At 54.0% G+C, this 280,792-nt stretch overlaps 4 protein-coding genes across 13 annotated transcripts in view; 2 read left to right on the top strand and 2 right to left on the bottom strand.

The window, feature by feature from the left end:
• Positions 1–41,559, bottom strand: part of ENPP3 (ectonucleotide pyrophosphatase/phosphodiesterase 3) — a 60,317-nt gene extending 18,758 nt beyond the window's left edge. Inside the window, 18 exon segments of the mRNA XM_064170127.1 lie at positions 495–526; positions 1,675–1,803; positions 2,870–2,978; positions 5,496–5,568; positions 8,241–8,306; positions 9,832–9,941; positions 11,836–11,955; positions 12,955–13,034; positions 17,356–17,453; positions 19,359–19,373; positions 19,375–19,417; positions 20,622–20,747; positions 25,150–25,272; positions 29,487–29,565; positions 33,123–33,261; positions 33,580–33,722; positions 41,236–41,341; positions 41,432–41,559. Of these exon segments, the coding sequence (XP_064026197.1) occupies positions 495–526; positions 1,675–1,803; positions 2,870–2,978; positions 5,496–5,568; positions 8,241–8,306; positions 9,832–9,941; positions 11,836–11,955; positions 12,955–13,034; positions 17,356–17,453; positions 19,359–19,373; positions 19,375–19,417; positions 20,622–20,747; positions 25,150–25,272; positions 29,487–29,565; positions 33,123–33,261; positions 33,580–33,722; positions 41,236–41,341; positions 41,432–41,559 (1,719 nt within the window).
• MED23 (mediator complex subunit 23) lies at positions 41,534–91,686 on the top strand. 5 transcript variants are annotated; one of them, XM_064170392.1, is made up of 31 exons: positions 41,534–41,671; positions 43,470–43,501; positions 43,611–43,698; positions 44,581–44,705; positions 44,848–44,959; positions 46,649–46,747; positions 47,368–47,469; positions 48,426–48,495; positions 50,214–50,326; positions 53,006–53,101; positions 53,679–53,696; positions 60,701–60,901; positions 63,119–63,262; positions 64,914–65,059; positions 67,280–67,525; positions 67,991–68,133; positions 68,685–68,859; positions 71,269–71,432; positions 72,580–72,704; positions 73,134–73,339; positions 74,520–74,700; positions 75,775–75,945; positions 77,062–77,278; positions 79,337–79,573; positions 81,764–81,929; positions 82,142–82,204; positions 82,915–82,987; positions 84,403–84,617; positions 87,335–87,455; positions 88,191–88,322; positions 89,842–91,686. In XM_064170392.1, the coding sequence occupies exons 1-31, from the start codon at positions 41,612–41,614 to the stop codon at positions 90,013–90,015; spliced, it is 4,215 nt and encodes a 1,404-aa protein (XP_064026462.1). In that variant the 5' UTR covers positions 41,534–41,611; the 3' UTR covers positions 90,016–91,686. The 5 variants fall into 5 exon arrangements, with proteins under 5 accessions (XP_064026462.1, XP_064026463.1, XP_064026464.1 ...); XM_064170393.1 differs by lacking the exon at positions 53,679–53,696; XM_064170394.1 differs by lacking the exon at positions 82,142–82,204.
• Positions 91,687–158,087: 66,401 nt separating this feature from the next.
• On the bottom strand, positions 158,088–279,997 carry AKAP7 (A-kinase anchoring protein 7). Of its 6 annotated transcripts, none has more exons than XM_064170194.1 (9): positions 279,641–279,991; positions 275,441–275,590; positions 270,273–270,418; positions 263,268–263,404; positions 258,108–258,268; positions 244,703–244,815; positions 230,963–231,107; positions 158,954–159,152; positions 158,088–158,283 (listed from the first exon to the last, which is right to left on the bottom strand). In XM_064170194.1, the coding sequence occupies exons 1-9, from the start codon at positions 279,825–279,827 to the stop codon at positions 158,181–158,183; spliced, it is 1,341 nt and encodes a 446-aa protein (XP_064026264.1). In that variant the 5' UTR covers positions 279,828–279,991; the 3' UTR covers positions 158,088–158,180. The 6 variants fall into 6 exon arrangements, 4 of the variants coding, with proteins under 4 accessions (XP_064026264.1, XP_064026266.1, XP_064026267.1 ...); XM_064170196.1 differs by lacking the exon at positions 279,641–279,991 and adding an exon at positions 277,890–277,947; XM_064170197.1 differs by lacking the exon at positions 279,641–279,991 and adding an exon at positions 276,786–276,842.
• MSH5 (mutS homolog 5) lies at positions 235,851–238,469 on the top strand. Its single transcript, XM_064170083.1, has one exon. The coding sequence runs from the start codon at positions 235,851–235,853 to the stop codon at positions 238,284–238,286; it is 2,436 nt and encodes an 811-aa protein (XP_064026153.1). The 3' UTR covers positions 238,287–238,469.
• Positions 279,998–280,792: the final 795 nt, after the last annotated feature.

The following is a 280,792-nucleotide window of genomic DNA, read 5'->3' as shown; positions in this document are numbered from 1 at the left end:
GTGAGGTCTCCCTCAAACTCCTCCACACTGCACACCCTCAGTTCCCTCAGCTGCTCCTCCCCAACCCTGTTCTCCAGACCCTTCCCCAGCTTGGTTTCCCTTCTCTGGGCATGCTCCAGCCCCTCAGTGTCCTTGGGGCAAGGGGCTCAAACAGGAACTGAGGCATGGCCTCACAATCACTTTCCTACTCCTGCTGGCAGAGTACCACACAGAAAAGCTTTATCCAGGGCACCTCTGTGTTGTGCTCTGCTTTCTCCACGTGAACTCAGCCCCTTCTGCTCTCCCCAAGGAAACTCTTCTGCCCTGAGCTGAGCTGTCCCATGGCAAACCTTGGTGCACCACCTTTGAACACCTTCCAGAAGGGCCTCCTGTGGCATCCTGAAGTCACTGCACCATTTAACGTGGCACTGGAGCCTCAGGAGCTCCCAAACTGTGCTTCCTGATCAGCCTCACACTAAGGGCTAGGAGGAAAAACTATGAAAATATTTACTCACTGTGAGGTTTTTAACAATTCCTTCTGAGTCAACTGTTCAAAAGAAAAGAAGAATTGATTAAGATACAAGCAAACAGATCAAGGTCCAAAAGCTGCCAGCATGGCTTTTGTCTGGAGAGCTGGCTCAGCCTGCCAAGGTGATGGTGCCCACAGCCTGCCATGGGCAGCAGTGCCCTGTGTCTTTGGCAGTGTGGAAGTACCAGCACTGGGTGTGCCCCCAGGCAGGCTGTAGAGAGCTGACATATCAGAGCACCTGCACCCCTGCACTGCACCTGCAGCACTCACCTTGTATTCCACTCCCAGCAGCAGCCAGGGGCAAACCCAGCCTGGCTTAGGGCTTTTAGCTCCCCCACTGCAGAGAGACTTTCACCTCTTGACCTAACCCCCAAATCTAAGCACTGCACAGAATGAAAATTCCGTTGGAAGTAAGACTGTTAGAGGAGCTGAGTGGATGGTTACAGTGAGGCTCAGACACCCAAACCGTGCTGGCTGCCCCTGCTGCTCCTTGCTCTGCCCCTGTCACGGGGAGCATCCTCTGCCCAGCCACGCAGGCTGCACCAACACTGTGCCTACCAACGGCAACTGGGAAGGAGGAAGCAGAGTGGGCTCCCAGCTCTGCCCTGGGGCTATTTTCTGAACTCTACAACCCACTAACCAGAGCACCTCTGTGCTTTTCCTGCCCCCCAGTCTCCTCCTTGGTACAGAGAGCTTCAAGGCAATTACTTTTCCCCCTTTTTTAGAGCCTGGTAGCACAGGATCCAGCCCAAGCCAGGCAGCTCACAGGCTTTCACTTTTGTGTGCTGTCGTGATGCCAGCTGAAGGGCTCAGCTATGGCTTAGACCTCCCTGCAGGAATCAGGCAGGAACAGCAACTGCTTCGAGAAGCTTGGCTGTGCCACCATTGCACAGGGAATGCTCTTATGAAGGTTCATCAGGTCTTCATCATCTTCACTTCATCTCTCCAGGTGACACAAAGATGCAGATCAGAGCCTGCAGCAAGCTTCTAACCCTCCATGGTAGGAGCTGTGCTTGTAAAAACAGCACAACCAGAAACCAAACTACTCCTTGGCTGTTTAAACTGGGTGAAGCAGCACAGGCAGCTGCCCACTCTGGCTGCCCACTCACAGCCTCATCTCTGCCTGTTCCCCTGGCTGTGCCATCCCCCCCTGCACCCAGGCTTACAGGTGAAGTAGTCCTCAGGGACGCTCAGCGCTCGGATGCGAGCTGCAGGACCTGCGTAGACGTAGAAATCAGCCTGCTCCAAGTAATCTGTCATCAGCTCCAGCTGCTGGCAGGAGATGGCCTCCATCCCTGAGGGACAGTGTGGAGAGGTACTTGGGATGTACAGAGCGTGGCAAGGAAATCAAAGTGCAAAATAGGTTGAAACTGGCAAACACAGAGTCATAGAACCCTGGAATGGGTTGGGTTGGAAGGGACCTGAAAGCTCATCCAGTTCCAGCCCCTGCCATGGGCAGGGACACCTCCCACTAGCCCAGGTCACTCAAGGCCTCATCCAGCCTGGCCCTGAACACCTCCAGGAAGGGGCATTCACAGCCTCCCTGGGCAGCCTGTGCCAGTGTCTCACCACTCTCACTCTCAAGAATTTCTTCCTCACCTCCACTCTCACTCTCCCCTCTCCCAGCTCAAAGCCACTGTCCTTGTAAAAGGTCCCTCCTCAGCTTTCCTTCAGGTACTGAAGGCTGCTCCGAGGTCTCCCTGGAGCCTTCTCTCCTCCAGGCTGAACTCCAACTCTCTCAGCCTGTCACCACAGCAGAGGTTCTCCACCCTCTGAGCATCTTTGTGGCTTTCTCTGGACCTGCTCCATCAATTCCATCTCCTTCTTGTGCTGGGTTCCCAGAGCTGGAGGCAGTGCTGCAGGTGAGGGCTGAGCAGAACAGAATCCCCTCTCTGTGCTGCTGCTCTGCCTGCTCTGGCTGCAGCCAGCACACAGCTGGCTCTGGGCTGCCAGCAACCAATGCTGGCTCCTGGGCACTTTGGCACCAACTGACACCTCCAAGGCCTTCTCTGCAGGGCTGCTCTCAGCCATTCTTCACCCATCCTGGATTTGTGCCTGGGATTGCCCTGACTCAGCTGCAGGACTTGCACTTTGCCTTGTTGAACTTGAGGCTACCTCTGCAGCCTGTCCAGGGTCCCTCATGATGGATCCCTGCCCTCCAGTTTCAGCTGCACCACACAGCTTGGCATTATCTGCAAACCTGCTGAGGCTGCCTCCACCCCACTGCCCCTGTCACCCAATCAGCACTGGTCCCAGTGCCAGCCCCAGAGGGATGCCACTGGTCTCCATATTACAGGTTACACAGAGGAGGAGATCCATGACTCCTTCAGCCTCAGGTTAAAACCCAGCCCAGGCCCTTACCATGATCAGCCAGAACAATGAGGTTTGCACATCTGTGCAGATTTCTTTGCTTCAGTCCATCCATCAGCATCCCCAGGGCTTGATCTGCCACCTGCAAGGCTTTGATCACCTGTGAGACAAACCAGTTCCATTACAACTCTTGTTTCTGACTTCAAGCTCTCACCTAAACGTAATCAGCAAAGGCTTTAGAAAGTGAGATTTGCTGCCAGGGGCCAGGTTATTAATACTGCTGCTTCTTTTCCCATCACCTCTACAGGTGTGTAGAATTCCACTACCACAGAAGATGCAGCTTAAACACACTCACAGTTCTTTGCTGCCTTTAAAAAAAAGACCTTTAAAATGTATTTATTGAAAGAAAGAAAATTGCCACCTCCAGGTCAGCTTTGCTCCTTGCTCCCAAAGCCATGGCAAAGAGCAGGACAATCTGTGCTGTGGTCTGCTCATGTCATACTCGTGACAAGAGTGTCTCAGAGATATACATACCCAGGTGCTGAGGGGAAGAGCAGAGCAGCACCCAGGAGGCACAGTGCCCTTCTCTCGTGCACCCAGACCCTTTCAACTCCCTGCAGAAACCACCACCGAAGCGATATGGGAGAAATGCCACCCAGTGCCACCTGCAGCCACACCCAGCTGTTGGCTCTGCCCAAGCTGCAGCAGCTGACTTGCAGTCTTGCTGCCAGACCTGCAGGAATGATGCTCCCCACCTGAGCCTGAGGGCTCCATGCCAGAGCACTTCATCAGGGAATCACAGCATGGCTCAGATTGGAAGGGAACTTAGAGATCAGCTGCTCCAAGCCCCCTGCCATGCCCAGGAACACCCTCAGCTGGACTCAGCTGCTCAGGGCTTCATCCAGCCTGGCCTTGAACACCCCCAGGCAGGAAGCAGCCACAGCCTCCCTGGGCAGCCTGTGCCAGGCTCTCACCACCCTCCTACAGAAGAACTTGTTCCTCAGCTCCACTCTAACCCTGCTGAGCTTCACCTCCAAACCATTCCCCCTTGGCCTGTCTCAGACTCCCTCAGCACAAGTCCCTCTGCAGCCTTCCTGCAGGATCCCTTCAGGCACTGGCAGCAGCTCTGAGGTCCCCTGGAGCCTTCTCCTCTGCAGGCTGCACCCCCCCAGCTCCCTCAGCCTGAGCTCACAGCAGAGCTGCTCCAGCCCTGGCAGCACCATTGTGGCCTCCTCTGGCCTCACTCCACAGCTCTGTGTCCTTCCTCTGCTGGGGTGAGGCTGTTGGAGCTGATTTTCTAGCTGAGACATAGGGGAGAGGTGAACATCCCAGGGATAGGCCATAGAATGGCAACAGTAGATAAGTTACTATCATTTCATTGGAGCATCAAGAGCTTTATCTCTGGAGGCACAGCTTGTTCTTCCCCCCTTGCTGGCTGCTGCTGCTTGAGCTGCACCTGATGCTGTCTTCCCCTGCTGCTGTTTGGGCTGCTGCTGCTTTGCCGCCGCTTGACCCTCCCCCACTGCCCTTAAGGTTATTATCTTTCTTCTCTAGTAGTTTCTCTCTCTTCATACTGTGGCACTTACACTGTAAGAAATGCAACTCCATCTTCCCCTGACTTTCCAAAATATCCATGTTGTGGGGAGTTTATTCTCCTGGGGGAGGGATCAGCCCCAACCCGGGACATGGGGACAGCAGCGCTGGGGGCAAGATTGGCAGCGAGGTCTGAGCAGAGCCAAGGGTCAGGATCCCCTCTCCTGCCCTGCTGCCTGCACTGCTGCCTTCATGCTCTCCTGACTGCTGCACTCTCAACTGTCTGAAGGCCACCACAGACACACACAACCACACAGAGCAAGGGGTTGTGGAGCCCTTTATCTGCGAGGAGAGTGAGCTTCCTTTCCAATTAGGCAGCCTAAAAGAAGCCTGCAGTGAGTTGTTCAGTCCTTGTCCACTCCAAGACCCTTTGCTGAAGACCATTTCCAAGCACATTAAGCAAACCCATTCCGGGAAGGAGCAGATATGGTGAGCCCTAAGCTCCTAAAAGCACAAACCTTTGCCTCTCTGCAAGTAAAACGCAGTATTTTGGGGTTACAAATGAGCAAACATTGAAGTACAGTGCTAGGAACAAAGAGTGTTCTGATGGCTTGCCAGGCCACGTGCTGGCACTTGGCAATAAAATGGAAGTTCAGCCTAATTACCACAAGGAATAGTATCTCTAATAGTCTGATCTGGGTTAGTAACAGTGATTAACATTTCCCAACAGTGATTCACTCCAGTCTGTTCAAGTTACTGCACTTCTGGTTCACACACAGGCAAGGACTTCACAGATCACAGGTGTCAGGGGCTGGAAGGGACCCAAAGATCTCATCCAGTCCAATCCACCTGCCAGAGCAGGACCTAGCTCAGGTCACACAGGAACACATCCAGACAGGCCTGGGCAGCCTGTGCCAGGGCTCTGGGACCCTTACAGGCAAGAAGTTGCCCCTTGTGCTGAGATGGAACCTCCTGTGCTGCAGCTTCCATCCACTGCTCCCTGCCCTAATAATAAGTCACAAAACAATCATGGGAATGTTTGATCTGTGCTGCCCAAGCCTGGAAGAGGATAAGTTAGTGAGGATGATGGCATGGGACCATTTCTTGTGTGATTCAGTCTAAGAAAGGCACAGAAACCACTTACACTGCCACTAACTGGTCCAGAGGAATGGCCAGAAGAATCTGGTTCTTCAATATATAAGGTGTAGAAGTGAGGCCTGGGGTTGGAAATAAACAAGAAGGAAAAAATGTGAGCTTTGGAGCCAGCACTTAGCAAAGGACACTGAAGTGAAAATGTGAATAAACTCTTTGATGCCTTCCCAAATGACCTCCACACAGGAATTGCAATCATTCCACTTCATCAGAGTGTTGCTATTCAGAAGAGAATGACAGAACTGGTTGGTGGGGAAAGACCTTTCAGGTGATCCACTCCAGCCATTCTCTAGCTCCACTAAGGCTGAGCTAAGCCATGGCCCTCAGCACCACATCCCTGCCTCTGAAACGCCTCTAGGGATGGGCATTCAACTCCCTCCCTGGGCAGCCTCTGCCAGGGGCTGAGAACCCTTTCAGGGAAGAAGTTTTTTCTAATGTCCAACCTAAATCTCCGCTGGTGACACTCGAGGCCATTTCCTCTCCTTCTGTCACCCAAGGCTGGGGAGCAGAGCCCAGCCCCCCTGGCTGCAGCCTCCTCTCAGGGAGCTGCAGAGAGCAATGAGGTCTCCCTCAGCCTCCTCTTCTCCACACTGCACACCCCCAGCTCCCTCACCTGCCCCTTCCCAGCCCTGTTCTCCAGACCCTTCCCCAGCCCTGCTGCCCTTCTCTGGACCTGCTCCAGCTTCTCAGTGTCCTTGGACTGAAGGCCTCAAAACTGAACCCGAAACTCATGGAGTGGCCTCAGCAGTGCTGAGCCCAGGACAGTCACTTCCCTGCTCCTGCTGGCCACACCATTGCTGATCCATGCCAGGATGCTGGTGCCATTCTTGGCCACCTGGGCACACTCTGCTGACGTTCAGCTGTTGTCATCCAGCATTCCCAGGTCTTTCTCTGCTGACATCTCCTTTGCATCCTGGATTGCTGCCTGCAGCTCCTTTCAGCCATTCACCTTCCTGGGGCAATGTATTTCATACAAAAATCTTTCACCCACACACTAAGACTACAAACTGAATCTTCCAGGCCATGCCTCGAGCCAAGAGACACAACAACACGAGCACACTTAGCCAGCAGCACGTCCCCCTCCCATACATCTTCACTTTCCCATCCTCTCTACCTCCACTCTTACCCCGAAAATGTGGAAGCTCTGAGCTGAGGGTGGTGCAGACTACAAGCCCAGAGCAGCTTGTAGAGGGGGGGACCCTCTCCTTGCCCCCATATTCCTCTGCCTCTCTGCTTGCTCTGGCTCTGTGCTGTGTTTCCAAACAGCACTGCCTGACTCTGCTCTGGGAGGGGAGAGCAGATGTGGGAGGACTGCGGCTGTGTCCTGGATTGGAGAATTTGGTGCCACTGTGCTAGCAGCAGGAGTCTCCCAGTGCCTTGGGTGCTTCTGTCCCAGTTTTGGCCTCTCAAGCACCAGTGGCAGAACCCAGGCCAGAGATGTAGGAAGCAGAGTAGGATTGGCAAGTTTGGAGCAGAGGATCCTTGAGGGCCCTTCCAAGTTGGTATTCCATGATGAGCCATATTCATGGAACAGATTTCTCCCAGCAAAGGAGCTTTGGAAGAGGTGAAGGAGCTAACATACCAGATGGCTGGCACAGGGCACTCTGTGCTGGGTGAAGAACTGGCTGGAGGGCAGGGCCCAGAGAGTGGTGGTGAATGGAGCCACATCCAGCTGAGCTGGCACCAGCAGTGTGCCCCAGGGATCAGTGCTGGGCACAGTCCTGTTTAATGTTTTCACTGATGAACAGGAGAAGGGGATTGAGTCCAGCAGCAGTGAGTTTGCAGAGAACACCAAGCTGGAGCAAGTGTGGATCTGTTAGAGGGCAGCAGGGCTCTGCAGAGGGACCTGGGCAGGCTGCACAGATGGGCATAGCTCAGTGCCAGGAGCTTTAACAAGTCCAAGTGCCAGGTCCTGCACATGGGCCACAACAACCCCATGGAGTGCCACAGGCTGGGGTCAGAGTGGCTGAGAGCAGCCAGGCAGAGAGGCACCTGGGGAGACTGGTTGGCAGATGAACATGAGCCAGCAGTGTGCCCAGGTGGCCAAGAGAGCCAATGGCATCCTGGCCTGGATGAGGACAGTGAGGCCATTGGGACAAGGGAGGTTCTTCTGCCCCTGTACTCAACATTGCTCAGGCCACACCTGGAGTGCTGTGTCCAGTTCTGGGCTCCTCAGCTCAAGAGAGATGTTGAGGTGCTGGAAGGTGCCCAGAGAAGGGCAGCAAGGCTGGGGAGGGGCCTGGAGCAGAGCCCTGTGAGGAGAGGCTGAGGGAGCTGGGGGGGTGCAGCCTGCAGAAGAGGAGGCTCAGGGCAGAGCTCATTGCTGTCTGCAGCTGCCTGCAGGGAGGCTGTAGCCAGGTGGGGTTGGGCTCTGCTGCCAGGCACCCAGGGACAGAACGAGGGGACACAGCCTGAAGCTGTGCCAGGGCAGGTTGAGGCTGGATGTGAGGAGGAAGTTGTTGGCAGAGAGAGTGATTGGCATTGGAATGGGCTGCCCAGGGAGGTGGTGGAGTCACCTTGCCTGGAGGTGTTTAAGAGGAGGCTGCATGAGGCAGTTGGTGCCAGGGGTTAGTTAATCAGAAGGTGTTAGGTGCTAGGTTGGACTCGGTGATCTCAGAGGTCTTTTCCAACCTGGTTCATTCTGTGATATCTCACAAACACCAAGAGCCATTTCAGCTGCTAAGCAGGAGAAGCTCTCTGAGCTAGAGGCTCACAGAGCAGCAGATAAGGCTGTTACCTCTCGGGCTGGGGGTAATCAAGCCATTCCAGTATCCCGGAGATCCTCTCTTCGTATGAAACTGAACTGGAAAGAACAAACACACAAGCAACACAAGGACCTGATGTTAGCAAGGCTCTTCTGGTCCCTACACACAGAGAAAGTGTCCAACCCCACCTGATGGAATGAAGTCACAGCTATGGATTTACTCTGCTCTCCTGAGACCCCACCTGGAGTCCTGTGAGCAGTTCTGGAGCTCCCAGCACAAGCAGGACATGGAAGTGTTGGAGCCAGTCCAGAGGAGGCCACCAAGATGCTGAGAGGGCTGCAGCAGCTCTGCTCTGAGCACAGGCTGAGAGAGTTGGGGCTGTGCAGGCTGGAGAGGAGAAGGCTTCCAGGAGACCTTGGAGTGGCCTTGCAGGATCTGCAGGGGGCTGCAGGAGGGCTGGGGAGGGACTATTGACAAGGTCTGGGAATGGCAGGAGGAGGAAGAATGGGTTTGAAGTGGCAGAGGGGAGGCTGAAACGATGTTAGGAAGAAGTTGTTTGCAGTGAGGGTGTTGAGAGACTGGCACAGGTTGCCCAGGGAGGTTGAGGAGCACAGAGGCACAGGATGTGATCAAAGATCAAAGATCCCATTCGGTGCTTCTGTGCTCCACAATCTCCCTGGAGGTGTTGAGGACCAGGTTGGGTGAGGCCTTGAGCAACCTGTTCTAGCGGGAGGTGTCCCTGCCCGTGGCACAGGGGGGTTGGAACTGGCTGAGCTTTGAGGTCCCTTCCAACGTAAACCATTCTGGGATCCCATGATTTCAAGACTGATGCCATTCAGCAAGGTACCAGCAGTCGGTGCTGCTCTTAGGCTTGGCCAAATGCACCTTCTCACTTCTGCTGGTAAATCAGAGGGATCCCGGCCTGGCCACCACAAACACGAGGTGGTGCTGGGAGCACTCCAGTTCCAATTAAATTCATGGAAAAAAGAGATTCCAAGTTCAAGACATAAACCTGGAGCACAGCCCAGGATAGTTGTTGTTCTTTCCAGCACGCACAAACGTTGAGCTTTCACCATTCAAAAGCAAGTAAGGCATCTGTCTGCTGTGGGGAAGCATTTCAGCCCTGACAGCTCTGCCTTCCCCCAGGCACCAGCTTTATGGTAGCTACCTCCAGTGCTCAGGTGTTTGCTGAGGGCTGATCCAGGCAGCACTGCAGAACTGTGCTAGCCACAGAGACATAGAATCACAGAATCAGGCAGGTTGGAAGAGAGCTCCAAGCTCAGCCAGCCCAACCTAGCACCCAGCCCTGGCCAAGCAACCAGACCATGGCACTAAGTGCCCCAGCCAGGCTGTGCTGTCAAGGAGAGGCTCAACAGGGCCCTGGGCAACCTGCTGTAGTGGAGGAGGTCCCTGCTGAGTGCAGGAGGTTGGACTGGATGAGCTTTGCACATCCCTTCCAAGCTGGGTGATGGTTCCATGACATAGTCAGGGTGCCAAGACACAGCACTGACCTCTCAGGCTGTCCTCTAAACAGCTTCAGTTCCACTTCCCTCACCTGCCAAAAGGCCGTTTGGATGCTCAGAGCAATCACGGTGACTTCCTGCAAGCCCTGTGCAGCCTTACCTGTTGAACAGGTGGTAGTAGGTGGGGTAGGATCCATTAACAGGGACATCAGAGCCTGGCCAGAAGTAGGTTCCTGCTCTCAGATTTTGGTACATTGCTGTCAGCCATATCTAAGGGTAAAGATGCAAACTTATTATTTGGAGGCATTTACAGCTCACCAAAGCCAAGCTTCAGAACTGGATGAGAAAATAGGCTGCAAGCTTGCATTGCTCTCTGCTGTCACACACACAGCTGCCTAAAGGCCATCCCTGATCTGAAGGTGGTTTCCTACACATACATGCTGAAGAAACATGAATCACAGAACTGCTTGGAAAAGCCCAACCACAGCCTAACATCTCCCTGTGCACAACTCTTAGACCCTGTCCTTAAGCTCCTCAGCCAAACATCTTTTAAACCCCTCCAGGGATGGGGACTCCACCACCTCCCTGGGCATCCTGGGCCACTGCCTGATGACCCTTTTGCTAAGGACATTTTCCCTAATATCCAACCTGAACCTCCCCTGGTGCAACTTGGGGCCATTTCCTCTCACCCTGTGACTTGTTTTCTGGGAGCAGAGCCCAGGCCCCACTGCAGCCTCCTCTCAGGGAGATGTAGACAGCAATGAGGTCTCCCCCTCAGCCTGCTGTTCTCCAAGCTGAACCACCCAGCTCCCTCAGCTGCTCCTCACAGGACTTGTGGTTAAGGCCTCCCCTCCCCATTACCCTTCCCCTCCACTCCCTGTCCCCTCCCCCTTTCTTTCCCTCTCTTTCCCCTCCCTCCCCCTTCCCCTCTCTTCCCTAGATCCTATGATCCTGCTTTGGCAGGGGGGTTGGACTTGATGCTCTCTGGAGGTCCCTTCCAACCCCTAACATCCTGTGATCCTGTGATATAACCCAGCACAGGTCACACAGGAACACATCCAGGCAGGGCTGGAAAGGCTCCAGAGAAGGAGACTCCACAACCTCTCTGGGCAGCCTGTGCCAGGGCTCTGGACCCTCACAGCCCCGAAATTCTTCCTCACATTGAGGCGGAACCTCCTGTGCTGCAGTTTCCAGTTGCCAGGGCACAGGTGAGCAGAGGCTGTCCCTGTCCCTTCCTGACCCACAGCCCTCAGATAGTGACAGACACTGCTCAGATCCCTCTCAGCCTTCTCCCCTCCAGACTCTCAGCCCCAGGGCTCTCAGCCTCTCCTCAGCAGGCAGTGCTGCAGTCCTTGGAGCCCTCCCCTGGACTCTCTGCAGCAGATGTCCATGGCACTGAACCTCACTACGTGGCAGATACATTTGGGATGTCTTTCAGCCAGCATCACTAGGAAACAGTACTCCTGCTGCCCAGAGGTACAAGCAGTGTGGGCTTTTCACTGGCACGTGGCACACACTGTGTGTGTGGTCACCTTGCTGGGTGCACAGCTCTTTGCCAGTCTCTTCCTCAGTTACACCTGCCTGGACTGAGTGAACGAACTTGTGAACTGCTATCAGTTGGATGTGGATGCTCAGGTTTCCTTTTGGAGCAATAAAATACCTCATGATAAATGCACACCAAAGATTGGGAGTGGTTTCCTGTGGCCAGAGAGCCACCAGACTGCAGTACTAGCCAAACTATGGAAGTCGTTTTACTGACTGCTGCGTTGAGTGGAAATGTTAATTGTCAGCATTAGCAGAGTTAGGGTCAGGGCTTGGCCTGCTGCAGAACAGCTCCATGGGGAAAGAGCTTGGAGTCCTGGTTGATAGTTAGTTCTCCATGGGGCAGCAATGTGGCCAAGAAGGCCAGTGGTCTCCTGGGGAGCACTGAGAGTGTGGCCAGCAGGTCGAGGGAGGTTCTTCTCACATTCTACTCATCCCTAGTTAGACCACATCTGGAGTACTATGTCCAGTTCTGGGTTCCCCAGTTAAGAGGGAGTGCTTAGGGAAGCCCAGCAGAGAGCTCTTGCAGGGACAGGCTGAGAGGAGAGCCCTGGGGCTGTTCATTCTGGAGAAGAGGAGGCTGTCAGCTGAGCAGTCTGGCCACAAAGGAGCAGTCACTTACCGGCTGTCCTGCCCACCATGCAGGGTTGAACTTCTCTGTCCCCGAGAGCGAGAAATGCTTGTTGAGCTCCACATCGTACATGCTGTTGTCAACGATGCCATGGGACTCTGGGTACAGCCCCTGCACAGGGAAAGCAGGCAAAGCCCTGCTGCATCTTGGATCCAAAGAGCCTCAGCTGGCTGCAGTGCACACTGCTGGAGGATCTGTAGTGTTGTTTTATCCCAAAGACAGAACAGCTCTCCTGGCTCAGCCAGAGTGCCAGATTCCTGCCAAGGAATGCAGCCTGCCTGGCCATAGCCCCTGAGTTTTCCTGGCTCCTGCCCAGCCCAGCTCAAGCCCAAGGTGCTGTAACACACTATATATGTCCTATGGCTGTACATCAGCTGCCAGACCCTTCCCAACCCACATCACCTGGCTGTGTCCTTACCCACGCTTGCCTGGATCTAGTCAGGCTGACAAAGAGCAGGAGCAACCAGAGGGCAGCCCAGGATCAGACAGCAGATGTAGCCACACAGCCCCTTCCCTCGTGGAGTATCTCTGTATCTGCCTCCCCCTGTACCCCTGTAGCTTGGGTTCCCATGGCCCACAAAAAAGACTGGCAGCAGGAAGTCACAGCATCATAGACTGCATTGGTGTGGAAGGGATGCTCGAGGCTCATCTTGTCCAGCTCCCTGCAGCGTGCAGGGACACTTCCAACCAAAGCAGGGTGCTCAGGCCCTAAGTCTGTAGGCATGAGGCCTGCACCTCCTCTCTGGGTAACCTGTTCCAGTACTCCATGGTGCAGAACTTCCTCCTAGTGCCCAATCAAAACCCACCCTGCTCTAGTTTCAAATCATTGCTCCTCATCCTATCACTCCAAGCTCCTCAGAACAGTCCCTCCCCAGCCCCCTGTAGGTCCCCTTCAGATATTAAAATGCAGCTCTGAGGTCTCCTGGAAGCCTTCTCCTGCCCAGGCAGAACAGCCCCAGCTCCCCCAGGCTGTCTCTGTAGGAGAGGTGCTCCAGCCCTCCTATCATCTTTGTGACCCTTCTCTGGACCTGCTCCAGCAGATCCTTTCTGTGCCCTCTAGCCTTTCTGTGCCACCCAGGCATGCAGAGACAAAGCAGCAAATTCACTTACTGTGACAAGAGTGTAGTGGTTTGGGAAGGTTTTGGTGGGGTAAACAGCTCTCATGTACTTGGAGTGTGTGCCACACCTTTCTGCAACAGATGGAAGCAACATCCATTTGTTTAGAATGTGCTTGGGTTGGAAGCTAAGAGTCACAAAACAATCACAGCCCCATGACAGCCCAGTGCTTAGGGAGGAAATGTCCCCCCCGAGTTCAGTGTCTGCCTGTGAGCTGAGCCTCCTGCCCCACTGCAGCCAGCAGGGCCTGGGCACTGCCTAAAGCCTGCATGGCTCACAGCATCACAGCACCATGCAGGCTGGCAGAGCTGCTCAGGAGCACCAAGCCCAACCTAGAACCCTGCTCTGTGAGAGTCACCTTAAACCACAGCCCCAAGCACCACATCCAAACCACTCTGAAACACAGCCAGGCTTGATGACTCCACCACCTCCCTGGGCAGCTCATTCCAGTCCCTGACCACTCTCTCCATGAAAAACCTTTTCCTAATGTCCAATCTAAACCTCCCCAGCCTCAGCTTGAGGCCATTCCCCCCAGTTCTGTCTCCAGTTGCCTGTGAGCAGAGCCCAGCAGCAGCCTCTCCACAGTGTCCCTTCAGGTAGCTGTAGAGAGCAATGAGCTCTGCCCTCAGCCTCCTCTGCCTCACACCAACCATCCCCAGCTCCCTCAGTTGCTCATCAGGTTTACTCTCCAGGCCCTTCACAGCTTCCCTGCCCTTCTCTCGACCTGCTCCAGCACCTCCACATCTCTCCTGTATTGAGGTGCCCAAAACTGAACACAACACTCAAGATGTGGCCTCCTCAAAGCCTCACCAAGGGCACAATGGCCTCCCTGCTCCTGCTGGGCACAGCATTTCTAATCCAAGCCAGCACTGCCACCTCACTTGGTGTCATCTGCAGACTCACTGCTGACACTCTCTGTGCATGAATGGAGGTCCTCAATAAAGATGTCAAACAGAAGTGGTCTCCATGCAGATCCCTGAGGAACATCACCAGTGCCCAGCCCCAGCTGGTCAGTTGAGTCATCTTTAATGATCCTGCCTGCCCTTCAGATGATGCTTCCACATCCTGCCTGCCTACCCAGGTGAGTGTCTCAGATACTCCTGAGACCCAAGATGGCACTAGAAGGATGTTTGTGCAATGAGACCAAGGCCTCAGGTTAGTCCAAGCAGGACACTCTGCAGAGCTGCCTGGTGACCTGGTGTTTGGCAGGACTCAGCTGCTTAAGCACTGATGCCTGGTGCCAGCTGAGATATCCTCAGTTACCTGAGACATCTGCATGAGAGCTGGCAGCTTTGATGCAGGTCACAAGGAGATCCAAATACTTCATCACATCCACAATTCTGAGGCACTTCCATGCCTGAATATTTGCAATACCTAAGTCCAGTCTGGTACCCAACTCAGCTCTCAAACCCAGTGTAGTACCCAACTTAAATATCACATTCAGTGCAGTACCCAACTTAGTTATCAACTCCAGTGTGGTACCCAACTTCATTAGCAAATCCAGTGCAGCCCCCAATGTAGAGATCAAATCCAGTGCAGCACCCAACTTACAGGATCTCAGGCTCACAGACGTCAGGGGTTGGAAGGGACCCAAGGAGATCCCTGAGTCCAAACCTCCTGCCAGAGCAGGACCACACAATCCAGCTCAGGGCACACAGGAACACATCCAGACAGGCCTGGAAAGGTTCCACAGAAGGAGACTCCACAGCCTCTCTGGGCAGCCTGTGCCAGGGCTCTGGGACCCTTACAGGCAAGAAGTTCCCCCTTGTGCTGAGCTGGAACCTCCTGTGCTGCAGCTTCCATCCATTGCTCCTTGTCCTATCCTAGGGAGCAGTGAGCAGAGCCTGTTCCCCCCTCCTGACCCCCAGCCCTCAGATAGTTATAGACATTGATTCAATCCCCTCTCAGTCTTCTCTTCTCCAGACCAAGCAGCCCCAGGTCCCTCAGCCTCTCCTCACCAGGCAGTGCTCCAGTCCCCTCATAATCTTCATAGCCTTCCTTTGGACCCTCTCCAGCAAATCCCTGTCCCTCTGCAACTGGGGAGCCCAAAACTGAAGGCAGTACTCAAGATGAGATCTCAGCAGGGCAGAGCAGAGGGGCAGGAGAACCTCCCTGGATCTGCTGGACACACTCTGCTTATAGATCAAATCCAGTGCAGGACCCAATGTATTTACCCAGAGGAGTGTAAGATGCCTTAATGCCACTTCTCAGTCTCACTGACTTGGAGCAGTAGTTGTGGCCTTAGCTCTGGTTGGAGGACCCCCAAGCACACTCTGCTGCACAGTGTTTCAGCCAAACAACAGCAAACTGGCTTGAACTAGAGATCAGCTGAACAAGGAGAGCCTGAAGTTAGTCAGTGTGGTACAGAAAAACAGGCTTAAAGAGTGTTTAAAGAAGGGCTGGAAAACTGACAAGGGCATGAGAGAACCAGCCTGGCTCTGGCTGCGCTCCTCTGGAGTGGCAAAGGAGCTGCCTGCACTGTCTGTATCCTCTGTACCAGCCTGAGTAGCTCTGCCAGGTTTATGGAGTCAGTAGGGAGGAAATAGTTCATGTCACAGATCAGTGGTTTGCTTTCTTGTCCTTTGCACAGAAAGGAATTTCCCTGTAGATTTCTGAGAAGCAGAACTGTGAATGTGCATAACCAAGGGTGGGAGCTGAGCAAAAACATGAACAGTGCTGCATTAGCTCTGCTCTTGTTGGCAAGGATTTCTTGGGGACATCCAGGTGGCCTTTGGCCTGTTTGGTATTTCCCTGTCACCTGGTTCAGAGGACTGGCACTGAGCGCAGGCTCCTGCGTGCGTGACTCCTCCATCAGTCAAGTTCCTTCCAAAGTCAGAAGGACAACAAAAATCAGAATGTTTGCACTAACAGGCAGGCTAAGTAGCAGCCAGGTACAGTTTTCAGATGAGCAGATGCAGAACATGAGGTATTCAGAACAGACAGGACCACTCCAGGCAGTTCCTGCTGAGTATCAGCCCCACAGCTGGCCCCAGCCCTGCAGGAGAGGTCTCCTCAGAGCAGAGGAGAGCAGAGCAGAGGGGCAGGATCCTCTCTCCCCATCTCTGCTCACACTGCTTTGGATGCAGCCCAGGCTGCCCTTGGCCTTCTGTGCTGCCAGTGCCCACTGCTGGCTCCTGTCTAACTTCTCACCTCCCAGCACCCCCAAGGCCTTCTCTGCAGGGCTCCTCTCAGTCTCAGCACCCCCAGCCTGGGATGGTTGCCCCAGGCTAGGTGCAGGAACTTGCACTTTGCCTTACTGAACCTTGTGAGCCCCCACAGCTTCTCTGGGCAACCTGTTCAGTGCCACAGCACCTTCACGAAGGAAAAATTCTCCCTAATGTCCAATCTAAATCCATCTTCTTCCAGCCTGAAGCCATTACTCCTCATCATGTCACTCCCAGCCTTTGTCAAAGTCCCTCTCCAGCTCTGCTGTAGCTCTCTTCAGGTTCTGGAAGGCTGCTGTAGGGTCTCCCTGGAGCCTTCTCCATGCTGTACAGCCCAAACTCTTGCAGCCTATGCTCACAGTGCTGCAGGCCTCTGATCATCTTCATGAGCATCTCCAGACCAACTCTAACAGTTCCACATGTCCTTGTGCTGGGGGACCCAGAGCTGGGCTCAGGACTCCAGATGAAGTCTCCCAAGGATGGTCCTAACCATATGATCCATCACCCTGATTCCAGAGGACATGAAATCAGGTGTCCTAGGTCCTCTTAAGACATTTTTTGTATGGTTTGGGGACAGTCAGACCTCTAAAGCTAATGCCTGTTTGCAAGACTGATGGAGCTCAGATAAAGGAGAAGTTGTTCCTCTTCTCTCAGGCAGCACCTGCTGTGCCCTCTGATGCTCGTCACGCAGACGCCTTCCAAGGCGGCACCAGTAAGTAGATTAGGCTGCATTTAGTTACAGGAGCACTAACTGAAATGCTTCTTTTAACTGAAGTACTTTTCTACTTCCTATCTTAAAATATCTGACGTGGCAAAGTGCAGCTTTGAGGAGAGCTTCCCAGTAACCCCAGAACATTTTGTCCTCATACTGTGCCTTAGTGATGACCTCCTTACCAGCTAGAATTTGTCAGTGGAGTACAAGGAATGCAGGGAATCCTCTGCACCTTTTTTTTGGTCTTAGGTTGTATTTGGATGTGTATTTCAAACTATTCATTTGGGAAGAGGCTGCTGCCCAGTATCTGAGGCCTTGCTAGGAAGAAATCTTCTCTGCTGTGCAAATGGAAGGGTGAATGGAGAACATACTACAATGAAAAGATGCAGCTGATGAGGGAGAGCTGATCTGGGCTATTTCTGGCCTTGCTGAGCAACACCTGTGCAGGACAGCAGCAAAAAGGGCTGGGAAGGTTGCAGGCTTTTAAACAAACAAGTCAAAGCACTTGGAGTCACCTACTGAATTTCTCCACATTGGGCAGCAAGGAAGCCCAGGTTTGCAAGTACTCTGCTCTAAAGCCATCCATGGAAAAGAGGATAAGCGGTGGGAGGGTGAACCTGCAAGAAAATGGGAGACTGTTGTGGGAAAGGACTTTAGACAGTTGGTGACTTGTGCAGCATAAACATAATTAAAACATAAGTTTTACTCTTAAAAGCAGGATCCAGAATTCCCATTTGCTCCCCAGCAACAATCTCACAGTAACAAATAGACATCTACGTGCAGTACATAAACAGAACTACAGAGCTACCTAACAGCACCGGTAACAAATTGTGCACCCATATGTACATGTTTGTCTCTGTCTGCCACACAGAGATCTATAAACCAAACATTAACAAATCATACCTAAGAACAGTGTCACAGCAAACGAACAGTTCAAATTTGAGAGCAAACAGAATCACTGGAATCATGGAGCCACAGATTGGTAGGGGCTAGAAGGGACCTCCAGAGCTTATCCAGTCCACCCCCCCTGCCAGAGCAGGGCACCCAGGGCAGGGCACACAGCAACACCTCCAGGTGGAGCTTGAAAGTATCCACAGGACACTCCACAGCCTCTCTGGGCAGCCTGCTCCAGGCCTCCAGCACCCTCACAACAAACAAGTTTCTCCTCATGTTGGAGTGGAACTCCCTGGGCTGCAGTTTGTGTCCATTGTTCCTTGTCCTACCCCAGGACAGCACTGCACAGAGCCTGGCCCCTGCTTCTTGCCCCCCAGCCCTCAGCTATTTGTAACCATTGCTCAGATCCCCTCTCAGCCTTCTCCTCTCCAGGATGCCCAGCCCAGGGCTCTCAGTGCCTCCTTATCACACAGCTGTGCCAGGCCCCTTCACTGGCTGCTGAGGCAGCTCCCCAGGAGCCAGCAGTGCCCTCATGCAGCCCAGCAGACAGCTGTGTGCTGGCTGCAGCCAGAGCTGTGGTGGGCAGCAGGGCAGGAGAGGGGATTCTGCCCCTTGCTCTGCTCAGACCTCACCTCCAACCCTGCCTCCAGCTCTGCTGGCCCCAGCAGAAGCAGGACACAGAGCTGTGGAGTGAGGCCAGAGGAGGCCACAAAGATGAGCCCAGGGCTGGAGCAGCTCTGCTGTGAGCACAGGCTGAGGGAGCTGGGGGGTGCAGCCTGCAGAGGAGAAGGCTCCAGGGGGACCTTAGAGCTGCTGCCAGTGCCTGAAGGGATCCTGCAGGAAGGCTGCAGAGGGACTTGTGCTGAGGGGGTCTGAGACAGGCCAAGGGGGAACGGTTTGGAGCTGAGGAGAGCAGGGTAGAGTGGAGGCTGAGGTAGAGTTGTTCAGTAGGAGGGTGATGAGATTCTGGCACAGGCTGCCCAGAGAGGCTGTGGCTGCCTCCTGCTGGGGGGGTGTCAAGGCCAGGCTGGATGAGGGCCCTGAGCAGCTGAGTCCAGCTGAGGCCAGGGGCTGGTAGCAGATATCTTTCAATCTGAGCCATTCTGCGATGCCCTGAGCTGCAGGCAGCTGTCAGCTGGTCCCGTTTGCATCTTTGCAGGTGTAAGGCTACTTTCACAGCTCCCTTTCAAGCACTGCTTTCCTCTCACAGGTCAGCCAAGTAACCAATGCCCTGGAACTTAGTAAGCAGCTGCAGTCACAGTCAGCTCTTACTGCTCACCTCGGTGACCTCTGTGCATTATCACAGCTACAACAGGGGAACACAGGCAGGACTGGGGTCAGTTTGTGAGAGGTGAGCCTGGAGGTAACTCTAACACTTTTCCAGACCTTTTCAAGGCTACTTTCAGTATGAACTCCTGTACTCTGCTCTAAGCTGTACATGATAAAAGACTGTGCAGGTCTTAGAAAGGCAAACCATTACTAGTCAGCCACAAACTACTCCTGCAGGATAACTTCAAGGGCAGAAACCTCATTCTCAGCAAAGACAAAAACCTGCTTCAGGCCACTGGATATTTCTGACAGTCACAACAATTTGGTTTGCTAAGGGAGACAAAATGATCTTGTCCTACCCAGCTGGACACGAGAGCTTCAAGTGATTCACAGGGTTCTTCTACCCAGGGCAGCTCACCTAAGGGAACCAAAGAAAACACTGAGTCAGCATTTGGAGACATCACTCAAACAAGAAAGAGCTTCCTGGTTAACTTCTGAGATCTCCTCCTGCTACTCTTGCTGCTTCAGCAGAGAATTACAGCAACATAGGGCTGAAGAGACCTGCAGAAAAACACTGTAGTGCATTCTATTTAGCCCTTGAAAGCCTGAAGGGCTGATGTGGGCAATTAAGGTAGGGTAAAGGCAAACACCTTCACAGCACAGACAGGGCAAAGCTGAGAGGAAATTGCTATGGAAGCTAAACCTGGGGAAGGAGGAAAAAGGGAAGAGAAGGGGAAAGGGAAAGGCAAAGGAAGTGGAAAGGAAAGGAAGAAGGAAAGGAAAGGAAAGGAAAGGAAAGGAAGTGGGAAAGGAAAGGAAAGGAAAGGAAAGGAAAGGAAGTGGGAAAGGAAAGGAAAGGAAAGGAAAGGAAGTGGGAAAGGAAGTGGGAAAGGAAAGGAAAGGAAAGGAAAGGAAAGGAAAGGAAAGGAAAGGAAAGGAAAGGAAAGGAAAGGAAAGGAAAGGAAAGGAAAGGAAAGGAAAGGAAAGGAAAGGAAAGGAAAGGAAAGGAAAGGAAAGGAAAGGAAAGGAAAGGAAAGGAAAGGAAAGGAAAGGAAAGGAAAGGAAAGGAAAGGAAAGGAAAGGAAAGGAAAGGAAAGGAAAGGAAAGGAAAGGAAAGGAAAGGAAGGAAAGGAAAGGAAAGGAAAGGAAAGGAAAGGAAAGGAAAGGAAAGGAAAGGAAAGGAAAGGAAAGGAAAAGGAAAGGAAAGGAAAGGAAAGGAAAGGAAGTGGGAAAGGAAAGGAAAGGAAAGGAAGTGGGAAAGGAAAGGAAAGGAAGTGGGAAAGGAAAGGAAAGGAAAGGAAAGGAAAGGAAAGGAAAGGAAAGGAAAGGAAAGGAAAGGAAAGGAAAGGAAAGGAAAGGAAAGGGGATGGGGAAGAGACAACCCCACATGCACACAGTGGGAGCACTGCTGCCTCATTCCAAACACTGCCTTTCCTCTGCAGGAGGCACTCTCATTGTTCTGCCTAGTTAAAAATACCCAAAGCTTCCCCTCACTGCCTGAGCTGTCACTGCCAGGCTCTGACCTGGAGAAACAAAGGCATCTGCCTTTACGTTTGCCGTGTCTGCCCAACTCTTTACTTCAGAGGACGCTTTGTGTATCCGTGGGCTTGTTCCCGACGTACCTTGGCAGGCACTGTAGTAGTTGGCACAGCAGTCCTGTCTCTGCAGGCAGTCATCAGAACAGGAGCAGCGACTGCCCGGCACGCGCGTCTCACCGCAGCGGAAACGAGTGCACCTCCAGGACCGCGCTGCAGGTGGGAGACAGAGGCTGGGATTTGGGTGTGAAATTCCTCACACTGGGATTTGTTTTGTTTTAAAAAATCAAAACATTTCCTCAAAGTTTACACTTGAAAGGAAAGCTCAAGATTTCCTTCAACACCTCCAGCCAATTTCTGGGTCGTTGAGTGGTTAACAGAGTCACAGAAAAATTTATTTACAGAGGTGTCCCCAAGGTTACCCTCTTGGATGCCTTCCAGAAAGATTAAAAGTAATAATAATATTCAAAGCCACAGTCCTCCTTTTTCCTGCTGTTCCTTGTGAATCCCAACAGATTTCAAAATACATGGGTGCAGTGGAGGGCCACACAGGCCCAAACAGGCTTACCTATGCCTGTGCTTGCCTGGACATGTTTTCCCTCCCAAACATGTTTTTCTGCCCAAACCAGAGGTAGACACATTAAATGGACAAAAGGGGCACAACAGGCCTGGTGCCTGCCCTGGCTATAGAATGTGCTTGCAAACAGGTTGTGTAAGCCCACGTGCTTAGCGTGTGGCCCACCTATGCTCTCCCCATACCTGGGGGTGCCAGACTTGTGGACCCTTCCTAACTGGGTGTGTTTGGGCTGACTGCCAGAAGCCTATTGGACAGTATTGTGGCCAAAGGACCATCAGCCTAGGCCCACAGCTGATAAATCGGGCGATCCAGGTAAGCAAGGGGCTCTTGCCACCTCCTCCGCTCACCTCTCTCAGCCTGCCTGGGGCCACTACCTCTGTTCGCCTTCCGTGACCCTTTGCTCCAGGGCACTCTGCACCGACCCAGTGGACGATGGAGTGAGGCGCTCCCAGCCGGCCGCCACTCCAGCCTGCCGCATCAGCCCGGCCGTGCCCGTGGCACCTGCTCAGGCAGCCTGCCCCAGCTCGAGCTGCACTATCAGCTCCACGAGAATCAACCACAGGGCTTTCACTGTGTGTATTTTGGGGACCACAGTTACTGAGGCTTCCAATCAGTGAGCATTTGAACTCTCTTGATTCAAGTTGCTAGAGAATTTTACTAACTTTACCAGTGGCACTTTATGCCACAAGACTCTGACCAGGTGCGGTGGAGGGCCTGTAGGCCAAAAGCAGGCTTATTTATGCCTGCTCTGCCTGGACATGTCTCTCTGCCTGCACCAGGGGTAAACGAGAACAGAGACACAACAGATCGGGGCCATAAAGTCAGTTGCCCAGGACACCTGATTGTGTAAGCCCCCACATGCCCAGCTTGTGCCTGCCTGGTGCTAGGCCCACGTGATTCCCATACCTGGAGTCCAGGCCTGTGGGTTTTACCTAGTGTGGTAAGGTTTGGTGACTTCCAACCTGATTGGTCATTCCAGTGGCCAATGAGACCGTTAACTCTTGGCCCACAGTTGATAAATAGGGGTGCACAGGCTCACGTGCAGCCTCCCCAACATTGCTTGTGGCTCTGCCACATGCTTGCCTGCCTGCCTGCGTACCTCCTTGCAGCTGTATGCCTGCCTTTGTATGAGTGCCTGCTGTGCACAATGCCGTGGGTTGCCAGGAGCAGATCCACTTGTCTGCGTGCGATCGGCCTCAGGAGCCAGCATTAGACCCATGCTCAGACTGCACAGACTCCTGCCTCTGCACCTGGAGATCCTGCTTGCGTACTCCTGGAGAGAGCAGCCAGCAGGAGCCAGCAGCAAGGTCAGAGACTGCCATTTCCCCTGAAACTGGAGGATTCCAGCCTCAAAGTCCGCAGTCAGAGACCCTGAAGAACTGGACACTTGCAATAGGCTGATGCAGCCCTGGAGGGTGATTAATAATTGATAAGAACTGTGAGTAAATGCCTCTGTAATTTCTATTACCTCTGCCATAGAGCAGAAAGCAGCTTTCAGCTCAGCTTTGCTGGGCAAACAGTATAAGACCCCAGGCAGCATTAAGCCATGGGGAAAACTCTCTCTCTGTTAACAGTTTGAATGTTTGCTGGTTATTAATAAGTTTCTGTAGATAGATATTCCATAACCTCTTCATAACTGTGTAAAGAACAATTTAATATTAAAGTTCAGTGGTTGGGGGTGGCGAGAGTTGAAATGTTGGAAGTTACTAAATATATGTATTTTTATAAATATCCTCTCTCATTCATTAATTTCTCCCCTCTGCCTAATCAGCGTAGGGTGCAGAATCCAGGACATTTCTAAAGCCTCTACCAAGTTGCTCAATTCGGCTGTCAATAGACATTCTGTACAACAGTTTCACCAGCTGCATGCACAGGATTTGTGTGGCTTAGCTGTGCATGAGTTTGGGGAAAATCCTCTCTGTATAGATTAATAAATTATTTAAAACCCTGCAAATCGGCCTCATCTCTCACCCCAAACACAGACTCAAACCCCTCTATAGCAATGGGCTGAAAGAGCTGGAAAGAGGAAGAAGGATGAAAAAACATCTGAGCAGCTGCTGTGAGAGCAGAGAGAGTAACTGGAGAAGGGTCTGGCCTTAGAACCACAAAACTGCTCAGGTTGGAAGAGACCTCTGAGCCCATCCAATGCAGCCACTCCCCCAGAGCTCACAGCCCCACCACTGCTGCTGACCACTGCCACCAAACCACCTCCCTCAGCACCACATCCATGCAGCTCTGAAGCCCCTCCAGGGAAGGGGACTCCAGCAGCTCCCTGGGCAGCCTGTGCCAGTATCTGAGAACCTTTGCTGGGGAGAAATTGTTCCTGATACCCAACCTGATCCTCCCCTGGCACAGCCTAAGGCTGTTTCTTCTTGTCTGGCCACTTGTTGCACATGGGAACAGCCCAACTCCATCCTGACTCCAGCCTCCTCTCAGGGAGTTGCAGAGGGCAATGAGGTCTCCCTTCAGCCTCCTCTTCTGAAGACAACATCCCCCAGGTCCTTCAGCTGCTCCTCACCAGACTTGTGTTCAATACCCTTCCCCAGTGGTGTTGCTCTTCTCTGGACATGCTTCAGCCTCTCAATGTCCTTCTTATAGAGGGCCCCAAACCAGAACTCAGTATGTGAGGAGTGTCCTCAGCAGTGCTGAGCAGAGGGGCACAATCCCATCTCTGGACCTGCTGGCCACACTATTCCTGATCCAGGACAGGATGCTTTAGGCCTTCTTGGCCACCTGGGTACACTGCTGGCTCATGTTCGTTCAGCTGTCAGTCAACACCCCCAGGTCCTTCTCCATCAAGCAGCTGTGCAGCCTCTCTGCCTGGCCAGTCCACTGGGAGCCAGCTGCACACCTCCAAGCCCAGGACTCAAAGCAGCAGCAGCATTTCAGGGCCCTGGACGAGGATCACTGATGGCCTCCGCTTGCACTCAGCCCACAGCTTCACCTGTGCAGGAAATGTGCCCTGCAAGTGCTTTTGCTGTCTGTGGGGGCCAAAAGCACAGGGTAAGCTTTGGTAAAGGCACAGGAAGGGTCTGTGTCCTGCCAGTCCTTGTGCTCTCATTGACCTCTGGCGGCTGCATGCAGGAGCAGCTGGGCTGCCCTGCTCCTCGGGCACCTCACACACCTCCTCTGCCTGGACGAGCAGCACAACTGATCCTTTGTTCCTAGGCTGGGGGAGTGCTCTGGGAACTTGACCCCAGGTGTCCCTGGCCCCTCCTGGTGCAGGACCCCCCAGGTCAAAGTTGATCCCACTCCCACTTCCTGCCCACAGCCCTGTTCAAGACCCAGCCCAGCTCCTGCTGGCTCTCCTGTGCCTGCCTTCACCTTTGCAGCATCTCCCTGCTGCTGCTGTTCCTGGCCAGCCCTGCTGCCTCCTGCCTCCAAGGACAAAATCCATCCCAATCCAGAGAATCCACTGCTGTCCACCTCTATCTACTCCCTTCCCTTATAGCTCTGTAACCTTCCTTTACCTTAAATAGCTTTTATTTATTGTTCAAGTTACCTTTTAACTTCCAAATCAGTTCAAGGCTGTTTGGGTGTTTTACTCATTTCACTCTTCCCCCTAATTTGGGGAGGCAGCCTAAATTTTGTTCCCTTGGGCTTGTAAGCTTCAGGAAAGCTTAAAGAATCATAGATTCACAGAATCATACAGGCTGGAAGAGACCTCCAAGCTCATCCAGCCCAACCTAGCGCCCAGCCCTAGACAATCAACCAGACCATGGCACTAAGTGCCTCATCCAGGCTTGTCTTGGACACCTCCAGGGGATGGCAACTCCACCACCTCCCTGGGCAGCCCATTCCAGTGCCAATCACTCTCTCTGTCAACAACTTCTTCCTGACATCCAGTCTGAACCTGCCCTGGCACAGCTTGAGGCTGTGTCCCCTTGTTCTGTTGCTGGTTGCCTGGCAGCAGAGTCCAACCCCAGCTGTCTACAGCCTCCCTTCAGGTAGCTGCAGGCAGTGATGAGGGTACCATCCTTTCCCCATCAGTCTCACCAAGCCCAGGGCACAGGAGAGCAGTGGCTGAAGGGCACATACCTGGCTCCACGCAGGTGTCTTCATAGTCCCAGCAGCAGTCTCCCCGCTCCTGGCAGGCGCTGTCACAGCGGCACCCTGGCACCTCTGCCCCAGGGGGCTCGTGGCACTTGTGTCTGCAGCTGACTGTGGGGAGAAGGCAGCAAGGCTGAGTGCTGGGACAGCCCAGACAGCTGAGGGCAACAGGTGATGGACATAGGCTGTGGGCAGGAATGTGCTGAGCAATCTCCTGCATCTCCTTCCTGAGGAGTTTTCCCTGTGGTCACTGGCACAGGGGTCAGGAAGGCAAAGGTACAGCTGCAGGAAGTCCTGTGGATGGTGAGGATCCTGGTGGCTGTTTGAGCCATGCTCACCCAGAGCCTGTGGCAGGTGCCCCCAGGACTGGTGGCACAGGGGGCACTGCCCAGGTGTCCCACCCTCCTGGCATGAGGAGGGGGAAACTGGCATCTCCTGTGGGCTGTGGATGCAAGATGAGGAGTGACATTCCCTAATGTGCCTGCCAAGTAGCTGCACGGCACAGGGGCCCTCCTGGGCACCCAGAGTCATGAGCACACCCTGCAGACAGCTAGCCAGGGCCTGGCAGCCATAGCCCATCCCACTGCTTGAGCTGGGCACCATGGCAGCCTCACAGCAGGCAGTGGGCACCTCCCTAGACACAGCAACAGGACTGTGGGAATGCAAAGTGAAGAAGGATAACAACAGGCGGATGCTGACCTTGGTTCCCACCAGCTGCTGGCTGCCTTATCTCAGAGAGATAAGGGACACCTCGGCAATGAGGGAAACAAGGCCTGCCTCATGCTGCTGCAGTGGGGTGTCCATGGCTGATCATGCTGAGGGGCAGGTGTGCACCTCGTGCCCTGAGGGTGCGTACTGAGAGCCGAGTTATCGACACAGCCGCTGGCACAGCTCACACACCGATGGGCCGGGGTGCAATGCGGCATGGCCTGGCCACTCTGCTCTGCGCGGGGACATGGGCCACACTGCTCTGCAGGGACATAGCCACACTGCTCTGGCAGGGGACAATAGCCACAGCTGCTCTGCAGGGACATGGGCCCACAGGCTGCTCTGCAGGGGACCATAGGCCACACGTGCTCTGCAGGGGACATAGCCACACTGCTCTGCAGGGACATAGCACAGCCTGCTCTGCAGGGACATGGCCACAGCTGCTCTGCAGGGACTTGGCCACAGCTGCTCTGCAGGGACATGGCCACACTGCTCTGCAGGGGACATGGCCACACTGCTCTGCAGGGACATAGCCACACTGCTCTGCGGGGGACATAGCCACACTGCTCTGCAGGGACATAGCCACAGCTGCTCTGCTGGGACATGGACCACACTGCTCTGCAGGGACCATAGCCACAGCTGCTCTGCAGGGACATGGCCACAGTGCTCTGCAGGGGACATAGCCACACTGCTCCTGCAGGGACATAGCCACACTGCTCTGCAGGGACTATGCCACAAGTGCTCTGCAGGGACATGGCCACAGTGCTCTGCAGGGACATGGCCACACTGCTCTGCAGGGACATGGCCACACTGCTCTGCAGGGACATAGCCACAGTGCTCTGCAGGGACATTGCCACACTGCTCTGCAGGGACATAGGCCACAGTGCTCTGCAGGGACATAGCCACACTGCTCTGCAGGGACATGGCCACACTGCTCTGCAGGGACATAGCCACACTGCTCTGCAGGGACATAGCCACACTGCTCTGCAGGGACATAGCCACACTGCTCTGCAGGGACATAGCCACACTGCTCTGCAGGGACATGGCCACACTGCTCTGCAGGGACATGGTCACACTGCTCTGCAGGGACATGGCCACACTGCTCTGCAGGGACATAGCCACACTGCTCTGCGGGGACATAGCCACACTGCTCTGCAGGGACATGGCCACACTGCTCTGCGGGGACATAGCCACAGTGCTCTGCAGGGACATAGCCACACTGCTCTGCAGGGACATAGCCACTCTGCTCTGCAGGGACATAGCCACACTGCTCTGCAGGGACATAGCCACAGTGCTCTGCAGGGACATGGCCACACTGCTCTGCAGGGACATAGCCACTGCTCTGCAGGGACATGGCCACACTGCTCTGCAGGGACATGGCCACACTGCTCTGCAGGGACATGGCCACACTGCTCTGCAGGGACATAGCCACACTGCTCTGCAGGGACATGGCCACACTGCTCTGCAGGGACATAGCCACACTGCTCTGCAGGGACATGGCCACCTGCTCTGCAGGGACATAGCCACACTGCTCTGCAGGGACATAGCCACAGTGCTCTGCAGGGACATAGCCACACTGCTCTGCAGGGACATGGCCACACTGCTCTGCAGGGACATAGCCACAGTGCTCTGCAGGGACATGGCCACACTGCTCTGCAGGGACATGGCCACACTGCTCTGCAGGGACATGGCCACACTGCTCTGCAGGGACATAGCCACAGTGCTCTGCAGGGACATGGCCACACTGCTCTGCAGGGACATAGCCACACTGCTCTGCAGGGACATGGCCACACTGCTCTGCAGGGACATGGCCACACTGCTCTGCAGGGACATGGCCACACTGCTCTGCAGGGACATGGCCACACTGCTCTGCAGGGACATGGCCACACTGCTCTGCAGGGACATGGCCACACTGCTCTGCAGGGACATGGCCACACTGCTCTGCAGGGACATAGCCACAGTGCTCTGCAGGGACATGGCCACACTGCTCTGCAGGGACATGGCCACACTGCTCTGCAGGGACATAGCCACACTGCTCTGCGGGGACATAGCCACACTGCTCTGCAGGGACATGGCCACACTGCTCTGCAGGGACATGGCCACAGTGCTCTGCAGGGACACGGTCACACTGCTCTGCAGGGACATGGCCACACTGCTCTGCAGGGACATGGCCACACTGCTCTGCAGGGACATAGCCACACTGCTCTGCAGGGACATAGCCACAGTGCTCTGCAGGGACATGGCCACAGTGCTCTGCAGGGACATGGCCACAGTGCTCTGCAGGGACATGGCCACACTGCTCTGCAGGGACATGGCCACACTGCTCTGCAGGGACATAGCCACACTGCTCTGCAGGGACATAGCCACACTGCTCTGCAGGGACATGGCCACACTGCTCTGCGGGGACATAGCCACAGTGCTCTGCAGGGACATGGCCACACTGCTCTGCAGGGACATGGCCACACTGCTCTGCGGGGACATGGCCACACTGCTCTGCAGGGACATAGCCACACTGCTCTGCAGGGACATAGCCACAGTGCTCTGCAGGGACATGGCCACACTGCTCTGCGGGGACATAGCCACCTGCTCTGCAGGGACATGGCCACAGTGCTCTGCATGGACATGGCCACACTGCTCTGCGGGGACATGGCCACACTGCTCTGCGGGGACATGGCCACACTGCTCTGCAGGGACATGGCCACACTGCTCTGTGGGGCCATGGCCTCGATCCCGCGGTGAGCCAAACAGAGATTCACCAGCACAGCACAAGGCCATGGCTGCTGGCCTGTGGGTAGGCCTGGCTCAGAGTGTCCAGTGGCCATGCAGGGCATGGCTGTGGGGGCCTGGACGCCAAAGCTGCTGCAGCATCAGTGGGGCAGGGGCTGGAATGGGGTCTGGGGCCATGGGCAGGGTGGGAAGCAGCCCTCAGGAGACAGGCAGGGCCCATCAGCCTTGCTGGGACTCTGATCAGACCTCTCTGCTTAATCTTCACAAAGTCCCTTCCACATCTGCAGGTTTGGTTGCTCTGCTCCACAGCAAGAGTTTAAATGAGGGTTCTGGTGGAGGTGAAGGCACCACAGTTGAGACACCTCCCTGTGGGGCACAGGGCAAGCTCTGCCTTTCTGCAGCCCCCCCGAGGAGAGCCCCAAGCCTGCAAGCACAGCTCCACTGCAGCCTGCGCTGGGACAGCTCACACTGTCTGAAGCACTCTGAGCACCTCATCTCCAGCTTTTGCCCACTCCCACAGCCAGAGATAACCCAGGTTAGCAGGTGCAGTTCTCCTGGAGCTGCAGAAAGGTTCCTTGCTCTTGCAGGGGGCACTGCCTATGCCTGAAATGTGGTATCCACTGTGCAGAGGCCGTGCAGAGCTAAAGGCTTTTCCCAGCCGGGCAGCTCGCTGCAGCGGAGCAAGTGCACAGGTCTTGGCTGGCACTTGAAATGCTGCATCAGCTCAGGGCAGGTTCTTCAGGCACAGACTGTGAGTGCACAGCTTTGACCCAGCCCAGCTTGAGAATGCATGGGCTTTATTTTCACACAACACTGGCATCATGCCACAGAAGAGCCTCTGCTGAAGACCTTGACCAGTGGTTACTCTGCTGGCACTCCCACAAACATACCTTGCTCCTGGGCTGCACGGTGCAGTCCTAGTCCTAGACCTAGTCCCAGAGAGACAACCACCAAAGCACAGAGCAGGACCTGTCAGACAGAAAGAGCAGAACTCAAGCTCCCAGTCGTGAAGAACTGTCACACACAATGGGAGGGGTTGGAAGTGACCTCTGCGGACCTTCCAGTCCAACCCTCCTGCCACGAGGGTCACCTGGAGAAAGTGGCACAGGACCACATCCGGGTGGGATCTGCAAGTCTTCAGAGATAGGGAATCCACCACTTCTGTGGGCAGCCTGTGCCTCTGCTCTGTCACCTTTCCAGTAAAGAAATTTCTCCTCATCTTTAAGTGGACCTCCTGATGTTGAAGTTTGTGCTGTCACTGCTGCCACTAAAAAGACACTGGTCCCACCCTCCTGACACCCACCCTTGAAGCACCTGTAGGCATTTACACCAGTTAGAAATCAGCTGTGTGGTTAGGTTTCTCTGGGGGGGTGTCAAATCTCACAAACCACTGATTTCCCTGTAATGTCCACTCTATAAATGGGAGCCACTCTGAGGCAGGCAGCTGGAAAGTCACAAGGGTGATAATCCTGTCAACTCCTCACAAGCCAACACCTTCTGTTGTCTCCTCCCATTTCCAGGGACCACCAGGCACTAGCAAATACTAAGATTCAAACGAAGCACAAATACAAGAGGCTTAGTCTCAAGCTCAGCACTTCTGTAGTCATAGAACCGTGGAACTGTTTGGGTTGGAGAAAACTCCTAAGGTCACAGAGTCCAACGACCAGCACCACCACTGCCATCAAACCATGGCCCCAAGTGCCATGGCCACAGGTTTCTGGAACACCTCCAGGGATGGGGACTCCACCACCAACCTGGGCAGCCTCTGCCAGTCCCTGACCACTCTTGCAGGAAATCCTTCCTCTCCTCCTCTCCAACCTAACCCTCCCCTAGCTCAGCTTCAGGCCATTTGGAGCCTCTCAGCTGAGACACAGGTATCACAAGGAGCTGAAAACCTGCCTGTGTGGGAGGGATGCAATCCAGTGCACTTCACCAGCCTGCTCCTTGCTGCTCATTTCTGCTCACAAGTCACCTATTTTCTTTGCTACTTCTTGTCCGGCCTTGCAGGCAGGGGCTGGGCAGCAGTGTGGCAGCAGGGAGGGTTGCATGGTTCTCAGGTGGCAGCTCCACACCAGCACCATCTCAGTGCACATTATTCCTTCCCACAGGTCAGGAAGGTTCAGGCACACAAGGCAGTGGAGCACTCCTGCTGGCACACAGCTCTTCCTCTGGGCACATACAGTCCCAGGGGCTCCTTCTAGAGCCCACCCTTTCTCCTCCTGCTGCTGTGCTCAAGCATGCTCTGTTTCTCCTTCGCTGCCATCTCCCCCAGCCTCGTGTCACTGACACGTTCCAAGCAGCACTGGACACCAGCAGTGCCAACATTATTTCCTTCACTCTTTCTCTCCCCCACCCTTACTTTTTTTTCCTAATGCTCCCTCCCTGGGTTTTGTGCAGGAGAAACACCCCCAAAGTGGGGTATGAAAATGGAGTGGGTGACAGAACTGTGTAAGAGAGGCAGACAGGATATTTGGAAAGTCTGCCCAAAGTGGCAGAAATGCTGAAGTCCCTCAAAGAGAGATGCCAGGTGTGCAGGCAGCAGTTCAATCCCATATCCAGGCAGCAAGGGCTGAGCATTAGAGGGCACACCTGGGCTACAAAAGTGCTGACTGTTTCTGAGCAGGAAGGGGAGCGGGGCTAGGGCAGCCCAACAGGTCTGGATTCACTGAGGACCAATCACTCATCACCTTCACCATGGTTTTACCTCCCTTGTGCTTGTAATTGCAGTAAATACAGGATCATCAAACGTGCGGGGTCGGAAGGCACCTCTGGAGATCTTCCAGTCCCACCCCTGCCAGAGCAGGAGCAGAGAACCCAGCACAGGTCACACAGGAACACATCCAGGCAGGGCTGGAAAGGCTCCAGAGAAGAAGACTCCACAACCTCTCTGGGCAGCCTGTGCCAGGGCTCTGGACCCTCACAATCCAGAAGTTCTTCCTCACGTTGAGGTGGAACCTCCTGTGCTGCAGCTTCCATCCATTGCCTCTTGTCCTGTGCCAGGGCACAGGTGAGCAGAGGCTGTCCCTGTGCCTTCCTTCCTGACCCCCAGCCCTCAGCTAGTGACAGACATTGCTCAGATCCCTCTCAGCCTTCTCCTCTGCAGACTCTCAGCCCCAGAGCTCTCAGCCACTCCTCAACAGGCAGTGCTGCAGTCCCTTCAGCACCCTTGGAGCCCTCCCTTGGACTCTCTCCAGCAGATCCCTGTCCCTCTTGAACTGGGGAGCCCAGACCTGGATGCAGTATTGCAGGTGAGGTCTCAGCAGGGCAGAGCAGAGGGGCAGGAGAACCTCTCTGGATTTAGTGGCCACACTCTTCTGAATGACCCCCAGGACCCCACTGGCTTCTTGCCCACCAGGGCTCATTGCTGTCTGTGCAGAAGTTGCTGCCCACCAGCACTCCCAGGTCCTTCTCCACAGGCTGCTCTCCAGCAGTCACCTCCCAGCCTGTCCTGGTGCAGTTTATTTTCCTTCCCAGGTGCAGGACTCTGCACTGATCCTACTCTTGCAAGTACTTCTTGAAATTATAAAGTACTTTCCTTCACAGCTGGACATTTCCCCCACACTATTTCCAACATGAATTGATTTTTGCTGCGGCCTCAGTGGCAGAGCTTCCTGCTCATCTGCCCTGGCTGTTATCTTCTCCATTTCCAGCATCTCCATCACATTTTATGCAACCCTTGCACAATGCAGCAGTGAATAGGAAGTTGTGCTATGCAACATCGTTCTGATGACAGAGCTGAAGAACACAACCTGTCTCTTTTTCATGAGGCTGAACTCAACACTGGGGTTTGAGTCTCTCTAAACCCAGCATTTCCATTTCCCCCTAAATTACACTTGGCAGATGCAAAAGCTTACACAGATATAGACCCATGAATGTTTGCTTTTTTCGTGGCCACAAACAGCATCACAGGATGTGAGGGGTTGGAAGGGACTTGGGAGTCCAACCCTCCCTGCCAGAGCAGGAACAGAAGCTTAACCATTTGAAAAGCACAAGAAGCCCTGCCCACGATTCTTTAGAAGGCAGCTGCACCACTCTTAAAGCCCCGGGGAAGGTGGCAAGAGCTGACTGAGCGTTGGAGGCGTGGGACTGACACTAGCAGTCGGTAACTCTCCTCCCATGCTTCCCAAGTGCTGCTCATCAGCACCTTGCTGAGCTGCTTTGCTTTGTTTATCACAAATCCAAAGACAAAAAGCCAAACAAAAAGGAACTGAAGCTGCCTGGGCCTCAAACACATCTGTGTGACCCAGAGGTACCAAATAAAGTATGCAAGCAGTGTCTTTGCTGGGCAGAACTGCGAGGCTGTCGGAGCTAAAACTGCAGTTCCTTGCCAGCAGGAAGGGAAAAAAGGCAAATTCACTTGCTGAGTACCAGAAGAACTTTGGAACTCTGCAGCAGAATAACTGCATTCATGCAGGAAACTTTAAGCCTCACTGCCCAAACTACCCTGAATGCTAGGAAAGTTCTAAAGGTTCTTCAGCTTTGAGAGCTGCTAAACTGAGCAGCCCTGGAGAGCAGCAGCTACTTACAGCACAGGTGACTTGGTACTTCAGGAGCTTTTTCTTCTTCACATATTCTGTTGGATTTGAAAATCTCTCATCCAAATATCTGCTTTGATTCCAGATGGTATCATCTTCAAGCTCCATTTTGACCAGCTCTGCCTCTCGACTGCAGGCTTAGCTGTGGCTGAGATGCTAGTCCTGCTTCAAGCCTGCATGCACTTTGTTCTTAAGGGTTTGGTGAGATCCTGGCTTGCACAGCAGCAATAAGCTTGGAGGAAGCCAAAGTAAGCAGGAAAACTCAGAAAGGTCAAAGGCTGCAAGGCATTATCTGCGTGCAGAGCACATGGCACGTTCCAAGATAAGAGCAGCGTTAGGTAAACCCTCAAGTGCAGATTAGGGGCAATAGGTTGCCAGCCAGAAAGTGCAAATACGACAGAAACTCAAGCACTCAGCTGCTTGGTTAAGAGCTTGTCAGCCAGGGTACCTCTTATCTTCAAAGAAAGTGCTAACCACATTTAATCTGAAGGTGCACAGGTCCATGGGGCCTGATGAGATCTCATCCACAGGTCCCAAGGCAACTGGAGGGTGAAGTTCCAAGGTCATGGCATTCTGGTGAATGGCTTGGAGCTAGGAGAGGGGAGATTGAGACTGGAGATTAGGAAGAAATCCTTGGCAGTGAGCATGGTGAGACACTGGCACAGGTGGCCCAGGGAGTTCATGGCTGCCAAAACCTATTCAGATCAGGTCACATTTGCAGAGCTTCTTGTAAGGCTGGTCCCCTGCTCATGTGGTTCCTGCCACAGTACTTCCATAGCACACAACTCAACAGCTGACAAGGCAGAGCTCTAGAGACTCATTACAGTCTCCCTGATCCCTTGGAGCAGTCAGCATCTCCCTTTGTCCATGCCCTGGCATGGACTTATCCACCAGCGGCAGTCTCTTAGCTGGAAAGCTTCCCCCAGAGAAAAAGAACCTGGAGCTGTTGATCATCAGTCCAATGAATATGAGCCACAATGTGTCCAGGTGGCCAAAAAGGCCAACAGCAGCCTGGCCAGAGTCAGAATAGTGTGACCAGCAGGACCAGAGGAGGGACTGTCCCTGTACCCTAGAGAGGCTGCACCTCAAGTACAATGTTCAGTTTTGGGACCCTTGCTAGAGGAAAGACATTGAGGGGCTGAAGCATGTCCAGAGAAGAACAATTAAGCTAGTGAAGGGTCTGGAGAAGATGGCTGGCAGAGAGCAGTTGAGGGAACAGGAGTTGTTCAGTCCTCAGCCCAGAAGAGGAGGCTGAGGGGAGCCTCTCTTGCTCTCTGCAGCAAGGCAGGGGTCAGTAACAAGTGAGAGGACATGACAGGACGAGGGGAAGTGACTCACATTGTAACAGGTGAGATTAAACTGGGGATTTGGGAAAATCTTTGTCACTGACAGGTTAGCCACGGGGACAGGCTGCCAAGGGAAGTGGCAGCGCCACAACCCCTGACGGTACTGCAAAGATGTGCAGACACAGTTTCGTGCTGGACTTGGCAGTATTACTTATGGCTGGACCAAATGATCTTAAAGGTCTTTTCCAGCCCAAATGACCTATGATTGTATAATCCAGAGGTGCGACAGGTGGTGGGAGATGGAAATGCTCACAGATCACAGTCCCTTCAGCTCAAGAGCAGCAGGTTTCAGAGGAACAGCAGCAATGCCCTAGCCACAGGGCAGCCTAGGCAAGTGCCCAGAGCCCTTATCAAAATGTTTCCAGAGAGGCGATAGCACCACAGCAGAGAGGCAATAGCACCACAGCAGAAAGGCGATAGCACCACAGCCCAGAGAAGCGATAGCACCACAGCACAGAGAGGCGATAGCACCACAGCAGAGAGGCGATAGCACCACAGCCCAGAGAGGCGATAGCACCACAGCACAGAGAGGCGATAGCACCACAGCACAGAAAGGCAATAGCACCACAGCAGAGAGGTAATAGTACCACAGCACAGAGAGGCAATAGCACCACAGCACAGAGAGGCAATAGCACCACAGCACAAATAGGCGATAGCACCACAGCAGAGAGAGGCAATAGCGCCACAGGAGAGGCGATAGCACCACAGCACAGAGAGGCGATAGCACCACAGCACAGAGAGGCGATAGCACCATAGCAGAGAGAGGCAATAGCGCCACAGGAGAGGCGACAGCACCACAGCACAGAGACGATAGCACCACAGCAGAGAGGCGATAGCGCCACAGCACAGAGAGGCGATAGCGCCACAGCAGAGAGGCGATAGCGCCACAGCACAGAGAGGCGATAGCACCACAGCACAGAGAGGCGATAGCACCACAGCACAGAGACGATAGCACCACAGCAGAGAGGCGATAGCGCCACAGCACAGAGAGGCGATAGCGCCACAGCACAGAGAGGCGATAGCGCCACAGCACAGAGAGGCAATAGCACCAAAGCAGAGAGGCGATAGCACCACAGCACAGAGAGGCGATAGCACCACAGCACAGAGAGGCAATAGCACCAAAGCAGAGAGGCGATAGCGCCACAGCACAGAGAGGCGATAGCACCACAGCACAGAGAGGCGATAGCACCAAAGCAGAGAGGCGATAGCACCACAGCAGAGAGACGATAACACCACAGCAGAGAGAGGCGATAGCGCCACAGCAGAGAGGTGATAGCGCCACAGCACAGAGAGGCGATAGCACCACAGCACAGAGAGGCGATAGCACCACAGCAGAGAGGCGATAGCACCACAGGACAGAGAGGCGATAGCACCACAGGAGAGAGGCGATAGCGCCACAGCACAGAGAGGCAATAGCACCACAGCAGAGAGAGGCGATAGCACCACAGCAGAGAGAGGCGATAGTACCACAGCACAGAGAGGCGATAGCACCACAGCAGAGAGGCAATAGCACCATAGCAGAGAGAGGCGATAGCGCCACAGCACAGAGAGGCGATAGCACCACAGCACAGAGAGGCAATAGCACCACAGCACAGAGAGGCGATAGCGCCACAGCACAGAGAGGCAATAGCACCACAGCACAGAGAGGCGATAGCGCCACAGCACAGAGAGGTGATAGCACCATAGCAGAGAGAGGCGATAGCACCACAGCACAGAGAGGCGATAGCACCACAGGAGAGAGGCAATAGCACCACAGCACAGAGAGGCGATAGCACCACAGCACAGAGAGGCAATAGCACCACAGCACAAATAGGCGATAGCGCCACAGCACAGAGAGGCAATAGCACCACAGCACAGAGAGGCGATAGCGCCACAGGACAGAGAGGTGATAGCACCATAGCAGAGAGAGGCGATAGCACCACAGCACAGAGAGGCGATAGCACCACAGGAGAGAGGCGATAGCACCACAGCACAGAGAGGCGATAGCACCACAGCACAGAGAGGCGATAGCACCACAGCACAAATAGGCGATAGCACCACAGCACAGAGAGGCAATAGCACCACAGCACAAATAGGCGATAGCGCCACAGCACAGAGAGGCAATAGCACCACAGGAGAGAGGCGATAGCACCACAGCACAGAGAGGCGATAGCACCACAGCACAGAGAGGCGATAGCACCACAGCACAAATAGGCGATAGCACCACAGCAGAGAGGCGATAGCACCACAGCACAGAGAGGCGATAGCACCACAGCACAGAGAGGCGATAGCACCACAGCACAGAGAGGCGATAGCACCACAGCACAGAGAGGCGATAGCATCACAGCACAGAGAGGCGATAGCACCACAGGAGAGAGACGATAGCACCACAGGAGAGAGACGATAGCACCACAGCACAGAGAGGCGATAGCACCACAGGAGAGAGGCGATAGCACCACAGCACAGAGAGGCAATAGCACCATAGCAGAGAGAGGCAATAGCGCCACAGGAGAGGCGATAGCACCACAGCACAGAGAGGCGATAGCACCACAGCACAGAGAGGCGATAGCGCCATAGCACAGAGAGGCGATAGCGCCACAGCACAGAGAGGCGATAGCACCACAGCACAGAGAGGCGATAGCACCACAGCACAGAGAGGCGATAGCACCATAGCAGAGAGAGGCAATAGCGCCACAGGAGAGGCGATAGCACCACAGCACAGAGACGATAGCACCACAGCAGAGAGGCGATAGAACCACAGCACAGAGAGGCGATAGCGCCACAGCAGAGAGAGGCGATAGCGCCACAGCACAGAGAGGCGATAGCACCACAGCACAGAGAGGCGATAGCACCACAGCAGAGAGGTGATAGCACCACAGCAGAGAGACGATAGCACCACAGCAGAGAGAGGCGATAGCACCACAGCAGAGAGGTGATAGCGCCACAGCACAGAGAGGCGATAGCACCACAGCACAGAGAGGTGATAGCACCACAGCAGAGAGGCGATAGCACCACAGGACAGAGAGGCGATAGCACCACAGGAGAGAGGCGATAGCACCACAGCACGGAGAGGCGATAGCACCACAGCACAGAGAGGCGATAGCACCACAGCACAGAGAGGCAATAGCGCCACAGCACAGAGAGGCAATAGCACCACAGCAGAGAGGCGATAGCACCACAGCAGAGAGAGGCGATAGCACCACAGCACAGAGAGGCGATAGCACCACAGCAGAGAGGCGATAGCACCACAGCAGAGAGAGGCGATAGCACCACAGCAGAGAGAGGCGACAGCACCACAGCAGAGAGGCGATAGCACCACAGCACAGAGAGGCGATAGCACCACAGCAGAGAGGCGATAGCACCACAGCAGAGAGAGGCGATAGCACCACAGCACAGAGAGGCAATAGCACCACAGCACAGAGAGGCGATAGCACCACAGCAGAGAGGCGATAGCACCATAGCAGAGAGAGGCGATAGCACCACAGCACAGAGAGGCGATAGCACCATAGCACAGAGAGGCGACAGCACCACAGCACAGAGAGGCGATAGCACCACAGCACAAATAGGCGATAGCGCCACAGCACAGAGAGGCAATAGCACCACAGCACAGAGAGGCGATAGCGCCACAGCACAGAGAGGTGATAGCACCATAGCAGAGAGAGGCGATAGCACCACAGCACAGAGAGGCGATAGCACCACAGGAGAGAGGCGATAGCACCACAGCACAGAGAGGCGATAGCACCACAGCACAGAGAGGCAATAGCACCACAGCACAAATAGGTGATAGCGCCACAGCACAGAGAGGCAATAGCACCACAGCACAGAGAGGCGATAGCGCCACAGCAGAGAGAGGTGATAGCACCATAGCAGAGAGAGGCGATAGCACCACAGCACAGAGAGGCGATAGCACCACAGGAGAGAGGCGATAGCGCCACAGCACAGAGAGGCGATAGCACCACAGCACAGAGAGGCGATAGCACCACAGCACAGAGAGGCGATAGCACCACAGCACAGAGAGGCGATAGCACCACAGCACAGAGAGGCAATAGCACCACAGCACAAATAGGCGATAGCGCCACAGCACAGAGAGGCAATAGCACCACAGGAGAGAGGCGATAGCACCACAGCACAGAGAGGCGATAGCACCACAGCACAGAGAGGCGATAGCACCACAGCACAAATAGGCGATAGCACCACAGCAGAGAGGCGATAGCACCACAGCAGAGAGGCGATAGCACCACAGCAGAGAGGCGATAGCACCACAGCACAGAGAGGCGATAGCACCACAGCACAGAGAGGCGATAGCATCACAGCACAGAGAGGCGATAGCACCACAGGAGAGAGACGATAGCACCACAGGAGAGAGACGATAGCACCACAGCACAGAGAGGCGATAGCACCACAGGAGAGAGGCGATAGCACCACAGCACAGAGAGGCAATAGCACCATAGCAGAGAGAGGCAATAGCGCCACAGGAGAGGCGATAGCAGGGGGGGTTAGGAAGCAGAAAGATTAATTACGCAGAAGCAGGCTAGGGAGAAAAGTTCAGGCACCAGCTGTGACAGAGAGCCACATTGTGTTATCCGTGTTTGTGTTTGTTTGTATACATCTCAGCAAGCCTATGTGTGAGAGGGCAGAGTTGTGTGTGATAAGAGCCGGGGGGAGCAGGGCTTGCAGCTCTGCACATGGGCAGCAGGGAATGATGGGACGGAGCAGATTCCCAAATGCAGGAGGAGTTTGGTTCTGCCTGGCTCAGAATCCCGGGATGCTCTGGACACACCTGGCAGAGCTCTGGACACATCCACACTGAGCGCACGGCAGAGGAGTCGAGCGGCACAGATGCGCACGGCGCTGCCGCAGCTGCGTCTGGGGACGCCTGCCCTGAGCCGGCGGCACCCAGCCCTGCCAGCTGCACATGCCGGGAGCCCTGCGGCCAGGGGCATGGGGCGAGCACAGCCTGCCCTCTGACCCACGGAGCTGCTGGCACTGCTCCTCCTGGCTTAGCACTGCAGTTTCTGCCTGGGGCTGCAGCAGGTGAGCCACAGGTATCGTGCATAGGCCTCCCTCCTGATGGTTTGCCTGCCTAAGCTATAATGAAAGCATTGAGCCTGCACCCAGAGCAGGTACCCATGTGTGAGAGTGTTCCCTGCTCCCCAGGAACTCACTGGAAGAGTGAGTGAAGCATACATCACCATTGTTTTCTTTTCACAGCCTATAATCTAATTTCTCTCACTAAAATATTCCTCTTAGCCCCAAACCAGCATCATCCACCCGTCTATTTCACTCAGAGTTCTGCTGAGAACTCTCTGTCTAATCTAAAGCAATATTTACACTAATCAATATCACAAGTCCAGTTCACATTTCACTGTGGCTACCTTGGATATGATTCAAAAGCTCAGGAAACAGCAGTTTGTCTCCTCACAGTTGAGAACAGGGACTCCCAGGTTCTCAGCAGCAGCCAGCATGGGTTTATGAAGGGGAAACTCTGCTTGAGTCATCTGGCAGCCTTGTGTGCCGGTGTGGCTGAGCAGCTGGGTGCAGGGGGAGCAGTGGCTGCTGTCCACCTTGACTTTGGCAAGGCTTTAGACTCTGCCTCCCATACCATAGGAGTGCCTGCAAGACCACCCCTCTCAGAGCCCCTGCTAGCAATGCTGCACAGACTGTGGCTTCAGTCAGGTGAAGAAGCCGCAAGCCAGCTGGGCAGTTTGGTGTAAGAAACTGTGTCTAACGTGTGGGGAGAGGGTGACAGCTCCGTGGCCGACCTCCTGGCATCCAAACTTGTGCAACTTGGTTAATAAATCATAGAGTGGCTTTGAGGTGCAAAGGACCTTACAGATCATCTTGTTCCAACTCCCTGCCATGGGCAGGGACACCTTCCACTTAGTCCAGGTTGCTCAAACCCTTGTCCAGCCTGGTCTTAAATGCTTCCAGGTGCTCTGCTTTAGGTGACTGTGCTCTGGCAGGGGCTGAACTGGATGAGCTTTCAAGGTCCCTTCCAGCCCCTGACGCTTTGTGATTCTATGAGGTGTCCACAGCCTCCCTGGGCAGCCTGTGCCAGTGTCTCACCACCCTCACTCTCAACAATTTTTTCCTCATCTCCACTCTCAGTCCCCCCTCTCCCAGCTCACAGCCATTGTCTCTCATCCTGTCACTCCCAGCCCTTGTCAAAAGTCCCTCCCCAGCTCTCCTGGAGCCCCTTCAGGTACTGGCAGGCTGCTCTGAGGTCTGTCTGGTTCCTTCTCCAGGCTGCACAGCCCCAACTCTCCAAGCCTGTCCCCACAGCAGAGGTTCTCCAGCCTCTGAGCATCTTCGTGGCCTCCTCTGCCCCCTCTGCAGCAGCTCCAGGTCCTTGTGCTGGGTTCCCAGAGCCGGAGGCAGTGCTGCAGGCGAGGGCTGAGCAGAGCAGAGGGGCAGCATCCCAGGACCCCTCAGCTCTCTGCACTGGCTGCTCACTCGGGAAAAGAATCTTCGTTTTCAGACAGGACCAGACCTCGTGGCCTGACAGCCCTGCAAACACTCTGTCCAAGAGCCTCTGCCCTTCGGAACTGCCTGGACTTGGCCTCTTCACGTTGTGCCCAACCGCACCGCACCTCGCAGCGTGTCCTGCCCCCGCTGAGCGCACTTCATCCCATGCAGTTTATTCTCACTTTATGTCTCTTTTTGAGAACGAATAATTCTCTAACCTTACAGTTACTGCGGCAAACAGCCCCAGAATAACGTAAGGGATCCTCGCTGCGAGGACACTGCGGAACCTCTCTGCGAACCCCGAGCAGCCTCACCGCCACCGCCACACCAAAGCCCCGCTCCAGGCTCTGAGCCGCTGCTGCTTTCCCGCACCTTCGCCTCCGTCTTTCTCCCTTGCCAGGAAGCGCACAGGCTGCCGGTCTCGGGCAGAGAGACAGGGACAGGGGTAAGGCAGGAGCAAGGGCAGGAATGGGGGAAAGGGCAGGATCAGGGCCCGGAGCGGAGCTCCACCCGGGCCGCAGGGAGCGGCTGGCGCCGCCCGGAACGCTGGTGCCGCGGAACGGCCGGGCCGAGCCTCCGCTTCCCGGGGCACGGAGCAGCGCTGCAGCTTCCGGTGCGGGCGGGGCCGCGGCCGCCATCTGCGGACCCCGGAGGGCTGAGCGGCGCCGCCGCGGGCTCGGCCCGGCCGGGATGGCGATCCCCATGGTGCCGATGGAGACGCAGCTGCAGAGCATCTTCGAGGAGGTGGTGGTGAGTCCCTCGCCGGAGCGGGGCGCAGCGCCGTGGGCAGGCCGGCGCGGGGCGCGGCCGGGGCCCTGTGGGCCGCGGGGCTGTCTCTGTGCGTGTGGCACATACACAGACTCCAGCCAAGCGCAGCATCCCAGAAGGGCTCAGGCTGGAAGCGACCTCAGAGATCAGCTGCTCCAACCTCCCCACCAGCGGCAGGGACCCCTCTTCTCAACTAGCCCAGGCTGCGCAAGCCCTCATCCAGCCTGGCCTTGAACGCCCCCAGGCAGGAGGCATCCACAGCCTCCCTGGGCAGCCTGTGCCAGAGTCTCACCACCCTCCCGCTGCAGATCTTCTTCCTTAGCTCCAGTCTGACCCTGCTGAGGCTCAGCTTCAAGCTATTCCCCCTTGTCCTGTCTCTAGACACCCTCAGGAAAAGGCTCTCTGCAGCCCCCCTGCAGGATCCCTTCAGGTGCTGGAAGGCAGCTCTGAGGCCCCCCCAGGTTCTGCCTGCAGAGTGAAGCGTGGTTTGGTCGGTCAGTAGAACAGAGGAGCAGTATTTCAGCTGGGATGAGCCTCCTTCAGTCATCTAGTCCAGCTGCCTGAGCAGGGAGGGCTGCCCAGCAGCTCAGGCACACGATTATGGGCATTGTCCAAACGCCTCTTAATGACAGGCTTCGGACATTGACCACCTCTCTAGAAAGCCTTTGCCAGTGTTGGGCCACTCTGTGAAGAATTGCTTCATGATGTCCAACTAGAGCCTCCCCTGATGCAGCCTTGAACCATTCCCATGTATCTGTCGCTGGATCCCAGGGAGAAGTGCTCAGCACCTCCCTCTCCAATCCTCCCTAGGAAGCTGTAGGGAGCAAGGGAGTCACCCCTCAGCCTCCTTGTCAGCAAATTAGGCAAGCCCAGAGAGCTCAGCTGCTCTCACAGTACCTTCCAGCCCTTTCACCCACTTTGTTGCCCTGTTGGACACCTTCAAAAACCTCTCCACATCCTTCTCAAACTGGAGGGCCCAGAATGGCAAATGGTACTTGTGATGTGGCCACACCAGTGCTGAACACAGCAGGACCATCACCTCTTTCACCTGTCTGGTTGTGCTGCGTTTGATGTACCCCAGGATGTGTTCTGCCCTTTCAGCTGTCAGGGTGTGTGGCTCTTTCCACTGAGAGTCTACTGAATCTTTTCATCCAGGTTATTGATGAAGGTGCTGAGCAAAGCTGGACCCAGTATTGGTCCCTTTGGAACACCATGACTGGACTCTGCACTGCTGATCACAGCTCCCTGAGCTCTGTTGTTGAGCCAGTTACCAATCCACCTGTGCTCCAGTTGTCTGACCCTCTTTTCTTGAGTTCACCTGCAAGGATGCCTCTGCAGAAGGCTCTGAGTAGCAGTGACAGGCAGCTGTAGGCTCTAGAGCTGAACAAGAGCACCTGAAGGATTATGTTCTCTGCTCTTCTTCTGCAACATAAAAATGAAATTGGATTTGAAGAACAAATTCTACACCATGAGGGTTGTGGAACACTGCAGCAGGTTGTCCAGAGAGGTAGCTAAGGCCCCATCCCTGGAGATATGTAAAGGCCAAGCTGGACAAGAGTCTGAGGAGCTTGGTCTAGTGGAGGATGTCCCTGCTGACTGCAGGGGGTTGGGCAGGATCACCTGTGGATGTGCCTTCCACCTCAAGCCGTTCTGTGGTTCCCCAGTCTTTCTCTGATGCGCTTCCACACCAGTGCAGCTTACAGAGTTGTGCTTCATTCTGCTGGGGTGGTGCTCCCAGCAAACCTTCCCACAGTAACTCACTTGGCTTTTTCTCTTACAGAAAACAGAAGTGATTGAGGAAGCTTTCCCTGGGTGAGTGTAACTTCAGGTTGAGCCAGACTCTGTACATGTGGCTTTCTGCTTGTGCTCTTTCCCTGGGATAAAAACATGAGCTAATAACTCATGTTCTTGTTTCCATTAGTATGTTTATGGATACCCCAGAAGATGAGAGAACCAAACTGATCAGCTGCCTGAGCGCTTTCAGACAGTTCTGGAGCAGCCTTTCCCAGGTTAGCACTCAGTTTGTTGCTTGTGTGTGCTTTATGTTCTTGGTTTATATACTGGGATCCCCTGCCTAGCAGACAAACACTGGAGCTCTAAGGTCTCTATCCAGTCACTCAAAAGTGTGGTTTCACATGGGCCACAGTAGAAAATCCAAGCAGGCTTTGCTAGAGAAAAGATGAGTTCTGACATCTTTGATATGACGTAGTTGTTCAGCAGAAGTTTGTTTGCAGTGCAAGTGGTGATAAGGGGAATGGGTAGGAGAAAAGAGATGCTTCTGGTCAAAACTGACCTCCCAAGAGTTCGATCTGCACACTGTTCTGTGATTGAGTCTTGATTTTCACTGTGTGTGATTGCAGCTGTGAGAGGAAAGAAGGTAGTCACAGAATGGGTTGGAAAGGACTTTAAAGCTCGGCCAATTCCAACCCCCATCATGGGCAGGGATACTTCCCACCAGCAGTTTGCTCAAGGCTTCCTCCAGCCTGACAGTGAACATCTCCAGGCAGGGGCATCCACAGCCTCCCTGGGCAGGCTGTGCCAGTGTCTCACCACCCTCTATAGACAATTTCTTCTTCATCTCCAGTCTCCATCTCCCCTCCTCGAGCTCAAAGCCATTGTCTCTGGTCCTGAAACATAGGGGAAAAAAAAAATATGGAGCAGTTCTGGTGTGTGCAATCCTGTGCAAACTTAACTTGGGAAATCCAAAGCTGATTGTAGGAAAGAAAGAGGAGTTTAGTAAGCAGTGTTTCAGCTGGGAGGGGCGTCAGGGGTGGACAGCTGCACAGCTCTGGCCCGGTACAGCCTTGTGCTTGTGTTGCTTCCCTTCATGGTGGGACACTGTCTTGATTTATACAGCCTGTTTCACTCCCTCCTCTCCACTGCTCTTGCAGGACTCCCATGAACAGTGTGTGCAGTGGATTGTAAGATTCATTCACAGCCAGCATAGCCCTAAAAGGATCTCCTTCCTTTATGACTGCTTGGCAATGGCAGTAGAAACTGGACTGTTGCCCCCCAGGTAAGCTGTGTGGGGATGAGCCAAGGAGGGGGATGTGTAGAGGCTGTGCCACTGGAGGGGGGTTCTGAGGACACTGTAAAATTCTTGCTGAAGAACACGTGGTTGTTAGCTGTGGTTCTTTCTTGCACTTCCCCTCTGCCAGGATGGTTTGTGAGTCTCTGATCAACTCTGATACTCTGGAATGGGAGAGGACACAGCTGTGGGCATTGACCTTTAAACTGGTCCGGAAGATCATTGGCGGCGTAGACTACAAGGTACCTGCCACCCACACCCTTCCTCAGGCTAAGTCACCTTGCTGTGAGGGACTCGAACATCTCTTCTGTGACAGAAGACTAAGGGACCTGAGCTGCTTAGCTTGGAGAAGAGAGAAGGCTGAGAAAGAAGCTTATCAATGTCTGTAAATATCTGAAGGGGGGGGCAAGAAGCAGGGGCCAGGCTCTTGTCTGTGATAGTGTGGCAACGGCCACACACTGGAACCCGAGAAGTTCTGTCTCAGCATGAGGAGAAACTTGTTTGGTGTGAGGGTGCTGAAGGCCTGGAGTAACCTGTCCAGAGAGGTTGTGGAGTCTCCTTCACTGGAGACTTTCAAGGCCCAACCTGGATGTGTTCCTGTGTGCCCTGCCCTGGACAGCCCTCCTTTGGAGCAGGTGATGTCTGGAGGTGCCTTGTGACCCCTAGCATTCTCTGTTTACTTTGCTTTTCTGGCTTTGTTTTTATGGCTTTCTGTCAGAACCATCCAATGCATCAATCTGCTCTGATTATGAAAGATGAAAGACTTCAGTAGGACCACTTGTAGTGGTTTTTCATAGCTGAGCTTTGCCTTCATAGAAAGCTCTGTAGGACAATGGAAGTTTTCCTCTTTCCACTCTGCCATCCCTCTTTCAGTGTCAGGTGCAGAAGTGGTACACATAGGAAAGTAGTACTGACAAGCTTTAAGCTCTGCTACTTGCTCTGGCTCCTTTTGCTATGTAGGAAAAGGGTCCTGAAAGCTGAGCTGAGCAGGGTGACAGCAGTAGGAAGCCATACATCTCTTGGAGACAATCCTCTCAGCAGCCAGGGGGTGTGTTTAGTAAAAAAGAAAACCACAGCAGCATACATTTGTCTACCCACACAAGCCATTGTAGGTTGGATGTCCTGATGCATCCCAATTACTGCCTCTTCTGGGGCAGCTGAAGTGTTATCGTAAGGAGTTTGGTGTCACAGAATAATAGAATCACAGAAATTGTTTGGGTTGGAAAACCCTCTGAGATTATCCAGTCCAAGCAGCCACCCAACCCCACCATGGCCACCAAACCATGTCCCCAAGTGCCATGGCCACAGGTTTCACAAACACCTCCAGGGATGGGGACTCCAGCATCTCCCTGGGCAGCCTGTGCCAGTCCCTGACCACTCTTGCAGCAGAGAAATTTTTCTTCCTCTCCAGCGTAACCTTCCCCTGGCACAATTCCAGGACATTTCCTCTCTGTCTAACACCTGATCTTAGGGAGCAGAGCTCAACCCCCACCTCACTGCAACCCCCTCTCAGGGAGCTGTAGAGAGCAATGAGCTCTGCCCTCAGCCTCCTCTTCTCCACACTGCACACCCCCAGCTTCCTCAGCTGCTCCTTCCCAGCCCTGTTCTCCAGACCCTTCCCCAGCTTTGTTGCCCTTCTCTGGACACACTCCAGCCCTTCACTGTCCATGTAGTGGGGAACTGAACCCAGGACTCATGTTGTGGCCTCACCAGTGCCGAGTACATGGGCACCATCACGGCCCTGCTCCTGCTGACCACACCATTGCTGGTGCACACCAAAGTGACATTGCTGTTCAGTGCCTCAGCAGCAGTCTGCCTGCTGCCACTTAGCAACCCGCAGCTGATCAGTGTGTGCAGCCCCTGCCTGCCCCCTGGGGTGTGCTGCAGGCTGGCTGGGCTTGCAGCTTGGAGCTGTGTGTGCTTTGTTGCAGGGTGTGCGTGACCTGCTGAAAGTGATCCTGGAGAAAATCTTGACCATCCCCAACACTGTCAGCTCAGCTGTTGTGCAGCAGCTCTTGGCAGCAAGAGAGGTAACTGCATTTTGTCTTGTCACTGGAGGAGAAGGCAGGCCTCATTCCTTTGTTAGTGGTGATTTTGAGTAGCTGGGGTGGCTGACTCTGAGAGACGCTGCAGTTCAGCAGCAAATACTCTTTGTGCTCTAGTTCTTTCCTGTGATTGCATTTCATGCAGGTAACAAAGGGCTTTGGGGGGATGTTGTAGATAATCCCTAAGAGGAGAGTCAGGCTCAGGGTTTGACTTGCCTCAGATGAAATGTATGGGGTATAAGACAGAGATTAATGTCTTAGAGGATAAAAGCAGGGCTTGCTTTCCATGCTTTGTAGGCACACACAGAGCTGTCGTTTGCTTAAGGCTAAGTAAATCTAATGTTCACTTGGGAAATTAAAAGCAGGGTTTAAACCAACATAGCACTCTGAGAATACAGCTTCAGTACTACTCTTGATCCTGCTCTGGCAGGAGGGTTGGACTAGGTGATCTTTCAAGGTCCTTTCCAGTCCCTGGTGTTCTGTGATTCAGAAAAGGGTTTTTATTCCTATATCTATTTCCGAGGGCTGTGTCAGTCAGGTAGACAGACTACACCTCTGTTAACTTTGTCCAAAGCCTCTTATGCTGCTCTGTGTTTCATTTCTAGGTGGTAGCCTACATTTTGGAAAGGAATGCATGCTTGTTACCTGCCTACTTCGCAGTTACAGAGATCAGAAAACTCTATCCTGAAGGAAAGCTTCCCCACTGGGTAATGACTGATGAACTCATACAGCTGGGGTTTTGTTCCACACCAAGCAACATGGCTTTGGTTTTTATGAAGCAGAGTTCTGTAAATGGGGATATCAAGGCTTCTCTTCAGCAGGACTCTCTGTTTAGGCAGCTAAATTAAAGTCCAGGCCTGTTTGCAGCAGCAGGTTTCTATGTCCGTGCATGAAATCGGTGGCAGAGTTTTGACCTGCTGCTGCCTGCTGTTCCAAGTGGTTGAAGCACTGGGTAGGTTTTGTTGCAGACCTGTGGAGATGCAGGTCATGCTTCCATGCCAGGTTCCATGGCTTCAGGATAAGAGCAAGCACCGAGTGGCTCTGCAGCCATTTCTTCTTGTTTAACCTCAGTTATGCCTGAGGCACTGGTGCAGTGCAAGTGGTCATTGCTCCCAGAGAGGATGTTGTGTTGATCCATTGGGTTTGTCTTGTGTTCTGTTGGAATAACTGGGTGTCAGGGAAAGGATCAGGTCCTGATTCACTGAGATCCATGGCAAAACTGTTACTGACCTCTTTTGAGCTCAGAGTTAGAGGCAAAGAGAGAATTGTAATGAGTCTAGTGCAGAAGCATCGCTGCCCATGGCAGAGGGGTTGGGAGCAGAGGTCCTTCCAACCTCAGCTCTTCTGTGACTCTGAATGGAAATGTTAAGGCTTGTCTCACATCATCTCTTACTGCATGGTGTGCCCTGAGCAGAGCATGCCTAGGAGAAGCAGGTGCAGAAACTCCAGTGCTGACTCAGAAGGGTGCTTTCTGCCACTTCTTTCTAAGGTCCCATCTTCCCTTTTGCTGATTTCTCTGTCCCATTGGAATGTGTAGCAAGCTAATTCCTTTAGGAGGTTGTTCTCTGACTTACTTCAGTGTGTAAAGTATTTTGAAGTCTGAAGTATTGCTGCTCAGTGTCTGGAATTTAAACTCTTCTTTTTTTCTACCCTTCTCCCCCAGTTACTAGGTAATTTAGTGTCGGATTTTGTGGATACCTTCAGACCTACAGCCAGAATAAATTCCATTTGTGGTAAGAGAATGACTTCATGAATGACTGCAAAATGAATTCTTGTGAACTGTTCACTTTATTCACCTAAACAAAATGATTCAAAAGTTGTGCTTCATTACTTTGTCTCTTTGTTCTCAGGCTTTGCTTCTCTTTGGTTTTTGCTTTGAGGAGGAAAATTTATATGGATGTGATCCAAGTATTTTTTTACCACAAGCTGGTAGTGGGAATCTGGTACCTAATGACATGGACACATAGCTTCTAAGTACAGGAGAGGATAAAATCTTCCTTCCTGTGCTTGAGGATTTTGAGTTGGTACCTTAGCCTTGGGGTGCCTTCTGACTTAAGTTTCCAGTGGAGCTTTTATAGCTGCTCTGCCTTGTCCCAGTTGCAGGCTTCTGCATGAACATTTCCTGGCTCTCCTTTCGTGTGCCAGAAAAAGCTCCCCCTGGGGTCTTGCTAGAAATACAAAGATTAAATTTAGCTGCTTTCATTGTGGTGCCTTGCATTTTTCTCCCAAAACATTCAACTTTCTGTTGGCTTTGAGAATTAAGTACCTTAATGACAGCTGCATTGTTTCTTGGATCCGAGGGAGGTTTATTGCAGCTGAGCTTCTTCAGTGCAGAGATGAGTTCATCTGTAGTGCCCCAAGTGTGGCTCAGAAGTGTGGGGGTGCTCTTCTGCTGAAAGGGTGACAGCTTTTGAGCTGGGCTTGCAAAGTCTGTATATGTAAGTCACCTGCATGTGTATGGTTGAAGAGAAGAAGGAAATACTTCCTTCCTTCTTGGCTTATCTAATAGCAGGACTATGACCAGCCTGGGCAGCAGGAGCCAGGGAGATTTAGCTGAAAGTTAAGGCACCTACATTTAGGTGATGGATGCACAGGCTCAGCTCAGATGCATCTGCCTAACCAACAGAATAAACCCCAAGTGTCCAAGCTAGACCCCAGCTGTAGGTGGAGTGCAGCTGCTTCTGTTTGTCAGCTTTACTGAACAGAATTCTGCGCCCAGGGAGTCTTGCAGGGTGAGTGGAGGGACACTGAGAGACTGGGTTATGTGCTTAGCTGAGTAGGTGTTTGTAGAAACCAAAAATTAAATCCCTATGTCAAGCAATGACAATGGAACAGTCTTCTGGTAACCTAAGAGAGCACTTCTAGATGAATACTGGCAAATGCTTCTGATTTTTGGGGTTCCAAATCTGAGAAAATGGGAACTTAATCCTTTGAGATAGGAGAGCTTGGGCTATTCAGCCTGGAGAAAAGAAGGCTCTGGGGAGGCCTTAGAGCAGCCTTCCAGTACCTGAAGAGGCTCCAGGAAAGCTGGGGAGGGACTTTTGTCAAGGGCTGGGAGTGGCAGGATGAGGGATAATGGTTTAGAGCTGGAAGAGTGGAAACCGAGAGTGGAGATGAGGAAGAAATTGTAGAGAGTGAGGGTGGAGAGACTTTGGAACAGGTTGTGCAGAGAAGTTGTGGACTCTTCATCCCTGGAAGTGTTTAAGGCCAGGCCGTGTTCTAGCAGGAGGTGTCTCTGCTCGTGGCAGGGGGGCTGGAACTGGATGTTCTTGGAGGTCCCTTCCAACCCAGACCATTCTGGGATTCCTCCATTGAAAATGAGGTAAACAACCAAAATGAGCCTGAAGCAGTCCCGTTGCAAAGAGGTTCAAGCAGTGACAGTTGAGGAGGGTGCAGAGTGGAGCTGCAGGCCAGGCTCACTGGTTTAGAATGTGTGTCTCGTTGCATGTAGGTCGCTGTAGCCTTCTCCCCGTGGTAAATAACTCCGGGGCCATGTGTAACTCCTGGAAGCTGGATCCCACCACCCTGCGCTTCCCTTTGAAAGGGCTCTTGCCATATGACAAGGTATGTCTGCTAAAGCTGCTTCAGTACATCCAGGGCCTTTGGATCATGGGGGGGAGTCACTGCAGCTGCCAATGCCTGGCTGGCCCAGCCAGGCCAGCACCAGAGATGCTTGCACTGTGTCATCTATTGCATTGTTTCAAGGTGTATGTGGAGGACTTCTAAGGTAGTGTGTGGTGTAATGTAAGTAGTAAGAAGTGTGACCAGCAGGATGAGGGAGGTGATTCTCCCCATCTGAGACCTCTCCTACAGCACTCCCTACAGCCCTGGTGCCCCCAGCACAAGAGGGACTTGGAGCTGATGGATGATCACAAAGATAATCAGAGGGATGGAGATTCTCCTATGGGGACAAGCTGAGAGAGTTGGGGCTGTTCAGACTGGAGAAGAGAAGGCTCTGGGGAGACCTCAGAGCAGCCTCCCAGTACCTGAATGGGGCTACAGGACAGCTGAGGAGGGACTTGGATTTGTAGTGACAGGACAAGGGACAATGGCTTTGAGCTGGAAGAGTAGGTTGAGAGCAGGTAGTAGGTTGAGACTCAGAGTAATAAGTTCTTGAGAGTGAGGGTGGTGGGACACTGGCACAGGTTGCCCAGGAAGGTTGTGGATGCTTCCTCTCTGGGGGCCTTCAAGGCCAGGTTGCATGAGGTGGTGGCGTCCCTGGCCATGGCAGGGGATTGGGACTGGATGAGCTTTAATGTCCCTTCCAACCCAAACCATTTTATGAAGATGCCCAGGGTGCTGAAGAGCAGGAGCTGTTTCATGTGCTCTGGGTGGGTGTGGAGAGGGATTATGAGAGCAGAATATCGATTGGATACTTAATTTAGTGGAGGGGAGATGGAAGAGAAGGGGAAGGTGATTCCTTCTTTGCTGTGCTCTGTTATTCTCTAGGAGTGACCATTCTCAAGCCCCAAATAAACCAAAGGTTAGCTTGTTTAACCTTGGGATTGTGGTGTGCTGAAAGAGTTTAAAAACTGAAAAGGAGCAGGACAGAACTCCACCTTGTCCAGCATCCCATTGCTCACAGCCCAAGTGTCTCACTGATCATATCCCAGTCTACCAAGATAGTCTCTAATGAGATGCGCACTAGGGCAAACTCTTCAGCTCATATGGGGCTGTTTCCTCCAGGTTCTGTGTATTTATAAACTTTCCTCTTCTAAATATTTGTTCAGTATTGAGCCTCTAAGCTCTCTCTGACATGAAGTTCCACAGTTCACCTTCATGTGGCACTGGGGAATCAGCTCTTCCTCTTTGTTTTGAAGCTGGCTTTAGGTAATGTTTTGCTTTAAAGTGGTCCAGCTGTTGGCAGATACAGGGAGCACTTGTTCCAGACCTGCTTTGTTGGTACAGCTGTGGTTTGTATGCAGCTTGGTCATGTGCTTCAGTTGTCTAACCTGGCTTCCTTTGAGACTGCTTCCAAAGGCCTGCAGGGGAAGAATGAGGGCAATGGCTTCAAGCTAGAGCAGAGCAGATTGGATGTTAGGAACAAGTTCTGCACCCATGATGAAGGTGGTAGAACACTGCAACAGGTTGCCCTGGAAGGTGGTTGAGGCCCCTTCCCTGGAAATATTCAAGGTGAGTATCAACAGGACTCTGGGCAACCTGATCTAGTGGTGGATGTCCCTGCTGACTGCAGGGGGATTGGAATAGATGACCCTTGAAGGTCTCTTCCAACCCAGACCATTCCATGATTCTCTACTTTCAGGACTCTCATCCTGTTACTGGATGAGGCCTGTTACCTTCTTGGTCCCTATAAATTCTGTGAGTGTTTCATTCTTTCTCTTGGATAGCAGAGAGGAGAAAGATTTGCCAGATGATAGATATCAATAAAATCAAACATTCCTTCTTGTGTTGACCTTGGGCAAAGGGGAACCTCATGAAGTTCAACAACAGTGTGTGGAGTCCTGCAGCTGGGGAGGAACAACCCTCTGCTCCAGTACAAGTTAGAGGTTTACCTGCTTCAGAGCAGCTCCATGGGGAAGGACCTTGGAGTCTTGGTGGGAAAGAAATTATCCAAGGTCCAGCAGTGTACCCTGGTGGCCTCCTGAGGTGTGGCCAGCAAGTCAAGGGAGAGTCTTCTCCCTCTGTACTCTGCACTGTTGAGACTATATTTGGAGTATTGTGTCTCAATTCTGGGCTCTCCAAGAGAGACAGGGATCAGCTGGAGAGAGATCAGAGGATGCTACAAGGATGCCAAAGGGCCTGGCACAGCTGTGTGAGGAGGTGAGGCTGAGAGCCCTGGGGCTGGGTAGCCTGGAGAGGAGAAGGCTGAGAGGGGATCTGAGCAATGGCTACAAATAGCTGAGGGCTGGGGGGCAAGAAGCAGGGGCCAGGCTCTGTGCAGTGCTGTCCTGGGATAGGACAAGGAGCAATGGACACAAACTGGGACCCAGGAGGTTCCACCTCAAGATGAGAAACTTGTTTGATGTGAGGGTGCTGGAGGCCTGGAGCAGGCTGCCCAGAGAGGCTGTGGAGTCTCCTCTCGAGAGATTCAGAACCCACCTGAATGTGTTCCTGGGTGATGCTGCTCTGGCAGGGGGGTTGGACCAGATGATCTCTGGAGGTCCCTTCCAGCCCCCAAGATTCTGTGACCTGTAATTCATTCTCACACTCAGTTAAACTCAGTATGAAGCAATCTTGATCCAAGAGATGTTTGTTTGTGATTGTTCTGGTTTTCTCCCCAAGGATCTGTTTGAGCCCCAGACTGCTCTGTTGAGATACGTGCTGGAGCAGCCCTACTCCAGGGACATGGTCTGCAATATGCTAGGGCTGAACAAGCAGGTACTGTGCTGCACCCTGACCTGTGGTTGAATTCTGCATAGAATCTGCACTACTCTTTTTCTCTTTTCTTTGCTATAGCTAACTAAGCAAAACAAAACAGTTTAGGTCCAAAGAGTGGATTTTTAATTTGATTTTTCCAGTTTTGGTTTCTGTCTGAGCTCATAGTGGGTTAACTGGAGCCTGTTGTTCCTACCATTTGTATATTGCTTTACCGATGTTGAATTGAAAAGTAGAGATTTAAGAGATGATTATTTTTTTTTTTGCATTGCTTTTTTTTCCTATAAGGCCAGCCTCAAGTACACCTTTGACAGACAGTAGGAGACTGCTAGCTGCACCACCACGAGTGGCTGGTGTTCCTTAGTGTGTAGAGCACTGTTGTCCTCGGGTTTATTGGCATGTTGTAGCGCTGGAGTTTGTTTTGTTACAGCTGTTTCTTTTTGTGCCTTAGAATGGGAGGGCTTAGTCTGACTTGGGGATCCTTGAGGCTGGCCTCATAGTCACTGTTTTGTCTTTTCTTTTTTTCTTCCTTTATTTTTGTTCTGTCCTGTCTTGTCCTGCCCATCCTCCAATGCTCTAGACCTTGAACATTGCTCAGGTATGTTCACAACCTTACTGTTGTATTGTGACTAACGATACGCTGGCCGCTTTGTAGCCACTGATTCCAGTTAGACAATCCATGTACAGTCAGGGCTTGAAATTGGCAGGACACCAGCAGAGGGCAAATTCTCACTGCAAATCTACAGAGGTATGAGAGATGTAGCACAAAGCTGACGGTCGTGGTCCTTTGGTCCCGAAATTGTCCTTGGAATGGTGGCTACCAGGTCCCTGCCCACTCATTACAACTTGAATTGTGTTTGCTGGAATTTTCAAATGAGGAGAGATGCTTAGCTCAAAAATGTCTTTCCTGCAGGAGGTGGAGAAGCATCCACTACTCTTGATTCTAAAGCTGTAAATGCATCCTTGTTTTGAGAAAGAAAAGCTTACCTTCCAAACTTCCACCAGGCAATGATGACATCCTCCAGGCTAGGTGAGAGAAAGGTAATGCAGAGGTGCAGAATGCCTTCTAAAAGGAGCTCCTTAAAATCTGACTGCTTGCTTAAGGAAACAAATCATCCAAGTGGACTTCTGCTTGGAAGTCACCGTGAGAGGTGTTACATTGCCAGCTGATCCCTTTCATAAGGCCGTAAATGTGAGACTGGCTTCCCAAAGCCCTTGGTGAAGAGGCATCCATTAGCGTGGCTGTTTGCAATACTCTAGTGAAGGTTGTGTCAGTGTTTCCATGGCAGAAACTTCTTCCAGCCTTGTAACTTGACTATAAAATTTACCTGATCCTGAAACCTTGTGTGTGTGTGAAATCCACCAGAGCTCTGCCTGCACCAGGACGCCGCTTCTGAACGTCCTGGCCAATAGCACTGCTCTACAGGACAGCCTCAAAGGTACCTGAGACCTAAAGCAGCTTGGAAACAGGCTGCTAGCTTCAGTGATGGGATGAGTAGTGTTTGTATTCTGTGCCTGTGCCTGAGTTTATAAAGGCCTTGGGCAACCAAGTCTGCTTGAGAGGTGTCCCTGCCCGTGGCAGAAGGGTGGGAGTAGATGTCCTCTGAGCTCCCTTCCAACCTGAGCCATGCTATGAGTCTATAAATCAAACTACTCCTCTCCATCTTGCACCTGCTAAATAGTACAGGAGTGTAAGAGTACAATAGTACAAGAGTGTCCCTACCCATGGCAGGAGGCTTGCAACTGGATGATCTTTGAGGGCACCTCTAACCCACACTGAGATTCTATGGTGAAGGCAAAAAAGTCCATATTGGACCCTTTTATTCTTCCAACTATGTTCCTCCAGGTCCAAAAATGTCAATGTTAAAAATACTGGATTTAACTCTACCTTTTTGTCCTCTAGAAATAACAATTTCAGAATTAAATTTTAACCATTTCAAGGCAGTTTAATCAATTAAGAGTACTCAAGTGAAGGAACAAAGTACATTGAGCTACACTTCAGAGTTGCCTACCAGTGTAGAAATCCCTGTGCAGAGCTTCAGCCTGGCATGAACTTTGACAGCCGAGGAACAAGCCTGAAGGCTGTTGCTTGTGAAGGAAATGCTGACAGAACATCAGCCATAGCTGTGCTGCTACACTTCCACCAGCAGAAAAATGTTTGGGCTGTTGAAAATCTGTGAGTTAAAAATCCAAACCTAGGGTGGGGTGAGGGAGTGGTGTTGAAGAGGCAATGCTGCTCCAGTCAGGCATTCAGGTGTCTGCTCCAGGCTGGGGCAGGCGTGGGGATTCGCCCTGCTGTTAGAGCCGTGTTTGCCACCCAACAGCAAGTAACAGCTCAGGCCTCAGAGGCTGGGTAGCTGATGAGGCTTTCAGTGACAGTGTCTGATAGTTGTTAATTTTGTTGTTAGAGCTGAGCTCAGCTGCAGAAATGAATTGTCCCCAGAATAGAGGGCACTTAGAAGCGCAAACAGTGGCAAGTTTGAAAGCCAGAAACACCTCAAAGCGGTGATCATTATTAATTTATGATCATTAATTATGTCAAGCTGCTTGTTTGCCCTGTCAGCTATTTACACAGCAGCCTTCATTTGAACCTTTGGCATCCCAGACCAGGTAGCCAATTTTGTCCTGGTTCTCCAGTATTCTGGAAGATGAACAAGGAAATTTTCTGGTTCAGTCTTAACCAAGCAGGTCTCTGGTAGCAAACTGCTCACTCAAACCATCTCTGAGCTGTGTTTAGAAAATAAAAGTAAGCAAAAAAAATCCCAATTGACTTTGCAGAGAGGAAAATGAAGGTTGGATTGGATGTGTTTATAGATTCCTGCATTCCTTTCTAGACTAAGTTTTGCTGTGGGATTTTGTTGCAGGATGAGCTTTCCTAATAGCTTGATGGCTTTTGTAGATGTAATACTGCAGAACTCAAAATGCTTCTTCTGTTGGAGTCTGGAGAGTTTAGTTTTGGCTGCTGTGTACCTGAGTGGGACAATGCCTTCCCTTCTATACCTGTTTGAGCTGCCCTGGAGGAAGGAGAGATTTAACTTGCATTCCATCACCTGTGTTTCTGGTTGGACTCTGATCTTAGGGGTCTTTTCCAACCTGAATGATGCCATCACTGTATTTCAGTTCCTGTTCCTCTGTTAGCTGGGATGAAACTCCCAACACTTGGTTAGCTTTTAAATCATTAAAAAAATAAGTGGAATATAATTTAATTGAAATTAAATTGAAAATTCAAGTGTGGAACAGTCTGGGCTTTGGAAAATGATTTGTGCTTCCAAGTGCCTTCATACACTGATGCCAGATTGAGTTTAGGGATCCCACAACTGGTCCTTAACATGGAACTGTTGCAGTGTCTTAGGGGTATGAAGTCACTTTGAACATCTGGACTTTTATCTTCACCTCTTCTCAATGTCCAGACTTGCACAGAGGAAGACATCAGATCTGTTTGCATGACTGCAGCCATCTGAAGAGGGAAGAACTTAGGCTCTGAGGTTTTCCTGGGTTGGGGAGCATTTGAAAGAGGAGGGAATTTTCAGTCCTTTTGTCTCAATAGGGTTACACAACCATTTAATTAGCAGCTATTGTATTGCTGGGTTTGCTCTTTGACTGATCACCTCTTAAGCCAGCAGTGGTGATCTGCAGGTGTCAGTAGGAGCCATGGCATGCTCTGCCCAGGGGAAGGTGTGGCTGTGTTCTCTCCTAGCTCCAAACCAGCAGAATTGGCTCGGTTAAGGTGTGGTTCCTTTCCTGTCTGTCCCTGCACGGTCTAGGCAGAGGCATTAAAGGAAAGGGGTGGTATGAGGAATACTCCAGAAGTTCCTTTCCTTTCCTTTTTGGCTGTAAAATGTTACAAGCTGATGGTGGGAACTTGCTGTCCAGCCTTCCTAGTGTCTGCATGGCACAGGACTTAACTGAAGGGTTGGCATCGCTTTTGTCATGGTGTCCTGATTGCAGAGGACTGAGAGCACTGGAGTGCAACTGCCTTGGTGTTTCAGAGCTTAGAAAGCACACCAGGCTGGGCATGAACAGATTCAGGTGTGACGTAAACAAGAAGCTTTAAGGTTTTGTGTCTTGGCAATGTACAGTTTGCAAACTGGCACAGGTTGCCCAGGGACCCTCTCCCTGGAGGTGTTCAGGGGCAGGTTGGAGGAGGCCTTAAGAAAGCTGTGCTGGTGGGAGGTGTCCTTGCCCAGGGCAGGAGGGGTTGGAACTGGATGATCTTCAGGATCCTTTGCAAGCCAACCCACTCCAGGATTCTGTGAAAATGGGAACAAGAGGCTGCAGTCTTGTCTTGTATTAACTATTTCAGGCATTTAGCTTCTGCATTCTGAGCTGGGCTTTGGGACACACCATTTGCTGTTGCAAGGGTCTTGGCCTATGCAGTTTGCTCTTCTGAATCCATTTCTTAAGTGGAGATATTAAATACTTTTAAGCTAGATGTTGTTTGCTGAAAATATTAAACCCCCCTATAATAGCTTGCAGCTAGCCTTACTGACTTGACCAAATACTCTGCTTCTAGGGACCACTTTCATGCTGCATCTGTCCCCTCACCCCCAAACAGAACCCACCAAACACTCAAAAAAGCAAACAAAACTCCAGCTGAACCTTTAATCCACTTTTAAAAAGTGCCACCAGTCCATCAAGGAATTTCAATCTCAGGTTGTCCCAGGAGTGCTTTTTTCTCCTCTGTATTTCTTTCTGGTGTGCTGGCAGCTTCAGTGAGATACTGAAAGCCTTTCCAGGGCAAGAGGAGGCATATGGATTTATATCTGCACCACCTCCCTCAGCACCACAGCCCCCTGATAGGTTTGAAACCCCTCCAGGACTGGGGGCTCCACCACTGCCCTGGGCAGCTCTTCAAGGGAAGAAATTGTTCCTTGTATTGAAGCTGAACCTCCCTGGGATAGCTTAAGGCCATTTCTTCTTGTCCTGTAATTTGTTCCTTGGGAAAAGAAACCAACACCCACCTGGCTCCATCTCCTTCAGGGAGCTGCAGCCAGCCAGGTGGGCTCCCCTCAGCCTCCTTTTCTCCAGGCTCAGCACCCGCAGCTCCCTGCTGCTCCTCAGCAGACCTGTTCTCCAGACCCTTCAGCAGTTGGCTGATGTAGTAGGAAAAGAGTGGGTTTGAATGCCTGAGCTCCCCATCTGTGACCCACACCATGGTTTGCCTTTTGTTTTGTTTAAGGCATGCCAAAACATGAATTGCTGCTTGCTGGTGAAGGCAGTCAGCCTGCACCTCTATTCTTCTTTCCTTCAGCATATGCTGAGATGCTCTTTCAGCTACAAGCAGCTAATCAAACAAAGCCCCAGTTCTGCAAGTTCTCAAGCAGCACAGGACTTACCTCTGAGTGCTCCAAAGCTAGAGATACCAAATGTGAGCAAAAAGGCATCTTGGCTGAAAATACAGGGGGAAACAAAAGTCAGAAAATGAACTGACTGCTGCTAGGATTTGAAGTCCTGCAGTGGTCTAGATTGGAAGTGACTCTTAAAGCAATCAAAATCTGATTTCAACAAAAAGTGAATTCATTTGGTTTAATTCCTCAACTCCTAAACTTTTCCTAAGCTTAAAATTATTCAGACTAGTGAAAATGCCTACTGGAAATTCTGACTTTCCTTTTAACAGTAATGTTTTCCTGTTGTATCCCTTGAATAACTTCATTCTAAATTAATGTAGCCTAACATGTTTAGGCTTGTGGACATTAACCCAGTGCTTAGCAAACTATTAAATTTCAAGCCCTGTACGTAGTAGTTTTGCATGCTGGATTACAAACTAGTCTGTAGTGTTGTCTGTTGCACCCTGCTCTGCTTCATAATGAGTTGCTCTGGGAGGGGGAGAGAGAAAACCAAAGCACCAGAACCTCACCAGACTCCTCCAGCTGGCGGTGTATAGCCTGCTCTGTAAAGCTGTCGCCCGGAGGAGAAGGGGAGACTGGGCCCAGTGCTTCCTGGTGGATGAGAGGTTTGTCTTGAGCATGCTTTAAGAAAGCACTGCTGGAGTTGTAGCTTCCTTGCAGTTTTGGAGCTGGTGAAGAGCATGCAACAGGGGATACTGTTCACTGTATTTTGTCAACTTCTCCCATTCCTGCATTTTGTTTTGGACTGAAGAGAATCTCTTTGTTGTTTTCATGGCAAAAGACTCCCATGGATGAAGGTAGAGCCAGCATTTCCTTTCAGCGCCTCTCTTCCCTTCTCTTCTTTCCTTCTTTATTGATGCAAAGGGGTTTTGTAGGCTACCTGACTAGGAAGTCACAGAACTCATCCAAGGCATCCCTGAAGTGTTTTACAAGTGTTTGGGCAAACTTTTTTGCCATACACTTTTGCCTCTCGAAAGGGATCCTGCATTTTCATGGTTAGTGTTTGAGCAGCTCAGCTCCTTTTCTTTTGTGTCATGACAGTAGTAGTGTTTTCATTAAGGCTGCATTATAATACAGGCACCAGGTGTAAAAAAAACCAACCAAACAACCATTCCTGAGTAAAGACTGTGTAAGGAAACAGCTTAGATTATGTCCAAGGTGTTAAACAATCAATCAACTAACAGCTCAATTCCACACAGAGTTTTGTCCATATTAATTGTCCTTTGAGTGAAACTCTACAAAAGCAGGCTGCTAAAAGCTTGTTGCACTAGAGGATTTGTGCCATGATGGTGTTAAATTGAAGATTTAGAATCTCAGTTCCAAAGCACTGGTAGGGGGCTTGCTTTACCTACACCTCTACTACCAGGTGTAGCTAAATACATAACTAAATGTGGAACTCAGGGGGTGTGGAGCTCAGGGAGCGAGGAGTGGGTGAGTAGCTCAGTAGTGCATTCCTCATGTGACCCTTGTTTAAAAGCCATCTGGGCAGGTATGGATTCTGAATTGCCTTTCTCCACAAAGCTCACTGTGGAGCTTGTGGCTGTCTAGCATCTAAAGAGCTCAGTGCTGTGTCTGTGGTCTCTTTTCTACTCACAGTGTGTGGAACAGACCACGTTGCTCACATGAATTTTCAAAGCTTTCTGATCTTGCTTGTCCCAGTGGTGCTGGGTATTGCCCAGATGTCAGTCCTCCTGCCAGCTGCCTGGGTGTTAACCAGCTGTCAGTTCTCTGCTGGTTGCAGGCGAGCCCAAAGCAGGAGAGAAGAAGAGAGCAGTTGTTTAGGAGCCATATTGGGATGTTTGCTCTGGGTCTGGTGGCATAACTGGTGTGGCACTTTCCTTATGGTGCCCCCTGCTTTTGAAATGAACTGGAAGGATAGAAGAAGTTTAAAAAAACCAAACCTTAACAAAAAGAACCCTGTCAGTGTGTTAAAAGCATGGACTTTGTCTTCCATGAGTGCAAGAGCAGAGGGTAATGCTCTGCGTGACCTTACTGAGAAGCACAAAGCAAGCCCCTGGGTGTGATTCGTGCATCAATGGTCTGTGGTGTGGAACTGAGCAGGGAATTAGGAGGATGCTTGTTACCTGTAACATAGTGCAGCCTTAGATACACTGGCTTATCCTTAACTTAAGTCCAGACTTCATTTCATGCTTCCCAGCCTTCTGTCCAAGTTGTGTACCGTGACTGCAGCTGTACAAGTTGTGGAGTTGATGGCAAAGCTTTTGGAATACTGTATCTAATCTCTGCCTTACAGCACAAGCAGCGCTGCCCTGTGCTGGAGGACCAGCTGGTGGATCTGGTGGTGTATGCCATGGAGCGGTCTGAGACTGAAGAGAAGTTTGATGATGGTGGAACCAGTCAGCTTCTGTGGCAGCATCTCTCCAGCCAGCTCATTTTCTTTGTGCTCTTTCAGTTTGCAAGTTTCCCTCATATGGTCCTGTCACTCCATCAAAAGGTAAATTGTTTGTGTCGCTCCCATGGGGTGAGAGAGGTTTGAAAAACAAAACCCAACAGGTTTTAAAAGCCCCAGACACAGCCCTGCAAGAAGTGCCTGACGTGTAGGAAATAAATCTTGGATCACTGTGCTCTGTAGGAGTCAGATGCTGTGAGGTAGGTTTGTTGCCAGGGCATTGTGGATATGTCTGGATTCAAACTACTAATAACTGGAATGAGATAAAGGTTCTGCAGCTGGGCTGGGCCAAGCACAGGCACAAATCCAGGCTGGGTGCAGAGTGGGTTGAGAATGGCGCTCCAAAAAAAGCCTGGGGGGTGTTGATTGCTGAGAGCTCCCCAGGAGCCAGCAGTGCCCTCGTGCAGCCCAGCAGGCAGCTGTGTGCTGGCTACAGCCAGAGCAGTGTGGGCAGCAGGGCAAGAGAGCAGATTGTGCACCTTGGTTTGGCTCTGCTCTGCTCAGACCTCACCTTCAATCCAGCTTCCAGCTCTGCTGTCCCCAGCAGAAGGAGGACACAGAGCTGTGGAGTGAGGCCAGAGGAGGCCACAAAGATGAGCCCAGGGCTGGAGCAGCTCTGCTGTGAGCACAGGCTGAGGGAGCTGGGGATGTGCAGCCTGCAGAGGAGAAGGCTCCAGGGGGACCTTAGAGCTGCTGCCAGTGCCTGAAGGGATCCTGCAAGAAGGCTGCAGAGGCACTTTTCATCAGGGTGTCTGAGACAGGCCAGGAGTTGGGGTTTGAAGCTGAGGCAGAGCAGGGTTAGAGTGGAGCTGAGGAGGTTCTTCAGTATGAGGGTAGTGAGACTTCAGAATAGGCTGCCCAGGGAGGCTGTGACTGCCTCCTGCCTGGGGGTGTTTGAGACCAGGCTGGATGAGGCCTTGAGCAGCTGAGTCAGGTTGAGAAGTGTCCCTGCCTGTGGTGGGGAGGTTGGAACTAGATGATCTGTGAGGTCCCTTCCAACCTAAACCATTCCATAATAAAATGGCATCGTCAGAAGTTCCAGTACTGTGCTGCTGTACCCAGCTTGCACCAAGCTTAAGTGAATGCCTTGTTCAGCAGCTGAGCTAAGGACCCTGCCATGTGCATGGGTGGAGGAACTTGGGGTTTATCTAAACAGTCAGAGCAATCCAGTCTGAGGCTTCCTAGTTACAGTTCTGTTGGCAGTCACAGGCCAAAGCTGTTCTCCTTTCCTGGCAACAACCTTCCTGTTAAACCTGTAGCACTTCCCAGCCTGTCTGTGCTCAGTGCCTCTCACTGCTAGGGGATTGGTGCCAGCCATGAGGAGGGGAGTTACAAAAAGTCAGCAGCATCCTGAACTCTGCTGAGGGAAGGTGTGATGTGGATGGTGGGGAAGGGTTTTTGTCCCTCCTCACTATAGGTTTAGATCCTGGCAGTTTAGATACAGTTTCTAACATCCACTGCGCGTTGCTCCGTCTCCTTTTGCCCACACTTCCATCACAGGTTGCTATGTATGTTGCCTATGTTTTACTTGGGATGGATCCTGGTTCTCTGCTGTCTATGATATCCCTGAAATTAGTTTTACCAAAGTCACATTCCTTTAATTACTGCTAGTGAGCCATTGAAACAATAGGCACTATACAATGCAATCTAATGCCAGGTTGGGAGGGACCTCAAGGGTCTTCTGGTCCAACCTTTCTAGGGGTTAAAATAAGCTGGCCCAGCACCCTGCCAGCTGTAGGGGAATCCACTGCTTCCCCTGGGAGGTGATTCCAGTGTCTGTGCTCATGGGGAATCGTTTTCTTCTTTTCAATCTAAAGCTCAAGCCAGCTAGAGGAGAAGTGAGGAGTGGAGTCCTGGTTATTAGATGATTGCTATTACAGGTCAGGAAGTTGGGTGACAGTGAATCCAGATGGGTTCAGATGAATCAGGTCCCAGTTCTGGTTCTGAGGCTTTCTTTAGGGATAGAGTTAACACAAAGCCTGTGGCAGCACAGGGCTTCACGGCACAGCTGAATCCCAGGATTTTAAGAGTTGCTAAGTTTTCAACACAGACCCTCAAGAGCTAAACCCAAATTCTAGCATGAAGTGGTGTGGCCCTCCCAGGGTCTGTTTCTGCATTACAGCTGATGTGACTGTTTGCCATCTTGCACAGAGCTGCACAGCCCTGCTGTGAAGTTCCCAGTAACCTCTCCTCTGGTAGAGGCCTTGGCAGTGATTTCTCTCCTGCCAGCAGTACTTATGTGTTACTGAGTGTTTTTGGCAGTTGGCAGGCCGTGGGCTCATTAAAGGAAGGGACCATCTGATGTGGGTGCTGCTGCAGTTCATCTCGGGCAGCATCCAGAAGAACGCGCTGGCTGACTTCCTCCCGGTTATGAAGCTCTTTGATCTCCTGTATCCTGAAAAAGAAGTAAGTCTGCTCTCTGAAATCACAAGTTTGAATTGCAATTCAACTTGAAAACTTTGTATCTCAGTATTTTAGAGTCAGAGCATCAGAGTGGTAGGGGTTGGAAGGGTCCTGCTGCGATTATCGAGACCATTGCTGTCATTCATGAGTTTATAGCATCCTAGAATGCTTTGGCTTGGAAGAAACCTTCAAGCTCATCCAGTTCCAACCCCCTGCCATGGGCAGCAGCATCTCCCACTCGCCCAGGTTGCTCAGGGCCACATCCAGCCTGGCCCTGAGCACCTCCAGGGATGGGGCATCCACTTGTTGCAAGAGTTACTCTGAGCCCTTCACAGAGCCAGAAGGAGCAGTCCTCACTCCTCTGCTGGTCTGTGCTGACAGAAAGAGTTCTGAGCTCATGGAATAAACTGTATGAAAGAGTTCCTGTGAGCAAAAATTAACTTTAGAGGAGGACAGACTGCTGGTTATCAGTTTATTGCACCACATTTGTGCTAACATTAGCTACAGACACAAAACAGAAGGTACTGAGGTAAGCACAAGCAGTCAGGGTCTTGTGCTGACCATGTTGTCACCAAAGGAGGTTTAAGAACTTCCCCTGACTCCCCCTCCCTCAGGGTCCTTCATTCCAGAGGAATGTAGAAAGCATCACTAGAATTTTATTTGCTACCACAGAATGAATTTTAAGTAATCCTTAATATTAAACAACTTTAAGATGCCTTGTTTAGTTCTTTGCACCTGAAACTGTCTCTCTGTGTTATTCTGTCTGTCTAGAGGTACCAATAAAGCTCCACATTCCTCCTAAACATCATCCTCAGTGCTTCAACAAACCCATTATAATCTCTCTCAGGGAAGAGAGGAGTTCACAGAAGTCCTTTTAGCCCTTAAAATGCACTGCACAAATGTGGTTACTGGAAAAGCATAGCTGGGAACCCTGAGAATGTTCATTTGGTGGTGAAACATCTCTGCAGTCTTGCAGCTCACTGCTGCAACAGGAGCTCAAGAGCCCAGAGCCAGCTGTGTGCTGGCTGCATCCAGAGCAGGGAGAGCAGCAGCACAGGGTGGGGATTCTGCCCCTCTGCTCTGCTGTGCTCAGACTTCACCTGACTCAGAGCAGCCTTCCAGTACCTGAAAAGGCTCCAGGAGAGCTGGGGAGGGACTTCTGACAAAGTCTGGGAGTGACAGGACGAGGGATAGTGGCTTTGAGCTGAGAGAGGGGAGACTGAGAGTGGAGATGAGGAAGAAACTTCTGACGTTGAGGGTGGGGAGACACTGGCACAGGTTGCTCAGGAAGGCCATGGATGCCCCTGCCTGGAGGTGTTCCAGGCCAAGCCAGATGAGGCCTTGAGCAGCCTGGACTAGTGGGAGGTGTCCCTACCCGTGGCAGGGGGTTGGAACTAGATGGTCTTTGAGGTCTCTTCTGCCCCAAGCCTCTGTGCCTCTGGATTTGTTTTTTTAAAGAAGAATATCTGAGGTCCAGGTCTCTTCAGAGCTGTTGATAGCAAATTGCAGAGACAGCTGAGGCCAGAATCTGCCCTTTTAAAATGTTGCTGAAGGTGTTGCAAGTCAGAGAAAGAAATCCTGGGCCTTGTGAACCTGTGAGCGTGTTTCCTGTCCATGAGTGGGTGCAGTGTGACGCTGCTGTGTTCTCCTGCAGTGCATCCCCGTGCCTGACATCAACAAGCCCCAGTCCACCCATGCCTTTGCCATGACCTGCATCTGGATCCATCTGAATCGCAAGGCCCACAGTGACAACTCCAAGTTGCAGATTCCCATTCCTCATTCTCTGAAACTTCACCACGAGTGAGTTTGCAAGGGTTGATTGTGTTTTAATTTGCCTCTAGACAGGCAAACAGGAGGCTCCAGGTATGTTCTCAGAATGTGTGCTGTGAGGGTTACCAAAGGAATGAAGAGGAAGACCTCAAGAGTCAAGAAATGCTGTTCCCACACAGCTCACAGCAGTACCACATCTGAGCTGGAAAGGTCTTTCTTTCCTGTGGGAGAACCTGGAAGCAAGTTGGTGTTTGGCTTTGTTGTGTTGTGGGCAAGCAGCACGTTGGGTCGAGTGCTGTGCAGAAAGACAACATTTAAAGTGGGGTTTTGTCCTCTGGGCTTTCTGACACAGGAAAGTCAGAACAGGGTGAAACTCTGGCATGAGATGGAGTTGTTTAATATAGCTGTTTTTATATACATATAAAAAAACATATTGTTTATATAATATTTTCATATATGCTATATTGTGTATATTACCTACATTAATATGTAATGGAATTGTCTACAATTGTATCTATGGATTTTATATATACCCTATATTAAAAAGATCAGAATTCTAATATAGCTTTTCTAGAGAGAGATAAAGCATATATTGTATGGATTAGATTATACAGAGTGTGTATTATAAATATGTACAATCACATCTCTGTGGTTTTTATATTGCCTATATAGAAAAAATAACAACATAGTTCAAATATAGAATCACAGAATCAGTCAGGGTTGGAAGGGACCACAGAGATCAGCCAATTCCAACCCCCATGCCATGCCCAGGGACACCCTACCCTAGAGCAGGCTGCACACAGCCTCAGCCAGCCTGGCCTGAAACAGGAATGCATCAGGAATGGTGTGGCCAGCAGGAGCAGGGAGGTCATTCTGCCCCTGTACTCTGCACTGGTTAGACCTCACCTTGAGTGCTGTGTTCAGTTCTGGGCCCCCCAGTTTAGGAGGGACATTGAGATGCTTGAGCGTGTCCAGAGAAGGGCAACGAGGCTGGGGAGAGGCCTTGAGCACAGCCCTACGAGGAGAGGCTGAGGGAGCTGGGATTGGTTAGCCTGGAGAAGAGGAGGCTCAGGGGTGACCTTATTGCTGTCTGCAACTACCTGAGGGGTGGTTGTGGCCAGGAGGAGGTTGCTCTCTTCTCTCAGGTGGCCAGCACCAGAATGAGAGGACACAGCCTCAGGCTGTGCCAGGGGAAATATAGGCTGGAGGTGAGGAGAAAGTTCTTCCCTGAGAGAGTCATTGGACACTGGAATGGGCTGCCCGGGGAGGTGGTGGAGTCGCCGTCCCTGGAGCTGTTCAAGGCAGGACTGGACGTGGCACTTGGTGCCATGGTCTGGCCTTGAGCTCTGTGGTAAAGGGTTGGACTTGATGATCTGTGAGGTCTCTTCCAACCTTGGTGATACTGTGATACTTCCAGCCATGGGGCCTCAACCACCTCCCTGGGCAACCCCTGCCAGGCTCCCACCACTCTCATGCTGAACAGCTTCCTCCTCACCTCCAGCCTGACTCTCCCCACCGCCAGCTTTGCTCCATTCCCCCAGTCCTGGCACTCCCTGACAGCCTAAAATAGAAATCAATACAGAATATAAGTATTCTCTTGTGAAATGGATGTTCTAATGGCCAGTATAAACCATTATAATAAACATTCAATACTATCACAAATAACAATATAATTCTACTCTGGCTTTTTGTAGGTATTAAAAGCATGTTTTGTGTGCATTATGGTTTTTTATATATACTACATTGTGTAGATCATCTATAATAATGTATAACTATATACATCTATCTCTATATTTTATAGAGACCCTTTATGTATAAAGTAGCATTATAGTTCTAATAGAGCTACTTTTAGAGACAGAAAAGCATACATCATTTATTATGTGTCTTTTATATATACCCTAATATAAAATATCAACATAATTCTGCTATAGCTCCTTTTAGATATGTATAAAAACAGATCTTGTGTCTGTTTCTCTGTGTAGAACATGTTATGTATTTAGATGTACTTAGACACAAGTCTCTGTAGTTTGTTATACCCTACCTATATAATACCAATATAGTTCAAATAGAGAAGTATTAAGTGTGAAGGAAGTGTTCTAAGGACTAAAGCATTCTACAATCAGTAACTGTCTGGGGGGTTCTGCTCTTTTCCAGTGACTGTTGAGCTGGAGCTACTGGAGCTGCAGTCCTGCAGTGCCGTTGTGTCCTGCTCAGGGTTTCCTTCCTTCATGCTCAATCTGTGCCCCGCAGGTTCCTGCAGCAGAGCCTGAGGAACAAGAGCCTGCAGATGAACGACTACAAGATTGCCTTGCTCTGCAACGCTTACTCCACCAACTCGGAGTGCTTCACCCTGCCCATGGGTGTGCTTGTAGAGACCATTTATGGAAATGGCAACGTCAGGATCCCTCTTCCAGGGACCAACTGCATGGCATCAGGGTCCATTACCCCCTTGCCAATGAACCTCTTGGACTCCCTCACAGTTCATGCCAAAATGAGGTACAGCATTGCAGCTAGGTTGGGGTTTGAGACCTGGGAGTTTGTGTGTGACTCTTTCCCATCAGGAGAGCTTTCCTCTCTCTGGCCGTGGTCATTTGCTTCACAGAGTGCATCAGGTGGGAGGGGACCCTCAAAGGTTCAACCTCGCTGCAGTCAGCAGGGATATCTCCAACTAGAGCAGGTTGCACAGGGCCATGTCAAGTCTGATCTTGAATATCTCCAGAGATGGGGCCTCAAGCACCTCTCTGAGCATCCTGCTCCAGTGTCCCCCCACCCTCACTGTGCAGAACTTCTTCGTGATGTCCAAGCTAACACTGCCCTGCTCCAGCTTCAAACCATTGCCCTTCTCCTACCCCCACAGGCCCTTCTGAACAGCTCCTCTCCAGCCTTCCTGTAGGTCCTCTCCAGGTGTTCTTAACTTTCAGGTCCTTGTATTTGCTTGCCAAATGTTTTCTCTCTTTGCAGCCTGATCCACAGCATAGCTACCCGGGTGATCAAGCTGGCTCATGCCAAATCTAGTCTGGCCTTGGCTCCTGCTCTGGTGGAGACCTACAGTCGCCTGCTGGTCTATATGGAAATAGAGTCCTTGGGCATCAAAGGCTTTATCAGTAAGAAAGGAAACCTTTGCTTTATTGTTTTCAATTTGTTCTCCCTCTCTTGTTCAGTAGCATTTTCTTTAAACTACAGCTAGAGGCCAAGTCTAACTCTGCAGTGTGTTCAACACTTTGTGTGTTACCAGAATGTGAAAGAAGCTGTAAGAGTTCTCATGCTGCAGGGAATTTCAGAGGAGTAAGCTGCAGGCCCTCTGTGCCACCACTGCTATGGCCAGGACCTCCCTGCTTTGCACTGTGCAAAAGTCTGCTTGAATGGAAATGCTCAAAGTCACTTAGTTAGATGCAAATGAAGTGAAAATGCAGTCCTGTGGTAACTGCAGCGTTGGCATGGCTGCTGGGGGTGGCCGTGCCAAGGGTTCCTGAGCTCTCCACGTTCACAGCACCTGCAGAATGTGGAGCACTGCACTCTGGGGAGGCAATACCACTTCCCAGTCAGGTGTCTTAAGTTGCAGCTGAAGAGAGCTATCTACCCACAGTGCATGCTGCAGTTGTTTTTTGAGGTGTAACCACCTCCAGATCTTACTTAGCAAACTCTTTCTCCTAAGGCCAGCTGCTGCCAACAGTGTTCAAATCTCACGCCTGGGGCATTCTGCACACCCTGCTGGAAATGTTTAGCTATCGAATGCATCACATCCAGCCTCACTACAGAGTCCAGCTGCTCAGCCACCTTCATTCCTTGGCTGCTGTGCCACAGACCAATCAGAACCAGCTTCATCTCTGGTGAGTGATGATTGCTGTCTTTAACCCCAATTGCAGAAGTGATGGTGTGATTGTTTGGGTGTTCCCACACACACACACTTTGGAAATCACCCAGACTAGACTCAGCCAGCTCTGGACATTGAATGAAGCTTATATTTACAGCTTAGCTCAGTGTACAAGCAGGTATTCACAGTACATACAGTTATAGACAGAAATAGACAAGGTAGAAGGTAATACAGAAACACAACTCCCCTCCCAGAAACCTGAGTCCCGAGGAGGGGCTCCCAACCACCCTTCCACCTTTCCTCCCACCCCTCTACCTTACCCCAGATGTTGCCTTGTGCACCAGGGAGGAATGGAGGGTCAGCCAGGGGGGTTAGGAAGCAGGTGGACTAATCAGGTTAGGTTAGAGAGAGAGAAATGCAGCTCAAAGCCCAGACAGAGAGCGACTCCCTTATCTATGTTTGGATTCTTGCTCTGATACCTCTCAGCAAGCCTATGAGTGCAGTAGACATCACCACTGTTTCCCTTTCACAGCCTGTAATCTAGTTCTTCTCACCAAAACATTCTAGCTGGCTTCAAACTAGCACACTTGGTTCAAAAAAAGTTAGATGTTAGCAGTACAGCTCTGCAGAGATGTGTGAAGCAGCCTCTTGCCCAGCCATGGCAGCAGTGTCACAGCCCAGACCAGGAATGTACCTCAGAACCATCATGTCAGGAGGTGTTGGACAACAGCATTGAAGATAAAGGGCAGTGCCTGCTGCTTGTAGTCACAATGATCAGTTTGTCTGCTTGCTCACTCTTGGAGAGGATGTTTAATTCCATTACAAGTTGGTTCCCTTTAATTCCTTATCAAAGCTAAGTTTCAGTCAGAGCAGAGCTGCAGCCCTAGAAGATCTGGTGCACAGCTGTGCTGGTTTGGTGTGAATCTGAGTGGAGAGAAGTGTGCCACTTCCACTGTCAGCTGTGTGTCTGTAGAGCACACAGGAAACAGTGGCTGGGAGATGGAAAAGCTGTGTGAGGAAGCTCTGGAGTTGATCTGTAGCTAATTCTAGGGAACAGCTTTGAGCTGAGCTTGCTGCTCAGAAAGCTGGAGGGTATGTGATTCAGTTTGTGTCTGCAGTCTGGGGTTTGTGGGAGCAAGGCTGGGGGACAGACTACTCTTGGAGCATTGCTGTGGGGGGGTGAGGCAGAGCAACCTCATTATTGCCATTCTGTCCTAAGGAAGTCCAATTACACAGCAGTTTTCTTTGTTGGCATTGAAGTGACTCAGTTACTTGCCCTTCATCAAGAACACAGAGAGCAAGTGAAGAGAAGTGGTCCCTGAAGTTCAAGGTCTTGCTCTTTCTGTTCAGCTGACCCTTGCTTTGTCATGGTGGTCTGTGGAGTGTGGGTGGTAATGACTCCCACATGGCAAGCACTGCTGCAGCTAGGCTGGAGTGCACTGGGCTGTGCCTCTGGCATGTCAGAGACAACCTGCTGGGAAAGTCTCAACTGCTCCACACTACCTGGTGTGAAAAATGCTTCCAGCTCAAAGGCAGCACTTCCTCATTCCCACAGACTGCAGCAGGTTGGAAAGGACTCTCAAGGATGATCTTGTCCAACCCCCTGCAGGCAGCAGGGACATCTCCAACTACATCAGTCTGCTCAGGGGCACATCAAGTCTGACCTTGAATGTCTCCAGGGATGGGACCTCAACCACACCTCTGGGCAACCTGTTCCAGTATTTCACTGTGGTCATTGTGCAGAACTTCCTCCTGATGTCCAATCTGAATCTTCCCCTGCTCCAGTTCCAAACAATTCCCTCTCATCCTGTCACTCCCAGCCCTTGTCAGAAGTCCCTCCCCAGCTGTCCTGTAGCTCCTTCAGGTACTGAAAGGCTGCTCTGAGGTGTCCTGGAGCCTTCTCTTCTCCAACCTCGGCAGCCCCAACTCCCTCAGCCTGTCTCACAGCAGAGGTTCTCCATCCCTCTGATCATCCCTGTGGCCTCCTGGACCCTCTCCAACAAGTCTCTGTCTGTCTTGTGTTTGATGTCCTTAAGAAGGGTGACAGCTTTGAAACTTGGCAGGCATTCTTCATGCCTTTTTGCCTGTGTTCATTCATTTTTGTGCTCTTGTCCTAAAGATAGCCATGAGAGCAGGCTGCACACTGGAGAGATTTGAAACTTTTTCAGGTGCTCAGCTCCTGGAATTTTCACTGAATCACCTTCTGAGAGCTTTGGCTGAAAATGAAGTAGTTGAAGAGCTGATTGCATGGTTATGAAGCAGTGGGAAGTGCAGGCTTTTCTCAGGGGGCGAGAACACCACTTTCCCAGTGAGTGTTTTAGGTGTCTGAAGGGAGCTAAATGAGTTTTGTGTTTGAAATGGAGGGGAAATGGTGGCTTTGGAGCCTGAGAAGCATTGTTTGCTAACTGCCCTCTTTCCCTTTCAGTGTGGAGAGCACTGCTCTGAGGCTGATCACGGCTCTGGGCAGCTCCGAGGTGCAGCCGCAGTTCACGCGGTTCCTGAGCGACCCCAAGACTGTGCTCTCAGCTGAGTCCGAGGAGCTCAACAGGGCTCTGATCCTGACCCTGGCCAGGGCAACTCATGTGACAGGTAACAGCTGAAGGCACTGCAGCCAGGCACTGCTCTGCACTGCTGCTTCAGCCACTGCCAGGCAGGGCCCCGTGCTTCTACTGGGGAGGGCAAGTGGCAGCTCCATTGCCAACCACTTGGGTTCGGCCAAAACCTGTTAATAAATCACTAAAGCAGAGGACTCAGGCAGCGTTCAGAGGGTTCTGATACAGAGAGAGACACTTTGGCTGGTTGGAGCTGGGCTCCTGTCTCCTCAGGACTAGTTGGGGCTGGGCTTCTGTCTCCTCAGGACTAGTTGGGGCTGGGTCCTGTCATCTTTTGAGGTTCCTTATTTTCAGTGAAATGCTTGGCTTGGTCACTGCCCATGCCATTAAAAATCCCATGGAATGGGCTCTCCAGGTGTGTTGCTCATGTGGAAGCCACCCCCTCTGCAGCTTTCCTTTCTGACCTGGTGGGTGTTTGGGGATTATTCCCTTGGGGAGGGCAGAGGGGTCAGCCTTTGGTGTGTAACAAGGTGCAGAGCAGGGTTGTATTAACTCTGAGGGGAATATTTTCTCCATCCCCTCCTTTGTGATCTGAGTCTGGAGAATGGCTGGAGGGAGAGCAGCTGACTGCTGCCAGGGTGGTGGTGCTGAGTGGGAAGGGAAGGGGCTGCCTTGTGTTAGTTCTTTGTGTTTCGGCCTTTGCTCCATCTTTAATGTTAGCTGACCATGGGAGCAGAAGGGGCAAATGAACACTGGGGCTTGTCTTTTATTTCTCCAGCTTCACTGGGAAAGGTCCTTCTGAGCAGCATTTCAAAACCAGTCTAAAATGGAATGTGGCAAGTTCCTCATCATTATCTTCCTCAGGATGTATTTCAGTGTCTAATCAGTTAATCAGCCAAAGCTTGTGGTGCTGTGATTACAGGAGATTAATTAGGAGAGCTTTAAGTCATGATTGCTTTATTTCTAGCTCAGGAGCTGAAAATAGTTTAGCTATTACTAAGAGTGTGAAAAAGATAACATCCAACTTGTCCTGTAGAGTAAATATGATTGAGAGAAACTGGATGGGAAGAGCTGGCCAGAAAGGACACCCTACTGAAGTAGCAAAGCCTTGCTGCGTGTGGCTAGAAAAGGGCAAGGTGAAATGTTTTGGGTGTGAGGTTCTAATATATCAATCCCTTCTGTAGACTTCTTCACAGGCTCTGACTCAATTCAGGGGACCTGGTGCAAGGACATACTGCAGACCATCATGAGTTTCACTCCACACAACTGGGCATCACATACACTAGACTGCTTTCCAGCTCCTCTGCAGGTAATAGTTTCCAGCTGATGATTTTATAAACAGAGAATTTCCTTTGCCTGTGGCTGGTTTCTGAGATTCTGCTCTCCAGGCGACATTAATCTGAGTCCCTCAAGCGTGCGTCTCGATGCTGTTCCTTCAGAGACGCAGTAGCTGCTCCTGGAGCATCCCAAGGCCAGGTCTGGCCAGCAGATGCCTTCAGTGGGAGGTGAATCAGGTCTTCTAAAGAGCAGAAACTGAGGAGAAGCCTTTTTTCTGCAGCACTTTGTCATGGGGCTGTCAGTGACGGAGCTGTTACACAGTGAAGCATCAACCCTTCCTACTAGGCTTGTGTTGTGCAAAGAAGTAGAAACTCCTGAGGTGCTGAGTCAGGCAGGAGTTTGCCTGTTGAGAGGTTGCATCTCTAGGCTGTCAGTCACAGCAGGGCCTGCTTTGTTTCAGGTGTTCTTTAAGCAGAACAATGTCCCTCAGGAGAGCCGCTTCAACCTGAAGAAGAACGTGGAAGAAGAGTACCGCAAGTGGAAGTCCATGAGCAACGAGAATGACATCATCACACACTTCTCCATCCAGGGTTCACCTCCACTCTTCCTTTGTCTTCTCTGGAAGATGCTGCTAGATACTGATCACATTAACCAGATTGGCTACAGGTGAGCTTAAAAGATGTGCTGATCCAAAGTTGTCACAGCAGTGTTTGTGATGGCCTCCCAGTACCTGAAGAGGCTACAGGAGAGCTGGGGAGGACTTCTGACAAGGACTGGGAGTGCCAGGATGAGGGACAATGGCTTTGAGCTGGGAGAGGGGAGAGTGAGAGTGGAGATGAGGAGGAAATTCTTGAGAGTGAGGGTGGTGAGACACTGGCACAGATTGCCCAGGGAGGCTGTGGTTGCCTTCTGTCTGGAGATGTTCTAGGCCAGGCTGGATGAGGCCTTGAGCAAGCTGTGCTGGTGGGAGGTGTCGCTGCTCATGGCAGTGGAATTGGAAGTGGATGAGCTTTAAGGTCCCTTCCAACCTAAACCATTTTGTGAACCTGTGAATCCTGAGGATGCAGGCCTTGAGCCTTAACAGCTCCATTTGTACTTGATGAATTCAGAGTGTGGGACAAAGGAACGGAGCTGGGTCTGAGCAAGCACTCAGCATGGCTGCCTTGGTCAAGGCTGGTTACGCCACACCGTGCTGTGCACTGCTGCTTCTTCCTGCTCAGAGAGGAAGATGCAGGGTGTTGGAATTTAGCAGACTGGCAGTGTTTCCAGCACTCTGAAATGGGAAACAGAAAATACAAATCACAGAATGTTAGGGGCTGGAAGGGACCTCCAGAGATCATCCAATCCAACCTGCCCTGCCAGGGCAGGGCACACAGCAACACATCCAAGTGGATTCTAAAAGTCTCCAGAGCAGGAGACTCCACAACCTCTCTGAGCAGCCTGCTCCAGCACCCTCACACTGACAAAGGTTCCCCTCCTGTTCCTCTGGCACCTCCTCTACTCCAGCTTGCCCCCAGTGCCCCTTGTGCTGCCTTTGGCCACCCCTGGGCAGAGCCTGGCTGCATCCTCCCGACACTGCCCTGCACATCTCCAGGGTCAGTGGTTGGTTGGTCATAGCTGTTCTTTGCTTTGGGTTGGTGTTTTCTTATTTGATTCATTCAAGGGAAAGGATTTTGTTTGGGTTTTGTATTAAAATGCACTCACTCTGTGGGACAGAGCAGTGAAAAATAGAACAGTAACAATTGCTTCTTGCTTCTTCAGCCTCTGAGCATTCTTACTCTGATCTCTTTTCTGGTTGTGTTCTGTTTCATTTTTGTCCTTGTTTGTATTTCTTCTTCCCTGCTAGAGTGTTGGAAAGAATTGGGGCCAGAGCCCTGGTGGCACATGTCAGGACCTTTGCAGATTTCCTGGTGTATGAATTCTCCACCTCTGCAGGAGGCCAGCAGCTCAATAAATGCATTGAGATTCTCAATGACATGGTGTGGAAATACAACATTGTAACACTGGACAGGCTGATCCTGTGTTTGGTAAGCATGGCCTTGTTCCTCACTCAGAGTCTGCCTTCTCAGTCCCTTTGGTGGGAGCAATCTTCTTGAATCTTAGCTGTTTCAAATGGTGACTCTTAGCTACCTCAAGAGTCAGGTCACACAAGAGATTACTTCTGTAACCAACACAGAAATCCAGGCCTTGCTATTCTGGGAATCTTCATGGGAAGCTTTGCTTGGGTACTTAATGCCCAGAATTGAAGTGGTGCTATGAGATGTTGTGACTGTGCCTCTGAACTCAGAGCTCTGCAGCCCCTTCTGCGGCCTGAAGAGGCAGAAAGGCTGCAGCATGGTTCAGAAGCAAGTAGGAAATCTTGCAGCCATTGTAGTATGCTGCCTTTGCCTGGAATTCGCTGCACCCTCTGTGCTGCTGCCTGGAGTGCAGGCTGGTTTGCCAGCAGAGCAAAAATGCCTTTCTCCCTCTTGCCAACTTATCCTACAAAACAAAGCAGAACTTGCACAGAGGGAATTAAGTTTTCCTTCAGGCATTACCCTTTAGTTGTGTTTCAAAATCTGACTTCCCTGTCCAGGTGGTTGGTTGAATCTTAGTTTGTATTTCAAACTGCAGTCCAAACAGTGGCCAGAAGTTTGAAGCAAGTTTAACTTCCTAACCATCAATTAGTTATTTTCAAGCAGAGAACTGGCAGCAGAAAGAGAATTAAGCTTTCATAGAATGGAATGAGTTGGCTTGGAAAAGACTTTAAAGCTTATCCAGTTCCAACCCCTTGGCCTGTGGAGGGACACCTGCCACCAGCCCAGGTTGCTCAGCACCTCATCCAGCCTGGCCTTGAACACCTCTGGGGATTTCTTGGGCAGTGTGCTGTCACTGGGGAGTTTGTGAGGCTGCCTGCCTATGGAGCAGAGGATGGGAGGGGTACTTGTCAGAGATGACTGAACCTGCCTCTGTTCTGTCTTCAGTTGCGAAGTGCAGCCTCAGGCTCCTGGGTTCAGTGTGGGTTTGTGTGCCTTGTGTGCAGCCTCTCTGGGCAGCAGTGCCTGGTGCTGCTGGCTGCTTCCAGCCCCCTAACTGCCTGTTTCTGCTCCTGTGTGCTGAAGGCCATGCGCAGCCACGAAGGCAACGAAGCTCAGGTCTGCTACTTCATCATTCAGTTGCTGCTGCTGAAGCCTAACGACTTCAGGAACAGAGTGAGTGACTTTGTGAAGGAGAACTCTCCCGAGCACTGGCTGCAGAACGACTGGCACACCAAGCACATGAGCTACCACAAGGTACCCAGGCTGCTCACCTCCTCCTCTTGCCATACCTCCTGTGCAGTTGAGGTCAGCCAGAGTCTTTTGTCCCTCTGTCAGTCTGGGGAGTTCCTCAGCAGGCAGTGCTAGTGTTAAAACCAACAAAAGGTGATGGCTGTGTTGTAAGGGTGTTCACATGCAGGCTGCTGCTCCTGCTCTCTCCCAGCACGTGGTACAGGAGCACAAGCACTGCCTTCAGCTTGACCTTGGCATGCTGAATCTTAGCATCACAGAATGAGCTTCATAGAATGGTCTGGGTTGGAAGGGACTTCAAAAGTCATCCAGTTTAACCCCTTCTGGTGTCAGCAGGGACATCTTTAACTACATCAGCTTGCCCAGAGCTCTCTTGAGCCTTGTGCAAAGTATCTCCAGGGGTGGAGGCGCAGTCTGGGCAACCTGTTGCAGTGTTCAGCACCCTCATGGTGCAGAACTTGTTCCTCACATCCAGTTGTCTTTGGCTACAAAAGACCTTTTAGATCATTGAATCCCAGCCATTCTCTGGCTCTGCAGTGTCCTTCAGCACCACATCTCTCTGTGTTTGAAGCACCTCCAGGGATGAGGATTCAAACAGCTCCCTGGGGAGCCTGCTCTTTCCAGATGAGGCTGCTTTAAAACACTGCAGATCTATTTGGGTTGTACAAGGCCTCTAAGATCATCCAGTCCAACCTGCAGCCCAACCCAACCATGGCCATCAAACCATGGCCACACCTTTCTGGAACACCTCCAGGGATGGGGACTCCAGCACCTCCTTGGGCAGCCTGTGCCAGTCCCTGACCACTCTTGCAGCAAAGAAATGTTTCCTGATCTCCATCCTAACCCTTCCCTGGTGCAATTTCAGGCCGTTTCCTCATGTCCCATCCCCTTCTCTCTTACACCCACTGTGTGTGTTGGTGAAATGTTGCTTTGGATTTCTGTCTCAAGAAGTGACCTGCTGCTCATCACAACCAAGGCATTGCCTCTGAGCTGAGTTTTCTGCTTGGTGGTGAAATCATTTCACTGCGTTCCTGTGTCACAGGGGGGGCTGTGAAATGTCTGAATGTTGCATGCACTGCTTTGAAAGGAAGAGTTTTTGACTTTGGTTTCCTTTCCCTCCAGAAATACCCTGAGAAGCTGTATTTTGAAGGCTTGGCAGAGCAGGTCAACCCCCCCGTGCAGATCCAGCCCCAGTACCTACCCATTTATTTCGGCAACGTCTGCCTGCGCTTCCTGCCTGTCTTTGACATCGTCATCCATCGGTTCCTGGAGCTGCTGCCAGTGTCCAAGTCCCTGGAGACTCTGTTGGATCACCTGGGAGGCCTGTACAAATTCCATGGTAAGATCTCTCTGAGCACAGAGTTTTGTTCCTGTGGTGATCATCCTGCTCTCCTCCATCACATTCACAGTTCTGGCCTGCTGGAAAGCAGAGTTTGATCCCTCCCTCTCGTGTGACCCTGCTGTCAACTCCACAGGCAGGGACAATCCCTCTTGAGTGGATTTCGGCCTTCTAGCAGTGAGCTTGCTTTGTTCAGGTAGCTCTTGCTGAGTCGTGCTTCCTTCACAAGCTTCTAGTAGTTTCTGCGTGAAGCATTGTCCTAACCAACTTGTTGCTACCAGCACTGAAACAGCCAAACAGCAACTCCTCCACCTACCCTTTTTTAAGGTGCACAGAGTCACAGATTGCTTGGGGTTGGAAGGAACCTTCAAAGGTCATCTTGTCCAACCCCCCTGTAGTCAGGAGGGACATCTCCAACTACATCAGGCGGCTCAGGGGCACATCAAGTCTGACCTTGAATGTGTCCAGGGATGGGGTCTCAACCGCATCTCTGGGCAGCCTGTTCCAGTATTTCATCACCCTCACTGCGGAACTTCCTCCTGATGTCCTACCTCAGTCTCCTCCCCTGCTGCAGTTTCAAACCATTGTCCCTTGTCCTGTCACTCTCCACCCTTGTCAGAAGTCCTTCCCCAGCTGTCCTGTAGCTCCTTCAGGTACTGGAGCCCTCTCTTCTCCAGCCTCAACAGCTCCAACTCTCCCAGCCTGTCCCCACAGCAGAGCTTCTCCAGCCCTCTGCTTATCTTCATGGACTTCCTCTGGACTTGGTTCAGCAGGTCCATGTCCCTCTTGTGTTGGAGTTTCAACTCCAGGTGAGATCTCCCCAGAGCAGAGCAGAGGGGCAGATACTCTCTCTCCATCTCTGCCCACACTGCTTTGAATGCAGCCCAGGCTGCCCTTGGCCTTCTGTGCTGCCAGTGCCCATTGCTGGCTCCCACCCAGCTTCTCACTCCCCAGCAGCCCAGGTCCTTCTCTGCAGGGCTGCTCTCAGGCTCAGCCTTTATTGATACTGTTTACATAGTTCAAGCTGTTCTCCCCCCGCTTCTGTAGCTGCACTTGCACCATAGGGGTGTGTGTAGATGTCACTGCTGTGGTGACATTCTGTAAGTCTTCCCTTAGGGTGGCTGCACTCCTGCATTCTTCTTTTTCCTTACTACTTAGAATCAGTAAAGAACTGCCAGTGTCACTAAGAATAACACTGCCAGCAGTGGCAGATTTCAGGTACAGAAGTGACCTGTTAGTGCCACTGGCTGCTGGGCCTCTGCGCTTCTGCACGCGCCCCAGGGTACATCTGCAGGCCAAAGATCCATGGTGTAAAGAGCATGGATCCATTCCACATGGAATCACAGAACTGTTTCAGTTGGAAAGGACCTCTGAGGTCACAGACTGGTCAGGGTTGGAAGGGACCTCCAGAGCTCATCCAGTCCACCCCTCTGCCAGAGCAGCGTCACCCATGGCAGAGCACACAGGAGCACATCCAGGTGGGGCTTCCAAGTCTCCAGAAGAGGAGACTCCACAGCCTCTCTGGGCAGCCTGCTCCAGGCCTCCAGCACCCTCACAACAAACAAGCTTCTCCTCATCTTGAGGTGGAACCTCCTGGGTTCCAGTTTGTACCTGTTGTTCCTTGTCCTACCCCAGGACAGCACTGCACAGAGCCTGGCCCCTGCTTCTTGCCCCAAAGCCCTCAGCTATTTGTAGCCATTGCTCAGATCCCCTCTCAGCCTTCTCCTCTCCAGGCTACCCAGCCCCAGGGCTCTCAGCCTTCGTTCATGTGAGAGATTTTCAAGCTTTGTAATCGTCCTAATAGCCTCCCTTGGGCTCTCTCCAGCAGATCCCTGCCTCTTGAACTGAGGTACCCAAACCAGGCTCATCCAGTCCAGCCATCAGCCTGAGACCACCCTGTGGTCTTAGGCCACTAAACCGTGTCCTGAGGCGCCACATCCACACGTTCCTTGTGCTGTTGGTCGTGTGCTTGTGTATTTGTGGCGCCCTGGAATCAGCCTTGCAGAGCCCTGGGCTCTGCTCTGGCGCTTGCTGAGCTGTGTGCTTGCCCCCTGGCAGACCGCCCTGTGACCTACCTCTACAACACCCTGCACTACTACGAGCTGCAGCTGCGGGAGCGGCCCAACCTGAAGCGCAAGCTGGTGCACGCCATCATCGGCTCGCTCAAGGACAACCGCCCGCTGGGCTGGTGCCTCAGCGACACCTACCTCAAGTGCGCCATGAACGCCCGGGAGGAGAACCCCTGGGTGCCCGACGATGCCTACTACTGCAAGCTGATCGGCAGGCTGGTGGACAATATCCTTCGCCCCGCGCGGTGCCTCTGCTGGCAGCGGCCTTGCCTCCACGCACAGCCTCCCGCCTCGGTCTCTCTGCCTTTGCACATGGACCATGACAGCCCCATGCAGTGCCACAGGCCGGGGACAGAGTGGCCTGAGAGCAGCCAGGCAGAGAGGCACCTGGGGGGACTGGTTGGCAGATGAACATGAGCCAGCAGTGTGCCCAAGTGGCCAAGAAGGCCAAGGGCATCCTGGCGTGGATCAGGAGCAGTGTGGGCAGCAGGAGCAGGGCAGTCCTTCTGCCCTGTGCTCAGCATTGCTCAGGCCACACCTGGAGTGCTGTGTCCAGTTCTGGACCACTCAGTTTAAGAAAGATGTTGAGGTGCTGAAGGTGCCCAGAGAAGGGCAGCAAGGCTGGGGAGGGGCCTGGAGCACAGCCCTGTGAGGAGAGGCTGAGGGAGCTGGGGGGGAGCAGCCTGCAGCAGAGGAGGCTCAGGGCAGAGCTCATTGCTGTCTGCAGCTCCCTGAAGGGAGGTTGTAGCCAGGTGGGGTTGGGCTCTGCTGCCAGGCAGCCAGGGACAGAGCAAGGGGATACAGCCTCAAGTTGTGCCAGGGCAGGTCTAGGCTGGATGTTGTTAGGAAGTTGTTGTCAGAGAGAGTGATTGGCATTGGAATGAGCTGCCCAGGGAGGTGGTGGAGTGGCCATCCCTGGAGGTGTTTAAGAGGAGGCTGCATGAGGCACTTGGTGCCAGGCTTTAGTTCATTAGAAGGTGTTAGGTGATAGGTTGGACTCAGTGATCTCAAAGGTCTTTTCCAACCTGATTCTGTGGTTCCTGAGACAGGAAACAAAGCTTAGAGTCTTTAACTGCATAGAATCAGAATGGGTTGGGTTGGATTGGACCTTAAATATTATCTAGTTCCAACTTCCTGCCATGGGCAAGGGACACCTTCCAGGTTGCTGAAAGCCTCCTTCAGCCTGGTCTCAGACACTTCCAGAGAGGAGGCATCCACAGCCTCCCTGGGCAACTTGTTCCAGTGTCTCACCACCCTCATAGTAAAGAACTTCTTCCAAAGGTCCAACCTGAGTCCACCCTGCTCTAGTTTCAGAACATTGCCTCTTGTCCCATCCCCACAGGCACTATTTATAAACAGTCCCTCTCCATTTTTCCCATAGCTCCCTTCAGTGGAATTTTGTCAGAGACTGAGCAGGTGCTGATTTTGCAGGACCTGTCACCCCAGCAGCCTGCTCAAAGATCAGCTGAAGCAAACTCATGTGTTCCTGTCCTGCAGAGCAGAAAATTCTTGTTACTTTGGTCATCTTGTAAGCAGGTGGTGCATGAGAAGAATTTCTTGGAGAAATTTATCCTCTGCATGCCTTTTTGTGTGTAATGTCTTCATAGCTCTCTACTGACACAGTGATTGGGGTTCTGGTTGCTGAGCAGCTCCCCAGGAGCCAGCAGTGCCCTCATGCAGCCCAGCAGGCAGCTGTGTGCTGGCTGCAGCCAGAGCAGTGTGGGCAGGAGAGGGGATTCTGCCCCTTGGCTCTGCTCTGCTCAGACCTCACCTCCAATCCTGCCTCCAGTTCTGGTGTCCCCAGCAGGACACAGAGCTGTGGAGTGAGGCCAGAGGAGGCCACAAAGATGCTGCAAGGGCTGGAGCACTTCTGGGGGTGTTTAGCCTGGAGAAGAGAAGGCTCCAGGGGAACCTTAGAGCTGTCTGCCAGTACCTGAAGGGATTCTGCGGGAAGGCTGCAGAGGGACTTGTGCTGAGGTGGTCTGAGACAGGCCAAGGGAAAATGGTTTGAAACTGAGACAGAGCAGGGTTTGACTGGAGCTGAGGAAGAAGCTCTTCAATAGGAAGGTGATGAGACTCTGGCACAGGCTGCCCAGGGAGGCTGTGGATGCCTCTTGCCTGGAGGTGTTCAGTTTCAGGTTGGATGAGGCCCTGAGCAGCTGAGTCTAGTTAAGAGGTGTAGCAGGCAAGTTGTAGGTGGTCTGTGAGGCCCCTTCCAACCTGAGCCACTCTCTGCTTTGGTGTCTCTGCTTTGTGTCCCTGCATTTGTCCATCTCCTTGTCCTGTGAATGTTCTGTTTGTTCCCAGTGACTTCCCTCTGCCTGCAGAGATGTACAGCACACACACACCCTGCCCAGCAGTGTACTGCTTCCATCAGCCCTTACTGCTGCAGGTTTTGTTCCTTAACCATTGCCACCCATGGCAGGCAAATCCCCTGGGCCCTTCCCAAACTGTGACTGGAGGTTCAATGAGTTTCCCAACCCAGCTGCCCATGCCCTCCATGTCACCTGTGTTGAGCTCATGGCTCTGGCTGTTCCAGGCAAGGATGTGGGCAATGCACTCCTGGATGTGGTGCTGAAGAGGTATGTGGGCTTTGCTGCTCCCTGCAAGGCATGGAGCAGAGCTGCAGGTGGCTGAGGGGCTCTGGGGTGCTGATTTTCAGTTAAGTAGAAATGCTTTCAGTTCATATCTGTGCTTGCAGGACAGACAAGGCAGAAAAATGATGTGTTCAGTTCCTCTCTACAGCTCCCTGAGAGGAGGATGTGGAGAGGTCAGTGCTGGTCTCTTCTCACAGGTCATTAGCAACAGAACAAGAGGCAATGGCCTCTAACTGCAGCAGGTCAGGCTGGACGTTAGGGTAAGTGTTTTCTCAGCAAGAGTGGTCAGGCACTGGCAGAGGCTGCCCAGGGAGGTGCTGGAGTCACCATCCCTGGAGGGATTTAAAGGTGGCTTGGATGTGGTGGTTGGGGATGTGGTTTAGGGGTGAGCTTTGTAGGGTAGGGGCAGTGGTCTCAGGGGTCTTCTCCAACCCAACAGGTCTGTGAATTTCAGTGCTGTGGAGGACTGTGTGGGCTTCAGCAACAGCTGTTTCAGCACACAGTCACAGCTGTGTGGGTTGGAAAACCCCAAGTTGGGCTGGGTCATCCGGTCCAGCCATCAACCCACCACCACCATGGCCACTAAACCCTGTCCCCAAGTGCCATGGCCACAGGTTTCTTGGACACCTCCAGGGACGGGGACCCCAGAACCTCCCTGGGCAGCCTGTGCCAATCCCTGACCACTCCTGCAGCAAAGAAATGTTTCCTGCTCTGCAACCTAACCCTCCCCTGGCACAATTTCAGGCCATTGCCTCTTGCTCTGTCTGTGTTATTCCACCACTGGTTTGGTGGCAATGGCTTAGCAGCAGTGGCAGCGTTGTGAGCTCTGGGTGAGCAGTTGGACTTGATGATCTCCAGGCTCTCTTCCAACCTCAAGAGTTCTATAGTTCTGTGCTTCTGAGTGTGCCTTGTCTGTAGGTGCACCAGAAGCACAGCTGGCCATTGTGAATTTGCTTTGTCTTGTCTGTAGCCAGCCCTTGGTGCCGAGGGAGAACATCACAGCCTGGATGAACGCCATTGGGCTGATCATCACTGCCTTACCGGTGAGTCAGGGTGGGGTAGCTGAGACACAACCACCTCCTCTCTGCAAAGTTCAGCATCTTTCTGGAGCATGCTCTGGAGACTTCTGCAGCTTGCTGTGTGATAGCCAACACCTGTGCATCCCATTTGCATGTGTGACTGACATCTGCCCCTGCAGCAGGGAGGAGTTGAGCAGGATTTCTGGTTTTCCAGGCTGGGATGGCAAGAGGTAAATCACTGCTGTTAAAAAAGTCAGTGCCCCTGCGTGGTACTGGTGGAGAGCTGGAACTATGACATCAGGAGGTCTAGAGCAAAGCTCTGTTACTGACTGTCCTGCACCTCAAACCGTGCCACTGAGAGTGCCTGCAGCTGCACAGTGCTAGTGCAGTGAGCAGTGCTAGAGGCCATGGTCAGCAGAGACTTGGACCTTCTGGTAGCTAACCAGGCCTGCCTGCATCCTCTTGATCTTGCTCACATCTGCAGGTTCTCCTGTCCTTGCCACTTCTTTTCCCCACCTACATGGTTCCTTTTCTTGACAGAAAGCCAGCATGGATTTAATCCTTATTACTGTTGCTGTTCTTCCTGTCTCCTTTCCTTGCATCTTCATCTGCATTCTTTGACCTTTCTGCCTTTTTGGTGGTGTAGTTTCCTGGATTTTTAGTCTGTCCCTGAACTTCTCAATCTCCTTCCATTAAGGCCTTTGCTCTGCTTCCTTTGGAGGTGTTTATATTAGCTAAGGCCACACCTTGAGTGCTGTGTCCAGTTCTGTGCTACTCAATTCAGGAGAGATGTTGAGGTGCTGGAAGGTGCCCAGAGAAGGGCAGCAAGGCTGGGGAGGGGCCTGGAGCACAGCCCTGTGAGGAGAGGCTGAGGGAGCTGGGGGTGTGCAGCCTGCAGCAGAGGAGGCTCAGGGCAGAGCTCATTGCTGTCTGCAGCTGCCTGCATGGAGGCTGTAGCCAGGTGGGGTTGGGCTCTGCTGCCAGGCACCCACCACGAGAAGAAAGGGACACAGCCTCAAGCTGTGCCAGGAGAGGTTCAGGCTGGATGTTGTTAGGAAGTTGTTGTCAGAGAGAGTGATTGGCATTGGAATGGGCTGCCCAGGGAAGTGGTGGAGTGGCTGTGGCTGGAGGTGTTGAAGCCAAGCCTGGCTGGGGCACTTAGTGCCATGGTCTGGTTGGTTGGGCAGGGCTGGGTGCTAGGTTGGGCTGCAGGAGCTTGGAGCTCTCTGCCAACCTGCCTGATTCTGTGAAATATCCCTTGGTGCTGTGCCCCCTGCACTCAGAGGGATGCTTGCTGGCTTGTGCCTCTTCCTTTCCGCCTTTCTCAGAGGTGCCTTTGACACCCCCCCTCCAGCTGCAAACAATTCAGCAGCAGCTGAGGAAGCTTTGTTTCAAGAGCTGCTCCTTCCAGAAGCACCTGATGCTCTCTCTTTCCCCAGGAGCCATACTGGATCGTGCTCCATGACCGCATCGTGAGTGTCATCAACAGTCCCAGCCTGACGTCGGAGACCGAGTGGGTTGGTTACCCCTTCCAGCTCTTTGACTTCACAGCCTGTCACCAGTCCTACTCTGAGATGAGCTGCAGCTACACCTTGGCTCTGGCACATGCTGTCTGGCATCATTCCAGCATTGGGCAGCTTTCCCTCATTCCCAAGTAGGTGTAACAGTGTCTGGTGACTTGGCTGCACTTCACAGTCTCACAGTATCATCAGGGTTGGAAGAGACCTCACAGATCATCAAGTCCAACCCTTTACCACAGAGCTCAAGGCCAGACCATGGCACCAAGTGCCACGTCCAGTCCTGCCTTGAACAGCTCCAGGGACGGCGACTCCACCACCTCCCCGGGCAGCCCATTCCAGTGTCCAATGACTCTCTCAGGGAAGAACTTTCTCCTCACCTCCAGCCTAAATCTCCCCTGGCACAGCCTGAGGCTGTGTCCTCTCGTTCTGGTGCTGGCCACCTGAGAGAAGAGAGCAACCTCCTCCTGGCCACAACCACCCCTCAGGTAGTTGCAGACAGCAATAAGGTCTGCCCTGAGCCTCCTCTTCTCCAGGCTAACCAATCCCAGCTCCCTCAGCCTCTCCTCGTAGGGCTGTGCTCAAGGCCTCTCCCCAGCCTCGTCGCCCTTCTCTGGACACGCTCAAGCATCTCAGTGTCCCTCCTAAACTGGGGGGCCCAGAACTGAACACAGCACTCAAGGTGAGGTCTAAGCAGTGCAGAGTACAGGGGCAGAATGACCTCCCTGCTCCTGCTGGCCACACCATTCCTGATGCAGGCCAGGATGCCACTGGCTCTCTTGGCCACCTGGGCACACTGCTGGCTCATGTTCAGGCAGGTATCAATCAGCACCCCCAGATCCCTCTCTGTTTGGCTGCTCTCAGCCACTCCGACCCCAGCCTGTATCTCTGCATGGGGTTGTTGTGGCCAAAGTGCAGCACCCTGCACTTGGAGCTATTGAAGCCATCCCCTTGGACTCTGCCCATCTGTCCAGGCAGTCAAGGTCCTGCTGCAGAGCCCTTCTGCCCTCCAACCCAGCCACATCTGCCCCCAGCTTAGTGTCATCTGCACACTTGCTGATGACTGACTCCATGCCCTCATCCAGATCATCTATGAAGATGTTAAAGAGGATGGGGCCCAGCACTGATCCCTGAGGGACACCACTAGTGACAGCTGCCAGCTGGATGTGGCACCATTCACCACCACTCTCTGGGCTCAGCCCTCCAGCCAGTTCCTAACCCAGCACAGAGTGTTGCCATCCAAGCCATGGGCTGACAGCTTAGCCAGCAGTTTGCTGTGGGGGAGTGTCAAAGGCCTTGCTGAAGTCCAGATAGAGCACAAGACCACAGATAGACTTCACACATGCTGTAGCTGACAGAGCTGTCCAGTAGCACTGACACCAGCAAACAGGCACAGGATTGCTCCAAATCTCGACAGAGATCTCCATTATTTTTCCAGTTCCCTCTTCCACTGACAAAACTCTTGCTTGGTGGTGAGAGTCTGGCACAGGTTGCCCAGGCAGGTTGTGGTTGCCCCCAGCCTGGAGGTCTTCACCGCCAGGTTGGAGAAGGCCTTGAGCAACCTGTGCTGGTGGGAGGTGTCCCTGTCCCATGGCAGGGGAGTTGAAGTGGATGATCTCTGAGGTCCCTTCCACCCTGATGCTCTGTGAGCCTCAGAGATTTTGCCTACAGTGTGACTGCCTTTAATGAGCCTTTTAAATCTTGGTTAGCTTTTCTGCTTTTATTAATTCACATCTTTCCTTCACCCATTGCCTGTAGCATATTCCTAAAACGTCAGCTGTGACCAGTAAATACATCCTCAGCTCTAGCAAGTAGCTCTGGCTGCAGCCTGAGGTGATTTGCTGACTGAAGGGTGTGGTGAGGACTGACTATTGGAGAGCAGCTCTGGGGAAATGTACTTGGGAGTCCTGGTGGACAACAGGATGGCCATGAGGCAGCAATGTGCCCTGGTGGACAAGAAGGCCAAGGGCATCGTGGGGTGCCCTAGAAGAGCTGTGATGAGTAGGTCAGAGAGGTTCTCCTGTCTATCTACCCGGCCTTGGTGAGGCCACATCTGGAATATTGTGTCCAGTTCTGGGACCCTCAGCTCCAGAAGAACGTCAGGGAACTGCTTGAAAGAGTCCAGCCCAGAGCCTCCAAGCTGCTGCAGGCAGTGAAAACTCTCCTGTGAGGCCAGGCTGAGGGAGCTGGGGCTGGGAGCTGGCAGCAAAGGAGCCTGAGGGCTGCCCTCAGTGCTGTGCTAAAGATGTGCAGGGCAGTGTCAGGAGGATGCAGCCAGGCTCTGCCCAGGGGTGGCCAAGGGCAGCACAAGGGGCACTGGGGGCAAGCTGGAGCAGGCTGCCCAAAGAGGTTGTGAAGTCTCCTGCTCTGGAGAGATTCAGAACCCACCTGGATGTGTTGCTGTGTGCTCTGCTCTGGGTGCCCCTGCTCTGGCAGGGGGTTGGACTGGGTGATCTGCAGAGGTCCTGTGATTAAAGCAAGTCAAAGATAGCATTGCAATAAAAAGCTGCTTGGATTTTCTGCATTGCTGCACTGAGGAGAGAACTAACAGATGTCACTTCAACTATGAGACAAAGCTGAAGGTGGTCTGATGTGTTCCCTTGAGCCTTGAGCTAAGCCTAAGCTCAGATGTCAGAGCACAACTTGCTCGGTGTGTAGCATGCTGCAGAGCTGGGTACACTTTCCAGTCATGCTGCCTGGAGGTGCTGCTGAGCATCCCTGAGCTGAGCAAGCTCTGCAGACCTAGGCTGTGTGTGCTGAAGGGCAGGGCCAGGCTGGTGCTGTGCCTGAACTTGAAAGGAGGAAAAAAGCAGCCTAAGGCGAAAGCACTTCAGCGGTGTCTGCTCCCCTGCAGGTTCCTGACCGAGGTGCTGATCCCCATAGTGCAGACAGAGTTCCAGCTGCTCTATGTCTACCACCTGGTTGGGCCCTTCCTGCAGCGGTTCCAGCAGGAGAGGACACGCTGCATGATAGAGGTAAGCAGCAGCGGCTCTGCTCTGCACAGCCTTCAGCCAGAGCACACAGCTGTGGCAGCCCTTGCTGGGGTCAAGGCACAAGCTGAAGGCAGTCAGCTGCAGTAGTCTTCCTTCTAGGAGAACTTGGCCTAGGTTTTCACTCAGCTCTGCTGCTGCAAATGCTGTAGGCACCTCCTGAAGAGATGTGTCACCACTGGTGAGGTACCAAGGTGCCAGTACTGCAAACAGTGGGAGCTCACCTGGCAAACTGGAATCATGGAGATGAGAAAAACTCTCTGCAGGGAGGTTGGAGCAAGGAGGGGACAGCCTCTGCTCCTTGATGGCAAGGGACAGGAGCAGAGGCAATGGTTCCAAGCTGCCTCAGGCAAGGCTCAGGCTGGAGCTCAGGAAATATTTCTGCACTGGAAGAGTTCTCAGACATAGGCACAGGCTGCCCAGGGCAGAGCTGCAGTGCCCATCTCTGGGAGTGTTCCAGCAGTGTGGAGCTGGTGCTCAGGGACATGGTTTGGTGTTGGCCCTGCAGTGCTGGGTGAGGGTTGGACTGGATGAGCTTGGATGGCTCTGTCAGCTGGATGGGTTCTGGGGTCCTGTGAGTTTGTGCCTGTTTGTCCTTGCTAGAAGATAAGTTAGGAGTTGCCCCAGAAGCAGTGCCTGTGCTCCTGCCAGGGCTTAGCTGTGTTGGTGCTGCCATGCAGCTGGGGAGCTGTGCTCAGCTGGGCTGCTCTGTCCTGGCAGATTGGAGTGGCCTTCTATGAGATGCTGCTGAACGCCGACCGCTACAGCGCGCACCTCAACTACATGGACCCCATATGTGACTTCCTCTACCACATGAAGTACATGTTCACAGGTGACAGTGTCAAAGACCAAGTAAGTGAGCAGCAGGCAGTGCTGCTTTCATCCTCTTTTCTTCACACAGAGCCATTTAACCTTTGTATGAATTCAGCCTGGAGAAGAGAAGGCTTCCAGGAGATCTTGGAGTGGCCTTGCAGTATATGAACAAGGCCTGCAGGAGGGCTGGGGAGGGTCTGTTGACAAGGTCTGGTGATGACAGGATGAGGAGGAATGGGTTTGAACTAGCAGAGGGGAGATTGAAACTGGATGTTAGGAAGAAGTTCTTTGCAGTGACAGTGGTGAGACACTGGCACAGGTTGCCCAGGGAGGTTGTGGGGTCAAAGGTCCCATTCTGTGCTTCCCAACCTCCCTGGAGGTGTGGAGGACCAGGTTGGATGAGGCCTTGAATGACCTGTTCCAGTGGGAGGTGTCCCTGCCCATGGCAGGGAGTTGGAACTAGCTGGGCTTTGAGGTCCCTTCCTACCCAAACCACCCTGTGATTCTATGAACTCTTTCATAGGCAGCAGTACAACAGAGTGCTCAGCAGTTGCCTGGGCTCTGGCTGCGAGCTGGGCAGCTGCACACTGCTGCACATCTCACACGGTGCTGGGATGGGCTGGGTTGGAAGGGACGGTCAGGATCATCTCGTTCCAACCCCCCTGCCATAGGCAGGGACACCTCCCTCTAGCCCAGGCTGCTCAAGGCCTTTTGAAAACTTTAGATGCAGTAGACCAGGGGATGAGGGACAATGGCTTTGGGCTGGAGACAAGGAAGAAATTCTTCCCAGTGAGGGTGGAGAGACTCTGGAACAGGCTGTCCAGGGAGGTTGTGGAGCACAGAAGCACAGGATGTGATTGAAGATCACATTCTGTGCTCCACAACCTCCCTGGAGGTGTTCATGGCCAGGCTGGATGAGGCCTTGAACAACCTGTGCTGGTGGGAGGTGTCCCTGCCTATGGCAGGGCGTTGGAACTGGACGAGCTTTAAGGCCCTTTCCAACCCATTCTGTGATTCCATGAGTCTGTGGGCAGGCATCTCAGATCTCAGAGCTAATTTCTGTAGTGTGACGTTTAAGATGCAGTTTGAAAGTGCTTCCAGCACTTTCCTCCAGCAGTCACTGCAGTTCAGCTGTTGGCTGTTAGATCACTTTTCCTCGTTTCAGTCTATCCCTTTTCAGTTCTCTGAGCTAATGTCTGATCCTTTAATCCTATGTGACAAAAGTGCATGGCTGCATCGAGGTGCAGCAGGACACTGCTCACCCTTTGTAAGGTTACTTCCTAACAGTATGCCCTTGAGAAGTGTCAGCTGTGTGAGGGTCAGGCAGAGCTTTGCTGTACAACTGTTAGAGCAGGGAGGGGGTTCTGAGGCTGGGAGAGGTGCAGGAGTCCCTGTGGTCAGGAAAAGACTCCCAGAAGCAGCACTGCTCACTGTGCCTTGTGCCTGCCTTCATCGTGGCGGTGCTGCTGTCCGTGCACAGCAGTGGCACCTCTGCAAGCCCTGCCTTTCTGCCAGGTGTCCTCGTGTAATTGTTGGGTTTTTGGCTCACTTCCAACAGGTCGAGAAAATAATCTGCAATTTGAGGCCAGCCCTGAAGCTCCGCCTGCGCTTCATAACGCACATCAGCAAGGTGGAGCCGGCTGCTGTCCCCCAGCAGGCCCTCAGCAGCGGGTCCCCAGCACAGCAGCCCAGCCAGGTGCCTGTCAGTGTCGCGCTGCCGGTGACACAGTGACAGCCTCGGTGGGAAGGCTTCCTTCTGCTGCTGACCAAGGTGGAACATCCTGGGGGCTGCCACCTGCTCTGCTGAAGGAACGGGAAGAGAACCCCCTGCAGAGTCCTGCTTCCTTTGCTGCTGCCTAACGAAGCTCTCTGACTCTTCAGACCTGTTTGCTGAAGCTCTCCAAAGTGAAATTCTGGTCGTGGGTTTGCAAACCTCTCTTGGCACTGAAACTGTTACGAATTCTCCTCTTCCTGAGCCGGTTTAGGAGCACAGGCATGGAGGAGCCTGTGGGAACAGCATGTTCCATGGCTGTTCTGCTGCGTGTTGTGGGCTGACACTGTCACCACAGGCACCTTTCTGAACTGCCTTATTTCATATTGAAATCGTTCTGGTGCTTGATGTGGGACCTGGAGTATCCCTTCTGAACTGGCACCTTGTTTCCAGTCACTGAGATGTCAGAGGTGGGCTCCAGGGCCTTGTGTAACTCCACAGGAGCAACTTCTGAGAGCTGTTGGAATTCTTCACAGCTTTGGATTTCTTTAGCTTTAGTTGGGTTTTTCCCTTTCTCTTGTAGGTCTGGAAAGTTCACTTCTTCAGTGCTCTGGCAGGCAGCAGTGGGGCACAGAAGCAGCTCCCTCAACTAGCATTGTATTTACCTCCTGTGCAGTTTGGTAAGAAGCTGACTGCAGTCCACTGGCCTTGGTCTGTGTGCAGGTGGTGCCACAGCTGGGCTGGCACTAGCAAACCACTGAGAAACTTGGGTTTCATCAGCACTGGGCTCCGTTTGAGCTCCTGACTTGGAACTCAAAGGCTGTGTCCCTGAGCCCTTGCTGGCTGAGGAGGTTTGTGGCTGCCGTGGTTTGGGCGTTGCAGGATGCAGGGGGCAGGTCTCTGAGCACACACACAGCTCTGCAGAGCTCAGCAGGTTCCTGAGGGCACTAAGCCCTCCCTGGCTGGAGAAAGGAACCTCTGCTGCTAGACTGTGCTTGCATCTGCAGCAGTGTTGGTGTGAAGGTGAACTCCCAGCAGTGCATGCTTGGAGCTCGGTAGCTGCTCACCAGAGTCAGGTTCTGCAGTACTGGCACGGCAGAGGCAGTGGTGGAGCAGCTGCAGCCATGTTTGTAGTGGGCTGGGGCTGGGCTGGGCAAGTCAAAGTCCTGCTTTTGGCCTTCTGCTCTCCAAATCCTGCTCTTGGCCTTCTGCTGGAACTCAGTTTATGAGTAGTGAGGGGAAACTTAAGGCTGAGGTTTAGGCTTTGGTTTTTTTTTGGTATTCCAACTTACAGGTGGCCAGTGAGGAATGGGCACACAGGTGCCAGGCCTCACCCAGCTGCTCTGGCTTCCAGAGAGAGTATTTCTAGAGCAGTGCTGAGCTGCTGAGCCAACAGGTGGCTTAGGAGAACCTTGGGCTCTTTCTGTAGCCAGCAGAGGGAGGTTTCCTGGCTGGGGTCTGCTCTCCAGCTGTGCAGTCTGTGATGCAATCACCTGAACGCTCTGCCCTGCCTGGCACTTAGCAACGTTTTGCCCCAAGATGTACCAGCTCAGAGGCTACAGCCATTGTTTGTACTCAGTGTCCGGAGCAGGCTTTCTCACTTCTCCTCTCACAAGCAGGATTGCTGGAGGGCTGTGTGGAGCTGTGGCAGCTGCAAAATCCTCCAGACAAATAGAAAGACTTTTCATCTTTCAGGATTGTCACAGGTTGTGATTTCTCTCGTTAAAAGCCAATCAGCTGCTGCACAGAAGAGCTGCTGGAGCTGACCAGAGGCTTGGACATTGTCATCCCAAAAAACACACCCAGCAGTGTGTTGGGTTCCACAGTCACACAGTGGTAGGGGGTGGAAGGCACCCCCAGAGATGGAGTGCAAGCCCCCTGCAGAGCAGAGTCACCCAGGGCAGGTCACAGAGGGACACATCCAGGTGGGTATTGAACAGAGAAGGTGCAGTGCCCAGGACCTGCTCCAGCAGAACGAGCAAGGGGAGGAGGTGGAGGCAGGGGAGAGTTCCATCAGCCACAGCCTCAGCTCGGTGCTGGCTCACTGCAGCTGTGCCTCAGGCAGGCCAAGGGCTGACAGAGACTGTCACAGAATCGCAGGACTGCTGCACTTGCAGCAGCCCTCAAAGGTCATCCAGGCCAACCAGCAACCCAACCCCACCATGGCCATCAAACCATGTTCCCTCTCCTGTCACCTGAGGCTAGGGAGCAGAGCCCAACCCTCACCTCACTGCAGCCTCCTCTCAGGGAGCTGTAGACAGCAACGAGCTCTGCCCTCAGCCTCCTCTTCTCTATCCTCAACACCCTCAGCTCCCTCAGCCCCTCTTCATAGCTCAGCTGCTCCAGGCCCTTCCCCAGCTTTGTTGCTCCTCTCTGGACCTGCTTCAGCTCCTCAATGTCCTTCTTGGAGTGAGCAGCCCAAAACTGAACCCAGTGCTCAAGGTGTGGCTTTCCCATTGCCCAGTGCAGGCCCCAATCACATTCCTGCTCCTGCTGGCCACACCATTGCCAGGCTGCTGGTGCCCTTCTTGGCCACCTGGGCACACGTCTTCAGCTGCTGTTGCCCAGCACCCCCAGGTCCTTTTGTGCTGAGCAGTTCTCACCACTCTGTCCCAAGCCATGAGCCCTGCCATGCAGTTTCCTGCTTTCTGCAGTCTCCATGCTGCCATCTTCCTATTCCTGTCACTTTTCCATGCTCTCCTTGCTGCCTTTGCAGCTCTCCACAGAACCTCAGCAGCCTCTCCCACTTCTGAGCCACTCAGCCCTGCAGGCATGCAAAGCAGCTAGGGGCTGAGCATGCATCTTTCAAATGGCCATTTGGTTTTGGTGGCCTGGGACTTGCCCTGGCAAGAGCACAGGAGGATCTCTAAAGATCCAGCAGAGGATCAGCACATTCCCAAGAATCTCTGCTTGTTATTTTCAGAGGAAATCCCTGAGAGCCCTTGGGAGTTCTGCCAGCTGCCATGAGCCACATTTGCCACGCAGCTGTGACAGGAAGGCACTGATACAGAGCTGCTTTCTCTGTCCCCAGGACCCATGAGCACAGCTTGGCCCTGGGCACTCTCATGGTGCCTCCCATGGCTCCACCAGAGATGTGCTCTCCTCAGCCGTGGCAGTGCTCCACCCTCCCAGCACGCAGAGTTCCACAGGGCTTGGTGCTGCTGCTCTTGCCTGGCCCAGGGGCAGGCTTGGGCCACCACTTCCTCCTCCCCAGAAGGAGCACTCAGCCACAACGGGGAGCTGGAATTCCATTCCCTTGTTCTGGCCATGAAATCAGTATGTCTTGAGAACATTCCCACCCAGGCTGCCAGCAGAGCCTGCAGGACTGCAAGCCCTGGAGCAGGTTGTTAAGAGCACCCTCCCCTGGGCCTTGCTTCCATCAGGGGCTGTGTGTGGTGGCTGGAGGCTGTCACACACGGGAGGCTCTCCTGCTGCTGGACCCCAGGACGCTGCTGGAGCTCTTTGGGTGCTCCCTGCTCTAAGCTCTTCACTAATGTTTTGCCACCAGGGCAGGGTAGAGGAGCAGGAAAACCTCCTTTGTCCTACTGCCCACACTCTACTTAAAGCAGCCCAGGATCCCATTGGCCTTCCTGGCCACCAGGACACGTTGCTGGCTGTGGAAGCTTATTACCCATCAGCACTCCCAGGTCCTTTCTGCGTGGAGCTGCCTTCAGTGGGTCAGCTCCTCACCTGAACTGCTGCCTGGGTGGCTGCAGGGTGGTGCTAGTTGAACTAAACTGCTAAGAACATCCTTTCTCTTGAGCCTGGCACTGACCAGTTGTCTTCTGCAGAGGCTCCTGTGCTCCCATGCTGTCCCCACTGGCAGTGTCCCCAGCTGCTGCCCTGCCTGCCAAGCTCTAGGTGTCTTACCAGCTGTCTGGTTCCTGTAATCACAGAGTCTCGGGGGCTGGAAAGGACCTCCAGAGCTCAGCCAGGCCAAGCCCTGCCAGAGCAGCAGCACCCAGAGCAGGTCACACAGGAACACATCCAGGCAGCTCTGGAATGTCTCCAGAGAGGGAGACTCCACAGCCCCCCTGGGCAGCCTGTGCCAGGCTCTCTCACTCTCTGTGGAACTTCCTCTGCCTCAGCTTCCACCACTGCCCCTTGTGCTGTCCCTGGCATCACCCAGCAGAGCTGGCTCCAGCCTCTGGCACTCACCTGCACATATTTATCAACATGAATGAAGTCACTTCTCAGGCTCTTCCTCTCCAAGCTAAGGGAGAGTTAATAGCAAGAGGTTGCCCACATGTTCCTGTGGGTCCTCTCAAACCTTGGTTGAGGCCCAGAGGAACCTTCTCATCCCTGCAGTGTGGTTTTGGATCTGGGACTTGGCCTTCTGCACCAGGCCCCCAGGTGGGGGCTTGGTGGGGCTGTTCAACAGGCAGCCAGAAGTGAGCAGTGGCCCAGGCAGCTGCCACCTGGCTTTAAAACCTTCATATGTGCCACAGCAGCCTGCTCACCCAGCCTGTGTGTGCCCAGACCTGGCTCTGCAGCTCAGGGGGCATGGTGCTGAGCTAACCTGGGAGGAAGCAGTGTGGGCACATGGAAGCAAGAATGGCCTGGCTGGAAAAGCCCTCGAGGTCATTGAGTCCAGCCAGAACCTAACATCTGCCTGTACACAACTCTTGGACCATGTTCCTAAGCTGCCAATCCAAACATTTCTTGATCACCTCCAGGGATGGGGACCCCAGCACCTCCCTGGGCAGCCTGTGCCAGTGCCTGAGAACCCTTGCTGGGAAGAGATTGTTCCTAATATCCAACCTGAACCTCCTTTGGTGCAGCTGGAGGCCATTTCCCCTTGTCCTGTCACTCATCACCTGGGAGAAGAGGCCATACTGTGGCTAAACCCAGAGCCTGTCCTCTGGAGCAAATGCAGTGCTCCTGGCATGGCCTCCTGTGCCAGCCCTGTCAGAGGAAAGAGAGCCCTCTGAGCTGCTGGGGGCACCATAAAATCCACCCTCTGCTGCTGCTGCAGCCTGTGCCAGGCTGACAGAGCTGCATATAACATTGCCATATTGCTGCAGCAGCTCTCCAAGGCAGCCTGCAAATGCCATAGCTCAGCTGCAGTGACACCAATCCTGTACAGGTTCTTCATCAGTGTTAGACTCATGGAATGGGTTAGGTTGGAAGGGACCTCAAAGCTCAGCCAGTTCCAACCTCCTGCCATAGGCAGGGACACCTCCCACTAGAACAGGTCACTGGAGGCATCATCCAGCCTGGTCCTCAACAGTCTCCTTGGGCAACCTGTGCCAGTGTCTCGCCACCCTCACTGCAAACAGCTTCTTCCTCACATCCAGTTTCAATCTCCTCTCTGCCAGTTTAAACCCATTCCTTCTCCTCCTGTGCTTCTGTGACCCACGACCTCCCTGGAGGTATCACAGTATCATCAGGGTTGGAAGAGACCTCACAGATCATCAAGTCCAACCCTGTAGGTGTTCAGGACCAGGTTGGATGAGGCAGCCTGGGCTGGTGTCAGCACAGGCAGTGTCAGCAGCTGCTGTTTCTGTGTGCTACAGAAGCTTTCCAGCTGTTTGGTCAAGCACCTGCAGGGTCTGCACTTGCAGCTGATGTGCCCCTCACCAATTCTACCCCCACTCAGGAATCCCAGGGCAAGAGTGGTTGCTGAGGTGGGGGTTGGGTTTGCTTCTGCAGGGGAGGAAGGGCCTTTTTTGCCAGAGGTGTGAGCACTCCAGGCACAAGTTCTTAGGGTTTCTTAGCAGCCACTGCACAGCCCTGGCCTCTCTCAGCAGGTGACATTTCCTGCTGCAGTCGCTCTCCGCAGGCCAGATCACCCCCCCCAAGCTGTGTGGTGCCAGATCACCCCCCCAGGCTGTGTGACACCAGATCACCCCCCAGGCTGTGTGGCACCAGATCACCCCCCAGGCTGTGTGGTGCCAGATCACCCCCCCAGGCTGTGTGGCGCCAGATCACCCCCCCAGGCTGTGTGGCACCAGATCACCCCCCAGGCTGTGTGACACCAGATCACCCCCCAGGCTGTGTGGCACCAGATCACCTCCCCAGGCTGTGTGGTGCCAGATCACCCCCCAGGCTGTGTGACACCAGATCACCCCCCAGGCTGTGTGGTGCCAGATCACCCCCCCAGGCTGTGTGGTGCCAGATCACCCCCCCAGGCTGTGTGACACCAGATCACCCCCCTAGGCTGTGTGGTGCCAGATCACCCCCCAGGCTGTGTGGCACTGTGCACTCCCCCGTGACAGCAGCAGCAGCACGATGGCTTTGACTCTCCTGTTCTTCAGCCTGCAGCCAGGTGACAGGACCAAAACACCCACCAGGAGGGTGTGAGAAGCCTGGTGACAGCCCCCACTGCAGCCAGACAAGTCAAGTCCTCCCTGTAGTCAAGCCCCTCGCTTTGAAACCATCTGAAGGTAGCTCAGGAGAGAAGCAAGAGCTTGGTTATGGCAGTTGGTGCCATTCAGCCAGGCTTGTGTGTTAGAGTGAAGTGCTGGAGTAACTCAGGGGATGGTAGAATGGGTTGAGTTGGAAGGGACCTCAAAGCTCAGCCAGTTCCAACCCCCACCAGAACAGTTTACTCAAGGCCTCATCCAGCCTGGTCCTGAACACCTACAGAGAGGTTGTAGAGCACAGAATGATCTCTGCCTCTCTGGGCAACCTGTGCCAGTGTCTCTCCACCCTCACTGCAAAGATCTTCCTAACACCCACTTTCAGTCTCCCCTCTGCCACTTCAAACCCATTCCTCCTCTCCTCTCATTCCCAGACCTTGCCAATAGTCCCTCCCCAGCCCTCCTGGAGCCCCCTTCAGATCCTGCAAGGCCACTCCAAGGTCCATCACAGTGCCAGCAAATGCATCTCCTGACATCACAGTGCCAGCAGTGCACTGAGCTGCAGCTATTTCAGCTTGTCCCCCTCTCTAGGCCTGTGAAACCTGTCAGCCACTGGTCAAGCCAGAGGCTCCTGTGTGGGACCACTAGGCTGAAGCTGAAGGCATTTGCATGGCTCAAACCCAGCAGTGAGTCAATGTGGAGAGGTTTGGGACCAGCTGCCAGAAAGGCGACTCCCAGCCCCTGCTGCTGGCTCCTTCATTTCCCCGGTGCAGTCCACCCTGCAGGAGAGGCCAAACCCGGGGGCAGCTCCAAGGCCAGCACCTTGATGGTGCTCCGAGGTGAGGTGCCAGGCTTCCCCACCCTGCCCAGGCACACTGGAACTCCTGCTGCTCCTGCTGCGGGCTCCACGAGCAGCCCCACGATCTGCAGCAGCCTTTCTGACTCCTGCCTCTCATTTTCTAGACCAAAACAACAGCAGCAGCTTCCCCCCAGCCATCAAAGGGCAGTTGGCATCCTGGGCTGCTCGCAGAGCAGGGTGGACACTGCTCACAGGCACCTTGCAGGCAGTGCCAGGCAGAGTCTGGGCAGCAGGAGCTGGGCTTCTGGGCTCCACCTTGCTGAGATCTCACTGGGGGTTTTGCTTGCCTTGCCCAAGAGATGAGTCCCCAGCTGTGACATAAGCAGTTCTGTGTGGCTGAGTGTGTGGCTGGAGGGCAGGGGCAGGGTTTGCTCATGAGAAGCACTGAATGCACCAGGCTCTTGATGCTCAGCTTGTCCAACTCACCTACAGGCAGCAGAGACATCTCCAGCCACAGCAGGTTGCCCAAGACCACATCAAGTCTGGCCTTGATTATCTCCAGGGATGGGGCTTCCACCACCTGTCCTGGCAGCCTGTTCCAGTGTTTCATCATCCTCACTGTGCAGAACTCCTGATGTCCAACCCAACTCTGCCCTGCTCCAGTTCCAAACCACTGCCCTTGTCATAGAATCAGAGAACCACAGAATGTCAGGAGCTGGCAGGAAGCTCCACAGATCATCTGGTCCAGACCTCTGCCAGAGCAGGATCACCTAGAGCAGATCACATCCTATCCCCACAGCCCCTTCTGAACAGTCCCTCCCCAGCCTGCCTGCAGGTCCCCTTCAGATATTGAAATGCAGCTCTAAGGTCTCCTGGCGCCTTCCCTTCTCCAGGCTGCACAACCCCAGCTCTCCCAGCCTGCCCTCGTAGGACAGGTGCTGCAGGCCTCTGAGCATCTTCATGGCCTCCTCTGGACCCTCTCCATCCCATCAGGCCAATGTCCTTTTGCTGAAGGCCCCAGCGCTGGACACTGGCCAGAACCAGCTCTCTCCATCTGCTGGCCGTGCTCGGATAGGCACTTGTGTAGGAATAAGGGAAGGCAGAGCCAAGGCCAGAGGGATTTAGCTGAAGCCCTGGCAGTAAATGTTGAAGGTCTAAAAGAGGAGCAGCAAGCCTCAAGCCTTTGCAGTTTCCAGATCTGGTGCCCTGTGCTAAGGAAGCCTCTGGTTAGACACTGGCTCAGAGTGGGGCACTGGCTGCAGACAGCTCCTGCCCCCACGGTGGTCTCTGGTGTGGGCCAGGTGGGTGTGCTGCAGCACACAGCGCCGAGCTGAGGCTCTTCTCATGGACTCAGAACGGGCTGGGCTGGAAGGGACCTCGGAGATCATCAGCTCCAAGCCCTGCCACAGGCAGGGACAGCTCCCACCAGCACAGCTTGCTCAAGGCCTCACTCAGTCTGGCCTTGAACACCTCCAGGCAGGGGCATCCACAGCCTTCCTGGGCAGCCTGTGCCAGTGTCTGAGCACCCTCACTCTATTTCTTCCTCTTCTCCACTCTCAATCTCCCCTCTCCCAGCTCAAAGCCACTGTCCCTCATCTTGGCACTCCCAGCCTTTGTTAGAAGTCCCTCCCTGCCTGTCCTGTAGCCCCTTCAGGTAGTGGAAGTCCACTGGATTTGTGTTTCCACAGAGAGTGATGATCCCTGGGATTGGGAGGAAGAGAGGAATCATCTGGGCAGAACTCTCAGCAGTGAGCAGTGTGGGTGCAAAGCTCTTGCAACAGCCCCTGGGAACCAGAGGTCCCCATCCTGCATTAACTTGTGCTGCCTGGGAACAAATGGCCTGGGGAGCCTGCCTGCCTGCCTGCCTGCCTGCCTGCCGCTCTCCCAGCACCTTTGCTCAAAAGCCTGGAGGGAAGCAGAGCTCAGGGGGGTCAGGCTGAATCACTTCAGCACGCAGAGGGTGGCAGTAAGGCTGTGCTCGCTCCCCAGATCTTGGTGGTGCCCAGCTCCTCCAACCAGGAGCCCATGCCCTGCACTGGAATTAGCAGTCTGCAGCTGCCACAGCTGCCACCACAGCTGCCAGCATTCTTCCATCAGCCCCAGAGGCAAAGGGGGAATCTTTGGCTAATTGTTTGGTGGTGTCTTAGCCGTGGAGACTTGTTCAGAAGCTCATTGGCAGCTCTGATAGCTCTGCTGCTGGCTGAAAGCTGTTCAGTCACTCCTGTCTGTCAAGGGTTTGGTCAAGGCATTGGTGTTCAAAACCAGCTCTGCAGTGGATCTTTGCATCCATATTTCAGCATGCACTGCCTTTGTTAGAGGGATTAGCAGCAAGGGCTTCCAGAATCCCAGCACAGTGGGGGCTGGAAGGGGCCTCTAGAGATCATCTAGTCCAGCCCCAGTGCTAAAGCAAGTTCACCCAGATCAGGGTGCACAGGATCACATCCAGACAGGTTTTGAAACTCTCCAGAGGAGATTTCACAACGTCTCTGCTCCAGGGCTCCTGCACCCTCAATGTAAAGAAGTAGTTCCTTATGTTCTAGTGACACCTTCTGTGTTCTAGTTTGTACCTGTTGCTCTTTGGCACCACTGGCCCAGCCCCATCCTCATGACCACTACTCTTTAGCTATTTATATGCCTTTACAAGATCCCCTCTCAGGCTGCTCTCTTTTTCAGGCTGAACAGCCCCAGGTCTCAGCCTCTCCTCACAAGAGAGACTCCCCAGTTCTGATGCTATCCAGCAGTTCCCCAACCTTCTCGCACCAGGGAGCCCAGGACTGGACACAACACTCCAGATGTGGCCTGACCAGGGCAGAGTAGAGAGGGGAGAGAACCTCCTTTGGCCTGCTGGCCACACTCTTAATGCACCCCAGGATGCCTGCTGGCCAAGAGAGCACACTGCTGGCTCACGGGCATCCTGTTGGCCACCAGCACTCCCAGGTCCTTCTCTGCAAGGCTGCTGTCCAGCAGATCAATCTCTCACCTCTGCTGGTGCAGTAGGTTGTTCCTCCCCAGATGCAGGACCCTTCACTTGCCCTTGTTGACCTTCAGGAGGTTCCCCTCTGCCCAGCTCTGCAGCCTGTCCAGGTCTGGCTGAATGGCAGCCCAGCCTGAGGTGGTGTCAGCCCTGCCAGCTTTGGGTCACCAGCACACTGCCTGCGGCGTCCTCTGCCCCTTCGGGCAGGGGGGAGATACTGGAGAGGATGCTGGCGAGCACCGGCGCAGCCCTGCCGCTGGCCCCGCACAGCTGCCCATGCCCTGCCCTTCACTCACCGCACAGCTGCCCGTGCCCTGCCCTTCACTCACCGCACAGCTGCCCGTGCCCTGCCCTTCACTCACCGCACAGCTGCCCATGTCCTGCCCTTCACTCACCGCACAGCTGCCCGTGCCCTGCCCTTCACTCACCGCACAGCTGCCCGTGCCCTGCCACTCACTCACCGCACAGCTGCCCATGTCCTGCCCTTCACTCACCACACAGCTGCCCGTGCCCTGCCACTCACTCACCGCACAGCTGCCCATGTCCTGCCCTTCACTCACCACACAGCTGCCCGTGCCCTGCCACTCACTCACCGCACAGCTGCCCGTGCCCTGCCCTTCACTCACCGCACAGCTGCCCGTGCCCTGCCACTCACTCACCGCACAGCTGCCTGTGCCCTGCCCTTCACTCACCGCACAGCTCCCCATGCCCTGTCACTCACTCACTCACCGCACAGCTGCCTGTGCCCTGCCCTTCACTCACTCACCGCACAGCTGCCTGTGTCCTGCCCTTCACTCACTCACCGCACAGCTGCCTGTGCCCTGCCCTTCACTCACCGCACAGCTGCCCGTGCCCTGTCACTCACTCACCGCACAGCTGCCTGTGCCTTGCCACTCACTCACTCACCGCACAGCTGCCCATGTCCTGCCCTTCACTCACTCACCGCACAGCTGCCCGTGCCCTGCCCTTCACTCACCGCACAGCTGCCCGTGCCCTGCCACTCACTCACCGCACAGCTGCCTGTGCCCTGCCCTTCACTCACCGCACAGCTGCCCGTGCCCTGCCCTTCACTCACTCACCGCACAGCTGCCTGTGCCCTGCCACTCACTCACTCACCGCACAGCTCCCTGTGCCCTGCCCTTCACTCACTGCACAGCTCCCTGTGCCCTGCCCTTCACTCACTCACCGCACAGCTGCCTGTGCCCTGCCCTTCACTCACTCACCACACAGCTCCCTGTGCCCTGCCCTTCACTCACCGCACAGCTGCCTGTGCCCTGCCCTTCACTCACCACACAGCTGCCTGTGCCCTGCCACTCACTCACCGCACAGCTGCCCGTGCCCTGCCCTTCACTCACCGCACAGCTGCCCGTGCCCCGCCCTTCACTCACCACACAGCTGCCCGTGCCCTGCCACTCACTCACTCACCGCACAGCTGCCTGTGCCCTGCCACTCACTCACTCACCGCACAGCTCCCTGTGCCCTGCCACTCACTCACCGCACAGCTGCCTGTGCCCTGCCCTTCACTCACCGCACAGCTGCCCGTGCCCTGCCCTTCACTCACCGCACAGCTGCCTGTGCCCTGCCCTTCACTCACTGCACAGCTGCCTGTGCCCTGCCCTTCACTCACCGCACAGCTGCCTGTGCCCTGCCCTTCACTCACCGCACAGCTGCCCGTGCCCTGCCCTTCACTCACCGCACAGCTGCCCGTGCCCTGCCCTTCACTCACTCACCGCACAGCTGCCTGTGCCCTGCCACTCACACACCACACAGCTGCCCGTGCCCTGCCCTTCACTCACTGCACAGCTGCCCGTGCCCTGCCCTTCACTCACCACACAGCTGCCCATGCCCTGCCCTTCACTCACTGCACAGCTGCCTGTGCCCTGCCCTTCACTCACCGCACAGCTGCCCGTGCCCTGCCCTTCACTCACCGCACAGCTGCCCGTGCCCTGCCCTTCACTCACCGCACAGCTGCCCATGTCCTGCCCTTCACTCACTGCACAGCTGCCCGTGCCCTGCCCTTCACTCACTGCACAGCTGCCCGTGCCCTGCCCTTCACTCACTGCACAGCTGCCTGTGCCCTGCCCTTCACTCACCGCACAGCTGCCCGTGCCCTGCCCTTCACTCACCGCACAGCTGCCCGTGCCCTGCCCTTCACTCACTGCACAGCTGCCCGTGCCCTGCCCTTCACTCACCGCACAGCTGCCCGTGCCCTGCCCTTCACTCACTGCACAGCTGCCCGTGCCCTGCCCTTCACTCACCGCACAGCTGCCCGTGCCCTGCCCTTCACTCACTCACCGCACAGCTGCCCATGCCCTGCCACCACTCAGCTCTCAGCTGCTCAGTTACCTTTCGGATCAGCCTGCACTGCCCTGCAGAGGCACTTCCCAGCCCTCTGTGGCTGCTGCAGGAGATGTGACAGTCACATATACAGGATTTTACACTTCCCACTCAACACACAGGCACAGTCTGGACACAGACGTACTCATCCATAGGGGAGGTTAAAAGTCAAAGATTCTGGTACCTAAAGATAGAATTTTACTTACAAGACAGCAATATTGAAAAGTGCTCTGGGGAGACCTCACCTGCAGTGCTGTGCCCAGCTCTGGACAGCTCAACACAGAAACGACATGGACCTGATGGAGAGGGTCCAGAGAAGGACACAAAGATGCTCAGAGGGCTGGAGAACCTCTGCTAAAAAGCAGGCTGGGAGAGTTGAGGCTGTTCCACCCCGAGAAGAGAAGGCTCCAGGCAGACCTCAGAGCTGCCTTTCAGTATCTGAAGGGGACCTACAGGCAGCCTGGGGAGGGGCTGCTCAGAAGGGCCTGCGGGGACAGGATGAGGGCAATGGTTTAGAACTGGAGCAGGACAGAGTTAGGTTGGACACCTGCAGGAGGAAGTTCTGCACAGTGACAGCAGTGAGACTGTGGAACAGACTGCCCAAAGAGGTGCTTGAGGCCTCATCCCTGGAGACATTCAAGGTCAGACTCAATGTGTCCCTGGGCAGCCTTTTCCAGCTGGCAGCAGGACAAGATGCCCTTTGAGGGTCCCTTCTGGCCCCACGCAGTCTGTGACTCTGCCTCATGAACTCCTACAGCCCACAGTCCGTGCAGATCATTGTTTCCTCCCAAGGAGCTCGGAGGCAGACCCCACACTCACATCTCCTAAGACCAAAAGGGTGTGCTGAGCTGCGAGCAGATGGCTCCGGTGCCCGAAGGCAGCTCAGCTGCAGCAGCTCACCGTGCCCGGAGCTGCCCCAGACGATGTGCCATGCTGAGCAGGCTAACGCCCCTGTCAGGCAGGCAAATGTGGCACTGGAGCCACTGGCAGCAGTGTGCAGGTCAGGAGATGCTTGGAGCCTGTCCCCGCACAAGCAGAGCGCAGAGGCTGTGCCCCTGCCGGCGGAGCACAGCAGGCAGCAGCAGGCAGACCCCAGGCAGCCGCGGCAGGCAGCTCCGAAGGCTGCAAGCCGTAGAGCACAGAGCTTCCTAGGGTGCAAAGCACCTCGAGGGTCGCTGAGCCCAACCACCAGCCTGACTCGGAGTCCTTGGCTGAAGCACCTCTTGGCACCGCGGCCGCAAGGCTCCGCAGCGCCTCCAGGGAGAGGGCTCCAGCACCGCCCCAGGGAGCCTGTGCCAGGGCCAGAGAACCCTTGCTGGGAAGAAATCGATCCTAATACCCAACCTGAACCGCCCCTGGCGTAGCTTGAGGCCATTTTCTCTTGCCCTGTCACTGGTTACTTGGTTCAACAGACCAACCCGCACCTGGCTGCAGCCTCCTCTCAGGCTGCTGCAGAGCCTCCTCCACACTGCACACCCCCAGCTCCCTCAGCTGCTCCTCCCCAGCCCTGTTCTATAGACCCTTCCCCAGCTTTGCTGCCCTTCTCTGGGCACGCTCCAGCCCCTCAGTGTCCTTCTTGCAGCGAGGACCCAACCCCAAGCCTCAGCAGTGCTGTGCATTGCACTGATGTCAGCACTGCAGCCAGCAGTGTGACCTTTCTGAGCAGCAGGAGTGTTTGCTCCAGTTCCAAGAATGTCCTGTTGGGCTACTTTGTGAGAAGCAACCCAAACCACTGATAACCTTTGGGCTTTCCAACCTTTATTGGTTAGGGAATTCTGGTTGCTAGGCCTTTGTTCTGCCTCTGCTCACACCTGTGCCCTGATTCTGTGCCAAACCTTGTGCCATGGAGAATCCAATTCCTACCCACCCTCGAGCTGCCCACTTGACCACGCTCTGGTCCTGGGGTCTCTGTAGGACTGTCCAGGATGTGCTTCTCTATCTTTGACAAACTGCATGACTTTTGTTTCTGAAGGGCAGCCCTCTGGTATGGCCTCATTGTCTGACCCTGTTGCATCTTGACGCTTCAAAGCTAATAACAGGCTGTAAATAACACAGGCAACAGAGCAGCTTGCCTGGGAACTCTGTAGAGGCAGTGCAAAGCTACTTCCTGGCAGAAGAAGAATTTGCACCTCAAAACTTGGGTTCAGTTCTGTGCCTCTCACTCCAAGAAGGACATTGAGGAGCTGGAGCAGGTCCAGAGGGGGGGAATGAAGCTGGGGAGGGGTCTGGAGAACAGGGCTGGGGAGCAGCAGCTGAGGGAGCTGGGGGTGTGCAGTGTGGAGAAGAGGAGGCTGAGGAGAGACCTCACTGCTCTCAACAGCTCCCTGAAGGGAGGCTGCAGTGAGGTAGGGGTTGGGCTCTGCTCCCTAGTCTCAGGTGATAGAAGAAAAGGAAATGTCCTAAAATTGTGCCAGGGGAGGGGTAGGTTGGAGAGGAGGAAAATGTCTGTGCTGCAAGAGTGGTCAGGGACTGGCACAGGCTGCCCAGGGAGGTGCTGGAGTCCCCATCCCTGGAGGGGTTGAAGAAAGGTGTGGCCATGGCACCTGGAGCCATGGTTTGGTGGCCATGGTGGGGCTGGGTTGCTGGCTGGGCTGGAGGATCTCAGAGGCCTCTCCAAGGAGGACAATTCTGTGCTCCCCTGGTGCCCTCATGCCCTGTGCTCATCCAGGCTGGGGCTGGGCAGCAGGGCAGCAGGGCAGCAGGGCACAGCAGCGCGATGCGGCTGTGGTGCAGTGCCCAGCCCAGGGCAGGCTGGAGGCGAGGCTCTCCCCAGGCTGGCGCTGTCCTTGGCAGTGGCTGCCCTGTGGGGATTGGCACTTCCCACCCTGCCAGTCCCACGCTTCTAAGGTGAAACTACTGCATCTCTGGGCCAAGCCCTGTCCCTCCTTGCCCAGCCCTGGCAAAGCTGTGCTTGGGTTGCTGGCTAGGCCTTAGGAGGGAATCTTTCCAAGCTGATCCCAAATGCTGAGCCCTCTTCAGGTTTGCTCCTACCAGGGGCAGCTTTGTCAGGCATGGAGATGTGCACAGGAGAGCAGAGCTGAGCTCTCAGGGGGTCCTGCCAGTTTTCTTCGCAGCTCTTTTGCCTCAGAAGCTATTTTCAGAGCCTTGGTGCACAGCTCCCTCCCCGTGACAGCAGAGGAGCCTTCCCGTGGCGCAGGCTGCAACAGACTGCAGTGTGGGAGGACAGAGGAGGGCTGCAGCCTCCTACTGCAGGCACATTTAGCAAGGGCTTGGCAAAGGAGCCTAAGAAATAACTTCGGGGAGCAAACAGCCTGGGAGCGCAGATGTGAGGCTTGGCTCCTTCTGGCAGCACACCCAAGTGGGGAGGGAGGGGCACAGCACTCCCCCAGCCCCGAGGCTGCCTTCCTGGTGGCTCAACCTGCTTCGTGCACAGGGTCACTGCTCCACCTTGCCAGTCTCTCTCTGTCGGTGCCTTCGTGGGGAACGAGTCTGAGCGTCTCGCGGGTCAGGTTGGCAGGCCAAAGGGACAGCTAAGGGGTAGCAAGGCAGGAAGGGACTCAGCCATTGTCCATGGCCCTTGAGAGCATCAGAGCCCTGGGCAGGGCCTAGGGGGTGGAGAGGGATGCAGCCCTGCCCCACGCTGTGACCCCCCAGCCAGCTGTTAGTGCAGGCTCAGCAGCCTCCCCTTGCCTCAGGACTCCCCAGCAGGTCTGGGTGGAGAGGGAGCAGCCTCAGCCGAGGGGGGGCAAGGCTGTGTGCCAGGGGAGAGGCTGCTCTGCCTCCCCCCGCAGCCACTGCTGCCTTAGGAGCTGTGCCTCAGCACCCATTCAGGCCAGCACTTCTCCCTCTTGTGCCACCACTGCCTGCCATGGTCATCTGGACCCTCAGGGGACTGAGGGCACCCCCAGCGAGTCTGCAGGTGGCACCAGCTGGTGGCTGGAGAGCAGGAAAGCTTTGCAGCAGGGTCTGGACAGCTAAGCCCAGGGGGCAAGGCTCGTTGGGTGAAGTTAACAAGGCCAAGTGCCAGGTCCTGCACCCGACTCACAACAACCCCATGGGGAGCTGCAGCCCTGGGGATGTCTGGGCAACCCTGGGCAACCTGTTCCAGGGCTCAACCACCCTCACTGTGCAAAACCTCCTCCTGATGGAGACCTAAATCTTCCCTGAGAGGCAAAGGGATTGGGTGCCAATGCAGAGCGTGGCCAGGGAGCTGCAGAGCTGCTGTCCCACTGCCTGGGCAGCTGGGGGAGGCCAGCTCTGTGATGCCAGGCCTCCACCCCTGCCCTCATCATGCATGCTGTGGTGAGCTGAGAGCCAGCCTCAGTGGCCCCTGGCAGCCAAGCTGGCAGGCTCTGCGTGTCTCTGCGGGCAGGGCACGGTGCTGAGCTGCACAGGAGGCGTGGAGCAGAGCAGCTGTGCTGCAGGCAGGGGGGCAGGAAGCAGCCACCCCAGGCAGGGCTGGCACAGGCAGCAGCAGAGTCCCAGTGCCCTGTGGCAGGAGCAGAAACAAAAAGCAGGGTTGGCCTTCAGCGTGTCCCTGGCAGGCTGCTTCCTTCTGCACAGCTGGCAGCCCAAGCTGGGCTGAAGGGCAGGGCCCTGGGGGTGCTCTCGGTGGCACCAGGTCTAGAGAGAGGCCAGGGACTGCTGGTGTGGGATTGGGGCACCAGTGGAAATAACCAGTGTGGGACTGTAGGTGCTGGGCTTTGGAAGCAGTGTGCTTGTGTGTGCTCATCTGAGCACCTCAGCAAGGCATTTGGCACTGTCTGCCACAGCAGCCCCACAGCTACCCTGAGGCAGAGTGGTCTGGGGGAGCAGGGCGTGAGGTGGCTGGGAGCTGGTTGAGGGAAGGAAGCCAGGGAGTCGTGGTCCATGGGATGGAGTCCAGTTGGAGTCCCACAGGGGTCAGTACTGGGACCAGTTCTGTTCAGTGCATTCATCACTGCCCTGGCTGAGGGCACAGAGGCACTGTCAGCAAGTTTGCTGCTGGCACAGAGCTGGGTGGAGAGGCTGAGAGCCCTCAGGCTGTGCTGGCATTCAGCCAGGCTTAGCCAGGCTGGAGGGGTGGGCAGGGAGAGATGGAATGGAATGCAACAAGGGCAAGGGCAGAGTCTGGCAGCTGGGAAAGAACAGCCCCAGGAGGCAGGATGGGTTGGGGCATGAGCTGCTGGAAGGCAGCAAAGGGGAAAAGGACCTGGGGGTGCTGGTGGATGGGAGGGTGAGCATGAGCCAGCAATGTGCTCTGGTGGCCAGGAGGGACAATGCCATCCTGGGGTGGGTTAGAAGGGCTGTGGGGAGTAGGTCAGAGAGGTTCTCTTGCCCTCTGCTCTGCCCTGCTGAGGCCATATCTGGAGTACTGTGTCCAGTTCTGAGGCCCCCAGGTCAAGAAAGACCTCAAGGAGCTGCTTGAGAGAGCCCAGCACAGAGCCACAAAGATGCTGAAGGCAGTGAAGGATCTTCCTCATCAGGAGAGCCTGAGGGAGCTGGGGCTGGGAGCTGGGAGAGGAGGAGCCTGAGGGCTGCCCTCAGTCATGGTTACAGAGATGTGCAGGTGAGTGCCAGAGGCTGGAGCCAGCTCTGCTGGGTGATGCCAGGGACAGCACAAGGGGCAGTGCTGGAAGCTGAGGCAGAGGAAGTTCCATGGAAACAGGAGGAGGAATTTTGTCCCTGTGAGGGTGCCAGAGCCTGGCACAGGCTGCCCAGGGGGGCTGTGGAGTCTCCCTCTCTGGAGACATTGCAGAGCTGCCTGGATGTGTTCTGTGTGATCTGCTCTGGGTGCTGCTGCTCTGGCAGGGCTTGGCCTGGCTGAGCTCTGGAGGTCCCTTCCAGCCCCTGACACTCTGTGACTGTGACTCTGCTGCAATGTGCACTTCATGTCAGAGAAACAGGAATGGGCTGGAGGGGCCCACACTGAGTGTGTCTGAAGTGTGCTGAACAGGCAGGCCCAGAAGGTACTGCCCAGTGCCACCAAGTCCAGAGGCCAGCAAACAGTCCCCATCCCTGGAGGTGCTTAAGAGGAGGCTGCATGAGGCAGTTGGTGCCAGGGGTTAGTTAATCAGAAGGTGCTGGGTGATAGGCTGGACTCGATTTCAGAGGTCTTTTCTGACCTGGTTAGTTGTGTGATTCAGTAAGAAGAGCCAGTAAGAGCTGGTGCAGTGCAGCATCCCCACACTGCAAGGGGAGATGTCAGTGCCTGCTGCAGCACTCAGACACACACAAGTCTGTGGGGCTGGATGGCAAACACTCAAGTGCTGAGGTGCCCACCAAGCCACATTCCATCATTTACCAGCAGTCAGAGAATCACAGAGTCAAGCAGGTTGGCAGAGACCTGCAAGCTGACCCAGCCCAACCTAGCACCCAGCCCTGCCCAACCAACCAGACCATGGCACTAAGTGCCCCAGCCAGGCTTGGCTTCAACACCTCCAGCCACGGCCACTCCACCACCTCCCTGGGCAGCCCATTCCAATGCCAATCACTCTCTGTGTGTCCTGGCTGAGTGGGGAGGCCCCAGCTGAGAGGAGAGGGCAAAGGTGACACCCACCTACAACTGACAGGACCAAAGACATTAGGGTGGAAGAAGTGAAAAAGGCAAAGGGGCTGAGTGAGCCTGAGGGAGAAAGGAAGCATGAAAGGGTGAGGAGCCATTGGGCACAGCCCTGAGAGCTGTGAGCACAGCTGGGCTGTGCAGCAATGCAGGGGCCCACAGGAGGCTTTCTCTGCTGACTAGGACAAGATCCAGCCTGGAGATGTTGTCAGCTGCGGAGAGACACAACTGCAGAGGAAGCCACCTGCAGCTTCTGCCAGCTGCTGCCACTTCAGTGCCTAAGGTCTGCCTGGGCACAGCCCTCTCTGTAAGGGTCCCCTTGCAGCTGGAGATAGTGGAGAGGCTTGAAAGAAAGTCAGGACTCCCGAGGGCAGTGCCCAGGGTAGGGCATGGCTCAGAGGAGACTCAGCAGTTCTCATATTCCAGACCCTTTTTTCCTCTTCACTTCCCCCTGGGTTTTTGTGTGCTACTACAGCCCATGGCTCTGTGGTTGTCTGGGCTGAGAACTTGCTCTAAGTTCTTTATCTGCAGCAAGAAAATCTGCTGCCTACTAACCTGATTCGTGTCTGAACCAGTAACCCAGAGCTGAGAGGCTGCCTGGCTCGTTAAAAATTCCCTAAGAGAGTTTTCTGACCCAGTTCCAGAAGAACAGAGCAAGCCTCTGAAGTTGGGCTGGAATTCTTGCCATCAAAGATTCAGACAGGATATGGATTATTTATGCACCTGGGGGATTCCAGGCTGGCTGCTCTGTCACAAACACAGCTCATTTCCAGCACTCTGTGTTTCGCAGCTACTCAGGAGCAGGTGGAGAGGGGAAAGAGGGAAACTGGGACAAGGGCTTAGGCATGACTACAAGGACCCAACAAATCCAGTTCTAGTGCCAAGCTGTTTCCATCCAAGAGCTGATTTCACTTTCTACTTGCCTATGGAAGGCAAAAAGGAGCATTTATTATCTCAGCTATTTCACTTCATAGCATCATGGAACCACACAACTGCTGAGGCTGGAAGAGACCTCTGAGCCCATCCAGTGCAGCCACTCCCCAAGAGCTCACAGCCCCACCACTGCTGCCAGCCACTGCCACATCCATGCAGCTCTGAAACCCCTCCAGGGATGGGGACTCCAGCACCTCCCTGGCAGCCTGTGCCAGTGCCTGAGAATCTTTGCTGAGGACAAACTGTTCCTGATATCCAACCTGACCCTGCCCTGGCACAGCTTGAGGTTGTTTCCTCTTGTCACTTGATGCAGGTGAGCAGAGCCCAACCCCTACCTGGCTCCAGCCTCCTTTCAGGGAGCTGCAGAGAGCAATGAGGCCTCCTCTCAGCCTCCTCTCCTCCAGACTGCACACCTCCAGCCCCCTCAGCCACCCTCACCAGACTTACATGCAGGGCACCTCAGCAGCTTTGCTCTCTGACACACTCCATCACCTCAATGCCCAGCACTCCTTCTGTACCTGGACCCAGCCTGTCCTTACCCAGCTGCTGTGGACTCACCAGAGCAAGGAATTGCTCCCGTGGCAGCCTGTGCAGCACATCCCTCCTGCCAGAGCCGTGCCCACCGCAGCTGGCAGCAGGGATGAGGCCGCTGAAGGCACAGCAGCTGTCCTGTGCTGTACCAGCTGCAGCCCTGCTCCTGGGCTTCCCCACAGCTACTGCTCCTGGCTTGGGGCTCTCCTCCCACGGCACTTGTGGTGAACATCAGAGTCCTGCTGAGGAAAGCCAAAGCTAAAATAGAAAAGCAGCACCAATAGCAAGCAGATCTCAAGAGGGAGCAGCCTCTCCCCATGGCCTTCAAGCAGAGGAGGAAATCGAAGCAGCTCTTTTGAGCTCCTCAGTGCCTAAAAGGTCTCTTCTGTGGGCAGAGGAAGAAACAGAAGCACAGCAAGCTGGAGATTGTATCGCCCCAGGTCAGTGATAAACCCAGGTGGGGCACAAAGGAACAGTGTATAGAGATACAGCCCCTGGAGAGGTCAGAACCCAAAGGACAGCAGCAGGGTTGAGCAGCAGCAACACCAAGAATCTGCACTGGGACCCCAAAAGCAACCCTGCTGCTGGGGTGCACTGCCATGCACCCCACACCCTTGCAGTCTCCCCACACAGCATCCTTCTGCTCTGCTGGCATCAGACCTGAGGTTCTCTCAACTCCTTCCCTTGTCTGAAACTGGAGAGCAAAATGTCCAATTGCTAAAGCTTCCAGCCCAGGAGAAGTGTAGGAGCTGTGCAGGGAGCCAGGAGCCTGCAGCTTCCCAGCTCAGGAAGGGCTGATGGCTCACACACTCATCCTGGGCTTCAGAGGCCCAAAACCAGCCGAGGCCACAGCATAACTTTCACAGAACCACAGAACCTTAGGGCCTGGAAAAGACCTCCAGGGATCACCCAGTCAAACCCCTGCCAGAGCAGGGCACCCAGATGTGATGGTTTGGGCTCTTACCCACCCCCCTACACTTTTGAATTTGCCCCAGCTAACTCAGACGGACCCTGGGAATATAAATGAAGCTATTTATTTTACAGCAGCAAATATACAAGCAGCTATTTACAATATATACACTTATATACAGAAATATACAAAGGATAAACAATACAGAAGCACAACTCCCCTCCCAGAAACCTGAGTCCCCAGGAGGGGCTCTCAAACCACCCCAACACCTCCCCCTGCCCTCTCAACCTTACCCCAGTTCTCAGGAAGAAGAGAGGTGCGGCCAAGAGGTTAGGGAGCAGGGTTAGTGGGAGCAAGGTTAATGAGATGTGACCAGGTCTGAAGGCAAAGGCAGAAAGAAAGACAAAATGGAGAATGTTTTACTTCTTCTTCCCAGAGCTCTCAGCATGACTGTGAGAGAAGTTGACATCAATTGTTTTCATTTCACTGCCTGTTATCTAGTTCTTTTACCAAAACATTCCAGCTAGCTTCAAACTAGCACAATCCACCCCTTGTCTACTTCGCTCAGAGTATCGCTGAGAATTATCCAATCTAATCTAAACCAATATTTACACCAAAACAATATATACAAGTTCAGTTCACACTTCAATCAGATGTAGGTGATTCAAAAGCTCAGAACAGGCACTCCCAGGTGACGTTGGGTTTGTGTTCACGTACTGTAGATTTCTCTCAGTGTTGGACGCCGATGGTACCTAGAACAGAAAACTCCTAACAGCTTGTATTATACACTCTGAATTTAGACTCTCTCAGCTAAGGTTAGATTTCTCTGTGGAATACACTGGATTTCACCATTCTCCTGCATTAACCCAGTAGGTGTGACCAGGACCTTCAGCAGACACCACCCCTCGGACAGGTTTCCCTTCGCCCGAAGGAGAAAATACCCAAACAGTTTTCCCTAACAGATTCTTTTCACCTACAACAGGAACTTTATCACCTTCTACTGTTTGGACCAAATCTGATTGTGCAGGTCCTGCTCTGTTTACTGAACCTCTACTATTTACCAACCAGGTAGCTTGTGCTAAATGTTTGTCCCAGTTTTTCAGAGTTCCACCCCCCATGGCTTTTAGGGTGGTCTTCAGCAAACCATTGTAGCGTTCAGTCTTCCCTGAAGCTGGTGCATAGTAGGGTATGTGATAGATCCATTCAATACCATGCTCTTTGGCCCAGTTTGTCACAAGATTGTTCTTGAAATGAGTACCATTGTCTGACTCAATTCTCTCTGGAGTTCCATGTCTCCACAAGATCTGTCTCTCCAAGCCAACAATGGTGTTACGTGCAGTAGCATGTGGAACTGGATAGGTTTCCAGCCATCTGGTGCTGGCCTCTACCATCGTTAGCACATACTGCTTGCCAGAACGAGATCGAGGTAAAGTGATGTAGTCAATCTGCCAGGCTTCACCATACTTGTACTTTGACCATCTCTCACCATACCCTAAGGGCTTGATTTGCTTAGCCTGCTTAATAGCAGCACAAATGTCACAGTCATAGATGACTTGGGTGATAGCGTCCATGGACAAGTCAATTGACCTATCACGAGCCCATCAGTATGTTGCATCTCTGCCTTGATGTCCAGATGAGTCATGGGCCCACTGAGCTAAGAACAGCTCACCTCGGTGTTTCCAATCAAGGTCAATGTCAAGATCAGAGTTGATATCAGCTTGAGCAATCTTAGCAGCTTGGTCTGCCTTCTGGTTATGTTGATGTTCCTCAGTGGCTCTGTTCTTGGGCATGTGTGCGTCTACATGCCGCACCTTCACTGGAGTTCTCTCCAGTTGTGCATCAATGTCCTGCCATAGATCAGCACACCAAATAGGCTTTCCTTTCCTCTGCCAACCATTCTTCTTCCAGTCCTTTAGCCAACCCCATAGAGCATTGGCTACCATCCACAAGTCGGTGTAGAGGTAAAGGATAGGCCAATTCTCACGTTCAGCCACATCAAGAGCAAGTTGAACAGCTTTTACCTCAGCAAACTGACTGGATTCTCCTTCTCCATCTTTCGTTTCGGTAACTCTCCTGGTTGGACTCCAAACTGCTGACTTCCATATTCGCTTGTTCCCAACAAGACGACAGGAACCATCTGTGAACAAAGCATAGTTCTTTTCCGGATCAGAGAGATCACCATAGGGAGGAGCTTCCTCAGCACGAGTTATTTTCTCCTCTGGAGGTTTGGGACAGTCTGTGCCTTCCGGCCAGTTGGTGATCACCTCCACCAGACCAGGTCGGTCAAGATTACCCATTCGTGCTCGCTGGGTTATCAAAGCCATCCATTTAGACCAGGTTGCATCTGTGGCATGATGTGGTGATGAACCTTTGCCTTTGAACATCCAGTTAAGAACTGGCAGTCTAGGAGCTAAAAGCAATTGTGACTCAGTTCCAATCACTTCAGAAGCTGCTTTCTCTCCTTCATAGGCTGCTAGAATCTCTTTCTCTGTTGAGGTGTAAGTTGCCTCTGAACCTCTGTAACAACGTCCCCAGAAACCAAGTGGACGACCACGTGTCTTATTTGGAGCTCTCTGCCAAAGACTCCAAGTTGGACCATTGTCACTGGCAGCCATGTACAGAATGTTCTTAATGTCCGGACCAGATCTCACAGGTCCCGAGCCCACTGCATGGACTACTTCTCGCTTGATCTGATCAAAGGCTGCTTGTTGTTCAGGTACCCACTCGAAATTCTCTTACAAGTCACATCATGCAGAGGTTTGACAATCTGACTGAAACCAGGAATGTGTAGTCTCCAAAATCCCACTGCACCTAAGAAAGAGAGAGTGTCCTTCTTACTGGTGGGAACTGCCATGGTAGAGACTTTGTTAATCACATCCTGTGGACTGTGACAGCGACCATCCTGCCACCGCACTCCCAGAAACTGAATTTCTCTGGCAGGTCCTTTGACCTTGTCTCTCTTAATGGCAAAACCTGCTTGCAACAAAATGTCAATGATTTTGTTACCTTTCTCGAAGACTTCCTCAGCAGTTTGGCCCCACACAATGATGTCGTCGATGTACTGGATGTGCTCTGGAGCTTTACCTTTCTCCAGTGCATTGTGGATGACTGAGTGACAGATGGTTGAGCTGTGTTTCCACCCCTGAGGCAAACGGTTGAACTGGTACTGGATTCCTCTCCAGGTGAATGCAAACTGAGGCCTGCACTCCTTTGCTATGGGAATAGAGAAGAAAGCATTAGCAATGTCTATGGTTGCATACCATTTAGCCTCCTTCGACTCCAGCTCGTACTGGAGTTCCAGCATGTCTGGCACAGCTGCACTCATGGGTGGCGTCACCTCGTTGAGGGCACGAAAGTCAACTGTCAGTCTCCAGTCGCCCGTAGGTTTACGCACAGGCCAGATGGGACTGTCGAAAGGTGAATGAGCTTTCTCGATGACAGCCTGACTCTCCAATTGACGAATCAGCTGATGAATGGGCAACAAAGAGTCACGGTTAGTTCTGTACTGCCTATGATGAACAGTTTGAGTTGCAATTGGCACTTCCAGGTCCTCTATGTCATGATGTCCCACAACTGCAGATTCATCAGAAAGTTCAGGTCTAATAGACAATTTCAATTTATCATCCTCAATCTCTACAGATGCTATTCCAAAAGCCCATTTGTGACCCTTAGGATCTTTGAAACAACCTTGTCTCAAAAAGTCAATTCCCAGAATGCAAGGCACATCAGGACCAGTTACAGTAGTATGTTTCTTCCACTCTTTACCAGTTAAACTGATCTCAGCCTGTACCTTAGTTAACTCTTGAGATCCACCAGTGATTCCAAAAATAGATATGGACTCTGTCCCTTTGCAATTTGATGGCAATAAAGTACACTGAGCTCCTGTGTCAATTAAAGCCCTGTATTGCCCAACTTTTGAACTGCCAGGCCACCTAATGAATACATTCCAATAGATTCGGTTCTCTCCACTATCCCTTTCCTCCTCCTGGCTGGAGGCAGGGCACCCCTAATGCTGAACATGGCACGTAGGGTGTACACAGTGATTGGTGTTGTTGTGTGAGGAATTGCAACTGTTGGAACAATTGCAGTTTCTCTGGGGAGCTGAAGAAGTGACAGCTACCTTTCGGGCATTGCTGCCTCTGTTTCTGCCACTCTGCAGTTCCCTGACCCTCTTTGAAAGAGCTGAAGTAGGTTTACCATCCCATTTGTTCATGTTCTCCCCGTATGTGTCACGAAGAAGTACCCACACTGACACACGTGATTGCTGATGTCTAGGTGGAATTTGTCTCCTCCTGGGCTGGAATTGCCTTGCAGGAGGTGGGCGTCTGTTCCTGACTGCAGAAACATGCACCCATTCAGATGATGCAGGAATGGTATCCTTTACCAGATTGGTAATGTTTTTAAGATCCTCCTTCAGTTCTTTCATGCTCTCTTTGATGCCATCTCTAATACCATCTTTAAGCTCTGTAGTCATAGTCTGTATGGCACAGATTATACCAGAATGTGCCAAGCTGTCCTCTATCTGTCTGAGCTGGTCAGTGAATTCACCAACAGTGAAAGACCTTCCATTATCACTCCTTGCTAGAAACTTACTGGCCAAGACGTTAGCGTAGGATGAAGGAGCAAGCTTAATAAGCTTCTTCATGAGGCCTGTTCCCAAAGGAATGTCATCAGGCTCATGAGTGCCATGATCTCCATAAAGCACTTCCTTCACAGCAAACTCCTTCAAAAGCTTAATTCCCTGCTCAATGGTGTTCCACTTCTTGGCAGCCCATGGCAGATCATCTCGGGAAGGATATCTCATAGCCACAGCCAACAGAAGGCGTGTCCACAAGCTAACCCTACCAAGAGGACTTGCTAGGTGTTTGTCCACTCCACTCTCCTTGGTGAGTGGTCCCAGCTGCTTGGCAGACTTGTCTCCTACCTGCAGAGCATTAGCACCAATGCCATGGCATCTCACTAGCCAGCTTAGGATTGGCTCACCTGATTCCCTTGAGTATTCCTTTCTAACTTCCCTGACCTCTCTGAGTGGATCATTGGAGTCCTGGATATCATCGTCCTCCTCTTCCTCCTGTTGATCTGGTTGTCCCTGGCCTAACAGAACCTTCCTCATAGCACTCTTAAACTCATTGGAACCATCCTCTCTCTTGGCAGCCAACCTCACAGCACTCTTCTCATTTGAGTATTGATGTCTCAGCACATTTGCAAGGTCTCGCAGACTAACTATCTCCTCTTCTTCCTCTTGCTGATCACCAGAGGTCCCCTCTCTTACATCCTCCTGTGAACCACACTTTGTCTTAGCTTTTGCCTTAGCAGGTGCCATAAGGGCCTGAGCAGCAACAGACTTGGATGTGTCTGCTGGAGGATTTGAATTATTGGGGGTCTGACTTGGAGCTTGTGAGTTCAAATCTGCCTGAGATTTAACAGGGCTCTGATTCTGGTCTGCTGGCTGGGGGTTCGAATTGGCTGAGCTGGTGTCATTAGGATGTGGACTGACTGGGCTAGCGTTACCAGCATTAGCAGTGATATTAGCATTAGTGGGATTATTTGCCTGTCCTCCTGGGATGCCTGCCAACCCTGACGTGTTATCATTGTTGCTAGGAACATTCTGATTTTGGGTACCTGCCTGTGCTCCTGGGACTCCTGCCAAACTCTGCGGATTGTTGTTGTTATCTTTATCATTGTTTATGTTAGTGGCGGGAACATTGGCCTTGTTCCCAGAATTTGGAGAAGGAGGGGCAGAGGCTGGCAGGGGGGAAGCAGATAACTGTGTTCCCTTGTTTTGCTGTGAAAGAGACTGCTTCTGAGACACAGAATTTTTTCTAGTTCTTACAGAAGCTGGTTTTGAATTTTTCACCAATAGTGCCAAAATTAATATGAATATTAAAATCATGAGGCATACATTAAAAATTGAGAGAATTAGAACAGTTTTGCACGAGTAATTTCCTAGGCAAACCTCTGGAATCCCAGTCTTAGCCTGAATCATTCTCATCAAAGTTGTGGGTAAAGCAGAATTCTGATTGATTGTAACATTATTGACAAGTGCCCCTGTATTATTACTTGTAATATTCTCAGAGACACTAAAACCAGCATAACCAAGGATAAAATCACCCCAGCTCCAGAAAATGCTTGAAAGCTTAGCTTTGACCTTCTTATAAGCTACATGAAGCAAGAAATAACCAATTTGATCTTTAATCCAATTGTACACAAAAATCCAGAAAACAGGCCACACAATAATCCCCACCAAGTACAATAGCTACCTAATTAGCTTCATCTTAATTCCCAGAGTTAATTACCAGTCACTCAAAAAAATCTAGCCCCACGTTGGGCGCCAATTAAAAATGTGATGGTTTGGGCTCTTACCCACCCCCCCACACTTTTGAATTTGCCCCAGCTAACTCAGACGGACCCTGGGAATATAAATGAAGCTATTTATTTTACAGCAGCAAATATACAAGCAGCTATTTACAATATATACAGTTATATACAGAAATACACAAAGGATAAACAATACAAAAGCACAACTCCCCTCCCAGAAACCTGAGTCCCCAGGAGGGGCTCTCAAACCACCCCAACACCTCCCCCTGCCCTCTCAACCTTACCCCAGTTCTCAGGAGGAAGAGAGGTGCAGCCAAGAGGTTAAGGAGCAAGGTTAGTGGGAGCAAGGTTAATGAGATGTGGCCAGGTTTGAAGGCAAAGGCAGAAAGAAAGACAAAATGGAGAAATGTTTTACTTCTTCTTCCCAGAGCTCTCAGCGTGACTGTGAGAGAAGTTGACATCAATTGTTTTCATTTCACTGCCTGTTATCTAGTTCTTTTACCAAAACATTCCAGCTTGCTTCAAACTAGCACACCAGGGCAGGGCACACAGCAGCACATCCAGGTGGGTTCTGAATCTCTCCAGGGCAGGAGACTCCACAGCCTCTCTGGGCAGCCTGCTCCAGGCCTCCAGCACCCTCACACTGACAAAGTTTCCCCTCCTGCTCCCCCCTCTGCTCCAGCTTGCCCCCAGTGCCCCTTGTGCTGCCCTTCGCTACCCCTGGGCAGAGCCTGGCTGCATCCTCCTGACACTGCCCTGCACATCTTTAGCTCAAGGCCTCATCCAGTCTGGTCCTGAACACCTCTGTGCTTCTGTGCTCCACAACCTCTCTGGGCAACCTGTGCCAGTGTCTCACCACCTTCACTGTCAAGTCCATGCAACCATGAGCCTGATAGCCTGAAACTAACCCCAGGGCCACCTGAGAGTCAGCCAATCAAAACTGGAGGGAACCAGCATGGTTAGTGCTGAACAAAGTGCAGTGATGGCAGAGCAGCTGGGGCTGTGCTGATAAGAGGATGAGATTGATTGCAGGAGCTGGCTGTGGCTGCTGCCCTCGACTCTCTGTGCCATCTGGTGTGGCCCAGCATGGCACTGTGACTGAGAGGCAAAGTGGACTGCAAACTGGCTGGCAGGTGTCAAAACGTGGGGCTGGTCTGGGTGCTTTCAGGGGCTGTATTTCTGCTGGTTCCCACAGAGACCCATTGGCAGCATCTCATCATCCAGAGGCCTTAAGGAATAGCCTAGGTGCAGAGAGATGTGGTGGGGCCACAGGGCCACAGGAGAAGGACAAAGGAGCCATCATTTCTTAGAACAGGGTGGTCATTAAAGTGACTCCTTGGAGCTCATTAACAGAGGTGTCCTCCCGTTCTCCACCCTGGTTCTACCCTCCCAGGAGCTGTCTGGCATGAAGGCCAGCAGTCTTCCTCCCAGGGCACTTTTCCTCTGCTACAATTTTGCAGCTGGCTTCCTCTCTTTTCAAGTGCTTCATTATTGTCAAGGTCCAGTCTGTGTCTCTGGGCCAGCATCCTCCCCCTCTGGCAAGAGGAGCACTCTTTGTCCCTCTGGGTGGCACCTCCAGCAAGGATGCACTGCTGCTCTGTGTCCTTGTGAAACTCAAGGACCCTTCACCAGTATCCTTTGATTTTCCCTCCACCAGGCTGCTCTCAATCTCATCACCCCCAGCCTGGGCTGACACCAAGGCTGCCCTGACCTAGGTGCAGGACCTTGCTCTTGGCCCTCTCGTGCCTCATGCTGCTCCTCAGCCTCTCCTCACAAGAGCTGTGTTCAAGACCCCTCACCAGCCTCCTTACTCTTCTCTGGACATGCCCCAGCACCTCAGTGTCCTTCCCACAGCAAGGGGCCCTAGGAGCTAAGGCTTGCTTTGAAAGCAGCCATCCTGTCCCACGGAGAGCCCACGGGACACACTTGCTTCTGCCTTGGGACAGGTGGAACCAGGGCCCCCAGCTTCTCTCTGGTAAGCAGTGTGGCCTGGTGACATCTCCTCAGCTCAGGCAGTACAAGGGCTGTGGTGGCCTCAGAAGAGCTTCGATGGCAGCTGAGCTGTGCAGGATAGAGGAGCTGCTTTGCAGAGTGGGCAGCCTGGGCAGGTGTCACACTGCAGCTCCTGCCAGCAGCTCCGACCCAGACACCCAGCAATGTGCCCCGGTGCCAGGAGGGGCAATGCCATCCTGGGGTGCATTAGAAGGGCTCTGAGTAGAAGGTTGAGAGAGGTTCTCCTATCCCTCTACTCTGCCCTGGTGAGGCCACATCTGGAGTACTGTGTCCAGTTCTGGGCCCCTCAGTTCAAAAGGGACATAGAGCTGCTTGAGAGAGTCCAGCACAGAGCCACAAAGGTGATGAAGGGAATGGAACAGCTCTGTTAGGAGGAGAGCCTGAGGGAGCTGGGGCTGTGCTGCTGGGAGAGGAGCCTGAGGGCTGCCCTCAGTCATGGTTACAGAGATGTGCAGGTGAGAGCCAGAGGCTGGAGCCAGCTCTGCTGGGTGATGCCAGGGACAGCACAAGGGCCATGGTGGAAGCTGAGGCAGAGGAGGTTCCATGGATATGTGAGGAGGAATTTTGTCCCTGTGAGGGTGACAGAGCCTGGCACAGGCTGCCCAGGGGGGCTGTGGAGTCTCCCTCTCTGGAGACATTCCAGAGCTGCCTGGATGTGTTCCTGTGTGATCTGCTCTGGCAGGGGTTGGCCTGGCTGAGCTTTGTAGGTCCCTTCCAGCCCCTGACACTCTGTGGCTGTGACTCTGTGACTCAAGTGTGATTTCCTGTTTAGTCAGGAGCAGAGGCACAATTAGCAGGGATAAAACAGGACTGACAGGAGCTCCATGTAAGCCTCTATCAAACAGGCTTGTTGCTCAGATCTTCCCCTGCAGCTGTGCCATGTACTCCTGCTTTTCACTGCAGAGCAAGCCTGTGGTGTCTTCACAGTGGCAGGATCCAGCAGCAGAAGAAAGCCTTTTTTGTGCTCATCACAGCGGTGCAGGCCTGCAGAGCTGCCTGTAACTGAGCTCTGAGGAGCAGCTACGGAAACCTCCATGCACAGATTTCCCCCAGACTCCCAGGAGCTGACTCAGTCACAGCTAAACACGCAGGGGGAGTCCCAGATCACCCTTGGGATTCCACTGCAGGCACTGCACAGAATTTGTGCAGGAGTTCAGGCAGAATGCAGGAAGCACAGCACAGGAGTTTCAGTGTTCAAGAACTGCTGGGGAAGGCAAAGGAGCTCCCAGGCAGCCTGCACTCGAGCAAGGTGGCTCAGACCTCCCCTGCTGTGGCTAGGATGTTTGCTTCTCCATCTTCCCCTCCTCCTGTTGCTCTGGTGTCAAGCACAGCAGCAGCGCCAGCAAAGCAGCCCGGGGCTGGAGCAGCTCTGCTGTGCAGGCAGGCTGGGAGCGCTGGGCTCGCTCAGCCTGCAGAAGGGAAGGTTGCAGGGAGGCCTTCAGGCAGCCTTCACAGTGTTTGAAGGGAGGCTCCAAGGTAGCTGCAAAGGGACTTCTTGCAAAGGAAGGCAGGGACAGGACAAAGGGTAACAGCTTCAAAGTGCAAGAAGCAGGATTTAGAGCAGACTAGGAAGAAGTTCTTTCCCAGGAGGCTGGTGAGATACTGGGACAAGTTGCTTAGAGAAGTCGTGGAGGCCTCAAGCCTGGAGGTGCTCAAAACCAGGTTGGATGAGGCCTTGAGCAACTTGATCTAGTGGAAGGTGTCCCTGCTTATGGAGCTGGATGATCCTGAAGGTCCCTTCAACCCAAATCATTCTGTGATCCTAAGGGCCAGCAGTGAGCGTGGTCCTTGAGACCTGGCACACAGGGGTGCCTGTGGGTCACAGTGCCTGGGAGCTCCCCTGCCCTGGGGGTGCTGCTTTGGCTCTCTCTTCCTGGGCAGATCTGCCCCCTCGATGGTGGAAACAGCCTGTGTTGATAATGAGGATTGTCCCAACCCAAGCACAGGCTCTTTCACCTGACCTTGTTGAAGTGTCGGGGTCCGGAGGCTGGCGAGACGCAGGTCGGGGCACTGAAGAGCTGACTCAGCAGCTTGCTATGCATCAGTGCCACTTTATTAGGGCAGTGCAGTGTCTTACATAGTGCTCAGAGGAGGTGTACCCAGCCAGCCTGGGGCTGGCACAAGTGGACAGTACAGACTGGCCCAAAGCCACGTGCAGGGTGCAGATAGGTTACCCTGTGGCAAACAACCTGTGGTTCCCACCCCAGGGGCTGGCAGGCTCAGCCCCCTGGAGCTGTGTCCACCCCAGGGGCCGGCAGGTCCAGCCCCCAGCAGGTGTGCGTGGGTTGCTCACAGTGCCTTCCAGCTCAAGGACTTTCTCCCATCACAAGCTCTCATGTTTACAGCCCATGCCCCTCTGCAGGAGAAATTCTCCCACGTTGACGTTCACAAGATTCACCTGGGCTCACTTTTCCACCATGTGCAGGTCCCTCTGGATGAGATCCCAGCCCTCTGGCAAGAAAAGGATGACATTAACCCAGACGATGGCTTTAGCATCTGCAGGGTGGAAAGCTGTGCAAGGAAGGCTTGTTGTGCTGGGGAGGAACAGTGAGCTTCCCAGACGGGGCAAGCAGAGCCAGAGCTGTAGCACCATGCAAAGGCACTCAGGAGAGGTCAGCCTTGCATTTCTCTCTGCTTTTCCTTGGTGCTAATTACCATCCCTAAGCAGATTAATGAAGCAGAGACCATGAACTCTGCTGTCATCTCAGAGGGAAAACATGAGAGCCTGACAAGCTGAGAGTACATTAATTGAATCAGAGATTGGCTGGCAAGGTGTGGGGATAAACAGATTCATTACTGAGCAAGGACAGAATCCTGCTCCTAGAATCACAGCACCGCAGAGCTGGAAAGCAGCTAGCAGGCGATGGCAGCTTTGCCTGTCAGCCTTGCTGGCTGCTGCTCAGTGTGCTCCTCGGGCAGGCCAGGATTTCTCCTAACCAGCAGGTAAGAAACCTGTGCCCTTGGGAAGCCAGATTGTTCCTGGCCAGGGCTGGCCATGCAGGAGCCAGAATCCCTCAGCTGCTGCAGCAAGGACCAGTTCCCACGTTAGTTGCTGCAGGTTAACACTGGAGCTGGTTGTGTTCTGCCCTAGTCAGAGCAGGAGACATTACAGAGCACCTGAGCCCTCCACACACAGAGAACCACTGAGCTGTTGAGGCTGGAAGAGACCTCGGAGATCAAGTCCAGCACTCCCCCAGAGCTCACAACCCCACCACTGCTGCTAACCACTGCCACCAAACCACCTCCCTCAGCACCACATCCGTGCAGCTCTGAAAACACTCGTTGCATGCAACTTGTTGCATGTGAGAAGAGCCCAACCCCCACCTGGCTCCAGCCTCCTTTCAGGTTGCTGCAGAGGGCCAGGAGAAGAGATTCCTTGGCTATGTAATTGCTTATGTTCTGTTCCTGGCTATTTCTCCCAGCTTGCTCTGTGCATCGCCCACAGCTAACATCTGATACGTTCAGGCATTTGTCCACACCTGGGGAAAGCAAAGGTGTGCAGTTAGCTTAGCAGACAGGCACTGACTGCAGGTACTCTGCAACAGCTTTTCCACCCAAAGTGAGGGTATTTTGCATGCTCACAGGTGTTGGAGCTACACTTCTCTGTGCTTGAACAGCAAAAGGAAGAGTGCTGCTGAAAGAATGAATTCCATTTCCTGAACATTCTGTTTCATGATGGAGAAAGAAAAGGCAGACACCTCCTGCCTTTGTTCTGCTCCAAGTGCAAAGAGGCTTTAATTACCCACTGAGGACTGAGGCTAGAAATACAGCACAGTAATAATGGCAGTAGTAGTGGTAGCAATAAAGAGCAATGACGACAACAATAATGGTAACAGCTACTGTAGAGAGGGCCTGGGCACCCTGGGCAGCCCCTGCAGAGCACAGGGCAGCACCCCCTGCTCTCTGGCTGCTCTGCCAGCATAAGGCACCAAGATTTCAAACCTTGCTTTATAGAATCCAAGAACCATAGAATGGGCTGGAAGAGACCTCCAGAGCTCATCCAGTCCAGCCCCCTGCACTCAGCAGGGACATCCTGCACTGGATCAGCTTGCCCAGAGCCCTGCCCTGCCTCACCTTGAACACCTCCAGGGAAATATCTCTGCCACGCCCCAGGGCAACCTGTTGCAGTGCTCCAGCAGCCTCCCGGTGCAGAACTTGCTCCTCACACCCAACTTCAATCTGCTCTGCTCTCATTTCAAACCATTGCCCTCCTCCTGTCCCTGCAGGCCTTTGGGAGCAGTCCCTCTGCAGCTGTCTTGTAGCCTCTTCAGGTACTGGAAGGTAGTTTTTAGGTCTGCCTGGAGCCTTCTCTTCTCCAAGCTGAACAGTCCCAGCTCCCTCAGCCTCATCTTCACACCGCTGCTTCCAGCAGGGGTTTAAACCTGACTCTGCCTTAGTACTTCCACAGGCTGGGAGAGATTCAGGATTTCTCTGCTTAATTTTGAGGTCTCCTCCCTGTGTAATTTTGGCCCAAAGAGCAGGGAACTCTGTGGCACTATTTCACCTGTCCTGTGTTTCATCAGTGGTGCTTTGTGCTCTTGCTACAGTCGGGATGAGCAATTGCTCAGACACTGACTGCAGCAGATTGTAAGGGAACAACCCTGTGCCAGCCACAGCTTCCCTGGGGGAGGTGCATGTCTGTTCTCACACTGCATGGCTCAGAGTTCTGCTCTGCCACCCCTTAAAGCTGGTGAAAGGATGGGCTCGTGTCAAAAGAGGAGAGTTCATCTTCCCTCAGCCACCCTCCAGCCTGCTGCTGCCTGCATGTCCTTGTGATGCCCTCAGACTGCTGCCAGCGTTCGTGTGGCGTGCAGCACTCTGGACCCCCCACTCTGGCTGGCTCAAAGCTGATCTTTACTTCAGTGGCTGCCACTGGCAGGTAAAGTTTCAGCAGCTGGCTAGGCAAAGGCCAGGCAGGCTCAAAAGAGGCAGTAAGGGAAGCCAGGAGGGGTTTGTGAGAGCTACAGAAGCAACCATTTTAGCAAACCCAGCTACATGTTGATTGGAGAGACCAAGAGACAATGGCCTGGGCCAGGGCAATACCAAGCACAAACCCAGGCTGGGAGCAGAAGGCTTTGGGGGTGCCAGCAGGTGCCAAAGTGCCCAGGAGCCAGCACTGGTTGCTGGTAGCTCAGAGCCAGCTGTGTGCTGGCTGCAGCCAGAGCAGGGAGAGCAGCAGCACAGGGAGGGGATTCTGCCCCTCTGCTCTGCTCAGCCCTCACCTGCAGCACTGCCTCCAGCTCTGGGAACACAGCACAAGAAGGACGTGGAGCTGCTGGAGAGGGTTCAGAGGAGGCCATGAAGATGACCAGAGGGCTGGAGAAGCTCTGCTGTGGAGACAAGCTGGGAGAGGTGGGGCTGTTCAGCCTGGAGAAGAGAAAGCTCCAGGGAGAGCTCAGAGCTGCATTTCAATAGCTGAAGGAGCTGCAGGAGAGCTGGGAGGGACTTCTGACAAGTGCTGGGAGTGCCAGGATGAGAGGGAATGGCTTTGAGCTGGGAGAGGGGAGACTGAGAGTGGAGATGAGGGAGAGATTCTTGAGAGTGAGGGTGGTGAGACACTGGCACAGGTTGCCCAGGGAGGCTGTGGATGTCCCCACAAGGCCAGGTTGGATGAAGCCTTAAGCAGCCTGGGCTGGTGGGAGGTGTCCCTGCCCATGGCAGGGGGTTGGAACTGGGTGGTCTTGAAGGTCACTTCCAACCCAACCCATTCTAGGACACCTTTGCAGAGCACAGCTCCCAGCAGGCAGAGCTGATGAAGGACATCTCCTCCCTCCTCTCTGCTCAATTCACACTGCTGAGATGGCAACAAACCTCACTGCAACACCCCTCAGTGTTGTTCTGCACATCACTGTTCTTTGGTTCTCACCGAAGTAAAGAACAGGAGAGGAGGCAGGCAGGGAAGTAGGGAGGAGAAAGCTCAGACAAGGGAGTCTGAGCTGGGTCTCTGACCTGCAAAGCAGTGATGAAGAGAATTTCCCCTTTCCCCTCTGGAACTGCCAGTCTGCTGCCAGATAGAGATCACTCTGCCACGCCACTTTCTTGCTGCTGAGTTTTGCTGTCCTTCCATCCTGCTGACTACAGGCAGTCTATTTCTGTGCTGCATCATCAGCTCCCACTGAGATGCCTTCATTTGAGTTTTCCAGGCAGGACTGTGCAGTGCTTCTGTGGCTCTGCATTTCTCACACCACACCCAGAGCTTGGGGTTGAAATGCTGGGCAGGAGGGGAGCACATGGGCTTGTTTCTTCTCTGTCATCTGGAGACATTCATGTGTCTGACTACTGCCTTCTGGCTCCACAGAGGAGTGGGATGGATCAGTCAGGAATCACAGAACCATTCAGGCCCCTCAGGATCACCAAGTCCAACCAATATCCCCCCTCTGCAAGGCTCACCTCGTGTCCCCAGGCACTGCATCCAAATGACCTGTGGACACACCCAGGGCTGGGCACTCCACCATTTCCCTGGGCAGCACACTCCAGTGCCTGAGCACTCTTGCTAATATCCAGTCTAAACTTACCCAGTGGCAGCTTGAGGCCATTCCCTGTTGTTCTATCACTAATGACCAGTGAGAAGAGCCCAGCAGCAGCCTCTCCACAACTCCTCTCAGGCAGCTGTAGACAGCAATGAGGTCTGCCCTCAGCCTCCTCTTCTCCAAGCTAACCATCCCCAGCTTCTTCAGTTAGCCCTTCCCCTTCCCTGCCCTCCTCTGCTCTCATTACAGCACCTCCACACTCCCCCATATTGAGGTGCCCAAAACTGGACACAACACTCAGGCTGTGGCCTCACCAGAGCAGAGCATAAGGGCTCAGTCACCTCCCTGCTCCTGCTGGACACAGCAAACTCAGGAACTGAGGTTCACAGATTTGTCTGCTGGGGAAAGGGGGGTAAGGGAAAAGGCCTCATGGAGATTAACCTGGTAAAAAAGTTGTGCAGGAGCTGCTTGCAGGCAGAGCAGAGTGAAAGGAGCTGTGCAGTGAGCTGGCTCCATGCACTGAGAGCTGGCTCCATGCACTGAGAGCTGGCTCCTGCAGCTGTGCAGTGAGCTGGATCCTGGAGCAGCCACAGCTGCCTTCAGGCCACTGCAGCTGATGGAATTTCACTCCTTTTTTCTTCTCCTTTCCAGCTGAGGAGCAGAGAAGTGAAGAGCTTTCATCAGAAAGTGCAAAAATGTATTTCACAGACTGAAGCAGTGAGCTGACAGGTGTGAAGGAGGCAACACGTGAGAGGTTCCTGCCCTAGACTGACACTGGAAGGTGTCCAGAGATGGTGAGAGGCCTGGAGCAGAGCCCTGTGAGGAGAGGCTGAGGGAGCTGGGGGGGTGCAGCCTGCAGCAGAGGAGGCTCAGGGCAGAGCTCATTGCTGCCTGCAGCTGCCTGCAGGGAGGCTGTAGCCAGGTGGGGTTGGGCTTCTCAAAGTGCAATAATTCTGTGCTTCTGTGGTTCCCACCCCTTAGTACAGCTCCTGGAAGCACTCCCTTTGGAAGCCCCCTGCCCTGAGCACCTCTGGTAGCCACTCTAACACTGATCCAGTCGCTCAGGCTGCAGGTGCTGAGCGTTTAATTGCATCCACAGCCTGTGCAGCCTGCAGAGACAGATGTGCTATTTTCCTCCTCCAGATACCCACTCACAGCTGATTAATCTAAATCACTGAAGTCAAAACAGAGAGAAAATGTCAAGGCAGCTCAGCTGGCTTTTCCTATGACTTCTCTTCAGGCAGTGAATTTTGGGTCTAAAAACGAAAATAAGTGTGGCCAGCAGGCCTAAGGAGGTGATTCTGTCCCTCAGCCCTGCTCTCCTGAGACCTCACCTGCAGCACTGCCTCCAGTTGTGCTGTCCCCAACACAAGGACATGGAGCTGCAGGAGAGGGTTCAGAGAAGGTCACAAAGATGCTCAGAGGGTAGAGAACCTCTGCTGTGGGGCAGGCTGGGAGAGCTGGGGCTGTGCATCCTGGAGAAGAGAAGGCTCCAGGCAGACCTCAGAGCAGCTTCCAGTGCATGGAGGGGACCTTTAGGAAAACTGGAGAGGGACTTTTTACAAGGACAGTGGCTTTGAGATGGGAGAGGGGACAGTGAGAGTGGAGATAAGGAAGAAATTGTTGGGAGTGAGGGTGGTGAGACACTGGCACAGGCTGCCCAGGGAGGCTGTGGATTCCCCTGCCTGGAGGTGCTCAAGGCCAGGCTGGATGAGGCCCTGAGCAAGCTGTGCTGGTGGGAGCTGTCCCTGCCCATGGCAAAGGCTGGAACTGGAAAATTCAGGGGCAGGATATACACCACCAGCTGTGCAGAGGCAGAGCTGTGCAGAGGCAGGGGCAGGATGTACAGCACCAGCTGTGCAGAGGCAGAGCCGTGCAGAGGCAGGGGCAGGATGTACAGCACCAGCTGTGCAGAGGCAGAGCTGTGCAGAGGCAGGGGCAGGATGTACAGCACCAGCTGTGCAGAGGCAGAGCTGTGCAGAGGCAGGGGCAGGATGTACAGCACCAGCTGTGCAGAGGCAGAGCTGTGCAGAGGCAGGGGCAGGATGTACAGCACCAGCTGTGCAGAGGCAGAGCTGTGCAGAGGCAGGATGTACACCACCAGCTGTGCAGAGGCAGAGCTGTGCAGAGGCAGGGGCAGGATGTACAGCACCAGCTGTGCAGAGGCAGAGCTGTGCAGAGGCAGGGGCAGGATGTACAGCACCAGCTGTGCAGAGGCAGAGCTGTGCAGAGGCAGGGGCAGGATGTACAGCACCAGCTGTGCAGAGGCAGAGCTGTGCAGAGGCAGGGGCAGGATGTACAGCACCAGCTGTGCAGAGGCAGAGCTGTGCAGAGGCAGGATGTACAGCACCAGCTGTGCAGAGGCAGAGCTGTGCAGAGGCAGGGGCAGGATGTACAGCACCAGCTGTGCAGAGGCAGAGCTGTGCAGAGGCAGGGGCAGGATGTACAGCACCAGCTGTGCAGAGGCAGAGCTGTGCAGAGGCAGGGGCAGGATGTACAGCACCAGCTGTGCAGAGGCAGAGCTGGCAGCTGGTGCTCAGCTGTGCCGAGCGGGCAGCCGTGGGACACGTCCTGCTCTCAGGGCAGCTGTGGGGCTGCCTCCGTGAGGCTGAGGCTGTCACCAGAGGAGGAGTGCTGCTGTGACTGCTGCCAGAGGATGTGGCACTGCCCAGAGGTGCACAGCCTCTCCACCTGCTCCAGTTCTGCAGGGCCAGTGTCACCTCGCTGCGCAGAGCCATGGGGCAGCTGAGCCACCTGAGGCCTCCCTTAGCATCAGGGGACCACAGAAGGGCCTGGCTGGAAATGACCTGAGGATGATTGGGTCCAAACAACCTAACACCTCCCACGCATGAGCAGGTCCCTAAGCTCCTCATCCTCCAGGGATAGGGACTCCAGCACTTCCCTGGGCAGCCTGTGCCTGGTGACCCTTTTGGTGAGGGAATTCACACAGGCTCACAGGTGACAGGGGTTGGAAGGGACCCACAGAGCTCATCCAGTCCAACCCCCCCCCCCCCCCGCCAGGGCAGGACCACACAGTCCAGCTCAGGGCACACAGGAACACATCCAGACAGGCCTAGAAAGGCTCCAGAGAAGGAGACTCCACAACCTCTCTGGGCAGCCTGTGCCAGGGCTCTGGGACCCTGCCAGGCAAGAAGTTCCCCTTTGTGTCGAGCTGGAGCCTCCTGTGCTGCAGCTTCCATCCACTGCTGCTTGTCCACTGAAGCCACACATGCAAACATATCTGAGCTCCTCCAAGGGTTTAGGAAAATTGAAGCAACATTTGAGCTGAAGGGTATGGGGATGGGGATGGAAATGACACCCCCAAAGTACCTAATATCCAACCTGAATCTGCCCTGGTGCCACTTGAGGCCATTTCCCCTCATCCTGCCACTTGCTGCAGGTGAGAAGAGCCCAACCCCCACCTCACTGCAGCCTCTTTCAGGGAGTTGCAGGGAGCAGTGAGGTTGCTCCTCAGCCTCCTCCAGACTGAACACCCCCAGCTCCCTCAGGAGCTCCTCACGGGACCTGTGCTCAAGGCCCTTCTCCATCTCTGCTGCTCTCTGGATGTTCTCCAGCTCCTCAATGTCCTTCTTGGAGTGAGGGGCCCAAAACTGAGCCCAGGGCTGGAGGTGCAGCCTCACTGGTGCTGAGGAGAGCAGGACAGTCCCACCCCCACCCTGCTGGCCATAGGGCTGCTGAGCCAGGCCAGGGCTGCAGAGCTGCCCCTGAAGTTCAGCAGCAGTAAAGCAGGAGGCCACTTGTGACAACTCACTGGGGACACAGGAACCCTGTGCTGCTTTGAGGCTAACTGGAATATCTCAGTGAGAGAAATGAGGTCACTGGTCGTGAGAAGAAGCTGGTGATGAGGTCTGTATCATTCACTGGTTTGCTGGGAGAGATAAAACCCCAAACAGTGAACAATTTGCCCCACTCTGCTCTGGGATGCTGCTTCTGTTTGCTTCCTCTTCACCCTGCTCTAATCTCTCCACTAACACACAACAGCCTGAGCTGTGCTGCTTGCTTTGTTTGCCTGTCTGGCAGAGCAGAGGGAGAAAGAGAGGGTACAGAGGGGAGCTTTGAGCCCTCCTGGGCAGTTCCTTTGTCCAGGAGGGAGTTTGGGCTTCTGTGTTGTCTCTGATTTGAATCTAGTTGCAAATACCTCTACATATCTTGTATCTACCTGCTTGTGAATGTTGCTGTGCTGTGAGCAGAGCTCCAGCTCACTGCCAGGCTGCCTCAGCTGGGCTGCTCAATTGCAGTAGTGTGCATGGGGGGGAAAAGTTCCTGACCCACCACAGAGCCTTCTGAGGAGTGAGGAATGGGCATCCTGGCCTGGATCAGAGGCAGTGTGGCCAGCAGGACAGGGCAGTCCTTCTGCCCTGTGCTCAGCACTGCTCAGGCCACACCTGGAGTGCTGTGTCCAGTTCTGGGCTTCTCAGCTCAAGAGAGATGTTGAGGTGCTGGAAGGTGCCCAGAGAAGGGCAGCAAGGCTGGGGAGGAATGGGAAGAAGGGAGAACAGGGCAGTGACAATCAGGGTGCTGTCTCTCCCTGCAGCCTGGGCAAGATCTAAGGCAATTCCCAACACTGGCTGCAGCACTGGTGCCAAACCAGACCTTCTGGTGGCTTTTTGCTCCAGCCTGTGCCTTAAAAAAGGGAAGGGTTTCCTGGCTGGCTGTGTGGAACTGCAGCCTGGGGAAGGCTCTGGTGTGTTCCTACAGAACCTCTAGCTCCACTTCATAGCATCACAGAATCACAGAATCAGCCAGGTTGGAAGAGACCTCCAAGCTCATCCAGTCCAACCTAGCAGCCAGCCCTGTCTATCAGTGGGGTCTGGGGCTGGCTCTCACCTGCACTCAACAAGAAGTCGCTGTAAAGACATTGATTTACTGGGGGGGTTTACACTGCACATTGGGAAAGAGCTTTGCACAGAGTGGTCAGGGACTGGAATGAGCTGCCCAGGGTGGAGTCACCAACCCTGCATGTGCTTAGGAGTGGTTTGTGGTGCCTGGGGCTATGGTTTAAGGTGAATGTTGCAGAGCAGGGCTCTAGGTCGGACTTGGTGATCCCGAGGGGCTGTGCCAGCCTGTGTTTGTCTGTGACTCTGTGACTCTGCTCTAGCTGGGCCTGGTGCCCATGAGCCATTAGTGTCTGTGGTGCCAGGATTTACACTGGTGGATATGAGGCAGGCTGTGGATGAAGTCTGCCTTCAGCAAGGCCTTTGGCACTGTCTGCATTGCAAACTCCTGGCCAAGGTGGCAACCATTGGCTTGGACAGGAGCATTCTGTGCTGGGTTAAGAACAGGCTGGAGGGCAGGGCCCAGAGAGTGGTGGTGAATGGAGCCACATCCAGCTGAGCTGGCACCAGCAGTGTGCCCCAGGGATCAGTGCTGGGCACAGTCCTGTTTAATGTTTTCACTGATGAACAGGAGAAGGGGATTGAGTCCAGCAGCAGTGAGTTTGCAGAGAACACCAAGCTGGAGCAAGTGTGGATCGGTTAGAGGGCAGCAAGGCTCTGCAGAGGGACCTGGGCAGGCTGCACAGATGGGCACAGTTCAGTGCCAGGAGCTTTAACAAGTCCGAGTGCCAGGTCCTGCACATGGGCCACAACAACCCCATGGAGTGCCACAGGCTGGGGTCAGAGTGGCTGAGAGCAGCCAGGCAGAGAGGCACCTGGGGGTGCTGGCTGGCAGCTAAACATGAGCCAGCAGTGTGCCCAGGTGGCCAAGAAGGCCAAGGGCATCCTGGGCTGGCTCAGGAGCAGTATGGCCAGCAGGAGCAGGGCAGTCCTTCTATCCTGTGCTCAGCACTGCTCAGGCCACCCCTGGAGTGCTGTGTCCAGTTCTGGGCTCCTCAGCTCAAGAGAGATGTTGAGGTGCTGGAAGGTGTTTGGAGAAGGGCAGCAAGGCTGGGGAGGGGCCTGGAGCACAGCCCTGTGAGGAGAGGCTGAGGGAGCTGGGGGGGTGCAGCCTGCAGCAGAGGAGGCTCAGGGCAGAGCTCATTGCTGTCTGCAGCTGCCTGCAGGGAGGCTGTAGCCAGGTGGGGTTGGGCTCTGCTGCCAGGCAGCCAGGGACAGAAGAAGGGGACGCAGCCTCAAGCTGTGGCAGGGCAGGTCTAGGCTGGATGTGAGGAGGAAGTTGTTGGCAGAGAGAGTGATTGGCATTGGAATGGGCTGCCCAGGGAGGTGGTGGAGTGGCCATCCCTGGAGGTGTTTAAGAGGAGGCTGCATGAGGCAGTTGGTGCCAGGGGTTAGTTAATCTGGGTGCTAGGTTGGACTCAATGATCTCAGAGGTCTTTTCCAACCTGGTTCATTCTGTGATCCATCTTCTCCAGTCTGCTCTCAGCACTGTTTTATTTCCTATGCTTCCTTCCATCTTTTGGAGACCTCCAGCAGTGAGCTCTCTGGGCTCCAGGCTGCTGTTCTGCATGTGACAAAGCTTCCTCTGCTGCTGCCTTCCCGACGCGCAGGGAGGATCCCACTGCTCACACCTGGAGATGAACCAACCCAAGCTGTGCCTTCCCCTCTGCCTCCCACAGCTGCTTGCTCTCATCACATTCAGCACCTCCCATTGTGAACCCCATCCCACACACACTGCCCCAGGGAGCTCAGCTCCAGCGGGCAGCCTGGGACCAGGCACTGTGGGCACAGCAGAGCAGCAGGCAGGCAGCCTGCCCTGTGCTGCAGCCTTGCACCAGCCTCAGCACTGCTGAGGATCACAGGATCATAGGATCACTGAGGATCACAGGATCACAGAAGGGTTTAGGTTGGAAGAGACCTCAAAGCTCATCCAGTTCCAACCCCCTGCCATGGGCAGGGACACCTCCCACTAGAATAGGTTGCTCGAGGCCTCATCCAACCTGGTCCTGAATACCTCCAGGGAGGTTGCAGAGGCTGTGGTCACACAGCTTGTTCAAGGCCCCATCCAACCTGCCTTTGAGCACTGCTTCTCTGGGCAGTCTGCTGCAGTGCCTCACCACCCTCAGGGGGAAGAATTTCCTCCCCATGGCTCATTTCGATCCAGCTTCTCCCAGCTCAGAGCCATTGACTCATCCTGGCACTCCCAACCTTGTCAAAAGTCCCTCCCCAGCTCTCCTGTAGCCCCTTCAGGCCCTGGAAAGCTGCTCTGAGGTCTCCCTGGAGCCTCCTCTTCTCCAGGATGGACAGCCCCAGCTCTCCCAGCCTGTCCCCACAGGGGAGCTGCTCCAGCCCCTCAGTCACCTTTCTGACATTTCAAATCTGCCTTCCCCCCCCCCCTCCTCTTTACTGTCTGCTTTGTGATGCTCAACTTGCACTGCTAGTGGGCAGCAAGTTCTGCCTGGGACAGCAATGTGCCCTGGTGGCCACCCTGGGGTGTGTCAAGAAAAATGTGTCCAGCAGGTCTAGAGAGGTTCTCCTGCCCTGCTCCTCTGCCCTAGTGAGACCTGAGACCACTCCAGTTCTGGGCTCCCCAATCCAAGAGGGACATGGATGTGCTGGAGAGAGTCCAAAGGAGGCTACAAGGCTGCTGAAGGGCCTGGCACATCTGTGTGATGAGGAGAGGCTGAGAGCCCTGGGGCTGGGTAGCCTGGAGAGGAGAAGGCTGAGAGGGGATCTGAGCAATGGCTACAAATAGCTGAGGGCTGGGGGGCAAGAAGCAGGGGCCAGGCTCTGTGCAGTGCTGTCCTGGGGTAGGACAAGGAGCAGTGGACACAAACTGGGAGCCAGGGAGTTGCACCTCAGTGTGAGGAGAAACTTGTTTGGTGTGAGGGTGCTGGAGCCTGGAGCAGGCTGCCCAGAGAGGCTGTGGAGTCTCCTTCTCTGGAGACTTTCAAGCCCCACCTGGATGTGTTCCTGTGTGCCCTGCCCTGGGTGCTGCTCTGGCAGGGAGTTGGACTGGATGAGCTCTGCAGGTCCTTCCACCCCTCACCATTGCACAGCTCTATGACCCCTGTTTAATCAGCCTGAGGCCGTTGGCTGGCACTGGCACACTAAGACAAGGTCAGGTTAACTTTTCTACACTCAGTGAATAGAAAATTCCACACTAGAAGAAATCCTTTTGATGGTCTGACATAAAGGAGCAGCAGGAGGTGCCAGCCTGGATGCCCTGCTCTAGACACTCCAATGCCCTTGAGCAAGAGGCCCACATCTGTCAGGCACAGTTCAGAGGAAGGCTGTGTTAGGAGGTGATTTACTCCTAGGATGCTCGTAAGAAAAAGTCTGTAGGTGGAGTTGATCTCTTTACAGAATGAAGGACCTTAGCTGGGAACTCAGGATGCTTTGGATAGGTAAACTCAGGACTCTGGGGGCTCTGGACAGCTAGGACTGGTTCATTTGTTGGTGTGTACTGTTTGGTGAGCAGACCCCAGAGTGCCTCTTCTCCTTCAGCTTGGACATTCAGAAATTAACTTGCAAAGCTGGAATGTGGCAGACACGAACCAGGCAGAGAGGCAGGGATGAGGCATCCAGACAGCAGCCAGAAAGACACAGCGCAGCTGAGCTGTGCTGCCTTCGATTTCACAGTCCTCAGCAACTTCTGGAGCTTCAGAAGTATATCCAGGGGCATGCTTTGGGTTTTGAAGTGCAAATTGCCCCTCCCCAGCCCAGCTGCCAGCTCTGCTCTATCAATTTGCAAAACAGGAGTATTTTTTTCACCCTGCTTTGGTAATGTGTTCCACAAATTGTCTGGGCAGGGGCAGTGCTATTGGCACTCGGGAGGCAGAATCCAGCACTCATCCCAGCCACCACCCCACCAGAGCTGATCCCTTTGAAGTCACTGAGGGGGGGAACCAACCAGAAATTCATCCTGGATGTTAGTGGAATCAGAGAAAAGTGGATGAGAGGCATCTGGAAATAAGGTCGGTGCCAGAAGGACTAATGGTTTGTAATTGCCACTTCATTAGACAGGTAATGGCTGCATGCCTGAAGAAGCTGAAGGAGCAGCACAGCAAATGCAAGCAGACACTGCCCCTGCTCTCTGCTGCTCAAGCTCTCTTCTGGCAGCAGATCTGAACAGCTGGAGGATCTCTGCTTGACTCTGTGGAGAGAATCTCAACACTCCACCACCGAATCTTACCTCCCCAGCACTCTGCACTGCAGCATTAGAGTAACTGCACTGCAATCATTAATGCAAACTCCTCTGTGTGGAAGAAAAAGAAAAGTGGGAGGGGAGTGGAGACCAAGGAAAGCTCCATGTTCTGCCTGGGCTCAGTCTAGGCCTGGGGAAAGGAAAAGCTCTTGAAGGAGCTCTTACATCTGTTTGGAAATACAGAACTGACTGAAAGAGCAAAGGCTCATGCTGCTGCCTCCCACGGTGAGAAGCAAAGCATGGAATCAGAATCTGGGAACTGCTTAAGTTGGAAAAGCCCTCTGAGATCATCCAGTCCAACCTTCAGCCCAGCCCCACCGTGGCCATCAAACCCTGTCCCCAGGTGCCATGGCCACAGGTTTCTTCAGCACTTCCAGGGATGAGGACTCCAGCACCTCCCTGGGCAGCCTGTGCCAGTCCCTGACCACTCCTGCAGCAACCTACCCCTCCCACCTACCCCTCCCCTGGCACAATTTCAGGACATTGCCTCTTCTTCTGTCACCTGAGACTAGAGAGCAGAGCCCAACCCCCACCTCACTGCAGCCTCCTCTCAGGGAGGTCTGCCCTCAGCTCCAGACTAAGCAAGCCCAGGTCACTCAGCTGCTCCCCATCCCCAAACACCTGAGCTGCCCACACCTACAGTTCAGCTCCTGCAGTTATCTAAGGTTTTGAGACCAGCACCTCCAACACCAAGGCTCTGTGCTACACCTGACCCTTGGCATCTCTTACTCAGCAGTTCAGGTTCACCTCTTCAGGGAGAGGCTTCTTAACTCACATTGCTTCTTTTGGGGGGGTCTGTTTGCACTTTGCTTGCTTTGACTTTTCTCTGCCAGCTTCCCACCAAGGCACCTCAGCAGCACTACCCTTTTGCCAGAGCCTGTCTGGAAAAGACACTGGCATTAAGGCAGTGAGAACCTGGCCCTTGTTTTCTCCAGCCTGCTGAGCCCAGGGCTGCCTGGGAGAGGCAGAGCAGTGGCTGCTGCATGCAGGTTCAATTGTGAGGCTCTTTAATGGGGTTTAATGGGTTTAGCTGTTCCAAAGCAGCTTTCATGCAGCCTCTCAGCTGCAGTGGTTAGGCCTCCACGGAGGGCTTGACTTCTCACCAACTAGCTTTGCTGGTTTGTTCACACAAGGATCTGGGTGCTTTGGGTGTTAAAGGAGCTCGGGAAGATGGGCTGCAAAGCAGAAGGAGCTGGTTGCCAGCCAGGGGCAGAGGCGATGGCTGCGCTGTCTGATAAGAGCAATTGACCCCAAATTAGAGCAAGCTGCAGGCTTACCGCACAAAGTGCTCTCCACACTCACCTCAGCAGGCTGAGCACAGGAATTAAATACCTCCTGCATGGAGGCAGAGAGCAACTAGATCACAGCCTGCCCCAAGGCATGGAACCAGTGCAGTCCCCTAAAATGCTCCGCAGCGATGGGAGCTGCAGGGACCTGCTCCTCCCTGACCTGCAGCCACTGCCCGAGGGTGCTCCTGCTGCTGAGGCCCTGCACATCGCTGCCTCATGCTGGCTGCTCCCTGTTCTCCCCAGGAGAGCACCTGGCTGGATTTACCTGAGAGGGTGAGGATGTCTATAACTCCAACAGGGTTTCTCTTCCCTTCCTGGGCTCATTTCTCCCAGCCAGAACAAGTCTGTTAGCTGTGCTGACCTCTGGTAGCTTCCTTGCTGCTCCCCAGGCAGATAGCCCTGCACACTCACAAACAAGTGCATTGCTCCTGTTCCAAGGAGGGGCCACGGCAGGTCACAAAGTGCTGTGCCAGGAGAGCACTTGGGCCAAGGCTGCTGAGCAGACAGAAGCCACCTTGCTGACTGCATCGGTCCCAGCCTGCAGCTGGCACCACCAGGAGCAAAAGGCAGTTCAGACTTGGAATGGCAATGGTGAACACCTGAAGCAGCAGAACACTCCCAACAGGCATCTCCCACACCCTTCCCACCACAGGTGCTGGCTCTGCAGAACGGCTGCGGGAGCAGTGGGAGCAGCTGGGGCAGGGCAGCAGTGCCACCTTCCACAGCGCCTGCAGCTCAGCAGAGAGGCTGCAGTTCTTGCGCTGCTTCTGCTCAGCAGGACACCCAAACACCTCCTCACCCCACACATGCTCTGGCAGCAGATGTGGTGTCCCACACCACATCCTGGCCTCCAGGCTGGTGGCACATGGGTTTGAGGGGTACACCACTGGATGGATGCAGAACTGGCTGGACGGCTGCACCCAAAGAGTGGCTGTCAATGGCTCCATGGGCAAGTGGAGTCCCTCAGGGATCAGTCCTGACACCAGGCTTGTTCAACATCTTTGTGGGTGCCATGGACAGAGGCACTGAGTGCAGTGTCCTGGAGTCCTGTACCCCTAAATTCCTCTCCTGCCCGGACTTCGGGGGGAAAGGGGAAAAGCCGCCTGGTTTCCCCCCCCCTCGCCTGCCCTGCAGCCGTGAAGGGGGCGGGGACTGCCCCGTGAAGGGGGGGAGGACTGCCCCGTGAAGGGGGGGAGGACTGCCCCGTGAAGGGGGCGACTGCCCCGTGAGTTCCCGCGCTGGAGCCAGGCTGGGACTGGCCGTGCGCTTTCGCGCCTAAGGTGTGGTAACTCTGCCCTTTGTCTAGCCAAGGTTATAACTATTGGGGGTCTTCCTGCCTTTGGGGTTCCCGCTTTGGATTTTGCCCGTGCCTGGACTTTGTGTCTGCCTGAGCTCACACACTCCCCTCGCCTGGACTGCAGAGAGACCAAGGATTCGCTTTCCTATTGACACCTTTGTGTGTCTAACGACCCTTAACGACCCTTAACGATTCCTGCAGCGCTGAAAGGAAGAGGAACACAGACCCCACGAGTCAGCCTGAGTGAGTTATTTGGCTTAGCTTAATTTAGTAAGAAACTGCTATTAATTAATAGCTGAGGCCTTTTCCAACTTCTGACTTCCAATAGAGTCAGATTATTGATGGTGTCCTTGTAGGTTAATTCTCATGCAACTGAATCTGCTTATTAAACTAAATTAATCTTTGTATATATAGTTGTGGGGGCGGGTTTTTGGGAAAATAAAAAATAACTATTTTTGATAAATTCCCGACTCGGCCACAAATTAATTCCTGCTCTCTGCAACATGCAGCCTCAGCAGGTTTGCTGCCCACACCGAGCAGTGTGGTGCAGCAGCCAGGCTGGAGGGCAGGATCCATCCAGAGGGAGCTGCACAGGCTGCAGAGGTGGGCACCAGCCAAGCTCAGGAGGTTCAACAAAACCAAGGGCAAGGTCCTGCAGCTGGGTTGAGGCAATGCCAAGCACAACTCCAGGCTGGGCAGGGACTGGCTGGAGAGCAGCCCTGAGGAGAGGGACTTGGGGGTGCTGGTGGAGGAGAAGCTCAACAGGAGCCAGCAGTGTGCACTTGCAGCCCAGAAAACAACCAGAGCCTGGGCTGCAGCAGCAGAAGTGTGGCCAGCAGGGCCAGGGAAGTGATTCTGCCCCTCTGCTGCACTCTGCTGAGACCCCACCTGGAGTCCTGCATCCAATTCTGGAGCCCCTGGGACAAGAGGGCTGTGGAGATGCTGGAGAGTGTCCAGAGCAGGGCCAGGAAGATGCTGAGAGGCTGCAGCAGCTCTGCTGTGAGCACAGACTGAAAGAGTTGGGGCTGTGCAGGCTGGAGCAGAGGAGGCTCCCAGGGGACCTTCTTGTGGCCTGCCAGGATCTGAAGGGGGCTACAAAAAAGCTGGGGAGGGACTTTTGAGGCTGTGAGGGAGTGGCAGGAGTGGGGGGAATGGAGCAAAGCTGGAGGTGGGGAGAGTGAGGCTGAAGGGGAGGAGGAAGTTGCTGAGCAGGAGAGTGGTGAGAGGCTGGAATGGGTTGCCCAGGGAGGTGGCTGAGGCCCCATGGCTGGAGGTGTTTGAGGCCAGGCTGGCTGAGGCTGTGTGCAGCCTGCTCTAGGGTAGGGTGTCCCTGGGCATGGTAGGGGGGGTTGGGACTGGCTGCTCCTTGTGGTCCCTTCCAAGCCTGACTGATTCTGTGATTCTATGATAGGTTTCTCCACCACCCACCTGGTGGCTGGGGGAGAGGCTCAACAGCAAACCCCTCCAGTGTCTCCCAGGTGTGCGTGGAGATGCTGAGACCATGTCCCTGGCCAGGGACAGCTCACAGGGGCAGGAGAGCTGAAGCTAATTTGAACTTTTTGTCCTTGGAATAATGTCTCTGGACAAAGCTGCACAGAGGCTCTGCTGCCTGTTTGCTCTTTGAATCTTTTTGCTGAGCAGAACAATCAGCATCCTGGTCTGAAACCTTTTCACCTGCCCTCTGGAGCTCTCTGGCTTCAGAGAGGTGCAGTTTGTGTGCGGACGTGGGGCACAGCTACCTGCAGAGTGCCATTGCATGGGTGCTGAGCACAGGCAGGAGCAGCTGGAGAGACTCTACAGAAGCCACTTGAAAGAAACAAAAAGGAAGCTCATTTATGCTTTCTCAGCAGCATTTCCACTACATTTTCTACCCTGATTGAAAGTCAAATCACTGTGTGTGGGCAGCCCTAGTGAGAGCTGAGGATATGCCTCATTGCTTTGAGCAGCCTGCTCTAGTGGGAGGTGTCCCTGCCCATGGCAGGGGGGTTGGAACTGGATGATCTTGAAGGTCCCTTCCAACCCAGCCCATTCTAGGATTCCAAGCACAACTCCAGGCTGGGTGGGGAATGGCTGAAAGCAGCCCTGAGGAACAGGCCCTGGGAGTCTGGGCTGATGCAAAGCTCAGCATGAGCCTGCAGTGTGAGTGCAGCCCAGACACAACCCTGTGCTGGGCTGCAGCAAGAGCAGTGTGGGCACAGGGCAAGGGAGGGGATTCTGCCCCTTGGCTCTGCTCTCCTCACACCCCACCTGCAGTCCTGGGGGCAGTTCTGGAGCCACCAACACAAGCAGGACATGGAAGTGTTGGATCCAGTCCAGAGGAGGCCACCAAGATGCTCAGAGGGCTGCAGCAGCTCTGCTGTGAGCACAGGCTGAGAGAGTTGGGGCTGTGCAGCCTGGAGAGGAGAAGGCTTGGAGGAGACCTTGGAGTGGCCTTGCAGGATCTGCAGGGGGCTGCAGGAGGGCTGGGGAGGGACTATTGACAAGGTCTGGGAATGGCAGGAGGAGGAGGAATGGGTTTGCAGTGGCAGAGGGGAAGCTGAAAGTGGATGTTAGGAAAGGGTTCTTTGCAGTGAGGGTGGTGAGAGACTGGCACAGGCTGAGGGTGGTGAGACACTGGCACAGGCTGCCCAGGGTGGCTGTGGAGCACAGAAGCACAGAATGGGATCTTCAATCATGTTGGGTGCTTCTGTGCTCCACACCTCCCTGGAGGTGTTCAAGGCCAGGTCGGATGAGACCTTGAGTGACCTGTTCTAGTGGGAGGTGTCCCTGCCCATGGCAGGGGGTTGGCACTGGATGAGCTTTAAGGTCCCTTCCAAGCCAACCCACCTCAGGATCTGCTTCACTTAAGGGAACCTTTCACCACAAGGCTCTGGGCAGAGTGAGCCACTTGCCCACAGCACATCTGCCCCCTCACACAAATGTCTGTGTGAGCACTGCTGGAACAGCCTGGACAGGCACTGCAGCAGGGGAGCAGGAGGGAAAGGCCCCAGAGTGAGCCTCAGCTCCAGCAGGGGTTACTCAGCAGCTCTCCTGGCTGCAACCAGCCCTTGTGCAGCCCTGCTGCTCCAGCCAGGCAGAGCCTGCACAGAGGGACACTGCTCAGTCACTCACTGTGAGTTTGCAGTGGCATGGCACGAGGAGGGGCTGCTGGCACTGAAGAAAGCACTGAGGTGCATCAGAAGGGGAGGACATGTCCTGCTTCCAAAGCACAGAGCCACACAGTCAGTGTCAGGGGCTGGGAGGGACCTCCAGAGCTCAGCCAGGCCAAGCCCTGCCAGAGCAGCAGCACCCAGAGCAGATCACACAGAACACATCCAGGCAGCTCTGCAATGTCTCCAGAGAGGGAGACTCCACAGCCCCCCTGGGCAGCCTGTGCCAGGCTCTGGCACCCTCACAGGGACAAAATTCCTCCTCATGGAACTTCCACCACTGCCCCTTGTGCTGTCCCTGGCATCACCCAGCAGAGCTGGCTCCAGGCACTCACTGTGCACCTTTACCAACATGGCTGCAGCCACCTCTCAGTCTCCTCTCCCAGCAGCACAGCCCCAGCTCCCTCAGGCTCTGCTCACAACAGAGATGTTCCATTCCCTTTCCACCCCATTCTTTGTGGCTCAGCACTGGCCTCTCTCAAGCAGTTCTATGTTCTTCTTGAGCTGGGGGCCCAGACCTGGGCACAACACTCCAGATGAGGCCTCACCAGGGCAGAGTAGAGGGGAAGCAGAGGAGGCAACAGCAGCAGTGAGGGCAGGCTGCAGTAAGTGGATGAGAGAAAAGAAAGCCTCTGGAGCTTTGCTCTGTGTCGCCATCCCAGGTAGCACTGAGGGGAACGTGAAGCTCTGCCAGCCTCCTGAAGTCTGAAAAGCCCCTGAAGAGTGCCCACCCAGTGCCAGCTGAAGGCCCCTCTTCAGTGCTCCCTGCTCTGAGCTCAGGGAGGTCTCTGATGCAGGAGGCTGCTTTTGGCTCTGTCTTCAACGTCCCTGCGGGAGCATCACTTGACCCCATCAGTGAGGGGTTAGGACTTGCAGCACCCAGCCCTGCACTTGGGTCACAGCAACCCCAGGAAGGCTCCAGACTTGGGGCAGAGTGGCTGGAAATTGCCCAGCAGAGAAAGGCCTGGGGGTGCTGGGTGACAGCTGAATGAAGATGAGCAGACAGGGTGTGCCCAGGTGCCCAAGGAGGGTACCAGCATCCTGGATCAGCAGTGGTGTGGCCAGCAGGAGTGAGAACATGATCACGACCCTGCCCTGGGCACTGGGGAGGCCACACCTTGAGTCCTGGGCTCAGTATTGGGCCCCTCACTCCAGGAAGGACATTGAGGAGCTGGAGCAGGTCCAGCGAAGGGGAATGAAGCTGGGAAAGGGTTGGGAGAACAGGGCTGGGGAGGGGCAGCTGAGGGAGCTGGGGATGTGCAGTGTGGAGAAGAGGAGGCTGAGGGCAGAGCTCATTGCCTCTGCAGCAACCTGAGAGGAGGCTGCAGGGAGGGGGCTTGGGCTCAGCACTCAGTAACAGGTGACAGGACAAGAGGAAGCAGCCTCTCGTTTTGCCAGGGGAGGTTCAGGTTGGGTAGGAGGGAAAATGTCTTCACTAGAATGGTTGTCAAGGGCTGGCACAGGCTGCTCAGGGAGGTGGTGGAGTCTCCATCCCCAGAGGGTTTCAAGCTGTGCTGCTCAGAGGGAAGGTTTGGCAGTGACCTGGCAGTGTTGGGTTTGTGGCTGCTCTTGACCTACAGCTCTTGGCCAGCCTGAACACTTCTGTGGCTCTGTATTTTTCTTTTCACTCTGGGCAGAGAGCAGTGCCCAGAGCAGCTCAGCTCAGTCCTTGCCCACGTGCACAGAAAATGTTCTTTTCCCTTGGAGACACAGAATGGTTTAGGTTGGAAGAGACCTCAAAGCTCATCCAGGTCCAACTGTGCCAGAGGGAGGGACACCCAGCAGCAGGGCTGTGGCAGCCTGCCCGGGGCGCAGGGCACAGCACACAGCTGCCCTGCACAGCCTCTTCTGGCCCGAGTTCACACCTGTGCCTCCTGCTCTCAGCCAGGGGATGGAGTTGTGCATCTACAGCAGCTCCCCAGGGCCCTTCTCTCTCCCTCCCTCCTCCTCCTCCTCCTCCTCATTCACAGCTGTCTGCAGTCTCCTTGGTGGTGAGACAAAACACTGGAAAGGTAAGGCTGGAGCAGACATCCTCGGGCAGAAAGACCTCTGGAAGCTGCAGCTGTGTCCTGACCAACATGAATCCTCCTCACTGGTGGCTCCAGTTTAAAGAGACAGCTTCTCTCCCTGCCTTTGGACCTGACTGCCAGGTGGCCTGAGCCACAGGGTTTGCTTTCAGGCCATGGCAAAGGCAGAAGGGACTTGCTGAACCTGGGCCTCGGTCCTGACTTGGGCTCCACATTATGGTCATGGTAGAAACCAAGCTATTAACAGAGCTGGAGATGTCTGAGATGCCCACAAAAGATGTCCCTGTCCCTTTTCTGAAGGTGAGTAGATCTTCATGTAGATTTCTTTGGGTTCTGACCAGCTTCCCAGACCAGGAGTGCCTGGGGACCTGCAGCCTGCGGGGGGAAAAAGCCTTTTGTAAGCCCTCCTTCAGTGGGATCATTTCTGCCTCCTAGGGAGATGAGAGGAGAGGAGAAGGGAGCTCAAACCACACAGAACCACAGAACCTTAGGGTTGGAAGGGACCTCCAGAGACCATCCACTCCAGTCCCCTGCCGAGCAGGGCAGGGCACACAGCAACACATGCAGGTGGGTTCTGAATCGCTCCAGGGCAGGAGACTCCACAGCCTCTCTGGGCAGCCTGCTCCAGGCTCCAGCACCCTCGCACTGACTAAGTTTCCCCTCCTGCTCCCCTGGCACCTCCTCTGCTCCAGCTTGCCCACAGTGCCCCTTGTGCTGCCCTTGGACATCCCTAAATAGAGCCTGGCTCCTGCCCTGCACATCTCTAGCACAGCACTGAGGGCAGCCTTCAGGATGCTCTGCTGCAGCTCCCAGCCCCAGCTCCCTCAGGCTGGCTTCAGCTCCCATGTGTGCTGCCAGAGGCAGCTGCACTGCTCGATACCTTCACTGCTGCCCTGCTGACTGATCCCTTCCCTTCCCGCCTGCACAAAGGAAGGGAGGTTCCCTTTGCTGTTTACTAAAACCCTCTTGCTGTTTCTTTGTCTTTGGTTGATGCCAATCTTGCCTGGTGGCACTCGAGGCAGCCTTGCAGGCTACGAGCTCATGGCATCAGGCTCCCTGGCTGCCCACAGAGCAGTTCAGTTTGGAAAGGACCCCAGACATCATCCAGCTCCAACCCCCTGCCATAGGCAGGGACACTTCCCACCAGCACATTTAGCTCAAGGCCTCATCCAGCCTGGTCCTGAACACCTCCCTGGGCAACCTGTGCCAGTGTCTCGCCATCCTCACTGCAAGCAACTTCTTCCTAACATTCAGTTTCAGTCTCCCCTCTGCCAGTTTAAACCCATTCCTCCTCCTCCTTCTGTCATCACAAGACCTTGTCAGTAGTCCCTCCCCAGCCCTCCTGCAGTCGCCTGCAGATCCTGCAAGGCCACTCCAAGCCCTCCTGGAAGCCTTGAACACCTCCAGGGAGGAGGCAGCCACAGCCTCCCTGTGCAAGCTGCTCCAGTGTCTCCCCACCCTCACTCTGCTGCTCTGCAGTCCGTTTTGCCTGCGAAGCAGCTCTGCCCTGTGAGACAAAGGTCAGGCAGCAGTGCAGCAGGGGAGCTGCTGGCGTGGACTGGGCCTGGCTCTACTGTGCCTCTGCAGCTGTGGCCGGGGGAACCCCAGAGGCACACATCCAGGCAGCGCTGCCCTGACATAAAGCAACCTCAAGGCAGCAACCCTGCAGCGCCATGTGCCGGAGGTGCTGCACAGTGCTGGGCGCGGCAGGGCAGGGAGCAGCTCAGCTCCTTCCACCCCTGCGCCCTCGGGGCAGGATGGGCCTCTGCTCTCCGCAGCACTCGGGCACAGCACCGCACCACGCCCAGCGGGCACAGCACCGCACCACGCCCAGCGGGCACAGCACCGCACCACGCCCAGCGGGTACAGCACCGCACCACACCCAGCGGGTACAGCACCGCACCACGCCCAGCGGGTACAGCACCGCACCACACCCAGCGGGTACAGCACCGCACCACACCCAGCGGGTACAGCACCGCACCACGCCCAGCGGGTACAGCACCGCACCACACCCAGCGGGCACAGCACCGCACCACGCCCAGCGGGCACAGCACTGCACCACACTCAGCGGGCACAGCACCGCACCACGCCCAGCGGGTACAGCACCGCACCACACCCAGCGGGCACAGCACTGCAGCACGCCCAGCGGGTACAGCACCGTACCACACCCAGCGGGCACAGCACCACACCACACCCAGCGGGCACAGCACTGCACCACACCCAGCAGGCACAGCACCCGGCCCGGAGCTGACCTCTGCGGCTGTGCCCAGCAGCAGCAGGAGGCAAAGTGCTGGAACAGCCCTCTGAGGGGTAACCACTGGCACAGCGATAACCACTGGCACAGTGATAACCACTGGCACAGCGAGGGGGAAGCTCTACAGACAGCTCCCAGCTCGCATCTGGCGCTCAGCATTTGCCCTAAGCCACGACACAGCTTCAAGGGCACCGAGCTGCAGAGCAGAGCAACTCAGACGTCAGCTCACACGGGAGGGAAAACCTTTCCTGCCTGCAAGCTGGAGCAAAGTCCAGATGGCTCCAAATGGCTCTAGAGTGCCACAAAATGGAGAGCAGGTTTCTCTGTGAAGGGCAAAAGTGAATGTTCCTGTATGAAACATGATTAACCTCACTCTCTGGGGGGTTCCTTTCCATTACATCCTCTCCCTCTCAGATCCTCACTCCTTGTCCCTTGGGTTCATAGGCTGGCAGAACGGTGCAGGGTGGCAGAGACCATGAAGATCACCTAGCTCCAAACCCCTGCAATGTGCAGGGACATCCTCTACTGGACCAGGCTGCCCAAGGCCCTCTCCAACCTGGATTTTGACACTTCCAGGCTGGAACCTCCACAGCTTCTCTGGGCAACCTGTTCCAGTGCCTAACTGCTTTCATGCTGAAGAGTTTCTTCCCATGTCTACCTAAATCCAGCTTCTCCCAGCTCAAAGCTGTTGTCCCTCATCCTGTCACTCTCAGTCTTTGGTGAAGTCCACCCCCAGTTCTCCTGAAGCCCCTTCAGGTAGTGGAAGGCTGCTCTGAGGTCAGCCTGGAGCCTTCTCTTCTGCAGGCTGCACAGCCCCAACTCTCCCAGCCTGTCCCCACAGCAGAGATTCTCCAGCCCTCTGAGCACCTTTGTGGCCTCCTCTGACCCTCTCCAGCAGCTCCAGGTCTTTCCTGTGCGGGGGACCCCAGAACTGACGCAAGGGAGCTAAAACTGCCTCAGGGCCTGGGCAGGTTGAATGAGCTTCGCATTAAACCCAGAGGTCAGTAAGTTCCACAGGGGCTGAATCAGCAGGGCTGCTGCAGTAGGAGCTCTTGGAGTTACCTGGAGGTATCAACGAGCACACAATTAAGGGTGAGCTAAGCACTGAGCCATTTTAACAGTGCCTCTCCTTAAAGTGTATTAAAGAAACTAAGCAATCAAAGTATCAAAGGAGTAGAGCAAATGGAAGTGGAAGAGCTGCAGAACTCCATGAGGCAAGTGAGCAGGACAAGAAGGTGAAGAACGAGGAGACAGTGGTGATGCTGCGGAATTATTCACTGCAGGCAAGGCTGAGTCCATCAGAGCCACAAAAAGGTTTTGTGTCATCAGGGAACAATGGCTGAAGGGATTCAGCAGGGACAGCTACAGAGCAATGCCAGCCCTGCCCTGGGCACACACCGCAGTGGGCTCTCTGCTCCCTGCCTCTACCCAGGGTAAGGACCTTGCAGTCCCTGTGAACATATACAGAACCCCGGAATGGGTTGGGCTGGAGCTCAAAGCTCACCCAGCTCTAACCCCTGCCATAGGCAGGGACAGCTCCCACCAGCACAGCTTGCCCAAGGCCTCATCCAACCTGGCCCTAAACACCTTCAGGCAGGGGCAGCCACAGCCTGTGCCTCTTGGCAGGTCACCACAAAGAGATCTCCTGATAGAGCTCAGCAGCTGCTTTGTCCTTTTGATGCAAGACTTTTCTGGCTGCTTTCCAGAGTTCACTGCAACACAGGAGGAGACTGGGTAGATATTTCAGTGCTGAGATTTGGAATCAGAGTGGCTGGGGCAGGGGAGGGGTGTGGGGAACAATCATGTAGGAAGCAGTGTCTGGAAAGAGCAGAAGCTGGCAAGAAGCATCTGTGCCCAGATGGAGCTAGTGTCAAAGACCTTCTCCACCTTTACCATGAGGGTGGAGAGACACTGGCACAAGTTGCCCAGAGAGGCATTCAAAGCCAGGTTGGATGAGGCCTTGAGTAAGCTGTGCTGGTGGGAGGTGTCCCTGCCCACGGCAGGGGTTGGAGCTGGATGATCTCAACGGTGCCTTCCAACCCAGACCATTCTGTGATTCCATGATCAATTCTCAAAGCTCAGGCTCAGGGGTCACAGACCCCTCACAGCTGTTACAGACCACTGACATCAAAAGCTGAGGTCACTCTGTAAGATAATCTTACAGTTGAGGATTTCCTGAAGTGGAAATGGTTTCCCCATCAGCCCACACTGCATTTCCCCTCCACAGTCTCATCCATTCCTCCCCCTGGGCCATGTGTCAAGATCCTTCTGCTCTGGGTCCCACAGGTCAGTTACCTGCTCCATGACAAGCTCCTTCTCTTGGTTCTGCGTCCTGACAGCTTCCTCTGATGCCCCTTGGTGCCACACAGAACGGATCCAGGCTGCTGAAGTGCCAGATAGTGCTGTTCCCTGTGTCTGGGAAGGATCAGTGCTTAAAGAGCATTAATAGCAAAGGAGCATCGCAGCAGAGAAGGAGGAATGAGACTTCCTTCCCAGGCTGCAGGGCTGCTCATTAGGAACCAGCCTCTTCTGCTAGCTGCAGCAATGATGCCTCACCCTCAAACCAGGCAGAGACATCAGTGCAGCTTCCACTGTAATTACCACTCAGGCAACCTTTTGTTCACAGCCACCAGCACAGCCAGAGCCTCTTCTTCCAAAACAGGTCTTTGTCTCCTGCGGCCACATTCACTGTTCTGTCCAATGTGTGGCACTTGACCCTCTGCTCAAAATCCCTCTCCCCTGGGAGGGGCTGAATCGTCCACACTGCTTACCTTGCTAACAGCAGCGTGTCCCTGCCAGGCTCCTCAGCTGCTGGCCGTGGCTCCCGGGGGCAAGAGTTTGCAGTGTCAGCTCTAGAGCAGAGCTACCCACCAGCCTGTTGCTGGAACACCCTGCTTGCCACAGCAGACAGACCTTGCTGACTGAGCATGGCAGTGCCAGGACAGCTGTTGGTCTCAGTGTGGAAGTGCCATCCTTGCCACAGGATGCCAAGCAGGGTGCTGAGGCAGGGGCATTGCCATTCCCTATGTGTGCTACACGGACAGACCCACAGCAGCAGAGCCTGTGGCCAGCAGGGCAGGAGAGCTGATTCTGCCCCTCTGCAGTGCTCTGGGGAGACTTCTCCTGCAGCTCTGTCTCCAGTTCTGGGGCTCCCAACAGGAGAGAGACAGGGACTTGCTGGAGAGGGTCCAGAGGAGGCCACCAAGGTGATCAGAGGGCTGGAACCTCCCCTGTGGGGACAGGCTGGGAGACCTGGGGATGTTGAGGCTGGAGAAGAGAAGGCTCCAGGGAGACCTTAGAGCAGCACTGTAGTACCTAAAAGGGGCCTCGAGGAGAGCTGTTCAGAAGGGCTCGGAGTGCCAGGAGAAGGGGCAGTGGTGTGCAGCTGGACCAGGGCAGGCTCGGTTGGGTGGCGTTAGGAGCATCTGCATTTCCTACAGACTCAGCCCTCTTCTCCTTTGTGCACCTTGCCTTTTGACGTCTCCTCCCTGCCCCGGCGGGATCCTTCGCTCAGGACTCCGGGTTAGCCCTTGCAGCCCCTCGTTAGCAAGCACCCCAGGAGCAGGAGCCCTGCTGCACCGACACCGCCCATGGCAGCGCACGGCGGCGCAGCAGCTTCTGCTCCGTCTCCCTAGCCCCATTTCATGACGCTTCTGCCTGCTGCTGCAGGGGATTATTTTTAGTAATTAACTGCAGTTGGTTTGCTGACGTTGCCCACACAAAGAGCAGACTTTTCATTTCCTCCTGCCCACCATTTCTGTTCCAATTTCCTGCTCTTCCCCAGGCCGGAGCGCAGCAGCCAGCGGCTGAGAGGCAGCCCCGGGCGGAGGAGCGCTGCCCGCCAGGGCCCCTCTGGCTGCAGCAGGCAGACCCCAGGACTGGAGATGAGCTGCAGTTCTTTCTCTGCTGGCAGCTTTGCCTGCTCAGTCCCTTTGCTCTCTGGACACAGAACTTCAGCGGAGCTACACGGTGGCCATCTCTAAGCAAAAGGAGCTCCCAAGGCACACTTTGCGCCTTGGTTCCCCTCTAGACATCATCTCCCTGAGCTTTGCCTTGATGTAGGCTCTGTCCTGCAGCGTTTCTGCCAGCCCTACAGCGCTGCCGTGCCCCAGCAGTGCTTCACAGCCACAAGCTGCTTCGGACTTCCCTCTCAGACAGATGGGAGTGGAAAATGTGGCAGGGAACTGGGACCTTCGCCTGCCCAGCTGAGCGGCAGGGGCAGGTGCGTGGGGAACGCTGCTGCCTTGCTGCGCTTCAGCGTTTGCTCTTCTAACGCTTGGACTTCTGCACCTCTTTTACACTGGCAGCCGCCCCTGCATTCCCTCGGGAGCCGTTGGCCTTTCACCTTGGCTTTGCTGTTGCAGTTTGGCTGGCTCTGAGTCGTGACTGAAGCTCACCACGGAAGGGTTTGGGCTGGAAGACACCTTAAAGATTATCTACTTCCAAGCCCCCACCATGGGCAGGGGCACTTAAGATCTATCACACCAACATGTTTTGCTCTTCTGATTGTTCCAGTGGCTGAACTTCTCTGTATGGGGGGGGGGGGGGGGGGGGGGCCGACACACAAAAGGAAAAAAGAATTAAATCCAAAAAGGGTTCTGCAGGTGTAAAGATTTCCCTGACTTAATTCAGGCTGGCATTTTGCCAAAACCCCACCAGAGCCCTGGGGTAAGTTCTGACCTCGAAATATCTCTGTACTTATCTAAATATCTCTGTACTTATCTGCAGACAGAGCTGTTCACTTCAGATAAACCTCTGCTGAAATCCTCATCTGTGCTTCCTTCATCAAGTCCTTTTAGAGACTCTAATTCTGCATTTTTGATTGGGTTAATCCTTAACCACCAGGAGCAAAAAGGGGAGCTCACCTTCCCGCAATGAGCAGGTTCCCTAGCATGAAACAGTTCATGCCCTTGCCAGTGCACTCTGCATCCCCTACCCCTGCCAGTGCACTCTGCATCCCCTACCCCTGCCAGTGCATGCTGCACCCCCAGCCCCTGCCAGTGCATTCTGCACCCCCAGCCTTTGCCAGTGCAGAATGCACCCCCTACCCCTGACAATGCATGCTGCACCCCCAGCCCCTGCCAGTGTATGCTGCATCCCCTACCCCTGACAGTGCATACTACACTCCCGGCCTCTGCCAGTGCATGCTGCACCCCCAGCCCCTGCCAGTGCATGCTGCACCCCCAGCCCTTGCCAGTGCATGCTGCACCCCCTACCCCTGACAGTGCATGCTGCATCCCCTACCCCTGACAGTGCATGCTGCACCCCCAGCCCTTGCCAGTGCATTCTGCATCTCCTACCCCTGACAGTGCATGCTGCACCCCCTACCCCTGACAGTGCATGTTGCATCCCCTACCCCTGACAGTGCATGCTGCACCCCCTACCCCTGACAGTGCATGTTGCATCCCCTACCCCTGACAGTGCATGCTACACCCCCAGCCCTTGCCAGTGCATGATGCACCCCTGGCCCTTGCCAGTGCATGCTGCACCCCCAGCCTTTGCCAGTGCATTCTGCATCTCCTACCCCTACCAGTGCACCCCTGACAGTGCATGCTGCACCCCCAGCCCTTGCCAGCGCATTCTGCACCCCCAGCCTTTGCCAGTGCATTCTGCACCCCCAGCCTTTGCCAGTGCATTCTGCATCCCCTACCCCTGCCAGTGCATTCTGCATTCCCTACCCCTGCCAGTGCATTCTGCATCCCCTACCCCTGACAGTGCATGCTGCATCCCCTACTCCTGCCAGTGAATTCTGCACCCCAGCCCCTGCCAGTGCATCCCAGAGTCCCTCAGCAAAGCTTCCAAGCAGCAGTGGGAGCAGGCAGCAGCAGGCAGCAGGCAGGCTCCAGCCACTGGCTGCAGGCTTTGGGTCTCAGTGCCAGGGTGCCCCTGTTGCTACGCCAGGAATGGCAGGCAGATCACTTTTTGTTTCCCTCTGTGCTGTGCTAATTATTGCTCTCCGTGAGTGTTTTCTCCCAGCCCAGCCATCTCTCAGGACTGTTTCTCATCCAGGACAAATGTTCTCATTATGAAGACACAACATGAGCAGAATATAAATGAGAGGATGAGTGCACACCGAGAGCTCACACACAGACGGTGCCAAGCAAAGGCACAGCGGAGCAAAGCAGAGCAGCACTAACCTGCTCCTCCTCTCAGGCATCACCTCCCTTTCCCAGCAGCATGGTGGGAGCCCAAATGAAACAGGAAGCACTTCTCTAGAACCCTGCATTGTCTTTACGAAGAAATTCTTTTCAGTGAGGGTGGTGAGACACTGGCACAGGCTGTCCAGGGAGGCTGTGGATGCCCCTGCCTGGAGGTGTTCAAGGCCAGGCTGGATGAGGCCCTGAGCAAGCTGTGCTGGTGGGAGGTGTCCCTGCCCATGGAAAGGGATGGGAACTGGAAGACCTTCAAGGTCCCTTCCAACCCAAATGGCAGTAATGAGCTCTTTGGAAGCAACTGCATCTTCCTCAGCTCCTGAGCTCATCCCTTAGCACCATGTGAGAACTTCCAGGAGAATCAAAGCTCCCAAAGGTCTTCAGATATTGAATGACTACAGCACCTTGACCTGGGGAAGGGGCATCTCTCCAGCTGCTTCTGTGTTGGGGCTGTCTCTGGTGCCTCAGGAGCAGTGACAGTCACCTCCAGCACACAGCCATGAAGGCCTCCTCTGGCACTTCCAGTGAGACCAGAGGTGTCTCTGCAAAGCCTCTTGAGGACTTCTGTGACCTTCCCCATCTCCAGAGAGATGCAAAGAGATGAAAGCCACAGAACTGTGGCTTCAGTTCCTTCATTTTCTCAGCCCAGGACAATCTGCCTTGCACAGAGCTGAGGGCATTCAGTGCTGGCACTTGCCCTGGTGAAGCAGGAGCTGCACATGGGCAGCTTGGAGCCACACCTTTTACTGAGCCTGAACAAGAGCTCACTGTGAAGCATCATGGGTTAGAAGCTAAAGCCAAGGTGGTAGCCCCAAATTTCTCATGGCTCTGAAATGGCTGCCAGCCATTGGGATGGGCAGCAGCTTTCAGTGCTGGCACTCTGCCTGGGTTTGCTGGAGCAGGAGATGGTCAGTTTTGAGCAAGGTCTTCTGCAGAGCCCAGAGACCAGGAAGTGAAGCACTGAAGTACAGGAGGTACCTCCAGATGCCACAGGTGAAAGACTGCTTGGACAAATACTGCATAAACCCAAGTCCCAGGCTAGCAGCAGAGTGAGGCAGCCCTCAGGTGTGTGGCTGCCAGGCTCTGCCCAAGCCTCCTGCCTGCCCCCAGGATGCGCCTGGCTCTGCAGGCAGCATTTCACCTGCAGTGGGAAGCCTTCAGCTCTGCACTGCACCAGCCTTGGACACAACTGGACTGAAAAAGCAAATCTGTGGGTTTGCTGAACTCCAGCTTCAAGCTCTGCTGAGTGTCTTTGCTCTTTGCTTTTCTTGCTTGTTGACTACATAACTGTGTAGGATCTCTCTCAAGGCTTTGATGAAATTGGAGCTCCACCAAGATGTGAGCCCTGCCAAGGAAAGGGAGCAGCATGGCTGAGACACATCTTCCTTGGGCTACAACAGCGCTCGCAGGAGTGTGCGCAGCTACATTCAGCAGCTTCTATGGACAGAGAACAGGAGGCCTCCTGGACACAGCTGTCAGGGTGTGGAACCCTGCCTCAAGGCAGTGTTTCAGCACACAGCATCAGACTCATTCAGCAGCAGCACCAGAAGACACAGGGCACTTCCCAGCACCTGTCTGGATACTGTGTCTGATTCGGACCTTAAGCTGCAGTCCTCAGCTTTGTATCACCTCCGCTCAGCATGGGAGCACTGCCTGGGGTCCTTTTCACACACACTCATCTGCTTCATCACTGCCTGCTCTGCCCTGCTGAGGCCTCATCTGGAGTGCTGTGTCCAGCCCTGGGCTCCCCAGCTCAAGAAGGTTGAGGAACTCCTGGAGAGAGTCCAGCAGAGAGCCACGGAGGTGCTGAGGGGAGTGGAACATCTGCCTGAGACCTGGGGCTGGTTAGCCTGGAGGAGAGCAGCCTGAGAGGGGACCTGATCAGTGCTGGCCAATAGCTAAGGGCTGAGTGCCAGCAGGATGGAGCCAGGATCTTCTCAGTGGTGGTGCCCAGTGGCAGGACAAGGGGCACAGGACACAAAGTGGCACAGAGGAGGTTCCATGGAAGCATAAGGAAAAATGTCTTCCCTGCCAGAGTGGCAGAGCACTGGAGCAGGCTGCCAGAGGGGCTGCGCAGCCTCCGCCTGTGCGTTCCAACCTGCCTGGATGTGCTGCAGGGCGATTTACTCTGGGTGACTCTGCTCCAGCAGGGGGTTGGCCTGGATGATCCTCAGAGGTCCCTTCCAACCCTCACCAGTCTGTGAGGCTGTGATCTAGCTACTGGACTGAGCAGCCTTATGCCATGTCCACTCATGCTTGAAGCCCTTGGTCCCTAAGCAGAGATCAGGAGTCTTGGTAAGGACTCGGTGGAGCGCTCTGGTTACTCTGGCAGCTCTCAGGCACAGGTCAGTGGTGCAAGGGCTGCTCAGGTATCACACACAAGGCTCCTGCAGCTTCTGTGCCCTGCACCTAGACCTTAGAACAGTTTCTCAGTGAGCCTTCCAGCCAGATGAGTCCTGAAAGCTGAGCTACTGCTCCTGAACCTGTCACAGCCATCTCTGCAACCAGCAGTGCAGAAATACTCCTGAGGATGAGCAAGGCAGAAGGCAGATCTGCAAACAAACCATGGACAAACTCACACCATCTGTTTGGAAGTGCCAGCATCTCCCTGGCACAACCTGTGCATTGCCACCTCGAGACAGCCCCTGGAAGAAGAACAGCCTAAGCCCCAGAACTGCCTGGAAATGATTCAGTAGTGTGAGGAAGGCAAGAGATTGGTGTGTGCAGCTCAGAGCTTCACACCTGCCTCTGTTAGCTTCAGGCTCTGCATTCTTCAGCTCCTGGGTCCACACAAGAGTTTGTGCTGGAAGTTGGCAGGCAGTCTCCACCACCAGGATTAAAGTAAGTCAAGAAACAGGAATCAAAGAGAAGAGCTGCAGTGGAGGATGAATGCAGATTTTCTCCCCCTGTGCTGCTCGCAGAGTTGAGCACATGGACAGTGGTGCCTTGCCCTAAGCAGAGCTCAAGGCTGTGAGGGCATTTCCAAACAACCAGAACGGGGTAGACAAAGAAGCCCTGTGGGCTGCATGGGTCAAAGCATCTGAAAATCAAAGATGGGCTTGAGCTGATTAAGCTCAGGTATCCTGTCCCTTCTGAGAGGCATCCCCCCCAGCATGCCCCTAGCCCACAGCTCCCAAACCAGAAGAACGTGGTGAGAGACTGGAACAGGTTGCCCAGGCATGTCTTGGATGCCTCCTCCCTGGAGGTGTTCAAGACCAGGTTGGATCACAGGATGTAAGGAGTTGGAAAGGACCTCTGGAGGTCTTCAGATCCCCTCTGCCAGAGAATCCAGCACAGGTCACACAGGAACACATCCAGACAGGGCTGGAAAGGCTCCAGAGAAGGAGACTCCACAACATCTCTGGGCAGCCTGTGCCAGGGCTCTGGACCCTCTCAGTCAAGAAGTTCTTCCTCATGTTGAGGTGAAACTTCCTGTGCTGCAGTTTCCATCCATTGCCCTTGTCCTGTGCCAGGGCACAGGTGAGCAGAGGCTGTCCCTGTCCCTTTGTTCCTGACCCCCAGACCTTAGATATTTATAGTTATTGCTCAGATCCCTCTCAGCCTTCTCCTCTGCAGACTCTCAGCCCCAGGGCTCTCAGCCTCTCCTCAGCAGGCAGTGCTGCAGTCCCTGCAGCATCCTTGGAGCCCTCCCTTGGACTCCTTCCAGCAGATCAAGCTCTCCTCTTGAACTGGGGAGCTCAGGCCTGGATTGCAGTTGAGGCCTCAGCAGGGCAGAGTAGATGAGGCCTTGAGCAACCTGGGCTAGTGGAAGGTGTCCCTGCCCATGGGAGGGGGGTTTGAGGCAGATGACCTTTGAGGTCCCCTCCAACCCAACTCATTCTTTGATTCTACAAATGTGCCTCCTGCAGGGTTTGTGCCACACTTGCCAGGACCCCTAGGGCACCTCACCTGGAGGAGCTGCCTATGTTTGCATTTTCAGAGCTGCTGCTCCTGAGGCCATCCATAAGGACTGAGACCGAGCAGTCTCCAACAACCCAGCCATGGAGCAAGTGCCTGGACACAAAGGGAGTGCTTCAAAGGTGAAGGATGCAAAAGGCCAACTGATGGCAGTAAGGGCTCATAGCTGACACCCTGAGACTCAGGCAGGACACGAGTTTGCCCTTGTCCAGAGCTGATTGTCTGTGCCTGTGTTGGCATCTCCAGGTTGGATTTAAACTGCCTGATGCCACTCTGAGTGAACCACTACTTGCTGAGCTTTGATTTGACACAGAAACTCCTCAGGGAGAAGCTTCTCCCCCCCTAGCCTGTGGAAGAAGCTGGGCTCAGAGTCCCTGTGCAGGACGTGCAGCTCCACTCTGGGAGCTGGGGGTTTTCTCCTGGAGGTGCCTGCACACACAGACTCACCTGGTTTGTTATCCTACAGGAAATGTGAGACTGCTCCCACACCTGGGGTTTGGATGGTGAAGAGTGGCTGTGGAGCTCTAGGAAGCTGCAGCAGTACTTGCTGCTGCCCAGGAGAGAAATGAAAGCCTAAGTTTTGTCATTTAAAGCAATGATGCTTTGGGACTAACTTATCTGCATGAGCTTGGAGCACTCTGCCCAGTTCTGGGCCCCTCAGGTCAAGTGGGACATCAACCTGCTTGAAAAAATCCAGTACAGAGCCACAAGGAATGGGATGGAAAGGTAATGGAGCATCTCTGACATGAGGAGAGCCTGAGGGAGCTGGGGCTGGGAGCTGGGAGGAGCCTGAGAGGTGACCTCATTCATGTTGATAAAGATGTGCAGGTGAGTGCCAGAGGCTGGAGCCAGCTCTGCTGGGTGATGCCAGGGACAGCACAAGGGCCATGGTGGAAGCTGAGGCAGAGGAAGTTCCATGGAAACAGGAGGAGGAATTTTGTCCCTGTGAGGGTGCCAGAGCCTGGCACAGGCTGCCCAAGGGGGCTGTGGAGTCTCCCTCTCTGGAGACATTGCAGAGCTGCCTGGATGTGTTCCTGTGTGATCTGCTCTGGGTGCTGCTGCTCTGGCAGGGCTTGGCCTGGATGTCCCTTCCAAGGCCCTTCCAGCCCCTGACATTCTGTGACTCCGTGAACTCACTCATGTGAGTTTGGCTCCCAGACTCCAGATCAGCAGCCTGGCACAGCACCCACAGCCACCTTGCTGGTGGGATTCAGACAAGCACAGCTCCTGCCAGTCTTGTTCTTGCAAGTACTTCACTTTATTAAAGTCCACGTGGGGATGGGTGAAAATGTACAGAGTGCAAAGGAACAAACACTTCCCTGTGAAGATGGCAAGCCTGGGGCAGGTCAGGGTACAAACAAACAGCTCTGGCACCAGGTAAATGAGCAGTGCTGGAGACCAGTGAAGAGGATGAACAGAGCTGCTCTACCAGCACAGTTCTGATCAGATCATCATTGTGCAGCTTTTGTGACCAGAAACAATTTCAGACAGTCCAGATACTGGACCTGCTCCTGCACTGCTGAACATCCAAAGCGTCAGTGTGAATCTTCCAAGTGTGTGGGGCAAACAATGAGAGCAAACTCACAGCCCGTGTCAGGCAGCAGGAGGTGGAGATGGAGGAAACAGAGAGAACAAGAGACAAACAAGACTGCTGTACAAAAGTGAAAAGGCAAACATTACCCCAGGGAACAGGATCGTTTTCATCAGAAACCTTAATTGCAGCATCCTGACTCCATTACAGGCAGGGGGAGTCTGCCAGGAGAACAGCAGAGCCTGAACCTCCTCCTGAAATTTAGACCACTCCTGCATTAGTGTAAACAGCAGGACCGAGATGGCAGCATCCAGACAAGGAGCTGAGTGCTCTTTAACCCCCCCAAACCACAGAGTGCCGCCCCCAGTGCTGGTACACCTCTGAAAGGCAGAGAACCACAGGAGGCCTCCTTGTCAAATCCACACTTGGGAGCGTTTCCAAGCATCCAGTTTTCAACAGTTGTGCATCATGGCCAGGGGAGAGACCCGCGAGGAGAACCTGACTTACCTGCAGGGCTAAGGGAAGGGCACAGTGCTGAAGCAAGGGCACAGTGCTAAAGGAAGGGCACAGTGCTAAGGGAAGGGCACAGAGCTTGCACAGGTTTATTTGCAAGCAGTGCTGTTCCACTTTGGAGTCATGAGATACACCTGCACATCCAAGTGCCTCAAAGCTGTGTGAGGAGTTGGCTGCACTTGGAATCATGGAACCCTTTGGGTTGGAAAAGACCTTTAAGAACCTTAAAAACTGGAGTGGTTAGTCTGGAGAAGAGGCTGAGAGAAGGCCTCATGACTCTCCAGGACTCCCTGAAAGGAGGCTGCAGTGAGGTGGGGTTTGGGTTTGGGTTTGGCTCTTCTCCATAGTATCAGGTGACAGGACAGGAGGAAGTGGCCTGAAAGTGTGCCAGGGAAGGGCTACATTGGAGAGGAGGAAAAATGTCTTTGCTGCAAGAGTGGTCAGGGACTGGCACAGGCTGCCCAGGGAGTCCCCATCCCTGAAGGTGCCCACGAAACCTGTGGGCATGGCACTTGGGGCCATGGTTTAGTGGCCATGGTGGTACTGGGTTGCTGTCTGGGCTGGATGATCTTAGAGGCCTTTTCCAACCTTAACAGTTCTGTGGTTCTGTGACCAAGTCCAAGCAAGGCTGATGCTAAGCCCCTCACTATGCAGTGCCACCCTCCTGTGCAAGCACTTCAGCAGGATTCCTCAGGAGCCACTTACACTCATTCCGTTTTCAGTCAAAAAGAAACAGGAGGGAAAACCTCTTGGGGAGCTCCTTTCTTCCCACAGCCTGAGGAGAGTTTGTCACCAGAGCAGCTCGGCGGCAGGCGCTGGGAGCTCCAGAGCGGGCAGAGCTCCGCCGCTGGCCGCTGCAGTGGGGGCTGCCTGCAGCAGCTCCAGGCTGATCCTGGCGCGGGTGTCAGGGCGGGACAGGAGCTCCTTCAGCCGGGCCAGCCTGCAGAGCAGGGCCTGTGTCTCTCTGCGCAGAGCCTCCCTGGCGCAGGCTGCCCTGCGGCGCCCTCCTAGAGGAAAGGAACAATGTCACACCGCTGGCACAGGCGCTGGGGCGGGGAGGGCAGGGGCTGGGGCTGGGGGTGCTGCTCAGCCTCTGGCCACGCCGGGGCTCTGCAAAAGGTACCTGTGTCAAAACCAGACAGAACAGACCTCGCGGGAAGAAAGCCGAGCGGCGCCGCAGGAGAGAGCCCTGCGCTGGCACAGCCTGGGTAACAGGAGCTGCCCCCACCCCCGCAGCGCCCGCTTTTAGCTCGCCATGGCCTGCTGCCGGCCAGCCAACAGCAGGGGCTGCAGCTGCGGCCCTCGCCGCGGCACAGCCTCTTCTGTGCCCACCGGGGCAATCCCAAAGGGGGACGCGAAGGGTCTGGGCTCTCTGCACCAGCAAGGAAGGGTCTCTCGGCATCAAGAGCAAGCGAAGACTGCAGCCATCTGCTTCCACATCCCTGTCTTTTCCAGGGCCCCTGCAGCCAGCAGACGTCTCCCCGGCGCAAGCGCTTCTGAAACCAGCAGGCAGTGTCCTCCAGGCAGAGCGAGGCCGTGGTGAGAGGCTGGCAGAGCAGCGTGCCTGGCAGAGCAGCGTGCCTGGCAGAGCAGCGTGCCTGGCAGAGGGCGCTGGGGCACCTCGCCGCGGGTACTGCGGGCGGGCAGTGCGCTCCGGGCCGGCTGCTCGGCGCTCACTTGCTGTGGTCGGTGCCCTCCTGGCTCCTGCCGCCGCTTGCTGCCTCTTCGCCCTTCAGCGGGCTGCCGTCCGCCTGCCTGCTCTTGTTCTGCGTCTCCTCTAGGTACTGCTGCACCGCCCGCAGCACCGCGTTCTCCACCAGCCGCTTGCTGAGGCTCAGCAGCTCCGCCTCGTCCGGCTCCGCCGCCTGCTTCTCACCTGCGCGCCACAACGAGAGAAGGCTTTCACCGCCGGGGGAGAGCAGCTCCGGCCGCAGCCCCCCGCAGCTGCGCTCTACAGCCAGGCAGTCACAGCCTCAGCCAGGCTGGGAGAGACCTCCCAGCTCAGCCAGCCCAACCTAGCACCCAGCCCTGGCCAATCCACCAGACCATGGCACTCAGTGCCCCAGCCAGGCTTGGCTTCAACACCTCCAGCCACAGCCACTCCACCACCTCCCTGGGCAGCCCATTCCAATGCCAATCACTCTCTCTGACAACAACTTCCTCCTAACATCCAGCCTGAACCTGCCCTGGCACAGGTTGAGGCTGTGTCCCCTTCTTCTGGTGCTGGCTGCCTGGCAGCAGAGCCCAACCCCACCTGGCTACAGCCTCCCTGCAGGCAGCTGCAGGCAGCAATGAGCTCTGCCCTGAGCCTCCTCTGCTGCAGGCTGCACACCCCCAGCTCCCTCAGCCTCTCCTCATAGGGCTCTGCTCCAGGCCCCTCCCCAGCCTTGCTGCCCTGCTCTGGGCACCTTCCAGCACCTCAACATCTCTCTTGAGCTGAGCAGCCCAGAACTGGACACAGCACTCAAGGTGTGGCCTGAGCAGTGCTGAGCACAGGGGCAGAAGAACCTCCCTTGTCCTGCTGGCCACACTGCTCCTGAGCCAGCCCAGGATGCCATTGGCTCTGCTGCCCACCTGGGCACTCTGCTGCCTCATCTTCAGCACTCCCTGGTCCCTCTCTGCCTGGCTGCTCCCAGCCACTCTGTCCCCAGCCTGTAGCACTGCTTGGGGTTGTTGTGGCCAAAGTGCAGAACCCTGCACTTGGCCTTGTTCAATCTTATCCCATTGGCCTCTGCCCACCCATCCAGCCTGGCCAGGTCATCCAATCCAACCAGTCACCTGGAGCTCGCAATCCCACCAGTGCTGCTAAGCCACTGCCACTGAGTCACATCCAAGTGGCTTTTGAACACTTCCAGAGATAGAGACTCCACCACCTCTCTGGGCTGCCTGTGGCAGTGCTTGACAAGCTCTTCTGTAAAGAAGGTGAGCCTGCCACTGCTTTGCCCTCCATCTCACCCTTCTCTTTGCTCAGCTGTGTGCTACTTAATTGTGCTGGTTTGAGGCTAATCGGAATATTTTAATGAGAGAAATTAGATCATTGGTTGTGAAAAAGAAATAATGATGATGTCTATAGCATTCATAGAACTGTAGAATCACAGACTCAGGGCTGGAAGGGACCACAAGGATCAGGCAGCTCCAACCCCCCTGCCATGCCCAGGGACACCCTACCCTAGAGCAGGCTGCTCACAGCCTCAGCCAGCCTGGCCTGAAACACCTCCCTGGGCAACCCATTCCAGCCTCTCACCACTCTCAAGCTTCTTCCCACCTCCAGCTTTGCTCCACTCCCCCCAGTCCTGTCACTCTCTGACAGCCTAAAAAGTCCCTCCCCAGCATTTCTGTAGCGCCCTGTCAGATCCTGGAAGGCCACCAGAAGGTCACCTCGTTGGTTGGCTGAGAGGGAGAAAAAGCTGCAATGCAAACAACCCTCCCTCACTCCGTCCTATTCATTCAGGTAGTTGCAGACTACTCATCACCTGCCTCTTCTTGGCTGCCCAAGGAAAGCTGCCCCTCCTGGTGCTGCCAGCAGTGTGTGCTCCATGTGTCACTGCTGTATGCTCCAGGGAAAGGCGCTGGGAACAGCACTGGCAGCGCTCAGCTGAGGAGAGGAGGTGCGCACATGTCCTTGCTCCTGCCCAGCCACCACCTCTGCCACCCGGGCAACATGTGGCACAGGATGAATTTTAGAAGCATTCTGAACTCTACCTGCCCCTGACCTGTGATTTTGCTCCACAAATGTAAGATCCTCTACCTGTACATCCACTGCTTGGAGCTCAGAAGCCTCACAGCAAGCCAGCAACTGCTCTAGCTGCAGGTAGAGATCTGTTCCTGACTAAAGCATGTGACTGGGAGAAGCCAGGGACTGCTTCCCTGGCTCTCTAACAGAGCTTTGAGGCTGAAGCAATGCCAAGTTCCAGCAGTCTATTCTTAGACACCTGTGATAAAGCAAGAAGCTGGACTTGCCCTGTTCTCAGAGCTCACACCCGAGGCAAGCAGTGTGCACAGCATGCTGAGGATTCCCACACATGCTCACCCACACTTGGAAGTGTGCTTTGCCACGAATCACCTTCCTAACACACCAGAGAGCCCACTGCATCTTCCTCCTCCTCTGTGAAGAAGGCAGCCCAGGAGGGATGTTAGAAGGAAGCTGTTGGCAGAGAGAGTGATTGGCGTTGGAATGGGCTGCCCAGGGAGGTGGTGGAGTGGCTGTGCCTGGAAGTGTTGAAGCCAAGCCTGGCTGGGGCACTTAGTGCCATGGTCTGGTTGCTTGGCCAGGGCTGGGTGCTAGGTTGGGCTGGCTGAGCTTGGAGGTCTCTTCCAACCTGCCTGATTCTGTTCTGTTCTATTTTACTGCCTGATTCCCAGTGGCCATGCAGCCTCCTGCCCTGGGCACAGAGCTGCTTCTCCCCAGCTGGCCATGCTGCCAGTGTCCTCCCCTGCAGCCAGGAAGAATCAGGAGCTGCTTAGTCACACACAGCTGCTGAGAGAGATACCATTGTGTGCTCCAGCACACAGCTCTGTGCTCTGCAATTACCTACATTTGCTCCTTTTCATGTATGTAAATGCACTCCTGTTGCCAGCACATAGAGATTATGGCTCTGAAAAACCTTTATTAGTCTGCCAGGGGCCTGCACGGGCTGGGACTGAGCTCACTGCTAAAACACAACCCAGCCAGGGCCACGAGGGGCACAGAGAGGTAACAAAACCCCACCATTTTCAGAGGCAGTCTCTTTCCCACTGCTTGAAGGGGCTGCAGGAGAGCTGGGGAAGGACTTTTCACAGGACAAGGGGCAATGACTTCGAGCTGGGAGAGGGGAGATTGAGAGTGGAGACAAGGAAAAAATGCTTGACAGTAAGGGTGGTGGCACAGGTTGCCCAGGGAGGCTGTGGATGTCCTCTCTCTGGAGGTGTTCAAGGCCAGGTTGGAGGAGGCCTTGGACAAGCTGGGCTGGTGGGGGGTGCCCTGTAAGTAGACTATATTTAAGGTGTCTTTCAATCCAATCCATTCTAGGATTCCAGCTGCTGGCATCAGTATCCTGCTCAGGCATAGCAAGACAGAACAAACTGCCCCAGTTCTGGGCTTCCACAGCACTGCTGCTGTTGGGATGACAGAGCTGAGGCCTGACTGACCAGGCTGGGTCTGGGGCAAGCACTGAGAAGTGTTTTGGAAACTGTTTTGATAGAGGCACTTAGTGCCAGGGTCTGGCTGATTGGAGAGGGCTGGGTGCTAGGTTGGACCGCGTGAGCTTGGAGCTCTTCCAACCTGGTTGATTCTAAGATTCTATGATAAATAACTCTAAAAAAAAAACCATTTAAAAAGGCAATTACAGGAATAGTTTGGGTTAAAAAATAAAAGGTAAAACAATAACAGCAAACATGAAAAATGAGTGTAGCAGTTCTAAGCAGACACGTTTTACGTGGCCAGGTGAGCCCAAGCAGGCTCAGGCACTGCTACCAAAGCCACTCACACAGCTCTGTGCTCCACCTCTGGTATCACAGAACCCTGGGGTGGTTTGGGCTGGAAGAGACCATAGAGATCATCCAGCTCCAACCCCCTGCCATGGGCAGGGACACCTCCCACCAGCAAAGCTTGCTCAAGGCCTCATCCAACCTGGCCTTCCACATCTCCAGGGAGGTTGTGATCGAAGATCGCATTCTGTGCTTCTGTGCTCCACAGCCTCCCTGGGCAGCCTGTGCCAGTGTCTCACCACCCTCAACCTGTGCCAGTGTCTCACCACCCTCCCTCTCAAGAATTTCTTCCTCATCTCCACTCTCACTCTCCCCTCTCCTAGCTCAAAGCCACTGTCTCTCATCCTGTCACTCCCAGCCCTTGCCAAAAGTCCCTCTCCAGCTCTTCTGGAGCCTCTTCAAGCTACTGGAAGGCTGCTCTGAGTTCTCAACAGAGCCTCCTCTTCCCTAGACTCAACTTCTCCAACTCTCTCAGCCTGTCCCCAAAAACTTAAGCTTATTGTTTAAGTTACTTCCAGGAGGGACTTAATTCAGGCTCTTGTCTCTCAGGAGACCTAAAATCTAAATGAGCAGCAGCCCCTCTCAGCTCCTATGAGCAGGTCCCATGTGCTCCTTTGAACACAGCCCTTTGATTCTGTGCAGGTCCAACTTCCCATGGCTCTTATTAAAGATGCCTGACACCATTTTTTGGTTGTCCTTTTCTGTCTGTTCATTAGAAAGAAAAAAAAACAAACCCCAAACCCAACACTGTGCTTTGCAGTTGGAGAGCTTCTCATTGTTCAGTCCCTACTGAGTCACAGGGCAGGTTGCTCACACAGCTCTGCTGCTCTGTCCACACCACTCTGGTCCCCAGCCACTCCAGCGCCTCACCCTGTGGTACTTCTTGTGCAGAATATGACTGGGCAGAGGCAGAGGCCTCCAGACAGCAGAGGACAGTGGTGACTGCATTCACTGAGCATCTACTGGGGCCTGGAGCACAGCGCTGGGGAGGGGCAGCTGAGGGACCTGGGGGTGTTTGGTCTGGAGGAGACTGCTGAGAGGAGGTCAGACTGAGGTGGGGTTGGGCTCTTCTCACATGCAGCAAGTGACAGCACAGGAGCAAACAGCCTCAAGCTGTGCCAGGGGAGGGTCAGGTTGGATATCAGGAACAGTTTGTCCCCAGCAAGGGTTCTCAGGCACGGGCACAGGCTGCCAGGGAAGTGTTTGAGTCTCCATCCCTGGAGGGGTTTGAAAGCTGCATGGCTGTGGTGCAGAGGGAGGTGGTTTGGTGGCAGTGGTTAGCAGCAGTGGTGGGGCTGTGAGCTCTGAGGGAGAGTTGGACTGGATGAGCTCAGAGGTCTCTCCCAGCCTCAGCAGTTGTGTGACTCTGTGGTTCTGTGTCTTATGTCTCTGCATGCAGCATCTGCTGCTTGCCAGCTCCTTACATGCCCAGAATCACTCTGCAGCAGGCAAATGCTTCTTTGTTTGGACTGCCACAGGATTTGTGAGAGTATCAGTAAAAAGGGCTGAGGTTTCAAAGAGAGGTTTAAAAATGCAGAGCTGCTTTGTTTGCCAGCTCTGCTCTGCACAGGGCACAGATGACCATGTGCTGTGTCGCCGCAGCTGAGCTGTGCCTCCTGCTAGAGCTGTGCCATTGCTTCTCTCCTGTGCCAGTGAATAAAAAATGTCCACTGCCTCCTCCTGCATGTGGCTCGCAAGAAAAGCGAAGGGGAAGAACAACTTTCATTCTGTTTGTCCCAGAATTGTCTTCTGTGATTTCCTGCAGATGAAAAGGAATCCCTGCCTGTGACTAGCTCACAGCACCCATGCTGAGCAGTGCCTTTCCTTACTGCAGCTTGGTCGTGTCCTCGGATGCCCACCAGATTTCACAAGAGGGAACAATCAACTGCACAGAGTTGAGTTTGGGTTGGAAAAGAGCTCTGAGATCATCCAGCCCAACCACTGACCCAGCACCACCGTGGTCACCAAACCCTGTCCTCGAGTGTCATGGCCACATCTTTCTTGAACACCTTCAGGCACAGTGACTCCACCACGTCCCTGGGCAGCCTGTTCTAGTGCCTGACCACTCTTGCAGCAAGGTTGTTGTTCTTAATCTCCAACCTAACCCTCCTCTGGGGCAATTTCAGGCCAGACAAAAGGGCTTTATGGTCCCACAGCGTACTGCTAGCAGTTAGTGATATGAGCTAGATCCCTGCAACCAAATCCCAGCTTGGATTCAGAGTCACTGCTGTGTCTCTCTGCTGGCCTAGGTTTGCTCTCCAAGGCTACACTTCACAGGACCATGATCTAGCCTCTGAAATACTGCACTGGAGCAAATCAGGCTTTGTGCTTCTGGGCCTGCCTTTCCCTGCTCCCGTTTGGATTTAGAGGCTGTCACAGAGGCCATGTGGATATCTCAGACCTGTAGAGAGGCAGGACAGTCATTTGGATCCCTCTCCTCCTAGTCCATCTTTGGAGAGGGATGTGGCTGCAGGACCCAGCAGTGGATCTCTTCTGAAGACAAGAACAGTTTCACAGACTCCCAGCAGCAGCACCCTCTGCAGTCCTGTCTCGGCCCCAGCACGCTGGGGTTCGCCTTCCCTTCCAACAAAGCCTCAGCACCATGGGGCAAGTGGTGAAGGAGGCCCCTGGCATCTTGAAGGGTGGCTGAGGCCAGCTGGGAAGCCCTGGGGAGGGCTGTGGTCACAGACATGCCTCCAGCTACCTTTCGCTTTGCCAGGGCCTTACGAACTCGAGACACAAAGAGCCAGGAGAGAGTCCTTCAGAACCTAAACGTTAAGGAATTCCTTCTGCATGCTGGAGAACTTCAGTGTGCTGCTGACAGTGTGCCCCTTGCTGACAGCAGGAGGGCAAGCCAAGGTGCTTTCATCACAGAGCTTTCATCCTGAGACTCCCTTCCTGTGGTGACTCCTCAGTGGCTCCAGTTCAGAACAGCCCCTCACTAGTAGGGGATTATTAATCCCTCCACACAGGGTGAAGGCTCTGCTGCTGTGCAGTCCTGTGGAAGGAGACAACCCCCCAGCTCTGGATGGACTGAGCAACCTTCAGCAGCTGACTTATTTCTGCAGTGAGGTGGGGCTGGAGGAAACAAAGGAAGGGCAATAAACCAAAGCCAGGCAGGCTTCAGGGTATGAATTCATTCACATTGGTCTCACTCAGGTTGGAAACGACCCCTGGGATCAAGTCCAACCACTGACCCTGCTCTACAGACTTCACCTCTAAACCACATCCCCAAGCACCACATCCAAAGGACCTTTAAAGCTCTCCTGAGAGGATGGCTCCACCACCTCCATGGGCAGCCTCTGCCAGTGCCTGACCACTCTTGCTGAGAAAACATCCTAAGGCCCAGCCTGCCCCTGCCCTGCTGCAGTTTGAGGCCATTGCCTCTTGTCCTGTTGCCAATGGCCTGTGAGACCAGCACCAACCTCTCCACAACTCCGCTCAGGCAGCTGTAGACAGCAATGAGGTCTGCCCTCAGCCTCCTCTTCTCCAGGCTAACCATCCCCAGCTCCTTCAGTTGCTCATCAGATCTATTCTCCAGCCCTTCCTGAGCTTCCCTGCCCTCCTCTGCTCTCACCCCAGCACCTCCACAGCTCTCCTGTGTTCAGCTGCCCAAAACTGGACACAACACTCGAGCTGTGGCCTCACCAGTGCCCAGCACAGGGCACAATTCCCTCCCTGCCCCTGATGGACACAGCATTTCTGATCCCAGCCAGGATGCCTTTGGCTTTCTTGGCCACCTGAGCACTGCTGGCTCAAGTTCAGCCACTTGTCCATGACCACCCCCAGGTCCCTTTCTGCAGGCAGGTGCCAGCCACTCTGCCCCAGGCCTGTAGTGTTGCTTGGGTTGTTGTGGCCCAAATGCAGGGCCTGGCACTTGGCCCTGCTGAAGCTCATGCTGTTAACAATGGCCAAGGATCCAACCTGTCCAGGTCTCTCTGCAGAGCCTAACCTGCCCTGGTGCAGATCAACTCTCCACCTAACTTGGTGTGCTCTGTGAACTCCCTGCTGAGCTGCTCTGAGTCCCTATCAAGGGCATCAGTCAGGATGTTAAACAGAAGTGGTCCCTGCACAGAGCCCCGAGGAGCACCACTTGTGAGCAGCTGCCAGCTCCCCTAGCACCACCCTCCAGGCCTGTCCATCCAGCAGCGCTTTAGCCAGCAGTGGTGCTCAGCCACACCAGCAGAGGTGCTCAGCCACACTAGCAGTGGTGCTCAGCCACACCAGCAGTGGTGCTCAGCCACACCAGCAGTGGTGCTCAGCCACACTAGCAGTGGTGCTCAGCCACGCCGGCAGTGGTGCTCAGCCACACTAGCAGTGGTGCTCAGCCACGCTAGCAGTGGTGCTCAGCCACACCAGCAGTGGTGCTCAGCCACACCAGCAGTGGTGCTCAGCCACACTAGCAGTGGTGCTCAGCCACGCTAGCAGTGGTGCTCAGCCACGCTAGCAGAGGTGCTCAGCCACGCTAGCAGTGGTGCTCAGCCACACCAGCAGAGGTGCTCAGCCACGCTAGCAGTGGTGCTCAGCCACACCAGCAGTGGTGCTCAGCCACACCAGCAGTGGTGCTCAGCCACGCCAGCAGTGGTGCTCAGCCACACCAGCAGAGGTGCTCAGCCACACCAGCAGTGGTGCTCAGCCACACCAGCAGTGGTGCTCAGCCACACTAGCAGTGGTGCTCAGCCACGCTAGCAGTGGTGCTCAGCCACGCTAGCAGAGGTGCTCAGCCACGCTAGCAGTGGTGCTCAGCCACTCCAGCAGAGGTGCTCAGCCACGCCAGCAGTGGTGCTCAGCCACACCAGCAGTGGTGCTCAGCCACACCAGCAGTGGTGCTCAGCCACACCAGCAGTGGTGCTCAGCCACGCCAGCAGTGGTGCTCAGCCACACCAGCAGTGGTGCTCAGCCACACCAGCAGTGGTGCTCAGCCACACCAGCAGTGGTGCTCAGCCACGCTAGCAGTGGTGCTCAGCCACACCAGCAGTGGTGCTCAGCCACGCCAGCAGTGGTGCTCAGCCACACCAGCAGTGGTGCTCAGCCACACCAGCAGTGGTGCTCAGCCACACTAGCAGTGGTGCTCAGCCACACTAGCAGAGGTGCTCAGCCACGCTAGCAGTGGTGCTCAGCCACACCAGCAGTGGTGCTCAGCCACACTAGCAGTGGTGCTCAGCCACGCTAGCAGTGGTGCTCAGCCACACTAGCAGTGGTGCTCAGCCACGCCAGCAGAGGTGCTCAGCCACACCAGCAGAGGTGCTCAGCCACGCCAGCAGAGGTGCTCAGCCACACTAGCAGTGGTGCTCAGCCACACCAGCAGTGGTGCTCAGCCACACCAGCAGAGGTGCTCAGCCACACCAGCAGAGGTGCTCAGCCACGCCAGCAGAGGTGCTCAGCCACACCGGCAGTGGTGCTCAGCCACACCAGCAGAGGTGCTCAGCCACGCCGGCAGTGGTGCTCAGCCACGCCAGCAGAGGTGCTCAGCCACACCAGCAGTGGTGCTCAGCCACGCCAGCAGAGGTGCTCAGCCACACCAGCAGAGGTGCTCAGCCACGCCAGCAGAGGTGCTCAGCCACACCAGCAGAGGTGCTCAGCCACGCCAGCAGTGGTGCTCAGCCACGCCAGCAGTAGTGCTCAGCCACGCTAGCAGTGGTGCTCAGCCACAGTAGCAGTGGTGCTCAGCCACACCAGCAGAGGTGCTCAGCCACGCCAGCAGTGGTGCTCAGCCACGCCGGCAGTGGTGCTCAGCCACACCAGCAGTGGTGCTCAGCCACACCAGCAGAGGTGCTCAGCCACACCAGCAGTGGTGCTCAGCCACACCAGCAGAGGTGCTCAGCCACACCAGCAGAGGTGCTCAGCCACACCAGCAGAGGTGCTCAGCCACACCAGCAGAGGTGCTCAGCCACGCCAGCAGTAGTGCTCAGCCACGCTAGCAGTGGTGCTCAGCCACAGTAGCAGTGGTGCTCAGCCACACTAGCAGTGGTGCTCAGCCACACTAGCAGAGGTGCTCAGCCACACCAGCAGTGGTGCTCAGCCACGCTAGCAGTGGTGCTCAGCCACACCAGCAGTGGTGCTCAGCCACACCAGCAGTGGTGCTCAGCCACGCCAGCAGAGGTGCTCAGCCACACTAGCAGTGGTGCTCAGCCACACCAGCAGTGGTGCTCAGCCACGCCGGCAGTGGTGCTCAGCCACACCAGCAGTGGTGCTCAGCCACACCAGCAGTGGTGCTCAGCCACACTAGCAGTGGTGCTCAGCCACACCAGCAGAGGTGCTCAGCCACGCCAGCAGAGGTGCTCAGCCACACCAGCAGTGGTGCTCAGCCACACCAGCAGAGGTGCTCAGCCACGCCAGCAGTGGTGCTCAGCCACACCAGCAGTGGTGCTCAGCCACGCTAGCAGTGGTGCTCAGCCACACTAGCAGAGGTGCTCAGCCACACCAGCAGTGGTGCTCAGCCACGCTAGCAGTGGTGCTCAGCCACACCAGCAGTGGTGCTCAGCCACACCAGCAGTGGTGCTCAGCCACGCCAGCAGAGGTGCTCAGCCACACCAGCAGTGGTGCTCAGCCACACCAGCAGAGGTGCTCAGCCACGCCGGCAGTGGTGCTCAGCCACGCCGGCAGTGGTGCTCAGCCACGCCGGCAGTGGTGCTCAGCCACACTAGCAGTGGTGCTCAGCCACACCAGCAGAGGTGCTCAGCCACGCCAGCAGAGGTGCTCAGCCACACCAGCAGTGGTGCTCAGCCACACCAGCAGAGGTGCTCAGCCACGCCAGCAGTGGTGCTCAGCCACACCAGCAGAGGTGCTCAGCCACGCCAGCAGTGGTGCTCAGCCACACTAGCAGAGGTGCTCAGCCACACTAGCAGTGGTGCTCAGCCACACCAGCAGTGGTGCTCAGCCACGCTAGCAGTGGTGCTCAGCCACACCAGCAGTGGTGCTCAGCCACACCAGCAGTGGTGCTCAGCCACGCTAGCAGTGGTGCTCAGCCACAGTAGCAGTGGTGCTCAGCCACGCTAGCAGTGGTGCTCAGCCACACCAGCAGAGGTGCTCAGCCACACCAGCAGTGGTGCTCAGCCACGCTAGCAGTGGTGCTCAGCCACAGTAGCAGTGGTGCTCAGCCACGCCAGCAGTGGTGCTCAGCCACACTAGCAGAGGTGCTCAGCCACACTAGCAGTGGTGCTCAGCCACACCAGCAGAGGTGCTCAGCCACACCAGCAGTGGTGCTCAGCCACACTAGCAGTGGTGCTCAGCCACAGTAGCAGTGGTGCTCAGCCACACTAGCAGAGGTGCTCAGCCACACCAGCAGAGGTGCTCAGCCACGCCAGCAGTGGTGCTCAGCCACGCCAGCAGTGGTGCTCAGCCACGCCAGCAGAGGTGCTCAGCCACACCAGCAGAGGTGCTCAGCCACACCAGCAGAGGTGCTCAGCCACGCCAGCAGTGGTGCTCAGCCACGCCAGCAGTGGTGCTCAGCCACGCCAGCAGTGGTGCTCAGCCACACTAGCAGTGGTGCTCAGCCACACTAGCAGAGCTCCCTCACCTCAGAGCCAGGTCAGCTTGCACAGGAGGGGATCAGGTAGGAGACACAGTTTGTGCTGCACCTGTGTGCCAGCAGACCTAGGAGTGAAGCCGTCCCCGGCACTCGCAGTGCCCAGGCAGCACAGCTGCCCCCAGCTGCAGCCTGGGGGAGGGAACACCAAGGTTTTGCTGCACCTCTGTCTCTGATGAATCTGTTTCAAAATCAATTAAATCTCACTGCCCTCTGTGGGAAGTGGATGAGGTTCCCACACCTGCACACAGACCCGGTATGGGAACAGGGTGTGGAGCACTGAGCACTGCCTCCAGCTCTGGGGAACCCAGCACAAGGACATGAAACTGCTGGAGAGGGGTTCCAGAGGAGGCCACAAAGACGATCAGAGAGCTGGAGAACCTCCACGGAGAAAGGATGAGGAAACTGGAGAAGAAAATGTTGCAGATACCTGAGGAGCTACAGATACCTGAAGGGACTCCAGGAGAGCTGGGGAAGGACTTTGGACAAGGACTGGGAGTGCCAGGGCAAGGGACAATGGCTTTGAGATGGGTGAGGGGAGATTGAGAGTGGAGATGAGGAGGAAATTCTTGAGAGTGAGGGCAGTGAGACACTGGCACAGGCTGCCCGGGGAGGCTGTGGATGCCCCTGCCTGGAGGTGTTCCAGGCCAGGCTGGATGAGGCCTTGAGCAGCTTGGGCTGGTGGGAGGTGTCCCTGCCCATGGCAGGGGGTTGGAACTGGATGATCTTGAAGGTCACTTCCAGCCCCAAGTGTTGAGCATTTTCTTTGCTGAGGACTTGCAGACAGATTTGGATGCCATCTGTGCAAACACAACCAGAGCAGAGACAAGCCCTTTCCGCCCTGCAAAGACAGGGAGCCCACAGGCCACAGCAAATTGGGTAACAAGCTGTAATCAGGCACCAGAGCATCAGCTTCCCTTCCCTGCAGACTGTGAAGGAGCCAACACAGTCCTGGTGATGCTTCTGAAGTCATGAACACAAGCATGAGCAGGAGCTGATCAACACCAGAAGCATGGACAGGAAAGGCACAGCTCTGAACACTCCCTTGTTAATGGGAAGGGACTTCCACGCAGTGCCTCAGGACTTGGCACAAGCAAGGCTCTCTGATGGCATGATGGTGATGGCTTCCCTGCTGGGGAGTTCCCACCTGACGTTAAGTAGCTTGTGTCTAACTCTCCTCCGAGCACTATGACTAACTCCCTGAGCTGCAGGTGTGCTGCTCTGCATATCCAACACAGCTCAGTCACTACCAGCACAGGATCAGAGTGCTGGGGGCTGAAGGCACCTTCAGAGACGTTGCAGGTCACACAGGAACTTGTCCAGATGGGTCTTGTAGTGCCAGGACAGGGGTCGGTGGCTTTGGGCTGGGAGAGGGGAGATTGAGAGTGGAGCTGAGGAAGAAGTTCTTTGAAGTGAGGGTGGGGAGACACTGGCACAGGCTGCCCAGGGAGGCTGTGGCTGCCTCATCGCGGCAGGCGTTTAAATGAGACTGGACAGAGTTTGAGCAGCACAGAGCAGTGTTAGGTGCCCCTGTGCACAGCAGGGATGGAACTGGATCATCTCTAAGGTTGCTTCCATCTGAAGCCATTTTCTGACTCTATGGCCCTGCTCCTCCTCCTGTGAGCACTGATGGGTGGGATGCCACAGGCAGAAGCCTTTCAAGCCAGCAGACAAAGGTACCCACAGCTGCACTCCTGGCACATGGGGAGGTCTGTTAAATATCTTGGCGTAGTTCTATTAACAGAGACCTGTTGGCAGAGCAATTTCCTGACTGCCTTAATGCAGTTTAATGTTTAAACTTAATGAATTTGTAAGCAGGAAATGAAGATAAGAGAATGGCAGAGGGAAAGGAGGTGGCTTAGAAAGCTGTGAGCTTGACTCGATTTTCTCAGCGACACTCAGGGTACAAAGGAGGCTTTGCGTGACCACAGGAGCCTCCACTGTGCATGCAGGTAACAGGAGAGCCAAAACACCCAAACAGAAAGGCAGAATTATTCACCCTCCTTCACAACCCCCAGCACTGCCTGCTGCCAGCAGCTCTCAGCACATGGTGAACAGGACCTGTCTGGGCTGGCAGGGTGAGAGGGGCAGCAGGAGAGCTCCTCCTGCCCGGGGGACACAACTGAGGGGGAGCAGCCTGATGATTTCAGAGCCCAAGAGAGTGCCCAGGCTGCCCAGGGACGGTGAGCTCTGGCATGGGGCAGACCAGGTCCTCTCTCACCTCCAGTGGTCCTCCAGAAGTCACACAGCCTGGCTGCTGCCCCAGCAGCTTGAGCACCAGTGGCCACAGAGGGTGCTGGATAGGCCTGAAGGCAGAAGTGCCCCTGTAGGTCACTAGGCTGAGGGAGGTGTAGGTGTAACCAGCACAGGACACACACAAAGTCCAAAGTGTTGCCTGCTGCTGGACCAAGCAGCCACACAGAGTGGAATGTTTGCTCAGAGCATGCTGAAGGAGTGCTCCGTGCACGGAGCCTCTCCCCGCTCTCGCCTGCTCATGCTCTTTGTGAACCTCACCTTCCCCTCTGTAGGATTCACCTACTCCTGTACAGCTTCGGTGGCAGCTCCTTGGGCTGAGACTTCCTGGCACTGCCAAGCAGACCTGAAGAAGGAATCTCTTCTGGACTAAGCCATCCAAGAATCTAAACGAGTGTTAGTCACTGAACCCTGGCAAGTGGCTCTGTGCTGGTGCTGCTCCTGCACTCAGAAGGCTCCACACAAAGTGCTGCTCTCACAGAGGCTGTGTCTGTCCTCGGGGAGAGCAAGGGGGAGAGATCTGTAAATTGCAGAGAGGAGGTGAAAGGATGCTCAGCATGGCTGGTCAGGGAACTGCCTCCGCTGGGAAAGACCTCCAAGATCACCGAGTCCAGCCAGCAACCCAGCACCACCGCGGCCAACACACCCTGTCCCACGGTGCCATGGCCACACAGGGGTGGGGACTCCACCACCCCCCTGGGCAGCCTGTGCCAAGCCCTGGCCACTCCTGCAGGAGGCAAATAGAATATCTGCTGCTGTGTCTTGGTGAGGCCACATCTGGAGCCAGTTCTGGGCTCCCCAGTTCAAGAGGGACAGGGAACTACTGGAGAGAGTCCGACAGAGACTGTGAGGATGCTGAAGGGCCTGGAACAGCTGTGTGATGAGGAGAGGCTGAGGGGCCTGGGGCCTTGGCACCACTGACCACCACTCTGTGTGTTGCCTTATGTAATGCATTTAGCATTATTCTCCCTTCCCTTCTCTTTGCCACATAACCTCCACTTCAAGTGTGGGAGTTTTAAAGCTACAATTTGATGTTTTCACTCTGGCTTTGTGAGCTGTAGCCATAGAAATGTCCACTGCTCTCCCATGCACAGCCTTGTGAAAGGGCTGTAAAGATGACATTCAGTTTTGATCCTTTAAATGATAAGGTCATAAAAGTTTAGACCTCTCTTTGAATGCTCTGGCTCTGAACCCATAAAACCATTACTCAGGGGCTTCTTCAGGACAAGCTTTTCCTCACCTTCAATCTCTCTCTAAAGCCCCTGATACACTCCTGACTCCCCACCTGCAGCACTGCCTCCAGTCCTTGAATCTCCAGCATAAGAGGGATCTGGAGCTGCTGCAAAGGGTCCAGAGGAGACCACAAAGGTGATCATAGGGCTGGAGGAACTCCCCTGTGGGGACAGGCTGGGAAAGTTGGGGGCTGTTCAGCCTGGAGAAGAGAAGGATCCAGGCAGATCTCAGAGCAGCCTTCTGGTACCTGAAGGGGCTCCAGGAGAGCTGGGGAGGGACTTCTGACAAGGGCTGAGGGACAGTGGCTTTGAGCTGGGAGAGGGGAGACTGAGAGTGGAGATGAGGAAGAAATTCTTGAGAGGGAGGGTGGTGAGACACTGGCACAGGCTGCCCAGGGAGGCTGTGGAGCACAGAAGTACAAAATCTCTGATCCCATTCTGTGCTTCTGTGCTCCACAACCTCCCCAGAGGTATTGAAGACCAGGCTGGATGAGGCCTTGAGCAAACTGTGCTGGTGAGAGGTGTCCCTGGCAGGGGCTTGGAACTGGATGAGCTTTGAGGTCCCTTCCAACCTAAGCCATTCTATGACTGCATGATTCTGTGCCACGAAGAGAATGAAAGGATTTTGGAGAACAACTCTGCTTTCCCCCATCCCATTGCCTCTCTCTATCTGAAGCTGATGAACAAGCACCTAGTGATCACCTGAACATGCCTGAGTATGTTTCACCACCAGAAAGCAAGAACCACTGAGCCTGTTTACACCAATGCCCTTCCTTTCACATCCCTTCTGTGCTAACTACCAGAGTTGTAAAAGCATTTCTGTGTGAGGAAAGGTAAAGCTCCTTGAGAACACAACCAACATTTTCCTTCCTAGCAGCAACACTTCCTTCGTGCCAGGAATTGCCTACAGCTCTAATGCTGCACTTCAGCAGAAGAAAATCTCCCTCTCTCTCTTCCCCCATGTTTTTACTTCCTCAATTTCAGTGAGTCAGAGCCTGTTTTAGCAGCACTTCAGTAAAATCAGTCCAGAAGAATCATGTCTGCTGTGCCAAGAGCTGATCTGTTCCTCACACCTTTTACCAGCTTACTCTGCAGCACAGCACATTTCTCACTGCCATGCTTTCAAATCCTTCTCTTTCCACCCCCTTCTCCTCTTTCTACTCCTCTCTCCGTTTGTACATTCTATCTCTGCCCACACAGTCCACACAACTCTATCCCTTCCTCTTCAGCAGTCTTCCCATTCTCATTCTCCCCCACCCCCCTCAATGGAGAACTGCTGGTCAACACCAGCTGCTCTTCTGCTGCTTTATTTCTGTCAGGCTAAACAGCTCTCCTGTGGGCTTGCAGCTTTGTTCCCCCATCCCCTCTTATTTCCAAGTAATATCTTTCTCAGTCATTCTCCAGCTCAGAGATAAAAGACTAAGGTTAGATTACAGAATCACAGAATGGCAGAGTTTGGAAGGACCTCCAGAGCTCATCCAGTCCAACCCCTGCCAGAGCAGGGTCACCCAGGGCAGGGCACACAGCAACACATCCAGGTGGGTTTGGAAAGTCCCCAGAGACTCCACAGCCTCTCTGGGCAGCCTGCTCCAGGCTTCCAGCACCCTCACACCAAACAAGTTTCTCCTCATGCTGAGGTGGAACCTGCTGAGTTCCAGCCTCTCATCTTGTCTGTTACCTTGTGCTGAGACAGGCATGCAGGGGCTGCAGTGTGTTACACCCAGTAAATCTGATGAGGAGCAGCTGAGGGAGCTGGGGATGGTTGGTGTGAAACAGAGGAGGCTGAGGGCAGAGCTCATTGCTGTCTGCAGCTACCTGAAGGGACACTGTGGAGAGGCTGCTGCTGGGCTCTGCTTGCAGGTAGCTGGAGACAGAACCAGGGGGAATGGCCTCAAGCTGAGCATTAGGAAAAAGTTTTTCACAGGGAGAATGGTCAAGGACTGGGATGAGCTGCCCAGGGAGGTGGTGGAGTCCCCCAGCCTGGCTGTGTTTCAGGGTGGTTTGGATGTGGTGCTTGGGGCTGTGGTTTAAGGTGACTCTTGCAGAGCAGGGTTCTAGGCTGGACTTGGTGATCCTGAGAGGCTTTGCCAGCCTGCATGGTGCTGTGATGCTGTGTGTGAGAATCAACTTCTCACTTTGTGCTTGGACATCTCTCTCCCATTCCCATTAGAGATGTGCATGGGAAAAGTCAAAAGGGAGCTGAGAAAAGGCAGGAAGAAAGGAAAACCTTTTTGGCTGCATGAAAGCTCCACTGGACTGTGAAGGCAGCAACAGACACTGCTCACTTGCTGGTTCCCCTCAGCCAGAGGTCTGGGCTCAGCCCTCATGTTTTGGACAGAAGTGGGAAATTGCATAAACTCCATGTACCAAAATGTGTGGCACAGGAGCAGAGCACGGCAGGAGACGCTTCCCTCTCAGCAAAAGGGCACAACTGAGAGCAAATGAATTAGCTGTGCCCAAGAGGTTGCACTCAAAGGAGACTCTGAGGCTGGCAGATATGCAGAGAGATGAAGCCATCAGCATAAGGGATAAAGCAGATTTTGACACTTTGTGGGCTGGGATCCAGCAGAGATACCTAACAAGGAGTGGATTCTGTCCCTCTGCTCTCCAGAGTCTCCACCTGCAGCACTGCCTCCAGTCCTGGGGCTCCCAACACAAGGACTTGGAACTGCTGGATCCAGAGGAGGCCACCAAGATGATCAGAGAGAGCTGGAGAACCTCCCCTGTGGGGACAGGCTGGGAGAATTGGGGCTGTTCAGCCTGGAGAAGAGAAAGCTCCAGGGAGCAGCCTTCCAGTACCTGAAGGGGCTACAAGAGAGCTGGGGAGGAACTTCTGACAAGGGCTGGGAGTGCCATGATGAGAGACAGTGGCTTTGAGCTGGGAATGGGGAGAGAGAGAGTGGAGATAAGGAAGAAACTCTTGAGAGTGAGGGTGGTGAGACACTGGCACAGGTTGCCCAGGGTGGCTGTGGATGCCCCTGCCTGGAGGTGTTCAAGGCCAGGCTGGATGAGGCCTTGAGCAGCCTGGGCTGGTGGGAGATGTCCCTGCCCATGGCAGGGGGTTGGGATTGGATGATCCTTGAGGCCCCTTCCAGCCCTGACAGTTGTGTGACTCTCTGATGCTATGATTTCAAGCAGGGCCAAGGGGCTGACAGAAGCTCAGCTGTGTGCTACTATCAGAGGGACAAGCACTGACTGAGAGCTTAGTGCCAACTCTGCCACTGGTGCAATGCTCTTGCAGCTGCTTAAAGCCCGAAGACTTAGTCTGTTGGCTGCTGGAGGTAAGGAAGCTCTGAAGAGTATCTTCAGACCAGTTTCCTTTTGCCAAGGCAGGATAATTTCCTAGCCCCTTCTCCATGGTAACTTCCACAGCATATCCAAGCTGAGACCTTAAACCCCTCTAAATCCCAGCTCCTGCTAACTCTGCACTTTGCACCTACAGGACCAGCCTGGCTCCAGTTTGAGCAATGGCTAAAACACTGAGCTACTGCACATCAGCAACGAGCCCTGCAGCCCAGACAGTGATCTCCTGAGGAGTGTGGCCAGCAGGACAGGGGAGGTTCTCCTCCCCAGCCACACTGCCCTGCTGAGACCACATCTGGAACACTGTGTCCAATTCTGGGCTCCCCAGTTCAAGAGGGACTGAGATCCACTTGGAGGAAGTTCAGTGGAGGCTATGAGGCTGCTGCAGGGCCTGGCACAGCTGTGAGATGAGGAGAGGCTGAGAGCCCTGGGGCTGGGTAGCCTGGAGAGGAGAAGGCTGAGAGGGGATCTGAGCAATGGCTACAAATAGCTGAGGGCTGGGGGGCAAGAAGCAGGGGCCAGGCTCTGTGCAGTGCTGTCCTGGGGTAGGACAAGGAGCAGTGGACACAAACTGGGACCTAGGGAGTTGCACCTCAGTGTGAGGAGAAACTTGTTTGGTGTGAGGGTGCTGGAGGCCTGGAATAACCCCACCAAGAATACAAGAGCAGTAGCACCTAAAGGTGGCCTCTTCAGTGGCCCCTTGTTGGCCTTGTTTGCTTTGTCTGCACTGATCTGAAAGCCTTGGTTCCAGCATTGCAAAGCAGAAGATCCTCTGCAGTCCAGCAGCTGTCTCTGACAGGAAACTTTCCCTAAAGCATACACCAAACATTGCCTCTTGTCCTCACTCCACATGGTGCAGCCTAAGTGGCCCTGTGCTGTCCCTCCTCACCAGTTCCTCCTCCTGCCTTCTGCCTTTGTGGCTTCCTCCCCTAACCAGCCAGCTCCTTGGGCTGTCCTTTTCTGTTTCTTCAGCAGCTGCTCTCTTTGAGAGAGGCTGTGCAGAGCCACGTTGTATTTGCAGTGGTTTCTGGAGTGAAGGCTAAGCCCTCCCTGCTGCCTGAACACAGCAAAGTGCTCAGCAGCACAGAACGCTGGAGGCTGGAAGGGACCTGCAGAGCTCATCCAGCCCAGCCCCTGCCAGAGCAGGGCACCCAGGGCAGGGCACACAGCAACACCTCCAGGTGGGGCTTGAAAGTCTCCACAGAAGGAGACTCCACAACCTCTCTGGGCAGCCTGCTCCAGGCCTCCAGCACCCTCACACCAAACAAGCTTCTCCTCATCTCAAGGTGCAGCTTCCTGGGTTCCAGTTCCTGGGTTCCATTGCTCCTTGCCCTACCCCAGGACAGCACTGCACAGAGCCTGGCCCCTGCTTCTTGCCCCCCCAGCCCTCAGCTATTTGTAACCATTGCTCAGATCTCCTCTCAGCCTTCTCCTCTCCAGGCTGCCCAGCCCCAGGGCTCTCAGCCTCTCCTCATCTCACAGCTGTGCCAGGCCCTGCAGCAGCCTCGTAGCCTCCAGTGGACTTTCTCCAAGTGGATCTCAGTCCCTCTTGAACTGGGAAGCCCAGAACTGGACACAGTGTTCCAGACGTGGTCTCAGCAGGGCAGTATGGCTGGGGAGGAGAACCTCCCCTGTCCTGCTGGCCACACTCAATGAACCTCAGGAGACCATTTGCCTTCTTGGCCACCAGGGCACATTGCTGTCCCAGGCAGAACTTGCTGCCCACTAGCAGTGCAAATTGAGCATCACAAAGCAGACAGTAAAGAGGAGGGGGGGGGGGGAAGGCAGATTTGAAATGTCAGAAAGGTGACTGAGGGGCTGGAGCAGCTCCCCTGTGGGGACAGGCTGGGAGAGCTGGGGCTGTCCATCCTGGAGAAGAGGAGGCTCCAGGGAGACCTCAGAGCAGCTTTCCAGGGCCTGAAGGGGCTACAGGAGAGCTGGGGAGGGACTTTTGACAAGGTTGGGAGTGCCAGGATGAGTCAATGGCTCTGAGCTGGGAGAAGCTGGATCGAAATGAGCCATGGGGAGGAAATTCTTCCCCCTGAGGGTGGTGAGGCACTGCAGCAGACTGCCCAGAGAAGCAGTGCTCAAAGGCAGGTTGGATGGGGCCTTGAACAAGCTGGGCTGGTGGGAAGTGTCCCTGCCCATGGCAGGGGGTTAGAACTGGATGATCCTGAAGGTCCCCTCCATCCCAACCCATGCTGTGGACATCCTGCTAGGAAGGAGCTGCCTGCCCCATTCTGGCTGCAGCACTCTTCCACTGTCAAGAGTGGCTGCTCTGCTTCTGTCAGAGATGCTTTGCTCTGTCACACTCTGAGTGGCTCCACTCTGAGCTGCAGGCATCAGCTCCCAGCAGACACCTGTCCTATAGCAGTACAGCAGCACTGCAAAGGTGAAGTGGGGGAGCTGCCCATGCAGAGTGACCAAGAATGGTACTGCAAGGCAGCTGAGGGTCTGTGCTGACATGAGACCTAACACTCCTCCTCACAACTCAACTGAGGCAGATGCACTTAGTCAAACACAGCCTCCTTCAGAGGTGCCTGCTGCTGTTGACACAGGTGAGCTCCACAATGCCAGCATTTGTTCTTTGTGAAGGGCAGGTGGCACTTGGGCCCATCCTACCCTGCTCTGCCAGCCTCTGAAACCCTGTGGCTGACCCAAGCTGCTTGCTGGGAATGGGCTTGCTTGGTGCCCAGGAGTTGCTGCAGAAGCTGCCCCTTTGCCAGGGCCAGAAATAAACCAGAGTCACAGCAGGGACGAGGCAGTGCCAGAGCCCAGGCACACCCCCAGGCAGCTTTTATAGGATCAGGGAACTGCAGAACAGTGCAGGCTGGAAGAGACCTCTGAACCATCCAGTCCAACTCTCCCCCAGAGCTCACAGCCCCACCACTGCTACTAACCACTGCCACTCAGGCAGTTTTGGAACCCTTCCAGTGATGGGGACTGCAGCAGCTCCCTGGGCAGCCTGTGCCAGTGTCTGAGAACCCCTGCTAGGAAGAGACTGTTCCTGATATCCAACCTGACCCTCCCTGGCACAGCTTGAGGCTGTTTACCCTTGTGCTGTCACTTGCTGCATGTGAGCCCAACTCTCCTCTGGCTCCATCCTCCTTTGAGGTGTGGATCAGCATGCACAGGAGTCCTTGGGGTCAGTGTATAGGGTTAACACTCCTGGGGGAGTGACCCTGAACCTGACCCTAGGGGTCTCGGCCCCTCCCCAGGGGTGGGCCACACTCCAGGTGATGGTTAGCCCACTCCCCCCACTTCCTGCGGTATAAAAGAGGAGCACTTCCTGCTCCTCGCTCTCTTTTCTCTTCTCTTGCTCGTTCCTCCTCTACCTGCGTTCATGATCACACACACACTGATACTGCATACCAGCCACGAGGCAGAGACACCATCACACTACTCGGGTTGTATCCATCCCTGTTTTGTATTTTGCTGTTTTCCCTTCCTTATCCTTTGTAAACTCCCCTACCTCCAATACCCTTTTCTAAGTTATTGTTAAACTTTTCCTTTTTTTACTTCCAAATCGAGTGAGATTGATTTATTGGGGTGTCCCTACCTTTTATCTCTCTCCCTGTCTTTTGGGGAAAGGAGGGGGAGGAGGGGAGGGCACTCTATAAACTCTATAAATTCTATAAATTGTCATTGGGTCTACCAAATTTATAAGAGTCTCTGGGAACTTGCATTTGAACCCAAGACAGTCAGCAAGAGAATGGGTGCCTGTAGGGAGCAAAGCTCAGAAGTACCTTGAGCCAAATTCTGCACTCATGAAACAGCTGCTTCTGTGGATTTCTGCTGGCAGAGGCTTGGCCTTGCAGCTCCTCAGCAGCCCAGCACAGCTGACAAGAGAAACAGGAACTAAGAAGAGTTCCAGGGTAAGGCAGCAGTAGCTGGGAGCAATGTGTGTGCCAGAGGCCAGGACTTGGCTGCTGACCCCAGTGAAGCTGTGGGAACAGCACCATGCCTGTTCCCTCCTCCCCTGCATCCAGATTCTGCTGCTGTAGAGCAGATTTACTCTCCAGAGGTAAGGAGATGCCAAGGCAACATTTCCCACTCCCCCTCCTCAGACTTCCTGAGGTTTTCTGCTCCCCAGGGCAGGTCTTGCAGCAGCTCAGCGAGCCACACTGCTCTCCCTGCCCACTGCTGAGTACCGAGGGGCAGCTTGTGTGGCACTGAGCCACAGTTGGCACAGGACTCTGCAAGCTGAGGAAGGAGGAGATCTGAACGACTCTGAGGAAGGAGTGAGAGGATTCCCACTGGACAGAATAAGGCATTTGGACGTTGTCTCCTGGGAATGCAGGGCAGCTTTCAGTGTTATCTGCTAGCAGCAGCCTGTGACTTGCCCTTTGGAAATCAATAAAGCCATTATGCTGTAGCCTTTGCCTTCCTCTCTGCCATGCTGCTCTGGGAGCCCAGCTGTCCTCTCGCTCTGCACTGCTGCTGCTCAGACAATCCTCACACCAACAGCTTCAAAGACAGAAGGTCTCCTACCTAGGTGTATGTGGGGGATACAAAATACATCTTCCACCAAGAGAAGGCCTCACTGCTCTTTACAGCTCCCTCGAAGGAGGCTGGAGCCAGGTGGGGGTTGCTCTCTTCTCCCTAGTCTCAGGTGACAGAGGCAATGGCAGAGGAAAAGTTTTCTTTGCTGCAGGAGTGGTCAGGGTCAGCACAGGCTGCCCCGGGAGGAGGTGGAGTGCTCAAGAAGGGGGTGCCCATGGCACCTGGGGCCGTGGCTGGGGCCCTCAGGGGGCTTTGCAACTGCAATAACTCTGTGGCTGTGGAGCAGCAATGCTTAACCTGAGCATTTACACAAGGATGGGAAATCTCATCCAACACTTCCTCTTCTCAAGTGGAACATCTGCAGCCAGGCCAGCCAGGCCAGCTCCTCTCCTCAGCTCAGCCGGGACACATCTGTGTCTGCTTGCTGCACCTTCTGCCCTTTGTTCTCCCCTTCGAGCCCCAGAGGGCACAGGGCAGCAGCAAATGCTGCTTAACCAAACTCCTGCGAGTGCACAGAATCAACACGTGCCCTTCCTGCCCCTAAGAGCTCCTGTGGGAAGGCTGCTGCAGGAGCCAGGGCAGCTGCCCACTGGCCTGCTTGCTGCTGCCCAGGCTGCAGGGCCAGTGTTTGCCCCTGCTGGGAGCACGCTCACGGGAGGGTTCCAGACGGAGCTGGCAAGTGGCTGCTTGCCACCTAAAGCAGTGTCCCTGCTGCTATTTATGGAGGCTCTGCTCTGCAGCAGGCTGGCTGCTCCTCTCCCCCACCCCTCGCAGCCCTGCCTGGGGGCTGGCACAGCCCTGGCGCTTGGCAGGTGCCCATTGGTGCTGCTCCTGCTTACCGCTGCCCAGGCTGCCACTGGACATGGGCACTGCTGCTTGCTCCGGGCCCCACAGCAGCTCTCTGCCTTCCAGGGCTTTACATCCAAAATGTCTTTGCTTGCTCCAAGCTGGAAAGTGCCCACTGAAGTCTCCTCTCAGCCAGCCTGCAAGCACTGCACTGCCAAATGCTGCTACTGCAGTGTTCAAGACAGGACCAGCAGTGCAATTCCCAGTTTGGGAATTCCCTGCACGCTGGGAACCTGGCTGAGGTCTCATCACCACCAGCACAGACTTTGATTGTACAGACACAAGTGTGCAGGCAGAAGCAGGAGGCATTCTCCTCATCTCCTGCCTCAAGGTCACCTGCCCTTATTCTGGTGGGTGACTTTAACCTGCCAGACATCTGCTGGGACTTAAACACTGCAGAGAAGAAGCAGTCTAGAAGGTTCCTAGAGTGTATGGAGGACAACTTCTTATCCCAGCTGTTACGTGAGCCTACCAGGGGGACAGCCCTGCTTGACCTGCTGCTCACAAATAGAGAGGGGCTGGCAGGGGATGTGGTGGTTGGAGGCTGCCTGGGGTCCAGTGACCATGAGATTAGAGAGTGTTCAATACATGAGAAACCAGGAGGGGATCAACAGAACCTCCACACTGGACTGCCCAAGGGCAGACTGCAGCCTATTTAAGGAACTAACTCAGAAAGTTCCTTGGGAAAGAGCCCTTGGAAACAAAGGGGTCCAGGAAGGTTGGAGCTGCTTCAAGAGAGAACTCCTGCAGGCACAGGAGCAGCTGTGCCATTGAGCCTGCAGAGGAGCCAAGGAGGGAGGCAGCCAGGCTGGATGGGCAGGGAGCTGCTGAAGGCGTTAAAGATCAAAAAGAGAGTAGATCACCTTTGGAAAAGAGGGGAGGTGTCCCAGGAGAAGGTCAAGGAAGTTGCTAGGTCTTGTAGAGGAAACATTAGAGAGGCAAAAGCCCACTTGGAGCTTAGGCTGCCACTGCTGGTAAGGAGAACAAAAAAGGTTTCTTTAAATACATGAATGGCAGAGAAGGGCCAAGGACAACCTCCAGTCCTTGTTAGATAGAGAGGGGAACAGAGTGACAAAGGATGAGAAAAGGCAGAGGTGCTTAACACCTTCTTTGCCTCAATCTTCACTAGTGGGACAGGTTGTCTCCAGCACAGCTGGACTCCTGAAGTGGTGGATGGAGTCAGGGACCAGTACCTCTAATCCATGAGGAAGCAGTAAGGGACCTGCTGTGTCATTTGGATCCTCACAAGTCCATGGGACTGGATGGGATCCACCCTAGGGTGCTGAGAGAGCTGGCAGCTGAGCTGGCCAAGCCTCAGCAGTCCTGGCTCACTGGAGAGGTCCCTGAAGACTGGAAGCTGCCAATGTGATACCCATTCACAAGAAGGGTCGTAAGGAGGAGCCAGAAAACTACAGACCTGTGAGCCTGACCTCAGTGCCAGGCAAGGGCATGGCACAGGTCATCTTGGGTGCCATCACACAGCACCTACAGGATGGCCAAGGGATCAGGCCCAGCCAGCATGGGTTTAGGAAGGGCAGGTCCTGCCTGACCAACCTGATCTCCTTTTATGATCAGGTTCCTGCCTGGTGAATGTGGGGAAGGCTGTGGATGGAGTCTGCCTGGACTGCAGCAAAGCCTTTGACACTGTCTGCCACAAGAAGCTCCTGGCCAAGCTGGCAGCTCCTGGCTTGGACAGATTCACTCTGTGCTGGATCAAGAACTGGCTGGATGGCAGAGCCCAGAGAGTGGTGGTGAATGGTGCCACATCCAGCTGGCAGCTGTCACTGGTGGTGTGCCCCAAGGATCAGTGCTGGGCTCAGTCCTGTTCAATATCTTTATTGATGACCTGGACGAGGGCATTGAGTCCAGCATCAGTAAGTTTGCAGATGACACCAAGCTAGCAGCAGGTGTTGATCTGTTGGAAGGTAGGAGAGCCCTGCAGAGGGACCTGGCCAGGCTGGATGGGTGGGCAAAGGCCAATGGGATGAGATTGAACAAGGCCAAGTGCAGGGTTCTGCACTTTGGCCACAACAACCCCAAGCAGCACTACAGGCTGGGGACTGAGTGGCTGAGAGCAGCCAGGAAGAAAAGGACCTGGGGGTGCTGGTGGATAGTAGGCTGAAGATGAGCCAGCAGTGCCCAGGTGGGCAGCAGAGCCAATGGCATCCTGGGCTGGCTCAGGAGCAGTGTGGGCAGCAGGACAAGGGAGGTTCTTCTGCCCCTGTGCTCAGCACTGCTCAGGCCACCCCTGGAGTGCTGTGTCCAGTTCTGGGATCCTCCATTGCAGAGAGATGCTGAGGTGCTGGAAGGTGTCCAGAGAAGGGCAGCAAGGCTGGGGAGGGGCCTGGAGCAGAGCCCTGTGAGGAGAGGCTGAGGGAGCTGGGGGTGTGCAGCCTGCAGAAGAGGAGGATCAGGACAGAAGTCATTGCTGTCTGCAGCTGCCTGCAGGGAGGCTGTAGCCAGGTGGGGTTGGGCTCTGCTGCCAGGCAGCCAGCAATAGAACAAGGGGACACAGCCTCAAGCTGTGCCAGGGCAGGTCTAGGCTGGATGTTGTTAGGAAGTTGTTGTCAGAGAGAGTGATTGGCATTGGAATGGGCTGCCCAGGGAGGTGGTGGAGTGGCTGTGCCTGGAGGTGTTCAAGAAAAGCCTGGCTGGGGCACTTAGTGCCATGGTCTGGATGATTGGCCAGGGCTGGGTGCTAGGTTGGACTGGCTGAGCTTGGAGCTCTCTTCCAACCTGCCTGATTCTATGCCTGTATGATTCTATAGATTGATAGAGAACAGCTATCTGCCAGTTATGAACTGCTACTTATTGCATAGAACAGTTCAGGTTGGAAGGGACCTCAAAGCTCAGCCAGTTCCAACCCCCCTGTGTCATAGGCAGGGACACCTCCCACTAGAACAGGTCACTCAAGGCCCCATCCGACCTCGTCCTGAACACCTCCCTGGGCAACCTGTGCCAGTGTCTCACCACCCTCACTGCAAACAACTTCTTCCTAACATCCAGTTTCCATCTCCCCTCTGCCACTTCAAACCCATTCCTCCTCCTCCTGCCATTCCCAGACCTTGTCAATAGTCCCTCCCCAGCCCTCCTGCAGCCCCCTGCAGATCCTGCAAGGCCACTCCAAGGTCTCCTCCAAGCCTTCTCCTCTCCAGGCTGCACAGCCCCAACTCTCAGCCTGTGCTCAGAGCAGAGCTGCTGCAGCCCTCTCAGCATCTTCGTGGCCTCCTCTGCACTGGCTCCAACACTTCCATGTCCTGCTTGTGCTGGGGGCCCCAGAACTGCACCCAGGGCTGCAGGTGGGGTCTGAGGAGAGCAGAGCCAAGGGACCCTGCTGGCCACACTGCTCTTGCTGCAGCCCAGCACACGCTTGGCAGAAGATGAAAAGCTCTTACCCATGATGTGTACATAAGAGACTCATTCGTTTCCCTTCCAGTGCTTGTTGTAACTCTGTGCTGCAGACTTAGAAACCAAACCAATTGCACTGCAAAGATTTGCCCCCAGGAGAAAAGGTGTTGACTGTTCTTAGGGCTGGACAACTGCTCAGGTGTTTGACCCAGGAAGCAGCACAATTGGGAATGAGTAAATGCACTTTTCAGCTGTAATCTGCCACTGCAGCTGGTGGCCACAGGAATGCCCAGGGCTGGCTGAGTGCTACTGCAGCAGAAGCTGATTCCCAAGAACTGGAAAGCCTCCATTGCCCCTGACAGCCACATGGAGACCCTTGGAGATGTTCTTGGGCCTATTCACCTCTGCAAAGAGGGCAACAAATGAACTGTGGCAGGAAGAACCCAAGGCATAGGAGGCTTAGCTCTGTACCTGCTGAAACAGCCCCAAAAGTCAACCATGTGCTGGCTGCACCCGAAGCAGAATGGTCAGCAGGTCAAGGGGGTGGCTCTGCCCTTCTGCTCTGCTCAGACCTCACCTGCAGCACTGCCTCAAATTCTGGGCCCCCAGCACAGGAAGGACCTGGAGCTGCTGGAGAGGGTCCAGAGGAGGTCACAAAGATGCTCAGAGGGTTGAAGAACCTCCCCTGAGGGGACAGGCTGAAGCATTTGGAGCTGTCCAGCCTGGAGAAGAGAAGGCTCCAGGGAGACCTTAGAGCAGCCTTCCAGTAACTGAAGGGGAGCTGGAGAGGGACTTCAGACAAGGGCTGGGAGTGACAGGACAAAGAGTGATGGTTTGAAACTAGAGCAGGGGAGATTTAGACTGGAAATGAGGAAGAAATTGCTTAGAATGAGGGTCGTGAGACACTGGAACAGTGTCCAAGGAACCCTGGAAGTGTATCAGACCAGCTGGCCAGTGTCTTGAGCAGCCTGGTCTGGCAGCAGATGTCCCTGCCCGTGGCAGGGGGGCTGGAATTGGACGCTCCCCAAGGTCCCTTCCCAGTCAGGCTGTCTATGTGAACCCTCACTTCTCCTCAGGCCTTTGCCAAGCATCAGTGTGCTCAGTAAGGAGCTCGAAAAGCTGCTGCACTGCTTTGGAATCTGCTCTTTTATTCATGCAGTTCTGTGAATGAAATACCTTCCAGACAGGATGAATTAAACATCTGGGCAGTGCCACAGCTCCAGGCTGCTCCTCACGAGCAGCTCCCAGCGCAGTGCTCTCCCCCACGCGCTGCCTGCTCCCGCAGCCAAGCACACCACAGCCACTGGACCATGCACTTTGAAACAGAGAGCAAGGAAACAACTGGCAGCAATAACTGATTGCATCAACATGCAGGGAGAGAAATATTTGAAGACCAGTCCCTCTCCTTGAGAGAGGATTGGTCCTGTTACAGTGCTACAGCTAACAGCAGCAGCAGTGCACGGTGCTGCTCAGCATCCCTCTCACGTTTTGCTCCCCCCAGAAAGCATTGCATAACCAGAGGGGAGCTAACAATGCCTTTCTCACAGCCCCCTCAACCAGCAGCACGCCAGCCTGCCAAGCCTGCTGACTAGTTCAGCAGTGGTGACCTTTGTATGGGTTCCCTGAGCTCACAGGCTCAGCTCCCATAAGCTGCAGAGAAGCCCTCAGCTGTAAACAAAACAGTTTGAGTGCTGCCTCTCTTCTCTGCTGGATGAGAAACCCCATCCCAGAGTTACCCACTGCAGTACTGTCATGAGTAAACAGCAAAGAATCTGAGCTGGTAGCAGAAAAGAGATTATTTTACCTAAAAATCAACAAAGAGCTGATGCTAAGTGGCTCTTCACAGCAGAAAGGAGACAGAAACTTCCATCAGCCGTTTCATTGTCTCCCATGGCACTTCCCATTAGCAGGCTGGCATTAACTGGCACTGCTCTGCCAATAAAGTCCTTTCTGCAAGGCTGGGATATGGTTTAGCAGGGCAGGGGGGGAGCACACGAACATGGAGACAACCTTCTTGTGAAACACAGGCACAGAACTACAGAATGGTTTGGGCTGGAAGGGACCTCAAAGCTCAGCCTGTTCCAATCCCCTGCCACAGGCAGGGACACCTCCCACTAGAACAGGTCACTCAAGGTCCCACCCAACCTGGTCCTCAACACCTCCAGGGAGGTTGTGATCTCTGATCACATTCTGTGCTTCTGTGCTCCACAGCCACCCTGGGCAACCTGTGCCAGTCTCTCACCACCCTCACTGCAGACAACTTCATTCTCACATCCAGTTTCAGCCTCCCCTCTGCCACTTCAAACCCATTCCTCCTCCTCCTGCCATTCCCAGACCTTGTCAATAGTCCCTCCCCAGCCCTCCTGCAGCCCCCTGCAGATCCTGCAAGGCCACTCCAAGGTCTCCTCCAAGCCTTCTCCTCTCCAGGCTGCACAGCCCCAACTCTCTCAGCCTGTGCTCAGAGCAGAGCTGCTGCAGCCCTCTCAGCATCTTGGTGGCCTCCTCTGCACTGGCTCCAACACTTCCATGTCCTGTGCTGGGGGCTCCATATTGTACCTCAGAACCATTTTGGTTGGAAGAGGCCTTTCAGATCATGAAACCTGATTGTTAATCCAGCTCTGCCAAGTCACCACTAAACCAGATCCCTCAGCACCACAGCTCCATGGCTCAGGGCTGAGGACTCCACCACTGCCCAGTCCCTGCTGTTGATTTGATTTTTGCCTGGGTTTGGTTTTGGTTTCTTTTCTAACCTTAGCAGCCAGAAAGATCCTTTGAGAAGCCACTAGGACTGCACCAGCATCTGGCTGACTTCGAAGAGAGTGCTGCAAGGAGTGGGTTGCACCACAGGAGCAGTGCAAATGTACTTCATCTCAATCTAAATGTTACTAATAGAGTCTGTAGAGACACCAAAACCAACCGAGTCTGGGCAATGTCTCCTCCTCCCTCCACTAATCCCTCCCACAGGCAAAGAAAAGCTTCATCCCTTTGCCAGTCCAGCAGCAGGAGGCCAGCACCACAAGGTGTGGAGGCTGCTCACTGCTTTGCAAGACAGCAGCAGGTCTGGAAGCTACAGATGCACTTTACCAGGCCCTGTCACGCAGTGGATGAAGGTTCTGGAGCTGGGTGATGCTTACCACCAGCTGCCCAGGGCCTCTGAGGACTGCTTTGTTCAGGTGGAGCCAGACCAGCCAGGCTAGGTGCTGGCCCTGGGTGGAGTGCTGAGCGCCGCTGGGGTGCACTGGCTGCAAAGGAGAGCTCTGCTGTGGCTCAGTGCACACAGCACAGATCACCAGGGCATGGTGCCCATCAGCTGGGGTCAGCAGTGGTGACACAGCATCAGCAGCCTCTTCTGTCAGTAGTGCAGAATTCAGAAGAGGATGGGGCTTGGACTGCAGAGCCACCACTGTTTTGCTCATCTAACAGCTGCCAGCACAGTAACGTCTGTGTATGATCACATATGTCTTGCTAGATCTTGCTTGGAGCAACCCCCCCAAAGCTACCAAAAGCCTGGGCAGCTCCCCCCTTGATGGCCTGGGGGCAGACATGCCAAAGGCCACACAACTGCCACGGAGGGGGTGAAGAGCACTGGGAGCACAGTGAAGGTAGAACTAAAGAGCTGCCTTACTGCCCCCTCTGTCAGTCACTGAACAGGCAGGAAAGGCAGGAAGCTCGGCAGGGCTAAGTGCAGGGTCCAGCACCTGGGCCAGGGCAGTGCCAAGCACAAATCCAGGCTGGGTGGCAAGTGGGCTGAGAGCAGCCCTGCAGAGAAGGCCTTGGGGGTGCTGCTTGATGAGGCGCTTGAGCCAGCAAGGGGCACTGGCAGCACCAAAGCCACCCATGTCCTGGGCTGCACCAAAAGATGCACAGCCAGCAGGTCATGGGAGGGCACTCACCACAAACGTGGGGGCCTCTATGAACAGCTCACAACATTCACAGATGAGGGCTGAGCAACTGATGGCATTGGCCTGGCTCTGAGCAAGGCCTCTGGCACTGTGCCACACCACATCCTGGCCTCCAGGCTGGTGACACATGGGTTTGAGGGGTGCACCACTGGATGGATGCAGAACTGGCTGGATGGCTGCACCCAAAGAGTGGCTGTCAATGGCTCCATGGGCAAGTGGAGTCCCTCAGGGATCAGTCCTGGCACCAGGCTTGTTCAACATCTCTGTGGGTGCCATGGACAGAGGCACTGAGTGCAGCCTCAGCAGGTTTGCTGCCCACACCAAGCTGTGTGGTGCAGCAGCCAGGCTGGAGGGCAGGATCCATCCAGAGGGAGCTGCACAGGCTGCAGAGGTGGGCACCAGCCAAGCTCAGGAGGTTCAACAAGACCAAGGGCAAGGTCCTGCAGCTGGGTTGAGGCAATGCCAAGCACAACTCCAGGCTGGGCAGGGACTGGCTGGAGAGCAGCCCTGAGGAGAGGGACTTCGGGGTGCTGGTGGAGGAGAAGCTCAACAGGAGCCAGCAGTGTGCACTTGCAGCCCAGAAAGCCAAGCAGAGCCTGGGCTGCAGCAGCAGCAGTGTGGCCAGCAGGGCCAGGGAAGTGATTCTCCCCCTCTGCTGCACTCTGCTGAGACCCCACCTGGAGTCCTGCATCCAATTCTGGAGCCCCTGGGCCAAGAGGGCTGTGGAGATGCTGGAGAGTGTCCAGAGCAGGGCCAGGAGGATGCTCAGAGGCTGCAGCAGCTCTGCTGTGAGCACAGACTGAAAGAGTTGGGGCTGTGCAGGCTGGAGCAGAGGAGGCTCCCAGGGGACCACCTTGTGGCCTTCCAGGACCTGAAGTGGCCTACAGAAAAGCCGGGGAGGGACTTTTGAGGCTGTGAGGGAGTGACAGGACTGGGGGGAATGGAGCAAAGCTGGAGGTGGGGAGAGTGAGGCTGGAGGTGAGGAGGAAGTTGTTGAGCAGGAGAGTGGTGAGAGGCTGGAATGGGTTGCCCAGGGAGGTGGTTGAGGCCCCATGGCTGGAGGTGTTTGAGGCCAGGCTGGCTGAGGCTGTGTGCAGCCTGCTCTAGGGTAGGGTGTCCCTGGGCATGGCAGGGGGGGTTGGAACTGGCTGCTCCTTGTGGTCTCTTCCAAGCCTGACTGATTCTGTGATTCTATGATTCTGCCCCTCTCTTCTCATCACCTGCTGCACTGCATCCACTTCTGCTGTCCCCAGCACAAGAAGGACATGGAACAGCTGGAGAGTGTCCTGGAGCACCTCCCCTATGGGGACAGGCTGGGAGAGTTTGGGCTTTGCAGCCTGGAGAGGAGAAGGCTCCCGGGAGAACTTGGAGCAGCCTTCCAGTACCTGGAGAGGGGCTGGGGAGGGACTTCTGACACTGGCTGGGAGTGACAGGATGAGGGACAGTGGCTGTGAGCTGGGAGAGGGGAGACTGAGAGTGGAGATGAGGGAGAAATTCTTGAGAGTGAGGGTGGTGAGACCCTGGCACAGGCTGCCCAGGGAGGCTGTGGATGCTCCCTCACAGAATCACAGAGTGTCAGGGGCTGGAAGGGACCTTCAAAGCTCAGCCAGGCCAAGCCCTGCCAGAGCAGCATCACTTAGAGCAGACCACACAGCATCCAGGCAGCTCTTGAATATCTCCAGAGAGGGAGACTCCACAGCCCCCCTGGGCAGCCTGTGCCAGAGTCCTGACACCCTTTTTGAAGACTGGAGTGATGTTTGCCCTCCTCCAGTCCCCAGGCAGCAATCCTGTCCACCATGACTTACCAGAGATGGTGGAGAGTGGTCTGCAACGACCTGTGCCAGCCCCCTCAGCACCCGTGGGTGCATGCCCCTGCCTGCAGGTGTTCAAGGCCAGGCTGGATGAGGCCCTGAGCAACTTGGGCTGGTGGGAGGTGTCCCTGCCCAAGGCAGGGAGTTGGAACTGGATGAGCTTTGAGGTCCCTTCCAAGCCAAACCATTCTAGGACCTGTGGTATTTATAACTCTGCCTCTCCAAAGCTGTTGGAAACATAACACAGCTGCAAAGGTACTTGAGGGAGGAGCAGCAGGCTGGAGAGGAGGCCTTGCTTGGGCTGAGCATGGAAAGCAAGCACAAATACAGCAGCAGAGGAGTCTGTGCTGATGCTTCTGCAGAACAGTAGGTGTGATGTGAAAGCTGCAAAGGTCCTGACTCCATCCACCTCTGCAAGGGGATGGTCTGGCAATGACACTGACCATAGGGTGGACATTAAGCCATTCACCCCTGAATGCCTAAGCTAATGGACAGTCCAGACACCAGAGACAGCAGCAAACTGCCCGGGATGATACCCAGGAGTGAAGTTTAAGCAGAGGGTCTCAGTCACCAGCACAGACTCCTTCTGCAACTGCTTGCTAGTAGCATCAGTGGGAGACAGCAAGCTACCAACACAGTGCCCCAGCAGCAGCTTCATCCTGCCACAGTCCCAAAGCACTGGAGGCTGAGGAGTGATCAGCAGGGCCACTAAAGTTCCAGCTCCATCAACACAGAGTCAGTTTTAGCAACCTCATTTCCATTTCAAAGGTCCTCAGGAGGTCTTCTGAACGTTTTTATTACTCTCTCATCTTCTCTTACTGTAAGCACAGAATGGTTTGGCTTGGAAGGGACCTCTGAAGGTCATCCAGTCCAACCCCCCTGCAGTCAGCAGGGTCATCCTCAACTAGATCAAGCTGCCTAGAGCCTTTTGCACCCTGACCTCGAATATCTCCAGGGAGATATCTCAACCACCTCCCTGGGCAACCTGTAGCAGTGCTCCAGCAGGCTCCTGCTGCAGAACTTGTTCCTCACATCCAATCTCAATCTGCTCTGCTCCCATTTCAAGCCATTGCCCTCCTCCTGTCCCTGCAGGCCTTTGGGAGCAGTCCCTCTGCAGCCTGCTTGTAGTCCACCTCAGGTACTGGAAGGTCACTATTAGGTGTCCCTGGAGCCTCCTCTTCTCCAGGCAGAACAGCCTCAGCTCAGGAAGTAGTGCTGGTAGCTGTCAGCCCTACCACTTCACTAGTCTTGGTCTTCTCCCTGCTACAGCTCAAATGAAATCTCTCCCTGGTTTCTCCTTTGACACAAACAGGTTTGGTTAAGGCCTTTCCTCAGTTTCTTGGTGTAGTCATGGTCCAAAGGACTCCCAGAGAAGGCCTTTGGCCCTCTCTGCATTTGCCATCATTTCATGATGGGACTCTGCACCAGACTGAACATTTTCCCTATTCCAGAGCAGTTACAAATGAATCTAACTCCCTGTGCCTGCTCATCTTTCCTTCAGGAGAGTCCAAGTAGGGCCACGAGCATGGTTAAGGACTGGAGCATGTCTGGGACTGCTTAGTCTGGAGAAGAGAAGGCTGAGAGGGGACCCTGCCAGTGTTCACAAAGACCTGCAGGGTGGCTGGCAGGAGGATGGAGCCAGGCTCTTGTCAGGATACCCAGTGGCAGGAGGAGGTGCAATGGACATCAGCTCAACCTCGGTGTGAAGAGAAACCTCTTTGGTGTGAGGGTGCTGGAGGCCTGGAGCAGGCTGCCCAGAGAGGCTGTGGAGTCTCCTTCTCCAGAGACTTTCAAATCCCACCTGGATGTGTTCCTGTGTGCCCTGCCCCTGGCAGAGGGGTTGGACTCGCTGACCTCTGGAGGTCCCTTCCCATCCCCCTTCCTGTGCCTCTCTTCCTTTCATTCCTGCCACATCTCTAAACAAATTCTCCAATAACCACTGCTGGTTCCTCTCCCATCAGCAACTGGATTGGACTTGATTCATCTCCACAATTTCAAGTTGCAATTCATTCTACACAAAACATCCTGCCAGGAAGGTGGAAGGCAGCCTAACATCTGCAGTCTGAGAGCTCACAGAGCAAGAGAGGCTGCTGCACGCTCAGGAAACAGCAACCTGCAGCCTAGGACTGAAAATGCTGTGCTGCCAAGCCCCTCAGACCCAGAGGGACACTGGCACAAGAGTTAAACACAAGATGTTCATCTCACCTCTTTCCACAGGTCATCTCTGCTGATGGGATTTCAATTTGGACTTCCATATGTTTGGATTAAGCATAAAGGGAGGGGGGAAAGCCCCAAAGCTAATTTAACTTCTCAGTTAAAGATCCAATGCCAGCAGCAATGCTCACAGGTCAGAGCCTGGAGGAAATGCAGCAGTGCTTGCCTACCTTGGGGGACTACTGCCTACCACTGACTAATTAAACTGCCCCAACCAAACTCAAAACCACAGAGCTGCTGGAATGCCAAGGACTGCCTGAGGCACAGGGTTGCATCCAGCACGACTTTAACCCCCCAGTTTCCCAGCCCCCACCGCTTTTGCTCTCTTTACTCCAAGATGACTCTGCTCCATTTTCTGAAGCCACTGCTGAAAGCTCTTCTGAGCTTCCCCTCTGCTGTAAAAGCCTCTTCTTGTGTCATCTCCTCCTGGACACCTTGCCAGGGAGCTGAACTTCACAGCTGCTCTAAGACCTCCGTTTCCTCTCCCAGACTTTCCTTACATCCCTGGTGGGAACAAGGCTGCCAGCAGCCTGGCTTCATTACTGAGGGCTCCTTTTCAGCAGCCAACGTCAGGGCCCAGGATGAGCAAACACAGAGTGATAGATTCTGACAGTTCACAGACACCACTGCCAGTCTGAGCTGTCATCAGGCCTCGGTTTGGCTGTTGGCTTGGACATCAAACCTAACCATGTTGGTTGCAGGAGAAGGAAGAATCACAGCACCACAGAACTGCTGAGGCTGGAAGAGACTCCTGAGCCTATCCAGTCCAACACCCCCCCAGAGCTCACAGCCCCACCACTGCTGCCAACCACTGCCACCAAACCACCTCCCTCAGCACCACATCCAGGCAGCTCTGAAACCCCTCCAGGGATGGGGACTCCCTGGGCAGCCTGTGCCAGTGCCTGAGAACCCTTGCTGGGGAGAGATGGTTCCTGATATCCCCCTTGAAGCCCTGTGTACCCTTCACCTTGGACATGGTAAGTACTGAACATTTGCTTTCAGTTGGGACCACTGAATTTTCTTTCCTTCCTTCCCACAGAGACTTTAGCAACCTATTCACAGGCACTGCTAGGAGGGAAGAAGCCAAGTTCCACCTGGTTGTTACTCAAGATGCTGTTTCAAGGAATGCACCTGTCCTTCAAACTGTTTGTTTTTACCTCCACATCATGCACCTCTCTGTGTGTGTATGAGTAGATGTCTGTGTGGGAGTGAAGAAACAACACTGCACGGGGAGATTGGCAGGGCAGGGAAGAACAGAAGCACAGGAGAAGGAGTGTAGGTAGGACTCAGCCAGCTTGGGTGGGGAGGCTGCTCACACTGAGGGAAGAAGGAAGGAAGCAAAAGGAGAGTGTAGGGTGCTAGAGCAGGTATCTGGGGAGGGACTTCTTACAAGGACAAGGGACAGTGGCTGTGAGCTGGGGGAGGGGAAACTGAGAGTGGAGATGAGGAAGAAATTCTTGAGAGGGAGGGTGGTGAGACACTGGCACAGGCTGCCCAGGGAGGCTGTGGTTCTGCGATCCACAACCGCCCTGGAGGTGTTGAAGGCCAGGCTGGATGAGCCTTTGAGCAAGCTGTGCAGGTGGGAGGTGTCCCTGCCCATGGCAGGGGGTTGGAGCTGGGTGAGCTTTAAAGTCCCTTCCAACCCAAACTGTTCTAGGATTCTATGAGTCTACTCCCAGCACCTTTCTTTGCAGAGAGAACCTCTGTCTGTCTGTCTGTCTGCCCATCCTGAGCTATCCCATCTATTCCTGCAATGGTTTCACCTTGAATGACCTGGTCTAGTAGAGGTTGTCCCTGCCCATGGCAGAGGGGTTGGAACTAGATGATCTTGAAGGTCCTTTCCAACCCAACCCAACCCATTCTATGCAATTATGAATCTATGAACCCTACAGTGTTCTCAGGAGGGTAACACATCTGGGCTGTGGAGCACCAACAGCAGGAGGAGGTCTATTGGGTCTAGTGGGAGGTGTCCCTACCCATGGCAGGAGGGTCTGAACTTGATGGTCTTGAAGAGCCCTTCCAATCCTAGGATTCTGTGATCCTTTTGAACGACTAAGAGTTAAATCCTCCCAAGGCAGGTGAGAAGGACACAGGAGCTGCAGGACAGGGAGCTAGCAGCACTGGAAACTAGTCAGGCAGGCTGGCAAAGGCAGAAGGTGTGCTTAGCAAGGGCAGGTGACTGTCTGTGGGGGGCAAAGCTGCCTCGTCTCTCAGCACAGGCAGGCACACAAAGCATCTTTTGTGCTGCAGCCACAGCAGCAGCGCAGCCTCAGGCAGGGTAAGAAGCAGCTGCAGCGCTGAGCGAGACACTGACCTGCACATCAGCCTCAAGGACCTGCAGCAGTTTAGGATTCAGCCCTAAATAACACAGTTGTATTTCAGACACTGAACCCAATCCCCAGTCTGACAAAGTTGGGCAGCCATCGGCCAGGACCAAAAGAGCAAGGGTTGGACTGAATGCACATCAGCTGATTGGTTGGAGAGGGCTCAGAGAAGGCCACAAAGATGATCAGGGCTGGAAATCCTCCCCTGTGGGGCAGCCAGGGAGAGCTGGGGCTGTTCAGCCTGGAGAGGAAGTCTCCCTAGAGCCTTCTCACAGCAACCCTCCAGTGCCTGAAGGGGTTCCAGGAGAGCTGGGGAGGGACTGGGAGTGCCAGAAGGAGGGACAATGGCTTTGAGCTGGGAGAGGGGAGAGTGGAGAGGAGGAAGAAACTCCTGGGAGGGAGGGTAGTGAGACACTGGCACAGGCTGTCCAAGGAGGCTGTGGATGGTCCCTGCTTGGGCTGGTGAGGCCTTGAGCAAGGTGTCCCTGCCTGTGGCAAGGGGGTTGGAACTGGATGAGCTGTAAGGAGCCTCCCAGCTCCAGCCGTTCTGTGATTCTGTGGCTGCCACTGGCCTGGCTTGCTGGGGCTTGCTGGTGGCCATGTGAGGGCAGGCAGCCCCAGGCCCTGTGCTCCTTCAGCTGCTCCCCAGCTCCCTGCATGGGTGACATTCAATCTGCAGCAGCAGGAGTGGTGTCTAACAGCTATCAAACAACAAATTAGCTGCTTAATCTCTTTAAAGCCAAGCCTGTCAGAGCCTCAGGCTGCTGTGCTCTGCCCGCTGAAGCTGGGAATTGCAGCTTTTAGAACGCAAATGAATTTCCCCTGCTCTTTGGCGTGACCTGTGTGACCTTATCTCACATCTGTGACTGGCTGCCAGCGATTCTGTACACTGCAATTCCCAAACAGCTGCTGGCCAGGGCAACACAGACTCAGCCTTGGCTGCCTTTGAGGCAGCAAATAGGCTACCACATCCCCACTCCAGAGCAGTGGGACAGCGCTGGGCTGGGGAACAGCTTTTCTGTGGGCACTGAGAAGTGTCACACTTTGGATCACAGAATGCCTTAGGCTGGCAGGGACTTCAGACATCACCGACTCCGACCTGCCTTGTCCTCCTGCAACAGCCAGGCCATGGGCAGGGATGCCTCAACTAGGCTTGGCTAAGGCCTCCTCCAGTCTGGCCTTAAACACCTCCAGGGAGGAGGCAGCCACAGCCTCCATTCTGGAGTCTCACCACCCTTGTGCTGAAGAACTTCTTCCTCAGCTCCAGCCTAGCCCTGCTCTCCCTCAGCTTCAAACCATGCACTCCTTTCCCTCTCTTCCCTGCAGAACATCCCAGCTCTTTGCTGCCCAGAGGGAACTGTTTTCCATCAGGCATGGCAGAAAACTCTTTGTTAGGTGGCCATGCCAACTGTGCTTGTTGGCAGGGTGAGTTTCTTCACAAAAGACACAGTGGAGCTGCAGACTTCCTTGCCAGGAGGTAGCACAGATTAAAAAACGTCCATGGAGATTCAAGAGGTGACCTGGCATAAATATGTACTGAAGGTTTTCATTACCAAGGGTGCCAGCCTGCTTCACCCAGCCACAGGCCATGGACTGCTGCAGTGCTGGGCAGCTTCTTACACCAGCAATGTGCCCGGTGGACAGGAGGGGCAGTGCCATCCTGGGCTGCATTAGAAGGGCTGTGGGGAGCAGGTCAGAGAGGTTCTCCTGCCCCTCTGCTCTGCCCTGCTGAGGCCACATTTGAAGGACTGTGTCCAGTTCTGGGACCCTGAGGTCAAGAAGGACCTCAGGGAACTGCTTGAGAGAGTCCAGCACAGAGCCACAGAGATGCTGAAGGCAGTGGAAGATCTTCCTCACCAGGAGAGCCTGAGGGAGCTGGGGCTGGGAGCTGGGAGAGGAGGAGCCTGAGGGCTGCCCTCAGTCATGGTTACAGAGATGTGCAGGTGAGTGCCAGAGGCTGGAGTCAGCTCTGCTGGGTGATGCCAGGGACAGCACAAGGGGCAGTGGTGGAAGCTGAGGCAGAGGAAGTTCCATGGAAACAGGAGGAGGAATTTTGTCCCTGTGAGGGTGCCAGAGCCTGGCACAGGCTGCCCAGGGGGGCTGTGGAGTCTCCCTCTCTGGAGACATTGCAGAGCTGCCTGGATGTGTTCTGTGTGATCTGCTCTGGGTGCTGCTGCTCTGGCAGGGCTTGGCCTGGCTGAGCTCTGGAGGTCCCTTCCAGCCCCTGGCACTCTGTGATACCCCTGTCCTTTTCTCATGGCTTGGTTAGGCAGCCTGGGCCTGCAATGCTTCATTTCTAAGTTACATTTACCTTTTACATTTTTCTAAACACTGTAGATTGGGCAAAGGGTCAATAGTAAAATCAATCCAGACTTGAGTGGGGAGGTTGGCACTCTGGGAGGGAGAGTCACCCTCCAGGGAGACCTGGACAGGCTGCAGGAGTAGGGTAGCAAGAGCCATATGAAGCTCAGCAGGGACAAGTGCAGGGTCTTGCACCTGGGAATCCAGAACCCAGGAGTACAGCTCTGACTGGGATCCACCTGGCTGGAGAGCAGCCCTGTGCAAAGGGACCTGGGGGTCTTGGTGGGCAACAGCTCAATATGAGTGAGCTGCAAAGAAAGCCAGCAGGATGTTGGGTGGCATCACCAGCAGAGACAAAGAAATCCTTGTCCCACTCTGCTCAGTGCTGGTCAGACTACACCTGCAGCACTGCCTGCAGTTTTGGTCCCTGCTGTACAGAAGAGCTGTGGACAGGCTGGAAAGTGTCCAGACAAGGGCCAGGGAATGATCAGGGGACTGGCAGCCCTGGCCTGTGAGGAGAGGCTGAGAGCTGGGTCTGTTCAGCCTGGAGAAGAGGAGGCTGAAGGGAGACCTTATTGTCATGGAGCAGTGCATAAAGGGAGGCTACCAGGAGGATGGAGGTTCCCTTTGTACAAGGAGTGCCATGGCAAAGACAAGGGGGAGTAGGGCAAGTTACTGCTGGGGACGTTCCCATTGGGCTGCAGAAGAAAATGTTTGCCCCTGAGCACAGTCAGACACTGGAATCATCTCCCAAGGGAAGCAGTGGAGTGCCCTGCACTGGGCAGTTTGAGGACTCAGCTGGCAGGGTGCTGGGCCAGCTGCTTTCAGCTCTGCTGTGACCTACAAAGGTTGGAGTAGATGATCCTTGGGCTCTTCTCATTCACCAAAGTGAAACAGACCTGAACTCCAAGTTCAGCAAGCATGGCACAAAAGCAACAAGCTCTCACCTCACACAGGCATGTCCCAGGTATCAGGAGCAGAACTCTCAACCTACCCCACTGCAAACGACACTGTAGTGACATGGAAACATTTTCTTACCAGTAAGGAACTCTCAGAGATCCCACAAGTGGCATTTGCCAGCTGTGTTCAACCTGATGCACCTCAGCTGAAACAAAACTGCCAGCGAGGCCATGCAGAGGTTTGGATGTTTTCAGGTCCACTGAGTGGAGTGAGTACAGCAGCAGGTGAAGTGCCCTCTGCTGCTTTAAGGGAGACCTTGTGGCTCCTTGTGCAGAGCCAGCACAGCAGTGCCACCCGCACCTCTGCTAACCAGGACCATTTCCTGGCAACAAACGGCCAGGTTAATGTCATCAATCATCACAGAGTGCATCAGGTTGGAAGGCAGCCTCCAAGGTCAGCTTGTCCAACCCCCCTGCAGTCAGCAGGGACACCTCCAGCTCCAGCAGGCTGCTCAGGGCCACAGCAAGTTTCCCAACTTTTGCCTCTAAAGGCCATCGTGATAAGCAGATGACAAATGGCTGTGGAAGTCATTCCCTTCTGCCTCTGCCATCTGCCCAGGCTCAAACCACACATCTACGAGAAGCCTGCAGAGAGGAGGTCTACAAAGGCCTGCAGTGACAGGATGAGGGCAGTGGCTTCAAAACAGAGCACAGCAGACTGAAACTGGATGTGAGGAACAAATTCTGTACCAGGAGGGTGGTGAAACACTGCAACAAGCTGCCCTGGGAGGTGGCTGGAGCCTCTTCCCTGGAGATATTCAAGGTGAGGCTGGACAGGGCTCCGAGCAACCTGATCTGGCTGAGGATGTCCCAGCTGACTGCAGAGGGTTGGACTGGATGAGCTTTGGAGGTCCCTTCCAGCCCAGCCCATTCTGTGATCTGGCTGGGGCATGGCCACACAGGGCAGTGCCAGCAAGGCAGAGGAGAGGGTGGGAGGGAGGCCAAGGCAGCAGCTAAAGGCCAAACCTTGCCCTTTCTGTGTCTCTTGTCCAGACTGTGCTGGAGTGAGGGCAGAGCCAGCTCCATCCCCTGAGCTCCTCAGGTTGTGCCTCCTGTTAAGACCCCTGCAGCCCATCTCACTCCTGCACAGGCTGGCAATGCACTGCACGTTCATTTGCTCTCCTCAGCTCTGACACCAGCCTCTTGGCTCATCCAGCCAGACCTCCTTGCTTTAGACTCCCACCCTCCCTGCCTATCCTTTTTGTCCCTTCCTTGTTCTCAGGGGTTTGTGTTGCACCTCCCTGTTGCTACGTTCCCAAAGCCCACCTCTTCCAAGAGCCTTTGTGACTTTGCAGGTGATGACATCCTCTGGATGATTCTTTTTTTGACTCCCAGCAGCTGGAACTGATTTAAGCAAATGTTACACCCAGTGTGTCACTCACCCAGGGAAGCACACACACGCAAGGCTGGTGCATGGCAGGTTAATTCCAACAAGAAAGGTCCAAAGGCAGTGAAGTGAGGGGAGTGAGAGAAACAGGACTCAGCAGAATCTATCATTTCTCTCTGCCTTAACAACAATCTGTACCTGCTGTCTGCCTTCACCTCTTCTCTTCACTAGGTGCGGGGTGCACTAGCTGCTTGCTTTGCACATCCAGACAGCCTGGATAACAGAGTTCTAAACCATCAAACGTTCCCCATGCGAAACGTACAACATTCACCCTCACACTGTAACCTGGGAAGACAAAAACCATTTTGCCAACCCATTTTCTTCTGAACTCCTCACACTGTTGGGGCACACATTCACTTTTTAATTGGCAGCACGAAACTCTGGGTTTATTTATGCTTACACAGCTTCTCAAGTAACAGGAATGAAAGAGACAGCAGGGCAGAGAGATGGACTTGCTAGCCTACAGCTACCGAACGATGTGAATTTAGTCCGAAGTGATTTCAGACACAACGTGACAGAAATTTGGCTGCACCTTCTAGGAGAAAGGGCAAACATTTTTCCCCGAGCAAAAAGTCAAGAGTAAGTATTTTATTGTGTAACCAACTTAGGACAAACAGCATTTTCAGCATGTAATTTGCAGAAGCAAGATTCCAGCCAAATTAGCCACTCTGAGTCAGTGCACCAAAGGATCAGGCAATCAGAAAAGCTTCCTCTAATTCAACGGAGAAGCAGAGCCAGAGAGACTCGGGCGACAGTCGCTCCGGAGACTGGGATGAATACTTCAAGTGCAACTCGGGCAGCTCCAAACTACGCATCCAAGCACCACCCAAATGACAGATCTGACCATTTCCTTCGTCATCCATCAGCGCTGCCATCAACAAAACCTCCGCTCTGCCTATCTGTGGCTGATGACCACGACCCGTGCGTGCAGCAACAGCCTCAGCTCCGGCTCCAAACCGCGCTTGGTAGCAGCGCTCCTGCTCCTCAGCCTGTGCCACCTCCTGCTCTACACTGCCCTTGCTCAAAGCCAAATTCAAATACCCCCTGGGCGAGACTTGCTCACCGCCACAGCCTGTGTTACGAACAAATCCCGGCTCGGTTGCTCCCCACCCTGTCTCTGCACAGCCATCGGTTCATTTTCCAGCAGCGCCGCCCCGGCCCCGGCTCTCCCTGCCCCACTTACTGATCTTCTCCTCCCCCCGGGAGAAGGGGAAGCAGCAGAGCTGGCCCATGGCATCTGCCGCCTGCTTCTCCTCCTGCTGTAGCCGCGCACCTCCAGCGGAACCGCAGAGCCGGCTCCGGGCCGGGCAGGGATCGCGGCGGCTGCTGCTGCTGTGCGGGAGGCGGCCAGAGCAGGCCCCGCCCCGGCCCCGCCCCGGCCCCGCCCGCCCCGGCGGCAACGCCAGCCCCGGCCGCGCCGCAGCCAACCCAGCCCCGGCAGCTCCACTCCCAACCCAGCCCCGGCCGCGCCGCAGCCAACCCAGCCCCGGCAGCTCCACTCCCAACCCAGCCCCGGCCGCGCCGCAGCCAACCCAGCCCCGGCAGCTCCAGTCCCAACCCAGCCCCGGCCGCGCCGCAGCCAACCCAGCGCCGGCAGCTCCACTCCCAACCCCAGCCCCGGCAGCTCCAGTCCCAGCGCCAGCCCCGGCAGCTCCAGTCCCAACCCCAGCCCCGGCCGCTGCACTCCCAGCGCCAGCGCCGGCAGCTCCACTCCCAACCCCAGCCCCGGCCGCGCCGCAGCCAACCCAGCCCCGGCAGCTCCAGTCCCAACGCCAGCCCCGGCAGCTCCGCAGCCAACCCAGCCCCGCTACTGGCAGCCCCAGCAGCTTCACTCTCAGCCGCAACCTCAACCTCGACAACCCCAACCCCACCTGCAAGCCTAACCCGAACAGTCCCAACCGAAACAGTCCAAATGCCAGCGCCACAGCCCCAGCTCCAGCTCCATCTGCAGTCTGAGCTCTAACCCCAGTCCCAGCCCCAACCCCAAACGCAAGCTCACCTCCAGTCCCAGCCGCAACCACATCACCAGCCTAAGTCCGAGTCCCGTCCCCAGCCCGTGGAGGTAGTGGGCACAGCTCGCCCCCTGCACTACCCGGGGCCATGCTGCCTCACAGCCAGCCACTCGGCCTCCCGTTTCCCCCTCTTCGGAAGCAGGGATGAGCACTTAGCAAAATTAGACACCGTATGGCCACCTTCAATAAGGCACCGGCGGCTGTGTGCCTCCTGCCAGCTGAGGTCCTCCACACAGAGGTGACAAAGGGCAGACAGGGTCCTCAGCTGGGCTCGAAATGTAGGTATTCAGCATTTACACTCAATAAATTGCTTCTCCTTCTTCCCTCCAGAAACAGAACTGAGGTTGTAAAAGCAAGCAAGGACAGAAGCTGGTCCTGCTGTGGGGAGAGTGGCAGTGCCAGCAGGAGATGCTGAGACACAATCTGGGATTGTTCAGATTTGGTGGGGACTCACAACAGAGGGGCAGCAACAGAGCCAGGCACTGGTGCTCCTCGGCAGGGTCTGTACTATGAGTGTGGGAGGTGAAAGTCACCTGGCAGATGCAATAAAAGCCTTTCCAAGGTAATAAAACACGAACACGAAGCAACACCAGCGCAGTCAGTTAGTGATTAAAGGTGAAAAATAATCCAAGGCAGTCTGCAGGGATCAGAACTAGTCCTGACATTACTCAACACAGCCATTAACTACCTGAAAGTAAATAAGCAATGAGACACCCAAGAGTGGAAGTCTGCATCAGACAGGGAGGCAAGGAAATGAGTGAGCACAGCCTGTATGGCTTTGCTAAACTGAGTCTCTCCATCCCAAGCAGGTAAATAACCCCAAGACCAGAGGATCCCTGAGCTCCCTTCCAAAGTGGCACTTGTGATTCCATGGCATCTACCGTGTTGGAGCATTCTTGCCTTCACCAGAACCCCAGCGGCTCAGCTGCCCACCTGTTTTGTCTTGCTGTTCACTGAACACCTAAAGGAAAGAGACAAACAGTGCCAAGGTGCTCACACACTGTTATCCACCAGGGCGCCTCTGCAGGGAAAGGAAGGACTGGGAATACCCTGGCTGCAAACTGCTGTCACCCTACAAGGTTCCCTTAGACAAAGGAGGTGCGTGAGAGGTGTGCAGAGAATCACAGACTGCACTGGAAGGGACACTCAAAGCTCATCTTGTCCAACTCCCCTGCAGGCAGCAGGGACATCTCCAACTAAAGCAGGCTGCCCGGGGCCTCAACAAGTTCGACCTTGCATGTCTCCAGGGATGGAGTTTCCACCTCCTCTCTTGCCACCCTGTTCCAGTGTTTCATCATCCTCACTGTGCAGAACTTCCTCCTGATGTCCAACCTAACTCTGCCCTGCTTCAGTTCCAAACCATTGCCCCTGGCCTACCCTCACAGCCCCTTCTGAACAGTCCCTCCCCAGCCTGCCTGCAGGTCCTCTTCAAATACTGAAATGCTGCTCTAAGGTCTCCTGGAGCCTTCTCTTCTCCAGGCTGAGACTGAGACACTGAATTCCTTGAGGCCAGCCACAATGCCAACAGTTCCTCAATGCCCCACAGACCTTAAAAGCTGAGCTCACACTGCCACTACAGATAGAATTGGTCCTTAACACTCAATATTAATATGAGGGGTGGATAAAGCATGCAGCTGTTTGCCTTATCACAGTGAGAAATAGGTGATAAAGCTCATAATGCTCTTCATATTCTAAAGACCAATACTTGCAGTTGAGAGAAGAATCCACCTAGCACCAGAGGAGGGTTTGATTTCTGCTGCTGTTAACCCATCCTTTGGCAGTGCTCTAGTTTGCATGGCTTGCTTAACCAATCACCCAAGGATTTAAGCAGCGGCAGAAATTCTGCCCCCAAAACGTCTGAGTGCTTCGTGTTCCAACTGCTCCTTGATTCACTAAATGATCTATTTGCTTTCCTGGCTGCAACAATCTCAGTCTGGAGAAGCCTGTGAATATTCCATCTCTCTTGCAGAGATAAGGCAGCTTATCTGAGAAGAACAAGTGTAGTATAGTTAATGTGTGTGTAAGGCATGGTTCCCTAGGAAAACAGAACTGCCTTTAGGCTCAGTGCTAATCCAAAACTAAAACACATCATAAGAAGGGTGCCAGATTGTAGCATTGTTTACTATTTCCCATCACTACTCTGCTACTGATGATCATTAAACCACCTGCTGTTTTAAGGACGATTATCTGCCAGCAGCGGAAGCACACCAGCAGGCTGGGCTGCACGTTCTGAAGGTAACTGTTAGTTATTGAGCTCAGCATCCAGAGAAAGCCTCTGCAGCTGTGCAGCAGCCTCACTGCAGGAGATGCTGCCAGCCTAAGCACCAGCAAAAAGAACATGACCCATATTCTGCAGTGGAAGTGAATTAAACATGACTACTACAGGGCACAAGTGAGAGTGTTTCTAAGAATGAGCAGTGCCTTCCACTCTACTCAGGGTCAAAACAAAACCACAGGCAATACTTCAGGCAAGAAAACAAATATTCTCCACAAGGAAAAGAGAAAAGAAGGGGGGGGGGGGGGGAGAAGAAAAAAGAGAGAACTGTTCACAAAAGACATCAAACAGTGGCCAGACTGCAGGTGTCTGCAGCCACAGACTGGCTACTGAATGATAATAACTCCAGCCATAGCTGGCCCAAACAGACAAAGAGTGGACTGACCCCAAAAGACACTGCTCTGCTTTTTGTTGGGAGGCAGAGAATCAGAATCACAGAGCCACAGAGTGACAGTGTCAGGGGCTGGAAGGGACCTTCAAAGCTCAGCCAGGCCAACCCCTGCCAGAGCAGCAGCACACAGAGCAGATCACACAGGAACACATCCAGGCAGCTCTGCAATGTCTCCAGAGGGAGACTCCACAGCCCCCCTGGGCAGCCTGTGCCAGGCTCTGGCACCCTCACAGGGACAAAATTCCTCCTCCTGTTTCCATGGAACTTCCTCTGCCTCAGCTTCCACCACTGCCCCTTGTGCTGTCCCTGGCATCACCCAGCAGAGCTGGCTCCAGCCTCTGGCACTCATCTTTGGATCTTCATAAACATGAATGAAGGCAGCCCTCAGGCTCCTCCTCTCCCAGCCCCAGCTCCCTCAGGCTCTCCTGGTAAGGAAGATCTTCCGCTGCCTTCATCATCTTTGTGGCTCTGTGCTGGACTCTTGCAAGCAGTTCCCTGAGGTCCTTTTTGAACTGAGGGGCCCAGAAGGTGGAGGGCACCTTGGGAGTGACACTGGGGCTGGAATCTTTCCAGCTAAGGAATGGCAAGGTGGTGCAAAACCAGCAAACAGAATTGCTTGGCCTCCAGCAAGCAGGAATTATGATTTGGAATCCTGGAGAGTCTCTGCTCAGAGCAGATAAAGACCACGAGAAACTAAGGGTATTCAATCTAAGCAGAGGCAACTGCAGCCTTCTTAGTGCTCCTGAATGCTGTTCAGCTGATCCAGAAGAACCTGGCAAAGGTTTCTTTAGATGATGCTTGTGGTGCAAATTAGTCAGAAGTGGGTGAGGAAGCAAAGCTGCTCTGCATTCCAGTGCAGTGCTCCTGCACTCAGAACCTAAGCTGTGCTCCCAGATACACACACAGCCTGCAGAAGGCAGCGTCTTGCTCTGAAAGGTTGTTCTGGGAGCACCTGGCAAATCAGAAGCACAATCTCCCCTCTAGAAGAAGAAGCAGAGATAAATAAATCACCTGTGGACTTGCCCAAATCCTCCTGTGTTGGCCAGTGCAGGCTCTGCACCCGTGTCTGTCCCACACTCGGTTTGCAATGCAAGGTGTGAGTCCATCCCATTTTCTACTTCCAATCCACTTTTTCTGAAGCAAAAGCTTAAATGAGTCGACTAAAGGGGTTTGAAAGGCTGTGATGTTCTAGTTCTCCACTGGCTGGAGAAAATTCCTAGGAACACATGCTAGAAGGAAAAGAATTCTAGGGAGTGGGCACCAGGAGTGCCTATTTTAGCTGTGCTTTTTAAAACCACATCAAACACTTCCAGGGGAACCTCCCCACTAGTATGTGCTTTACAACACTGCCTTCTAGAGAGCATCTTGTGCCTGTGCCCTGTAAATCCCTGTGCCTGGGAGTGTCACTGGCTGAGGGCACTGCACCTGCCCAGCCTAGCTGGGCTGCCTGCCTTCTGTATTCAGCACAACCCCAGGGTGAGGCTCAAGACCAAATGTGCCAACTGTCCACACTGCTCCCCCTCAGGAGTGCAGCCTGAGCAAACAGCTCCTCTGGGGGGAACCCTCGAAGAGATTCAAGCTTTGCAGAGTGCTCCAGAGTAACTCTTTAGAGGTCTCCAGGGAGACCTCAGAGCAGCCTTCCAGTACCTGAAGGGACTCCAGGAGAGCTGGGGAGGGACTTTTGACAAGGGCTGCTCTGAGACAATGGCTTTGAGCTGGGAGAGGGGAGAGTGAGAGTGGAGATGAGGAAGAAGTTCTTGAGAGTGAGGCTGGTGAGACACTGGCACAGGCTGCCCAGGGAGGCTGTGGATGCCCCTGCCTGGAGGTGTTGCAGGCCAGGCTGGATGAGGCCTTGAGCAAGCTGTGCTGGTGGGAGGGAGCTGGAACTTGGTGATCTTTAAGGTTTCTTCCAGTGTAAACCGTTCCAGGATTCTGTGATTCTGCTCCCAGCACCTTTCCTGGCAGAGGCAATGTGTCTGTCTGTCTGCACATTCTGAGGTATCCCACCTGCTCCTGCAGTGGTTTGCTGCCTGAGGGCAGCTGTACAAGCTGGCCCTCAGAACAGAGGCCAGCACACAAGAATGTGTCCTCCTGGACACAGGAGACTTACAGACGAGCCCCAAAGCAATGACAACACCCAAAGCTGGAGTGAGCTACACTTCACACTTCAGGGTCTTCTCACTTTATAAGTCTAAGCCTCTGAGACTTATCAAGCATTTCTTTAGTTAAATATTCAGTTGGCTTCTGCTGCTGTGGCAAAGAAGGATTGAGGAATGTGTAACAGTGAGGGGGCAAGGCTGAAGGATATGTTCCTAAACCAAATTGAATGCAGATTCCTCCATGCCACATGTGGAAGCACAGTGCAGTGTAATGATTCTGCTCTTCGGATCACTTAGAGGCTTGCTGCATGTACCTGAAATTTAGCTGGCCAAGGGTTGCAGAGAGAGGCTCTGACTACAGCTCCTCACTACTGCAACACTCTCCTGATCTCCTGCTGCCATGGGAGCTCCAGAGCCCACATCTGTTACCTGAGAACACTGCAGAGGTCACAGACTCAGAATTTCAGAGAATGGCTTGGGAAGTCCTCAGGAAATAAAATGTTTAACATGCTGGTCTCACAGAAGCAGAGAATGGGTTGGGTTGGAAGGGACCTCAAAGCCCATCCAGTTCCAACCCACTGCCATGGGCAGGGACACCTCTCGCCAGCACAGGGTGCTGAAGGGCTCATCCAGCCTGGCCTTGAGCACCTCCAGGCAGGGACATCCACAGCCTCCCTGGGCAACCTGTGCCAGTGTCTCACCACCCTCACTCCCAAGAATTTCTTCCTTCTCTTCACTTTCACTCTCCCCTCTCCCAGCTCAAAGCCATTGTTGCTCTTCCTGGCACTCCAGTCCCTCCCCAGCTCTCCTGGAGTCTCTTCAGCAGCTGGAAGGCTGCTCTGAGGTCTCCCCAGAGCCTTCTCCTCTCCAGGCTGAACAGCTGCAACTCTCCCAGCCTGTCCCCGCAGGGAAGTTCCTTCCTGCTGCTTGCTGAAGGTGCTGGTTAGAATGCAAGCCAGGACTCAGCTGAGATTTCAGGTGGTCCTTCCTGTGAAATTTTCATTTACTCAAGAGGTACTTGACAGCACTCCAGCAGAAGGCTCCTGAAAGATGCACTTTCACAGCCTGCAGAGCAAGCACACGTTGACTGTTCAGATACCTTTCTCTCTGAAGTTCTGGCAATCACTTGTAAGAGGCTCTTGCTGCTGACCTGCTGCTGAGAACAAAATCCCAGCACACTGGGACCTTTCTCAGTCTTTTGCAGTCTCAACCCAGTGTGCCAGTGCAAATGTGGCCTTTGGTGCTCTGCAAATAAATAGCTGCCATTAACTGAAGGGACCAATGCTGTCAGCAAGCACACAGCTACATTTGCAAGGTAGTGTCAAAGGCTTGGCATGATTCATGGGTGGAAAAAAGAGGAAAGTAGCATCAAGTCAGCAAAGCAACCCAAATACAGATTATTCTAAAGGCCACAACTAATAGGGTTTGGGTGATTCACAGGTTCACAGAATGGGCTGGGTTGGAAGGGATCTTCAAGACCAGCCAGTGTGAACCCCCTGCCATGGGCAGGGACACCTCCCACCAGCACAGCTTGCTCAAGGCCTCATCCAGCCTGGCCTTGAACACCTCCAGGGAGGTTGTGGAGCACAGAAGCACAGAATGGGATTGAAGCACACATTCTGTGCTTCTGTGCTCCATAACCTCCCTGGGCAACCTGTCCCAGTGTCTCCCCACCCTCACTGCAAGGAATTTCTTCCCCATCTCCACTGCAAGCCATGGCAGTAGTGTCAGCTGGAGCACTCTCTTCTGCAGACAGCAAATGTGCTGAACTGTTAAGCTCTGCTCTAGGTACAGCAGTTGAAGCAAACTTATTTTGGGAACAACTTTGCTCCCAGTCATTCCTAAAAAGACAGAAATGGGGCACTGGGAAATATTTTAGGATCTAGCCCACATGCTGGAGAATGTGGTAAATATTTAGTCTAGCAATCACTGACTGTAACTTTAGAAAGCTGCTTCTGTCCTTTTATTTGTTTTATTTTATTGCTGTTTCAATTTCTGCTCTGAGGGTGAAAGCAGGCATGGAATTGGAAATGATCACTCATGAACAGGCACGAGCAGTGCAGCCTTTGCTAATGCATCTCTGAAGCAAGCAAACTGCACTTGCAGGTAACCCTTTCAAGTTTGCTCACAGGCTCACAGATGGCAGGGGTTGGAAGGGACCCAAGGAGATCCCTGAGTCCACCTCCCCTGCCAGAGCAGGACCACACAATCCAGCTCAGGTCACACAGGAACACATCCAGACAGGCCTGGAAAGGCTCCACAGAAGGAGACTCCACAACCTCTCTGGGCAGCCTGTGCCAGGGCTCTGGGACCCTTCCAGGAAAGAAGTTCCCCCTTGTGCTGAGCTGGAACCTCCTGTGCTGCAGCTTCCATCCATTGCTGCTTGTCCTATCCCAGGCAGCAGTGAGCAGAGCCTGTCCCCCCCTCCTGACCCCCAGCCCTCAGATAGTTATAGACATTGATTCAATCCCCTCTCAGTCTTCTCTTGCCCAGCTTTCAGGGAGCTGCAGAGAGCAATGAGCTTTGCCCTCAGCCTCCTCTTCTCCAGACTGAACACCCACAGCTCCTTCAGCTGCTCCTCACCAGCTCTGCTCTCCAGACCCTTCACCAGCTTAGCTACCTTTCTCTCCAGCCCCTCAATGTCCTTGTGGTAAGGGGCCCAAAACTGAACCCAGTATCGAAGATGTGGCCTCAGCAATGCTGCGTGGAGGGGCACAAAGCTGCCACACATTGCTGATACAAGCCAGAATGCCATTGGCCTTCTTGGCTACTGTGGAGAATCTCCTTGAAGAGCACAGGTGCATCGTTCATAGAATCATAGAATCAAGCAGACTGGAAGGCACCTCCAAGCTCAGCCAGCCCAACCTAGCACCCAGCCCTGGCCAAGCAACCAGACCATGGCACTCAGTGCCCCAGCCAGGTTTGGCTTCAACACCTCCAGCCACAGCCACTCCACCACCTCCCTGGGCAGCCCATTCCAATGCCAATCACTCTCTCTGACAACAACTTCCTCCTAACATCCAGCCTCAACCTGCCCTGGCACAGCTTGAGGCTGTGTCCCCTTGTTCTGTTGCTGGCTGTCTGGCAGCAGAGCCCAACCCCACCTGGCTACAGCCTCCCTGCAGGCAGCTGCAGACAGCAATGAGCTCTGCCCTGAGCCTCCTCTGCTGCAGGCTGCACACCCCCAGCTCCCTCAGCCTCTCCTCACAGGGTTTGTGTTCCAGGCCTCTCACCAGCAAAACTCATAGAATCACAGAATGGTAGAGGTTGGAGAGCACCTCTGGAGACAGTCCAAACCCCTGCCAGAGCGAGATCACCCAGTGAGGGTCTCCCAGGTACACACCCAGGCAGGTTTTGAAAGTCTCTAGAGAATGAGACCCCACAGCCTCTCTGGGCAGCCTGGGCCAGGACTCTACCACCCCTACATTTAAGAAGTTCCTTCTGATGTTTAGATGGAACTTCTCACGAACACATTTGTGCCCTTTACCCCTGGTCCTGTCACTGGGCACCACTGAGCAAAGCCTGGTCCCATCCTCCTGACACCCACTCTTTAAGCACTGATCAGCACTGATGAGCTCCCTTCAGTCTGCTCTTCTCCAGGATGAACAGCCTCAGGGCTTTCCTCAGCAGAGATGCTCCAATCCCCTCAGCATTTCTGTAGCTCTTCTCTGTCCCCTCTCCAGCAAGTCTCTGACCTTCCTGAACTGGGGAGCCCAAAACTGGACACAGTATTCCAGAAGTGGCCTCAGCAGGGCAGAGTAGAGTGGGAGGAGAATGACCCTCAACCTCCTGGCCACACTCTTCTTGCTGCACCACCCTAGGATGCCTTTGGCCTTCTTGGCCAAGAGAGCACATTGCTGGCTCCTGGTCAGCCTGGCACCAATGTAAAGTTCAGAAAGAATTCAACACATGCTTCTAGAGGAGCACCTGGGTCACAGAATCACAGACAGAGGGGCTGGAAGGGACCTCTGGAGATCACCCATTCCAACCCCCCTGCCAGGTGCACATCCAGGCGAGCTTTGAATGTCTTCAGCAAGGAGACTCCACAACCTCTCTGGGCAGCCTGCTCCAGGGCTCAGCTCCCTCCTCATTTCTTGCATAACGAAGTATATTTGCCATGAAATGCAATGCTTCATGTGCAAATACCACTCCTCCTACCAAAGACACCCCAACAAGCCTCCTCTTCTCCCAAAGGCTCCACAAAGTCCAGAGCAAGCAATGCAGGCTTCTACTAGCCAAGGTGTTCTGTGTTGGCAAAGGACAGAAGAGAGGAGTGGGGAAGGACAGCTCCAGACCTGCCTGCACGCGAAAGAGAAGGCAGATGAGCACTGCCTGGGTATTGTACAGCAGAATTCCATAGGGGAATGCTCTTATTTGGCAATAAGAGTGCTTTGTTCCCACTCAGCCTGACCCACTTTGCACGTGTGCTTAACTAGGAGCAGGTTTATGTGTCAGAAAGCCTTTTGTTTGCTCTCTTGCTGAAGGCAGTCCAGTTCAGTAGCTAGGCTTTGTGACACAAAACACCTTCAGCATTTAAACAACAATCCAAGTGAGCCATGAAAACAGAGCCTGGGGATTGAAAACGCAGCAGTGGCAACTTCAGTTTCCTCTAAGAAGAGGTTTCATTGGTAAAAGGGTTTTGGAAGAGCCTTCAGTCAGCAGTGGCCTTCTGCTGTAACTCCTGAGCTGGGGATGGTCACTCACAGTCCTTGAAGGCAAATCTGCTCTTTGCAGAACACCAAGTTACCGCAGAGGCTTCTCCAGTGGCTGCCACAGGCTCAGCTGGAGTGTCTCAGCACCTCAGAAATCAAGCTGCTGACCCAGAGTAAAGCCATCCAGTCTTGAGAGGGCAGGAGGAGCTCACCCTTCCTGATCCAGAGGCGGCTGAACAGAATCTGTGGTGCCACCTCAGGCTGCCGAGCCAAGCACACACAGCCAGACACCTGCTCAGGATGCAATCAGCAGGCTGAGGAAACAGAAAGCAGAGGTGGATGGAAACCTCCAAGTGCCTGTGCCTATGTCTAGTGGACGTGGGTGGATATCTGACCTGGGCCTGCCCACAGAAGGCTCCTGATCTATTGGTGCTCCCATGGAAACCAGCGGACAGCCAAAGGCTACAGCATCAGCCTAGAGATGGCAGTCAGCACCTGAGCAGCACTGATATCTGTCCCTGGGCCCAAGGGCTCCTTGCTGGCTCCACAGCACAGGCAAGGGAGGTACTTTAATGCAGAGAGGCAATATCAGGTTTGAATGTTGCAAAGGAACAGAGGAGTGCTCAGGGATACAGCCCAGGGGGACTGGAACATCTGGCTCATGAGGAAGGTCTGAGGGCTTGGGGCTGAGCAGCCTGAGGGGAGCTCAGTGATGCTGACCAGTACCTAAAGGATGGGTGTCAGGAGGATGGGACCAGACTTTGTTCAGTAGTGCCCAGTGGCAGGACAAGGGGCAACTGGCACAAACTGGGACATGAGAAGTTCCATCTAAACATGAGGGAGAACTTCTTTAATTAAAGGGTGCCAGGACCCTGGCCCAGGCTGCCCAGAGAGGTAATGGAGTCTCCATCTTTACAGTTATTCAAAGCCCACCTGGCTGCTATCCTGTGCAACCTGCCCTAGGTGATCCTGCTCTGGCAGGGGGGTTGGAGTGGATCATTTCTAGAGGTCCCTCCCAAGCCCTCCCACTCCATGAGTCTGCAAAAGGCAGTGTGAAGAAGTTATTTCTTACCCATTGCTTGGCCATTTCTTACTGGCTGTAAATGGCACCATTCCACCTGCAGTGGTTCTCTTCTAACCCACCTTCTCTGGTAGACTTTCAGAGGGCTGAAGCTCCTCTCCTGTGAGGGCAGCCTGAGAGAGTCATTCAGTCTGGAGAGGAGAAGGCTCTGAGGAGATCTTATTGTGGCCTTCCTGTATCTGAAGGGGGCTACAAGAAGGCTGGGGAGGGAGTCTGTAGGGCATCAGGCAGTGGGGGGGACTGGGTGGAACAGAGCAAAACTAGAAGTGGGGAGATTCAGACTGGATGTTAGGATGGATGCTGTTCTTCAGCATGAGGGTGGTGAGACCCTGGCACAGGTTGCCCAGAGAGGTAGTGGAAGCCTCATGGCTGGAGGTGTTTAAGGCCAGGATGGATGTGGCTCTGGGCAACCTAATCTAGTGTGAAGTGTCCCTGCCCTTGGCAGGGGGGTTGGAACTGGCTGATCCAGGTCCCTTCCAGCCCTGACAATTCCCTGATTCTTTGGGGCAGAGGGATCAAAGCCAATTTGGGCTGTCCTTGCCTAGGTGGCTGACACAAAGGGCCCACAGGCAGACTCCCAGGAAGTTCTCTGTGCTGCAGGGGTGACACCTGCCAAGCATTGGTACCCAACAGCTCTGGGTAAGTTGTCCTACAGAGGGGAGCTGCAGATTTCCCTCCTGCTATTGTGTTTTAAGTTGGATCTTAAATGATTGGTCTTCATTTGCAGAACAGAGGACAAAGTTCAGCAGGTACTGGGGTGGCCTTGCTGGTGTGTTTAAGAACAAATGAGAACTTCAAGTCATTTGGCAAGCTACTGCTAACATCATGGTTTAGCTTGTGCTTGATGGAGTCCTGCACTTACACCCTCCTGCTTACAGCAGAGAGTTGCTGTCTAGGAACAAGAAATGGCACAGCCTGATGCATCAGCCTGAAATTATGTCCACTGAATTACGGACTGCTCTGCCCTGCTGAAATGCCACCAGGAGCACTGCACCCAGTTCTGGGGCCCCCAGCACAAGGACAAGGACCTGTTGGACAGGGTCCAACAACAACAACAGCAGCAATTTGTTTTCCCTTCACTCCACATCCCTTGAATTACTGAGAAACAGGAAGCTGAGAAGAGCTTCATTCAGTGGCAGCAAATGAAGCAGACCTGCCTTGTGCCACAGGAGTTACATACTCTGTGTACCAGATCCTATGCAGTAAGCAGGCACCAACCAAAGCAACATGCTGGCCAGGAAAATGGTCAGAGTGAACCCAGTTCTCCTTTCCTGACCTGCTCAGTGAGTTTGTCCTTCACAGGGCCTGCAGCGACAGGGTGACGGGCACTGGTCTGTGACTGAAGCACCGTGGGGTTAGGCTGGACATCAGGAGGAGGCTCTGCACAATGAGGGTGTTGAAATACTGGAACAGGTTGTGGTGGAGGACCCACCCCTGCAGGTCAAACTTGGAGGGACCCTGAGCAACTTGCTTTAGTTGGAGGAGTGACCTCATTGCTGTCCCAAACTACCTGCAGGGAGGCTGTAGCCAGGTGGGGTTGGGCTCTGCTGCCAGGCAGCCAGGGACAGAAGAAGGGGACACAGCCTCAAGCTGTGGCAGGGCAGGTTGAGGCTGGATGTCAGGAGGAAGCAATGCACAGAGAGAGTGATTGGCACTGGAATGGGCTGCCCAGGGAGGTGGTGGAGTGGCTGTGGCTGGAGGTGTTGAAGCCAAGCCTGGCTGGGGCACTTGGTGCCATGGTCTGGTTGGTTGGGCAGGGCTGGGTGCTAGGCTGGGCGAGTTTGGAGGTCTCTGGTTGATTCTATGATTCTATGACTGCAGGGGGGTTGGCCTAGATGAGCCTTGAGGATCCCTTCCAACCCAATGCAGTCTGTGAAGCTGTGCCTCTAGGGAGTCAGGGTTTGCTTTCTGCAGGTGAGCACACCTTGAAATGATGGCTTACACATTTTCACTGGATTTTTAATATCCTAAATCCAGCATCAAATCGATTCCTTGGACACCAAAGTCTTTGTGAGGAAAAATGTCTTTAAAGCAGAAGTACTTAAGGTACCAAAGAGCTGCTGGATGTTATTAAATTGTATTTTCTACCATACTGTTGGACTGTGAAAAACCAATTCTGTCTTTCTTATATACTCAGCTCACATTCTGAGCGATGTGAGATATGCTTTTGTGCCTCCCTGGCGGATTTGCTTCCTCAAGGATCCCACTGTCTCTACCTATTTCTGACAGTCATTTCTGGAAAATCTTCTTTCCACTTCTTTTCAACTGGCATGAAAAGAGATCACCTCTTCAAACCTCCTTCTGGTGCAGAAGAAAAAGACAATAGCCCTTGAAGAGAGTGCTGAGGGTTCCTTAAAGAGACTTGCAAAGATTCCCCTGTACAATAAAGCAAATACAGATTCATAAATCACAGATTCACAGATTGCACTGGGCTGGAAGGGACCTTTGAAAGTCATCTTAGCCAAGCCCCCTGCAGTGAGCAGGGACATCTCCAACTAGAGCAGCCAGACCACAGAATCATGAACCACAGAACCACAGCAGGTGATGTGAAAGTTTAGTTAAATTCAGTATTAGAAGATGAATGACTTCTGATCATCGTCTTCCAGTGCTGGGCTCTCCAGTTCAAGGGACAGGGATAGACTGGAGAGGGTCCAACAGAAGCTATGAGGCTGCTGAAGGGCCTGGAACACCTGCATGAGGATGAAAGGCTGAGAGCCCTGGGGATGGGTAGCCTGGAGAGGAGAAGGCTGAGAGGGGATCTGAGCAATGGCTACAAATAGCTGAGGGCTGGGGGGCAAGAAGGTTCCAGGCTCTTTTTGGTAGTGACAGGACAAGGAACAACAGGTACCAGCTGGAACCCAGGAGGTGCCACCTCAGCATGTGGAGAAACTTGTTTGATGTGAGGGTGCTGGAGGCCTGGAGCAGGCTGCCCAGAGAGGCTGTGGAGTCTCCTTCTGTGGAGACTTTCAAGCCCTACCTGGATGTGTTGCTGTGTGCCCTGCCCTGGGTGCCCTGCTCTGGCAGGGGCTTGGACTCACTGATCCCTGGAGGACCCTTCTGTATATAACTCCTGGTTTCTGTTCTCCACTCCCCTGCCTCGGTGTTCAGATTGCCAGCAACCAACTTTATCCCCTCAGCCTGGACAGCCCTCACTCTGTCCCAGCTCTCACCTCTGAGAGATGTGACATGGGAAGAGCCACTTTTCCTGCCCTGCTGACTGCAACCTAACCTCATCTCCCTCTCTGTCACAGTGCTTATGTTGTGGGCACAGACACAGATACTAGAGGATATCAACACGCACAGGGATCCTTTCACAAGTGTCCTCCTACCTGCCCATTCAAATGCACCCACAGCATACAGAGGGGGTTTTCAGGTGCATTTAATCAGGTGAGAGTTAAGAGCACAGTTGTGCAATTACACTGCAGTGCAGCACGGTCAGAACCAGGGCAGATCCCAGCAGAGGAGTGCAAGAGCAGGTGAGGGTGCTGTGGAAGGTAATGCTGGACTCCAGACTGTTGATATGGTCAGTACCCACCATGCTGTATGATTCCATGATTCCTGTCTTTAAAGCTCCCCTATCACACTCTAACAAAAGGCTTGTTACACATTTGCCAGCATTAAAGCTCAAAGCCAGGGATATGAGGATCTGCCCTTAAAATAATGAAATCCTATTCTGAAATGGCAATTCTGCCTTCAAACCATGTTTCCTTTCTCTCCCAGTCAGCTTCTCCTCCTCCTTGCACACACAGAGGATGTATCGATACAGCTTCTAACTGCTGTTGGCAAAGTAATATGAAAACACAGACTCAGAGTGCCAGGATGAGCCCAAGGATCATCTACTCCAACCTTTCTAGGTCACAGCAGAGCTGAAAGCAGCTGGCCCAGCACCCTGCCAGCTGAGTCCTCAAACTGCCCAGTGCAGGGCACTCCACTGCTTCCCTTGGGAGATGATTCCAGTGTCTGACTGTGCTCAGGGGCAAACATTTTCTTCTGCAGCCCAATGGGAACGTCCCCAGCAGTAACTTGCCCTACTCCCCCTTGTCTTTGCCATGGCACTCCTTGTACAAAGGGAACCTCCATCCTTATGGTCCGTGGTAATGAGGTCACCCCTCAGCCTCCTCTTCTCCAGGCTGAGCAAACCCAGCCACAGCCAGATGGTGCCAAACCCCCACCCCATTATGACAAGAGCTACACCAAGGAGCAGAGAATTCTTCAGCAGCAGAGAATTCTCTAACACAGAAGGACCTCCCAATGCAGCCACACGAGGTGAGACACATCACTAAAGCTGAAGAGAGCATCCACCGAGTTTAAATGCAAGAGCAGTGCAGAGGAACCAGCAGAGGACTCCTCTGCTCCCAGCTGTGAAAGGGAGGTGTTTGGTGTGGCAGGCAGCAGTGCATCACCACTCCCCACTTGTTGCTCATCAGCTTCTGGGGTAACAACTGAAATGTTCTTCTGCCATGTCTAAAGAGCAACTTTTCTAAGTCAATACTCTACCTATGGTTCTCTTAGGAAATAGTGCTTGAGGGAATCACAGAATGGTTTAGCGTGGAAAAGGCCTTCAAGATCATTGAGCTCAACCCTCAGTCCAACCCCACCATGGCCATCAAACCATGTCCCACAGTGCCATGTCCTCACATTTCTTGAACACCTCCAGGCATGGGGACTCCACCACCTCCCTGGGCAGCCTGTGTCAATCCCTGACCACTCTTGCAGCAGATTTTTCCTCATCTCCAACCTAGCCCTCCCCTGGCAGAATTTCAGGCCATTTCCTTTTGTTTATACCACCTGAGACTAGGGAGGAGAGCCCAACCCCCACCTCACTGCAGCCTCACTCAGGGAATTACAGAGAGCTCTGCCCTCAGCCTCCTCTTTTCCACACTGCACACCCCCAGCTCCCTCAGCTGCTCCTCCCCAGCCCTGTTCTCCAGACCCTTCCCCAGCTTTGTTGCCCTTCTCTAGACCTGCTCCAGCTCCTCAGTGTTGTTCTTGGAATAGACCTAACCCTCCTCTGCCTAGCACACAATATCTGTTGCTTTTTAGGTGGGCAAAGAGTTATTAAGCACCCAGCATGCACAAAATTGCACCAGCCAGCACAGAGTGAATACACCCAGCACAAAGAGTGAGTGAACTGCTACATCTGAGTGCTGCAAATAGCCTGTGGGCAGCTGCCCAAGACATTTTTATCCCCATGCCGTATGACTGCCACCTCACTAGCTAAGATTTGGGAAGGGTGCCATAGATGTGCAACAAACTCAAGAGCAGCTACAACCCCACAGAGAGGAGAACATAGAAGCCAGCTGCAAGGGAATTACAGGAGCACAGAATGATCCAGGTTGGGAAAGACAACTTTGAGATCACTGAGTCCAACCTATCACCTAACACCTTCTGATGAACTAACCCTTGGCACTAAGTGCCTCATCCAGCCTCCTCTTAAACACCTCCAGGGACTCCACCACCTCCCTGGGCAGCCCATTCCAATGGGCATTGCAGTACCAAGGTAAGAAAGGCTAAGAAGTTAAACCAATGGGACTTGGAGTATTTTGGAATTCTAGTAGAAGAAGGAAGGAAAGGTAAGAGATAAAGCCAGGGAAGGAAAGAATCACACAATTGTTTTGGTTGGAAGAGACCTTCAAGATCACTGAGTGCAACCATTCTCTAGCTGGCATTAAACCATGGCCCTCAGCACCACATCTCTGCATCTTTAGGGGCGGGGATGCAACCACCTCCCTGGGGAGCCTGTTGCAGGGTTTGAAGTGAAGAAATTGCTCCTGATCTCCAGTCTAAACCTCCCCTGGTGCAAATTCAGGCCTATCACTTTTTACTAGGGAGAAGAGACCAACTTCCATCTCACTCCAGCCTCCCTTCAGGGGGCTGCAGAGAGCAATGAGGTCTCTCCTCAGCCTGCTCTTCTCCACACTGCACACCCCCAGCTCCCTCAGCTGCTGCTCCCCAGCGCTGTCCTCCAGACCCCTCCCCAGCTTCACTGTCCTTCTCTGAACACACTCCAGTCCCTCAATGTTCTTCTTGGAATGAGAGGCCCAAAACCGAACCAAACACTCAAGGTGTGGCCTCATCAGTGCTGAGGGGAACAACCCCTGCCCTGCTGCTGCTGACCTCACCACTGCTGACCCAGGCCAGCTGCTGGCCTCGCTGGCCACCCGGGCACACTCTGGCTCGTTCAGCTGCTGTGGATATTGACCAAGGAATGTGGAAAATAGGCCATGGCAAAGCAAAGCTGCTCAGCACTACATCAGACAGACCCTGACAGCATTTTTGACAAACAGTTGTTTGAATCTCTTCTCTTGAACCCTTTCCTGCCATCTCAGAGTGAGGCACCGAGGAATTCAAGTCCTTCAGCTGCCTGTTGCACTCAGTCTCATCAGCTGGTTTGCAACAACAGTCAATCAGCTGGCACTCAGGAGGCAGCAACAGAGGCTGCTTGGCTTTCACTCAGTCCTGCTGTGGCAGTGCTCAGAGAACTGCTGGGCAGTGGAATGGTCACAGCATGAACAGAACTCTCCTCTGAATTCCTTTTCCAAGAGAATTGTCTCTGGCTTTCAGCCCCCCTGCCGCTGAAGAGATGCTCCTCACTGACACCACGGGAAGGCACTGGATTACTTTTATCCCCACTGTGATCAGTCCTGTATGCTGCAGACAGTGGGATCGAGGCACCACCAGCAGGCCTGCAGGTGACACCACGCTGAGTGCTGCTGTGGATACGTCAGAGGGACAGGATGGCATCCAGAGGGACCTGGACAGGTGACAGAGGTGGGCACAGGGAACCTCATGAGGTTCAAGGAGAGCAAGTGCAGGGTCCTGCACCTGAGCAGAAACAACCCTCACTGTCAATACAGTTTGGAGCAGGAGGTGATAGAAAGTAGCCCTGAGGAAAGGGACCTGGGGGTGCTGTTGGGTGAGGAGCTGGGCAGAAGCAGACAGCATGAGCTTCCAGCACAGAAGGCAAACCACATCCTGGGCTGCATCCAAAGCAGAGTGGGCAGAGATGGAGAGAGGGGATCCTGCCCCTCTGCTCTGCTCTGGGGACACTTCACCTGCAGGACTGGGTCCAGCTCTGGAGCCCTCGGTACAGCAATTACATGGAGCTGATGGAGTGGCTCCAGAGAAGGCCATGAACATGATCAGGGGGCTGGAGGACCTCTACTGGGAGGGAGGGCTGAAGGAGTGGCAGACCTAATAATGCCCTTCCAGTACCTAAAGGGGCTACAGGCAGGCTGCAGAGGGACTGTTTGCAAAGGCCTGCAGGGACAGGACGAGGGCAGTGGTTTGAAATGGGAGCAGAGCAGATTGAGGCTGGATGTGAGGAACAAGTTCTGCAGCAGGAGCCTGCTGGAACACTGCAACAGGCTGCCCAGGGAGGTGATTGAGGCCCCATGCCTGGAGATATTCAAGGTGACGCTCACAGGGCTCTGGGCAACCTGATCTAGTTGAGAGTGTCCCTGCTGACTGCAGGGGCTTGGCCTGGTTGAGCTTTGCAGGTCCCTTCCAGCCCAGCCCATTGGATGATTCCACGACACAAATGCATCCTACCCAAACACATCCATTTCATATGCTGGGTTTGTACATCTTAACAGATACTAGTCCAAGGTAAGCAGAAGGAAAGCAGCTGCTGCATCTGAAGAGTTTAAATGTTTGGTCTCTGTCACCTGAGGGAAGCAATGCTATGGTTATGAATTTGCTCTGCACAGGGCTTTCAGTAAGCACAGGAACAGAAGATACTGAGCTGAACACAAGGGGGAATGGATGCAGTTGTATGAATGCATCAGAAAGAGGGACACTGGAGGATGACTTCATACAGATGAAAGCCTGTGTGCAGCTCTAGCTCTTTATCCATGTCTGTGCACCCAATCTTCTTGCCCTGAAGGGCACAGAAGGCACAAACCCAGTGCCTACTTCTTTGCTGTCTGAAGTCTGGGCCAGACTTGAGTGTTATGTATCTAATGAGATGAAAAGATCCAAAGAGAGACCAGAACTAACCCTAGAAATAGAACACACAGAGCAAAGAGTTACAGAGCCACAGAATGGGAGGGGTTAGAAGGGACCTCTGGAGACAATCCACTCCAGCCCCCCTGCCAAAGCAGGGTCACCCAGGGCAGGTCACACAGCAACATGTCCAGGGGGGTCTTGAATGATTCCAGACATGAAGACTCTAACACCTCCCTGGGCAGCCTGCTCCAGTGCACCCTCAAAGCAGTTCCTCCTCATGGTTAGATGCAACTTCTTATGTTCAACTTTGTGCCAGTTGCCCCTTGGCCTGTCACTGGGCACCACTGGGCACAGCCTGGTTCCATCCTCCTGACACCCTCCCTGTAAGTACTGATCAGCACTGATGAGCTCCCCTCAGGCTGCTCTTCTCCAGGTTAACAGCCCCAGGGCTCTCAGCCCTTCCCCATCAGAGATGTTGCAGTCCCCTCAGCAGTTTTGTAGGCCTTTGCTGTGCTCTCTCCAGCAAGCCTCTGTCCTTGAACTGGGGAGCTCAGAACTGGACACAGCACTCCAGGTGAGGCTGCACCAGGGCAGAGTAAAGGGGCAGGAGAGCCTCCCTTGACCTGCTGGCCACGCTCTGCTGGATGCACCCCAGGGCACCCTTGGCCTCCTTGGCCACCAGGGCACGTTGCTGGCTGCTGCCCATCCTGCTGCCCACCAGCACTGCCAGGTCCTTTTCCCCAGGGCTGCTCTCCAGCAGCTCAGTCCCCAGCCTGTACTGGTCCATGAGGTTGCTCTGCCCCAGCTCCAGGACTCGGCACTTGTCCTGGTTGGATTCCATTGGATTTCTCCAGCCTGGCCAGGTCACACTGGGTGGCAGCACAGCCTGAGGGGTGTCAGCCTCTGCTCCCAGTTTGCTATCATCAGCAAACTGGTTGTGGGACCACTCTGTCCCTTCATCCAGATCAGTGATCAATATATTGAATATGGTTGGAGCCAGGATGGACCCCTGAGGACAGCACTAGCCACAGGCCTCCAGCTTGACTGCCACACTGCCCACAGCTCCCTGCAGCTGCAGACTACCCTGGCTTTTCTGTGCCACAGCACAGCTCTGCGTGGCAGCTGCAGGCTGGGAAGCATGGGAGTGACATGAATGAGGGCAGAGGGGAAACCACTGCTGAGCCTGCAGCAGCAGGCTTTGGCAATATGCTCCAGAGCAGCATTCACTGTCTTCAGCAGAGCCCACAGACATCTGCAGCAGGAAATTTCTCTGCAGATCCCTGCTAGCCCCACAGGCTGTGCTCTCAGGAGCTAAAACTGGACATGACAGTGACAATCATGTTGAAGCTTCACTCTCAAAGTACAGCTCAGCTCATTATTTTAAGCAAACAAACCAGCAAGCCATCAGAGTGTCCTCCTTCAGACCTCCCACCTCATGGCAGCTGGCACATGTCACCTCAAAACTCAGAGGACCATGGGATACTGAATGAGTTGAGTTTCTCAATGTGAACTCCTTCATCTGAGTGATCAGCCCCAGCTTCACAGATTGCATTGGGTCATCATGTTCAACTCCCCTGCAGGCAGCAGGGACACCTCCAACTACAGCAGGCTGCTCTAGTTGCCTAGAAGCCTGATCTTCAGTGTGTCCGGGGATGGGGCCTCAATCACCTCCCTGGGCAACCTGTGCCAGTGCCTCCCCACCCTCACTGTGCAGAACTTCCTCCTGATGTCCAACCTAACTTTGGTTCCAAACCACTGCTCTCAGCCTATCCCCACAGCCCCTTCTGAACAGTCCCTTGCCAGCCTTCCTGTAGGTCCCCTTCTGATACTGAAGTACAGCTCTAAGGTCTCCCTGCAGCCTTCTCTTCTCCAGGATGATCAGCCCCAACTCTCTCAGCCTGTCTTCACAGGAGAGGTGCTTCAGCCTTTTGATATCTTTGTGCCCTCCTCTGGACCCTCCAGCTGCCTCAGCCCTCCCTCACAGCAGAGGTTCTCCAGCCCCCTGATCATTTTTGTGGCCTCCTCTGGACCCACTCCATCAGATCCAGGTCTCCCTTGTGTTGAGGACCCTACATCTGGCCCCAGCCCTGCAGGTGAGGTGTCCCCAGAGCAGAGCAGAGGGGCAGGATCCCCTCTCTCCATCTCTGCCCAGGCTGCTCTTGGCCTTCAGTGCTGCCAGTGCCCATTGCTGTCTCCTTCCCAGCTTCTCACCCACCCCCAAGTCCTCTTCTGCCGGGTTGCTCTCAATCTCACCATCCCCCAGCCACCAGTGGACACTCTTGGGTAGTCCTCTGCCCATCAAAGGGATCATTATGTAAATCTCCTTAGGCCAGCTAGGCCTGCAGCATTCAGTATCTCCTTAAACACTTTCAGCATCCTTTCATGAAGAGTTTTGTAGCCTTGTTTCAAAGAGAATTTGTTTACAGCCATTGCAGTAAAATGTGATTATACAGACCTGAAAGAAAGCTGCTTCAGCCTGCAAGCTGTGATAAGGTTCTTCTGTGTGGCTGGTAAATGGAAGTTCCTAGATGAGACTTCCCCTGTGCTACCTCTGAGGGAGAAAATCTTCCAAGAATTCTGCTTCTTCTTTCACTCTTCTTTCTCTGCACTGCTTTGCGTTTGTTTGCAACACTCTACTCAAGCTAAATAAAGGCAGCCCTAAGTGCAGACAGAAACAATAGCAGCAATTAGCACTTGAAAAGTGCTTGACACGTTTAAAGGATTAAGTATTTAACGGCAAGCCCTCAAAACAGCCCTCGAGCCCAGCCAGCACTCCCATCCAGCATGAGGAGAAGCTTCTTTGCTGTGAGGGTGCTGGAGGCCTGGAGCAGGCTGCCCAGAGAGGCTGTGGAGTCTCCTTCTGCGGACACTTCCAAGCCCCACCTGGATGTGTTGCTGTGTGACCTGCCCTGGGTGACCCTGCTCTGGCAGGGGGGTTGGACTCACTGACCTCTGGAGGTCCCTTCCAACCCTCACCATTCTGTGACTCCGATTCTGTGACTCTGAACTGCAGCACAGGGAGGAAGCTACCAAAAGGCAGAAACCAAGCTGCTACCAAAGCCCTGCACGGAGTCTTGCAAGCACTAACTGCTAACAGCAGGAGTTATGTAAAGCTGGACCAAACAGCTGGAATTCAGAGCCAGCTCTAACTGTCCAGCAGCACCTTTGGATCAGGCAGAGCACTTGTTTTATGGCACAAGAATGAAACAAACCAGATCTTGAAAAGCAGCTGAAAACCAGCAGCTCAGGCAGCAGGAATAGCCAGGTCTAACCTACCTTGTCCCCAAGTGAAGTTTTGGGAACTATGAAAACAACCAGAGTGTGCTTAGGCAAAGTGGAGCCCAATGCATCACCCAGGTGTGCTTCTGTCTGTGTTAGCTGCAGCCCAATGCATCACCCAGGTGTGCTTCTGTCTGTGTGAGCTGCAGCCCAATGCATCACCCAGGTGTGCTTCTGTCTGTGTTAGCTGCAGCCCAATGCATCACCCAGGTGTGCTTCTGTCTGTGTTAGCTGCAGCCCAATGCATCACCCAGGTGTGCTTCTGTCTGTGTTAGCTGCAGCCCAATGCATCACCCAGGTGTGCTTCTGTCTGTGTTAGCTGCAGCCCAATGCATCACCCAGGTGTGCTTCTATCTGTTAGCTGCAGCCCAATGCATCACCGAGGTGTGCTTCTGTCTGTGTTAGCTGCAGCCCAATGCATCACCCAGGTGTGCTTCTGTCTGTGTTAGCTGCAGCCCAATGCATCACCCAGGTGTGCTTCTGTCTGTGTTAGCTGCAGCCCAATGCATCACCCAGGTGTGCTTCTGTCTGTGTGAGCTGCAGCCCAATGCATCACCCAGGTGTGCTTCTGTCTGTGTGAGCTGCAGCCCAATGCATCACCCAGGTGTGCTTCTGTCTGTGTTAGCTGCAGCCCAATGCATCACCCAGGTGTGTTTCTGTCTGTGTTAGCTGCAGCCCAATGCATCACCCAGGTGTGCTTCTGTCTGTGTTAGCTGCAGCCCAATGCATCACCCAGGTGTGCTTCTATCTGTTACCTGCAGCCCAATGCATCACCGAGGTGTGCTTCTGTCTGTGTTAGCTGCAGCCCAATGCATCACCCAGGTGTGCTTCTGTCTGTGTGAGCTGCAGCCCAATGCATCACCCAGGTGTGCTTCTGTCTGTGTTAGCTGCAGCCCAATGCATCACCCAGGTGTGCTTCTGTCTGTGTTAGCTGCAGCCCAATGCATCACCCAGGTGTGCTTCTATCTGTTAGCTGCAGCCCAATGCATCACCCAGGTGTGCTTCTGTCTGTGTGAGCTGCAGCCCAATGCATCACCCAGGTGTGCTTCTGTCTGTGTGAGCTGCAGCCCAATGCATCACCCAGGTGTGCTTCTGTCTGTGTGAGCTGCAGCCCAATGCATCACCCAGGTGTGCTTCTGTCTGTTAGCTGCAGCCCAATGCATCACCCAGGTGTGCTTCTGTCTGTTAGCTGCAGCCCAATGCATCACCCAGGTGTGCTTCTATCTGTTAGCTGCAGCCCAATGCATCACCCAGGTGTGCTTCTGTCTGTGTGAGCTGCAGCCCAATGCATCACCCAGGTGTGCTTCTGTCTGTGTTAGCTGCAGCCCAATGCATCACCCAGGTGTGCTTCTGTCAGTGTGAGCTGCAGCCCAATGCATCACCCAGGTGTGCTTCTGTCTGTGTGAGCTGCAGCCCAATGCATCACCCAGGTGTGCTTCTGTCTGTGTGAGCTGCAGCCCAATGCATCACCCAGGTGTGCTTCTGTCTGTGTTAGCTGCAGCCCAATGCATCACCCAGGTGTGCTTCTGTCTGTGTGAGCTGCAGCCCAATGCATCACCCAGGTGTGCTTCTGTCTGTGTGAGCTGCAGCCCAATGCATCACCCAGGTGTGCTTCTGTCTGTTAGCTGCAGCCCAATGCATCACCCAGGTGTGCTTCTGTCTGTGTTAGCTGCAGCCCAATGCATCACCCAGGTGTGCTTCTGTCTGTGTTAGCTGCAGCCCAATGCATCACCCAGGTGTGCTTCTGTCTGTGATAGCTGCAGCCCAATGCATCACCCAGGTGTGCTTCTGTCTGTGTTAGCTGCAGCCCAATGCATCACCCAGGTGTGCTTCTGTCTGTGATAGCTGCAGCCCAATACATCACCCAGGTGTGCTTCTGTCTGTGATAGCTGCAGCCCAATGCATCACCCAGGTGTGCTTCTGTCTGTGTGAGCTGCAGCCCAATGCATCACCCAGGTGTGCTTCTGTCTGTGTTAGCTGCAGCCCAATGCATCACCCAGGTGTGCTTCTGTCTGTGTTAGCTGCAGCCCAATGCATCACCCAGGTGTGCTTCTGTCTGTTAGCTGCAGCCCAATACATCACCCAGGTGTGCTTCTGTCTGTGTTAGCTGCAGCCCAATGCATCACCCAGGTGTGCTTCTGTCTGTGTGAGCTGCAGCCCAATGCATCACCCAGGTGTGCTTCTGTCTGTTAGCTGCAGCCCAATGCATCACCCAGGTGTGCTTCTGTCTGTGTTAGCTGCAGCCCAATGCATCACCCAGGTGTGCTTCTGTCTGTGTTAGCTGCAGCCCAATGCATCACCCAGGTGTGCTTCTGTCTGTGTGAGCTGCAGCCCAATGCATCACCCAGGTGTGCTTCTGTCTGTGTGAGCTGCAGCCCAATGCATCACCCAGGTGTGCTTCTGTCTGTGATAGCTGCAGCCCAATGCATCACCCAGGTGTGCTTCTGTCTGTGTTAGCTGCAGCCCAATGCATCACCCAGGTGTGCTTCTGTCTGTGTGAGCTGCAGCCCAATGCATCACCCAGGTGTGCTTCTGTCTGTGATAGCTGCAGCCCAATGCATCACCCAGGTGTGCTTCTGTCTGTGATAGCTGCAGCCCAATGCATCACCCAGGTGTGCTTCTGTCTGTGTTAGCTGCAGCCCAATGCATCACCCAGGTGTGCTTCTGTCTGTGTTAGCTGCAGCCCAATGCATCACCCAGGTGTGCTTCTGTCTGTGATAGCTGTAGCCTTCCACCAAAATCAGCTCTGCCAGGAGAGGTGCCTGGATCAGACCTTCTCCTTTTATTTTGTGCATCATAGAATTACAGAATCACAGATTGGCAGCAGTTGGAAAGGACCTCCAGGTCCAAGCCCCTGCCAGAGCAGGGGCACCCAGGGCAGGGCACACAGCAACATATCCAGGTGGGGCTTGAAAGTCTCCACAGAAGGAGACTCCACAACCTCTCTGGGCAGCCTGCTCCAGGCCTCCAGCACCCTCACACCAAACAAGTTTCTCCTCATGCTGAGGTGGCACCTCCTGGGTTCCAGCTGGTACCTGTTGTTCCTTGTCCTGTCACTATCAAAAAGAGCCTGGAACCTTCTTGCCCCCCAGCCCTCAGCTATTTGTAGCCATTGCTCAGATCCCCTCTCAGCCTTCTCTCCAGGCTACCCAGCCCCAGGGCTCTCAGCCTCTCATCTCACAGCTGTGCCAGGCCCTTCAGCAGCCTCATAGCCTCCCTTGGACTCCCTCCAGCAGACTCCTGTTCCCCTTGATCCCGGGAGTCCATCAGACCATTAACAGTGCTGCAGAATTTGGAGATGGACACAGCACCTTCATACAATCTTCATCTTCTTGAGATATCTCAGTTCTCCACTCTGTATCTTCTTAACAAAGGGAACTTTTCATCTTTTCAAGACTTCCTTCTCCTTAAGGACATCAACTCATAAACTCCAGAGGTTTTCAGCTTCAAGATTCCTTATTCCTTATGGATGAAGTCAGGGATTTGTTTAGAAATGCCCACAGGAGACAAGACTGCAGTGAAAAGATTCCTGTTGTGCCAGCTGGGATGGCAGCAGCCCGGGAAGCAGTCCCTGCTCCAAGGTCAGAAATATTTCCATCACCAAGGCTGGCACACTTCAGTGTGGGCAATGGTAGCTCCAGGGAATAATTTGCTTGTTGGAATGATTTCTGCTCACTTGTTGGGTTTTGTACAAACATTTAATTGCCAGAAATATGGAGGATGTTGCAAGGTGTAGGAGAGCAAACTTCTCAAAGCATTTCACTGCAGAGGTCTCTCTGCAGGTTTCTCCCATTCCCATTGTAGGAGGATCCACACAAGAAGAGACATTTTCTCAAGCAGGTCAAAGTTAAGGCTTTGCTTGATGAAGACTTATTAAGACTGCTCACATTCTTGTTGAGATGGAGCTATACTGCTCACTGATGCCATGCAGGCAGGATCGCAGAGTCACAGGGTGGTCTGGGTTGGCAGGGACCTCCAAAGGTCATCCTGTCCAACCCCCCTGCAGTCAGCAGGGACAGCAGAAAAAAGCCTAAGACTTCACATGAGCTTGAAGTAAGCATTTCAGTATCCTGTGTCCTCCAACACCACACCCAACCTTTGCCACGACTGCAGAAAGACAGTAACAATCCTCAAAACACAAAAGCCAGGCTGTAGCAGTACTAAGAAAGACAAATCTAAACTGATCTCCAAACTCCACAGCCTGATCCCTGCTATGGACTCCAGACTCGCCTCTAACACGACATACACAAGCATCGGCTCAGGTAGGACAGGAGAAAACCAGCAACTCATCTAAAAACCTTACCTGTGGATGCATTACTGCCTGACCACAGCTCACAGAGTACTTCTGGTTGGCAGAGCCCTCCAAGCTCATCCAGTCCAACCCTCATCCAGCACTGCAGGGCCAATGCCAAACCATGTCCCTGAGCACCAGCTCCACACTGCTGGCACACCCCCAGGGATGGGCACTGCAGCTCTGCCCTGGGCAGCCTGTGACAAGGTTTGAGAACCCTTCCAGTGCAGAGATATTTCCTGAGCTCCAGCCTGAGCCTCCCCTGGGGCAGCTTGGAACCACTGCCTCTGCTCCTGGCCCTTGCCACCAAGCAGCAGAGGCTGCCCCCTCCTCCTCCAACCTCCCTGCAGGCAGCTGCAGACAGCAATGAGCTCTGCCCTCAGCCTCCTCTTCTGCACCGGCACACCCCCAGCTCCCTCAGCCCCTCCTCACTCCCAGCTGCTCCAGGCCCTTCTCCAGCCTCACTGCCCTGCTCTGCACAGGCTGCAGCCCCTCAGTGTCCTTCCTGCAGTGAGGGGCCCAGAGCTGAGCACAGCACTGGAGGGGTGGCCTGGGCAGTGCTGAGCACAGGGGCATGGGCACCTCCTGTCCCTGCTGCCCACCCTGCTTCTGACCCAAGCCAGGATGCCAGTGGCTTTCTTGGCATGGCACCTTCTCATGACATCTGCTTTCTTAAAGATCTACAGGCACAGGCTTGCTATTTTCAAAGGCACTCCCCACACATCACACAAGACATTCTCACCCTTAAAGGAGTGCCTGCATCTGGGAAAATATCCTCGACATTCCCTAGTTGTTCCATTTCAAGTGTTTGAACTCATGGCTCTAACACCACTAACAGCAGTCCTGAGATCCTCTATTAGCTACTAGGAGCCAACCACCACAGAGAGGTGGCCTGGAGAAGCCACTATCCCAGAGTACAGACCTTCCATGGGCACCACCTGAACTTCCAGCTATGCAGGACTAGTGGCAAAAAAGAGAAGACAAGCCTAGAATGCTAATCACAGGGATAAGAAGGCTGTTCAGACAAAGCTGTGATTTCTGGCACTGCAGTGATCTAGGCAAGGTGTCTGAGCAAGGTTTAGTCATGATGGCCCTTCCCCTGCTGGAGCTGGAACTGGACGTGTTCATGTTTGAGCCCAGAGCACAAGTGAAGCATCACAGGTTATGAGCTGAAGCAAAGATGCTACCCACAAATGCATCTGGGCACTGAAAAGCTTGCCAAGGCTTCTCAAGGGTGGATACCAGCATCTGGTGCTGCCACTTTCCCTGGCAAAACAGGAGCAGGAAAGGCTCAGTTTGGAATGTGACCTTTTGCCAAGCCCAAATAGAACACAAAGTGAAACACTGTGGGTTATAAGCCAAAGCAGAAGTGGAGCCCCCAGACTGCCTGGGGCTATGACATGGTTTCCAAGGCTTCTCAAGGATGGACAACAGCACTTAGGGCTGCCACTTTCCCTGCAGAGCAGGAGCTGGACATGTTCAGTTCTGAATCTGAGCTTTTACTGAGCCTGGACAGAGATCTCTTCCAACCTGGTTGATGCTTTTCTATTGTACTCTATTCTCTTCTATTCTATTCTAAACCACAAAGTCAAACGTTGGGAGTTGTAAGCAAAGGTGGTACTCCAAAATTTCTTAGGGGTATGAAAGAGGTTCCAAGACTTTCCAAGGCTGGGCAGCAGCATTCTGTGCTGGGGCCTTGCCTGGTGGAGCTGGGCATTTCCAGTTTTGACCAGGGCTTTGTATTACAGAGCCCGGATAGAACACAGCGTGAAGCACCCCCGCATTTCTCAGGGCTATGGAATAGTTGCCAAGGGACTGTAAGGATGGGCAGCAGCATTCACCTCCATGGAAGTCTGAACAGCTCTTCTGGAATCTGTGGTAGCAGTAAAATTCTCTGTGCAGAATGCAGTCCCAGTAAGGTGACAGCTCTGGGACCCAGGCAGCTCCCGGGCTGCAGTCAGCACCCATTAGCAGTCACCCAGGCTGCTTTACACCAACAGAGAGAGGAGCAGCTCTGGGCACTGGCACAGCTCACTTACCTGAAACAATCATATTAGGACAAGAAGCAGAGCTGGATTCTGGGGTGGACAGTTGCAGATAAACTTTGGCTGCCAGCAAGCAGCACTGCAGAGTGTTCTGGAGAGCCAGAGGTGAAGAGATCCCTGCCAGGCTCCAGGGACATCACTCTAAGACTTGTTTGACACACATGTCACCAAAATGGCTCTCCAGGCACACAGCTTACAGACACAGCTGATACAGAATGAACATGAAGCTGTACTCACCCAAAACTATAGAGGACTCACAGTAGTAGTACCCATTGGGTTGCTTTTTTTTAACCATAGAGCAAAGATCCAGGCGGTGCAGGACTTCCTCTCCAAAGTAAAGGCTTTTAAACTCTTCATACAGCCTGGAGTCAATCCTCTTCACCTTTAAATAGCAACACAAAATTCAATTAGCTGTTCTGCTGGCAGGCTGACGTCTCAAATTCAGCTCCTATGCAATCAGAGGGATACTTAGGATGGAAAAAATCTTCAGGGTGCAAAAGTAATGTGGAAACAATCATGTGCTGAATATTCTGCTTCAGTTAAGCATTCTGCTGCAGAACCACATCACTGAATCAGAGAAGCAGAAGGGGTTGGCTTGGGAAGGACCTCAAAGCTCATCCAGTTCCAGCCCCCTGCCATGGGCAGGGACACCTCCCACCAGCACAGGTTGTTCAGCCTGGCCTTGAACACCTCCAGGCAGGGGCATCCACAGCCTCCCTGGGCAGCCTGTGCCAGTGTCTCACCACTCTCACTCTCGAGAATTTCTTCCTCATCTCCACTCTTACTCTCCCCTCTCCCAGCTCAAAGCCATTGTCCCTCATCTTATCACTCACAGCCCTTGTCAAAAGTCCCTCCCCAGCTCTCCTGGAGTCCCTTCAGGTACTGAAAGGCTGCTCTGAGGTCTGCCTGGAGCCTTCTCTTCTCCAGGCTGCACAACCCTAACTCTCCCAGCACATACCCATAGGGAGGTTCTCCAGCCTCTGATCCTCTTTATGGTCTCCTCTGGAACCTCTCCAGCAGCTCCAGGTCCTTCTTGTGCTGGGTTCCCAGAGCTGGAGGCAGTGCTGCAGGTGAGGGCTGAGCAGAGCAGAGCAGAGAGGCAGAATCCCCTCCCTGTGCTGCTGCTCTCCCTGCTCTGGCTGCAGCCAGCACACAGCTGGCTCTGGGCTGCCAGCAACCAGTGCTGGCTCCTGGACACTTTGGCACCAACTGACACCCCGAAGGCCTTCTCTGCAAGGCTGCTCTTGAGTCATATCCCTCCCAGCCTGGATTTAGGCTTGGGAATGCCCCTAGCCTGGTGCAGGACCTTGCACTTGGCCAAGGAAATGAAAGTGCCATGATACCTGTTCTCTACCCCTTCCTCTTCAGTCCTGTACAAAACAACACACAGTGCTGCACCTGCCTTGGATTTGCTCCTATCTCAGTGCATCTAAAGTCCTGCACTGAGGTCTAATCTCAGTATCATTATGGAGTTCTGCATTTACAGAGTGGGACACAGCAAATGTTCCGTTTGCAGAAATCCTCTTTTCAGTTGTTATTTAAGGGTTTAGGGCTCCTCACTCCACCACATTTTCACTAAAAATAGATGCCCTCTGCAGAAATCCATTAGCTTCTCCCTCACTCTACCTCAGAACAATGTTGTTCCCCTTTTAAGAATCATTACTGCATGCTAAGGGATGGTAGGAGTGAGCACTGCCCTGAGCATCTCCAGCCTAGGGCTCCCACTGCCTGTCTGCCCGAGCCTGGCCCCATGCCCTGGGGCCTGAGCGGCTCTGCTGCTGCAGCTCTCACACCCCAGAGACACAGACACACGTGCCCAGAGGGCACGGACACAGCGCTGCTGCCACAGACAAGGTGCTGCCTTCACCAGCACCCACAGCCATGGCTCCCATGAGACACAAGGATGGGCAGCCCCAGCAGAGGCAGAAGGCCACCAGTGCAGGCGCATGTGACACTCTCCAGGTACCTTTGTGCATCCCCCAAACACTGGCATGGCCTTCTTCTGCCCACCTGGCACCCCTGCCCAGACCCCAGGAACCCTTACCCACCCCATGGGTCTCCCCCTTTGCTGGCTGGTCCAGCCTGAGGTTTGGTGATGAGCACCAGCACCCCTGGGGAAGATCCAGACATGAGCTGTACTGCAGTGTCTGAAGGGGGCCTGCAGGAAGGCCGGGGGGGGCTGCTCAGTGATAGGACGAGAGGCAGTGGCTGGAAACTGCAGCAGGGCAGGGTTAGGTCGGACATCAGGAGGAAGTTCTGCACAGTGAGTGGTGAAGTACTGGAGAAGGATGTCCAGAGAGGTGGTGGAGGCCTCTTCCCTGGAGATACTCAAAGTTGAACTTGGTGGGGCACTGAGCAACCTGCTGTGGCTGGAGGTGTCCCTGCTGTGTGCGGGTGGGTTGGACAAGATGGCCTTCGAGGGCCCCTTCCAACCTGGTGCAATGTGCTCCCAGCAGCCACACACCAGCTCTGTGTCACACAGGACAGGCCCTTCTGACACCCCATCTCTGCTCCCCACCTTTGTCCCCTCTGCACCCTGCCCCTGCACGTCCCAAACCCATTCACACAGACCCCAGGCTCCCAGCCCCTCCGCACTATGTCCCCCATGGCTGCACAGTGCCGGTGGCTCCAGGGCAGCATCGAGCAGTGGCTGAGGAGCATTGCTTCCAGGGCTTGTGTGCTGTGCCTGGCAGCTTTGTGTCTCTCTGCATCTCTTCAATGGCTTCCCCTCTCCCTTGCTGTCCCATCTGACAGGTTCTCGAGCAGACAATCCTACTGAGATAAACATCCCCACAGCTGGCATGGCCTCAGCAGTCCGACTGGCCCGCTTCAGCTCTTGTTACTGCCTCCCAGGTCTGGGTCTCTTCGTGAGCCCAGGGCCTCCTCCTTTTCTAATCCTCTTCTGCAGCTGGCACGCTAAAAGGCACAGACACTGCCTCCTTCCTCACACCCCTGCACCACAGTAACTTATCTGAGCACCACTCACAGAATGACAGATTCACAGAATGGTAGGGGCTGGAAGGGACCTGCAGAGCTCATCCAGTCCAGCTCCTGCCAGAGCAGGGCACCCAGGGCAGGGCACACAGGGACACATCCAGGTGGGGCCTGAAAGCCTCCAGAGAAGGAGACTCCACAGCCTCTCTGGGCAGCCTGCTCCAGGCTCCAGCACCCTCACAACAAGGTTTCTCCTCCTTGTGTCCCAGTTTGTGTCCCCTGCTCCTTGTCCTACCCCAGGACAGCACTGCACAGAGCCTGGCCCCTGCTTCTTACCCCCCAGCCCTCAGCTATTTGTAACCATTGCTCAGATCCCCTCTCAGCCTTCTCCTCTCCAGGCTGCCCAGCCCCAGGGCTCTCAGCCTCTCCTCACACAGCTGTGCCAGGTCCGTGCTCATGCCGTAGCCTGCACTGGGTTCTCCCCAGCAGTTCCCTGTCCCTCCCGAAGCAGGGAGCCCAGGCCGGGATGCAGCACTCCAGGTGCAGTCTCCCCAGAGCAGAGACCATTCGCACATTCCAGTGGTGCCTCACTCACAGTCACTCATCTGCCAGATGGGCTCTACTGATTTGGATTAGTCTAATTAAGAGGTGAAAAGCTACTTGCCACTTCCTACATCTCTGGAACCTACATCTAGCGGCGGACACTGTGTTACGGCTGCACAGACCCCCTGGGAGCCCCAGCGTGGTCCTGCCTCACTGCCCTCACTGACAGCTCCATGCTCTGTGGCCAGATTGGCCCTTACGGACTGCAGCTGACTGAAACGGAATCAGGATTCCTTCCCTCGGCTGGCAGCTCTTTGACACACATTTACACACCAGTCAGTAACAGAAAGACCTTTTCGGCCCAGAGAAGGCACTTGTCGAAACGTGGAGCCTCGAGTACCGGGTGATAAAAGCGGCAGAGATGAGCACCAGCGCTCCGCGCCCCGGTGCGGAACTGGCAGCGGGAGGCTGGAGCCGTTCCGGTACAGCGCGGACCGAACGCCGCTCGGGCCCCGAGCTCCGCCTGCGGAGCGCTGCTGAGGGCCGCGGGGGAGAGCACAGCCGAGCGGGGTTTGCAGTAAGGGAGCAGCGGCCAGGGGCTGCCATAAAGCAGTGTCTGCTCGCTCCTGCGCAGCCCAGGGCCACGGAGCTGGATCCGCGGCGTGGCGGACACCACGCTGGGACGGGCTTGCTCCGGGGGCTTGTTCCAGCCACCTCCTCTCCCGACTCCCAGAGCAGGGCTCAGCACGGGGGCCGGGCAGCGGCTGGCGGACTCCCAAGGGCAGGGAGCTCCCGCACGGGCGGCAGGCTGCGGAGCCCTCTCCACACGCCGGAGACAGCGGCTGGCGGAGCTGCGGCGGGACGCGGCCCGGCTGCTCTGAGGGCACCGTGCGGCGGCAGCCAGAGCGCGGAGGGGAAGGGCAGCAGCACCCAGGAGACAACACAGAGGGTTTAGGACTCCCGAAGAGGCAGCGGCCGTGACGAGCTGCTGGCCGCAGTGAGGAGGGTGAGTAGAGGCAGATAGGATTGGGTCGGTCGAGGGACTTTTGACAAGGGCTGGGAGTGACAGGACGAGGGACAATGGCTGTGAGCTGGGAGAGGGGAGGCTGAGAGTGTAGAGGAGGAAGAGATTCTTCAGAGCAAGGGTGAGGGGACACTGGCACAGGCTGCTCAGGGAGGCTGCGGTGCACAGAAGCACAGAACGAGATCTTTGATCTTCGATCCCATTCTGTGCTCCACAACCTCCCTGGGGGTGTTCAAGGCCAGGCCGGATGAGGCCTTGAGCGACCTGAAGACTGAGCAGGCGCAGTTCCCTCAGCTGCTCCTCACAAGAGTTGTTTGAGGCCCTTCTGCGGCTTGGTTGCTTTTCTTTGGACACACTCCAGCACCTCTGTGTCCTTCGTGTAGTGAGGGCTCTAACACTGAGCAGAGTATGTGAGGTGTGGCCTCACAGTGCTGAGCAGAGGTGAGCAATCATGTGCCTAGACCTGATGGGGACTTGAACAGGTCACACCTGTCCTTAATTCATTGTAGCATCTTTGTTTCTCCAGGGTTGGAAGGGTGTGTGTTAACCTGCTGTTGTCAATGGCAGTTTACTTCTCAGGCCTTTTTGGATGAACTGTGAATAAAAATACCTTTCTCCAACAGGATGAGTGCCACACCAAGCACAAGCGGTGCTGTGCCACCACCACTCGGGCCTGAACAAGAGGAGCAAGAGCACTCTGAGGCACATATGTCTGTCCTGTGGTACGCAGGGCAGCTTGCAATCACTTACTATGACACCGAAGACTGCTCCGTTTACTTCATGCCTGACATACCTGATAATGAAAACCTCCAGCTACTGCACAGAGTGATTGGGGAAGTTAATCCTCAGTGCATAGTGACCAGTGCAAAACAGGATCAGAATATTGCCAGATTCCTGGCCAACCTAACAGCTCCAGCTGGTGATAAAGACCTAGGAAAACCAGAAGTTGTCCTGTTTCCTAACGCAGATTTCGGCCTAGAAGTCAGCAAGCAGCGGATCTTATCTCGGCAGTTTCCATTTATCCCATCTCATATGACTGCAACAGAGAAAATTCTCTACTTGTCCTCAGTCATCCCTTTCGAGAGCCCACTCATGATACGGGCTCTGGGGGCACTCCTGAAGTTCCTGGACAGGAAAAGGGTTGGAGTTGAGCTTGAAGATACTTCCATTGCAGTTCCTATTCTGGCCTTTAAAAAGTTTGTGCTCTCAGAGACTGTGAATATGGACCAAGATGCTTACTGTGTCCTGCAGATCTTCAAAAGTGACATCCACCCTTCTGTCTACAAGCTGTCCAGTGGCTTGAAAGAGGGCTTCAGCTTATACGGGATCTTAAACCGCTGCAGGTGCAAGTGGGGAGAGAAGCTGCTGAGGCTGTGGCTTACACGGCCTACTAGGAACTGGACAGAGCTGAACAAACGACTTGATGTTATCCACTTCTTCCTGCTGGCTCAGAACCATGAGACAGTCCTTACTCTTCAGAGTAGCCTCAGGAATATTAAGAATGTGCCTCTTATCCTGAAAAGAATGACCCTGTCCCACACAAAGGCTGGGGACTGGCAAGCACTCTATAAGACGGTGTGCAGCGCGGTGTGCCTGAGAGACACCTGCCGCTCTCTGCCCAGCACCATTGAACTCTTCCAGACTATCTCACGTGTCTTCACTGATGATCTGCACTACATTGCTAATCTCATCAGCAAAGTGGTGGACTTCGAAGGCAGCGTTTCGGAGAACCGCTTCTCTGTTAGACCCAATGTGGAGCCCACCATCGATGAGAAGAAACGAAAGCTGATGGGACTGTCAGACTTCCTTACAGGAGTGGCACGGAAAGAACTGGAGGCCCTGGACAGTAATATTCCCTCCTGTTCTGTGATCTACATTCCTTTGATTGGGTTTCTGCTCTCCATTCCACGGCTCCCAACTATGGTGGACAAGAGCGACTTTGAAATTGAAAGCCTGGACTTCATGTTCTTGTCCGAGGATAAACTGCACTACAGAAGTGCCAGGACAAAGGAGCTGGACAGCCTGCTGGGTGACTTGCACTGTGAGATCAGAGACCAGGAAGCACTCATTATGCACCAGCTGCAGACAAGGATCTTGGAGAAGTGTGAAGTGCTTAGCAATGTGATTGAGTACACTGCACACCTAGATGTGCTCCTGGCCTTGGCAGAGATGGCGCGGGAGAATGGCTACTGCCGCCCACGCTATACTCACCGCCACGGCTTCCACATCAAGGAAGGAAGACATCCACTCATGGAACTGTGTGCAAGGACTTTTGTGGCCAATCCTGTGAACAGTGGAGAGGCCACCAGACGAATAAAGATCATCACAGGACCCAACTCTTCTGGAAAGAGCGTCTACTTAAAGCAAGTAGGTCTGATAGTATTCATGGCCCTCATCGGCAGTTACGTCCCGGCAGCAGAGGCAGAGATTGGAGTAATTGATGCTATCTACACAAGAATCCACAGCAGGGAATCTGTTTCTGTAGGGCTCTCTACCTTCATGATTGATCTTAACCAGGTTGCCAAGGCAGTAAACAATGCCACAGAGAGGTCTTTGGTACTTATTGATGAGTTTGGTAAAGGTACCAACACGCTGGACGGCCTGTCCCTTCTGGCTGCTGTCCTGAGGTACTGGATCAGTCAAGGAACACAGTGTCCCCAGGTCTTTGTCTCTACTAATTTTCACAGTTTAATGCAGCTAGAACTTCTGCCTGACACACCCCTTCTGGAGTATCTGACCATGGAGACCCACCAGGATGGAGACGAACTAATATTTTTCTATCAGATCAAACAGGGCATGTCCACTGTTAGCCATGCTGCCAACATCGCCGCGTTAGCAGGAATGCCAGCCAAGATCATAGAGAGAGGAGTGGAAGTGTCAGAACTGATCCGCAACGGGAAGGAGATCAAACGCATCGACCACCCCTCGAGAGGCCGCCAGATGGAGAAATGCAAGGCTATGGTGGAGAAGTTTCTTAGCCTGGACCTTGATGATCCTGCCGTGGACTTAGAAGAGTTCATGTGTAACGAGGTGCTGCCCTATGCAGCCTCAGTCCTGTAACGGGCAAAGATCACCCCCACTCTGCCAGCTGAGCAGGAGAGGTTGGTGACTGAAAGAATGCTCACTGTGAGTAATACCTCACACTACATTTAGCTTGTCACAAACTGTCTGCACTTATGCCCTTTCTTCCTCTTGTTTAAGACAAGCACTCTTGTTAGGCACCTCTGCAGCAGCTAACTGTATGAGACACCCAAAGGCCATTTAAGAAACTCTTCCAGCTGTTGGATCAATCCATTGTGTATTTTCTCTGCTGTTAGATCTCCACATTTAAAAAGTACTGTAGAAAAAACACAACACACTTCTGTGCTCTCCTAAGAGTTTGCAAACCAAGAGTTTGCTGTTTTGCACTGTGCCACACTGATCCCTTCAGCCATTCTAGGATCAGAACCAAAGATTCCAAGCCAGTCTGTGCCTCAGGCCACCCTACCAGCAAGCAGCAGCTGTCACAACACAAACCATTGACATAGAGGCTGATAAGTGCAAATCCAGAGGGATGTCTTGAGTTCTGAGGCTTTCCCTGTACCATCATTTCTGTCCTAAGTGGCAGAGACCCCAGAAGTTGTTATACAGTGAATGCTGGAGGGGGGACTGATAAGCACTACTGGTTTGGTCTTACTCGGAATTTACTCATCTCATACAGTACAACTACAGGTATGACAGTGTACCTCTGCCATGTGGGTGCAAATAAAAGCAAAGTAAAAATCTAGGGAACTGAAAACACTCCTAGGGGTGTGAGACAGAAACTCACATGTTCTGTTCTGCTTTTGAGCATGGAGTAAAACCCAACACTGAAGGACTAACGGCAGGACTCCCTTTCACTTCTCATGCAGAGGATCTTCACTGAACGCAGTGTTTGAAGCATAGATATGCAACAAAAAGTCCTTAGCAGATAAAGGAAGCAGGAGACATGATGTGTAAGCACTACAGGAGTAAATAACCTCTCCTGCAAGGAGGTGTCAATGCCTAGGGCTCCCTACCCGAGATGAGAAATCACACTCATCACACTCTCCTGCAAGGAGGTGTCAATGCCTAGGGCTCCCTACCCGAGACAAGAGACATCACAGCACTCATCACAGACTGCCCAGCCTGCTGCAGCTGCTCACAGGATGGCCAATGCAGCCACAGCAAAGACTCTGCCTGTCTTCAGCACCAAGCTGTTCCAGGACGCCAGAATTAATGTCACAGAAACTGAGACACTTACATGAGAAATACATTATTATTATTATCACTATTATTGTTGTTGTTATTATGCTAATTAATATGTTTATGCTTCTATTTAGGTTATGTATTCTAATATATGTATTACATATTCTATATAATAGACCATATTATATACTAATAATAGTAGTAAGACTAGCAAGACAAATTATATTATCATCATCTTATCTGCTATGCCCAGCTGAAGGCAGCAAAAAAGATGAGTATGAGTGCACATCAAAAAGCTTTCAGTTTGAATAGACTGCTCTGGGTTTGATTCTGTGTGGCATTTCCTGCTGTATGATGAAAGAATGACTGTTTATTATTATTGTTGTCACTGCTTTTGTTAATGTCATAGTTACAAATGTAGTTATAATTAGTAGAATAACAAGCAATATAATATTAATAATTAATAGCCCTATTATTACAATTATCCTGATAATTATTACTATTTCTACTGCTGCTTTTATTTTTGTTGTTGCTGCTGCTAATACTGTTACTATTATTATCCCACAAGAAGTACTTTATGTTAGCTCTCTGTGAATTGAGGCTGGTGACAGCATTAAACCCAGGAGCACAAACTGCTGAGCTACTCAGGCCTTTATTTCCCAGTTGAGTTTCAGTGTCACTTAATTCCTGACACTGCTTGCTTATCATGCAAGCATCCTAAGAGTGTCTGCAAAGTATCTGGCACCTTGAAGGTGTCACCACTGAAGCTGACTGGTAACAGAGAACCAGGCCTGGTGTAACACTTGCCAGTGGTATAAATGCACCTGGAGTTTTCCCACTGATACCTTCTGTTTCACAGTGCTACACAGAGCCCTCTAAAGCTACACTCTACAGACAAGCAGCAGATATTCAATATTGAGAAATCAGATTTGAGGCATTTTTTCTTGCCAACCACTGGCCCCATGAAAGATTCTTTGATAGAATGATTTGAGTTGGAAGGGCCCTTAAAGCTCAGCCAGTTCCAAACCCCTGCCATAGGTGGGGACACCTCCCACCAGCCCAGGCTGCTCAAGGCTTCATCCAACCTGGCCTTGAACATCTCCAGGGAGGGAGCATCCACAGCCTCCCCGAGCAACCTGTGCCAGTGTCTCCCCACCCTTCCTATTAAGAATAAACTCCTTACTTGACATACTGCTCACTAATGAAGTAGAAGCCATCAGAGCAATTTAGCTGTCAGTCATCTTCTGCTTAGGAAATCCCTGTCAGTCTTTGTAGCTGTGGCAGCATTAGGTACCACAGGACCTCAAACTGCCACACAGCATCTATCAAGTGTGCTTCATGATACATCTCAGGGGCACAATCATTTCAGTCTGGACAAATGAAAACCAGAGGGGTGGTGACTGAGCTGTGGCAACAAGGCAGGCTGGTGAGGAAAGCAGGAATGGAATCATCACCCTCAGGAGCAGAACTCCAGTTGCTTTGTGCTTCACTAGGTTCTGTGTACAGAAGGTAGTGATGCTAACCTATGCCTGACAGTGAGCTGACAGCACTCCCCAGGTTTGTAACAGATAGGAGCTTGACAGTGGATACTCAGAATGCCACATGCATCATCCAGCACTCTGGAGGGCTAAAGAAGATGATGTGGAATGCCACTGACCTGGTTCTGTCAGCAGCAGTAAATATCAGAGCACAGAAAGTACACATCTGGGCTAACAGTTCATGCTAGGTAGAAAAATGTAAACAAACCAGCCAAAAAAGAACCAAAACCCAAACTGGCAAAGCCTCACCTGGCTGGCTGAGATGTTTTAACCCAAGAGGTACACCACTGACCAGCTGATACCTAATGGAGCTGTGGATTTCTAATATCAGTCTTTCAAAAAACAGCTCTTAGTACAAACAGGAACTGCTGTGAGCTTAGAAACGTCATAGCTGGCATCATGGAATGGTCTGGGTTGGAAGGGACCTCCAAAGCTCATCCAGGCCAACTCCTCTGCACTCAGCAGGGACATCCTCCTGCAACAGCTTGCCCAGGGCCCTGTTGAGCCTCACCTTGAGTATCTCCAGGCATGGGGCCTCAAACACCCCCTGGGCAACCTGTTGCAGTGTTCCAGCAGGCTCCCGGTGCATAACTTGTTCCTCACATCCAGCCTCAGTCTGCTCTGCTCTCATTTCAAACCACTGTTGCTTGTCCTGTCCCTGCAGGCCTTTGCAAACAGTCCCTCTGCAGCCTTCAGCTACTGGAAGGCTGCTCTAAGGTCTCTTTCCCAGGCTGAACAGACCCAACTCTCAGCCTGTCCCCACAGGGGACGTTCTCCAGCCCCCTCATCATCTCCATGGCCTCTTCTGAACCCCCTCCAGCAGGTCCATGTATTTCACCAAAAAAGCAAGCAAAGAGGTGAGAAGTGGCTGCCTGTAGAAAGACTACAGGAGATGTGCTCCAAGGCCTCTCCAACAAAGCCCAGAGTAAATCCAACAGGTTAGCTGCCAGCCTGCCTTGTTCTGCAGAGTCCCAGCTGGATCCCACAGCTTGTCTGCCTCTTCTCTCCTGTACACTAACGGAACAAAGTGACCCAAACAAGCACAACCTACAGCCTCCTAAGCCCTGTGCTTCTGAACAAGTCCTCTGATCCTTTGGGCCCACCTAGTTCCACAAAAGAAACCAGACCATGATATCAAGGAAACACAAGGGCAAGGGCAGAAGAACCACCCCATGGACTAGGATAGGTTGGAGAGCAGCACAGAGGAGAGGGACCTGGGGGCTCTGGTGGGTAGAAGGATGCCCAGGAGCCAGCAATGTGCACAATGGCAGCCTGGGGTGGATTAGAAGGGCTATGGTCAGTAGGTCAGGAGAGGTTCATCTCTCATGAGGGGATCAGGCCAAGTCAGCATGGATTTAGAGGGGCAGGTCCTGCCTGACCAACCTGATCTCCTTCCATGCCAAGATCACCTGGCTCCTGGGTGAGGGAAAGGCTGTGACTGTTGTATTCCCAGACTTTGGGAAGGCCTTTGATACTGTTCCCCACACAGCTCCTGTCGGCTGAGCTTGGCTGAGCACTGTCTGCTACCTAAAGCACTGCTACACAGCAGGGCTCAGAGAGTGGTGCTCAGAGGAGTTCAGTCCAGCTGGGGCTGGGCACCTGTGGTGTTCCTCAGGATCTGTGTGGGGACCACTTCTGTTTGACATCTTTATTGAGGACCCTGATTAAGGCAGAGAGTGTCAGCAGTGAGTCTGCAGATGACACCAAGTGAGGTGGCAGTGTTGATTTGAATGAGGGTAGAGAGGCTCTGCAGAGGGACTTGGATAGGCTTAGACCCATGGGACAGCATTAATGGGATGAGCTTCAACACGGCCAAATGCCAGGCCCTGCACTTGGGGCACAACAACCCCAAGCAACACTGCAGGCTTGGGGCAGTGTGGCCAGAGAGCTGCTGGCAGGAAGGGATCTCGGGGTTGTAATAGACAGGAGCTGAAAATGAGCCAGCAGTGTGCCCAGACACCTGAGTGTGAGCCAGCAGTGTGCCCAGACACCTGAGTGTGAGCCAGCAGAGTGCCCAGGCAGCTGAGTGTGAGCCAGCAGTGTGCCCAGGCAGCTGAGTGTGAGCCAGCAGTGCCCAGACACCTGAGTGTGAGCCAGCAGAGTGCCCAGGCAGCTGAGTGTGAGCCAGCAGTGTGCCCAGGCAGCTGAGTGTGAGCCAGCAGAGTGCCCAGGCAGCTGAGTGTGAGCCAGCAGTGCCCAGGCAGCTGAGTGTGAGCCAGCAGTGTGCCCAGGCAGCTGAGTGTGAGACAGCAGAGTGCCCAGGCAGCTGAGTGTGAGCCAGCAGTGTGCCCAGACAGCTGAGTGTGAGCCAGCAGTGCCCAGGCAGCTGAGGTGAGCCAGCAGTGTGCCCAGGCAGCCAAGAGGGCCAGTGGCATCCTGGCTGGGATTAGAAATGCTGTGCCCAGCAGGAGCAGGGAGGGCATTGTGCCCTTGGTGAGGCTTTGGGGAGGCCACACCTTGAGTGTTGTGTTCAGTTTTGGGCACCTCATTATAAGAGGGATGTGGAGGTGCTGAAGCAGTTCGAGAGGAGGGCATGGAAGCTGTGAAGGGCCTGGAGAGTAAATCTGATGAGCAACTGAGGGAGCTGGGGATGGTTGGTGTGAGGCAGAGGAGGCTGAGGGCAGAGCTCATTGGTGTCTACAGCTACCTGAAGGGACACTGTGGAGAGGCTGCTGCTGGGCTCTGCTCACAGGCAACTGGAGACAGAGAAAGGGGGAATGGCCTCAGGCTGAGGCTGGGGAGGTTTAGATTGGACATTAGGAAAAGGTTTTTCATGGAGAGAGTGGTCAGGGACTGGAATGAGCTGCCCAGGGAGGTGCTGGAGTCATCAAGCCTGGCTGTGTTTCAGGGTGGTTTGGATGTGGTGCCTGGGGCTGTAGTTTAAGGTGAATCTTGTAGAGCAGGGTTCTTGGTTGGGCTTGGTGATCCTGAAGGGCTTTGCCAGCCTGCAAGTTTCTGTGATTCTGTGATCTCCCCCTCTGCTCTGCCCTACTGAGGCCACATCTGGAATATTGTGTCCAGTTCTGTGACCCTTAAGTCAAGAAGCTCAGGGAACTGCTTGAAAGAGCCCAGCCCAGAGCCCCCAGGCTGCTGCAGGCAGGGGAAGCTCTCCTGTGAGGCCAGGCTGAGGGAGCTGGGGCTGGGAGCTGGCAGCAGAGCAGCCTGAGGGCTGCCCTCAGTGCTGTGCTAAGGATGTGCAGGGCAGTGTGGGCAGGACACAGCCAGGCTCTGCCCAGGGGTGGCCAAGGGCAGCACAAGGGGCACTGGGGGCAAGCTGGAGCAGAGGAGGTGCCACGGGAACAGGAGGGGAAACTTTGTCAGTGTGAGGGTGCTGGAGCCTGGAGCAGGCTGCCCAGAGAGGCTGTGGAGTCTCCTGCTCTGGAGAGATTCAGATCCCACCTGGATGTGTTGCTGTGTGCCCTGCCCTGGGTGATGCTGCTCTGGCAGGGTTGGACTGGATGATCTCTGGAGGTCCCTTCCAGCCCCTAACACTCTGAGATTCTGTGATTCCTGTACTGAGAAGGTCAGGGCTGGTGTCTCAAAGCACAGCACAGGACTGGTGCTGAGACTGTAGATGTACTGGGTTTTTTCCTTCAAAATCAATATTTTAAAGCCTCACCTTTTCTGCTGCCAGCCAAGTCGAGAGCAGGATGCTGCACCACAGGCAGCAGCTCCTTTCTCTCCAAAACAAACGCTGGGATTGCTGCTGGGCTACGGGAAATTGGAACTCACCTCCTTCCGTAGCTGTGGGCATTTGGACAGCTTCATGAAGGTCAGGTGTGGGTTAAAAGCTCTTTCTTCTCCAGCCAAGATGCCCTTTTCTTGAAATACCTTCTTCATAATCTCTGAGGGGGAAGAAAGGTGGAGAGGTACAAAGATACTACATGATAGGATGCTTAAAGAAGTGCTTTCAGCTGTAGGGTGAGTCACAGCCACTGCACAGGGAAGGAACAGGATGCTGAGCACCACAAGGCAGAGATATTTGCACTTAACTTCAGCAGGACCTACTTCTTCATGTGAAGAGTCCTGGATTTGCAGCTGAAATAGGAGATCTGCAGTTAAAATGGCTTCACTCAAGTAATGGCACAGGCCCAGGTTGCCCAGGGAGCTCATGGGTGCCCCTACCTGGGAGTGTCCAAGGCCAGGTTGGATGGGGCCTTGGGCAAGCTGTGCTGGTGGAGGTGTCCCTGCCCGCAGCAGGGGGTTGGAACTGGCTGTGCCTTCCAACCCATGCTGTGATTCTGTGAAGTGCTTTCCTGGGAGCAGAGGAAGATGAGCAGCAGTGCAGAGCCATTAATATCCACGCTGCTCTTTGAAGAAATGGCCCCAGGAAAGGGTTTTAAGGAACTGTGGAGGGAAGCATGGCTGCTGCAGGCAAGAGACACTGCCAGGCTTCTGAGCCAGCAGGAAAGTGGATTTGAAGTCTGATCACACACATGAAGGTTAAAGCTTCTGATGGGGATTGCCTGAACTGAAGGGAATCAGAGGGCAGCAGCAAGAATCACAGACAGACAATGCCTGTGGGGCTTCACAAACCAGGCTCTGCCACGGCTCCCCCAGGCATCAACATCAGCAGCCAGGCTGCCAAATCCCACTGCAGCTCTGCTTCCCCCGGCAGGCTCCGCCCGAGCAAGCTCTGCAGCTCCACAGCACACCCGGGGGAAACTGAAGCTATTTTTACAGGCTCAGCGACTTCCTGAAACAGCTTTTGACAGCATTCAGCCATCTCCCCTGCAACTGGCAGTGCTCTGCAGTGCCACTCTGGACCTTATGTTTGTAACGGCCAAACTGCTGCATCTCCTCTGCCTCTCTTCCCCTGGATGTGGCTGAATCCATCAGCCAACTCTTAGCCCGTGGTTAGACCTGAAAGATGACAAATGAGACTTAGAACCACTACACACTGGCAATACAACTGCTGGATCAGGACAGAAGAGCTCAGAGTAAAACTGCACCTCTCTGGAGGTCTTCAAGACTAGGCTGGATGAGGCCTTGAGCAGCCTGTTCTAGTGGGAGGTGTCCCTGCCTATGGTAGGGGGTTGGGACTGGCTGAGCTTGGAGGTCCCTTCCAGCCTAACCCATTCTGTGATGCTGTGACTGCATTCTGTGCATTTACTGAGATGTTTTGCCTGACTCTACACTGGAGAAAACCCAACCAAAGGTAGCTCTGCAACTGTCATGTGAAGCCACTTTAACATTTCTGAGCTGCTGGTTGTGTTTTCACAGGATCAGGGAATCACTGAGGTTGGAAGAGATCTTTAAGATCGAGTCCCACCATAACCCAACTCCCATGACCACTAAACTACATTTTGAAGCACCACATCTCCAGCTTCCTGAGCACCTCCAGGGATGGGCACTCCAGCACCTCCCTGGGCAGCCTGTGCCAATCCCTGACCACTCTTGCAGCAAAGGCATTTTCCTCACCTCCAACCTACCCCTCCCCTGGCACAATTCCAGGACATTTCCTCTCCTTCTATCACCTGTACTAGGGAGCAGAGCCCAACCCCCACCTCACTGCAGCCTCCTTTCAGGAAGCTGCAGAGAGCAATGAGCTCTGCCCTCAGCCTCCTCCAGATTAAACCACCCACAGCTCTGTTCTCCAGATCCTTCCCCACCTTCACTGCCCTTCTCAGACACACTCACCCTGCACAGCAGCCTGCATGGCCTCTTCCTCTCCTTTTATCCCCTGATAGGAGGGAGAAGAGACCAACAGCAGCCTCACTCCACCTCCCTGCAGGTACTTTAGGAGCATTCTGTTGGTATCAGTTGGCAGAAGTCAGGTTTACAAAGCAGCTCTTTTGGTCACCCTCCCTTTCCTACACGTTCAGAGCTGTACAGGACCTAACTTCCAAGGCAATGAGGAACTCAACGCCATCGACTTCAGCTGCTGGTATTGATCATGACCTCAGCCACATGGCACCAGAGGTGAGAACCAGGAACCAAAAATGCCTACTTTCCATCTCATGTTACTGCTCAGAAAAGTGACTGTGCCTCTGTACCTGGCACTGGGAAGGACACTGTGGTGCAGGACCATGCCCAGAGAAGGGCAAGGAGGCTGGTGAGGGGTCTGGAGAACAGGGGGTGTTCAAAATTTCACTTCTGTCATTTCTGTTGGTCAGGCACTGGCACAGGCTGCCCAGGGAGGTGGTGGAGTACCCCCCTGGAGGTGTTCAAGAAAGGTGTGGTTGTGGCACTCTGGGGACATGGATTGGTGGCCATGGTGGGGTTGGGTTAATGGTTGGACTGGATGACCTTAGAGGCCTTTTCCAGCCCAAACAGTTCCATGATTCTATGAATCTATAACCAAAGCCTGCATCAAACACCAAACTCCAGCATCCTACCATTGAGATCATTATGAAGGGCAGTGTCACCCTGGAGTGTTCCTGGCTGCTGCCTGACAAAAACCACCAACTCCTGAACACCCTGGCAATCCCTGATGCTGGCTGAGCCAGGGCCAGTGCTAGCTCACACGCTGCTGGTGTCATCTGAGGAAAGGCAAGGCCTTGCTTCTCTTCTCTCTAGAGCAGGAGGCTGTCTTTTCTCCCCAGCAGTGCTGCCATTTCTCTGCAAAGTCAGCTCTGCACTGTGCCAGAAGGCAACCCAGGCTGAAGCCAATTCCCTAATGTCACTTGGTTGTGTTACTCAGGCTTTGCCACAGTGAGCAGTCACTGTGCTGTACCATTGCCACATACCAGTGAGCTACTGCAAACACCTGTCAGCAGTGTGCATGGTGGTTCTGGCTCTCTCCATCAGCAAACATCCATGGAGAACAAAGATTCAAAAAGCAGGATCCGAGGAGCAGCTGGACAGAGCCACTTTGGGCCCAGATGCCAACACATCAGGTGAGCCTTAGATTTATAGAGTCATAGAATGGCTGCAGCTGGAAGGGACCTTCGAGAGCATCCAGTTCCAAGCCCCTGCCATGAGCAGGGACACCTCTCACCAGCACAGCTTGCTCAAGGCCTCACCCAGCCTGGCCTTGGACACCTTCAGGCATGGGCACCCACAGCCTCCCTGGGCAACCTGTGCCAGTGTCTCACCACCCTCACTCTAAAGAATTTCTTTCTAATCTCCACTCTCAATCTGTCCTGTTCCAGTTTGTGCAACCCAAGCACAAATCCAGGCTGGGCGAGGAGTGGCTGAGAGCAGTCTGGAGGGGAATGATTTGAGGGTGTCAGTTGGTGCCAAAGTGCCCAGGAGCCAGCACTAGCCACTGGCAGCCCAGAGTCAGCTGTGTGCTGGCTGCAGCCAGAGCAGGGAGAGCAGCAGCACAGGGAGGGGATTCTGCCCCTCTGCTCTGCTCAGAGCTTGCCTGCAGCACTGCCTCCAGCTCTGGGAACCCAGCACAAGAAGGACCTAGAGCTGCTGGAGGGGGTCCAGAGGAGGCCACGAAGATGATCAGAGGTCTGGAGAACCTCTCCTGTGGGGACAGGCTGAGAGAGTTGTGGCTGTGCAGCCTGGAGAAGAGAAGGCTCCAGGGAGACAATGATAAGATGAAGGCTCAAAGTGCCAGACTGAAAGACAAACTCCTGAAGGACATGTTGGTGAAACTTGGCTCTTTTACTGCCTTTAACCCATCCCAACTCTTCCCAAAAGTTTGTCCTGATTATAAAAACAAATGGGTGAGAGCATCTGTTTGAAACCACCAAACCCACCTCTCACTGTTGTGGCTAAGGGGGCATTTGTCCAAGTTGTCCAGTTTATTCAGTGTAAATGGAAGTGTGCAAGCCTTTGCTGTCCTTGTGTTCAGAGAACCAGGCCTGGCATTTCTAGCACCAAGGAACAAAGGTGGAGATTCCCAAGGAGTGCTTCAGAGGCAGGCAGGCAGTGAGCACGCTGCAGCCAGCCTCACTACCTGGCGCTGCTGAGCGGCCGCTAACCAGCGCATCTCCTGTGCCCTGTGCGAGGGATGCTAACGAAAGCATCTCCTCGTCAGCCACCCCGGAGCCACCCAAGGGCAGTGCACTCTGCTGGCTGCCTTGGTTATCTCACACCCAGCCACAGTGAGCATCCATGCTACAGGAAACAGCAAGGTGCAGAAGAGACTGCAAAAGCTGAAGACGGACTCACAGGCTCCACTGACCTTTCAGCCCTCACTAACCAAGGAAATTGCTTACAACAATTTCAGTTCCTTGCCCTCTGAGATTACCTGCTGTGGAAATGCCAAACTCCTCCTGTGTGCTTTACTTTCTCCTTACCTTACAAACAGATTCTCTGCTTAGAATCATAGAATCAAGCAGGTTGGAAGAGAGCTCCAACCTCATCCAGTCCAACCTAGCACCCAGCCCTATCCAGTCAACTAGAACATGGCACTAAGTGCCTCATCCAGTCTCCTCTTGAACACCTCCAGGGATGGTGACTCCATCTCCCTGGGCAGCCAATGCCAATCACTCTCTCTGCCAACAACTTCCTCCTAACATCCAGTCTAGACCTGCCCTGGCACAGCTTGAGGCTGTGTCCCCTTGTTCTGGTGCTGGCTGCCTGGCAGCAGAGTCCAACCCCACCTGGCTACAGCCTCCCTTCAGGTAGTTGTAGACAGCAATGAGCTCTGCCCTAAGCCTCCTCTTCTCCAAGCTAAACAACCCCAGCTCCTTCGGCCCTGTGAGGTGAGGCCCTTCTCTGGACACCTTCCAGCATCTCAACATCTCTTTGGAGCTGAAAGCCTTGGTACAAGAGGAAAACTTCGATGTCGCCATCACAGAAACGTGGTGGGATGGCTCCCACACCTGGAGTGCTGTCATCAGTGGCTCAGACTCTTCAGGCGAGACAGGCAAGGGAGAAGGGGTGGAGGAGTGGCTCTGTATATTAGGGATGCTCTGGATGTCATGGAGGTAGAGATTAAGGATGATCAAGTTGAGTCCCTATGGGTGAGAATTAAGGAGAAGGCCAAAAGGGCCTCACAGGAGTCTGTTTTAGACCATCCAACCAGCAAGAAGAGGTTGATTGGTTACTCTTTAAGGAACTGGAGGCTGCCTCAAGATCACCTGCCCTTGTTCTGGTGGGAGACTTTAACCTGCCAGACATCTGCTGGGACTTTAATATTGCAGAGAAGAGGCAGTCTAGAAGGTTCCTAGAGTGTGTGGAGGACAATTTCTTATCTCAGCTGCTTATTGCTGCTACCCCAATGGCTCTACTGTTAAACCCTTGATCTTCTCCTTGCTTGTGTCCTCTCTGCAGCCCTCACAGAGCCAAATCTCACCATTCTTGGCAAGCTGAAAATATTCCTTCTGGCTCTCTCTGCACAGCTGATCACAATGTTGAGCCCCTGTGTGAAGAGCAGCATAGAGCAGGGCAGGAGAGGCACTGCAGTACAGTGCTCCCAAGCCAAGCTCCTTTCCAAGCCCATTCCTCTTGCACACCTGCTTTAGCCTCTTCTTCTGGTTATGGGACACACAAAGGAGAGCAAAGAGATCTGCCAATAGCACAGCATTTAGTGCTCTACTCTGCCCTGGTGAGGGCACACCTGGAAGATTGTGTCCAGTTCTGGGCTCTCACTTGAGAGGGACAGGGATAGACTAGAGAGAGTCCAATAAAGAGCTGTGAGGGTGCTGAAGGACCTGCAACATCTGTGTGATGAGAGGCTGCCGGGGCTTGAGCAGGGCTAACTGAACAGACTTAGGTGGTTCTGATAAGGATGCTGCAGAGCAGTGGCCTGGGGAGGCTAGCAGAGGAGCTGCTCTCTGTAGCTGAGCTGTGCGAGGAGGGCAGGCTGCTCAGCCCTGCCAACAGGAGAATGCTGTGGCTGGCTGCGCAAAGGGGGATTGAGGGGGCAGTTGGTCAGGTCTGCCTCTGTGCCTGTGGCCAGCCCATGCTCTGCTGTGCAAGCCTGTCAGAAGTACATGCCCCTGCACTGAGCTCCATGCTATAAGCACCACACTTGGCTTCAATGAGTGGACTGACCTCCTGTGCACCATATCACTATGAGGGTCATGGAGGGCCTGTAGGCCAAAAGCAGGCTTATTTATGCCTGCTCTGCCTGGACATGTCTCTGCCTGCACCAGGGGTAAATGAGCACAAAGTGACACCTGATTGTGTAAGTCCCCACACACCCAGCTCGGGCCTGCCTGGTGCTAGTACTCTGCACTAGCACTCTGCACTGGTTAGACCACACCTTGAGTATTGTGTTCAATTCTGGGCCCCCCAGTTTAGGAGGGACATTGAGATGCTTGAGCGTGTCCAGAGAAGGGCAACGAGGCTGGTGAGAGGCCTTGAGCACAGCCCTACGAGGAGAGGCTGAGGGAGCTGGGATTGGTTAGCCTGGAGGAGGCTCAGGGGTGACCTTATTGCTGTCTGCAACTACCTGAGGGGTGGTTGTGGCCAGGAGGAGGTTGCTCTCTTCTCTCAGGAGGCCAGCACCAGAACAAGAGGACACAGCCTCAGGCTGTGCCAGGGGAGATTTAGGCTGGAGGTGAGGAGAAAGTTCTTCACTGAGAGAGTCATTGGGCACTGGAATGGGCTGCCCGGGGAGGTGGTGGAGTCGCCGTCCCTGGGGCACTTCAAGGCAAGGTTGGATGTGGCACTTGGTGCCATGGTCTGGCCTTGAGCTCTGTGCTAAAGGGTTGGACTTGATGATCTGTGAGGTCTCTTCCAACCCTGATGATACTGTGATACTGTGATACTGTGATTCCCATACCTGGAGTCCAGGCCTGTGGGTTTTACCTAGTGTGGTAAGGTTTGGTGACTTCCAACCTGATTGGTCATTCCAGTGGCCAATGAGACCGTTAACTCTTGGCCCACAGTTGATAAATAGGGGTGCACAGGCTCACGTGCAGCCTCCCCAACATTGCTTGTGGCTCCGCCACATGCCTGCCTGCCTGCCTGCGTACCTCCTTGCAGCTGTATGCCTGCCTTTGTATGAGTGCCTGCTGTGCACAATGCCGTGGGTTGCCAGGAGCAGACCCACTTGTCTGCGTGTGATCGGCCTCAGGAGCCAGCATTAGACCCATGCTCAGACTGCACAGACTCCTGCCTCTGCACCTGGAGATCCTGCTTGCGTACTCCTGGAGAGAGCAGCCAGCAGGAGCCTCAATTCAAGAAAGATGTTGAGGTGCTGGAACATGTCCAGAGAAGGGCAACAAAGCTGGTGAGGGGCCTGGAGCACAAATCCTATGAGGAGAGGCTGAGGGAGCTGGGCCTGTTTAGCCTGGAGAAGAGGAGACTCAGGGGTGATCTTATTACTGTCTACAACTACCTGAAGGGACATTGTAGCCAGGTGGGGGGTGGCCTCTTCTCCCAGGCAACCAGCAATAGAACAAGGGGACACAGTCTCAAGTTGTGCCAGGGTTAGGTATAGGCTGGATGTTAGGAGGAAGTTCTTCACAGAGAGAGTGATTGGCATTGGAATGGGCTGCCCAGGGAGGTGGTGGAGGCACCATCCCTGGGGGTCTTCAAGAAAAGACTGGATGAGGCACTTAGTGCCATGGTCTAGTTGATTGGATAGGGCAGGGTGATAGGTTGGACTGGATGATCTTGGAGGTCTCTTCCAACCTGGTTGATTCTATGAGTTCTATGAGTTCTATGAGCAGCAAGGTCAGAGACTGCCATTTCCCCTGAAACTGGAGGATTCCAGCCTCAAAGTCCACAGTCAGAGACCCTGAAGAACTGGACACTTGCAATAGGCTGATGCAGCCCTGGAGGGTGATTAATAATTGATAAGAACTGTGAGTAGATGCCTCTGTAATTTCTATTACCTCTGCCATAGAGCAGAAAGCAGCTTTCAGCTCAGCTTTGCTGGGCAAACAGTATAAGACCCCAGGCAGCATTAAGCCATGGGGAAAACTCTCTCTCTGTTAACAGTTTGAATGTTTGCTGGTTATTAATAAGTTTCTGTAGATAGATATTCCATAACCTCTTCATAACTGTGTAAAGAACAATTTAATGTTAAAGTTCAGTGGTTGGGGGTGGCGAGAGTTGAAATGTTGGAAGTTACTAAATACTTATATTTATAAATACCCTCTCTCATTCATTAATTCCTCCCCTCCACCCAGTCGGCGCAGGCACTGAGGGACCCCAGCCGCGCACATGAGCCGTGTCTTTCCCGCTCCCACGCCGCCTAAGTGAGGCCAACTCAACAACAGGCTACGAGCCCTGGGGCTGGTTAGCCTGGAGAAGGCTGAGAGGGGATCTGAGCAATAGTTACAAATAGCTGAGGGCTGGGGGGCAGGGGCCAGGCTCTGTGCAGTGCTGTCCTGGGGTAGGACAAGGACCAATGGGCACAAACTGGAACCCAGGAAGTTGCACATTGAGATGAGGAGAAACTGGTTTGGTGTGAGGGTGCTGGAGGCCTGGAGCAGGCTGCCCAGAGAGGCTGTGGAGTCTCCTCTGGAGACTTTCCAAACCCATCTGGATGTGTTCCTGTGTGCCCTGCCCTGGGTGATCCTGCTCTGGAAGGGGGTCAAATGATGTCTGGAGATCCCTTCCAACCTTCACCATTCTATGATTCCCATGCAACTAATAAAATGAGGAGCTTTAGAGCAAAGTGTATTTAATAACTATTAGCTGCTGGAAGCACAAACTCATAAAACCAGCCAGTGATCCACTAGGCCATAAAAGCAGCTGCTGGTTCTCACTAAAATGTGACAACCATCAGCAGTTGTCTCAGCAGTGAAAAGTGTCATGTAGTGCAAAGCTGAACAGAAAATCATAGCATCACAGAATCACAGAACAGCTGGAGTTGGAAGGGACCTTCAAGATCACTCAGTTCCAAGTGACACCTCCCACCAGCACAGCTTGCTCAAGGCCTCATCCAACATGGCCTTGAACACCTCCAGGCAGGGGCATCCACAGCCTCCCTGGGCAACCTGTGCCAGTGTCTCACCACCCTCACTCTCAACAATTTCTTCCTCATCTCCAGTCTCAACCTCCCCTCTCCCAGCTCACAGCCATTGTTCTTGTAAAAAGTCCCTCCCCAGCTTTCCTAAAGGTCCCCTTCACATACTGAAAGGCTGCTCTTGAGGCCCTCCTGGAGCCTTCTCTTCTCCAAGCTGAACAGCCCCAACTCCCTCAGCCTGTCCCCACAGGGGAGGTGGTCCAGCCCTCTGGTCATCTCCTTTGGACCTTCTCCAGCAGCTCCAGGTCTTTCTTGTGCTGGGTTCCCAGAGCTGGAGGCAGTGCTGCAGGTGAGGGCAGAGCAGAGCAGAGCAGAGCAGAGGGGCAGAATCCCCTCCCTGTGCTGCTGCTCTCCCTGCTCTGGCTGCAGCCAGCACACAGGTAGCTTTTTATACTGCCAGTAACTGTTGCTGGTTCATGTCAAGCTCCTGATCCACCAGCACCCCCAAGTCCTTCTCTGCAGAGCTGCTTTTATCCACTCCTCATCTAGCATCAACAAAAGGCATCAACAATGCTGAGGTCTGCTGGAATCAGTCCTGCAGCTAGGTAAGGACCACCAGCAGGCAGCACCACCAACACAATGGTTATGCTTTTTCTCTGCTGGTTACATTCATCACACCCTACAGCATATACAGAGAGAGAATTTGCTGACAGAAATGCTGCTATTTGGGAGGCAGCAAAGTGGTGCACTTTCATTTTGAAAGAGCACTTCTCTTGCTGTGGGTGAGTCACACTTGTACAGTCCAGGAAAGTCCTGCTACACACACTGGCAGGGTGCAGAACTAACGGCACGTGGACTAGAAGACAACCTAACATGTCACAGCAGCACCCTTGCAGGGCAGTGGTTATGGGTCTGGCCTGGGATGTCCTGTTCACTTTGTGCAAACCCATCACTGCCATGGCAAATTCCAGCAGTTGTCAACTCTCAGGTTTTCCATCATGGGAAGTTACTCATTAAGTGATAAGAGGCAAAATTCAGTTATCTTAGTTTCAGCCATCTGGAACTAAAGTGAACTAAATTGACTGATTTAAACTCTCTCCCTTCCTTCTGAAGCCAGAGCAATGTTACTCACCCTCAGATGGATGCTAAGTATGCTGCTCCTGCAGCAACATCCCTGCCAGCACAGACTGCTCCTCTCCAGCCCCACACCTGCCACTGTCTGCTCCTGTCTTTTGTATTCATGTAGCAACATGGAGCTGTTTTGGTTGGAAAAGCCTCTAAGGATCATCCACTCCAACCATCAGCCCAACAACACCACGGCCATCAAACCACGTCCCAGAGAGCCACAGCCAGACCTCTCCTGGTGACTCCACTACACAGCAAACTGCCCTGGCAATCTGCACAGCTTCAAATTAGCTGTCAAGGGGAAAACCTTCATTGAGGCCCAGCTGGATTCACCCCCCATGGCTGCACACATCCCCAGCACAACAGGGGCCAAACTGCTTCTGTGATCCACCTGGCTTCACACTCATCATTTCTGCTTTTGCTGTCCAGAATTACAGAACCATAGAATGGGCTGGGCTGGAAGTCATCTCCAGAGCTCATCCAGTGCAACCCCCTGCAGTCAGCAGGGATGTCCTCACTAGATCACATTACCCAGGGCCCTATTGAGCTTCACCTTGAATATCTGAATATATTGGTGTGGTCAGCAGGAGCAGGGAGGTCATTCTGCCCCTGTACTCTGCACTGCTTAGACCTCACCTTGAGTACTGTGTTCAGTTCTGGGCCCCCCAGTTTAGGAAGGACATTGAGATGCTTGAGTGTGTCCAGAGAAGGGCAACGAGGCTGGGGAGAGGCCTTGAGCACAGCCCTACGAGGAGAGGCTGAGGGAGCTGGGATTGGTTAGCCTGGAGAAGAGGAGGCTCAGGGGTGACCTTATTGCTGTCTACAACTACCTGAGGGGTGGTTGTGGCCAGGAGGAGGTTGCTCTCTTCTCTCAGGTGGCCAGCACCAGAACAAGAGGACACAGCCTCAGGCTGTGCCAGGGGAGATTTAGGCTGGAGGTGAGGAGAAAGTTCTTCCCTGAGAGAGTCATTGGACACTGGAATGGGCTGCCCAGGGAGGTGGTGGAGTCGCCGTCCCTGGGGCAGTTCAAGGCAAGGTTGGACGTGGCACTTGGTGCCATGGTCTGGCCTTTAGCTCTGTGCTAAAGGGTTGGACTTGATGATCTGTGAGGTCTCTTCCAACCCTGATGATACTGTGATCACCAGGGATGGGGCCTCAACCACCTCGTGGGCAACCTGCTCCAGTATTCCACAACCCTCACATAGTAAAGAATTTGTTCCTCACATCCATGGAACTAAAAGATCTTGTTGGGCAGAGACAGTCACACTTCCATCTTCCTGGAAAATCAACAGGAGTGCAAGGCCCAGGGGAGCCCCTCAGGGGTTGGTACTGGGATCAGTACTGTTCTTTAACAACCTGGCTGAGGGCACAGAGGCACTGTCAGAAGGTTTGCTGATGGCACCAAACTGGGCGCAGTGGTGACAGCCCTCAGGCTGTGCTGCCATTCAGCCAGACCCAGACAGGCTGGAGAGCTGAGTGGGGAGAAATTAAATGGAATGAAATCCAACAAGGGCAAGGGTAGAGTCTGGCACCTGGGAAGGAACAACCCCACCGACCAGGATAGATTTGGGCCTGAGCTGTTGGAGAGCAAGTGATGTCCAAGGACAGCACAAGGGGCACTGGGGGCAAGCTGGAGCAGAGGAGGTGCCAGGGGAGCAGGAGGGGAAACTTTGTCAGTGTGAGGGTGCTGGAGCCTGGAGCAGGCTGCCCAGAGAGGCTGTGGAGTCTCCTGCTCTGGAGAGATTCAAACCAACCTAGATGTGTTCCTGTGTGACCTATTCTAGGTGATCATCCTCTGGCAGGAGGGTCTCACTGGATGATCATCTGTGGTCCCTTCCAACCCCTAAGACTCTGATTCTGTGATCTTTCTCAGCTGCAGCAACATTCAAGCTCTACTGATAGCAGAGGTCAAGATCCAGAAGATCCTTCAGGCAGTAAAACATGTCCTGCTTCATCATGGTCACAGAAGTGCAGAGATGACAGGCTGCCAGTGCAGCCTTCATAGGAATGCTGTTACAAGTATGAAGAGATGCCTGGCTGCTGTGGCATGGTGGCAATGCCAGCTGATGCTTGAGTCCAGCTGCAGCACTCCAGAAGAAGACAGGCAGCATGGCTTGCTTCCATCCCTCTGCTAGTAAGGACTGTCAGGAAAACCCATGCAGTGAGCTGAGACTAAAGTCATCTCTGGAAACTGACATCACAGGGAAGAGCTCCTTAGGTGTCCTGGGTGCCCTCAGGGGACTGAAATGTTTAGCCTAACAAATTAATTCTCAGAAGCCAAGGCTCCAAAGCCAGTTCAATGTCTGCTTTGTTGGTGCAATTCAAGCTCCCTCTCATGGCCAGACCACAACGAGCATCCTGTGGTGCAGTGACAGAGCTTTTGACAGGGGCTGGGAGAGACAGGACTCGCGAGGGACAGTGGCTTTGAGCTGGGAGAGGGCAGACTGAGACTGGAGATGAGGGAGAAATTCTTGAGAGTGAGGACACACTGGCACGGGCTGTCCAGGGAGACTGCGGATGCCCCTGCATGGAGGTGTCCAAGGCCAGGCTGGATGAGGCCTTGAACAACCTGTGCTGGTGGGAGGCATCAAGCCACAAAGAGAGTTCTTGAAGTCAGCAAGGACAGGCTGAGGGAGCTAGGGCTGTTCAGCCTGCAGAACAGAACACTCTGGGGGGACCTTAGAGCTGCTTTCAATACATGAAGGGGACCTACAGGAAGGCTGCAGAGGGACTTTACATGAGGGTGTCTAGAGACAGGACAGGGGAGAATGGTTTGAAGCTGAGGCAGAGCAGGGTTAGACTGTTGCTGAGGAAGAAGTTATTCAGCACAAGGGTGGGGAGACTCTGGAATGGGTTACCCAGGGAGGCTGGATGAGGCCTTGAGCAACCAAGCCTAGTTGAGAGGCAGGGAGCTTGGAGTTGATGATCTTTAAGGTCCCTTCCAACCAAACCATTCTATGATGAATAAAGGAGTGCCTCTCAGTCAGCTGAGAAGCAGGAGACTGTAGCTGGACCAAACCAAGCAGGACAGAGTCTTTATATCCACCTACAAACCTGCTCTGTGGTTTTCACACATACTACACAAAAAGATAGCAGAGAACAGCACTGCCTATAGTTAATTTCTTTTGCAGCTGTTAAAGGTAAATTAACATTGACTAAATTAGCATCAGCTTCTCTTTGTGCTCCATTATCACCCAGGCTGTCCAAAAGCCTTCAAAGCACTGAAATCAGCTGGCCAAGCTGTACCTGCTACTTCCTTCAGTACAGCTGTGTGGTCATCTTCTGCCAGCTTCACAAATCCAACTGCATTACTGAAGTGATCAATGCCTTCAAAAGACAAGTCCAGGGCTCTTCCCTTCAGGAGCTCTTCTACAAAGGCCTTGCTGTCTGCAAGAGCACCAACTGCTCTGTTAAGAGAAACACAACAGGGGAAGGCACCTGTGTGAAAGTCCAATCCAGTGCCAGTGGTTACACAGCCCTTAATCACCACAGCCAAAGCCTCCCACCGGTTCGTTAGCATCAGTCAGAGATTCATACAAGGGGCTGGGCTGGAAGGCACCTCCAAAGCTCATCCAGTCCAAACCCCTGCCCTCAGCAGGGACATCCCCAACTAGATCAGGTTGTGCAGAGCCCTGTCCAGCCTCACTTGGAATAACTTCAGGGAAGGGGCCTCAACCACCTCGCTGGGCAGATTGCTGCAGTGTTCCACCACCCTCCTGGTGCAAACTTGTTCCTAACATCCACTCTAAACCTGCTCTGCTCTAGTTTGAAGCCACTGCCCTCATCCTGTCACTGCAGGCCTTTGCAAACAGTCTCTCTGCACCCTTCTTGTAGCCCCCTTCAGGTACTGGCAGGCTGTTACAGGGTCTCCCTGAAGCCTTCTCTTCTCCAGGCTGCACACCCCCAGCTCCCTCAGCCTCTCTTTGTAGCAGAGCTGCTCCAACCCTTGGTCATTTTCGTGGCCTTCTCTGGACCTCCTCCACCACCTGATGCTCAGCGACTTGGTGCTAGCTCCTGTCCCTGCAGTCACTATTCATTATTAGCATTCTCTAAAGGCAGGCTGGTTCTGCCACCCTGCTAGACACCCCCCAGAAGTGGTAAGGCAGAGCTAGCAGCAGCTAGAGCTCCTCAGCAGGGTTTATGGCTGCTCTTAAAGGCCTAGATATATGGAGATGAAAATGTGTCAGCATCCTCTGTGCACCCCACTGACATGAGATGGCTACTGGGCAGCACTTGCTTCTCCATAGGTAAATGTATGGTTTCCCCTCCTGATCAATGAACACAACACTCTAAGATTCTGCTTCACCCAAACTTTCTGCAGAGTGGTCACCAGTGCTGTCCCCAGGCCTCAGTGCTGGGCCAGTTCTCTTCAATGTCTTTACCTACAATGTGGGTGAGGAGATTGAGGCAGCCTCAGTGAGTTGCAGATGACACTAAATTGGGAGGGAGTGTTGATCTGCCAGAGGGTAGGAAGGCTCTGCAGAGGGATCTGACTGGATCCATGGGCTGAGGCAAACTGTATGAGGTTGTATAGGGTTAACACTCCGGAGTAACCCTGAACCTGACCCTAGGGGTCTTGGCCCCTCCGCAGGGGTGGGCCACACTCCAGGTGATGGTTAGCCCACTCCCCACACTGCCTGTCCTATAAAAGACAGAGGAGCTTCCTTGCTGGCTCTCTTGCTTCGCTCCCTCTTGACACACACACACTCACTGCATGCCAGCACACCCCGTGGCAGCCACGAGGCAGGGACACCATCACACACTCGGGTTGTATCCATCCCTTGTTGTATTTTGCTGTTTTCCCTTCCCTAGCCTTTGTAAACTCCCCTACCTCCAATACCTTTTCTAAGTTATGGTTAAACTTTTCCTTTTTAACTTCCAAATCGAGTGAGATTGATTTATTTGGGTGTGCTTATCTCTCTCTCTATCTAATCTCTATCTTTGGGAAAAGGAGGGGGAAGAGGGGAGGGCACTCTATAAATTCTATAAATTGTCATTGGGTCTATTAAATTTATTAGAGTCTCTGGGAACCTGCATTTGAACCCAGGACAGAGGTTCAGCAAGACCAAGCATTGGGTCATACGTCTGGGTCACAGCAACCCCATGAATACTCCAGGCTTGGGGCCGAGTGGCTGGAAACTGCCTGGCAGAAAAGGACCCAGGTGTGGTAGTTGACAGTAGGTGGGTGTGCCCAGGTGGCCAAGAAGGGCACCAGCATCCTGGCCTGGATCACAATGGTGTGTCCAGCAGGAGCAGGGAAGTGATTGTGCCCTGTACTGGTGCAGCCACACCTTGAGTACTGGGTTCAGTTCTGTGCCACTCACTCTAAGAAGGACATTGAGGGGCTGGAGCAGGTCCAGAGAAGTGCAGCAAAGCTGGGGAAGGGTCTGGAGAACAGGGCTGGGGAGGGGCAGCTGAGGGAGCTGGGGGTGTGCAGTGTGGAGAAAAGAAGGCTGATGGCAGAGCTCACTGCTCTCTGTAGCTCCCTGAGAGGAGGCTGCAGTGAGGTGGGGGTTGGGCTCTGCTCCCTAATCTCAGGTGATGGAGGGAGAGGAAATGTCCTGAAATTGTGTCAGAGAAGGGGAGGAAAACTTTCTTTGCTGCAAGAGTGGTCAGGGACTGGCACAGGCTGCCCAGGGAGGTGCTGGAGTCCCCATCCCTAGAGGTGCTCCAGAAAGGTGTGGCCATGGCAGTGTGGAACATGGTTTGATGGCCATGGTGGGGTTGGGTTGCTGGCTGGACTCAATGATCTCAGAGGAATTTTCCAATCCAAACCATCCAATGATTGTGTGATGAATATCATAAACAGAGCTTAGGGTTGTGTAGAGAGAGAGAATGAACACAGCCTGTGCAGATCCCTGTTCAGCTGTTTGAGCACTGTCATTAACAGCAGTGCTGCCCAACGCAGTGCTGCCTGTCACAGGGGTTGCAAGGATCTCCAGGCATTGTTGAGTTCCTCAGGTGTATTTCTGCCAGTTAGAGTCCTTAGAAAGCTGGAGCCTTCCACCAAAACCTGCTCAGCTAGAAGAGGTGCCTAGATCAGACCTTGTCCTTTTATTTTGTGCTCATCACAGAACTACAGAATCACAGAACCCTAGGGGCTGGGAGGGACCTTGATAATCGCTGAGTCCAGCCCCTGCCAGAGCAGGGCACCCAGGGCAGGGCACTCAGCAACACATCCAGGTGGATTCTGAATCTCTCCAGAGCAGGAGACTCCAAAACCTCTCTGGGCAGCCTGCTCCAGGCTCCAGCACCCTCACACTGACAAAGGTTCCCCTCCTGCTCCCCTGGCACCTCCTCTGCTCCAGCTTGCCCCCAGTGCCCCTTGTGCTGCCCTTGGCCACCCCTGGGCAGAGCCTGGCTGTGTCCTGCCCACACTGCCCTGCACATCTGTAGCACAGCACTGAGGGCAGCCCTCAGGCTGCTCTGCTGCCAGCTCCCAGCCCCAGCTCCCTCAGCCTGGCCTCACAGGAGAGCTTCCCCTGCCTGCCGCAGCTTGGGGGCTCTAGGCTGGACTCTGAAGCAGCTCAGACAAGAGCCATGCTCACTTAATCCACCTGTAAGGTAAGAATGTTAATTAGTCAGATGCAGGGGATGCAGGATTCCAGGAAAACCTGGGCTTGCCTGCACTTGCAGTGATTTCCATGGTAAACAAAGTGACAGAAGCATTCTTTAGTGCCTGCTGAAAGACCTTTCAGATGCTCAGATTCAACAGAAAGAGGTTCTTGAGTCGGTGGTGACTTTCTAGGCACTAGATGGCAGTGACAGGTTAAGAACACTCCGAGTTCAGTTCACATCTTCTGTCCCAGCTGGATGGAAGCCAGCCCCGTGGCTTGTAAAGCAGGCTCAGTTACAGTCACAACACTGCACACATCTCAGCAGAGTTGAACAGGGAGGACTCTCAGTGAGCAGGATGCGTTTCGACAGAACCACAGAGCTGCTGAGGTTGGAAGAGACCTCTGAGCTCATCCAGTTCAACCACTCACCAGAGCTCACAGCCCCTCTACTGCTGCTAACCACTGTCAGGAAACCACCTCCCTCAACACCACAGCCACCAGCACCTCCCTGCCTATGCCAGTGCCTGAGAACCCTTGCTGAGAAGAAATTGTTCCTGATATCCAACCTGAATCTCCCCTGGCACTGTTTGGGTCTGTTTCCTCTTGTTCTGCCACTTGCTGCATGTGAGAAGAGCCCAACCCCCATCTCACTGCATAGAATCACTGAATCAGCCAGGTCAGAAGAGAGCTCCAAGCTTATCCAGCCCAACCTAGCACCCAGCCCTGGCCAACCAACCAGACCATGGCACTAAGTGCCCCAGCCAGGCTTGGCTTCAACACCTCCAGGGACGGTGACTCCACCACCTCCCTGGGCAGCCCATTCCAGTGCCAATCACTCTCTCTGTGCAGCCTCCTCTCAGGGAGCTGCAGAGAGCAATGAGGTCTGCCCTCAGCCTCCTCTTCTCCAGACTAAGCAGTCCCAGGTCCCTCAGCCACTTTCATAAGACCTGTGCTCGAGGCCTTTCCCCAGCTTTGTTGCCCTCCTCTGCCCCAGCCCCCCAGTGTTTTTGTAGTGAGGGGCCCAAAACTGAACCCATGCTCAAGTTATGTCCTCACCAGTGTCAAGTACAGGGACACTGTCACATTCCTAGACCTGCAGGCCACAATTACTGATCCAGGGCAGGATGTTATTGGCCTTCTTGGCCACACCTGGACTGGATAATCTTCTGAGGTCCCTTCCAACCCCTAACATTCTGTGATTCTCTGAACCAAGCTGGTGAAAGGTCTGGAAAACAAGTCTGGAGAGGAGCAGCTGAGGGAGGTTGGGGTGTTATCAGGTGATTGAAGGAGAGGAAATGGCCTGAAACTGTGCCAGGGGAGGGTTACGTGGAGATGAGGAAAGATGTCGTTGCTGCAAGAGTGGTCAGGGCTTGGCACAGGCTGCCCAGGGAGGTGCTGGAGTCCCCATCCCTGGAGGTGTTCCAGAAACCTGTGCCCATGGCACTGTGGGACATGGCTGAATGGCTATGGTGGGGCTGGGTTGCTGGCTGGACTCAAGGACCTCACAGGGCTTCTCCAACCCATCAATTCTGTGATTCTTCATCACAGCATTGGTTTATAGCAATTACTGCAGCAAACATAAGATTTGTGCACCAAAGTTCTGCACCCACTAAGAAAAATGCAAGGGCCAAAAGCATTTGTTCAGAGCTCAGGACTTGCTCTAAGCTATGAAAATAACTCCTCTTAAGATTAGCATTTTAACAACAACATGAATTAAACGTTGAGGAACTGCAGTAAGTTAGGCCTGTACTGCAGAAAACCCAGCAGCATTACTTACTCATTCTAGTCATTTCCTGAACTCCTGCAGGGACAATATTTGCATCTAGCCAAGGTAACCCCAAATACCTACATGTTAATTTCTTCTTCAGTGGCCAAATGCATCACCAGCATGGTGACATGGAAGGAGCCGGCACGAACCATCGCTTTGGAAAGCCTTTGATCCTTTTGTGTTATTGCATCTTGGACAGCCTGAATCCTGCCAGTGATCTGGGGAGACAGACAGACACAGCAACAATAGTTAGCACTCACAGTTACTGTATCCCATCATGCAAGTGAAGAAGAAAGCACACAGACTCCAAGCAAACACTGTGCAAAGTCATTCCAGCAGAAGAAAGCTTTATCCTCTGACAAAGCCGTGCTAAGCGACCCGAGTGAACCACAGTGGGCATGAATGGGGTGACTAATGAACCACTGGACACTCCCTGGCACATCTCAGCAGGGGTTTGCTGCCAAAAATATGACAAATCCCTGGAGCAGATGAAGATCATCCAGCTTCACACTGCCAGTAAGCCAAAGGAAAGGCTGCCTGCTCTGCTCAGCTTGGCTGCTGCTCCACGCGGGGAGAAGGAAAGAGAATTACAGAGTGGTAGGGGTTGGAAGGACCTCCAGAGATCTTCCAGTCCAGCCCTCGGGCAGGCCACACAGGAATGTAACTAAGCAGGCTTTGAAAGTCTCCACAGAAGGAGACTCCACAGCCTCTCTGGGCAGCCTGCTCCAGGCCTCCAGCACCCTCACACCAAACAAGTTTCTCCTCATGCTGAGGTGGAACTTCCTGGGTTCCAGCTGGTACCTGTTGTTCATTGTCCTCTCACTACCAAAAGAGCCTGGAACCTTGCTGACACCCACCCCTCAGGCATTTCATAGAATCATGGAATCAGGCAGGTTGGAAGAGACCTCCAAGCTCACCCAGCCCTAGCCAGGTAACCAGACCATGGCACTAAGTGCCCCAGCCAGGCTTTGCTTGAACACCTCCAGGCACAGCCACTCCACCACCTCCCTGGGCAGCCCATTCCAATGCCAATCACTCTCTCTGACAACAACTTCCTCCAAACATCCAGCCTAGACCTCCCTCAGAACAACTTGAGACTGTTTGTAACCATTGCTCAGATTTCCTCTCAGCCTTCTCCTCTCCAGGCTACCCAGCCCCAGGGCTCTCAGCCTCTCATCACACAGATGTTCAGTCCCTTCAGCATCCTCATAGCCTCCATTGGATTCTCTCCAGTAGATCCCTGTGCCTCTTGAACTGGGAAGCCCAGAACTGAAGAACCCAAATAGAAGATCCTTCAGTCAGTAATTTGTAGAGATGTGCCCTGTACAATTCTGATCACAGTGCCCAACAGACACCATTTATGGACTCTCCTCAAAGCCCTTTTGATGGATTCCCACACGATGTGTACACAGCTCTAAATCCATTATGATTGTTGCACTGCAGTGATTTAAAACCAGCCAACCAACCACAAAGCCCTGCAACAACTCCTGAATATGCTAGTGGGAATCTAATCAAATCCAATAACCCTGACCATCTGACAAAATGAGTTTGTTCTCAAAGCATGCTAAGCAAAGCCACTACAGACAAATCAGCTTTGGGCTAGAAAGGCCAGAAGCAGCATGGAGGCAAAGGCAATCTGGTGGGGGGGCTCCTTCATTGATTTTATTGTGGTGAATGCCTCACAAATAGGCTGGGCTGACTGGCTTGGTGCTTCTGCACCAGTAGCTCTCAGGTTCAAAACAAAGCACCCTGTAAGGAGCAGAGGCACTGCCTAATGGAGTGCTCACTGTTCTTCTGACCACGTTTCTTAACCAGGGAATCATCTAATCATTCAGGTTGGAAAAGACCTTTGAGATCATTAGGTACAACCATTAACCCTACCCTACCACACTACCAACTCCACCACTAAACCATACCTAAGAGCTACACCTAAATGTACCCCTCCAGGGTTGGTGGCTCTACCATCTCCCTGGGCAGCCTCTGCCAATGCCTGACTACTCTTGCTGGCAAAAAAAAAGTCTTCCTCATGTTCAGCCTAAACCTACTCTGCTGCAGCTTGAGGTCATTCCCTCTTGTTCTACCACTGATTAATTCCAGCACCTGTCTGTCCATATTGTCCTTTCAGGCAGGGGTAGAGAGCAATGAGGTCTCCCCTCAGTCTCCTCTTCTTCACACTAAACAGTCCCAGCTCCCTCAGCTGCTCTCCATCAGATTCATTCTCCAGACCCTTCACCGTTTTGTTGCTCTTCTTTGCACCTCCTCCAGCCCCTCAGTGTCCTTCATGCAATGAGGTGCCCAAAAGTGAACAGAGCATTCAAGGTGTGGCCTCACCAGTACAGGGGCACAATCCCTGCCCTACTCCTGCTGGTCACACTACTGCTGACCCAAGCCAGGATGCCAGTGGCTTTCTGTGCCACCTCTGCACACTGCTGGCTCATTAGTTCTGCCATGGAGGAGCTCTCCCCAGTGTGCCATGGAGACCCAACTCTGCTATATAAAGCAACCAATGAAGAACTGAAAAGAACCAAACCTAGGAAGGCAGGAGGGGAGGTAAAGCCAGCAACCAGAAAAAGGCATCTCTAAACCCCCAGCTGCCTTGGGTAGAGTAAGACAGGTGAAGAAAATCTGATCATAAATCATGTTGCAACAAAAAAATCTGTCACAAGTCAGAACTGAACTTACCCTGCATAAGTAACCTTTTCCTGTCTGAGGTGCAGCAGTGTAAGCCCTGTTCAGGCAAAACCCCAGGCAACCTCTCCCCTGAAATGCCACCGTGCCCACCATGCAGTTATGCTCATCGTTCAGAGCACACCAACCTCCAGAGTGAGACCACCTACCAGGAATTACAACCAGATTCCACTTCCAACTTCCATTTGCTTCTAAATTTAATTTGCATCTGAGATTCGGGGGGGGGGGGGGAAAAGTGTCCAAGCCCTCCAGAAGCCAAGGGGGGAACTGCATCATCAGAGCAGTGAGGCCATCCCAGCTGGGAAAGGGATGGATGCCATGCAGCAGCCAGGTTGGCAGCCAGCACTGACAGCCCTCACCCACCAACCTACCTTCAGCAGCACTTCCCAGCCCCTTCCTACGCACATCCTAAGCTACCCCCAGCTCCCTCATACACTTCATGTCTGGCCTGGGCTGTGGCTGACTGCCAGCTCTGGGGGGCTGACTGGCTGACAAGCCTGCAGGTATCCACTCCTCAACAGGCAGCTCTAGAACAGGCAATGGCCACACTGACAGCACTGTCATAGAGCAGTGCAGAGAGCACTGAGAGGGGTGGGCTGGAATGGACCTTTGAGATCATCCAGTTCCAGCTCCCCCGCCAGGGACACCTCCTAACTGCCCAGTTTGCTCAAGGCCTCACTCAACATGATCTTGAACACCTCCAGGCAGGGGCATCCACAGCCTCCCTGGGCAGCCTGTGCCAGTGTCTCAGTCTCCCCTCTCCCAGCTCAAAGCCATTTTCCCTCATCTTGGCACTCCCAGCACTTGCCAAAAGTTCCTCCTCAGCTCTCCTGGAGCCCTTTCAGGTACTGGAAGGCTGCTCTGAGGTCTCCCTGGAGCCTTCTCTTCTCCAGGCTGCACAGCCTCAACTCTCCCAGCCTGTTCCTTTCAATAAAATAGCTTAGGTTTGCTTACTCCAAGACTAATAAGAGTAAGTAAAAATAAAGACTGGCAGCTTTAAAGATTTAGCAGATTAATTCCATTTCTAATCAAGACTGGGGGAGGTTGAAAGGCAAATCCACCAAGTGATAACACATTAGATTCAGCCATCCATTTAACCATTTGTGCTCAAGCAATTAGGCATAGTTCAGTAGCCATTCAAAATTAATGGTTTGTTTCTCAAGATTCAAAGCACAAAGCAAAGAAATTGTTTCATTTCCAAGAGAAACAGTCCACAAAATGTCCCAGAAATATCCCTTATTACAAAACACTTCTTTGTTGAAAGCTTAAATGACAATATAAAATATGAAGAAAGAGGATTATTGCCTAAAACACTTCCCTGGAATGAGGTGCTCGAGACAACAGAAAGGTCTCTCCTCACTGACTGAAACACTGCCAGTAATTGCCAGATCCCCTCTGGCTACCAAGGGCCCAGGTGTCTTAAGTCTCACTGTTGGTTAATGCTGTCTGTAGATACTCTAACCTGCATTTTCTGCCTTCAGAACAACTCCACATCTAAGGCAAGCAGAAACAGGACTTCCTAGCAAAGTCCTGGAATTCCCAAATGCTCTGAGATGCAGAAGTTGTCCTCTTGCCTCTGTACGTGACAAAAGGCCGAACCTTGCCATTGGAATGGGCTGCCCAGGGAGGTGGTGAAGTCCCCATGCCTGCAGGTGTTCAAAAAGGGCCTGGCTGGGGCACTTAGTGCCACGGTAGAGCTGACTGGCTAGGGCTGGGTGCTAGGTTGGACTGCATGAACTTGGAGGTCTCTTCCAACCTGCTTGATTCTATGAAAAACCCAAAACAAACCCAAAGCAAACTTCTGTGACACCAACCACAGCATGCAGAGCTAAGGCTTTCCCACTCAGGCAGCCATCCAAGCAGGAATTCCATTATCAGACTGATGATCTAGAAGAGGGGATTGAGTCCAGCACCAGTGAGTTTGCAGATGACACCAAGCTAGGAGCAGCTGTGGAGCTGTTGGAGGGTAGCAGAGCCCTGCAGAGGGACCTGGCCAGGCTGGATGGGTGGGCAGAGGCCAAGGGGATGAGACTGAACAAGGTCAAGTGCAGGGTTCTACCCTTTGGCCACAATAACCCCAAGCAGCACTACAGGCTGGGGCCAGAGTAGCTGAGAGCAGCCAGGCAGAGAGGGAGCTGGGGGTGCTGGGAGAGAGGAGCTGAAGAGGAGGCAGCAGTGCCCAGGTGGGCAGCAGAGCCAGTGGCATCCTGGGCTGGCTCAGGAGAGTGTGGGCAGCAGGACAAGGGAGGTTATTCTTGCCCTGTACTCAGCACTGCTCAGGCCACCCCTTGAGTGCTGTGTCCAGTTCTGGGCCCCTCCACTGAAGAGAGATGTTGAGGTGCTGGAAGGTGTTGAGAGCAGGGCAGCAAGGCTGGAGAGGGGCCTGGAGCACAGCCCTGTGAGGAGAGGCTGAGGGAGCTGGGGGTGTGCAGCCTGCAGAAGAGGAGGCTCAGGGCAGAGCTCATTGCTGTCTGCAGCTCCCTGCAGGGAGGCTGAAGCCAGCTGGGGTTGGGCTCTGCTGCCAGGCACCCAGGGACAGAACAAGGGGACACAGCCTCAAGCTGTGCCAGGGCAGGTCTAGACTGGATGTGAGGAGGAAGTTGTTGTCAGAGAGAGTGATTGGCATTGGAATGGGCTGCCCAGGGAGGTGGTGGAGTGGCTGTGCCTGGAGGTGTTCAAGAAAAGCCTGGCTGGGGCACTTAGTGCCATGGTCTGGTTGCTTGGCTAGGGCTGGGTGCTAGGTTGGGCTGGATGAGCTTGGAGCTCTCTGCCAACCTGGTTGATTCTGTGATTCTGTGATCCTCTACAAGCCCTGCATCGTTCTTGCACTTGTCAGAGCAAGGGACAGACAGGAAGAAAAGACTCCAGAGTAAGATGGAGCAAAGGATCTCCCTCAGTGCCCTGCCATCCCAGACCTTGTAACACCAGCCTCACCAATCTCCTCCTGACACAGAACGTTCTGGAGAACCAGAGACTGCACTGCAATGCTCAAACCTGCTTGGGTTTATTTCCATTTTGGATTCTGACTATCTCAAAGAAGAGACAGCACAGATGGAGGAGGAGCTAAAAGTCACTTGAGATAGGTCCTGCTAGTGAAAAACAAACCTGGATTTGGAAACTGTGCTAAACTGTTAACTTTTTAACTGTGATGTACCTACTCTCACTGTTTGCAGACACAAAAGCTGTCAGCACTAGGGACACCGAGGGTGGCAGCTGGTGACAAACGGCCCCGGAGCCAGCACTGGACACTGGCTGCAGCCAGAGCAGAGAGGGATTCTGCCCCTCTGCTCCAACCGCACCTGCAGCACTGGAACCAGTTCCAATGACTCCAACACAGGAGAGTCATGGACCTGCTGGAGAGAGGCCAAGGGAACCCACAAAGATGATCAGAGGCTGGAGCACCTCCCTATTGGGGACAAGCTGAGGGATTTGGGTCTGTGCAGCCTGAAGAAGAAAAGGCTCCAGGGAGACCTCAGAGCAGCCTTCCAGCACCTGAAGGGGATTACAGGAGTGCTGGGGAGGGACTTTTTACAAGGGCTGGGAGTGACAGGACAAGGAACATTGGCTTCGAGCTGGGAGAGGGGAGGCTGAGAGTGGACATGAGGAAGAAATTCTTGAGAGGGAGGGTGGTGAGACACTGGCACAGATTGCCCAGGGAGACTGCCTCCTGCCTGCAGGTGTTCAAGGCCAGGCTGGACGAGACCTTGAGTGACCTGGGCTGGTGAGAGTTGTCTCTGTCCCGGCAGGAGGGGATGGAACTGGATGAGCTTTGAGGTGCCTTCCAACCCAGCCCATTGTAGGAGTGTATGAATCCCCTGGCATGTTAGAAATGATCCTCCTCCACTGCCTAACTGAGACAAAGGCTGCTAATTACACTTTCTTAATGAGCTCTCTGCACGTCTTGAAAGCATTTGCAGATCCTCTCGCTGAAAGAAGAGCTCGTTTGAATTTCACTGCAACATTCAATTACAAACTGCCCACTCAAAGCTGCAACAGAGCCACATCTCAGCTCCTGTCTGTAAGGAGAGCTAAAATCCGTGCTGGGGTTTTCTGATTCAATTCAATAGGAATCTCTCTTCTCCTCAGTCTAAGTAAATGACAGAACAAGCACTACTGGAAGAGCTTCAAGCCAGCTTCAGTCAGAACAACATGAAGTGCCTAAGACCAACCATCTGCAGACAAAGATAAATATTTTTCCTCTAAACTTTTACAGATGATACCTTTTGTTCACAAAAAGGTGACCTAATATAAAGTTACTCTTTGAACAGGCTGCTAATGTTCCTTTTAACCACACCTGACAAAGGTTACTTTGCTCCAGACCAAGCCCTGTTCCTGCGAGCACAGCCAGCTGTGCAAGCAGCTCTGGCTACTCCAGATGAATGCACTAAAGGACATCACCTCTGGGTTAGTAATTGGAAGCGAAATGAAGTAGTTTGGCCGATACTGTGTTCTCTTTTTCTTCTTCCTCTCACCACCTTCTTCAGTTTCCTTTCCAGCAGTCCTCTTTCTTCTCTTTTTCATAGTTATTTCAGAGCTTGCACACACTGAAGAGAAGAAAGAAATCCTTTTAGCACACAGGCAAATCAAAGCACAGATACACTCAATATCGTGCCGACAGGAGCTGGGGCCCGCTCAACTGCCTGGAGCACATCTTCCCAGGCACCTGAGCTAACAGCCTGACTGGGGTCCTGCTCCATGCTGGATTAATGGAGCTCAAGTGGAACACCATACCTGAGCTAACAGCCTGGCTGGGGTCCTGCTCCATGCTGGATTAATGGAGCTCAAGTGGAACACCATACCTGAGCTAACAGCCTGGCTGGGGTCCTGCTCCATGCTGGATTAATGGAGCTCAAGTGGAACACCATACCTGAGCTAACAGCCTGAACCTCTAAGCAGGGCTTGTGAACTGCTAACAGAGACACACACAGCTTCAGGCTCCTGTTTCATTTAGCCACCTCATGCTGCAGTGCAAGACTTGGGAGCAGGAGAGACAATAGTGTGTCACACAGTATCACAGTATCACAGTATTATCAGGGTTGGAAGAGACCTCACAGATCATCAGGTCCAACCCTTTACCACAGAGCTCAAGGCCAGACCATGGCACCAAGTGCCACGTCCAGTCCTGCCTTGAACAGCTCCAGGGACGGCGACTCCACCACCTCCCCGGGCAGCCCATTCCAGTGTCCAATGACTCTCTCAGGGAAGAACTTTCTCCTCACCTCCAGCCTAAATCTCTCCTGGCACAGCCTGAGGCTGTGTCCTCTTGTTCTGGTGCTGGCCACCTGAGAGAAGAGAGCAACCTCCTCCTGGCCACAACCACCCCTCAGGTAGTTGTAGACAGCAATAAGGTCACCCCTGAGCCTCCTCTTCTCCAGGCTAACCAATCCCAGCTCCCTCAGCCTCTCCTCGTAGGGCTGTGCTCAAGGCCTCTCCCCAGCCTCGTCGCCCTTCTCTGGACACGCTCAAGCATCTCAATGTCCCTCCTAAACTGGGGGGCCCAGAACTGAACACAGCACTCAAGGTGTGGTCTAACCAGTGCAGAGTACAGGGGCAGAATGACCTCCCTGCTCCTGCTGGCCACACCATTCCTGATGCAGGCCAGGATGCCACTGGCTCTCTTGGCCACCTGGGCACACTGCTGGCTCATGTTCAGGTGAGTATCAATCAGCACCCCCAGATCCCTCTCTGTCTGGCTGCTCTCAGCCACTCTGACCCCAGCCTGTATCTCTGCATGGGGTTGCTGTGGCCAAAGTGCAGCACCCTGCACTTGGAGCTATTGAAGCCATCCCCTTGGACTCTGCCCATCTGTCCAGGCGGTCAAGGTCCCACTGCAGAGCCCTTCTGCCCTCCAACCCAGCCACATCTGCCCCCAGCTTGGTGTCATCTGCAAACTTGCTGATGACTGACTCCATGCCCTCATCCAGATCATCTATGAAGATGTTAAAGAGGATGGGGCCCAGCACTGATCCCTGAGGGACACCACTAGTGACAGCTGCCAGCTGGATGTGGCACCATTCACCACCACTCTCTGGGCTCGGCCCTCCAGCCAGTTCCTAACCCAGCACAGAGTGTTGCCATCCAAGCCATGGGCTGACAGCTTAGCCAGCAGTTTGCTGTGGGGGACAGTGTCAAAGGCCTTGCTGAAGTCCAGACAGAGCACATCCACAGGCCTCCCCACAGCCACCAAGCAGTCACCTGATCATAGAAGGAGATCAGGTTGGAGAGGCAGGATCTGCCCTTCCTAAACCCATGCTGGCTGGACCTGAGCCCTTTGCCATCCCTCAGGTGTGCTCTTATCACCCCCAAGCTAACCTGCTCCATCAGTTTCCCTGGCACTGAGGTCAGGCTGACAGGTCTGTAGTTCCCAGGTTCCTCCATCCCACCCTTCTTGTGGATGGGGACCACGTTGGCAGTTTCCAGTCTCCTGGGACCTCTCTGGTGAGCCAGGACTGCTGGAAAATGATGGAGAGCAGCTTGGCCAGCTCAGCTGCCAGCTCTCTCAGCACCCTGGGATGGATCCCATCTGGTCCCATGGACTTGTGGGTGTCCAGGTGGCTCAGCAGGTCCTGAACTAATTCCTCATGAATTTCCAGGGGAACACACTGCTCCCTGACCCCATCCCCCAGTTCAAGAGGCCACTTGCCCTGAACTCCTCCCTCCTTGCTGTTGAAAACTGAGGTGAAGAAGGCATTCAGGACCTCAGCCTTTTCTTCATCATCAGTTATAGTGTGCCCCTCCTGGTCCAGTAAGCAGTGGAGGCTCTTCTTGCCCTTCCTTTTAGCACTGATACATTTATAAAAGTGCTTTTTGTTATCTTTCACAGAGGTGGCAGCCTAAGTTCTAGCTGAGCCTTAGCCTCTCTAATTTTTCTCCTGCATAATCTGGCTACCTCCTTAAACACATCAGGAGAAGCCTTCCCCTCCTTCCAGAGGTGATACAACCTCTTTTTCTCCCCCAATTCCTTCAGGAGCTGTTTGCTCATCCAGGCTGGTCGCCTTCCCCGCCAGCTCATCTTTGGGCACATGGGAACTGCCAGCTCCTGTGCCTTCAGAGCTCCTGTTTAAAGTAGGTCCAACCATCCTGGACCCCTTTGTTCCCAAGGACTGCTGCCCAGGGGACTTTGCAATAAGTTTCTTAAGCAAATTAAAGTTTGCCCTCCGAAAGTCCAAGGTGTGGGTTTTGTTGCAGTGCCTCCCTACCTCCCTGCATATTGAAAACTCCACTAACTCGTGATGGTGTTGTGTCAGCAACAGCATGCAGGCTGCACTTGGGAAGGAAAGCCTGACCACACACAGGGGTAGCACAGGAACAGCTTCTCTTAGTCTAGGAGTGTGCTGGCCTTAGTTCAAGGACCAAGCCCAGCACAGAAGAAAATTTAACTCAAGCCAGATCTACTCTCTACCTCTTCCTTTCCCAAAAACACTTCCCAAACATGTGCAGGATCACAGCATGTTAGGGTGGGAAGGGACCTCTGGAGATCACTGAGTCCAACTCCACTGCCAGAGAAGGCACACAGAATCCAGCACAGGTCACACAAGAACACATCCAGACAAGGCTTGAACATCTCCCAAGGAGGAGGCTCCACAACCTGTCTGGGGAGCCTGTTCCAGTGCTCTGGGACCCTCACAGTACAGAAGTTCAGGTATTCAATTCTTCTTTTGCACCACAAATTATTCTTCCACCACAAATTATTCTTCCCCCAGCTTATTTCCTCAAGCCTTTGCTGACCCTTTCCCACCACCTGGCCTGACACACACCCAAGAAACCACCCAGGCTGCAGACATTCCCTGTTCAAACAGGGCTGCATTTCTAGCCCTGTGCTGGGAATACATCTATCAAGACAGCTGATAAAAGCCATCACTTCAGAAGCTGATCCCCAGTGATGTGCAGTGACACAGGAGATGGCTTTACTCTGTGACTCACTGCTGCAGTGGATCACAAAATCACAATCTTTTTTTATAGAATAGAACTAAATAGGTTGGAAGAGAGCTCCAAGCTCAGTCAGCCCAACCTAGCACCCAGCCCTGGCCAAGCAACCAGACCATGGCACTAAGTGCCCCAGCCAGGCTTGGCTTCAACACCTCCAGCCACAGCCACTCCACCACCTCCCTGGGCAGCCCACTCCAATGCCAATCACTCTCTCTGCCAACAACTTCCTCCTAACATCCAGCCTAGACCTGCCCTGCCCTGCCACAGCTTGAGGCTGTGTCCCCTTCTTCTGTCCCTGGCTGCCTGGCAGAAGACCCCAACCCCACCTGGCTACAGCCTCCCTGCAGGCAGCTGCAGACAGCAATGAGCTCTGCCCTGAGCCTCCTCTGCTGCAGGCTGCACCCCCCCAGCTCCCTCAGCCTCTCCTCACAGGGCTGTGCTCCAGGCCCCTCCCCAGCCTTGCTGCCCTTCTCTGGACACGTTCTGGACACCTGCAGTCAGCTCCAGGATTTGCATGACTGAGTGCTGGTAAGGGATGCTCTGGACTGGGTCCTGTCCACAAGGGTGGGCCACTGGCTGGATAAGAATTTGGCTGGGTGGTCACACTCAGAGTTGTGGTCAGTGGCTCGATGTCCAGATGGAGACCAGTGACCACCTGAGTCCCGTGGGGGTCAGTGCTGGGACCAGTGCTGTTTGACATCTTTGTGGAGGGCATGGACAGTGGATGACAGTGGATGGAGGCACCCTTAGCAAATCTGTGGATGACACCAAACTGTGTGGAGTGGTTGACACATGGGAGGGAAGGAATGGCAGCCAGAGGGACCTGGACAGGTTGGAGAGCCGAGTCCAAGCAAGCCTCATGAAGTTCAACAAGGCCTAATGCAAGGTTCTGCACCTGGGCCAGAACAATCTCAAGCACAAATTCAGGCAAAGTGGCTCAAGAGCAGCCTGGAGGAGAAGGCCTATGGGGTGTCAGTTGGTGCTAGAGTGCCCAGCAGCCAGCACTGCTCCCCCCTGCTCTGCTCTCTTCTGCTCAGACTTCACCTGTAGCACTGCCTCCAGCTCTGGGAACTCTGCAGAAGAAGGACCTGGAGCTGCTGGAGAGGGTCCAGAGGAGACAATAAAGAGGATCAGAGGGCTGAAGAATGTCCTCTGTGAGGACAGGCTGAGTGAGTTGGAGTTGTTCAGCCTGGAGAAGAGAAGGCTCCAGGCAGACCTCAGAGCAGCCTTCCAGTACCTGAAGAGGCTCCAGGAGAGCTGGGAAGGGGCTTCTGACAAAGGCTGGGAGTGCCATGAAGAGGGACAATGGCTTTGAGCTGGGAGAGGGGAGACTGAGAGTGGAGATGAGGGAGACATTCTTGAGAGTGAATTGGTGGTGAGACACTGGCACAGGTTGCCCAAGAAGGTTGTGGATGTTCCCTGCCTGGAGATGTTCAAGGGCAGGTTGGATGAGGTCTTGAGCAAGCTGTTCTGGTGTGAGATGTCCCTGCCCACAGCAGAGGGACTGGGACTGGATGAAGGTCTCTTCCAACCAAAACACATTCTGTTAATCCATGATTCCCCATGCAGAGCCCACTTGGCCATGCCAAGGCAGGGGCAGAACTGAGCAGGTGATCTGTGCTGCCTTCCATACTCACAAACAAATTCATCCTCAATGTCAGTGTCGACAAAAGGCATTTCTGCCATCAGGGACTGCACCAGCTCGGCAGGGCACAGCTCCTTCCCCTCTTCTGTCTCTTCTTTACTCTTTTTAAAGGTGTTCTTCTGCTGTACATTTTCCAGCCCACCTGCAACACATGTAAAATACCACATGGGTCTTAGCTTTAGAAATGAACAGCTATGAGACATTCCACACAAGCAATAAATCAAGCGTCCATGCCTCTCATTATCAGCAAAGGAATACTGACCTCTAACCCCCTTAAGAATGCTGCTTTTCTCCTTGTCAACATCTCAGCAAACATCAGTGGAACAGCCAAAAAAAAAGGAGTTCAGCCTTATGCATTTAATAATTCATGGCCTTGTTCAATTTGAAGCAATTATGGGCAAAAACAGAGGTATGAAGAAAAAGAGCATGAAAAAATAAAGTCCTCAGACATCAGGGGAGGTCACTTCAGACAGCTCTAAAGCAATATGAAATTCAACAAACATCTGCACCTGAATTCCAAAGAAAAGAGTAGCTGGAGGGAGTCCTACCACTGCGGATGTGACAAGGAGTCCCCAGCTTGCCTGTGTGACGCAGCAATGAGAGGGATGATTACTCTGTTCCTGCACCTCCCACCCAGCACTGCATGGTCCACACAGCAATTTCCTCAGCCTCTCATGCCCAAACCTGACTTGTAGCATTTCAGCTAAAGAAAGAATCACCACAAAGTAAAACTCATCCTGCATGTGCAGATACACAGGAGGGTCTGTCTCAGGTGACAGCACAGCGACAGTCACGGAATGGCTTGGGTTGGGAAAGCTCTCTAAGCTCACAGAGCCACAGAATGGCTAAGGTTAGAAGGGACCTTAGACATTGTCCACTCCAAGCCCCTGCCATGGGCAAGGACACCTCCTATCAGCCCAGGCTGCTCAAGGCCTCATCCAACCTGCCCTTGAACATCTCCAGGTAGGGGCATCCACAGCCTCCCTGGGCAACCTGTGCCAGTGTCTCACCACCCTCACTCTCAAGAATTTCTTCCTTAGCTCCATTCAGTCTCCCCTCTCCCAGCTCAAAGCAATTGTCCCTCATCTTGGCACTCCCAGCCCTTGTAAGAAGTCCCTCCCCAGCTCTCCTGGAGTCCCTTCAGGTACTGGAAGGATGCTCTGAGGTCTGCCTGAAGCCTTCTCTTCTCCAGGCTGAACAACTCCAACTCTCCCAGCCTGTCTTCTTAGCAGCCCTCTGATCATCTTTGAGGCCTCTTCTAGACTCTCTCCAACAGCTCAGTGTACTTTATGATGGGGATACCAGAACTGGATGCAGTATTTGAGGTGGGGTCTTACCAGAGCAGAGTCAAAGGGCAGAATCCCATCTCTTGGCCTCCCCTCTGGGCTGCAGGAGGGCACTGTTGGCTCATGGGGAGCTTCTCATCAATCAACACCCTCAAGTCTCTTTCTTCAGGGCTCCTCTCTACCCACTCAGCACCCAGTCTGGATTTATGCCTGGGATTGGCCTAACTCTGATGCAAGACCTTGCACTTTGCCTTGTTAAACCTAAGGCAGTTGGCATTTCGCAAGCCTGCCACGATATTCTTCTTAACAGTTACAGTCACAGGACTGTTTGGATTGGCAAAGCTCTCTGAGATCATTGAGTCCAACCATTGACCCAACGCCACCATGGCCATTCAGCCCTGTGCCATGGCCACACCTTTCTGGAACCCCTCCAGGGATGGGGACTCCAGCACCTCCCTGGGCAGCCTGTGCCAGTCCCTGACCACTCTTGCAGCAAAGACATTTTTCCTCATCTCCAACCTAACCCTCCCCTGGCAGAATATCAGGCTATTGCCTCTCCTTCTAGCACCTGGTACTGGGAGAATACACCAAGTCCCACCTCACTGCACCTTCTTTTAGAGGAATTGGAACCCCCACAAATCTGGGGGTGTGTTGCAGATCACAGGTTTGCTGTGCCCTGTCTGCTAGAAAAGTAACAGCCTTGTGCCACTGACAAGTTTTGTCTGTTCACAACAGCAGAGGGGCACAGCCAGGCACAGCCAGTGACTAAGAATGTCTTTTCTGAGACCAGGTAGATGAGCTGAACAGGAACTGCTTCAAGCTATAAAAGTCAGTCCCTCACCTTTTCAGAAGGTTTATTACAGAAACAGCAACAAAATCCAAGAACTGTGTTCCAGAGACTGAAACTATCTAAATCAGCTTCCATAAGGCCTCCTTGACCACCGAGCTCCTCCATCTCCCGTGGTAGTGGAGTCCCCATCCCTGGAGATGATTCAAAGCTGCCAGGATGTGGTGCTGAGGGGGGTGGCTCAGTGGCAGTGGCTTAGCAGCAGTGGTGGGGCTGTGAGCTCTGGGGGAGTGGTTGGACTAGATAGTGTCAACCTCAGCAGTTCTAAGCTGTTACAAGACAAACTTTTCTCTTAATTGGATGCTTACTTTTATGGCCTGAATTTCATATATGAGCAGGTGCATCCCTCACTTGTATTTATGTGCCTGATGATCCTCACCACTATGTAAGTGATCTGTTCCAGCAGAAACCAAAACCAATCATAGTATATCTAGCCTAGAAGAGAAAGAATACAGCAAGATGGAGCAACAAAATGTATTTCATAGGATGACAGAATTCTAGAATGGGTTGGGCTGGAAGGGACCACAGAGATCATCCAGTTCCAATCCCCTCTCATGGGCAGGGAAACCTCCTACCAGCCCAGGATGCTCAAGGCCTTGAACGCCTCTGGGCAGGGAGCATCCACAACTTCCTGGGCAACGTGGCCAAGTCTCTCACCACCCTCACTCTAAAGAATCTTTTCCTCCTCTCCATTCTCAGTCTCCCCTCTCCCAGCTCACAGCCATTGTCTCTTCTTATGCCACTCCCAGCCCTTGCCAAAAGCCCCTCCTCAGCTTTCCTGTAGCCCTTTCAGGTACTGGAAGGCTGCTCTGAGGTCTCCCTGGAGTCTTCTCCAGACTCAGCAGCCCTCTGATTGCACACTGTTCCCAAGTCTCCTCAGATTCTAGTTTCAGACAGAATCACACTCTATTATTTGGCACCTCTACATCAGAGCCTAGCGAAGGGGTCTGCAGGCGCTGTTCCGTTCCGTACCTTCAGGTCTGACATGTTTATGTTCACATGTTTAATAACAAATGAATCCTCTGCAGGCAACTTAACTGAAAACTGCTGCAGAAACACATGGCACCAGTCTCCAGGCACTCTGGTGCTGGCACTATTGTTCTTATAGCCTAGGGAACTGAAAAGGCTTTGAGAAACACAACAAAAAACTTCAGGGGAGAAATAGGTTTATCATTCATCCAGATCTGATGCCTCCACTCTCTACAAGCGTGGGAGAGCCTCAAGTAGGGTTCTCCTCCCCTTCTACTCTGCCCTGGTGAGCTCAGTTCAAGACACAGAGGGACATACTGGAGAGTCCAATGGAGGTTACAAGGATGTTGAAGGGACTGAACATCTGTGTGATGAGGAGAGGCTGAGAGCCCTGGGGCTGCTCAGCCTGGATAAAGGCTAAGAGGGGACCCTATCGGTGTTTGCAAATACACTAGGGGTGAGTGTCAAGAGCCAAGGGCCAGGCTCTGTGCAGTGGTGTCCTGTGATAGGGCAAAGGACAATGGCCACAAACTCTAAGTTCCACCTCAGCATAAGGAGAAACTTTGTCAGTGTGAGGGTGTTGGAGCCCTGGAGCAGGCTGTCTAGAAAGGTTGTGGAGTCTCCTTCTGTGGACACTTCTAAGACCTATCTGGACGTGTTCCTGTGTCACCTGCGCTGGGTGGTCCTGCTGTGGCAGCGGGACCGGACTGGATGGCCTCCAGAGGACCCTTCCGAGCTCTACCATTCTGTGATCTAAGTCAGAGGTGGGCAGGCAGGGAAAGGAAAAGCAGAAGAGCTTTTAGCGCCATCCCACAAGCAGGTTGAGTCATTTCCCCTAGGATCTGCACAGCCCCTGCTGTGCCAAGCTCCCTCTTCCCCTCTGGCGCCCAGCTCTGTGTGCCCAGAGAAGCTGGCTCCTACCAGCCCCCGCGCCCGGCGCGGCCCTTTAACTGCAAGCGCCCGCAGCAGCGCCCTGCCTCCCCTGGCACCGCAGCCCAGGCGCTGCTGCCGGCACCGCAGGCGCCCGGCCCGCCCTGCTGCGGCTGCGGGGCCCCGCGCCGCCTCCTCCCGCACCCTGCCGCCTCCTTACCGCGCTCCGCAGTCCTGCCCGCGGCGCCAGTGGGCTCCGCGGCGCCATCGCCTCCCTCGGCGCCCGCCGCAGGCCGCAGCGCCATGAAGCGCGGCAGCGCGGGCTCGGCTTGCCGGGCGGGCGGGGCACAGGCCGCCGGCCGCGCCGCGTAAAGAGCGGGAAGGAGCCGCCGCAGCAGCCGCTGCATGCCCGGACCGGGGCGGGAAACGGGGGCCGCTACCGAGCCGACCGCCGGGGAGCGGGGCCGTGAGGCCGCGGGACTACAGCTCCCAGCGTGCTCCGCGCCGGGCGGGGCACAGGGAAGGCTCCATGGGGCCGCGGGACTACAGCTCCCAGCGTGCTCCGCGCCGGGCAGGGCATGGGGAAGGCTCCGTGGGGCCGCGGGACTACAGCTCCCAGCGTGCTCCGCGCCGGGCGGGGCACAGGGAAGGCTCCATGGGGCCGCGGGACTACAGCTCCCAGCGTGCTCCGCGCCGGGCGGGGCGCGGGGAAGGCTCCGTGGGGCCGCGGGACTACAGCTCCCAGCGTGCTCCGCGCCGGGCAGGGGGAAGGCTCCATGGGGCCGCGGGACTACAGCTCCCAGCGTGCTCCGCGCCGGGCGGGGCACAGGGAAGGCTCCATGGGGCCGCGGGACTACAGCTCCCAGCGTGCTCCGCGCCGGGCGGGGCGCGGGGAAGGCTCCGTGGGGCCGCGGGACTACAGCTCCCAGCGTGCTCCGCGCCGGGCAGGGCGCGGGGAAGGCTCCATGGGGCCGCGGGACTACAGCTCCCAGCGTGCTCCGCGCGGGCCATGGCGGGAGGGCGGCGGCCCTGTGCCCGGCGCGTGCCCGTCCGACCACCGTCCTGTGCTCGGCCCCGCAGCGCCCGCGTGGATGCGGAGGGGTGCCCCTGGCAGCAGTGCCGTGCCCCTGGCGGCGGAGCGGTGCCCCTGGCGGCAGTGCCGTGCCCCTGGCAGCAGTGCCGTGCCCCTGGCGGCGGAGCGGTGCCCCTGGCGGCAGTGCCGTGCCCCTGGCAGCAGTGCCGTGCCCCTGGCGGCGGAGCGGTGCCCCTGGATGCGGAGGGGTGCCCCTGGCAGCAGTGCCGTGCCCCTGGCGGCGGAGCGGTGCCCCTGGCGGCAGTGCCGTGCCCCTGGCGGCGGAGGGGTGCCCCTGGC

This window comes from Pogoniulus pusillus, chromosome 33 (assembly GCF_015220805.1).
Source record: "Pogoniulus pusillus isolate bPogPus1 chromosome 33, bPogPus1.pri, whole genome shotgun sequence".
NCBI lineage: Eukaryota > Metazoa > Chordata > Aves > Piciformes > Lybiidae > Pogoniulus > Pogoniulus pusillus.
This window is presented reverse-complemented; position numbering and strand designations above follow the sequence as displayed.

What these genes read in the sequence shown, in the direction of transcription:
- MED23 (XM_064170392.1), top strand. Translation starts at nt 41,612, where the DNA reads ATGGCGATCCCCATGGTGCCGATGGAGACGCAGCTGCAGAGCATCTTC. An exon ending in ACAGGCTGATCCTGTGTTTG is followed by an intron (nt 74,701 to 75,774) that starts GTAAGCATGGCC and finishes TGTGTGCTGAAG; the next exon opens with GCCATGCGCAGCCACGAAGG. An exon ending in CAGCTTTCCCTCATTCCCAA is followed by an intron (nt 84,618 to 87,334) that starts GTAGGTGTAACA and finishes GCTCCCCTGCAG; the next exon opens with GTTCCTGACCGAGGTGCTGA.
- MSH5 (XM_064170083.1), top strand. Translation starts at nt 235,851, where the DNA reads ATGAGTGCCACACCAAGCACAAGCGGTGCTGTGCCACCACCACTCGGG.
- AKAP7 (XM_064170194.1), bottom strand. Translation starts at nt 279,827, where the DNA reads ATGCAGCGGCTGCTGCGGCGGCTCCTTCCCGCTCTTTACGCGGCGCGG. An exon ending in TTCCAATTACTAACCCAGAG is followed by an intron (nt 263,405 to 270,272) that starts GTGATGTCCTTT and finishes CTGTCTCCCCAG; the next exon opens with ATCACTGGCAGGATTCAGGC. An exon ending in ACTGAAGAAGAAATTAACAT is followed by an intron (nt 258,269 to 263,267) that starts GTAGGTATTTGG and finishes TTCTCTTAACAG; the next exon opens with AGCAGTTGGTGCTCTTGCAG.